General features: G+C 43.6%; 1 protein-coding gene across 4 annotated transcripts; it reads left to right on the top strand.

The window, feature by feature from the left end:
• Window positions 1-57437: 57437 nt before the first annotated feature.
• Window positions 57438-254171, top strand: EGFR (epidermal growth factor receptor). Of its 4 annotated transcripts, none has more exons than XM_054494705.2 (28): window positions 57438-58112; window positions 182958-183109; window positions 183978-184161; window positions 187284-187418; window positions 191981-192049; window positions 193221-193339; window positions 194682-194823; window positions 196504-196620; window positions 197206-197332; window positions 197432-197505; window positions 198337-198427; window positions 200920-201119; window positions 202293-202425; window positions 204520-204610; window positions 206085-206242; window positions 213726-213764; window positions 215534-215675; window positions 216474-216596; window positions 217275-217373; window positions 223825-224010; window positions 234288-234443; window positions 235338-235413; window positions 241289-241435; window positions 242859-242956; window positions 243731-243898; window positions 244285-244332; window positions 245069-245177; window positions 247776-254171. In XM_054494705.2, exons 1-28 carry the CDS (start codon window positions 58025-58027, stop codon window positions 248135-248137), a joined length of 3633 nt encoding a protein of 1210 aa, XP_054350680.1. In that variant the 5' UTR covers window positions 57438-58024; the 3' UTR covers window positions 248138-254171. The 4 variants fall into 4 exon arrangements, with proteins under 4 accessions (XP_054350680.1, XP_063523375.1, XP_063523376.1 ...); XM_063667305.1 differs by having other exon boundaries at window positions 57438-59872; XM_063667306.1 differs by lacking the exon at window positions 57438-58112 and adding an exon at window positions 119425-120471.
• Window positions 254172-288358: the final 34187 nt, after the last annotated feature.

Here is a 288358-nt window from a genome sequence, read left to right as displayed (position 1 = left end):
ACACACTCTCCTGCCCACACACACCCACCTCTAAAATTTGGAAAACAATAATTTTGAAAGCCCAATGTTTGCTAATTCTTAATTTCTTCTACTAATAGCAACAAGGAGTTAAGTTTTCTTTCCTTCTATTCGGAGGCATTTCTGCCCTTAGAGACCAGCCCACATCAGGTAATAACACGGCAGGCTCAAATTCAGACCCTTCATGTTTGTTAGGCTCATTTCATAATCATTGTCATCTCTGATGAGTCATTTCACCCTCACCATAAATCATTTATGACACTTGAATATAAATATGAAAATAGAAAGCTTTATTTTAAAAGCGTAAGCAGGCTGGGCGCGGTGGCTCACGCCTATAATACCAGCACTTTGGGAGGCCGAGGTGGGTGGATCACCTGAAGTCAGGAATTTGAGACCAGCCTGGTCAATGGAGTGAAACCCCGTCTCTACTAAAAACACAAAAATTAGCCAGGTGCGGTGGGATGGCACGTGTAATCCCAGCTCTCCAGAGGCTGAGGCAGGAGAATTGCTTGAACCTGGGAGGGGAGATTGCAGTGAGCCCAGATCACACCACTGCCCTCCAGCCTGGGTGACAGAGTGAGACTCCTTCTCAAAAAAAAAAAAAGTAAGCAACAAACTCCAAGCTATAAAACTTTTGAAAGTTTTGCATCCCTTAGGCCATGTAGCCAGGCAATGCCTGGGCAGTGAGCACTTGGGTTGTTAGCCTGGTGTTGCTCTTTGTCCTGGGCTCAGAGTTGGGGCTGACAACACATGCAAACCACCCATATCTTGGCAAATATAAGCCGCCATTGTCACATTTCCACCAGCTTGAAAGTGAGGTTAAAAAAAATAATCCTTACCAGCCTCAAGCTCTAAGAAGGGAGACTCATTGCAAAAGGATCAGAAGGAAAAATAAATAAATAATTTTATTCTCTTCTCTATAGCTTATCCACACCCTAATTAGCAGCAGGATCCTAATCCATATCCTGCTAATACATATCCTATTGGTTCTGTTTCTTTGGAGAACCCCTGACTAATACACCAATACTCTGCAGAGATTTCTTGATTTAAAATAACAATGATATTTTGGGTGAGGAGTAATTAAATGATTCTAAAGTTTATCTGTAAGCATACATAGAAGAGTTAGAAAAGAGTGTTTGCTATTGTGAATAGTGCCACAATAAACATACATGTGCATGTGTCTTTATAGCAGCATGATTTACAATCCTTTGGGTGTATACCCTGTAATGGGATGGCTGGGTCAAATGGTATTTCTAGTTCTAGATCCTTGAGGAATCGCCACACTGTCTTCCACAATGGTTGAGCTAGTTTACAATTCCACCAGCAGTGTAAAAGTGTTCCTATTTCTCCACATCCTCTCCAGCACCTGTTGTTTCCTGACTTTTTAATGACTGCCATTCTAACTGGTATGAGATGGTATCTCATTGTGGTTTTGATTTGCATTTATCTGATGGCCAGTGATGATGAGCATTTTTTCATGTGTCTTTTGGCTGCATAAATGTTTTCTTGTGAGAAGTGTCTGTTCATATCCTTTGCCCACTTTTTGATGGGGTTGTTTGATTTTTTCTTGTAAATTTGTTTAAGTTCTTTGTGGATTCTGGATATTAGTCCTTAGATGGGTAGATTGTAAAAATTTTCTCGCATTCTGTAGGTTGCTTGTTCACTCTGATGATAGTTTCTTTTGCTGTGCAGAAGCTCTTTAGTTTAATTAGATCCCATTTGTCAATTGTGGCTTCTGTTGTCATTGCTTTTGGTGTTTTAGTCATGTTACTGGGTGCAGCACACCAACATGGCACATGTATACACAGGTAACAAACCTGCACGTTGTGCACATGTACCCCAGAACTTAAAGTATAATAAAAAATTAGATAGGGGGAAAAAAAGAGTGGTACCTATATTAGTTGTCTATTGTTACATAAAAAATTAATCTCAAACTGAAAAGCAACCTTTAAAGGCATTGGGCAGCAGTTTTGGCAGGGTGTTCATATTGCCTTTGGAAGCCATGCGCTAATCTGGAAATCATTTCCGTGTATTTATCAGGAAGTAAGTCAAGGATAAGCATAAAGAGTTTCCAAAGTGTTGGAACCTGGTGTTTCCAAAGAGGCAACATATTTCTGCCAAGGATCATAGACTTTGCCAGAATTCTGAGGACAACAGGGCTCCAGGTGTAACCAGAAAACCAATAATTCACGTGTCAGGCTGGGAGTTAGAGTCCATCACAATATGAATACAGCTAAAATTTGTTTTTAATAAAACATTTTCTGTAAGGCAAATTAGGATAACTACTAAGGCCTCACAGCTGATAAATGGCAGAGCAGGAATTTGAATCCTGTTCACTTTGTTTACAGAGCTTGTGCTCTTATCACATGTGATGATTAATTTCATGTATCAACTTGACTGAGCCATGGGGTGCCCAGATATTTGGTCAAACGTTATTTTAAGTGCATCCATAAGAGTTTTTCTGGATGAGATTAGCATTTGAATTGGTAGGCTGAATAAAGTACCTTGCCCTGCCCACTGTGGGTGGACCTCATCCAATCTATCAAAGGCCTAAATAGAAGAAAAAGTCTGAGTCTGAGTAAGAGAGAATTTGTGCTCTTGGTCTTCACTTGCCTTCTGACTCAGAATTGGTCTAGAACTTAGGAGATTAGCTCTCCTGGTTCTCAGGGTTTTGGCTTCCTGGGTCTCCACCTTGCCAACTGCGGATCTTGGGACTTCTTGGCCTCCACAATCACATGCCAATTCCTTATAATAAGTAAATAAATACAAATTCTGTTTCTCTGGAGAACCCTGACAAGTACATCAATATGTTACAGAAAATTCTTGACTTAAAGTAACAAAGATATTTTGGGTGGGGAGCAATTAAATGATACTGAAGTCTGTCTGTAAGCATAAATAGAAGAGCTAGAAAAGAGTGGTGATCTATATTCTTTGTCTATTGTTGAATAAAAATCACTCCAATATTTAGACACAAAACAACAAACACTCATCATCTCATGATTTCTTTGGTTTGAGGGTTTGGGAGTGGCTTAGCTTAGTGGTTTTGGTTGAAAGTCACTCAGGATATTTGGCAATGATGAACATTTTATTAATGTCCTAAAACTGGGTTGTGAGGTTGGTTAAAATTTACTAAAAATTATTAAATGGATCTATGGTCTGAGTGTTTGTGTCCCCTTCAAATTCTTATGTTGACACCTAATCCCCAATGTACTAGTATTAACAGGCAGGGCTTTGGGGGTGATCAGGCCATGATGGTGCGGCATTCATGAACGAGGCTAGTGCCTTTACAGAAGAGCCCAGGGGAGCATGCATGCCCCTCCCACTAGGGAGGCTGCAGCAAGAGGTGACATCTATGGAGGGAAGAGAGAGCCCTCACCAGACACAGAATATGCCAGAGCCTGTATCTGCAACTTCCCAGCCTCTAGAACTTCCCAGCCTCTAGAAGGAATACATTTCTGTTCTTGATAAGCCAGCCAGTTTATGGAATGTTTGTTACAGCAGCCCAAGAGGGTTGAGACAAGTGGTAGACTTATGATGGGTGAGTATGTGAATTCTATCTCAGTAAAGCTGTCAAAAAGAAAAAGAAAAGCAAAACTAAAAGTTGTTTCCTTAAAAAAATTAGTGAAATCGGTAAAGTTTAGCAAGACAGATCAAGGAAGAGAAAAGGAGAAAACACAAATTACCAATATTAGGAATGAAAAGAGAAACATAACTGTGTATCCTACAGATATTAAAAAGGCAACAAGAGTATAATATAAACAACTTTACAACCTAGAATTTGATAATTTAGATGAAACAGACAAATAAATTCTTTGAAAAAAATTCCAAAAGTAATAGGAAAAGAAATAAAGAATCTTAGGTATTTTATGAAGCCAGAATAACTTAGATACCAAGACTTCACAAGCATCTTACAAAATACATACATGCAAAACTCTTAAATAAAAATTAGCAATCAAATATAACAATATACAAAAAATACATTATTACCAAGTAAATTTATTCTAGGAGGTTAATAGTAGCTTAATACTTGAAAGATATTCATTATAGCTCACCACACGTGGTGAAATTCAAATACGTCAACAAAGGCTTTAATATTCCCCTCCAATACTGTGGTAGAACGTAATTCCCCTGCCCTTGAGTGTGAGCTGGACTTACTGACTCCTTTGTAACTGATAGAATGAAACATAGTGATGATATCTAACTTCAGAGACCAGTTTATAAAGGACACTGTGATTTTCTCCTCTCTCCCTTTCTTGGATTATAGTCAACCCTCTATATCTGTGGGTTCCTCGTCCATGGATTTCATTGACCCCACATTGAAAATATTCAAAATAAATAACAATGCAACAATAAAAATAATACAAATAAAACTTACAGTATAACAACTATTTACATAGAACTTACATAGTATTTGGTATTATAAATAATCTAGAGATAATCTAAAGTGTATAGAGGAGAAACGTATATGTGCGTAGGTTATATGCGAATACTATGCCATTTTATATCAGGAACTTGAGCATCTGTGGATTTTGTTATCTGCAGAGGATACTGAAACCAATACCCCACAAATACTGAAGGATGACTATACTCAACTTGAAGTAACCAAACAACTTTATGGTAAAATATATATAACATAAGATTTTCCATTTTAACTATTTTTAAGTGTAAAATTCAGCGGCATTAATTACATCTCCACTGTCCCATTCCAAAATTCTTTCCATACCCCAAGCAGAAACTCTGTACCCATTAAACTGTTACTGACTTTAAACAATAAAAGTTTTCATTTTCTTTCATTATCTCATTGGACATAAGATATAGTCAGCAATAACTTAGTTAAAGCCTTTTCTTATATTTAAATTTATTATAGGATACTTTTCTTGGGAAAGGAGGAATGACAATTGATTCTAACCATGGTCTAATGACTTTAACTGTTCTGGAGCTAACTTTACCTGTCTTTAGAAGGTTTGGAACCATGGTATTAACTACATCTTCTATTTCATGAACAGCTTCCTTGGGCACAATAGTTATGTTCTACCCATTGAGACAGATACAAAACAGGGTGAGATGTGTTCAGGAAAGTAAGCTTGTTATTAATACTTTAAAATATAACAAATACTGTTATGGTCCAGACACCAAGCTGAGCAATTTACAAGGTTTACCTCATTTAATCCTCATGACACCCCTATGACATGGTTACTATTTCTATGTGCATTATTCAGAATAAGCTTGTGACATCTCAGCAATGTCACTGAGCCACACACGCACCCTCCTTTAGGTAACACCTTCACTACCTAAGGCAGGTGAAAAAGGAAACATAACCATGAGAGCTAGGTCAGGGGACATAACTATGTGAGCTAGGTCAGGGGACAGAGTGAAATCAAGACACTAGGGGTCACCCTTGTGAGAAGAGCATATAAACTATCATGTTAGAATGCTTTGACATCTGACTTGAGTTTTCTTTGTTTGTGTCGGGCATGCATCACATAGTGTGGTGTTAAGTACATGGGTTGACTCTGAAATAAAGCCATCTGGGTTTATATGACAGTCATGGAATTTATTAAGTCTTAGAATTTACTGAAGCTTTTACTTATGAAGGCAAGTTAACAAACCTGTGTAAGTCTCTATTCTGAATAATGTATGTAGAAATAGTAACCATGTCATAGGGGTGTCATGAGGATTAAATGAGGTAAACCTTGTAAATTGCTCAGCTTGATGTCTGGACCATAACAGCAGTTGTTATATTAAAAGTACTAAATTAAAATGAAACAGATCAATAAATAATTGTCAGTAAGTGAAGGTTTATGTGCTGCTTTTGAGATTCATAAACATGGCTGAAAAGAGAAGGGGTTTAATGAACAAGACTGTTCAAAATGTCAAGTTTACAGATTATCAAAACTGTTTCTTTAAATAGTGTTTAGATGTCAAGTTTTGGAATGGAGCAAATTAAATATTCCTTTCACAATCTTTCTCTTCCAATTCTAAGATGCCAAGTTTCAGACAAGTGCCTGAATTCCAAGTGACATTCCAACATAGCCCTGTTATAAAGTGCTTTTATGCTCATTCTTCTATAACCTTGATTTAGTCCATTTGTTTTTTGGGGGAGGAGGGTTTCACCTTCAATAGCTACATGAGAAGTCTAGAGACACATTCAAGTTTATGAGAAGTTTGTACTTTGCATTGTTTGTGATTATTCTGACTCAAGTTGAACATCCCATTTCTCTGTATTGCGACAGGCCGGGCAATTGCACACCTGAGCATGTCCTTGGAATGTGTGAGACACAAACATTCCAAATTGTAGGGATGCCAACTATTCCAACTATGCATCCAGAGTTCCCCACACATATCATAGCAAACAAGAACAAAACAACCCGATCCCATTGCTTGAACATGTTGGGCCACCTCATGTTCTCAGGCCACCATCCTCCACCTCAGGTCACATGGTGAACATCCATAAGTAAGGATTATTCAGACTGAAGGCTAACAAGGAAATAAATAAAGGACCCAGGATAAGCCATGGTATCTAGTTCAGGATTTTTTTAGAGACAGTGGATAGAGCAGTCATTGGGTCTACTCATGACCAGGCCAATGATTTCCCGAAGTCTAAATACATCCAACAGATGTGACACACTAGACTGCCATGGTCTTGGTAGCCAAGGAATTTGCTCCCAAGTGGAAGAGAAGGGAGCAGTGGTGGTTCTTGATATCCTGTGGGCATTCTCAGCCCAGAAAAGGGAGGCTCTTATGAACCCTCTGAGGAACAATACGTTCTTTTAAACACAGAAGAATCTAGCAGAAGCTTATACAGGGAGAGGACTGCAAATGTAAACCAACACCTAGCACCTGGCAGGCCAGTCATATAACCTGGCCACACTTGGTGGTGGGGAGACAGGAAGCCAGCCCAGTGTTCCTACAAGCACTGCCCAGCTCGATTCCCAGGCCTGTGGCAAAGCATCACATGCGGTCTTCATTTCACTCTGGAAGCTGTCAGTACAGCCCAGGTGTTTCTATTGCAGGCTCGAAAGGGCTGGAACTGCCGGTGGCCATTTGGGTTTGGGGTTGAGAGACAGGGACTGACATTTGCAAAGCCTTGAAATACAACCACTACTAATCATAAGGAATGAAAGTATTGCCATGTTGACTATGCAACATTTAGTAACAATAGTACATTTTAAAATTAGTGTTTGCTTAATTGTTGCTCAATTAAATTGATGCTGCTATCCCCAAATGCCAAACTATTTCCACTTTTCTGTTGCAGAAAAAAGAACATCACCTCTATAGTTATAACCTTGACATAGAAAATAAGTATATATTTTTTGTATTTATGCTAACATTGAACATATTTTATGTTGCATAAACTCCACAGTTATTATTTTAAGTTCTGCATTTTAAAATTTATTTCCGTTTTTATCTTATGGTAGAATATTGAGATTGATGCCAATATTTTGCTATTGTATGTAAATGCTACAATGATCATCTTTTTACTTTTAGATAAAGTCACAGTAGTAGGATCCTGATCAAAGGTATTTCTACTTGTCAGTATGTTTGTCAGTTTTCACAGGACAGATGATGCAAACCTGGCTTCAGTAACACTGCATTCATTACGTCAGGTATATCACGGGGGGACACCTCCTTCACTGCTGACACCTCATTAATCATAAAAGGTAACTTATCAGTCTTTTAAATATAATTTCATTCACACATCACAATGTTAATCATCATTTGATGTTTGCATATTAAAAATATTTCCTACTATGCAAATTTTCTGTACTTAAACTTGAAGCTCTCATTCAATTCTCATTAGTTTGAATAACAAATACATTTTCCTATATAAGCCAAAAATATTTTCCAAGTTATCTGTTTTTCCTTTGGTAGGTATTTTTCTTATATGTTTAATGATTTGTATAGTCTCATGATTGGGAGTCAGTGGAAGATCTCACCTCTTGCAGCACCCACGCTCCCACACTTGACACAATCCTAAAACTAATGACAGCATCATCTCACTTACACACGGGATGTAGCAAGGGTGGACTCACGTGCGTGGAGAGCAGAACAGAGGTGACCAGAGGCTGTGAGGCGAGGCTGGGGAGGTGTTGGTCAAAAGATACAAATTTCAGTTAGACACGGGGAATAAGGTCAGGAGATCCATTGTACAACATGATGACTATAGTTCCCAACAATGTATTATATTCCTGAATATTGCTACAAGAGTAACTTTCAAGCATTTTCACCACAAAAACGATACGTTTTTGAGGTAATTCACATGTTAATTAGTTTGATTTCACCATTCCACAACATACACACATTTCAAAACATGCTGTACGTTATAAATACATACAACTGTTGTCACTTAAAAAATAGTATAAAAGAAGCCACTAAGAGAAAAAAAAAACTCATGACAAATGACTAATATGATGAATCATTTGAGGAATATTGGTGAAATAAGATTAAGAGAAGATTACACTGAAGAAGGAAAGACCCACAATCCCTCTAGAGAAAGGACAGTCACCAAGGGGAGCTAGTGGGGTGGCGGCACTGTCAGGACCGCCAGGGCCACACGTGGAAGGAGGGGACGTGAGGGGCTGCCAGAGCTCACCCTTCTCATCCCTGTGCTTGTCGCCCAGGAGGTTGGGCTCAGGGGCAGGATCCTCCCATCAGCCTGCTGAGGGTGGGGTGTGGAGGTGTGAAACTCAAGTGTGTACGAGAGGTTACATTTGTATAAAAGCTTGTTTTTGTCTTTTTTTCTGATTGGATTTTTTCTTTCTAAACTGAGCTATCATTGACCTGGTTGTGTAAATTCAGTGAATGTCAATTTCCCCTCCAAGCTAATCTCTATCAGAAGGTTTTCGGTCCTTACTCAGTGTGGTGTGGAAAGTAGGCATCATGTGAACGATTTATTGGTAGACACTAAATGAATCTGGCACACCCTGGAGCATGACACGAGAAGACATAGAAATGTCTTCTTCCCTGTAGTAGTGAAGAAGATATTGATGCTGAAGATGCATGTGAAAAGACGGAATAAATTTTTTAACTAAATATGAAAGCATCAAAGATATCCTGCAATAGAGTCATAGTTCTGAGAAAAATTTAATGTATTCTGTAACTAAAAAAAACCCTGAAGTGCAAGAGAGGCAAACTACATTGAAAAGAGTAAATACTTTTTTCCTTAAATAGACTTACTATACATTATAGGAAAAAACTTGTAAATATTTTTCTGAGGTTTATTCTACATATTATTAAAAGATATAGAACATCTTCGAAACATGTAAGCAATATTAATGAAGAAGCTACAACATACACAGCTCCACTGGTATGGAGAGCCAGATGCTCTGGTCCACACTCACACTCTGAGCAATGCCGCTCCTCTGGAGACTCCTCAGCAGGAGGGACAGCCGCAGGAGGGACAGCCTCTGGTGTGCTGGGGAAGGAGCCAGAGGCAGACGAAAGGCAAAGGAGATGGGCGGGACTGCCCTGAGGGTGGGCACCCAGTTTCAGGGCAATCAGGACACTGAGCACAGGGCAACAGAGACAGGGGAGTGGGCTCCAGACAAAGTTGGGCTCTCTAGGTGGGTAGCAGAGTCCCTGAACTAATTTCCTGTTGCTGCTACAACAACTAACTACAAATTTGGGCCTCGAAATAGCACACGTTTATCACCTTACAGTCCCAGAGGTCAGAAATCCAAAACAAGTCTCACTAGGCTGAAATCAAGGTGTCAGCAGGGCCGCACTCCTTCTGGAGGCTCTGGGGAAGAGTCCATTGTCTCATCTCTGCCAGCTTCTGGAGGAAAGCCACCGTCACGCCCTGGCTCATGGCCCCTTTTTCCAGTCAGCAGTGTCAGGCTGCATCTTCCTCAGGCGGCCATCTCCCATCCTTCTGAATCTCTTGTCCACTTCTACAGATCCCTGTGATTACATGGGACCCACCTAGATTATAGAAATATTTTCAGCATCTGTAAGCTAATCATGGGGGCAAAGTCCCTTTCAAAATGTAAAGTTAATGCATTCATAGGTACCGGAGATCAGGGTGTGGAAAATATTTGGAGGGGGTCAGTATTGTGCCTGCCGTAGCCCCTATACCTGTGATACTCCCAGGGCTTGATCAAGGCAGATGCACAACCTCTCTGGACAAACACATCCCTGTAGAGGCCTGCAGGATTCACACACATGAAGATCAAGCAGCAAGCCCACAACCAACACCAGCAAAGCCCGAGGAGGCGGCCACGAGAGAGGTGCAGCAGCAGGCACAGACGGCAGACTCTCACCCTGCAGGAAGCGGGCATAGATGATCAGGAATGAGCAAGAAGGTATTAGAAAGATCAAAGACACACACAGAGAGAAAGAGAGAGAGAGTGAGAGACAGACACAGAGAGAGATAGAGAAAATGAATGAAGGAGAGGCAATATTTGAAAAGGAAATGGGTGAGAATTTTCAGAAATTATGGAAAAATATACAGATTCATGATGCAAAACATATATTACACTGAAAAATAAAAGTAAAATGTACAGGACACGTCTTCTGCCCTGCCTCATATCTTCTTGGCCACTGTTTACTATAATAATTGCTGCAGCAACCATCTTTCTGCAGGGACAGCTGGCAGCATCATGCCTCAGCTGCAACTCATATCCCTTGCTTTTTGTTCTGGTACTTCTCTGGTGTATATGGGAACCTGATAGACACCCATACATGCACCAAACCTGAAAATTCAAGGAGGTTAGCATTTAATAGAATAATCCTGACCACTGGGGAACAGAAACTGGTGGATAAATGCTCCCTCCCCTAGTGCATGCCCACACAGCCAATTCTGGGGCACATTCTAAAAAGCACTCAGAACGTCCCAGAGGGCTTGAGCCCCAAGTTTCCACAAAAGTGATTAGATCAATAACGTACCCTTGCATTGGGTCTCCCTACATCCTTATTGTATTTTTCCAATCTCATTTTTCCTCTCCCTGGCCTCAGTTTCCCCAAAATAAACTACCTGCTTTCAAGACTGTGTGTCAGTTAGGCTCTGATTTCCAGGGGGAATCAGAGCTAGTTTTAAAAAGTGAATTTCCATATATGTTGGAGAATAACTGCAAAATACCAAATATAATAGAAAATCTTAAAATTGTTCAGAGAGAAAGAAACACCTAAAAAGAAATTATTGTAAGACTGATAGCAGACTTCTCAACAATAAGAGAATAAAAACAATAGAAAAATACTTGAAAAGGCTGAAAGAAAACAACTATTAATCTAGAACGGTGTAACCAGAAAAACCATATTTTAAGAGCCAGAGTAAAATAAAAAAAAAATTATAGATAAATAGAAACTGAAAAGCTTACCATCAATACACCTACATTAAAGAAACTTCTAAAGAGTGTTCTTCAGGATGTAGAAAATAAACTTAGAAATATGTTATCAGATACAAAAGAATGGCAGGAAAAGAAATTGGCAAACATGTATAAATCTAAGCAAGCAAAACCTGTAAGATGTAATAAAAATAATGTCTAATTTCAGAGTTAAAAAGTAAAACAAACTTAAATCTTGGGCAACGATAAATGTAAGGAAAAAAAGAGCATTCAAAGTTAAAATGTTGCAAGTATCCCACAGCAGTGGGTAGAGAGGTTGAGATATTAATTTTAAACTTAGTTCCATATACAACGTAACATTTTAAAATTTAACCTTCAGAAAAGGAGAAATAGAATTTTAAACTTCCAAACACACTGAAGACTAAACAAAATTAAAATGAAGAAAAAAGAAACAGCAAAGTAGAATAAATGAAGAGCAAGAAACATGAAATGAGAGAAACAAATTCAAATATATCTGTGACCACAGTAAATATAAATGATCTAAACTCTCCCACTAAAATATAGAGAATGTCAGGCTGGCTTAAAAATAAGAATAAAATGAGTCTATCTCTATGTGGCTTGCAAAAGTCTTGCCTAAATCATAAGAACGCAGAAGAGTTGAAACTAAAACAATTGAAAATTTTACCAAGCACATACTACCAGAATGTATATTTCTAAATGCTTACAATAAAAAAGAAGTACAAGAAATTTGAAAGCAGAAATCAGCTAAATAAAAACAGAGATAAAATAGAGAAGATAAGTACAACAACAAAAAAGTAGGATCTTAGAAAAGACTGTTTAATGAAAGAGGTAAACCTCCACGAGATTGCCAAGAAAACAGACTCTAGTATATGATAGAACTGAACAGGGAGGCACGCCTACATGTAGGAAAGAGATTGAAATAATGAAATTACTAAAAATAACCTTATTCCAATGCATCTGAAAACAAGTAAAATGAACAAACTTCTAGAAAAATATAGCTAACCAAAAACAAGTTCAAGATGAAATTTTAAAAACCTTAATATTCCTATAATTATAAAGAAATTAAAATAATGTTTCCAAATTTTAGGCTCAAACTTTCTTGCAGACAAATTAAACAAACTTTTCAGAAGCAGATTATTTCAAACTTATAAAACTTTTCCCAGAAAATAGAGAAAAAAAGGAAAATATTCCATAACTCTATAATTCATATGAAGCCAATATAACTTTATAATAAAACTAGAGAGAACAGTATAAAAATGAAAAAATCCAAATTAATTTTTCTTTACAAACATACATAAAATAAACCATAACTAAAATTTCTAAATATTAATTAAAATAATAGCTTAATCCAATCATATATAACAAAGATAATATATCATGAGCAAATTGCAAATGCCAGGACTTTCACTTTAAAAAAACTATAAGTACCATTCAGGACATTAAATACTTAAACAGTAAATATTTTATGACCACCAATAGATGCAGAACAAATTTTGATAATTCATCTCTATTCATGATTTTTAAAAAAAATTTCTGGCAAACTCAGAATAGAAAGAAACTTTTTTAGCCTGATGAAGAGTTATTTACAAAAAGGTTTTACATAAAACGTCAGTCTTGATGGTGATATCTTTGAAATAATATCTTTAAAATCAATAATGTGCCAGGCATGGTGGCTCACACCTGTAATCCCGGCACTTTGGGAGACTGAGGTGGGTGGATCACCTGAAGTCAGGAGTTTGAGACCAGCCTGGTCAACATGGTGAAACCCCGTCTCTACTAAAAAAATACAAAAAAATTAACCAGGCGTCATGACACACACCTGTAACTCAGCTACTCCGGAGGCTGAGGCAGGAAAGCCGCTTAAATCCAGGAGACGGAGGTTGCAGTCAGCCAAGATCGCACCATTGCACTCCAGCCTGGGCGAAAAACTGAGACTCTGCCTCAAAAAAAAAAAAGAAATCAATAACAAGATAGGGTATTCATTATCACAATCTCATTCAACCTTGCACTGTAGATCTTCCCCAGAGCAGTAATGCAAAACACAGAAATAAAGCCATAACAATTAGGAAAAACAAAGCTGTCATTATTTGGATATAACTCTCTGCATATGAAATCCAAAAGAATGCATGAAAAAATTATTAGAATAATGAGAGTGTTTACTAAGTAGCTGACCAGTAAATGCACTATATATGTCATCAACAATCAGAAAATGTATTGCTTAAAAAATACAATGCCTATATATGTAACATATATATGTTATATATGTTATACACATATGTATGTTATATGTACATATGTATATGTTATATGTATATGTTACATATACATGTAGAGCCAGATACATATACACTTAGCCATATACATACTTATAATAAAAATAATAACAAAATTTTTGTCACCTAAGAAAAAATCTAACATAAATTGTGTTAGATCTCTATGAGAAAATTTACAAAAACTTAATTTAAAATATTAAGAAAGACATAAGTAATTACTGTATTTTGGATTACAACACTCAATATTGTGAACATTTTATTTCTCTCAAAATTAAAATACAGAGTGGAAGAAATTCCCATCACAATTCTCTAGAGCTTGTCCTGGAACTTGACTAGCTGCTTTATAGTTTTACACGGGAAAAAAATGTGAAAATAAACCAATCAACATGCTCCTGAAGGAAGAGGATGAGAAAGAGAAGGAAAGGTGGAAAAGGGGTGACTTGGCCATCAGATTTCAAGATTTTCTATAAGGTTTCTCTGGTAATTAAGACAGTGTGGTATAGGTGCAGGAACAGAAACATGGATCAGCAGAACAGAATAGAGATCCCTGAAACAGACTAATGAATACACGAAAATATTATATATGATAGAGATGGAAGTATAGACAATTAAGAAAAAAGCGACTATAGAATTAATGAAGCTGGGAGAAATGGTTGGAAAAAATCAATAAACTGTATCCCTACTTTACACAAAATCAATTTTGATATATTGAGAAATAAAACATGAAAAGCAAAATTTTAAGCTTTAAGATGTATATATCATAAAAAAATGAAAAAAAAAATGATGGGAAGTTGCTTGGCAGGTACAATGTGTATTGCTCCACTGATGAATGCTTTATTGAAGGCCCTGACTCCACCACAATGAAATCTATCAATGTAACAAAATTGCACTTGTACCCATGGTTACATACACCTTTAAAAAAAAAGTTGAAAGAGAAATACATGTTTTACTAGATCTTACAAGAAAAGGAAAAGAAAAGAAAGAAATTCAAGAGACAAGCCACAGTCTGAGAGAAGACATTTGTGACAATATCCCACAAATAATTCACAAATTGAATATATGAATAACTTTATAAATCTACAAGAAAAAGACCAAAAAAATAGAAAAATGGGCAAAAGACATGAATAGATGGAAGACTAATGGGAAAAAGGAAACAAAAGAAAGGAAGCAAGCAAGGAAGAAAGGAAGGAAGGAAGAAGAAAAGAAACCTTTCTCAATTTCATTAGTAATTAAGGATGTTTTATTTTATTTTCAAAATAAGGACACAATAAGACATTGTTGTCAAAATAAGAAAATAATGATAACATTCTATATCTACTCAAAATTGGTAAAAATTTAAAAGTCCAATATACCATGTGTTAGAAAGAATGTTGATTCAACAAGAATTTATACTTTTACAATGGGTACGTAAATTGGTACAATCATTTTTCGAGGAATAACTGGTATTAATCAAAACAGCATGGTACTAGTATGAAAAGACACAGAGATCAATGGAACAGAATAGGGAACCCAGAAATAAAACCACATATTTACAGCCAACTGATTCTGACAAAGTTGACAGGAACATACACTGGGGAGACACACCTTTTCAGTAAGTGGTACTAGGGAAATTGGATTGCTTTATGCAAAAGAATGAAGCTGGATCTCTAACTCACCATATACAAAAACCAAGTCAAGAGTGATTAAAGACTTAAATGTAAGACTGGAATCTAAAAATAGTATTAGAAAACCTAGAGAAAACTCTTCTGGACATGGGCCTAGGCAAAGAATTCATGACAAAAATCTCAAAAGCACAGGCAACAAAAACCAAAAAATAGACATGTAGGACTTAATTGAACTAAAAACTTCTACACAGGAAAAGAAATAACCAATAAAGTGAACAGACAATCTGCAGAATGGGCGAAAATATTTGCAAACTATGCATCCAACAGGGGACTTCCTTGGGAAATTCCAAGGGAATTTCAACTCAACAACAAACAACTCAACAACAAAAAGTCAATCCCCTTAAAAAGTGGGCAAAGGACATGAATAGACATTTTTCAAAAGAAGATGTACAAATGGACAAAAAGCATATGAAAAACTGCTCAACATCACTAATTCTCAGACAGGTACAAATTAAAACTACAATGAGATATAATTTTACACCAGTTAGAATGGCTATTATCAGAAAGACAAAAAATAGCAAATGTTGGCAAAGAACGTAGAGAAAAGGGAGTGCTCATACACTATTGGGAATGTAAATTAATACAATCTCTACGAAAAACAGTATGAAGTTTTCTCAAAAAGCTAAAAATGAAACTACCATTTGACCCAGCAATCCCTCTACTTAGTATCTACTCAAAGAAAAGAAATCAATATATCAAAATGATACCTGCACTCATAAGTTTATTGCAGCACTATTCACAATGGCAAAGATATAGAATCAATCTAAGTGTCCATTAACAGGTGATTGGATAAAGAAAATGTGGTACATATATACAATATTATTCAGCCATATTAAGAATATTATTCAGCCATAAAAAGAATGAAACCATGTCTTTACAGGGATGGAACTGGAGCCCATTATCTTAAGTGAAACAACTTAGACACAAAGACAGATACCTCATGTTCTCACTTATAAGTGGGAGCTAAACATGTGTACACATGAACATACAGTGTAGACAGTGGAGACACGAGAGGGTGAGTGTGCATAAGAGTGGATGATGGGCAATTACTCCATGGGTACAATGCTCATTATTCAGGTGATGGATACAGTAAAAGCCCTGGCTTCACCGTTACGCAATCTATCCATGTAACAAAATTACACTTGTACCCCATAAACTTATACCAAAAAAAATTTTTTTTAATCCAAACATTCACGTACCCTATAATACAATTCAATTGTTAGGTGTATACCTAGAGAAACAGAAATATTTGGGCATGTTTCTCAGGGGACATGTACCAGCATGTTTATACAGTACAACATAAATGTCCTTAGACAAAAGAATAGTTAAATAAATATCAGTGTATTTGTATAATTAATATTATGCATCAGTGAAAATGAATAAACTATAGGTACAGGAAATTATATTGACGAGTCTTAAAAATACAAAGCTGAAAAAGAAAATCAATTTTCAAAAGATTACATACAGTATGTACTATAACATTTATATAAAGCTCAATACACAACTATATATATATATAAAATCCCTAATATGTATGTATATCACTAATATTTATCTCCCTAAAATATCCCATATGCATATAGGGATATACCAACCTTCCAAATAACACTTCTTAACTTCTTTCATTTTCTCAGTTAGATTTCTTTGTCTGTCATGTCACTGGCACTCCTGTTAGTACCTTAAACTGTCTTTCATTATATTCTACCCATCTGGAAAAATCCCTTTGCTCAGGCAGCAAGTATAGAGAAGGTTCAATAAAAATTCAGAGGTTCCTACATAAACTCCGACTGAGCAGGCTTCACAGGCCCTCAGTCGTTCTGGCTCCTCCAATCTCACTCTTCACTGCTTCAAATCTGTTTCACTGTTACCCAGCTTACAACGCCACCCTCATCCTCAGCACTTACAACAATGCTTACACTTTTTACTTTAAAAATAAAACACACCTTTGTCACCTGGACAAGAAACTGATAAAACTAACCTGTGAAGTCACACTTCCTTCTTATTACAAAAGAAACTGCCAATTCTCCAATCTCTTCACCTAGGCTTTGGAGCTTCTCCACCCCACTGATTATTATAGAAGCTTTTGTTGCGTTTGTGTAGTAAGCTTTTCCCTCTCAATAATGCAGAACCAGGCGCATAATTTGTGGGTACCAGTGCAAAATGAAAATGCAGAACAGCTGGCTCAGAAGTTGTAAAGAATTTCAAGCTGGCAGCAGCAGAGCTTTAACCCGAGGGCAGGGCCTTGTGAGTCCAGGACCACCACAAGTCAGCTTTATGGCGGGATCCTTCCCATCAGCTCAGAGAGGATCCATTCAAAAACAGCAAATCCACCTCTATCACTGTTCCTGTCCTGCTATAAAAGACCCTCTCCTCCCCCTTAGAAACGTACCTAGCGTTGTCTCCATTTATTGGCTCTCACACCTGCCCATACCCCAATGCATTCCAAGCCACTTTCACCCCAGTGGCTTCATGGAGAGCATTATGTCCCAGGGCCACCACAGGCTGTGGGGTTGCCAAGTCAAACAGTTGTTTTTCAGTTCTCTCCCCCTTCTGAAAACACTTTTCTTAGCTTCCATGAGCCACACTGTCTTGTTCTTACCTCTGCAAGAGATTCTTTGTCTTCTTTGCAGAATCATCCTCCTCACCTAGACAGTCAGTGAACACTAGAATAACTTAAAGAAACCAGCCCTTCCCTCTTGCAAATATACCTTCTTCCCTTGGTGTTCTCATTGGAGTCTACATCTTTAGTTAACTTCTTTATGGTATATACGTGATGGTATAGGATTGGCACATTTTTATGTAGCTAAAACTGCCATTTCTCTCCCTTTGTAGCAGATTTACTGACCTATTTAGGAAGGCTTTCTCCCGCAAATCCTAGGAACAACCTACTTATTTCTTATCACTTTTATGTTTTTTAATTTTTAAAAAAAATATTTGAATACTATTCCAGCAGAATTTATTTTATATGTGGTGTCTACATTTTAAACCAATTATTTTAGTTTCCAACATCATCTGCCTAGTAATTTGAAATCTCACTTTATCATTTTTTGTAATAAACAAACATTATTTTTATGATCAGAGAAAGTGACAAGTTTTAAATAAGAAAGTAATATCGTATATAACGAAATCTATTTTTTCTTCACAATTTATCAGAGTAATAAATGATCAAAACTAAATAATTCTTTATCACATTTTCTGACAGTTTTCCAATCATTTCATTTTCTATTCAAATCTTAAATAAATTATAATTTTTAAATTTTTTTCTCACTTCAGAATATAAGCTCTGTGAGAGCAGGGATTTTGTATCTATTGTTCAATGCCATATCCTTATCCTAGAGCTTAAAACAGACTGGCAGAAAGTGTTTAATACACATTTGTTACTAATAGCTAGATAAGTAATTGAATGAATGATTTGCTAGCCAGTTTCTCTAATCTTGTACTTATTTATTTTTTCAAGGTGTTTTAAATCACCTTGAATAATCTTTTTTTTTTTTAGACAGGATCTCGCCTTGTTGCCCAGACTGGAGTGCAGTGGTGCACAGCTACCTTGCTCACTGCAACCTCTGCCTCCAGAGTTTAAGCGATTCTCCCACTTCAGCCTCCCAAGTAGCTGGGATTACAGGCATGCAACACTACACCTGGCTAATTTTTGTATTTTTTGGTAGACACGAGGTTTCACCATGTTGGTGGGGCTGATCTCCAACTCCTGACCTCAGGTGACCCGCCGGCCTTGGCTTCCCAAAGTGCTGGGATTACAGTCATGAGCCACTGCAACCAGCCCGAATAATCAATTATTAAACTCTAATATGTCATTGGTCTATAATTATAATTACAAACCCTATTGGTTCCATTGATTTAATTGTCTAGGGGCACGCCAGTATGACTGCATTCCAATTACTGTGGCGGTATGTTACGTTTGTATATGTTTTGGCTACAATATCTGAACTTCCGGAATAGTTTCCGACAGTCTTATATTTGAATAAATAGGATAATCATTTAGTTTTGTTAAACAAACATTATTTTGTGACTTCCAGTTGACTCAAAAACTATTTATTAATTTGCAAAAGCTTATTTTTTAGCCTATCCATGTACATAGTTTGCATTTGGGGATCCAGAGTGTGTGTCAGGGAGGAAGCAACACAGGCCCATCCCCAGGAGGCCTCTTACCCCAGGACTCCTTCGGGCGCCGTGGAAGAGAACTGGAGATGCTATAAAGGCAGGGCCACCCCATTGGCCAGGAAGACAGAGGCAAGCGATATCCACGGGCAGAGGGAGCGCAGACATGCGCGGAAGAGCAGCGGCTTCCAAAGGGTGCAAGCAGGGAGGAAGGAACAGGCACCAAAAAGAGGGGCTGAGAAAAGGAGCCCGCAGCGGCGGCCCCGGGACCCCGTGCTTAGACAGGAAGAGAGGGAGGCATAAGGAGGAAGGACCCAGGAAAAATGGAGGAGTACTTTCTTTCCTTGTATTTCCTGATCAGAAATTTGACGTTTGGCGTAAGAAAATTAGAAAGCAAAAACTTATAAAAAAGAAAATAACATTCACCCATCATGTGAGAAATCAAGACTAATAACTTTTACTTTCTAATGTTTTACTTTGTAGCCAAAAATCTAAATATTTTTATAGTTTCACACATATGTTTTCCCCTTCCCTATCCATTTCCTGGACCTAATACTTTTCATCTTTTTTTTCCCACCTTTTTTTTTTTTTTATCATATTTTAGATCTTTCTTTCAAACAGATGATAGTTGGATTTTATTTTTTAGTGGAATCTGGTATGCGGTCATTTCTATGCTCATGGGGGGGACCCACAACCAAGACCCCTCGCCGGGTTGTTTCCAGGCCTTGGGTCCTTGCTGGCTCTCAGTGGTGAGAGACTGAGTACACAAATGGACAATGGCCAGAGCATCTATAAGAGTAGAACTCCCACCCACCCCCTGCAGCAGCCAGCCCAGGAGGCCAAGCCGTCATTTACAGGAACTAGCCCGGGAGGCCAGCCTGCTCCATGCCAGGCTGGTAGGAATTCAGATTGCTGTCTCTAGAAATAATATGGGAAATTAAACATTGCGGTCTGTAATAATCAGACCCAAACAGCCAGGACTTGATTAATAACTCACGATTTCCTAGATTTCATCCCTGCTTCCAATCTAGGGCCAACCAGAGAAAGCCCAGTATGTCCCCTAGCCAGTCCCATGGGATGCCCACTTCTCACCAGCCGCTCCCGGCTTCCTCAGGCCCACAGCCCTCACCAGGGCCCCCGAAGCCTCCCCTTTTCCACGGTGAAGCTTCCCTACTCCTCACCTGCCTGAGTCTGTCAGAATGCAAGTGATGGCCATGGACCCCCTTGCTATAGCAGCTCTGAATAAACAGCCTTTGCCTGTTCTTATTTGGGTGGTCTTCATTTATTTCCACAGTGGGAGACATCAGTACCTTGACACATGACCCTCTCCACAGGGCAGCTCAGGACATGGCAGCCAGCTCCCCTCAGAGCAGAGACAGCAGCCCAAGGCTGAAACTGCAGTGTTCATGTCGCTAACCTCAGCAGTGACAGCCATCACTTCCGCTGTGTCCCATTCTTAGAAACCAGTCATTGGCCCAGCCCACACGCAGGGGAGGGGATTACACACATGTGCGCTGGCCAGGAGGTGGGGTTGACCGCCACCCACCCCACCTAGCGTAGTGACGAATGCACTTGATGTTATCCAATCATAACATGTATGTTATTTATGGCTTATTTTGTACGGTTGTCTCTTCCTTTTGTTTTTGACTTTTTTTGATGTTTGTCATATGATTTTCCACATGATTATTTTGAATGTCCTCTGTACATTTCCGTTTTATTAATTGTAATTTTCCTTTTCTCTGCTCTCAGAGATAGATGCATTTGATGAGACTATTTTTTTAAAACAAGGGACCTACTATTTTCCCTCCATGAAATTCGTTGTATCATTAGGACGAGACTGTGTGATCATACAATAAGAAGATGCCTCTAAAACAGATCCACTGCTTAAGTGTTTCATCCCATTGTGATCTTTAAAACTTGTTCACACACCGCTCTCTCTGTGCTGCCCTAGGCAACTCCAATGCCTTGCTAATATGTTGGTCATTTGTTAGGATTCCCTTCACATGTGTCTCGGTTTCAAGAGTCCTCATTTCCTACTCCTAAGATGTTTAGTCTTGTCAATTTTCATACACGGACAGACAGACAGACAGACACACACACACACACACACACACACAAACACACACGCACCAATTGCCAGGTCTGTCTTCTACTCTTATTTCCTCTTCTGTTTCCAAACTCCCATGTTAAAATCTGTCCTCTTGGTTTGTTTTTACACTTTTTTTTTCACTTTTTACTGAACAGCAAAGTGCACACATCAAAAATGAACAGCTTGATGATTAAATGTAAACATACTTATGTAACTTTCACATGCCAGGAACTAAAACTCAGCCAGCACCCAGCAGCTCCGTGCCCCCTGCCTCAACCCAAGAGTAGCACCATGCCAACTTCTGATGCCAGGGGTCCATTCTGCCTGGCTTCAAACTTTCTATCAAAGGAATAATGCATCATTCATTAGTCTGAGCCTGACCTCTTTCACTGAAAATTATGTTTGTGGATTGATCCATGTAGCTTTAGTTAATTCTTTTTAATTAATAGGTAGCTTTTACTCGTATGAATTACCACTTACTCATCCATTCTACTCATGGTGGACATTTTGGTTGTTTCTAATTTGGAACAATTACAAACAATGCAGTTATAGTCGTTTGTATGTGTCTTTTGGCACATGTGGGCTTGAATTTGTTAATTCTATATCTAGAAGTTAAATTACCGGTTTACAGGAAATAAATTTTTAATTTTAACAAATAGTTTCCATTTCCAATGCTTGTACCTCTTTGATTCCCACTAGCAATGTCTAAAGGTTCCCTGTTCATTTGTTTTTTTTTTCTCTTTTAACTCAGCATTTGTTACGTTTAATAAAGACTTACTTGAATATTGACAACTAAAACAAAAGAATTTCAGGATTCTAAACTTTACAATTATTTACCATGACTTTATCAGTATCTTCAGAAAATCAGAGCCCTGATGTCCTACCCACGTTCCCAGTCCCATGTTGAATACTAAGAACAGGGTCAATCAGAAAACTTATAGAACGAGATGCTGTCGTGGCCATAGAATACTTGCCACCTAGAAATTCATTTACTTCTTCTTACCTATAAAATTCCAATAGTAATTGTAACAGCTAAAAGCTGGCAGACCCTAGAAACTTAATGAAGATAGCTATACTCTTTATAGCTGTATTGTTTATTTGTTGCTGCTGTTTTACTTTTATTTTTATTGAGGTAAAATACATGTGTAAAATTTACCATCTCTACTATTTTTAAATGTTTTATTTTTAATTTTATGGGTACATGGTAGGTGTATATATTCATGGGGTACATGGGACATTTTGACACAGGCATACATTGTGCAATAATCACATCAAGGCAAATGGAGTATCCATCACCACAAGCATTTCTCATGTCCTTGTGTTACAAACAAGCCAATTATACTCTTTTAGTCATTCAAAAATGTACAATAAATTATTGTTGACTGTAGTCACCCCATTATGGTATCAAATACTAGATCTTATTTATTCCCTCTAACTACATATTTTTACCCATTAACCATCCCCACTTCTCTAACTTCCCCACTACCCTTCCTAGCCTCTGGTAACCAACCTTCTATTCTCTATCTCTGTGATGTCAATTGTTTTCATTTTTAGCTCCCACAAATGAGTGTGAACATGTGAAGTTTGTCTTTCGGTGCCTGGCTTATTTCATGTAACATAATGATCTCCAGTTCTATCCATGTTGTTACAAATGACAGGATCTCATTCATTTTTATGGCTGAATAGTACCCCACTGTGTATATGTGCCACATTTTCTTTATCCTTTCCTCTGTAGACGGACATCTAGGTTGCTTCAAAATCCTGGCCATGGTGAACAGTGCTGCAATAAACATAGTAGTGCAGATATCTTTTTGATGCACTGATTTCCTTTCTATTGGATATATACCCAGAAGTGGGATTGCTGGGTCATATGGCAGTTCTATTTTTAGTTCTTTGAGGAACCTCCAAACTGTTCCCTGTAGTGATTGCACTAATTTACATTCCCACCAACAGCACACAAGGTTTCCCTTTTCCCCGCATCCTCACCAGCATTTGTTATTGCCTGTCTTTTGGATAAAAGGCATTTTAACTGGAGTGAGATGATATTTTATTGTAGTTTTGATTTGCATTTCTCTGATCAGTGATGTTGGGCAACTTTTCATATGCCTGTTTGCCATTTGTAGGTGTTCTTTTGAGGAATGTCTATTCAGATCTTTTGCCCATTTTTTCATCTGATTATTAGACTTTTTCCTATAGAGTTGTTGGAACTCCTTATATATTCTGGTTATTAATCCCTTGTCAGATGGGTAGTTTGCAAGTATTTTCTCCCATTCTGTGGGTTGTCTCTTCACTTTATTGACTGTCTCCCCTGCTGTGCAGAAGCTTTTTTAACTCAATGGGATCCCCTCTTTACCATTTTCAAGAGTACAATTGAGTGCTAATAACTATGTTCAGATTCTTTTTTCTCTCTCTCATCTCTCCCTCACCATGTACCCTTCCCAGCCTCTGACAACCACCAATCTACTCTCTATCTTCAGGTGATCCAGTTTTTTATCTGCACATATGAGTAAGAACATGTGATATTTGTTTTTCTGTGCCTGATTTCTTTCACTTAACATCCAGTTACTGCAAATGACAGGATCCATGTTGCTGCACATGACAGGATTTCATTCGTTTTCATGGCTGAATTATATTCCATTGTGTATATACCACATTTGTTTTATCCTTTCATCTGTTCATGGACACTTAGATCGATTCCATATTCTTGCTGTTGTGAATAGTGCTGCAACCAAAATTACTGGACCATAATGATCATTTTATTTCAGCAATTTTCACAATGAGAATGGATAACAATGAATCATTTACTGGGTTTGTATGTGGGCAATTCAGGAAATGGTCAAAAATATTAAATGAGTTCTTCATGACTCACTCAGTCACAGTTGTCAGAGCCAGTCTTGGTGATTTCTTTTAGCTGATTGCAGCCACTCTCATCTTCGATGACTCTCCTTGGTGCAGAATATCACTTGTGCATCTGCTCATTTGTCCAAACATTCCATAAGGATTATCCAGCTCTGCGTCAACACTGCCCGGAGCAGGAGCAGAGCGAGGTGAAGAGGGCCGGGCTCTTCCTATTCAGATGGACCTTGTCATTTTGTTTTATTCCCCCTCCTTGAACCCTTCATAAACAATTCAAAGAAATGTACAAACCCATGTGACAAGCAGTGAAGCTCGCCTGTCAGCCACTGCCTGTCTGGGGCCAAGACTCAAGTGTGGCTGGGCAGCACAGAGGGTTCCCAGTCAGGAGGCATCAGCCATAGGTTGAGCTGTAAGATGCCCTAAGGTCTTGGGGACAGTGAATGTCCCCTGAAGACCACAACAGCACCATGGGGTGCTAGGGAGAGCTGTGTCAAATGCTGTTCCTATGGACTCCCAGCCAAGAGGGTCTGCCAGAGGCTAAACGAATTGTTATTTCTTAAGAAGAGAACAGGAAAAAGTAAACAGAAAATATTCAAAGCTACGAGAAGGCTTTTCTGGAATAAGGAAATATTTCACAATGCAGATTAACCCACAATAAACACATTCTGGAGAACACACAGCAAGGCACAGCCCATGAAATTGCTGTGTCTCAAGGATGAAGAATTATGTAAGTATTCAGGGAGGAAAAAAAGCAAGTTACATTTTGGGGAGGAAGTAGGGTTCCCTATAATAACCAGAAACGCCAGAAGATAAATGAAACTGCCCACCAGAATTGTTACACAGTCAATTTGTCCTTCAGGTAGAAAGGCCACAGATGTTCTCAAACACGTAAGAATCTAGAGAGATTATTGCATCAATAGTTTTTTTCAATAAGATTTTTAAACACAAAGCGCAACAAAAGTGCTTCATAAGATCCCTACACTAATCAAAACAGCATTTATGGTACTGAGTATTCAATCCATTTAAGTATATAACTATGGAAAGAAATAATTGTGGTGAATAGTGATTATAGAAAAGGATGTAACTGTGATTACCATGAGCACTTAATATAATACCAAACATTTGTAAGGATACAAAGAAATGGGATGGCTCACACATTGCGGGTGGGAATGTAAAATAGTCCAGTGATCCTGGAGTGGGGCAGTTTCTAAAGACTAAACCTGCGCATATCATAGAACCCAGAAACTGTACTCACATGTGTCTATTCCAGGGGAGTCCCTGAAAATCACTCAAAAACCTGTGCATGAGTGTACCTAGATGCCTACTGGCGGTACCTTAAAACTGGAAACAACCTAAATATCCTTCACCAGGTGACTGGTTAAACAAACAGTGACACATTCATGCCACAGAATAGTATTCAGCAATAAAAAGGAATGACATATTGATACATGCAACAACATGGATGGATCTCGGGGGATTATGTGGAGTGAAAAAAGCCAGTATCAAAAGGTTAGTTACATAATATGTGAATCCATGTATGTGCTATTCTTGAAATGACAGAATTACAGGGATGGAGAACACATTCTTGGTGCCAAGTCTTGAAGAATCCTGGTGATAGAATTATGCTGCGTCTTGGTTTGTGGTGGTCACACAAATCTACACGTGACAAAATTGCATGGAATTAAACACATACACATATAAGTACATATAAGGCTCATGAAAACTCAATAATGTCAGTGGATTGCATCAAAGTTGATTTCCTGGTTGTGATTTTGTACTAGATAATGTATACATGCAAGATGCTATCTTTGAAGGAAACTGGATGAAGGGTAAACAGAATCTCTGTACTATTTCATATATTTCTTTGTAGATGTGAATCTATAATTATCTCAAAATAAAAGTTTTAAAATTAAATAATAATATAAATAAGAAAAAAGGGGAGTTATAGGATAATAAATAACTAAAGCCTAATGCTAAAATGCTTAATCAAAATAATGGTCTTTTAAAGGTTTTTATAACCTTTGCTTAAATTTAAAGAGATAATTTAGAATCAAGATAAAAATAAATTTCAGTTGTTCTAATTTCACTTTAGTGTCTTTTAAGTTCAAGTAAAATTAAATGTAATGTAATATATTTCAAAATAACACATGTAATTTGATTTTATTGTTCTACAATTATTTCTGCCCATTTTTTCTTTCTTGATATCTGCAGCTACACATAGATACTAGACTTAGAAAATTTTGCACCTAATGCCGAGAATGATCACTTCTTGTTAATGAGATTTGATCTAAATTTTTAAGCTTTCTTTATTATATTTTTAAATATCTGATTTTTATCGTGGATATGTGTTATGTTTAACCCTAAATAAACAACAACCAGGAAACAAACAAACCACCAATAAAAAAGCAGCCTCTGACCTTGAGGAGATCATTGTCCAGAATGATGACAAGCATGTAAACAAAGATTTACAAGGCAGGTCAAAGTCTTCACAAACACACAGAGAAGGAAGAAGCTCAAGCTGCCTGAAGTCAGGAGTTAAAGAAGGCTGCCCAGGGGTGATGAAGCATTTACAATATTGTTTTTTAAAACAGTCACTCTTGGTAATTTTACAAGTTCTGGCTGGAAAATCACACCATAGTAAAAACGGTTTCAAGTCAGACTTTCTGCTGTAAAATCCATTTTGGCTAGTTTTGATAATTTATTGACACAACTTTATAAAAGTTAAGGCCAAACACTGCAGTATACTAGTAACCTACTGTTTTCACTTATACATACAATAAAAGAGCTTACAGATTATTAATTTTCATAATTAGTTGGCAATTTTTCTAATCATTAAATAGCAGGTATTAATTTGCCCCTTTATCTTCTTAATCTCTGAATATACAATTCACATATTTTTCCTCAGGACTTGACACCACACCAAAAGCTCTTGTACTCACAGGGATACGTAATCTAAATCTTTCACCAAATCTATGTCTAATATTTGTCCAGTTGACTGAGCATGTCCCCATCTATTTACAAGGCCTAATTGTGTAATAAGGTAATTGGCTATCATAAAATCATGGACGTGGACATTCGTCAGTCCAATCTCACCCACAGTCCTAGCTCTCCTGACATATGGTCCCTCAGCTACCAAGTAAGCAGTAGAGTAGTTTTAGGAAACTAGTTCTTCACCATCTAGACAGAAATATGCTGGTGGAATTGATCTCATATCTCTATAGACATACCTTGTATATTTTATACTATCACAATTTGTGTTCAGGAAGGCTCCGTAGATTGCAAATGACAATAACCACCTCAATCATGTGAAAGAAGAATGGGATGGTGAGAGTTCTTTGTAGGGGTGCTGAATGAATTATAGAATCTGGGAAATACCGCCACCACCACCACCAGCAAACATGAAACAGTCCTTGGTTTTTTTGTTGTTGTTGTTGCCCCAAGGACTTCCACATCAGTAATTCATGGACCTTCCCTTTGCAACACAGCCATCAACACCTGACTACACACTTGTCTCTGTGTTTTAGTTCAGATAAAACAGAGAGATTTAAATAATTTGCCAGCCTCTAGGGAGCTGGTGCTTGCACAGTGAATACCCAGGGTGGAGTGTGAGTTCTGCAGGAGGAGAGTAAGAAGAATACATCAATATATTGTGATGTCATTAATGTTGCTAATTCCATTGATTTCCCTTTGTTCACTGAATTGCATATTGGAATGTTGGCTAGACACAGCCATTGCTTATGAACTGTAGCATTGGCGATGCCAGCTTTAGTTTCACAGTTCTTCTCAAGTGTCTGCAATAACACATCACACATGTGGGTAGTTAATGCCATTTTTTATAACAACGAAAATATGGTTTGAACCACTTTCACAAGTTAATAATCCACAAGCAACATATAATTGCAAAATTGTCCACATACTACATAAAAGAAATGTCATTTTTGAAAACCAGATGTGATGACATTTGTGGAGTATTTAACTCAGAATATATGTCACATAGCTGAGTAATGTTTATTAAAACCTCATGTTGTATCTCCTGATTGTATATGTAAATGTGTTTTTATGGGCTTTGGAACTTATGTGCTTCTGTTTTTTTATGGTTCTGAAAATGAGTAGAACAGGGTGGGGAAGAAAACCGAGACCCGTCTCACCCCATAGTGACTGGTTGTAAAAACCACATTTTTGCACAAATATTATGATAGAAAGTTGCCATGTTTGTTAATTAAGGAATAATATTTGAATTTCATCATGACAAGCAACTACTGTCTCTCAGTAGAAATTCAATAACAACTTGCCATTGAGGGGTGGAGAATTGGAAATTAAGCCAAGATGCTGAGGTTCTCTTCTTAGACAAGAAGTAATTGTGCTGTTCTGTGATGTTGAGGAAATTACTCTGTGTCTCTGAGTTTTACTTTCTTTGTCAGTAGGAAATGAAATCGCATATGAGGGGACTAAGACTCTACTGTATGACAAATGATTCACTTACATTATGTCTAAGCCTCAGAACAAAAACGCAGCCATCCCCAGATGTTTAACAACTGGCAGATAGAATTTAAAATCAAATTCTAACAGCCTCTTATCTTGCGTGGGCTCTCAGCATACACACCCCCACTCAGCCTTGCCTAAGAAACTCACAGAGGATCCAGGCCCAATGCAAGCTCAAGAACAAGCCTGTGTCACCTGGATGTCCACATCTCTGTAACCTGGCACCTCTGCTGTTACTTCCAGCTATCCCCTCACTCCTCCATCTCCCTGGGTCTCACAGGCTCTGCAAGTCCTCAGTCCCTACTCTTCTGAGAGAATGTGCCCTACCCAAGGCATTTTTCCCAGGACTTCCAAAGCTGCAAAGCCTTTGCAATAACCCCAGGCATTAAATACTCAAGCATCTCCTTCTGCCTGCTACCATTTACACTGCCAGCAAATTATCTTTTAGAGTTACTTTTTGGAGTTAGAGTAAATATTTCTATTTCTTTCTTGCAGTGGCAGTACCCAAAGAACATACAGAATGCCCTTAGCAAGGGCTATATAATGCCCAACTCAACATGACCCTTGTCTTCCTGTCCAGCCTTATCCCCAGCAAATTCCTTGTTCCTAGAAACTCACATTCTAACAGTAGTGAGCAGCCCGTAGGCAGCTTCATACCTCTTTGCCTTGTGTAATCTTGCTCTCTCTCCAACTCCATTCCAACATAGTTGAAAATGTGCTTCCTCCATTCTGAGAGGATCTGGGCAGCAGAGTTCATCTTTGTGTCCATTGTACGCTGTGGTTTGTCCAAACACATTCTGCTATTACCAAATCAAGTTCACAGTTTTGCCTTGTTTTGTTTTGATTTGGATCTTCTATACTAGTCTGCTCCTCAGAGGTACAGCCAATGTTTACATTCCTTTGGACATCCTTGCCACTTAGCAGAGTGTCTGGCCCATAACTGATGTTCAACGAACAATTGTTAGTGAATGAGTGAGTGAAAAATGAATAAACAAATTACAGTCTTCAAAGGGACACGGTAGCAAGGGATCACCATAGGGACCTTCATGGATTGAGCTGAAGGTTGCCCTTGAGAATGGCATCGAGCTCTCCAGGCATCATTGTATTGGTGTAAAAAGTAACATAAGAGGTAAGAGTGCGTGAAGAAATGCAGAGAGCACGACCAATTTCCAAATAATGGCAGCTGCTGGCTTTCTCATGAGAGCCTCGGAGAGCTGAGACACATTAGGCAATGGCCGCTGCTAGGAGCCAAGGGAACCACCAATGGCAGACGCACTAGTGATGCTGGTTCAGGAAGGACTGCAACTCCAGGGGCCGCTGGGTGGAAGGTGATGGCAGGCTTCCTGCTGCCAGCTCGCATCAGGAGAGCGTCCATCCATCGGGAGGCATCAAACACAGGCCATCCAGGACTGCCATCTCTGCCAGAAAACCACGACCCTCTCCCTCCCACACGGCATCCTCTCCGCTATCCCAGTGGGCAGGGCAGAGATTGTTTTCAATACATTCTCCTGAAAGAGAGAGAAAGCCATTTTCCCAACAGAAAGCCAGGGAGCAAGAAGATCTCAGTGAGCCTTTCAGCCAGCGACCGGAAACTTGAACGGACCCAATCTTCACATGTTGGTAGAGGGCAAGGGGCAGGGAAAGGGGTTGGAGCTAGAAACAGGATAACAAGAACTGATGTCATGTGAAATCTAGTGAGAGAAGTGTTCAGTAAAAACCAATACAAACACACAAAAAAAGAGAGGAATTTCAAACCAAAATGAGGGTTTAATAATTCTTTTATTGCTGGAAAGAATTGAGTTCTTCCAATCTCTCGTCGTGAGAAAGGAACTAATAATATGTGCCTGATGCTGAAAGTCCAGCAAACCATTTCAATTGCTGAGTTTTCCAGGTAATGGTGTGTTTCTTTTGTAAAAGCTAACGTTTCCTAAATTTTCATGTTTTCTTCCTCTGTTGCACCTGTGGCACCTGTGGCGTATGAAATTCAAACAAGTCACCTAGATTAAAATATTTCTGCGAAGGCTATTAAACAGTGCTGTTTGTGCCTCCAGTTTTTTCTTTTTCTTTTCTTTTTTTTTTTTTTTTTTTTACTGAAAGCAAGTTTTTGGTGTAGAAATTAAACATCTAATGCAAATTTTTAGAAATAGATGTGAAGCTTTTCTTAAAATTCACTAAAATGTCCAGGGTGCTGTAATAATTTTGCTACTGTAACTCTTGGATCTAGGAAGAAATTCACCTTGTGCTTAAATACAAAGTATTTCAAAATAAACTAGTGTTTATTGATCGTAAAGCAGTAAATACTCTTTAAACAAAAACATAAAAATGCAGAGAAGTAGAAAAAAGAAAACAATCACTTCTTAGTGCCATTATACAAATACAACCATGTTTTTAAGAGTACATTTCTTTTCAGCATTTTCCCTCTCTGTAAAGGGATCTTGTTTTCAAAGTTGTTATCAACTCTATGGACAATTTATGTGATGACTTTATACAAAATGCCATCTTAATTATAAATGTCACAATAGCAATAACAAGGCTGAGCGTGGTGGCTCATGCCTGTAATCCCAGCACTTTGGGAGGCCAAGGCAGGCAGATCACCTAAGGTCAGGAGTTCGAGACCAGTCTGGCCAATGCAGTGAAATCCCGTTTCTACTAAAAGTACAAAAATTAGCTGGGCATGGTGGTGGGCGCCTGTAATCCCAGCTACTTGGGAGGCTGAGGCAGGAGAATTGCTTGAATCCAGGAGGTGAAGGTTGCAGTGAGCCAAGATTGCACCATTGCACTACAGCCTGGACGACAAGAGCAAAACTCTATCTAAAAAAAAAAAAAAAGCAATAACAATGACTACCATCTGTGGAATATTTTCATGTCATAGCTGCTTCATATGCACCAACTCTAATCCACCCGATCCAATGCAGGAAGTGAAATTCTTTCTCACTGTAGTGACTACAGTAGTCCTATGTGAAATATGTAAGTGTATTTTCAGGGCCTCCACAGGTTCACTTGTAAATTTAGACTAGCCTTAAAAATGCCTTATTTATCCACACAGACAGCACTTCCAAGCTGAAAGAGTCCACAGCAGTTGCTGGTGTGCAATCTCATTTTTAAAAAGAGGGTATTAGGGCCAAAATAGGTTATGCAATTTGCTCAAAGCCACACAGTGACTCAAGGTCTTGGGGTCAGCCTGCCCTAAGCCTATTGATTGCTCTCTAGAGTGTTCTACAACTTCCACCACCTTTCAATCAGTGCCACTACAATTAGCTTTCAATAGGGGAGGCTGCTTGGAGCTTTCTTGCCCCTCATACCTCTTCCCAGTTCTTGCTAGGGAGCTCTCTGGAAAGCTATATTTGGAAAGCTATAACAGAAATATAGTATACATTATGTAAATACTCCTTTTCTGTCTTGAATTCATACATAGTTCCTGCCAGAGAGATGCAAATTTGTCCTAAAGCTCTCTTGGGCCCTCTTTGGGGCTGAAGTCTTTGTTTTCTGAAGAGAAAGACATTTTCTGTAATTTTACCACACAATGAGAAGAGCATTTTAATGACAAGAGCAAAATCATCTCAAACTCACATCTCTCCCGCATTTTTCTGTCTCTCCAGTAGGCCCTGGAGTGGAGTGATCTGAAGCAGGATGGCATTCTTGGGGTAGAGGATATAATCTACAATGATAAAAAAAGGACTCCTGTGTTAGAGATACTATAACAAAGAGGCAAGAAACAAAATCACTTTTTTTTTTTTTTTTTTTTTTTGTGATGGAGTCTCGCTCTGTCGTCCCGGCTGGAGTGCAGTGGTGCTATCTTGGCTCACTGCAAGCTCCGCCTCCTGGGTTCACGCCATTCTCCTGCCTCAGCCTCCCAAGTAGCTGGGACTACAGGTGCCCACCACCACACCCGGCTAATTTTTTGTATTTTTAGTAGAAACAGGGTTTCACCGTGTTAGCCAGGATGGTCTCGACCTCCTGATCTCAGAAACACAATCACTCTTGATTCTCTTTAAAGACAAAATCATTTTAGAATTTGCTTCCCTTTTACCCACCATCAAACTTTCTTATGGGAGAGGAAAGTTAATTTCAGTTGAAACTGTGACATCCCTGGAAGGTAAGTTGCTATAAAAACACTCTTCTTCTGTTCCTTCTCCTGTGTGCCTAGTCAAGCTGAAGTTCAAATACATGGAAAAGATCTCCAAGTTTCTAAATCAGTGTTTACTAAGCAGCCATGCACTTGACAGGACAGATGAGACACTTGCATATTTTTCCACCCCATTTCCTTTTACATCAAACACAATTCTGCTAAGCTGGGGTGTCTGTCCTGGAGAATGCAAAGATAGAGATCCTCATTTGGGTGGCGAGAGAGGAACACCTTATCACATGGGAGAAGCGGCAGTCATCAGTGGAGGGACAGAAAACCACAACATCAGATAGAGAGCTGGTCAGTCCATTTGCCCAGGGCTCTCCCAGGCCTACAGTGAATCCCTTACATCCTAGGGCTCTACAGATTTTGGCCACCTAATTTACAAAGGTAACCTGTGTCATAATTGCTTAGGATTGCACAGCAACACCTCGCTTGCCCAGAGGCCACTTACCTAGAACCTCACTTGTCCAGAACTTAGCCAAGAACTCAGGAACAAAACTGGTCTCCAAGAAGTTTAATGAGTGCACTAGTACACAGCTCAGGCTCTGAAGTTTGGTTTACGACACTCATAGGAGAGACCTCATCCAAAGCCAATGTCATCTTTATGTAATTCTAACCAGCACAATTGTTAGATTTCTCAGCCACAAATAGATTAGAAATCTCAAGTATTTAAAAGGTGATGATTGACTTGCTCACCTGGCAGATGATTAAAAGGAAAGTAAAACATTAAAAGTTAGTGAATGCATAGCCACCCAGATGCAGAATCAATGTAGAGGCGAATACACCTGCACCTCAGTAGCTTCTCGGAGGTCTCCACAGATAGCTCCATCTGTCAATGAATGCCAAGAAGGATGACTGTCCTTGGTTCCATCATGCCCTTTAGATAGCAGCTTATACATCAGATTTTCAGAAAAACCTTCCTCCGTGGCTTCGCTTGAAGCATCCTGAGGCCTTCATTCTATTTCTCAGCCCCTGCTGTTTCCTTCCCAGTGCCTATCACAGTTCACAGTCATGTTCTTCATGACTCTCCTGTGTTCCACACTTGCCTACCTCCTCCCGTGCACATGGCACGTGGCTGTGTTCTTCTTGTTCATGGTTGGCTGCCCATCCAAGCTCTGTGCTTGTCACATGGAAGGTGCTTGATAAATAAATGTTGGATGAATAAAGAAATGTCACTGAGAAGCATTTACATTCCTTGATTACAATACATCACTTTAGAAATACTTATTTCAATCTACAAATGCTCCACAGAAAGATAGGTACAAGGACATTCATTTCTCAGAGGGACAGGAAAGGTGGAAGGAGGTAACCAACATTGATTGACCAACCATCATATACCAAGAGCTTTAATTTTCACAATGATATAGTAAAATAGGGGTGATTAGGTCTCACTTCGCTGAGGAAGAAACTGAGGTTGAGTAACTTTCCAGTTTTATGCAATTAGTGGTAAGCTGAGCTGAAGCCTGAGCTCCACATGCCATGACTTGGATGGGTAAGCTTCAATTACCTTCACTTAAAGGCTAGCTCATGTGTTGTGAGGGTTGCTCAGTGGGACAGAACCAAGAATTGGGTTCCAAAGGGAATAATTAAGATTGGAGCAAAACCTTGTAGATTGGGGCTGAGTCAAGTCTGAACGTCAAAACAGAGAGACCAGGTTCAAAGAGCAGACGTGGAATCATAAAAAGATAGAATCAAAAGACCAGAGTCCCATAAAAACAGGATCTGAGTCAGTCTTCAGCCCACTTAAATCTGTCTTCCACCCCCAAACTTTCCCAAAACAGCACTCACTAAGGTCACTAATGACTTCAACATAATCAAATCCAATGGGTAATACTTTGTCTTTCTCTTCCGTGGCTTCTCAGCAGCATTGGCATTCTGAGCACTTCCGCCTTTGTGAATCATTGTTTACCTTGGGCTTCCCCGTCTTCCTCTTACCTATCTGTCTGCTTCATCTCAATCTCATTTGCCAGTTCATCCTTCTCCACCTCAGTCATAAATGTGGGATTTTCCAAGATCAATGTGAGACTTCCTCTTTCTCTTTCTCTCCGTCTCTCTCTTCTCCCCCTGCATCCCCCCTCCCCATAAATTCATTCATTCCCCTGACTTTAAATATTATTGACAGATTAATGACTTTTAAAAATTTTATTTCCCATCCTATACCACACCTCTGAGCTTCAGACTTGATTTTCCTACTGCCTACTTGGTATTGCTTCTTGCATATTTCAAGAGAAGCCCAAATGTAATGATTTCCAATACAAATTCATCATCTTGATCCTCATTTTTTTCAGTAGTCCGAACTTGAGAATGAGCCCATCTACCCACTTGTGCCAGCCAGAAATGCAGTATGCATTCTCATTATCTCCCTCTCCCTCAATCCTCAGATGTATACCTATCCATTTAAAACTTCTAAGCATCTCTAGACTTTGCCTGTATCTCTTTCTCTCTAGCCACCATCCTGGTTAAATAAACTATCTGTTTTGTTTTTGTTTTTGTTTTTGTTTTTTTTCCCAGCAGAACCACCCCTGATTAGCCTCTCCACCGCCACTCTTGGGCCCCCCCAGTTCATTCTGTAGGTTGCCAGGAGAGACATCTTTTTAAAGTATAAATCTGATTACATGATCCCACTAAATATAGAGTAAAACTTCAAGTTTTAACAAGGTCTATGTGTCCCTGCATGATCGACTTCTGCCTTGACCCCTGCTCAATCTATGAGACTGGGGAATGACAGGTGGGTCCCCAGCTCCAGGGGTGGCGAGTGACCCACTCCTGGACCATCAGAGCACTCTGCCATGGAGACAGACACCACATCCAAGCCAGACCAATGGGACTCGATCTCAGTTCTTTGTGCTGAGTGGGAAAGAGAATTTCTCCTTCCCCTTTCCTCTGCTGAGTGGGCCAGAAGCTCATGTGTGATGCTGCTACCGTCTTTCCCACACAGTATGAAAATGGAGCCAACACACAGGAAGGCAGTGGGGGCAGGTAGAATGACGCCAGTGGATGTAGCTCAGTGCTAGCACCATTGAGCTTCCAGGGCAGGGCCACAGACTTTCTCTGTAAAGGGCCAACTAGTAAATCTTCTAGACCATGTGGGCCATGCAGTCTCTGTTGTGACTCGTCAACTCTGTTATCCTAGCATGAAAGCAACACAGTGTGTAAACAAAAGGGCATAGCTATGTCCAATAAAACTTTGTTTATGGATGCTGACATTTGAATTTTCACATGCTCTGAAAGACTGTTCTTCTGTTGATTTTTTTCCCCCAACCATTGAAGAGGTGTAGGAACTATCCTTAGCTGGCTGGCCCTCCATCAGGCAGAGGCCAGATTTGGCTCACAGGCTGTCACAAGCTGCACCTGCCACTCGCTCTGGGCTTTTAGAAATGGAGCCTGTAAATTCTCTCTCTCTCTCTCTCTTTTTGGCTTAAGCCAATTCTGGATATTTTGTTTTTCTGTCACTTGTAAGTGAAAGAGTCCTGAACTTCTTATTCTTGATGTTTAGCATCTGGGATTTAGTTTCTCTCTTTTCTTTGCTTAAACAGCTAAGAAATCTAAAACAAACAAACAAACAAAAACTAATAGAAATGAATGCTTAAGCAATCTTTTCACATTTGCTAAGATTAAACAAAAAAGTTTGATAATACCTTAGCTGGTAAACTGTGGTGAAGCTGGGACTGAATGCATGTTTCAACACTAATATGAACAATTCATACATAGAAACACCAAAACAGTTACTTATAAATTTACTAGATTAAAAGCCTGAAATGTGATGAAAAGAATTTATTTTAGAATGCCATCTTTGTGTTTGACACTTTCAGGTTGAACACCCATAACTAGAAAATATATTAGACTTTACTAGTAATATTTTTGTCATTGCCTTAGGTGGAATTTATTACCAATGCAGAATACACAGTTAAAAGTGTTTTCAACAATACATTCATTCATTTACCCCAAATTCAAGTTGTCTGTATCAACTCTCCATTTATCTTTCTTTCTATCCATTACCTCTTTTTTGGTCATTAAGTTGGTTTGCAGTGTTTTAAAAACTGATCTTTTAGTTTAAAGTAGCAACAAAGGAAAATGAACAAATAATTCTGATAAATTTATCTCTATGCCAATAATTAACCTAATACAATCTATAATATTGAAACACATGCTTAAAATTACTTTTGAGAAAAGAAAATTTATTTTCATTGCCACAGTGCACATCCTGAAGTGGATTCAGATGTGCAAACTCATGATGAAAGGAGATTTAGGTCATGTACTGAAAAGTTAGCAGAGCATTAACTTTAGTATTTGGACTACTCCTATATAATAGCTTTAATAGTATACTCAGTGGGCCCAAGGATACATTTTTGTGCATCCTGAAGTTTTTTCCATATTGGTCTCAAAAATTTAGAAAGTTACCAGCAAGGAATACGTCCAGTTTCATCTTGACCTCACCAGCATTATATAAACATATGTTATATATATAACATATTTACATATTTATATATATATAACTAAAAAGTAATTTAAGTTTCCTCTTCTCTGATTCCTAAGAAAGAAAATTATTTTTAATCTCTATTTGTTTTACTCCTATTTGAGTTAAACATTCACACTTTTTGTCCATTTTTTATTATGATTATTATTATTTGAGACAGGATCTCACTCTGTCACTGAGGTTGGAGTGCAGTGGTGCAATCTCAGCTCATTGCAGTCTCCACATCCTGAACTCAAACCGCCCATCCTCCATGTCAGCATCTCAAGTATCTGGGACCACAGGCACCCACCACCACGCCCAGCTAATTTTTTTGCATTTTTTGGTTTCACTATGTTACCCAGGCTAGTCTTGATGTCCTGAGCTCAGGCAATCCATCTGCCTTGGCCTCCCAAAGTGCTGGCATTACAGACGTGAGCCCCCAGTCTCGTGTCCATTTATTTTGAGGCCTTTTGCTTCACTCTTCACTGTCATTTATAATTTGGTTTAGATTATTCTCTAGTTGTCATTCTCTGCTATCTTTTTCCATCATAGTTTTTAAAAATATATGAATTAGGCTCCATTTACTTCTATATTTTTATATTAGATAGGTGTTAAATATCTTTTAAACACCATATTTACTTTAAGCCCTCTGAAATAGATTACTGTAATTTATATACCTAACAAGTCAGAAATATTAAGGCTCCTACTGGGTTGGTAATTAACATTGTATTATGTGTGCACTTTTTCTAATCTCTATTAATTTAATTGTAAATTCTGACATCTCTGTGATTTTTATTTCAACTACAGCTAAACATTTAAAGTAATTTAATTACCTTTTTTATGAGAAATAGGCAGTGCAATTTCATTAGCATTTAGTCTCCCCATGGTTTTCCAAGAAGTCTGAAAAAGTGCCCCCATCCCCACCCAAGAAGAGAAATCGATATCCAATTTTAATTTACTAATTAATACCATGGTTTCCAACTTAAATAGGGTGTAGGCAAGAGATGTACACTTCTCATAAATTCCAGGTGACTTGTATTCTTTACCAGTCAAATATATTTGACGACAAAGTGATACCCACTAGGAAATAACTTTCTGTTGTTTCATTTCATGCAGGTTTAGGCACGGCAAGGAGATGGCAGGGCACACACCCTCCTGAGGCACACCACGGTTATCCAACCAAACCTACTTCCAGATCTTACCTAAAGAGAAACTAGTCAAGGCCCGAAACACTGAAGAAAAGCATCACTGTGCCAGGGTTTTAGAGTCTGATGAGAGAAAACACTATTTAGAGAAATGTGTCACCACCTTCTTTTTTAACTAGTGGTGAATGGATAAACAAAAGGCAGTATAGCCACACAATGGAGTACTATGCAGCAGTAAAAAGAAACTACCAATAAATGCAGAAACATGGAGGGAAATTATTGAGCTGAGTGACAAAAGTCAAACACAAAATGCTTCATACTGAATGATTCTTTTTGAAATCTAGATTCTTTTTGAACTTATAAAAAATACAAACTATTCTGTAGTGACCTCAGATAGATCAGTAGTTGTGTGAGGCCACGGGCAGAAGCAGAGAGTTTTACAAAGTAGCATGGAAACGTCTCGGGATGATGGAAACAACCTGCACCTTGATTGTAGCAGTGCTCATGGTGTCACAGCACAGTGAATGGACACTCTAAATAGTGCAGCCTTTTGCTTGTAAACTATACCTCGATTAAGTTGAAGATAAATGGCTAATTATTACATGAACAAAGCTTGATGCCATTAGACAATAAAGAAATGCAAAAACAAGATAAAACCATTTCATGCCTGAATTTTATTGCATAGAAATTTATATTAAATTTAAAGGTGCAGATCTTTTAAAAAGAATATAAATAAAAAATTTTTAAATTAGAAACAAAACACCCAGAAACTCTACTTGCAAATGTGTGAAATTGTATTACAGGTTATTTAGTTAGCATTGTATCGAAATACTCTAAGTGTCCTTCAGTAGGAAGTCAGGTAAATAAATTAGCTTAAACTTAATGGAGGTATAGTTACATACAATAAGCCGGATCTATTTAGAATGTCCTAGATAGATAGATAGATAGATAGATAGATAGATAGATAGATAGATAGATAATGAATAGGCAGAGAGAGAATGTGTGTGTGAGAGAGACAGAGAAAGAGAGAAAGAAAAAAAGAGAGGAAACAAAGAAAGAAAAAGAGAGGAAAGAAAGAAAGAAAGAAAGAAAGAAAGAAAGGAAGGAAGGAAGGAAGGGAAAGAAAGAAAGAAAGAAAGAAAGAAAGAAAGAAAGAAAGAAAGAAAGAAAGAAAGAAAGGAAGGAAGGAAGGGAAAGAAAGAAAGAAAGAAAGAAAGAAAAGAAACGAAGGAAGGAAGAAAGAGAAAGAAAAGAAGGAAAGAAAGAAAATACTGGGCAATAAATAATGAGTAACACTTAAGTATTGATATGGAATGAGCTCCAGGATATACTATTACATATTTTTTTAAGTGCGGAAAGAACACTGTATATGTAGAGACTATCTCTGGAAGGACCCGTCTATGGTTTGAATGTCCTCTCCAAAACTCATGCTGAAAATTTCCAATGTGGCAGTATTAAGAGGTTAATAGATTAGATTAATGAGTCAATGTGTTATGATGAGCGTGAGGCTTGTGGCTTTATAAGAAGAGGAATCTGAGCTAGCATGTTATGTAGCACGCTCAGCCCCCTTACCATGAGATGCCCTGCACCACCTGGGGACTCTGCAGAGGGCCCCACCAGCAAAAGGCTCTCAGCAGATGCAGTTCCCCAACCCTGTACCTCCCAGCCTCCATAAATGTAAGAAATAAATTCATTTTCTTTATAAGTTACTCAGTTTCAGGTATGCTGTTATAAGCAACAGAGAGCAGACTAAAACCCCCAAGGAGCTGATGAGCGTGATCATCTCTAGTGATGGCTGGAGATGGGATGGGGCTTTTCACTGTACAGTTTTAAAACTAATTTTGAACCAAGTGAATTAAGTATTCAAATTTTAAATGAAATTAAATTAATAAAACATGTGGACATAAACAGAAGCAGGTGACTTTTCTCAAGGGTCTGTCCCATTCACCGTTTCTAAGGCAAGCCTTGGTAGTGATGCCTGCCAGCCACCACGTTCCCTTCCTCCTCCTTCCTGGAACCCTTAGACACTCTACTTTGATGCCCACCCCTTCAGTACCCTCACTCCCCATTGCAGTTGCCTGAAGGATAAGCACTATCCTGCCATCCTACTTCCACAGACACCTTTCAGATCCTTGGCACAGCAAACTTTTCTCTTGATGTCTGCCTAGGAAATACATGAAAAAAAAAAAAGACATCAATGGGAAGGCAATATGAAGATTTAATATTATAAGGAGGTACAGGAAATATTGTAAAGATATCCATACTTCCTAAATATTCCAATAGATTATTAAAATTCCAACTAAAACCCCACTCAAATCAGACTCTTTCCTCATCACTCCCATGAATCTTTTCCTTGATAAGGACACCAAGGATATTGCATTTGCTGGAATCCGCTGACTTATCTGCAGCTTTGGATAAGGCTGATTAATGGCTGCTCTTCCCCTTTCTCTAGGACAATCACATCTCTCCCTTTTGGTGCCTCTGCTCCTTCCTCATCTCCTGGGTCTCTTCCCCTTGCAGGACTCCAGGGCTCAAGACTCGATTCTCTTCTCCATGCCCTTTATATTCTCTTCTAATCTCTTTATGATCTGGCTTAATCTCAAGAATTTAAATGGCAACTGTATATTAATGATTCCAATTTTTACCTCTTGCCTGGACCTCTCTCCTGAAAACCAAGCTCATATATCCAACCACTTGCTCAATACCTCCACTTGAAAGTCTAAAAAGTACCTCAAACACAGGAGACTCTTGGGTTTTCTCCTTCCAAACCTCTCCTCCCTCTCTGTTTTTCATCTCAGTAAAGTCTCATCACCGAGTTGCTGATCAAAACCTTGGAGTCACCCTTGGCTTGTCTATCCCTCACACCCCAGATGTGACATGTGATCACGTCAGTTCTTTCTCCAAAGTACAAGCAGAATTCAATCACACCTCTCTGCCTGCTCCACAGCTGCAAGCCAGTCCTGTGTCTCACCTGAACTATTGCAGCAGCCGCTTACCTGCCTTCCTTTCCTGTTGGACACAACTGGGAAAAGGATCCCATTAAGACCAACTTCATGATGCATGACACTTGTCCGTTACAGTCTTCCAGTTTTTTCTCATCTATTTTTTATTTGTTTGTTTTTTGAGACAGGGTCTTAGCTCTGTCACCCAGGCTGGAGTGCAGTGGCATGATCAAGTCTCACTGAAACCTTGGCCTCTGGGGTTCAAGCAATCCTCCTTCCTCAGCCCCCAGTGTAACTGGGACTTCAGGAATGTGCCATCACACCTGGCTATTTTTTTATTTTTTGTAGAAACAGGGTCTCGCTATGTTACCCAGGCAGGTCTCAAATTCCTGGGCTCAAATGATCCTCCAGCCTCAGTTTCCCAAAGTGCTGGGATTACAGGTGTAAACCACCTCCATCTATTTTTTAATAGAAGCTGAAAACATTACAATAGCCTACCAAGGCCCTACAAGACCCCTCCCCTACATCATCCCCTTTCCCCCCTCCCATGCCTCCCCCCTTACTGAGCCACATTGGACTCCCTGCAGTTCTCTAGGTAAACAAGGTAGAGTCCTGCACACCGGGAAGGCTGCTCCTCCCAGACACACGCAGCCTTCTCATTTAGCCCCTCCCTGAGCATCTTATTTATGAGGTATCCGTCTCTGTGCCCCTTCCTTACTTCATTTTTCTGCATAGCACCTATCCCATAATATCTATGATTACTGGCTGTTCACTGACAGTTTTTTACCCACAGGAATATGTGCTGGGCACTATTTTAATAATTTGGGGTTTGGACAGCAAGCAATGCCAAAGTCCGTCAACCAAGTTCACGAATGCACCTACGACTCAGGCGTTCATTACACAAACGAAACAACTTCACCTCAAAATGGAACGAACTAAAGGCCATCTCCCACTCACTTTTCCCCCTAACCCCAAACAAGGCCTGGAAACAAGGCAAATGTCTACTCTGCACAGGTCCACGCCCCACATCTCCTGTGAGAGGTGACAGATCAATGAGCATTCGCGGCTTTCTTGAGTGGGACCAGAAGAGAATCCAGGCTACCTCTGGAGATAAAAAGGACTTAGTGGCTTCTGTGAATGAACAGCCTTGAGGACACAGCCTCCTGAGATGGCTCCTGGGTCAAGCTAACGGTCTGTTCAAGGCAGAGGTACAACTGCTGTGCCCTGGGTCGGGCAACATGTCAGAGCCAGAACCCTAGGCTTGGAGATGATGGGGGAGGCGGTCCCGCAGGGGATTCGGCCTGCTGGAGTTCGCCAGCGAGCAGAGGGTCTACATCCTCAGAACAGGCTTCCCACTGTTCCACCCCCTGCGCAGCCTGCGGTCCTGTGCAAGATCCAGCACTGACCAGCGCTGGTCCTTGAAACTGTCCCATGACACAGAATTTATCTTCATACTGACCTAGAGCTTGGGGTCTTTAGGTCTCCTAAAGCCAAGTAAAGGCCTTGCCTGAGTGAACACAGCCAGCTGAGCTCCCTGAGGCTCTGCAGTGTGGAGCCGCCAGCGTGGGTGTGGGCAGCTTCCCTTCCCGGCCCTGCAGCTCAGGGGCGAGTGTTTCCTCTGGAAGATGGGAGCTCCTCAGGGAAACTCTAGCCTCTGTGAGGTTGCCCTCGGATCAGACGGGCTGTGGAACTGGGTTTCCGGGCTCCTGTGGGGCACTTCTCTGAGGACCTCTTAGCACTGTATCAAAGGACCAGGTCTGCCTATTCACACTTCTTGGAGAATGAGTTAAATCTGGTGGCCTGGAGGGACGTTGATGTGTCCCCTCCTGCGAACCCAAGGATGGCATTCCCTGGATGCACTTCTGTGAGCCCCGCGCAGCCAGAGAAGGGGGTCCAGGTTCGCCGCGGCCGCGGGGAGCAGGGCGGGCCTGCTTGAGGCCCGCGCGGAGGCCCCGAGTCCACAGGAGGGACCACTGTTCCCCGGGCAGGCTGGCCAGGCGCCCTCGCTCAGTCCGCGGAAACCCTAGCTCAGAAACACCCATTAGAGAGAAGGAGAAGGCGATCTCAGGGCTTTGGCTGCAGAGTCACCCTGTCAGAACCTGGCCCTGACAGTGGGGCTGGGCGCTGAAGCTGCTCCTGCGTCCCGGCCCCGAGGGCTGAGGCACCTGCCCTTCCCTGCCGCCCACGGAGGGGAGACCCCAGCCAGATTCCAGAGCTACTTGTGCGACCGCTCGCTTCTGTGCCAGGTGCTGGGCAAAGCCACTGCAGACCACCTAATAATTAGAAAAACAAATTCTAGAAACATCCCAAATTCAGAAAAGGAAAGGACGCAAAAGCATCCAATACCCCTGCCCCATCCGGCAGAAATCAACCCCCTGGCCAGTGAGGCCTCCAAGTCCTCAAATAAGACAGAAAGATTTAAAATAAATAAACAAAAAAGTTCCGGGGCGGGGGGAGGGGGAGAGCCAAACTGGTAAGACAAAGCAGTGAGAAACCGAAGCTTACTAGCAAAGGCCGGATAAAGAGCCAGGCAGTGAACTCTGGCCACATCGGAACTCACTGCCTCCCCGAGCACGGCCTCGGAGGCTGAGAGGCCTGGGAGGCAGGGCCGCGTCCTGAGGGCTCCAGCAGAGCCCTGTGAAATGCCCGTCAGATCCTGGCCCAGTGCCCGAGGTCCTCCCGCAGCCTCGGCAAAGCCCTCCCCCGGGGCTGGAAATCTTCCCCTGCCAGGCGCGAAGGCCGCGCGCAAGCACGCATCTCACAGTCACCGCCACCTGCTCTGAAACCCCAGGGTTCAGCCCAGGATCAGAGTCCCCCATCCCCACCCCACGCGAAGGGACGCAGGATTGACAGCGACCCTGAAAAAATGCAGTCGGGAGCTATTGTGAAAGGGTGCTGGCCCCGAGGCCCCCCAGCCCGCGCAGGACAGGCCAGTTAATCGCCTCGGTCCCAGGCCCCTATTAGCGTGTCCATCTGCGACAGCAGGACACGCCTGCCGGTGCCAGCCGCTTTGGGGCCCGCTAGGCCCTTTTTCCCTTGCAGCTGCTGCAACAAATAGCAGTTCTTTTGAGGGAAGGAACAGTGTGGTCCTCAAAGTTCATAATGAGAAATCTCGGAGAAAAGTCATAGTTGCTAAGCTGCGCCATTGGAGGCTTGAAGGGTTCTTCTTAAAAAAATTAATGACTAATTCTATGTTTTGATTGTTCATATGACGACTAATTAAAGGAGAAATCTAATGGGCTGGACTCCACTTCAGGCTTTTTTTGCTCTATCTGCATATATGGAGCTGCTCACACAACTTCCAGGGAAAGGAAAGAACAGTAACCCTTTAAGTGTTTTATACAGGCAAACTTTCAGCTGGAAAAAACGCCTGCGCAGAATGGTTCTGTCAGGAATTCACCATGTGCCGAGTGCTGTCCCTGCATTATTTCAAGCCAGAGCAATCCTGTATACAAACACGTATGCCAGTCCACAGAAGATCACACAAGGCTGTTGCTTGGAGAGATTGAAAAAATATCATGTGCTCAAAGCCACAGTTAATGGCAAATGGCTCTGGCATTTTTGGGTCCCTGTTCATTTGGATACTCCACGTTATCTCTCTCTCCTCGCCACAAATACATAGAATGAGTGTGTGTACAACGAACATATTATAGAAATATATAATGTATGATAATATAATGTATGTTTATATATTAAACAAAGTAATTTAATCTTAAGTATATATAAAATATACCGTTTAAATATTTAACAAGGGGTTGACTACCTTCTTGTATACATTAAGGTGTGCTGTGATATGATGAGTGACAAACAACCTGCACCTCCCATGAGCCTAATGAGGGGGTGTTTCTCTCTCTACACACCCATCATTAGAATGCCACCTACGAGTCCAGCCCAAGGGGCTGCTCCCCTCCCTCTGGTCCTAGGCTGAGGAGGAGGTCGCTGGCCAAAAAGAGGGAGGAGGAAGTGACCTGGGGAGGCATGGCCTGGTTCAGGGAGCCTCTGCCCCAGAGTGACAGGAGTCCTACCATCAGCAGGTTATGCAAGCCTATGGCGGACTTCCAAGGACCGCCAAGAACCGTCCACCAATGGGGAGAAAAAAACAGATGCTTCTGATCACAGAAACAGTCTACACTTCTCCTTTAGGCTACAACTAACTGGCCTCGGTGAGATTACTAAGAAGGAAAGGCAGCGCACACCTGCCAAATGATCTTAGCAGGTGACAAAACTAAATGCCACAATGTCAGAACAACTCCCTAATCTCCAGTGACACAGCAATTGCCCTAAATGCAGGCACTGATTATTCTGATGCTTGTGTCACCACCACTAACTAGTTGTGTTTGACATTTATTTTAACAGTGGATAGCAAAACATCCTATTTTTTATGGTGTTGAGAAACCAGTGAAATTATTGGTTATGGAAGAGTAGAAAGACTTCTCGTGTTACACATACACACACACACACACACACACACACATCCCTGGTTAGCTTAGGACCTTTTGTAGATTGACTGTAAGTTCTGCAAGGGCAGGAACTAGTGAGTGACCTCATATACCCTGCCACCTCTGGCTCTTGATAAATGAGTGTTGAGTAAATGCCATTTACTCCAACTCTGAATTTTAATCAAATAGCCAACAACCCTGAAAACTCCTATGTGTTTTATTTTATTAATAAAATATTATTTATTAATCCTTTGTCTCTTTCTGAAACAAATAATTTGGACAAGGTGCTTACCTTGTCATCTAAAAAATGGCGAAGAACTATCTGCGAGGTCCCTCCCAGGTTTGTTTCAATGACTGAGGCTTGGTAATCTCAGTCCCTTAAAAGTAACAACTGCAAGAATTTCTGTTGATTTTTTGGAGGGGCCCTAGAAATTCTAATTTTCCATTCAATTGCAGAAATAGAACACCAATTTGATTTGGATTTCTCCAGCCCTGTCATTTTTAACCTACATATTTTTGACCTTGCAGACCCTCCAGATTTTCTGCCATCTAAAAATGCCACTTGAAATCTAACTTCTGGAGACCTCCTCTCAAAAGCGATTTATTTCCTTCTATAGTACAGGTGAAAGCTTCATTCCCTCTGTTTATATTCCTTGTGAAAAAAAAAATAAAGTGACACAATTTTCTCAGTTGGTGACCTGCCTTGAGTTTCTTCTTAGAAGAATATAAGCTTGAGAATAGGTCTTTGCTCCAGGACCTTTATTACATAAGGTGAGACATAATTACAAAATTAAAATAATGAAATCAGACATAACTAAAATGCTTCAAAATGTCTCTTTAGTTGTGTCCTAATAAGCACTCATTCTCACTTATTACAGTTTATAGACAAATTAGCCAGACAAAACTTGCTGCTTTGTAAGATTGGCAGTGAAGTTGACTCCAGCCACCTTCCTAAACCTCCATCTCCTACCCCTGATTACCTGCAAAGCCAACTCATGTTCAACTTATGGAACATGGTCATTCCACATGTACCATAAATTAATGGATAGATCCTTTTTTCTCTGTTCTGCAACAGAACTGAATTTGCTTCCAGAAATGTTTAACTGGTTTTTAGAAAGTCTGCCTATAAGGATAATCATGAGCTGTGATAAACATTTGTGCTTGAATATTACTCCATATTTGAAATATGCAATTTAAAGAGATGTCTATCATTATATATAATGTATTATGGCATCTGGACAAAAACCTGTCAACAAAAACACATGTACACATATATGAGATGAGAGAGAGAGATGAATGAAGAAAGAAAGATAAGGAGAGGCGAAAAGCAGAGATAGGAAGCATACCTATAAAGTGGCACTATCATGATTTAACCACCGGGGATGAGCTGCAAACTCTAATGCCTACAGTGACCTCACAGACCCATGAACAAGAGAATCAGGATGGCAGCTCCAGCATGAACTGGAGATCAAATGTACCTCCTAAAGGGGACAGTTACCATTTAGCCACTTGCCATCTTCCATGAAAGCAAACACAGTTGGCCAACAATTCCCATTTTTCAAGAGAAACACAAAATCTACAGTTTAAATGTAAAATCTTCTGATTTTTAAGTGTTGCCATTAATTAAACTAAAAGGAACATTGAATGGACTTCACAAAACTACATCTGTACCCTGAACTTGGTTTGCAGACCACCAGTTACAATCTCCAGGCTAGTGTTTCTAGTAACATCTGTCCCTGAAACAAGCTATAATACCTTGAACAAAATTATTTAAGCTCAGTTGTAAAATTGTCACTAGGGGGGAAGCATTGTGAAGGATACAGAAACTTTCTACAAGATCCCTCTGCAAAGTAATTAACAAACATCTCAACGATGCCGAAACTAGCATTCAAACATGCAGTCATGCTTTTTTATTGTTGTTGTTAATTCATAAACTTTATTTTTAGAGCAGTTTTAGGTTCACAAAAAAGTTGTGTTAAAAATATAGAGAGTTTTTGTATACCCCTGTGCACACATATACATAGCATCCCCCAAAAAGTGGTGTCTTTTTACAACTGATTACCAACATTGACACATCATTATCACCCAAAGTCCGTAGTTTATGCTAGGGTTCCCTCTTGGTGTTGTACATTCAATGGGTTTTTACAAATGTAAAATGACAGGTATCCACCACGAAAATATGGTATAGAATAGTTTCTCAGCCCTAAAAATCCTCTGTGTTCTGCCTATTCATCTCTCCTTCCCGCCAACCACTGGCAGCCACTGATCACCTTACTGTCTCCATAGATTTGCTTTTTCTAGAATGTTATATATAGTCATGCATCACTTAACTATGAAAATATGATCTGAGATGTGTGTCATTAGGTGAATTTGTCATTGTATGGTCATAACAGAGTGAACTTACACAAGCCAAAATGATATAACCTACTATACATCCAAGTTATACAGTATAGTCTATTTTTCCTAGGCTACAGACCTATCTGACATGATACTGTACTGAATACTGTAGGCAATTATAACATAATGGTAAATATTTGTGTATTTAAACATAGAAAAAGTGCAGTAAAAATATGGTATTATAATCTTATGAAACCACTATTGTATATGGGTGCCATTGTTGACTGAAATGTCATTATGTGGCACATGACTGTAGCAGGAGTCATAAAGTATGTAGCCCTTTCAGATTGGCTTCTTCCACTTGGCAACATGCACATAAGTGTCCTCCATGTCTCTTCATGGCTTGATAGCATATTTCTTTTTAGCACAGAATAGCAATCCATTGTCCACATGTACCATGGTTTATTTATCCACTCATCCACATGAAGACATCTTAGTTGATTCTAAGTTAGGGAAGTTATGAATAAAGCTGTTATAAATATTCATGAGCAGATTTATGTGGACAACAGTGTTCAACTCATTTGGGTAAGTATCAAGGAGAGAAATCATCGGATCATATGGTAAGAGTATGTACACTTTTATAGGAAACTGCTAAGCTTCCTAAGTGGCTGTACCATTGTGCCTTCCCATCAGCAATGAATGAGACTTCCTATTGTTCCACATCCTCATCAGAATTTGGTGTTGTCACTGATCTGAATTTTTTCCATTGTAACAGATGTGTAGTGGTATCTCACTGTTGTTTTAATTTGCAATTTCCTAATGACATATGATGTTGAACATCTTTTTATATGCTTACTTGCCATCAGTGTATCCTCTGATGAGGTGTTTGTGTAGGGCTTTGGCCCATTTTTAAATCAGGTTATTTATCCTCTTATTATTAAGTTTTAAGAGTTTAGTTCTTTGCATATTTTGGATAACAATCCTTTATCAGATATTTCTTTTGCAAATTTTTCTCCAGTATATGGCTTGTCTTCTTCCCTTGGCATTGTCCTTCTCAGGGCAGAAGTTTTTAATTTTAATAAACTCCAGCTTATAAATTATTTATTTCATGGATTGTGCCTTTGGTTTTGTACTTAAAATGTCATTGTCATACCTAAGGTCATCTAGGTTTTCCCCTACGTTATCTCCTAGGTGTTTTATAGTTTTGAATTTTACATTTATATGTACGATCAGTTTTGAGTTAATTCTTATGAAGTGTGTAAGGTTTGTATCTACATTCATTTTTTGCATGTGGATGTCCGTTTGTTCCAGCAATATTTGTTGAAAAGACTATATTTGCTCTACTGTATTGTGTTTCTTTTTTGTCAAAGATCAATTGACTAAATTTATGTGCGTCAATTTCTGATCTCTCTGTTCCATTGATATATTTGTCTGTTCTTTCACCAATACCACATAGTCTAGACTGCTGTAGTTGTATATGTCTTGAAGTCAGGTAGTGTTGATCCTCCAATTTTGTTCTCCAATATTGAGTTGGCTATTGTGGGTCTTTTCTTGCCCATAGAATCAATTAGTCAATATTTACAAAATAACTTGCTCAAATTTTGACTGGGATTAATCTACAAATCAAGTTGGGAATAAGCGACATTTTGACATTATGGAGTCTTTCTGACCATGAACACAAACTATCGATCCATTTATTTAGTTATCTGATATCTTTCACCAGAGTTTTTTTGTTTTTTTCTTATAGATCGTATACATATTTTCTTATATTCATACCTCAGTATTCCATTTCAGGGTGTTAATGTAAATGGTAATGTGTTTTTAATTTCAAATTCCCTTAGTTCTTTGCTGGTATATGGGAAAGTGATTGGTTTTTGTATGTTAACGTTGTATCCTGCACACTTGCTATAACTGCTTATTAGTTCCAAGAGCTTTTTTATTGGTTCTTTTGGATTTTCTAAGAGATAATTATGTTATCAGTGAAAAAATACGATTTATTTCTTCCCTGCCAATCAGTATTCATTTTATTTATTTATTGTGTGTTATTGCATTAGCTAGGACTTCTAATACAATGTTGAAAACATTGGTGAAAGGAAACATCCTTGCTTTGTTCCTGATTTTAGCTATAGGTTTTTGTAGCTGTTCTTTATTAAGTTGAGGATATCGTTCTCTATTCTTAGTTTGCTAAGAATTTTTATCATGAATGGGTGTAGGATTTTGTCTAATGTTTTCTTCTGTATCTATTGATATGATCATGTAATTTTTCTTTATCTATTGATATGATCTGTTGATATGATGAACTACATTAATTGAGTTTTCAAATGTTGAACCAGTCTTGCATATCTGGAATAAATCTCAGTTGGTCATCATGTATAACTTTGTTACACTTTGTTGCATTTGATTTTGTAATATTTTCTTGAGAATTTTTACATCTATGTTCATAAAAGATATTGGTCTACAGTTTTCTTTCCTTCCTTGTAATATCTCTGTCTGGTTTTGCTATTAAGGTAATTCTGGCTTCACAAAATTAATTATGGAGTCTTCCCTCTACTTCTGGTTTCTGGAAGAGATTGTAGAGAATGGATATAATTTCTTTCTTAAATGTTTCATGAAAATCACCACTGATCTCATCTGGGCTTGGTGCTTTCTGTTTTGGAAGGTTATTAATTATTTATTCAATTTCTACAGTGGATATAGGCCTATATTGATTGTTGATTTCTTCTTGTATGACTTTTGGTACATTCTATTTCAAGGAATTGGTTCATTTCATGTAAGTTGTTAAATTCGTGGGTATAGCTGTTCATAATATTCATTTATTATCCTTTCAGTGTTCATGAGATCAGTAGTGATGTTCCTTCTTTCATTTCTGATATTCATAATTTGTGTATTCTCTCTTTGTTTCTTAGCCTGGTAAGAGGCTTATAAATTTTATTGATTTTTTGAAGAGTCACCTTTTGGTTTTGCTGATTTTCTTGCTGGCATTATAGGCGTGAGCCACCACACTCTTGCTCATTTTTTCTATTTTTGTTTTCCACACTTTTTCTGCCTCTGTGGGTTTTACACAGCATTTTGTATAATTCCATTTTCTCTCTTTTTTAGCATAGCAATTATTTTAGTCTTTAACTTTTTAAAATCAGTTGCCCTAGATTTTTTTCTCCCAACATTTTGGGAGGCCAAGGGGGGAGGATCACTTCAAGCCAGGAGTTTGAGACCAGCCTGAGCAACATAGCAAGGCACTATCTATACAAAACATAATTTTAAAAAGTCCAGGCATTAGCTAGGACTGTGCCTGTAGTGCCAGCTACTCAGGAGGCTGAGATGAGAAGATCACCTGGGCCTACAAATTTCAGGCTGCAGTGGGCTGTGATCATGTCACTTCACTCCTGCCTAGAAGACAGTTAGACCCTGCCTCTAAAATAAACAAGCAAATAAATAAAAAGAAAGGAAGAAAAGAAGAGCAAGGGCAGCAAATAGAAAATAGCAATAAATACGGTAGATATTAATCCAACTAAGTCAGTAATTACCTTAAATGTTAGTGGTCTAAATATACTGCAATGGGCTGAATGTTTATGTCTCCCCAAAATGTATATGATGAAATGTAAACTCCCAAAGTGATGTTATCAGGAGAGAGTGTTTTTGGAAGGGGATTATGTCATGAGGGTGGAGCCCTTACAGATGGGGTTAGTGCTATAAAAGAGACCACAGAGAGCTGCCTTGTTCCTTCTGCCATGTGAGGGCACTGTGAAATTATGGCTATCTATGAAGAAGTGGGCACTTATTAGACATCAAATCTGCAAATACCTTGATCTTGAATTTCCCAGCCTCCAGAACTATGGGAAATAAATTTCTGTTGTTTACAAGTAAATTATTTTATGTTATTTTGTTACAGAAGCCCAAAAAGATGAAGACATACACCAGATCACTACATTATCTTCTTGCTTGCATGATTTCTGAGGATACTTTGGATGTAATTCTAATATTCTCTATAGGTATTTTCTTTATGGCTCCTCTACAGGTAAGGTGTTTTTTCCCTTTGGCTTCATTTAGGAATTTTTCGTTAACCTTTGATTTTCTGAAGTTTGAATATGTTATGCCTAGGTATCATTTGTTTGTTTGGATTTTCTTGGCATATATCTTCTTGATGTTCTCTGAACTTCCAGAATCTGTGATTTGTTGTCTCACATTAATTTGGAAGAATTTTTGGTATTATTGCTTTAAATATTGCTTCTGCTCCTTTTTCTCTTTCTTTGACTTACAGTATTCCCATTACATGTAATTATCCCACAGTTCTTGAAAGTTTTGTTTTGTTCTTTTTGTTAGTCATTTTTCTTTCTGTTTTTCAGTTTTGGCAGTTTCTGTTTACATATCTTCAGTCTCAGAAATTCTTCCCTCAAGCATGTTCAGCCCACTAATGTGCACTTCAAAAGTATTCTACATTTCTTTTACAGTGTTTTTGATCTCTAGAATTTTTACACTCTTTCTTAAAACTTGCATCTCTCAGGAATTCAAGACCAGCCTGGGCAACACAGTGAAACTCTATCTCTACAAAACATTAGCCAGGTGTGGTGGTGCATGCCTGTAGTCAGAGCTACTCAGGAGGCTAAGGTGGGAGGATCACCTGAGCTTGGGAAGCTGAGGTTGCAGTGAGCCAAGGTCATGCCACTGCACTCCGGATTGGGCAACAGAGCCACACCCTGTCTCAAAAAAAAAAAAAAAATTCCACATCTCTGCTTACATTATCCATCTGATCTTACATGTTGTCTATTTTTTCCATTAAAACTCTTAGCATATTAATCATAGTTTTTTTATAATTAATACCCCTGATGTGATAATGTCTTAGTCCAGTTACGGTGGTTATAACAGAATGCCACGAACTGGGTGATTTATAAACAAAAGAAGCTGATTTAGAGGCTGGGGAGTCCAAGAGCTTGGTGCTAGCATCTGATGAGTGTCTTCTTGCTTCATCATAACATGGGAGAGGGCATCATGTGTGAAGAGAGCTTACTCTTATAACATTGCCACTCCCACAAGAATTAACCCATCGCCATGAGAGCCATGTGAATTCATTCATGAGGAAAGCGGGTTAAGTTTCCAACATATGAACTTTTCGGGGACACATTCTAACCACAGCAGTTAGTTGTAACGTTCCTGTCATGTCTCATTCTGGTTCTGATGCTTGTGCAGTCTCTTCAAACTGCGTCTTCTGCCTTTTAGTGTGCCTTGTAATTTGGTTGCGGTGGACATGAGGTACTGGGTAGGAGGAGCTGCAGTAAAGAGGCTTCTAGTGATGTAGTGACAAGCTGTGGGGAGAGGGAGTGTTGCACAGTCCTGCCACATGTCACAGTCTTCCAGTGAGCCTGTGTCCCTGGACTGTGAACTTCATGCTTGCTTCTCGGGTTCCCCAGCCCCTTAGATGGTACAGAACAGTTGGAGGGCGATAGAGTTGTATATTTCCCTCGCTCTGGGTAGGTCACACTCTGATAAAACATGAGGTTAGGCCTCTGGTGAAATAATTTCTCCTGAGGGCAGGCCTTCTATTAATAATAGCATGTTCCGACCTATTTCAAAATGGTTCCTCTTCTCCTTCCACTGCCAGAAGCATAATGAGATTTTCCCCCTAATATTCGTTGTAAGGACCTAGCAGAGCTCCAGGAAGTAACACTCTCAAGTGTCTCATACCACCCTGCACCATGACTGGGCTCTGCTGGAGTTCTTAATTCGCAGAGCTGCCCACACTGAACCTCCCGCAATTTCTCAATTACAGGGCAAACTTTCCCACCCAGCACTGGATCCTTGGAGGTTTCTGTCTGCTGGTTTCTGCCTCTGGAGGTTGTGCTTCTGTGTTTGCCTGTCTCTCCAATTTGGGGGGCAGTGGTTTGCCCAATGACCTCAATTCTCTGAAAGAGCTAAGAAGAGGTGTTAATTTTTCAGTTTGCTCAGCTTTCTACTTGTTGCTAGAATGGAGCGCCAATAGTGCCTCCTATAGTGACATGTAACCCTCAACTCTAGAGATGATGAAGCATAGTAATGACAAAGGAGAAATGCTTCAGCAGTTTTCTGTCAGCACATTACCCCTTGAAAAAGCTGCTTCTTCCACATTCTGCAAGAGATGGGTCTCAACTCAGAGCTCAAGGCAAATGACTTCCTTCAAGGAGAAGGAATAAACAGTCTCAGAAACCATGAAAGCCTGCCCCCAGGAGTGTCCCTGAACCTCAGCAGGGGCCACACTTACCTTGCAGAAATGGGTGAGGCATGCTCCTGGTACAAAATCCCAATGGTATAGAAGGACAAATAATTGAAAAACAAGTCTCCCTCTAAACCCCTGACCCAGAGCTACCTAGTTCTCCTCCCTAGAGGCAAAGCTGTTACCAGATTCTTGTATCTCCTTAACATATATCCTTAGAAGAGCTGTCAAGTGAACATATGTGTAAGTGAAAACCTATTTTAGAAGTACATTTTCTTAAGGAACTTTAGGGTTGGAAGGAACCTGTGTCAGTCCTTAATTCACAACCTCCATTACTACTTATTGTTCTTGCACAAAAATCTTTCTCAAAAAAGCCCTTTCCACTCTGACATAGCTTATTCTACTTTTACTTAGCTCCAGTAGTTTATAAAACATATTTTTGAAAGTCTAAAATCTGCCACTATGTTTTTTTTCCTAATCAATCTTTACTTTGACCTCTAAGCCAGAGAAAACAGGTGGTCAAATGCCTTTTGCCTAAGATGGAACTTAGAATATTTGAAGACCTCAGATCTTCACCCTGCCAAATAACCTGTTTCTCCTCCCCTTTCACAGAGCATTTGGTTTTAGGAAATTCAGAGTCACATTCCTTATAGACAAGACTAAACTCTTAGTCAACGTACTCAGAAACTTCTTCTAAGAGGATAACCACTCATCAGAGGAAAAAAAGTTTCTCATGTACAGCTGGCAAAGGGATGGAACCATCTGTGTTATTAAAATTGACAGACGCTTATGAGATTTATTAAGGGAAATACTAGAGTCTTTGTACATACTTGCTAATATAGCATACATGAAGGCTTTACCTATAATTTTTTTGGCCAAGCAGAAATTTTGGTATTACTCACCCTAACAAATTTCCAAGATATTATGAAATAGAATTTTAGGTCCTGACATCACCATTTGTCTCAGGTTTTGAAGCGTTGCTGGACAAGAGGGATAAAACACGGCTCTGCCTTGGGTTCAAAGTTGGCCTCTCATACTAGCAAGTATACTTTGGGATCCTGGTCACTTCTCCCAGCCACAGCATCACATTGCTATAAAAGGCAGATACAAGTATTAACCAGCTCACAGGTTATCAGATAAGCTTAGTCTGACAAATGCTTAACACATCAACTGGGCCGCTATTGTCATTCCTATGGCGGTGGCACACAGCACCCAGCCTCTTTCCGGGCCATGGTCTGGGACCACCCTCCACAGAGGCTGTGAGCTAGAGCCCTAACTGTGCAGGGCCCTAACTATGCCAGGCTCCTTATCTCTCTTAAGAGGACATCATTACTGCCTGCTTGGCCATACAGTTTTTTACTTACCAAGTAACACAGTTATCAGCACACTCCAGGTACTAGCCAAGGACTACAAAATCAATGTGAATGTCAGCTTTTGTATCAAAAGCTCAAAGGAGAAACTCAAACTTTACATAGATGTCCCAGGAGGATGTTCAGCAAACCTATTCTTCTCTGTTCCCTGGAATCCATCCCAGTATGTGTGTGTCTAGTAGTTCTTTGCAAAAAGCTCTGAAGAATATACAAGCCGTACTATGAAAGCTGTTGTCTCACATAGTCCTAACGTAGTGAGAACTGATGTTCTTACATGCTGTCTTTTTGGGCACTCAAAGGAGAAATTCCTGTGCAGTCTTACAAATCAGTTGTAGCTTAAATTGATTTGTGTTGTGACTTGTGCACACAGGTCACATTCCCTTGACAGAAAATATAGTTTAAAACCAAATTTGCAGCCCTTGTTAAGTGAAGGCACCGGACTTTATCGTATTCAGGTCTTTTATTGTAAGACTCACTCCTGTCTTCATTTTATGTTCCACTGTTGTGCTTCCCATTTGCCTTTCCCTAGTTTTGTTTTCTGTCTCTGTGTTTCTACGGACTACTCTCAGCCCAGGTGTGCAGGAAGCACACACGTGACTGCAGAGCTTCACGGCCTCTGCATTCAGGGCCTGACTTCAATGCACAGTGGCTGTACTGATTTGTTAAAACAAAGGAACAGATTACTTCTCCTAATTCACAGGGAAGTTCCAGGTTGTGCGGGCAGTGAGGAGACCTGTGTCTGTCTGCGCTTGCCCTGGTGAAAACCCCACCGTTCAGGCTGCAGGGTGCCAAACCCAGGCACAAACATTTTGCTGGATGTGGAGGAAAGATGTAAGGTTGCTCCCCTTCAGAGACAGCAAAGGGCAAGTCTGTAGCTCCACTTGCTTCAGGATTGTGATTTTTGACAGAGCTGGGAGATCAGGGTTGTTGAACCAGGCCTGAAGGTCCTAGTGAATCTCGTGAAGAGAGGAGGGGTCTCGCTGTAACATGGACCTAGAGGACATTTTTACTGAAGGAGAAGGAAAAGCGGGGATGGGGTGGACTTGCCAAAGGAATATAGCTCAAGTTCCTGCAGCCCAAAGAAGCTCAGTTTCTTTTGGCCAAAGCTTCCGCGAGTTTCCCTGGCATTTCTCCTGCGGGAGCTACCGGGGCAGTGGGACACTTAGCCTCTCTAAAAGCATCTCCACGGCTGTTTGTGTCAAGCCTTTATTCCAAGAGCTTCACTTTTGCGAAGTAATGTGCTTCACACTTTGGCTTCAAAGTACCCATGACTGGTTGCAATAAACATTAAGGAGGCCTGTCTCTGCACCCGAAGTTGGGTGCACTCATTTCAGACGATTTCGAGGGTGCTTGACAAGATCTGAAGGACCCTCGGACTTTAGAGCACCACCTCGGACGCCTGGCACCCCTGCCGCGCGGGCACGGCGACCTTCCCAGCTGCCAGGCCAGCCTCTGATCCCCGCGAGGGTCCCGGAGTGCTGCAGGGGAGGTGGGAACCAGAATAAAGGAGCAGTTTCCCCGTCGGTGCCATTATCCGACGCTGGCTCTAAGGCTCGGCCAGTCTGTCTAAAGCTGGTACAAGTTTGCTCTGTAAAACAATAGAAGGGAAAGGGGGAAGGGGACCCTGGCACAGATTTGGCTCGACCTCGACATAGGCTGGGCCTGCAAGTCCGCGGGGACCGGGTCCAGAGGGGCAGTGCTGGGAACGCCCCTCTCGGAAATTAACTCCTCAGGGCACCCGCTCCCTTCCCGCGCGCCGCCCCCCTCCCGCCGGAGACTGAGTCTCGCGGGGGCGACCGCTGTCCACCGCCTCCGGCGGCCGCTGGCCTTGGGTCCCCGCTGCTGTTTCTCCTCCCTCCTCCTCGCATTCTCCTCCTCCTCTGCTCCTCCCGATCCCTCCTCCGCCGCCTGGTCCCTCCTCCTCCCGCCCTGCCTCCCCGCGCCCCGGCCCGCGCAAGCTAGACGTCCGGGCAGCCCCCGGCGCAGCGCGGCCGCAGCAGCCTCCGCCCCCCGCACGGTGTGAGCGCCCGCCGCGGCCGAGGCTGCCGGAGTCCCGAGCTAGCCCCGGCGGCCGCCGCCGCCCAGACCGGACGACAGGCCACCTCGTCGGCGTCCGCCCGAGTCCCCGCCTCGCCGCTAACGCCACAACCACCGCGCACGACCCCCTGACTCCGTCCAGTATTGATCGGGAGAGCCGGAGCGAGCTCTTCGGGGAGCAGCGATGCGATCCTCCCGGACGGCCGGGGCAGCGCTCCTGGCGCTGCTAGCTGCGCTCTGCCCGGCGAGTCGGGCTCTGGAGGAAAAGAAAGGTAAGGGCGTGTCTCGCCGGCTCCCGCGCCGCCCCCGGATCGCGCCCCGGACCCCGCAGCCCGCCCAGCCGCGCACCGGCGCACCGGCTCGGCGCCCGCGCCCCCGCCCGTCCTTTCCTGTTTCCTTGAGATCAGCTGCGCCGCCGACCGGGACCGCGGGAGGAACGGGACGTTTCGTTCTTGGGCCGGGAGAGTCTGGGGAGGGCGGAGGAGGAGACGCGTGGGACACGGGGCTGCAGGCCGGGCGGTGAACGGCCGCCGGGACCTCCGGGGCCCCGAACCGCTCCCAACTTTCTTCCCTCACTTTACCGGCCCAGCTGCGCGGGATCGGCGTCAGTGGGCGAAAGCCGGGTGCTGGTGGGCGCCTGGGGCTGGGGTCCCGCATGTGCGCCCCGCGCTGTCTTCCCAGGGCGCGGCGGGGTCCTCGGCGCTGCCCACCCGCCGAGACTGCACTGTTTAGGGAAGCTGAGAAGGACCCCGAAAATACAGCCTCCCCTCGGACCCCGCGGGACAGGCGGCTTCCTGAGCGGACCTCCCCGCCTCCGCCCTCCGCGCAGGTCTCAAACTGAAGCCGGCGCCCGCCAGCCTGGCCCCGGCCCCTCTCCAGGTCCCCGCGATCCTCGTTCCCCGGTGTGGAGTCGCAGCCTCGACCTGGGAGCTGGGAGAACTCGTCTGCCACCACCTGCGGCTCCCGGGAAGGGGTGGTGCTGGCGGCGGTTAGCTTCCTCGTTGGCAAAAGGCAGGTGGGGTCCGACCCGCCCCTTGGGCGCAGACCCCGGCCGCTCGCCTCGCCCGGTGCGCCCCCGTCTTGCCGGTCCAGGAGTGCCCCCCACCTCCCGGGGACCCGAGCTCCCTCCTGGGCGCCCGCGCCGAAAGCCCCAGGCTCTCGTTCGATGGCCGCCTCGCGGAGAAGTCCGAGTCTGCCCCACCTGCAGCCCTTCGGTCGCGCCTGGGCTTCGCGGTAGAGCGGGACGCGGCTGTCCGGCCACTGCAGGGGGGATCGCGGGACTCTTGAGCGGAAGCCCCGGAAGCAGAGCTCATCCTGGCCAGCACCACGGTGTTTCAAAATGGGGCTCACAGCAAACTTCTCCTCAAAACCCGGAGAGTTTCTTTCTTGGATGTCTCTTTTTGCTGTTTGAAGAATTTGACATTGAGCCAACCAAAATATTCAACCTGTCTTACACACACACACACACACACACACACCGGATTGATGTCCCTGGTTCAAGTGTGCCAAGTGTGCAGACAGAACATGAGCGAGTCTGGCTTCGTGACTACCGACCATAAACCCACTTGACAGGGGAAACATGCCTCGGAGGGTTTAATTGCACAATTCCAGCCTTGAGCTGCGCGGGTTCCAAGAGCCAGGCCCGTACTTGCTGTTGATGTCATTGGCTTGGGGAGTTGGGGTTTGGTGCCCAGCGCGGTCGTTGGGGGAGGGGCAAGGCATAGAACAGTGGTTCCCAGACCTTACTGCACATTGGAATTACCTGGGATTAAAAAAAAAAAAAAAATCAAAACAAAAACCAGTGTCTGGCTCCTGCCCCCAGACATTCTGATTTAATTGGCATGGGGCAAGACCTGGACTTGGGATTTTTTTTAATGCTCTTCATGTGATCTGTTGGGCAGCCAGATTTGGGGATCACTAGACGGAAGAAGGATTGTTAAAGTCTCCGGAGATGTTACTTGCCAATGCAAAGAGCTCTTTGAGGACATCTGGAATTGTTACAATATTGCCAAATATAGGAAAGAGTGAAAAGGTAGAGTGTGATTCCAATAATAAAGGATTCCTCTTTTCATTGAAGGAACTGGTGGAAAGATTTCTTCTCTGCTGAGCCTGCAGGGCCCCTCCTGCCTGCCTGGGGTGCCCGGGAGACGCGGGCCTGCTCCGGAGACTGCTGACTGCCGGTCCTGTTAGTCAGGTGTCAGCCTTGTCTCTGCCGAAGAGACTCTTCTCTTTATTTTAAATTAAACCCTCAGAGCACCTCCAAAGCATCACTTTTCTCCCTCCAGTGGTGTTCTCATTCTCTGATGTTACTTGCTTGAACACCACTATTAGTGGTTGGAGATTTGTTCCTGAGAAAAATACAAATACCACTTAATTTGCCTGTTTGTCCCGTATTCACTCAAAACAGAATGCTCCCGAAGACAAGAGAGAGAGTAGGTGAACAGATGCTATTCCATTACAGTAACATAAAAGACTGGATTTTCAGGGGCAAATTATTAAATTAGGAGACGAGCTCTTTTAACAGAAATTTGTTTAAGGCCTGTGTCTATCAAATTCAGTGGAGTTTATTCAAGTGCACTTTGTTTAGTGGGGGTTTTGTTTGGTTCTGGGACATGCTAACTTCTGGACTTGCTGCTCTTAGAGGTAATGACTGCCAGACACCGTTTCATGAGTCCTAATCCCCACATTAAGCATAAGAGGTGCACACTCTCCTCCTATGGGGGAAACTGAGGTACAAAGAACTAAAGTGACTTTCCCACAGCTGGTAGGAGGCAGACAGGAAATTCACACCAGGGGCTTCCGACTCCAGATCCCTCTCTCAACTTCCAAACTCCACTGCCTTGTCCGAGTTCTGGTTTCAGGAGATCCAAATCAAGTGTGTGCAAATGTCTAATGTCAGAGCTGGCAAGGCGAAAGGGCCCAGGGAGCCGGCTCATGAAGATGAGCCTGTCCGAAGCTTCAATGCAGGCTGTCCAGCAGTCTGCATTCCTGCCGAGTTCCTCAGCCCTCTGTTGGGTCACCTTCCATGGAGGCAGCTTAGTCCTCAGTTCAGTGAGCATGGAGTAGAGACTGCTTGAGGGGCACTGAGCAAAGCCCTGCCTCTTACAGGATGAAGGTGCTCTCCAGAAGGGACCCTGGAAAGTATTCCAAGGCGAGTCAGAATTCCCAACTGAGGGAGCTTTGTGGAAATAAGCCTGCCCAGCCCCACTTCTGGAGACGTTCCCATTCAGTAGGTCCAAGCTGTCTTAAAGAGAAACCAAAGTGGGGATATTAATGGTATCCAAAGTGAGATCTACCCCACCCTCCCTCCTCAAAGGAGGTCAGATCAAGAAATCCCAAGCCCGGCCTGGCAACTGGGACCTTTCTTCTCACTCCAGCCCAGGGTGAAGGTGGACAAATCACTTTGACCCTTTAGGCTTCTGAGCTGTTGTTTCTGAATTCAGTGAATATGTGCTGAGTGCATAGAATATGCTAGATATTCTGGGCTGAAGGGTGAAGAGGGGTGAGTTTTAAGGGTTTCTGCTCTTGCTTCCAGATTGCTTTCAAATCTGGAAAGGAGACCAGTGGTCTGTGTGTTAGACCCACACTGCCGTAGCACAGAATACAAGAAACTGGCTGAGAGCTCCAATAGGCTTTTAACAGTAATTTCTGGCTTTACGTATTTAGTTTCATAACTCATAATTTTTCAAAAACTTCTGGTTTGAAGAAGACACCGATTGCCAAAAGTCCATTGTGCTGCATAATTACACTTGGTCCACGTGACAGCACTAACATGTTCTGAAATGTTTTTAGAAGTAGTCTCAGCAAAGATGAAGGATTCCTCCCTGTTTGAAAAGAAAATATTCTTTGTTTTTTCTTTGATCTAAGCTCCAAGACTAGCAGCTAGCATCTGAAACTTTTTTGACAAGAGTGACAAACCAACTCTAATATTAAAGGCAATTGATGATTATGGGCACTGAAGGGAAGGTAACCCCAGGCTGGTGCCCCGGAATAAGGATGGGTCACAATGTTGAGGACATTTCGCCTGTTGCAGAACCCACCTGCAACACAGTGTGGCCCTTGCCATGTGATTTGTGTGTGTGTCTATGTGTCTGTGTGTGTGTGCTTTAATTTTGACTTCATAAGTACTCTAGTTATGAGCTTATTTAACATTAGGTTTTACTAATAGGGGTATGTTTTGAGAAAATTTCAAGGTTTTAGAATATAGTTCACCCACATGTTGCTTCCCTGCAAATATAATTTTTAAAACCAGATTCTGGGCTGGGCATGGTGGCTCACGCCTATAATCCCAAAACTTTGGGAGGCTGAGGCAGGCGAATCATGAGGCCAGGAGTTTGAGACCAGGCTGACCAACACGGTGAAACCCAGTCTCTACTAAAAATACAAAAAAACCTAGCTGGGCGTGGTGGCAGGTGCCTGTAATCCCAGCTTCTCAGGAGGCTGAGGCAGGAGAATTGCTTGAACCCGGGAGGCAGAGGTTGCAGTGAGCCGAGATCGCGCCATTGCACTCCAGCCCTCGCGACAGTGAAAAAAAAAAACAAAAACAGATTCTGTTCCTCAGATCCATTCCATTTTTGTTTTCTTTTATCACTTATGGACATTTGAAATTACGGTAATAAACATTGTTAGTCTCAGTTAATTATTACTGGTTTATTCTTGAACCACTAACCCATAGAGAATACAGTGTAAATCTTAACTTGTTCCTGTAGGCCATCCCCCATTAAACATCATAGTGTTTTCTCATTCGTTCTTTTCGTTTTCCTCCTACAGGGCTGAATTTTGTAAGAAAATTCCAGCAGTTGGCTCTTTGGACGACATCTCTAGATTGTCCTCCATTGGTCCCATAGGTACAAGCTGGCCAGTTTGAATTTGGGCAAGAATCCAGGCATTGGAACTTACTCAAATAACTAGTTTGCCTGTAATTTTCACTTTTTCAGAGTCATCTGGTAAAGCTTTCTTGCTACACATTTAGATAGATACACTCAATCCAGTTGCCTAGAAAGTTCCCTGAGCCAGCTGAGAGCAGGAGGGGTGGTTGGGGCCAGGAATATTGGGGGCGTGTTTACTGAGCCCCTAGAAGTGCTAGATTTGACATTTCAATCCCTGAAGGCCCTGAAGTTCAGTATCAAATGACTGGTCCTGTGGACTGAGCATCTGTGAATTGCATATGCTTAGAATAAATTTTACTCCTACCAGTTTCAGCAGCTTGCTTTAGCAAGCAGTATGGAAACACTAACATGGGGGAGTAGAATTTCTCTCTCTGATCCAAGTTTTATCTCATTCTGGTGGGTTTTCAGGGAGAGACCCAGAGTCCAAGTGTCCTTTCTGAATATATCTGGAACTTCTCATTAACAAAAGACTCAAGTTATAATTTAGGGGACAAGGCACCCAATGAGAATGCCTTGCAGGCAGCCCTAAGTACACCTGCAATTACACCATTACTAGCGGGGCAGCACGCATGGCCCTTAGTTTAAATAATTACGTAAGTCAACCATGATTGTCTGCCCTTTGCATAGAAGGGCAAGTATTGGTACCTGTTACAACTTAGGCTTTTTTTTTCTTTATGTTTGAGCCATGATGAGTGATTTACACTGTTCCATCCATATGTTGAGATGTAAGAATAAATTAGACTTGGTACTTGCCCTTAAGTGTCTGGAAGTCAACTGGGGGAAGGGAGAGCTAGAGATAATAAGTGTGAAACAATGTCACAGAATCAATGACAGAACTCTTCCCAGGACTTTTGAGTTCAGTCTTTGCCTTTAATTCTACATGGGGAGGAGAGCACGTTTAGCCACAAATGGAAGGGATTACTCATTTGAGCTATTTGGTTATATGGTTATTTCCCCAGAGAATAGGATGTGCAGAGCTTTACACAAGCAGTGCCAATAGGAGCAAAGTTCTTGAGAGTGCTAGTAATTCAAATGGCAGGAAGAGAAGGAATAAATGGTAAGGCTACCTACGGTTCACAGAGAGCTCCATCCTCACTGTGGCTTTGGATTTTGTCCTGTGTGAAAGAGAAGTGACTGTGAACTGACATGCTGTGCTTGGTGTTTTAGAAAGATGGCTGCAGCAGTGGTTTGGGGAATGGACTGCAGGGGTGGCATTTAAAACATGGAGGTTCATGACTATTGCCAGAGACAGAGGATGAAGCAGGAGCAAGGAAGATTCAGGACAGGGGACTCCAGGGCTGATCAGGAGGCAGAAGTGGTTGATAAGTATATGTAGCAGCATAAGAAAGAGAGAATCCCAGATTGACACCCAGGCTTCTCACTTGGAAGCCTAGATAGATAGTGAATGCAATCACAAAGGCTGGGAAGTCAATGGGACTGCAGGGAAGGGAAGGGAAGGGAAAGGGGAAGGGGAAGGGGAAGGGGAAGGGGAAGGGGAAGGGCAGGAGGGTCCAATATGAATATTCAGCTTTTAGATGTGTTAAGCTTAAAGTGCTTACATGGAGAAGTCCAGGAGGCAGTAGAATATGGTGGTCCAGAGCACAGGAGAGCAATGTGGCTTGAGTGGTCATTTGCTCACATATTTCCATGTCAGTTACTTGTCTTAGATCACAGAACAACTTCTCCTCTCACAGTTTCCTGGCTCCACCTGTCTCATGCTCACCGTCAGCATCAAAATTGAGCCACACCAGAGGTTCTGGATACCAGCTTCTCTCTAGGTGAGGCTGCTACAGTCAGCAGCTGATTAGTTGCAGTTATCAGCAACTGGTAATATAATATATTGCGCATATAAGTGTACCAGAAGTCAAGTTTGTATATTGCTGCAAATCCTCGGAATGGGGATCTCTTGTTCCTGCTTAAGACCACATCACATTACTTGGTTTTGTACGTTAGTGACTGAACCAAAAAAAGTAGGAGATGATTTTTTTTCTTTTTTCTTAAAGCAGTAGCTTTTGAACCTTGACCATGCTTTCTAACCAGCTGAGGGGCTTTTGAAAAAGAGGGTGCCTTACTGTGCCCCAGACCAGGACAATCAGTATTTCTGGGGAATGGAGCCTGGCACGCACACATTGCTTAAGGCTCCCTTGGCAATTCTGAGGAGTGGATTACATGTTGTATGTAGCTTGTAACGAAAGAAATCTTGTCTTTGCTCTCAGACCGCCGTTTCTTACTCATCTCATGAGCTCCTTCAAGATCCAGAAACAGTTGCATATTTCATTAGTAAATCAGTTCCATAGTCACATTTTATTTCACAAGTTAGTCCATTAAAAGTTTCCTGCAGTGAGGAAGTAGCCAGAAAGAACACTCCACCCCTCCTCCTTTTCATAACTATAGTGGCTCGACAGAGCAGGAGCATCGCCATCTTGGACAAGCCTCTCATTCTAAAGTTCACCTTAATAAAAAACTGCCTAAATCCAAAGTGCATCAGCCTAATGGCTAAGATCAGCATGACTATAAACCACAAATAACATCTCCAACCAGAAACATTCCAAACTCCTCCTCGACCAGAGACATGCTAGCCCCCAACCAGACACATGCTAGTCCCGAGATAACCCCCCTCCAGCAGGGAAGATGCCAGTCTCTTCCCTCCGGCCGGAAAGATGCCTGCCCCAAGATAAACTCCCCTCCTCCCAGAGATATTCCAACCCTGCCATAAAATTTCTCCCTCAAACAGGAACATTCCAAAATTCTGATAATCTCCCTCACCCTAAAATCAATATATACTCCTAGTCTGTAAGAGAAAGCACTCTTGGCCAAAATTCACCAGGAGTGCCTCTCAGGTTTTAACTAAAGAAAACGTGTCTTTAACTGCCAAAAACAAAAAGGAAAAAAAGAAGTTTTCTGCAGTGGCTCTCAGCGGGCCCAGCACGGCAGCAGCACCTGAGAACCTGTTGGAGATGCACACTCTCAGACCCCACCCTGACTTCTGAGTAAGATACTGGAAGGGCAGGCCCCGGTCTGTGCACACAAGTCCTCAGGGAGATTCTGACTGATGCATGCCAGAGTTTGAGAACTGCTGATATACTCCAGGTACATCGCATGCTGGGATCTAGATACACCAAGGGAACAAAATTACTGCACTTGTCCTCCAAGGACCAACTTACCTTTTGGAAGGGCTGAAAAAGAGAGAGACATACACTCCCTGTAATGCAATGTTTTATAACAGATGTGATTTGGGATTTCAGTGGGAGCCCAAAACAGGGACTGACTAATTCAGCCTCTGTGACAAGGGGAGTTTCTCAGAAACAGAATGCTTAGCTGGGCCTCCAGGCACAGGGACAGGAATGAGGAAATACTTGTAGGCCTTGTGCTCCTTCAGCAAAACCCTCAGTTTCTTGTTATTTTTATAAATGCAAACATCTTATTAAAGTAGATGCTAAGGCGTTAGAATTTCCTGCTTCATTTTTCTAAATGACCGTGAGGAAACCTGGAATGTCAAAGGTAAAGTGCAACACATTCTGCATTTAAAAATTAAAATGATCCTTTTTTAAAGTAGCAACCAGATGTGAAAAATTGGACTAGAGTCTAGGTTATAGTTGATCACTTTAACTTTCTCCCCAACAGCACAATTTTCCCTAAAATGTGTTATGAATAAGTAAAATGACTACTTCACATCCTTTAACTCTTCCTACAGAAATCTAAGAGAGAAATGAAACAAAAGTTTGCACAGTTCTAGACACGATAAATACATGTGAAATCACACAACTCAGAAAATGTCCCTTAAATTAATTGAGCCATTGGTACTTGTGAATTAGAAGAGACATCTATGTTCTGATCCACTGTTGAAAGTTGTACAATGTTACCTATTTATTTGCAGACATCCTTTGGAAACAAATAGGTAGATTTGTAACAAATAAAGAGTAGAGTACAGCTGCTGATGTTACCTTGTATATTCATGCCTTTATGTAAAAAAATATATATATATATACACACACACATATGGAGGTAAAGACCACTGCTTGCTTTGCAGTTGTTTTAAGAGCATTCATGAAGGATTTTATTTTATAAGCAGAAATGTGATATCTGATGATTTTACCACTAGGTACTTGCAGGCCGGCGCACAGCAGATGATGTCATGATTGTTTTAGCAGTCTTATCGTTTTACTTATGATGTCATTACAACCCTTTGATAAAATTTCTTTCCTTTACTCCAGGTTTTGGATAAAATTGATGCATTGCACATAGTCTCTCTGATAAGACAAACTGGCATTTGTATGTGAAAAACTGTGCATGGTTTAGCATCTCTGCTGGTACTCAAATTATCCATTATTTTAGTGCCTGGAATAAAAACAAACCACTTAGTGAATTTGTGCAGGTCCTTAAGGACAGGCAAAGGTGTCCTGAGATCTTCTGATCATTGTATACCAAATTTTAGAAACTTTTTCAAAAGCATTTTTTTAATTTCAAAAACCTGGTTTTGTTTATTTACCAGCAAACATTGAATACCTGAAAGCTTTCAGGAGATTTTATTACAATGGTTTCTATTCACTTACAAAATTATCTCCTAGTTCTTTCTCATACACCGTAAGCCATTGTAAATGCTTCAAATTGTGCCGAACAAGATAAACTAGACAAACTATTTTAAGTTTGTTCTAGTGCTAACTTGAAAGATCTAATGGCTCCAACTAGATTTTTAAAATAAAGTATATTTTAATATATTATTAGAAAGTTAAGCAATTATCTGTTTATAGGTAACAAAAACCCCAGAACCCCAATGTCAGATGTTATCCACTTTTGATTAAGTCCAAACATATGACAGATAAACAAAAGGTGGTTGGCTGGGCTCGGTGGCTCAAGCCTGTAATCTCAGCTCTTTCAGAGGCCGAGGCGGGCGGATCACGAGGTCAGGAGTTTGAGACTTGCCTGACCAATATGGTGAAACCTGCCTCTACTAAAAATACAAAAAAACTTAGCGGGTGCGGTGGCACGTGCCTGTAGTCCCAGCTACTCGGGAGGCTGAGGCAGGAGAATCGCTTGAACCTGGAAGGCAGAGGTTGCAGTGAGCTGAGATCATGCCACTGCACTCCAGCCTAGGCGACAGAGCAAGACTCAGTCAAAAAAAATTTAAAAAGTGGTCATTGGAGAATTATTGTGTCACCTGTTGTTTTTTAACGTACTAATTTTGAGGGGCTTTTAAATAGAGTGCACTATAGAACTTTTTCTTGGCTTCAATTTGCTACAATGTTAATAGAGAATCAGAAATCTTATCCTTATAGATGTTTCTTGATTTTTTAAATTTCTGGTGACATTTATGAGTTAGAATAGTGTATTGCCCTGTTTTCTTTCTTTACTCCCCTTTCTTCTTCCTTCCTTGCTTTCTTTCTTCTTCCCTTCCTTCTTTCTCTTTCTCTCTCCTTCTTTTTTGCAAGCTGTTATGAATTAGCCTTCACAGAGAAAGAAAAATTTTTATAAATGACTGGAAATGAAACTTTGCAAAGGACTGCAGATGGAAAACTTTGTCAAATGACTGTAAAAATATACTATATAATTTTCAAAAGTTAGAAAGTACCAAACACACTCAGTATTCATAGTTATACAAGTATGCATACACATGTATTTTTCCCTGAAAAGTGGTGTTGCTAAGGGAGTTTTTCTTAGTACATGGCTTAACATATTTTTTTCTGTAATCTGCTGTTAGTTATAATGGGGAGAGAAAACAGGTTAGAGTCTCCCCTCTCAGTTTCACCTTCCATAAAACAGCTAAATCAGACGATCGTCAGACTCCTACCAGCTGAAAACATCTGTGAAATTAAAAACAAATCTAAATGTATGCAAGATATGTATTTAAACATGCTTGTAATAAGTGTGCTGTCCCTATAATTTAGATGCTAAAACATTGATGTCATAATAATAACAACACCTCGCATTTGTACAGCACCTCATAGTTTACACAATGCCTTAACATTCTTCTCTCTGAGCCTCCCTACAACCCCACAGGATTGGGATAGCTTTCCAGATTGGGAGGTGAGGGACCCAGGCTCAGAGCGATTCTGCTGTTGTCCGTAATCACCAGGTTGGTGAACACTGGGCACTGGGTGCTCTCCTGCTCCACAGCACTGTCTCTCAAAGTGCGGGTCAAGGTTACTTATTCCTCCTTCAAGACGTCATTGGGTTTTTTAGCTATTGATGCCCCTATCACTTTTAGTTCTATTTGTGAATCAAAGGCTAAATAAAGTATTCCTCAAAATTTGTTATACTTCTATTACTAATGCTTAATGTCCCTCACAATTTCTGTATATTTCTGTGTATTTCTGCTCTGTTTTGTTTCCTTTCCCAGGTTTCTTTTTTGTTATGAAGTAGTTTTTAGACTCAAGTCTCTTCTGTGTGTGTTATAACTGCCCATTCCATAAGATACAGGGCAGTGAATTTGTGAGCCTTGAAAATATTTACTTTAGAAATGAGAAGTATGACTTTTCAACGTTGTGTCATCAACTTCTGTAAATTTTCCAGACCTATAAATACTTGCAGAAAAATAATGAAAGGAGAAGGCAACTTGACTTAGCAGTTGGGTCAGTTAGCAATGCCTATGGCAAGCTGTAGTAATTCCCTTACATAGATCTGTAAGACTCATTTCTATGATTTAAATGAAGGCATACACTTAACCTCTTTAGGGTGTGAAACAGCTTTTACAAAAAGAGACGGATTTAAGAAACAGTGTGGCCCTCCAAGAGTGTTCATTTTCCATATCATACCATTTGTAATAAGCCATTCTGGCTGGGATTTACTTGCAAGCATTGGCTTTTAAGAAGAGATGGTTTCACACATCAAATTATTCACTTGGAGGCACTTTCTGGGTTGAAGGAATGGAATGGAGAGTGCGGCAGTGAGTAGATCTCTCAGTGACGGTGATGTGCCTCTCCCAGAAGAAATTTCAAACTGCAGTGTTCATTTTCCTCCACAAGAAAGGAAGAAACTGTTTTGTTATTGTTTATTCCTAACATAGTGGAAACTTTCCAGTACTCTGGCAGAAATTTCCCAAAAGCAATTTTCTATTTCATGATTATAAAGTGGCAAAGGAAAAAGTCCTGCACTCCAGCTGAGCAATGGATCTCCAGTTGTTATCTAGGTGCTGCAGGTTTAGAGAGTATTGCCAGGAGAACACATTGATTTTTCAGGCCTGTGATGACGTATCTCTTGTTGAATAAGTAAACCCTTCCAGTAAACAGACAGTTAGTATATTGATTTCAGGGCGGCTTTAGTCACTGAACCTCTAAGTCTTGCAAAGGTTACTTGGACAAAAGCATCATTATTTTACCTTCAGTCAACAAAAATCTACCTGGCCAAGGCAGAACAGAAAGTCCAGCAATTTGATGAAGTGGGACAACATGCAGAATCAAGTGAGTTGCCTACTTTTTCTCTTCACTTTCCACCTTTAGAGATTCTTGTTTAGATGCAGAGTAGTGACGTGCCTGGTGTCAGGGAGAGATAGTTGAATGAGAAAAGTCCCAGAAGGGCAGAAGACTTGGGTGATTATCTGAGTCCATCTTTCCTTATCACATGACAGAGTTCTTAAAGTCTTGGCTAGGAATGCTAGGCTTTTAGATTCGTTGGGCAATGGCTACTAAATGTTCATAATGTTGCTCAGTTGCAAAAACAAGACATTCAAACTATAGCCAGGGAGATAAGCAGTCATGAACTCAAGGCCTAAACTCTGCTGATGGAGCCAATGAGAACTGGGTGCTAAGGCGAGGAGAGTTGCCAGTATTATACTCTTCGGGGTTTTGTGTTTTTATTCGCATTTTGGAAAAGGAAAATATTAGCATTCCTCTGACTTAATATTGAGAAGACATTGGGCACTCTTTTTCCTCCCACACTTGTCTTCTTTCACTAGGTGACAAGGGAAGAGGTAGCATGAGGTGGTGGTCGCAGGTGAGAGGGGCTGTTGTGAGCACAGGCATGTTGACTGCACATTGGTCACCTAGTAGAAGTTTTACAGGCTTGGTGACTTCTGAACACTGTTTTCAAGGTTGATTTTTAGTTGAGAGAACCTCTAGGTACCACGTAATGTTATTAACAGTAGTACTGATCTCACAATCGCCCTATGTCCCATTCACAAGATGTTCTGCCAAGCCATAAAAGGTCCAGTTAAGTTTAAGAGAAGTCTCAAAAGTAACAGATAATAACTAATTAACACCCAGTGATTTTGAAATGTAGACATCAAACATACCAATTCAGTGGTATCATCCTTAGAGGCAGACAGAGGATGATTAAATCATTCAGCCCATCTCTGTCTGAGGACGCAGCTTAGCACAGCATGGTGGAGGCTAAATGGGCCTTAAGGGAAAAAATGATATCTGAAGATGGAATTTATTTCAAAAAGAGTTTGCTCCCATGAAGTTTCACTCTCTATGTAGAACGGCACCAGCGCAAACTTTTCCTGGGCCTCTGCATGTGTGGCAAGCAGCAGTCTGGCATCCTGGGGAACTGAATGAGGACGTAGATGACCTGGACGTGTTCACAGTTTGACACATCTGACTCCCAGATCAGGGACAGCTAGCTCTGCTGGCTGGTTAAGCTGATGATTCATTCCATCTTTGCCTGGTTCTCTGACTGTCTCATGCTTTCTGTTATTATTATTTTGCAGCAGATATTTCCGCTCATTTGTCAATCATATATGCATCCTGGATGGTATAGAGTTGATTCTCCTAACGAATCAGTGTCCCTTTGTATTTTTTTCTGGCCATAAGATAGAATATATATGTCATTTATTAAAAATGGAGAAAATGTTCAGGAGTTTCTTGTCTCAGAGAGGGAAAAGGGATACTCAGGGCACTCTTTCAGCCAGAATTTACTACCTTTGCAGGGTAAAGGGGACTCACCACGCTGGAAGTCAAAATAAGCCACCAGTGCCAAGTGTTCAAAGCCCTTAGAATCATAATGCTCTTAAAGCAAAGTCTTCAATGCTTGAAAACTTCCACTGGTTCTCAGTATGTCCAAAACTGTGATGTCTATGAATGATTTTCTCAATCTGAAAATTTTTATAGCAGGCTAAAGAATGCGATAGATCGGTGTGATTCTAGAACTAATCGTTAACATTCAATAGATGACTATTTTGTTCTAGAAAAAGCAGCAACTTTCTATTTACTCTATTTTGAGGGTAAATTCTCTGTAAGTAGAAAAAGCAAAATGTGGACATGGGACTAACATATGAATACACAAAGCAAATGTACCAAAAAAATCTTAAGACCTGCCTTGCAGTGTTTTTTGTTTTGTTTTGTTTTGTTTTGTTTTAATTAAAGTGACTTGTTAGCCTCTTGCTCCCTGTGAAGCACAGGGAGGTGACGTGATGTGCGCAGGGCAGACTCTGCCACATGCCCTGGCCTTGAACTCAGGCCCCGCTGGGGGCTGCAGGGGATGCTGGCCATGCTGAGCAATGCCTGTGGGTGTCAGTTTCCTCATCTGCAGAATGAGGGTAGGCCTGGTGCTTATCTCATAGGGTCGCAGAGGGGATTCAGTGACAGGGTGGTGTACAGGCTGGAGCCCACCCCATGTGTGCACAACAGCCCTCCAACTATGGGAGGCGGGCCTGGACTCTCACCAGAGAGCCTGTGTTCTCCATGGCTACATGACTTTGCCCCAGACGTCCTTCCCATGGTCTGGACCCTAGGAAGTCGCCAAGAGCCAGACAGGAGAAAGGCTCCACTTGGCTCACCTCTTTGGTGACCATCCCTTGCCTCCATGGCGGAACTCTCAGGTGACATCCCACCAACCCTCACTTTCCTTCCCTGGTGGGTCTCACTTTCCCTCGAGAGTGTTGCTTTTTTGTTTCCTGCATAGTCCTGGGCCAGTTTTGATAACCCTCTTCATTTCACTTCAGAAACCCTGGTGATTTCTGCCTGTGCTCCCTTTACCTTAGGACTTTTACTATGATGATTGTGAATGGCCCATTTCTTGTTTTTTTTCTTGCTCCGCTTTCTCCCCCATCATCACTAAAGCAGACGTGGCAGTGATGGCCATGCACACTTTCCAAGGGTCCCGCTGTAGATCTTCATGGTTCCCCAGGTGCCTGGACTGTCTCGAGAGGAGGGAGGCAAACACATCTTGCCTGGAGCACTTGGCCCTTTCGGCAATGTTTTGGCTTCCTCAAGTGAGAAAAGAATGGATTTGTATTCCCCCTCTCCATTATTGTTTTTGTTTTGTTTGTTTGTTTTGTTTTGTATTGAGACAGAGTCTCACTTTGTTCCCCAGGCTGGAGTGCAGTGGCGCGACCTTGGCTCACTGCAACCTCCACCTCCTGGGTTCAAGTGATTCTCCTGTCTCAGCCTCCTGAGTAGCTGGGACTACAGGTGCCCGCCACCATGCCTGACTAATTTTTGTATGTTTTGTAGAGACGGGGTTTCACCATGTTGGCCAGTTGCCAATTATTATTTGATCTGGAATTAATTGAGCTACTGCAGGAATTGCTTGATTCACTGATGACTGGTGTTGAGCCAGTCCACACCCACACCCAAGGACTGTGACTGTCTTCTGAGGTCCATCCTCAGAAATTCCTGTCTCTTCACCTAGTGTGTAATAAGGCCTGCACGTGTTATATGGAACTGTAAAAAATGCACCAACCATCTGTCCTTCCTTTTTATCTGATTACTTATCATTGTTCTCTAATTTGCAAATTAATAGACTGATCATAAATTAATGCATGCTGGAGACTTGCTGTTTCCTACTAGCAGCATATAAAAGTTATTTTTAAAGTTGTTTTAAATCTGTGAGTAAAAATAAATTGCTTTGCTGCAAGAAACACCAAAAATGGAAAAGCTAACAGCTCAAAGTTAATAATTTATCTTATGGACATTGCTAGTGGCATAGTTGCTTTAAACAGTGAAAGGATTTAATAGATATTTGATTTGCAAGTGGGATGAAGGGTGGTCTAACCTTTGTCCTGTGTTTACCTTCCATGAGATCCTAGAGGTTGTACAGCACGTTAGTGGCATGTGACACACTTGAGAGTGCCTGTTCTGTTTGGAAACCTGGAAGCTATGAAGGGAACTGGCCTTCGAGCTTCACACATATGCCTTGGGAGGCAAAACCTTTTATTCTCTTTAAATATTCACTTTAGGATAAGCCTTTTTTTAGGTGTTAGGAACAGGGAAAAATGTGTGGTTAGGAAGGAAGAAAGAAGAAAGTTAACTGTTGTACATTCCCTAGGTAATGTTTTTAAGCATTGTTATTCACCTTCAAAACACATTTTATTTATTTGAACTTAATATTTTGATCTTATTTTTCCAATTTCTTTTAATTTAACAGACAAGATGAGTTTTTTTATAGTTGTATTACTTAGAAATTATACTAAAAATGGCCAAGTGTGGTGGCTCACACCTGTAATCCCAGCACTTTGGGAGGCCAAGGCGGGTGGATCACTTGGATCACTTGAGGTTGGGAGTTCAAGACCAGCCTGGCCAACATAGCAAAACCCCGTCTCCACTAAAAAAAAAAAAAACTAGCCACGCATGGTGGCAGGCACCTGTAACCCCACCTACTAGGGAGACTGAGACACAAGAATCACTTGAATCCAGGAAGCAGAGGTTGCAGTGAGCAGAGATTGCACCACTGCACTCCAGCCTGGGTGACAGAGCAAGACTCTGTCTCGGAAAAAAAAAAAAGAATAAAGAATAAAGAAATCATACTAAAAACAAAACAGAATGCTGACCAACTTATAGAAATAGAAATAGTGGTTTGCTGTGATTGCAAATTTCTTGTTAACCTTTTATTTTTAAAGAATTGCACATTCACAGGAAGTTGCAAAAAATCTACTGGGAGGTCCTGTGTACCCCTTCCCCCAACCTCCTCCAGTAGTAACATCTTAGTAGCAAACTTTTGTATATTTATTTTGATATCATTATCTAAGTTTGACATCATTATCTAATATTAACCTAAGCCAAAAGCTCACTATTTTAATTACCTAGTGATGCAGTGTTATAGAACTCATAGCCTTTCACAATATTATTTGGAAGTTAATTTTCTTAAGTGAAATGTTTTTGGTCTTTAAGGCTTGGAGGCCATGGAGGCATGAGGAGAAACGGGAGGAGGGATAGAGAGCTAAGATAGATAAAGACAGAGATGGGGAGATCCATTGATTCGTTGAACAAACCAGATACTTCCTTATAGTTTTTGGATTAACTTACATGAGCTAAGTTTATATTCTGTTCAGATCACAAGTGGTCAAGTTTGTGTGTGTGTGTGTGTGTGTGTGTGTGTGTGTGTGTACCACTCTACCCATCCTATATTTATTGTCCTGTATTTGGTCTGTTCTGCCTTCTTTATTTTCAGGATAGGTGTCTTAAATGAGGGTCTTTGGAAAGCTGGTGAGGCCATGTTGCCCGTTTCAGGTGCTCCATGCTCAAATGTATTCATTTCTTGAAAAATTCAGGGAGTGCACACTTTTGTACATTTTCCTATGTGTATATGATACCATTATATAAATCTTAAAAATATATATGGTTCCCCTGAATCCCCAGCCATTTGGTAGAGAAGATAGAAAACCTACAGAGGAGGCTAAGATTTTTTTAGAAAATTCAGCTTCTCGACAGGGGTATTGGACTTTAAAGTCAAGGCAATGCATCTATTCTTTCTTTTTTTTTTTTTTTGATATAACTAGCTAAAAGATCTCTTAAATTCAAAGTGGCCTTCATCTTACTATTACTGCAATTTACTCTTAATTACAAATTATATAAAAATAGGTTTTGAAATACTGTAGCGACAAAGTAACATACCCCTGCTCCATTACACAGATAAAACCTGTAAGGAACGCCTCCTCTCTTAACAGGCATTAACCAACTGCAGAAACTGCAGAAGGACACGGCTATTTGGGAATAACTACAGCTCCCTTCCTTGTCTGTTCCCTCCCATTGTCAGGCTTCTGTGGAGCCATATTCAGATCAACATAGGGAGGGGGAAGAAAATCAACCCCTTGGTGAAGGAAAGCTCCCAATTCACAGAGCAAACACGGGTACTCTTGTTTGTGGGAGCTCCCAGGGCCTCCCAGCTCACTGAGCATTCTGAGCCCTGATCCTTACACTAATTGTATTATGCAACTATAAATGATGTTTGCTGTACCAGCGGGGACAGTTTATTTTAATAGATTGGTATAACTTGGCAGAATCTTATCTGCATGTTTCATCTTGGATTTTTAGCTCAGTTCAACTCAATAGGCATGTGTCAAATGTCTACTGCAGACTGCGCACCGAAAAGCTGCTGGGTACAGGGTTACATGGATAGAAAACGTAGCCTCTGACCCCTAAGGAGCCTGTAATCCAGATCCCCATTCTTTCCATCCCATTCTCCCAAGCAAGAATTTACCTAATGTGGTTTGCGAGAATTTGAGAGCTGAAAAGGTGGTCACGAGAAGCCAGAATGGGTTCGCTAAAATGTGTCTATATGATTAAGCATAACGTAGCTTTGCAGCACACTTCACAGCTTCCTCAGAGCCTTCCACATGCGGTGTCTCATTTGAATACTCGTGTGAGGATAGCCTCATACCCCTCAGTGAGCTCTTCATGGAGTAATGCAGTAGACAGCGAGCCTCACACTTCTATGCTCACGGAGGACCAAATTTGCCTTGAAAAATCTGTATAGTCTCTTCACATTTCTAAGTTGACATCAAAAATCGGTTACCATAAAATCCTAATAGTTGAAGAGATGTAATTTCAATTATTTGGTAAACCTGACCTTCATTGTCAAAGCAATTAGTCAACTCAGATTTACTTTCTCCCAGATAATAGATTCTGACTTCTTTTTTTCTGATTAAAAAACTTAACACCTTCCTCAGGAGATCTATCTCAGTTCTGAATGCTGATTCTAACTAAGAAGGATATTTTGCTACATGCTGGGAAGAGGGGTACTGAGGCACGCCGCAATTCCACTCCAGCATTTCCAGTTAGTCGGGTGCCTCTGCACTCCCGGTGTTCCAGCGCCCAGTTAGTTGTGTACTCTGGGCTGTCCCTATACTGGAGTCCTAAAACACTTAACGATTGCAGATGGGGGCAGGATTTTCAAAACCTTGATCTGAAAAGCCATAGAAGGGAGATAGAGAAGGGGAGGGTGGAGCCACGGTACATTCAGGTGGATCAGTTTTTGGAAATAGTACAAACTGGAGGTGAAAACCTGGAAATTGATCTGTCGTTCCCATACTTCATGCCAAGTCCTTGTGGACCCACAGAGACACACTCGCCACAGTTTGAAGGCTGCTAACTTGATTCTGAGGACACCAGTGAGGTGGTAGTGTGCAAATGACGTGTGAAGAAACTTTGGAGGAGTCTCACCCTGCCTGGAGCACATGGCCCCTACAACAGTGCAGCCTCCCAAAGACAGAAGATGTGGACTAGTGAGAAGCCAGGTATGGTGACTGCTGCTGGATGAAGCTTGTCCCACCAGAGGCTCGCTTGTTTCATTGAGCACCTACTGTGTGCTTGTGGGATGCAAACACACGTGTGGTCCCTGCCCTCAGGTTAATAGGTAGGGGTGGAACAGTTATGAAACTGCTCTAAAGTCATTTTTTCAAACTGGGAGTGACAAATGTATCCACTGGGAATAGATTGAGAATTTTATAAGATTTTTAAATTTTTGTTTATTCACATTGAGGAGAATCTAAATTCTTTTGAACTTATGTATAGATTTCACCATTTAATAGTAATAAATCAGTCCTCGTCTCTGTGTGTGTGTGTGTGTGTGTGTGTGTGTGTGTGTAAACCTCACCTTACAATATTATTATTTTAAATAGCCACTTGCATCTTAAGGAAATTAAGAGGACAAAAGAAAAGCTGCTGTTTTATATGTATCCACGTATTTACCAGGTGCTTCCCTGCTGGCAGGTGCTCTGGTTCTGCACTGCCTGTTGTCCCTTGCCTGAAAACAGTTGCTTCCCATATTTTGCTCAGTTTTCTGATTGTTTACAGTGGCAGAGGAGGGTAGATCTGGTACCAGTTAGTAATGGCCAGAGGTGGAAGTCTGTGGATGAAATTTGTATAACATGGAACGTTAGTTCCACAGTTAATGCTACTCACATTGGAACCCATGGAAATTATTTTTTGGTGAAAAGGGCCCACACATTATGAAATTTGAGATCCATCACTATAAGTGAATGTAGGCCCTGGATACAGTGGGAGCTCAGAAGAGCAAATCAATTGGTCACCTTGCTCGACATATTTTACTAAGGGCATCAGTAAGGCTTTCTATGACCTGCTCCTTCAATGCTTGGTTGACATTTGGGGAGCAAAGATATAAGGATTCTAAGTTCTGTCCTGTGATGCTTTAAGGGGAACCTCGAACCTCCAGGTGGAGGAGTGCGGAGATGACCGGGACGGTGGAAGCCTTCAGGAGAGCTGAACACCTGAGGACACCCAGTGGGAAGACCAGGACCTTTAACGCCCATATCTGCTGCTCACGGCTGGCAGAGAGAAGAGGGTTTGTGATGAGAAAAGGTGGTGAAAGGCACAAGGAGGCACAGAGCATGTCAGGTCCCATATCCCAAGAGGAATGTGCTTGGGTGAGGGAGAGCTCCTCCATGGCTGGAGGCGTTCAGAGACCAGGCAGTCACTTGTGGGTTTGTGATTAGAGTGAGGTTCCTTTATAAAGGGAGTGAGAAGAGAAGGTCTGTGGATACTTGAGTATATCAGTAATTAAGAAATAAATTATGTACATCCCATTTCTTTCCACATTTTCCTGGGCTGTCACAGTGGCTACAAAGAAAGCAGTCCGTGAACTGAACTGTGATCCCAGACAGGCAAGCACACCAGGAATCTCTTCTCAGCTGTTGAAAATGAGGGAACACTGGGGAGAGAAATGGGGTCCTCTTTGAGTTTCTTCTGTGCCGATACCTTTCTCTTTGTTAAAACAGCTAATTAAACACTGAAGCAGTATAGCTCTCTTACTATACACTGGTAGTCATAGTTCTCTTACTGTTCTCTTCACTGACTGTTCTCTTACTATACACTGATGGTGAAGCAGAAATTCAGAATTCCCTGCATGTGTCCCGGTTTTAAAGCCGCTGTGCTTTGCTGTGGATTAGGATCAGACAGTTGAGTCTTGTTCCAACAAGGAAAGTTGCTTATTGGAAAGTTTTGCTGCAGGGAGCCTTGAGTTCTGCATCAGGCTTGGAAGTGGGCTCTGTGGAGGTCAGAAGGAGGATCCCCCACCCGCAGCCTCAAGAAAAATATGAAAAGTGGATTACACCTCTGTAGCTATATTGCCTATAAACTTTCTGCAGAATTACTGTATTCATATCCTACATTTTTTTCAAAGCGATATTAATCCTGAGACCTGCAGCTAAAGTCAAGTAGAATTTAGGGATAATTAATAGGAGAAAGGTGGGGTTGGAAGATCTGCATGATTATAGTCCTCTGATATAACTGGAAAATTCTTTCCATTAGCAAGAAGCTTTGGTTAATATAAAATGGACAGATTAGACCTAGGCAATTTGTTTTACTCGTTGCTGTATTTTTATGTCAGAGCTGGTTGAAAATATTACAAAGTAATATTTTAAAGTGCTTATCTAAACTCTTTACTCTGCATTTTATCATTGGGTTATGAAATGACTGGAGAAAGACTTTTCTTGCTTTTATTTCTCAGTGTCTACTTATAAACATGTTTTTTGAACTACTGTTTTTGTGACAACATGCCTTTTTCCCAGAAAATCTCAGGTTAACATTAAATAGGCACTGGATGTTTATCTGATCTTGTTTATAGAAACACAAGAAAATTTTAACCTTGTATATACTTTATTCAATTAACTAGGTAAGAGGTCATTGAAACATTTAGAATTCCACTCTACATTTCAATAATTATCAGGTGAAAGCTGCTGCATCTACATCAGAAGATGTTTGTAATTTATTTAAGAATAAAATTAGCTATGCAAGAAATAGTATATGGAGTCCTATGTGGAAATCACAGAAACCCTGACAACTTGATGATCTTTCTGCAAGCTAAAAATATCACTCTGGATCACAGCAGTAGAGGACTCTGTAAATTTAATCTGTGTGTCTCCTGTAAATAAGTGCATTAGCAGTACACAGGTGGTGTCAGAGTCAGTGATGATGGATAGAAGTTCTACATAAAATCCAGGCACAGTGGCTCACGCCTCTAATCCCAGCAGTTTGGGGGTCTAAGGCAGGTGGATCACCTGAGGTCAGGAGTTCGAGACCAGCCTGGCCAACATGGCAAAACCTCGTCTCTACCAAAAATACAAAAATTAGCTGGATGATGGCACATGCCTGTAATCCCAGCTACTCAGGAGGCCGAGGCAGGAGAATCTCTTGAACCTGGGAGGTGGAGGTTGCAGTGAGCCGAGATCACGCCATTGCACTCCAGCCTGGGCAACAGAGCGACACTCCATCTCAAAAAAAAAAAAAAGAAAAAAAAGAAGTTTTACGTAAAAACGTGGAGTGAGCCCAAGGCGCCATTCATCCAGCCCATACACATCGTACCATGTACAGAGTGGACACCAGATAAATACATTGACTGCATGCCACAAACATATGTAGGCACCGTTGCATTCAAATAGACATCAGCAGTCCTAACACAACTTTATTTGCTAACAAGCATCAATGTATTTAAAAACAAACAAGAAAAGACATGTTTAAACTAGTGAATGATTAGATTATAATGATCTTAATTCATAAATTTTCTCATTGGCCTTTTGTATACTTCAGTTGTAATACCTAGAAAAACAGTTATGTCCAAAGGAGTGAATAGGCCTTATCTGAAACAGGTGAGCGTGACAAGTGTTTTCTTACTTATTTTACTTTTCAGATAATTCATCTTTAAAGTACATTAGTTTAAAAGTACTTTTAAGGAAATAGTACTTGGATTAAAACTTGAATCATTGTGAAGGAAAACTATACCTTAACTTCATGTAATCACAATTAAACCTCTTCATATAGAAGGATCTAAGAATTTTCTGCAGCATTCACCAGCACCAAAAAGCTCAGAGACATGTATTTCTTTCTCTGTATATATATTTTAAATTCAAGTCAGTATAAATTGACAGGCAGGTCAGAGTAATATATGATCTTCTGAGTCCCTTTAGTAATTAAAAGAAATGATTATTTTTGCATGAAATATGATAAAGTGATTTTAAGTGCCTGATAAAAAGTTTTAACCATGACAACCATTAAAGATTACATCAAAGAAAAATAAGTTTGACTTTCATTTACCTTGGAAACAGCTATTAACTGGTAACCTCAAGAAACACCATGAAGAGTGAGTTTGCTCCACACATGTCTTGTAAAAGTCAAATAACTGGTGGTTATCCAGTAATGACAAGAGGTAGAAGTCACATCTTGCTGTCTGATTGAACCTTCTAAGAGCTGGCACAAGGCTAGGAAGACCATAGGTGCTAAATGAGGAACTACTTAAAGAAATAAAATGGAATTTCACAGACAAGAAAATCCATGTCCATTTGGTTCTGTGACCCGTATCCTATGTGTCCTATGCTTTTTTACACTTAGTACATGGTTGCAAGATTGCCCTTGTTTTCTACTTATAGTTCCATGTGGCATGGATGTGGGAAAAAGTCTCCTCTGCGAAGAGGGTTAATGCAGGTCACTCTACATATGTGCACGAGGTCATTATAAAGCTCGAAAATATGAGCTCATCAACCAAGTGATTTTTTAAATTATCCAACCAGAAGACATAACATATAGGGGAATCAAAAGAAATCTCTGAATAAAATAATGATAACAGGTCAAACTTTGCTGTCCCACGTGAGGCTGGAGATGCGTATTGTCTTGACCTTGCATCTACAAGTTTAACAAATGATACTTTCTCAGTTTACCTCTGGAAATGGAAATTAGCATTGCAAGTGACTTCATGAAGAGGTAGAAGCTATCTGTGAATTTCCTTTCGCTGTGTTTACGATAGACTCTCACGTCTGGATGTGTCATGTATTATGATAAATTGATATCTCTTGAAGATATAAAGCGCAGCCCTCTATAAGTATATATATTCCACCTCTTTCAAATCGGATAGTACCTATCCTTCAAACTGCTATTTAATGACTGTCTGCTATGTTCAAGGCACTGCTCTCAACGTTAATACTTGATGAGCTCGGGCGCGTTCAAGGTGGCATGGCCGTAAACTCAATGTTAGTACATGAAATATGGCCTACGAGCTGAGTTGTGAATCAAGTTAATAGATTTTCGGAATGTTAAGGTCTAAACCAGTAGCTCTTAACTGAGACAATCCTGTCCTCATCTCACCCGGGAGACATTTCGCAATGTTTGGAGAACCTTTTGGTTGTCACACTGGAGCATCTAGTGAGTAGAGGTCAGGGATGGTGATAAACAAGTTTTTTTGTCTGTTTGTTTTGTTTTGTTTTGTTTTTGAGACAGAGTCTCACTCTGTCACCCAGGCTGGAGTGCAGTGGTGTGATCTCAGCTCACTGCAACCTCTGCCTCCTAGGTTCAAGCAATTCTTATGCCTCAGCCTCCTGAGTAGTAGCTGGGATTACAGGTGTGCACCACTACACTCAGCTAATTTTTGTATTTTTAGTAGAGACGGGGTTTTGCCATGTTGGCTAGGTTGGTCTCGAACTCCTGGCCTCAAGAGATCCGCCCCCTTCTTGGCCTCCCAATATTCCGGGATTACAGATGTGAGCCACCGTGCCCAGGCTAAAATTCTTCAGTGCATAGGACAGCCCCCACCATACAGAGGAATCCCCGGCCCAGAATGTTAATAGTTCTAAGGTTAAGAAACCCAAGGTTAAGCCAAGTCAACTTATCTATCTTCTTTAAAATTGCATAAGAATGCAGTCCTGTTCTTCATTCCTCTTGCTTTGCAGTTAATGATCCTTTGCCTGGACTTTCTAAGTGCCCAGAAGAGCAACAGCCAGCATGCAGGATGGCATTCCTGACCAGTTGCACTTGGCCTAGCATTCCAACCTCACCTGCCTCAGCTTGTTCAACCTGAAAACCTACCAAGTGAAAGCAAGAACCACGTGAAGACGCCTTAGTTATATGCACCCAGCCATACACTTGCTCAGAAAGGAATCAGTGGGGCCCTGGCCTTAGAAACTGGCTCCTTCACTGCTGTAGAAACAACATTAATTTAACATAAAACACGTGCTTTTCTTTTTTCTTCTTACTTTTTCCTGTCTTGGCAATGCAAGAACGCCATTAGGTAAAGAAATCCTTCACCACGTTAATCCTGCAGAGCCAGAAGAGAAACCAGCTTGTTCTAACCCAGCTTTGTCATGGAGAGAAGGCAGCTGCTCCATTCTGAACTATTCTTTCTTTTGGTAGCAGCCTGCCCAAGGGTGAAAGTGTGTTTAATAGTTTGAATTACACAAGTGAACAGTAAATGTATGCCTGTTTCTGCTTTATGGGACTTTGAAATAATGTTGTTTGTGCCAAGGCTTTAGATTACTACACCTAACAACTTAGAAAAAGAAATGAAAAGGAAGCCTTCTGCCAGGCAGAGGTCACTACGGGCCTGGAGCTGGGCACCTGACTCAGCAGCTGCCCAGATCCCCAGAGCTGAGAAGTCACCATGCATTTGTGGTGCTTCGAGCGAGTTACCAGAGTCCTGGAACAGAACAGCACACCTGCAGGGTGTCCCCTTGGCATTTGGGCAAGGCAGGTGACCAAGGGTCTTGCTGGAACTGAAGTCCAGCTTGAAAAGCAAATCTGGTTGTGAGCTAGAGTCCAGTAACACTTGTTTCCCACCGCCCCCCCACCCCACATAACTCGTGTGTGTCCTAAAATACAATAATTTCTTGAACTTCAGTCACTTATGCCTATAAGCAGGCATACAACAGGGGCACAATAAATGTTTGTTAAGTGAATGAATTATTTCAGAACTAGATGGGATCTTAGTCCAACTCTCTTATTTAACGAGGTCCACAGAAGTTCTATGATTGTCTAAGAAAGAAGGCTGTGTTCATGGCCTTGTTGTTTACGTGGCCCTGTGATTCTCTTGGCCCCGTGAATGTCCTGATGCAGACATTCCAGCCATCTAGAAAGGCATGCAGACAAGCCATCCAGCTGGCATGATCCTGAGTCCAGCTTTCTTTAAAAGAGCTTCCAAAACTGCTTAAGCTTTGACTGCACAAAACCTGCATCACCTCCAGTTGAGAAACTCAAGAGAATAAATAAGTTATGGAGTTGGAGACCCCAGCTTAACTACTAGTTTTAAAATAGTGAAATCAACATTTTCAAATCTTTGACTTCATTAAGATTTAATAAAGTGTATTAATCATATATTATGAGTTATTGCTCTCTATATATGTCTGTAATGCAGTTGTTCCTCTCTGTATAAATTAATAAGTTTTAGAGACCCAAAATGAGAATTTTAAAATAAATTACATATATTTTAATCAAGTTTAATTTGACTATATCCAGCTAAATAATTGATTGAACTTCACTTGCTTTTCTACGATAGGTTTTTTGTTCTTAGTAAAAGACCCCAGTTTTCTCACTTGTAAAAAGAAGGGGTCAGACTTCATGATAGCTAAGGTTCCTTCCCTCTCTAATAAAAGTGGCCTGAAGGGAGGCTTCTAGACTATACTCATGGTGGGTTCTTGGGACCTAAGAGTCAGCTCCATCACTTAAGTGGCTGTGTGATTGAGTGGAGACACCTCAATCTCTTTGTGCCTCCGTTTCCTCACCTGTTGAGTGTCAACATGATGGCACCTAAAGCTGTTGAGGCTTTGGAAAGGTAATGTGTGAAAAGTGAAAAGTGCCTGGCATCCAGGAAGTACTCAATAAATACTAACTATTTTATTGCTACAGCTGTTCTTATAGATGTGATTTCTAGAACATTGCCTTCTAATAGGGTAGCCATGGGCCATATTTGTTGGCTGTTGGGTGTTTCACATATGGTTAGTCCAAACTAAGATGTGTTGTGAGTCTAAAATACACACTGGATTGTGAAGACTTAGGACAAGGAAAACAATGTTAATAAAATCTTGTTGATAATTTTTAAATTAATTACATGTTGAAATGAAAATGTTTGGGATATATTGAGTTAAATAAAACAGGAAATTAATTTTTTCTGTTTCTTTTTACTTTTTTTTATTAGTGTGGCTACTCGAAAATGTGACGTTATGTATGCATCTTGTATTACATTTCTGTTAGACAGCAGCACTCTAGACAGTACTATGGGTGGTATCTGTGGGGAGGTTCTCAGAAACATGCCGCACGCTCTTTTAGAACCTTAAAGTATTCCTAGTCTCCTCCACTTCCAGCCCTTGGCTCTTGGGCCTCGGTCTTTTTACTTTTGTGGCTGTGTTTCTCTGAAGGATTGGCATTAGTAGATTGAAAAGAATAACCATCTAGGGAAATGTGAATTCAGTTTCTTTATGACATTCTGCTCTCGACAAGGGGATATTATGTACACATAAACCTACTTCCAAAATAATGAAGTGAGGCCTAATTCCTTACTCTTCAGAGAGCCCACTGTGGAAGTGTCACTGACCTTGTGTATGGGCTGCCCTTCATGGCTCTGGGAGTCATTATAAAGGGCAGCATTTGGCGTGGTGCGTCCTAAGCCAGTGTTTCTCAGCTCTGTTCCTTAGACATGTGTTAGTGTTAATAGATGTTCTTGGAAAAAAAAAAAAAAAAAAAACAGCATTCTGAGGTCAAGCATGCTCAGAAAGCTCGGAATCTGCACTACGCTTCTCGTGCACATTTCATATTAAAGATTTTGGAAAGTCCTGCAATACAGAGCCCTGTCTAATATTGCCACAACCCACAATTGCTCAAATGTAAATAGATTTGAGTTTATTTACATTCAGATCACCTCTTAAGGCCCCACCTCCCAATGCTGTCACAATGGCAATTAGATTTCCACATGAGTTTTGGAAGGGACATTCAAACCACGGCAGGGGAAAGCAGGGTACTTGCTGCTTTGCAAGTGTGTCCACGTCTAATTAATAGTACAGTTCTTACTCTTGGTGTGTCCGCTGATATTAAAAATCAATGTGCCTTATTTAGATAAGTAACATAAAAATCACAAAATGTATGCCTTAGATTTATATTTATTTATAACTAGTATATTTCCTGAAAATAGTTGAGACACCTTGTAAAAGTTACCAGTATGATAGGGCCATTCCAGCAAAGCTGTAAAGTGGTGATAACACAGTCATAAAGAAGAGGAGATAGCTCTGGGAGAAAACGTGGCCCAGAAACCAGCTCTGAGCCTCATGGCTGCAGGCAAGCTCTGCAGGTTCCTGGTCCTGCTTGCAGGCCATTTGCTGCCTTGAGTGGTGGTTACACAAGGCCAGCCCTGGGGGTATCACCCAGAACACCTAGTACACAAATTTCAATTTAGAGGATGCAGCATTACGGGAGTATTGTTATTCAGGAAAACTTTTTCCTAAAAATGCCGTGAAAAGAGAGTAGCCTAATGCATTCAATCAAAATGTTTTTAACAATGGTTGAACTACTTTACAGTCCCACCAACAGTGTAAAAGTGTTCCTATTTCTCCACATCCTCTCCAGCACCTGTTGTTTCCTGACTTCTTAATGATTGCCATTCTAACTGGTGTGAGATGGTATCTCACTGTGGTTTCGATTTGCATTTCTCTGATGGCCAGTGATGGTGAGCATTTTTTCATGTGTCTTTTGGCTGCATAAATGTCTTCTTTTGAGAAGTGTCTGTTCATGTCCTTTGCCCACTTTTTGATGGGGTTGTTTGATTTTTTCTTGTAAATTTGTTGGAGTTCATTGTAGATTCTGGATATTTGCCCTTTGTCAGATGAGTAGGTTGCGAAAATTTTCTCCCATTTTGTAGGTTGCCTGTTCACTCTGATGGTAGTTTCTTTTGCTGTGCAGAAGCTCTTTAGTTTAATTAGATCCCATTTGTCAATTTTGGCTTTTGTTGCCATTGCTTTTGGTGTTTTAGACATGAAGTCCTTGCCCATGCCTATGTCCTGAATGGTAATGCCTAGGTTTTCTTCTAGGGTTTTTATGGTTTTAGGTCTAACATTTAAGTCTTTAATCCATCTTGAATTAATTTTTGTATAAGGTGTAAGGAAGGGATCCAGTTTCAGCTTTCTACATATGGCTAGCCAGTTTTCCCAGCACCATTGATTAAATAGGAAATCCTTTCCCCATTGCTTGTTTTTCTCAGGTTTGTCAAAGATCAGATAGTTGTGGATATGCGGCATTATTTCTGAGGGCTCTGTTCTGTTCCATTGATCTATATCTCTGTTTTAGTACCAGTACCATGCTGTTTTGGTGACTGTAGCCTTGTAGTATAGTTTGAAGTCAGGTAGCGTGATGCCTCCAGCTTTGTTCTTTTGGCTTAGGATTGACTTGGTGATGCGGGCTCTTTTTTGGTTCCATATGAACTTTAAAGTAGTTTTTTCCAATTCTGTGAAGAAAGTCATTGGTAGCTTGATGGGGATGGCATTGAATCTATAAATTACCTTGGGCAGTATGGCCTTTTTCATGATATTGATTCTTCCTACCCATGAGCATGGAATGTTCTTCCATTTCTTTGTATCCTCTTTTATTTCATTGAGCAGTGGGTTGTAGTTCTCCTTGAAGAGGTCCTTCACGTCCCTTGTAAGTTGGATTCCTAGGTATTTTATTCTCTTTGAAGCAATTGTGAATGGGAGTTCACTCATGATTTGGCTCTCTGTTTGTCTGTTATGGGTGTATAAGAATGCTTGTGATTTTTGTACGTTGATTTTTACCCTGAGACTTTGCTGAAGTTGCTTATCAGCTTAAGGAGATTTTGGGCTGAGATAATGGGGTTTTCTAGATATACAATCATGTCATCTGCAAACAGGGATAATTTGACTACCTCTTTTCCTAATTGAATACCCTTTATTTCCTTCTCCTGCCTGATTGCCCTGGCCAGAACTTCCAACACTATGTTGAATAGAAGTGGTGAGAGAGGGCATCCCTGTCTTGTGCCAGTTTTCAAAGGGAATGCTTCCAGTTTTTGCCCATTCGGTATGATATTGGCTGTGGGTTTGTCATAGATAGCTCTTATTATTTTGAGATATGTCCCATCAATACCTAATTTATTGAGAGTTTTTAGCATGAAGGGTTCTTGAATTTTGCCAAAGGCCTTTTCTGCATCTATTGAGATAATCATGTGGTTTTTGTCTTTGGTTCTGTTTATATGCTGGATTACATTTATTGATTTGCATATATTGAACCAGCTTTGCATCCCAGGGACGAAGTCCACTTGATCATGGTGGATAAGCTTTTTGATGTGCTGCTGGATTCGGTTTGCCAGTATTTTATTGAGGATTTTTGCATCAATGTTCATCAAGGATATTGGTCTAAAATTCTCTTTTTTTGTTGTGTCTCTGCCCGGCTTTGGTATCAGGAAAAAAAAAAAAAAAAGATTAAAACTGGGACTGGGCACGGTGGCTCACATCTGTAATCCCAGCACTTTGGGAGGCAAAGGCGGGTGGATCACCTGAGGTCAAGAGTTGGAGACCAGCCTGACCAAGATGGTGAAACCCCATGCCTACTAAAAATGCAAATAGTTAGTCAGGCTTGGTGGCGCATGCCTGTAATCCCAGCTAGTTGGGGGGCTGAGGCAGGGGAATCACTTGAACCTGGGAGACGGAGGTTGCAGTGAGCTGAGATTGCATCATTGTGCTCCAGCCTGGGCAACAAGAGTGAAACTCCATCTCAAAAACAAACAAACAAACAAACAAAAAAACACTGGGGCCAAAGAAATCTGTGTGCTGTATCACCTAACCACATTTCATGACACTGCTAGAGAAGAATCATGCAAATAAAAATTTCCAACATGTTCGTAAACTAGGAAAGTATTTCACTGGGGAGTGAGCAGAAAAGTAATACTATAACCTCTATATCTAGGCAAATGTGAATTCAGTTTCACATATAAATATATAAGTGAAAAAATATATAAATATAAATAATATGAAATAATGGTTATCTCACCACTTTCTACATCTTTTGTGAATATTTTATAGTGCTCAAATATATTAGTGCACTAGTATATGTACATTACAATTAAATAACTAATCATTTATTAGGAGGATGTGCTTGTTTTTTGCTAATAAAGATGATAATAAAAAAATCCTTAGACCCCCCCGGTCTTGTTTTCAGTTAGTAATTAGGGATATTTATAAGAATATTTTTAAATGACACATGCCTTGCTCTGGGACGAGGCATCTGCATGGGTGACACGTATGTGTTGTGTGTACAGGCTCCCAGCATTTCCAGGCCCCTGCTCAGAATGTAGGCCTTACTGATTCTTACAGAGTTAGAAGCGCTGGTGAGGTTGGTGAGGTTTAAGTAAACACAGCTGGGAATGCCCCATGGCCTCTGGGTGACTTTGGACATCACTGAACTTTACCCTTAGAGATGCATACCTGCATCTTTTTTACCCTGATAGGGCCTTCCATGATGCTTTCAAAGTGTTTTTGTCTGCTTTTCGGTTAATAGACTTTCACAGTAGCCAATTGAATATAGTGGTTAAAGGCATCTCTTTATACACAGACTGGATTCAAACTGAGGTTGTGTCTCTCCCTGGCTGTGTGACATTGGGTATGATCCAAGTGTCAGATTACTCAACTTCAAAATGAGGACAGAGCCTTTCCCTTCTAGGGCTGCCAGGAACATTGAATGAGGGAGTGCTGGCAGCTTAGTACAGGTGTTCATTGCTCTTGTATGGTACTGTCTGTGGTACAGCTAGATAAAATATAGTAGCCACTGTTTCAAATTTCAACTGAGGAGTAAAATAAACTTAGAAAATAACTTAGAAAAGTTTTTTCTTTTGAATGACTCTAAGAATTTAAGGAGCATGTGAGTGTTGATGGCTCTAAAAGGGTAACAGAGCCCAACTAGCTCAGTTCTCAGCATGAAGATAGTCACATGGCACAGACTCAATGGAGTGGGTGCACTTCAATAACTGGAAGCACAGATGCCCTACAGCAGCATCAAAGATGGCACTCTAAACTACTTTCGATCCTTTAAAATAAATGGAAACGCACATTTAGTATGCATATGACAACACGAAGAATTTCAATTTTGCTGATGCAATACAGTTTTACAGGATTTTTTATACTCAAATTAGTAAAATTCTGTATTCCATCCAAATTATAAATTATAATATCATCTAGATTGGACATAGGAATAATGACCACTGGTATCTGCACAGAAAGCTCTACCCCCTGTTTATAAGCTCCTGCAGGAGACACAAAAAGAAGAGAATTTGAATATAACTTGAAATGACCGTAATCTCCTGCCTCAACTCATTTCATTACCAAACTGCCTCTTTCTTCATTATTTCTCCTGAAGCACAAATCTATAGAGAACTCAGTTGCCCAGTCTCTCCCACCCCACTCAGCAGTGAAAGGGTTAGGCCTAGGCTTTTCAAACAGACCAGTGCTTGTATCAGCCCTTAAACATCTCTGGAGAAGGAAATGGGATCCTTCTTTGGTAATTCATTTTTGACAGTTGGGGATTAGGTGTTCTGTATCTGGGGGGCCTTGCTGTCTTCTCTCCTCCTCCTCCCACTGCAGACCCTCTCTTCCCCTCCCCTCTCCAGCTGTCTAATGACTGCTTCATGCTCCTTCCATCCGAGGACTGCCATCACAGCCTATTGCAGGAACAGCCAATGGGGGGCTGGCTGTTCTCTTTTATTTATAAAATTATAAACTCAAGCAAAATCTAGACTATGTGTCCCCAAGATCAGAGGAGCACAAATCCTTTGCTTACAGATTGCACAGGGGGCACATTCTTTAAAATTAGTCCCTAATCTAGACTCTAGCCTGAGAATCATCTTTAAGTTCAGAATTTCCACTCATGACCTCACATCTGTGGGCTCCCACATTGTCTTCCAAAACACACATGACATCTGGCATCACCTTCACCCCCACCCTCAGAGCCTCATCTCCCTGCAGGTAGGTAGTCAAGACAACCTCTTCACTCTTCTGCCAAGCCTCCTCTCCTCAGCTCTTCCCTTCCTCTCTCTTTTTGAAAATATTTTTAATTGTGGCGAAATATACATAACATAAAATTTACCATCTTAATCATGTATAAAAGTGGAGTTCAGTGGCATTAAATACATTCACGTTGTTCTATAGCCATAAACACCATTCATCTCCAGAGCTCCTTTCATCTTGCAAAGCTGAAACTCTGTCCCCATTAAGCAATGGCTCTGTATTCCTCCGTTCCCCCAGCCACTGGCCACCATCCTCAGTTTTCTGTCTCTGTGAGTTTGATTACTCTAAGCACCTCTTATAAGTGGATCACACAATATATCCGTCTTTTTGTGACTGGCTTGTTTCACTTTCCATGATGTCTTCAAGGTTCATCCACATTGCAGCATATGGCAGAACATCTGTCCATTTCCAGGCTGAATGGTACTCCTTTGTACGTGTGGACTACATTTCATTTATCCATTCATCCACGGGAGGGCACTTGGGTTGCTTCTGCTTTTTAGCTATTGTGAATAACGCTGCTATGAACATAGCTGTATGCTTTTGTCTTTTACAGCCCAAATCTGATCAAGTCACTCCCCAGCTTAAAACCTTCCACTACTCCCCAGCAGTGGGATAAAGGCCAGTCTGCCCTGTAGGTCTCTCCCGCCAGCCCTGCTCAGTCTTCTTGCTTGTCATCCTTGGCTAGGCCTTGCATTGCCATAGCCCTCTGCCTCTGTTCACGCTCTGTCATCTTGGAGCATGAGCCTTCCATCATCTCTACCCGGTGAACTCTCATTTCCTCTTTCAAAAAATAAAAAACCCAAAAAACCCAGAGATTCCCAACTGTCCTGGTGTCTGCATAGTGTGCAGCCCTCTCCATGGCCCCTCCTCCATAAGCATGATCACTCCTCACTGTTCCTGCAGCACCTCTTGTGTGCCCACACAGCTGTCCTGGGGTGGGCTGTGCGTGTGAGTGTGCCCCCTCTAGGACCTGAGCTCCTTCCTGGAGGGTGGGCACAGCATCCATTCATTCTGGGAATCCTGGTCGGCACCATGCTAGAACTTTTCCAAGTGAGTGCCTTTGGTGCTGGCCCATGGGAGAGCTGTTGGTAAGGCATACTTTTGCAGATTCCAGTTGCTGCTGAGGCTGTTGCTCTTTGCACAAGTTTCTTCTAGTCACCAGTGAAGTGACATGTGTGGCAGGCATGGCCCAGGGAGGCTTTTTCATAAAGAAGAGGTTGAATCTTTGGGGCTATGGTTTGAATATGTCCCTCAAGGTTATGTGTTGGAAACTTAATCCCAAATGCAATAGTGGGGCCTAATCACAGGTGATTAGGTGATTAGGAGGTGGGCCCTAATCACAGGTGATTTGGTCATAAGGCTCTGCCCTCATGGATGGCTTAACATGTTTAGTGAGGCGATGGGTTAGCTATTGTGAAAGCGGGCTTGTTAGAAAATTGAGTGCAGCCCCCTCTTGCTTGCTGGCTACCATGCTGTCTTGCTTTTCTGCCTTCTGCTGTGGGGTGACACAGCAAGAAGACCCTCCCCAGATGCTGGCACCACGCCCTGGGACTTTTCAGCCTTCAGAACCATCAGCCAGACAAATTTCTTTTCTTTATAAATTACCCAGTCTGTGGTATTCTGTTATAGAAACACAAAATGGACTAAGATAATATTCTTTCATCAAGTTAGGGTACCAACCTTTAAAGACTGTCAGTCCAAGGTTAAAGGAAACTTTTCAAGAGCAGACCAAACATGATCTGGCCCTCAGCTACTCTCCAGGGTCGTGCCACCCTATCACCCAGACTCACACAGACGCTGACCACTGCTTAGTTTCTCAAACTGAAGTTTTCCTCCTCAGGGCTTTTGCAAAACCTTTTCTTTGCCTGGAAAACTCCCCCCACCCCCCAAATCTTTAGTCGTAGGTTCCTTCTCATCTTGCAGAATTATTAGTTTGCTCTTCAAATAGTCTCTCCAGCTAGACTATCAACTCCAAGAGGGCAGAGTTCTTCTCTGCTTCCTTCACCCATGTGCCCACTGAGTCCAGAACTGTATAGCAGTTTGTTTGACAAAATCCACAGAGTGGAGGATGAGAGGACCCTGGATCCCAGCCTCACAGCCTCTTACTTCAGCTGTGTGATTTTGGTCAAGTCCTTTATTCTTCCTGGGCTTTAGTTTTCTCTTATCTAAAATATGAGAAAAGTTCCCCTCTCCTGGGTATTCTGGGAGACTTATGTAAAAGGCACTGAGCCGGTGCAGCACATCTATGACCAGGAAGGGTCAGCTTCCTGCCTTGCATGAGACCCACATTCCCTTCTTCATGCACAGTTATTCATGAGTTAAATATGTATTGAGAAGTGGGTTCTCAGGAGATGATGCATCCACAGTATTGTTTCTATGCCTCTGTCTTTGATGTCCCTGCCTGAGTCCCCCACTTTAGAGCCCTTTTGTTCTTCAGAAACCAGACTGTTCTTTCAATAGTTTCAGTAATCAATCAATCAATCAACCAATCAACAGTGATAATAATCATGAGTGAGCCCCTGCCCATGCTGGCTGTGTCCTGCTGAAGGCACACTAAGTGCTGCCCTTCCCAGAAGCCTCAGGAAGCTTGCGAAGCTCAGGTGCATGGATGCCTGGTGGAATGAGGAAGGGTTGCAGTCAGGTAGAGAAATGCCCTGCCATCACTTGCATCAGCATCTGTGAAGAGCTGGCCAGACTTTTGCTCACAGTGGTTGACACAGTCAAGGCGCAAGGGCCCCGTAGGAGAGGGGAGTCATGGGCTCCTGGTGGGAATGGAATTGGGAACTGATGCTGGCTTCTGGGGCACTGTAATGTGACTGAGAAAGGTGAAGGAGCCATTCTGAAAAAGCAGAAGGCAGGAGCTCACACAACTCTTGACTCATCTTGACTTCTTTTTCCTGCTTCACCCAAGAGGTCGACTCTCTCGTGATCTCAGAGACAGAGTGAAGTCATGAGTGGGAGGGGAGCACAGAAAAGAAGACCTTGATTCCCAGCATTGGGAGACTCCCCGCTCCCCTGAGTCTCGGAAAATAGCACCCTTCAAATGTTTTAGGCATCCAGGTTTGATGAAGAGATGTTATTTCGGCTTTTAGATTCTTAGGAGAGATTTGTCTTTCTCAGGTCAGGAAGAAAATGCTGCCCGCTGCACATTCTTCAGGACAGATTCTTTTAATTATTACTAGTTTAATGTATGTTTTGCTTAGTTAAGGAAAACCCCTGTGGTTTCTTGACATGCTTCAGTATTCTAACTCACAGCTGATTCAGTTCAGGGGGCTGGGGAGATGTCCTTGACCTCTGGAAAGGAGGGTGCATCTCTAGAAACAAGGTTAAGGATGCCACTGACTCTGTCTGCATAAACACGTGTGATCTCAGGTCCAAAGGATGGGGCCTGGTCTAAGCCAGGGCCATGGGAAATCATTTTCCTGTGGCAACTTGTGAAGACCATTCTGTGACCTTGTTGTCTCTGAGCCTTCTCTTAGATTTTCTAAGTTGGCTAGTCAGTGGAGCTGCCATCCCTCCTTTGCCCATGTTCTACTCCCAGAGTTCCTCCAAGAAATTGCAGAGCAATGCCTGTTTCGTGAGAGCTGAATTTGCTGTGTCCTCCACTTAGAAACAACACTGTGGACCAGGAGGACACGCAGCTCCCAGCGCCACCACCACACAAAGTGAAGGCTGCTGAATCCGAAGCTTCTAGCCCTTGCCGGGCCAGGCCCGCAGCACTCCGCTCCCCAACCCAGCCGCTGCTTTGTCGCAGTAACCTCAGCAGGGCAGGGTGTTTCTTAGGAGGACATTTGATTCCCAGCCATTCCCTTCAGTGAATCACCTGAGCTCACATTCTTTTTTCTTTTATTTTTGAAGCTCTTAGCCAATCTGCTTTGCAATGAACCAGTTTTGCTTGAAGCAGACAAACCCGATTCTCAGGAGATAGTGATGATTTCTTCAGTCTCTGAGGAAGAGTTTTCATTTTCCCCAACTCGCAAAAAAAGTCAGGTCCCTCCCTCCCTCTCTGTAGAATATTTTCCATGTGTGTTAACAATGGCTGAGCATGGTAGATGCCAGGAATTTCTGTCAACCCTCAAAGAGGAAAGCCCTGCCTAATGGTCTGCCCGTTCTTGTTCACTCTCTGCCCCAGGCTCCCCACCCGCCTTCTTTCTGGAAGGTCTAAAGGCTCCTGCTTATACCTGGCACTGCAGGCTTCACTCCCTCTGATCTCCTGACTGTCATGCCCAGTGTCTCAGCCTATCATTCTACCTCTAACTCGACCTTGAGTGACCTTGAGCAAGTTTCTCAGGATTCCAAATCCAAGTCACTCTCCCTTTGGGATATGCAGCACTAAGTTAAGCTTGCCTGGAAAACATCACTGGAAGCTTGAAAACCACTTTTAATACAGTGGGAAAAGCTATTTGTTCAGACAGGAGTGGGGTGGGTCTGGGCAGAGCACAGCTCTAACTTGGCCATGCCGTGGCAGCAGCTCCTTTAATGCCACTTTTTCCTGGTGTGCCGGCAGGGCCTGGAGCTCAGAAAGAGGGGAACGCGCCCCCTCGTCTCTCAACAGTTGCTCCAGACAGGTCAGCAAACATGGAATTCAGAATGTTCATTAAACACTGACTGTGTCTTTTGTGTTCAAAAGCAAGACACTCTCTCTGAACCATGGCCCCACAGAGAGTGCAGAATGTGTGAAACCTGCCGGGAAGATCTGGAACCCTTGCGAGTCAGCAGGCAGCACCATGTCTCCGTTCACACCACTCGCGTGGCTGTGCCTCTGCTTCCTTCTGGCATGGCTGCTTCTCCCTCAGGGCTCAACCATCTCCCTCAGATGCTCTTTCCCATGTTTGTGGCTACAGGTCCCCGTGACCTGCAGAGGCAGAGCACTCACCAGCAGCCCAGCCTCGTTGCGCACCCGTGTTTGCATTTGCAGGCCCTAGAACCACTCCAAGCTCCGTATGGCGAGATGCACCCTCCTGCCCTTCGCTGGGGAGCTGCCCTTCTGTTCACAGCGGCACCTGAGTCACACATCTGGAGCCGTCCTGGACTGCCTCATTTCCCTGACAGGGGGTTTCCCCGACTTCATCCAACCTCTCTTTTGGGTCCCCATAATGACTGACATGGGTCGGCCCTTACCAGCCCCTATGAGAAGGGCTTTAACTGCCCTCCCACCCCCTGCTCATCTTAGAGTCTCTCTATAGTGATGCTGAAAGAATCTCTAAATCAGTGGTTCTCAACCTCAGCTGCACATTGAGAATCACCCGGGACCCTTAAAATAAATCTTAACACTTGGTCCAAGAATTCTATTACAATCGGTCTGGGATGGGGTCCTACAGGTATTTTTTTAAAGCTCTCCAGTTGGTAATGCGTAGCTAGAGTTGAGTATCGCTGTTCTAACGTGCAGATCTGGTCATGTTATCAGCCTTATAGGTGGTCTTCTTTGGCTTTCTCTATCTAAAGTTCAAAACTGAACATGTGCACATTCAGTGCACCCATTTTCAACTGTGCATTAACACATTCAGCCCACCGGCAAGATTTATGAACCATTTTCTGCAGTTGTATATAACATGTCATATGCATAATAGCATAGGTTATTGTTTTCTTCAAAATGTATGAGATGTGAGTCCTTCTACGAACTGATCCACACTGATTGTCCAACTTCCTCTCTCGAGGTCTCGTCCTCTTTCCCTGCAGCTGTCCCCCTCATGCACGCATGCACACACACACACACACACACACACACACACACACACCAGGATCAATGCCATCTACCCTGGACTTCATCTTGAACTCCTTCGGGTGTGAGTCATTACTCCTTTGTGCACCTCTGCTTTCTCTTCTCGAGATGTTCACCTGCTTGAGGTCAGTTCCTTGAGCATCTTCCACTTGCTGTGTTCACCACAGTGCTCAACATACCTGAATGCATGGATGGCAACTTCTCAGAGCCTCAGTCTCTTCATCTGGGTAATAAGGCATTGGGTTGGCGGGTCCATCTGGTTTCTTCCAGCTCTGAGAGTGCATTTGCTCTGTGATTCATTTGTTCCACAACACTTCACCAATTAAAGAGAGGGTACAAAAGGTGAACATCCTTGGCTCCCAGCAGATGCTCCTCAAAATCTGAAAAACCAGATAGGTGAGGGAAGATTGAATGAAAGGCCTCTTATGATTCTGCAGCAATTTTGGTGGTTTAAGAACTCTATGGAAAAATCATCAGTATTTCTGGAATTTAAGTAAAATGGATAGTGAGCCTCTGTGTATGTGTAGGCCGGCATCTGGAACATGAAGGAACCTGTCTGATGTGTTCTAGTCAGGAAAGCAGCTAGCCAATACTATTTGTAGAATTTACAGAAACTGAAGATTTTGTTTCTACTGATTTTCAAAATAGTATTATGTCTGATTTTTTTCCTCAGAAATATAGTTTCTGCTCTTCTCAACAAACTCATTTGAAAATATGATTAGAACATGATAGAATTTTACTCATTTGCCAACTGCGGTTCCCATTTCACATAGTTACAATTCTGCATGGTGGCTTTGCCCTTTAACCACTAACTGATAAATGATGTAGTTAGCTTTTAAATATGTGGAAAAATATAATTTCAGGTTCAACCATAGGTCAGAAGTACATGTGTTTTGTTAGTCTATTTGTCTCTCAGTCATCTCATGGAAAATTCTCAGCTTTTGGTATGGAAATAATTTTCTTGAAGGCAATATTTGTTGAGTGACTGACGGAATGAAAAACGCCAGTTGCGTAAGTGTGAAAAAGATCTGGGTGTTTTCATTGGATCCAAATTCCACATGAGCCAACAACAGCGTGGTGTGGAGGCTGGAGCACATTAATAAGAACAGTGTCCTAAATTCAGGAGGTAATGCTCTGCCCATGCCCTGTGCAGGTCAGACAGTGTGTGCAGGGCAGTATGTAACCCAGGGCACATTTCAGGTGCCCACAGGGAGCTGCAGCTTATAAGGTGGAGTGCAGCCAACAGAGCAGAGTCAGAATCCCCGCAGAGCAGTTGAAGGCACAAGGATGTGCAGCACGGAAGACAGACTTATAGGTGGTGCGACTGCCATCCTCTGGCACTGAAGGTGCTATCGTGGAGGGAGGGAAGTAGATTGACCCTCCTGGCTCCAGAGTATGGAACTCAGACAAACGGTCAGAAGCTTACAGGGAGGCCAATTTTGGATCAACTTTAAGAAGAATTTTATAAAAGCTAGAGCAATCCTAAAATGGAATTTGCTCTTTATAAAGTTGCTAATGCCTCACCCTGGAATTGCTTAAGCAAAGTTGGGACGGGCAGTTGTGAGTAATCTCTTTTCCAATGCATACCCGCAATCACCAGAAACGTGGACTTCCCTGACACTGAGCACCTCTTAATTAAGCATCTCATAAGTGAACAAAACCCAGCCCTTCAAAGAAGTCACTTTATTTATGTGCGGGTCTGCAGCTTGGATTTCTTGATAAGGTTAAATAAAACTCCATCTACTCTTCCACAAACACTTCAAGAAACCTAAGACTTTTGGCTAGAGTAACACTGAAGTTTGAGAGAAAGGATATGTGTGTGAGAGGTGTGGTTTCATTAGAACGTATTATTTGACTTCATGTTGAATCAACACTTTTGTGCAAAATGCAATTTTACCAGCCTCCTTCCTTATTTTGGTCACATAATTTAACTTAACATTCTCAGTACATGATTTTCTAACATAAAATGGGATTGAGAGGGGAATTTTGAAGTTCCCATGGTCTGTCCTCTACATTCTGACAGCTCATTATCCGTGTAGTATTGTTCTCACATTTAAGCGAGGTTAGCGGAGGCAGAGGCCTCTCAGGCCTGAAGATAGCCTCTGTTTTCAGGGAAATACTAGACTGTGAGATCTGTGACACTGAAGCACTAAGTTCATCTCACAAAAGCAATGTGCTCTTTTTAAATGGTTGATCAAAGTTACTTTCAAAAGAAAGTGTTAGTTTTTGTTATTAGCCAAATCAAGAGCTGCTTAAATGTAGTATATTTAAAATCACATCTCAATTAAGATGTTATTCAAAATACTATTTGACCCACCAATCTCATTACTGGATATATACCCAAAGGAATAGAAATCATTCTATTATAAAAACACATGGCTGGGCACAGTGACTCACGCCTGTAATCCCAGTACTTTGGGAGGCCAAGGCAGGTGGATCACGAGGTCAGGAGTTCAAGACCAGCCTGGCCAAGATGGTGAAACCTCATCTCTACTAAAAATACAAAAATTAGCCAGGCGCGGTGGCAGGCACCTGTAATCCCAGCTACTCAGAAGGCTGAGGCAGGAGAATTGCTTGAATGCGGGAGGCGGAGTTTGTAGTGAACTGAGATCACACAACTGCACTTTAGCCTAGGTGACAGAGCGAGACTCTGTCTCAAAAAAAAAAAACAAACAAACAAACAAAAACTTGCATATACACTATTCACAATAGCAAAGACATGGAATCAACCTAAATGCCCGTCAGTGATACACTGCATAAAGAAAATGTGGTACATATATATCACGAAATACTATGCAGCCATAAAAAAGAACGAGATCATGTCCTTTGCAGGGACATGGATGGAACTGCAGGTCATTATCCTTAGCAAACTAATAAGAAAAGAAAACAAAATACCACATATTCTCACTTATAAGTGGGAGGTAAATGATGAGAACACAAGGATACACTGGGGCCTACTTGAAGGTAGAGGATTGAAGGGAGAGGAGCAGAAAAAATAACTATTGGGGTACTAGGCTTAGTACCAGGGTGACAAAATAATCTGTACAACAAACTACCATGACACAAGTTTACCTGTTTAACATACCTGCACATGTACCCCTGAACTTAAAAATTTTTTAAAAAGATGCTATGCAATAAAATTCTCAATTAAGAATTTAACTTGGTAAATGTTCATTTAATGATCTAAAAATATGTGTCTGGATGGCTCTAGCAAAAAAATAAATAAATAATAAATTTCTCAGAGATGGTAAGGCTGAAATAAATGGGGAAAAATCTGAATTGTAATCCTTTTTCTGTTGAACCTGGTGTTGGGGTTTCACACTTGTGGGTGAATGTGGGCCTCCTGTGAGCACCAGCACAAAAGACTACACTGAACAAAGGATTAAATGTCACCTCTAAAATTCTGTGCAACAAGACTTCCAGCCGCAGAATGTGCAACTCAGATTTCCAAGTAAAAACACACCAGGAAGCAGATCTCAGGTCTCTGTTATCTCCTTGGCACCAGCTGATATTCATCCTCAATGCTAGATACAGTTGAAATAAAGAATGAAAGAACTTTCTCTTTTATTACTTAATAAACTTTCTTTTTTGAGCTGTTTTAGGCTTACAGAAAAATTGAGTGGCAGTTTCAGGGAGTTCCCGCACGGCCCCTGTTTCTTTCTCATGGTCCCTGCAGGTTTCCCCTATTATTAACATCTGTCATTAGCATGGCACATTTGTTACAATTAATGAGCCAGTACTGATACATTATTCACTAAAGCCCACAGGTTGCGTTAGGGGTCACTCTTGGTGGTGTACGTTCTTCAGGTCTGGACAAATCTATAATGACATGCATTCACCATTACTGTATCATGCAGAGTCGTCTCCTGGCCCTACAGGTCCCCTCCTTCCCCACCTGCTCACTCCTCCTTCCCGCCCTCCCCAAACTGTGGCAACCACTTAACTTTTGACCGAATGGGTTTATTCTTAATCTGCTTTATTGTATGTATACCATATTTTAATAATATAAAATAATAGTCTATAGTAGGCTTCCGTAAATATTCAATGAATAAATACTTGCATGAATGCAGGAAAAATCAATCAGTCTTGCAGGATTTCTTATGCATTACATCGTCCTTATAAGAAAGCAGTCATTCTCACCGAGATGTGCTGAGCAGACACTGGACATGTTCTGACCCAGATGAGGGCTGGGTGGAAGTAGGGCTGGAGACACAGAGAGCCAGTGCCAACTTTCAGGACCTCGGAAGAACTGAAGGCAGAGAGGTCCTCTCAGTGTGGACTGGGCCTCTGCTGGCAGCCACCAGCAGGCACAGAGCTGATATGTGTTATGCCACGTGGGGAAAACCTACAGACGATTCTGAGAAAGGCTCACAGGGACACCCTCTGCCCCTAAAAGAACAATTTAACTCTAATTTATTTCTGTCACTCTACATTTTCTGACCTTTCCCGAGTGTACAGTTTTATATGCATTTAACTGCCAAATTGTCATGTGAGATTATATGGTTATATTTCATTAATATATTCTAGTTTGTTCAGCTGTTCTTATTGGGTGAATTTGTGTGGTTTCCTGACATTTTTGTTTTTAGTAGTGCCTCAGTAGTTTTATACATAATTATGTTTCCCTTCTGGATTATTTCCTTAGTATCTAGTTCAAGAAGTGAAATCACTGGATTCTTGTGGTAAATTTTTGAATTTCACAGTATAATGCTGATTTTTTTCAAAGTCTCACATTCTAAGAAAGTATAATGAGGCAAAACAAACAACAAACATCTTAAGTTGATTTTTTCCTAGCGTCTTTTCCTTCCGTCTTTGTTTGTAGAATCCAGACTATTTCATGAACCCAAGATATAATCAGTATCCTTCTTAAGTATGGCCAAAGTGAGTTTCTCATTATTTTACCTCCCCTTCAGGAAATGACTTTTCATCTTGTGTTTTGGGAGCCATAGATGGTTCTGGGCAGGAGACTGGCTCTGGATAGACCCAGCATGTAGATAGCTATTTGGCCTTGCTCCCAGTATAACGATGCAGTTCCCTGTGAAAGGGTATGAGTAGGTTTTGGGGCTCTGGATACTGTGTGGCCTGAAGAGACAAGGGCTAAATGCCAACTCTGCCTGTTTCCAACTGTGTAACCATGTGAATATCAAAAATCATGGACGTGCTCTGGTTAACACAGAGTGGGAGCTCAACAAATTATTATTTTTAATTGTTACTTGGACATGGCCAAGTTGACTACACTTTATGTTCTGCTACCTACCAGTCTGAAAGTGACGCCACAGAAAGTGAACCACATGTTGGGAGATGCTCCTCATCTGCTTAGATGAGGTGCAAACACAGCCCATGCGCCTGCTCTTCATGACTGTATCTGTACCAGCAATATTTGTATTGGCAAATCACATGCCCCAGTGGGAACTACTTAAGGGGAATTCAGTGGATTTCATTCCTTTTATGTAATTGGCCACTTAGTAATAGACATGTAGGTCTCTTGTGTGGATGAGGATTCTGCCTTTTATGTAAGATATGTGTTGCAATTCAGCTTTCAGGTCCCAGCCCCGGGAAGGCTCCAGGCCTTCACAAACTGGCCCACCCACGAGAAGGAAAGCAATTGTCCAAATGTGGGTAGCTTTTCTTCCCACTGTTGTCAGCTGCTTCCAATTAGCCCCCATATACATAATCCCAGTTTGTGTCTGTATCAGTACAATTCTCCCATGTCAATGTGAATTTTAAGACACAGAGGGAAAGGGGACAGAGAGTATGCTTTCTTTCAGCTCCCCTCGTCTCACACCTCTTGCCCTGCATGCATTTCTTTGCTCTGATTAAAAGAGCATTTTATAAGCCACATTTGCTGTGTGAAAGGCAAAGTTTTCCCTCCCACGGATGACGGTCTCCAGGGATGTTGTGTGTGTGTGTGTGTGTGTGAGAGAGAGAGAGAGAGAGAGAGAGACTGTAAACACATATCTCCATGAAACTTCATTTTCCATATGTGAATTTTTGGAACCAAGACAAATGGAACTTAGCTAAAAGATGGGAGAGGTAGACTGACTCTGACTTAATCTATTTAACCTACCAGGCAATTTATAACTTGATGGCCTAATTTTTGCAGCACCCAGAAACAAGACTGTTTCAGCACGGCAAAGGCTCAGCTGCTAAGTGGGCAGCATTGTTGGAGGTGAGCAGCTTAGGCTGACTGTTCATCAAAGGACCAAGCACTTGAGGTTCGCTCATCGCTGGAGACCAGAGTGGGGAGGGCCATTTAACTGCGCAAGACCATGGGACTCTACTGTCAGTTTCAGGGAAATTTGGGACCCTGGAGCAGAAACCAAAACTCCAATTAACCAGGAGAGGAACTCGATCCCCAGGAGATAAGTGAAGAGTAAGAAGTCTACCTTTAGAAACAAGAGATGTCCAAGGCTAGAAAGATGGGGAAGGACGGCGGAACTGTTCTGGAAGTGGGTCTCAATCTCAGCACCAGCAGCTGTCAAGACTTTCTAGAGAAGGAAACTTCATTTCTGAATTAAAATTAGTCTTCAATGACATGGCAGGAATTTCGGCACACTCTCTTGTGTCATAGTCCACTGTGTTGGAGGCAGGAGTGTTGGCTTTGGAGACATAGAGATTAAAATTAGAGTAACACGTGAGCACTGAAAGGTTAAACAGTAGAGACATGGAGGACTCCCAACCCCCATGTACCCCTTTCTTAACCCTTTAATTAAGATCACAGCCCTAGAAATATCTTGCAAAATAATTAACTACTGATCATTGATACCTTAGTGCTTCTGTGAGCATGTTTTCTCTTTCATTGCTGCTCATCTGCATGGAAAAGTGTGCATGGGTTTCTGAATATAACTCCATCGTGCTTGCTTCCATTATATTTGTGCCTTTTGGATCATAACTGATAAGCGATCAAAGAGTCCCGTGTTACTGCACGTTCCCATCACTATTTTACGTGAAGGTGGTCCTGGGGGCTGTTCTGAATTCTCAGTTGACTTTTTTCCCCTCCCCAGTTCTTTGAAAATATCAGAAACGGACTTATGGCATCTTTGAAAAGCTACTTAAAATGTGCTGCTATGCTCTGAACTTGTAAATGTGCTTTTAATACAAAGTTTGTGCAGCCCTTGCTGCTCATACGAGATGAATCTTACCATGTGGTGGATGCCCGTCTCATGCCAGGCACTGTGCTCTAAGCCCATCGGTTTATTTCAGTGTTTGAAATTGGCTTTCGAGAGAGGCACCATGGTTCCCTTTTTACAGGAGAGGAAACGCCAGAGGATCAGAGATGGAGAGTCTTTCTCCACAAACTCACAGACCCCAAAGGCAAGCTCAGGGTTGTCAGCTTCCAAAGTCTGCCTGCTCCAGGACCTCACATTGCATCTCCATTCTCTTGACTGAGGGTCAAATGGAAAGAACACATGGGGGTCAAGTTTCAGAAAATAAGAGAAATTAAGAAATATGTGCCCGGAAGCAAGAACGACCGACCTCATTAAACTGGCTCCCTTCACCTCCTCTCACATCTTTTTCTGCCTTTTGGCCAAGTTTTCTCTCCCCCGCGTTTCCTCCTTGATCTCGTTTGAATCCTCTTCCCTGGTGAAGTCATTTAGGTTCAGGCTCTTATTTTACTTTGGTCCATAATTTAGATTGAACCACATGTGCTGATGTGATTGAAACGATGTAGAATTCTCTGGACAGAGATAGAATTATGGAGGGGTTAGTGTGTGTATTTAAGATTAAAAGACCAGGTGTTCGGGAGGAAATATAATGAACAAAAAATAGTATTTTAAGTGAATACTAAACTTGCACTCATGGAAAAAGTTCTCTTCCCATGAGGTTCTCACAAAGCATTTTACCATCAGCACACGCAGTTTTTCTCAGTTTTCTGAGATGGGGCCATCTTGAATCCAACAGACAACACACAGCATCAGCCAGACTAACACAAAGGACGTCATGAGCATGGATGTAAATACTGGTGTCAACACTAGGTCTGCGCCTCGAGAGGAGTGGAGCAAAAGGATGGAGTGGCAGATGAAGGTATGCTGTTCAGAAAGGAGGCAGAAATGAAAGGAAGACCATCAGTGCGCCCCACAGCTTGAGGACCGTCCTGGAGGGCAAATGCCAGCTGCTCACTTCTGAAATGAAAAATTCCAGTGAAATGAGTACAGTCATTCTTAGGATTACTCACTTGATACTGTGTATGTTTCTTCTTGGCTTCTCATCTCCACACGAAATCCTCAGGTGGTAAAAATCTAATAGAAAAAATTATATAAAGTCTTGTAGATTTATTAGCCTGAACACAATAGGAGATTTTTTTTAAAGCACGTTAAGTCTTCCATGGACTAAAAGAAAACTTCTAAACCTCAGAGAACCTCAATTTTTTATATACAAAATAATACATTTCCTTAAACTATGATCTTGATACTAGAATTTTAATTAAAAAATACCTGCAGTTTATATGCAAAGTTATAGATTAATGCTTAAAAATAGGTTGTATGTAGTATCCACAGGTCATGTTTGACTGTCAAATAGATGTAATTTTAATTCATAATAATTGTGTCATGTTCTTCCCAACTAGAAGCCAATTATGCAAGCTTTGCCATTCACACATGGAAAATAATTTAATGGAGTACTCATTGCAATTTCACTTATCCAGAATTGGCTGTTGTTCTCAGAGCAGCTTGTGTTGCCTTGTTAAGGAGAATATGTTAGTATCCAGACATCCAGAAAGGATCCTTTACTGTTTCAGAGTCCATTTTCCCCACTTTTGAAATACACACACAAGCACCCATTCATGCAAACCAAACAGAGATTGTAAAGTGATTCCACTGACATTTATGCGCTTCTTTTTTCTCTTTGGTTCTTCAAACTCTCAGTCAGGGCCCATTTACTCTTAATTTAGATATGGTTTAAACCTAATTAGAAACCAGAAGCTCTTGTATTTCCACAAAGGATTATGACAGCCCCAAGAAAAGATAGTGAAACCATTATATAACAAGATAAAGGCTTCTTAACAATACAAGGATGGATTTTCTCATTGATCTTAGCCTTCTGAATTTTAGAAATTGCCATTTCAAAGTCTAAAACAAAGGAAAAGTCAGGGAATAAAAGAATGGCAAGTGGACACAAACCTACTGGCTTCATCATTTCTGTTTTAGCAAATGACCTGCCACATATACCAATAGCCCAAGAGATGGGCATGTCTCTGCATTTCCTCCTGGAAGAGGTCTCCCAGGCACCATACCACAAACCAAATATAATAAAATCAGAAGGCACACTATAGTGAATTTTTTAGAGGCATGTATTGAAAAGCATCTCAAAAAACATTCTCGAAGCTTCCAGAAGTCAACTCGAGTTATCTGAAAAGTGACTCTTTTGATGATTGCTCGCTCGATACTGGGAGAGCCAGATGAAGATTCCTCCCCACTTCCTCAGATGTGCAACTCTGGAATTTCTTAGTCTTACTGGAGATTCCTGCTGCATTCTGGGCCTTTAATGCATAAACACTGAGATGTTCTAAGGAAATTACTCCCTAGGGAGGAGAGGGGTGGACGAGGAGTAAGCTTTGCTGGTGACTCATGCGCTGTGTGGGAACTCCCTGCACAAGTGAGCTGCGCAGGGTGAGTCTAAAGGGTTAATGCACTTTCAAAAGCCTCTAATTTGTTATTCTGGAAGAGTAATTTACTCACTAGAAGTATCTGGGTGGCTACTAACACATCTGTGTCCTTAAAAAGATCAGTTTTGTTTTAAGATTAAAAATATAAAACAAGAGCTGGAAAGTCACTAAAAACTGACAGCCAGTATCCCATTTTCAAGAGTATTTATTAAAAGGTTCTGGTTGCAGAAGGAATAAGAAATGTCTTGAGATCATGACACAGTGAATCATATTGTAAACATGTTAGCTCTGGCTGTGAATTCAACCAGCGATGAGATCAAGCGTCCCCAGAAGGTGTTGGGGGAATTAGGGACATGGTTGTGTTTCCCCAGAGAAAAGTGGCCATTTTACTTTCCCTCTTCACTAACATGCTTTCACATGCATGGCAGAGCTGAAGGCAAGGAGAAGGGGACAACATAGTAAGTGACTAAGTGGCATTTTTTTTTTTTTTTTTTTTTTTTTTGCCAAGTGAAGCTGAGTCATATGGCCTCTGTCATTCCAAAACTATTCTCTACGGCTGCATTCCTTTCGTTCTTGCCTTCCTTTAGAACCCTGGAGAGGGCCTCCTGAAGCCTGGCCCTATTATGTATCCTGACAAAGATAAACTTTTCCAAAAAGTTGCATGTTGTTTCTAGCACAGTTTTTCCTTGCAGTGACTACGTGATGAAAGTACCATGCAGAGGAGGTGTCTGACTGAGGCATTCGTGGTGTGTGACAGAGTCCCCTGCACAGGACGGCCGCACTCCCCTCTTGCGTCCTTTCCTCCCACGTTTGCAAAGCCTCTTTCCCTGTTAGCAGGGGGTGTTCTGGCAGTTGACATTTCTGAAAACTACAGCCTACATTTTTTAAAAATCCAGTAAGTGAAAACTAAAAAATTAATACCGTGGTCATAATAGTGTGGCATTTGATAACTAATGAGGTATTGTCATGCCACCTATTATTTTCAGATATTTACAGTCCTTTTTTAAATACAAAGAAATATTTGATGTGAAATGTTCCCCTGGAGCTGGTGCAAGCAGAGGCGACAGGGCAAGGGAGCTTGGGTTGTAGCCTCGAATTCCTCCTGGAGGCCAGGGCTACCGTCAGCCTGCGGCACACAAGTAAATCAAATATAAAACCAAAATTTCTATAAGCAAATCAGTTTCTAACTCACTGTAACAAATTATCTTTTGCACATCACAGAGGCATCTCTTTTCACTGTCAAGTTTGGTTTGCTTGGTTACAAAAAGGGCAGTTCGAAAGCTTTGGTTCTTAGGTTGCTATTGTGAAAGTCAGCTGAATTCCTTCCACCGTGCTGGGGTGGGGTAGGGCTCACACAGATTCTCTTTTGTCACCAGGGGTGCTGTGGATTCACAAGTAAGCAAGAGGCTCCTCAGGTCAAGCCTCTGGCTGCTCACTGAGGTCAGCTGCCTAGCTTCTCCTCCTCTGAGATAGACGGGAACAAAGACTATGATGTGTGCATTTCTCAAGCTTGACAATTATACAGCTACATAAAAACCCATGATTTCTTATAGATATTGCAAAACGTAAAAGTAAACCATGCATCCACAGAGACACGGAATTACAGAACTGGATGCTGAGCCGGTCACTAAGGAGACAGGCGTCCTTGCCGTTGGTTTATGCCTCAGCCCCACCATGCAGTGGCTGGCCAGGTGACCTAGGCCGGTCCTGCATCCTCGGCTCCTCACCTGCCTGGTGGGGCAGTGACATCTCTCCTACAGCACTGCTGTCAGGGTGAGGGAGGTAGGGTGTGGTTTCAGAAAACCATCGGGCTGCACCTGCATGAGCACAGCTGCAGGAGCAAAGGTCAGAAAGGTCAGCAAAGGATTTCAGGAGCAAAGGTCAGAAGAAACCCTCAAGGTGGTTGTGTCTGCAGGAAAGTGCTGTCGTCTCTTGCAATGCTTTCAAGACTATTCGGAAGCACAGTGTGAAGGGAGAGCCGGAGCCCATGGGGAAATGACTCCAGAGTCTTCCACTTATTGGAAGGCATCTGTTGGAAAACAGACATTCAAGCAAATAGTTGCCTGCATAGACACGCAGAATGACTGGGAAAGCCCCAACAAGTTACCTACTGCTAAATGAGGTGAGCAACTTAAAGTGAGAACCCCATCGCTGCCGCTTTTTCACTTTAAAAAATTTAAGTTTTGAATTATGGTAAAACACACAAAAGAATTACTATCGTAACCATTTTTAAGTGTACAGTTCAGTAGTGTTAAGTATATTCACATTGCTAAGGAACCAATCTGCTACTTTTATTTATTAATTTTTTCCTGAGGGGAAATATTTTTAAATTTTAAAATATTTAATTGACAAATAAAAATTGTGTATATTCAAGGTGTAAAACATGATTTCATATGCACGTACATTGTATACTCATTACCACAATCAAAGAAATTAACACATCCAACCCACCCATAGTTGCCATTGTGTGTGCACGTATGTGTGTGTATGTGTGTGTGTGTACACGTGTGCGCCTGTGTGTGTCCATGTGTCTCTGTGTATACGTGTATGTGTGTACGTGTGTACGTGTGTGTTCCTGTGTATGTGTGTCTGTGCATGTGTATGTGTGTGTATGCATGTATATGGGTATGTGTGTACATGTGTGCACGTGTGTATATGTGTGTCTGTGTGCACAGGTGTGCCTGTGTGTATGTGTATATGTGTATGTGTGTACATGTGTATACATGTGTGCATATGTATGTATGTGTGTGCACAGGTGTGTATGTGTGTGCCTGTGTGTGTGCATGTGTGTGCATGTGTGGTGGGGACACTAAAAATCTCTCTTATCACCTTTTTAGTCAAAAGAATAGTTGTTTTGGTTTGGCTCTTCTGTTTTAAAATATCAGAACAATAATAATTTCCCATAGACAAAATCCTCAATCCTCACCATCCTTCTATTTCCTATATTCATCATAAACTTCATGCTTGATGTTGAAATTGTTTTCTGAAAATAGAGAATACAAATAGGAGATTTTAAAATGTCAGTGGCAGCCCCACACTCCTTTTTAATCTTATTTCGTGATACCTTGAGTTTACTTGGATGTAGAGTTTTCCTTGACTATGGTTATTTCTGGTAGTAGCAGCTCCAGATTAGGTAATGGCTTTCTTCAGAGATAGCTTAGAGTGAGCCCCAGAACAAGGTCAACGCGAAGATTGCTTTTGTCTACATGTCCAGGGCACAGTGATCCTCATCACTAGCCGGGGGCTCCATAAGGATCTGCTCCTGGTCGTTTCTGTTCTGTATCTTATCTGCAGCCCTTACTGAAGCCGTTACCAACTGGCACAATTCAATTCCTACTGTTCCCATCATCCACAGATGGCTGAAGTATTGAGAACGCTCCAGTGACCGGGAGGCAATAGTCTGTCCACATCTAAGAACACACTTGGAATAACCTTAGAGAAGAGAGAGAGAGAGAATGCATGGTTAGTGGGTTATCAAACTCCTATGACTTTTCACAGAAAAAGGCCTCATCCACACTAACTTTAGAAATGTGTAGAAAGAACGGTCAGGGACAGGGGTGAAGTGGTGGGCAGAGCAGTTGGGGGGCACAGGGAAAAGGCATCTGGTCATGTATTTGGAGTAGGAGGTCTTGCTTTACTATTGAATTGCAGGGACACTTTGGGAACAGTGTTCACTTCTTTTTGCAACCATTTCTTCAGAGAAAAGTCACGAGACTCAAGTCTTCTTACAAAGCAGTTTGAGGCTTTGAGTACCAGACTGATTACAGAGATGAGTATGAAGCATTATTGTAGTATTTTTAAGTGAAGTTCACTAAATGCAAATAAACCTAGCAAATGCTCTATGGTTAATTTTTTTCTAAAATTCAGATAATTAAGACAATTCATTCTCCTGAAACTGCTGTTCATGTAAAAAGGAACATTTTATTGAGGTGGCCCTTGAGTGCAAACAGCCTGTCCTCAGCTGCAAAATGAGTGGTTGATGATCCTCCAGCAAGGGGATACTTTTTAGCTCGTGTGGTGACTGCTGCACACGGGATATGTCCAGCAAGTGTCTGCTGAGCTAATAATAAACAGTTTCAGGCAGAAGGACAGTGGGCACAAGGTCATGCTTAGAAAGACCCCTTGTTCTACTGCATCCCAGCTCCCCACCATGCGGCCTCACAGGCCCTGGTGACCAAGCACATCAGACCTGGTTCTTGCTCAGTCCTGGGAGCCACAGAACCCAGCAAGTACTTTACCCCCAAGACCAGACTCCAACTTGGCTTTTGTCCTCCTCTCCAGGATTGGTGACCTCCTAGGTCATGATGCTGTGATGGGCAAAGACACACTCCTCTCCATCCTCCCAACTTCAGGTCCCTTTGACAGTGTCAGCAGGCATTTAAATAGCAGACCACCCACAGTAGGGCTGGTAGTTGCAGTGAACTCAGGAAGGTGCCTGCATAGACTCTAGTGTTAAAGACAGAATCCTTACAGGGAACCCCCATAGTTACCTAACTGCTGTCTCCACTGGTCATAGAAGTGTGATAACCCACTAATCATTCTCTGTCTCTCTGTCTTTATCATACATGCTTACACACACATACACACAACCTTGTTGCTTAATTTTTAGAGAGTCTACTTTCAGAAAAGCCTTCAGGAATACATCATGTACAAAACTGAGAAATTACCTGAAGTATCTTTAGATTTAGTAAAAAGTTGCATTATTTTTTGAGCATCACACTTGAAAAGTACATGAATACAAATATACCTAGGAAAAAAAGCTTTAATTAATTTAAAAAGGAGAACAATGCTATATGCTGTATCCCACCTTTCTCTGAATGTGACGTTTTCTCCCCTATCCCAGGCTACATCTAAGAAAACTCAAAGGGAATATGCTATCTATCTTTTCTGAGCAGCGAAAGCTCTGGGTTTCCCCTGCTTTTCAGGACACAATACTTCACTTTCTTCCTGGTTAGACAGGATAAGTTCTGAGTCCCCTGGTATCATCAGCTTACTTCTTCTCTGTTAAATATCCATGAAAAATCACTAATTTTCATGCCTCAGCAAACCTCCACTGCCTAAAATATAGTGAGGTCATTCATTTTCAGAGGAATTGCCCCAACTACAGTGGGAAAAGAACCAATGTGTTGGACTATTTATCTAATTTTTGTTTAGTTCTGGGATATAAATAAATGCATAGATACATACAAACATACGTACATAATAGCAGCAGCAGCCTGTGAAACATTGACAAGACCTGGAGTTGGAGGAGGATTTTGCCGTCCTCCAGTCCAACAGTTTCCTGTCACAGATTAGAGGACTGGGATGTGTGCATGCGATTATTTGCAAACGGCCCTGAGTCCCCCAGTTTATGTCTTAATTCGCAGCCAGTGCTGATTGTAGAAGCAAATTTGCAAACATGTGCAAGAAGAAATCACACATCCTAGAGCTTGGATTTCCTCGTCTCTTGCTATTTCTATCCATAGACAGAACCATTGCTGAGCTGTTAAATTTGTCTCTTTCCCCTATACCAGTCTTGAAAAAGGAAAGGAAGTGGAGCAAAGAAAAAGAAATTAATAAAGCCGACAGATCCTAGGAGAATCTTATTTAATCCCAGCTTTGTAAAGTTTTGCTTTATTCCATGGCAACATGGGTATACACATACCACCGGCTGTTTCAGTGGCTCAGAGCAGGTAAGGCCTGTGCCAAACGCCGCTAGTAGGAGGAACAACGTGGAGACAGCCCCAGAGGTGGAACGTTGGCCCTTCTGTGGCTCCGTTGTCTCAGGACCTCCCTAAAGCCCAGCCCTGACACTGAGCAAGTTTCCACCACTGTTAGGAAGAAGTAGAAAGGAATTTAGAGGGTTGGTGTTACTGTTCAAGAGCTGGAAGGCTTCCACCCCCATTCCCATTCCATTAATTGCGTGAGGTAGAGAACTCATAGAAGATAGGAACACATATGCTGATTTCCAAAATTGCCTTTGTATATTTTCACGTGAAGACTTTAGGGGCAAAAGAAAAGAAGCAAGCATTTTGAATATATGTTTCAATTTGCCTTCTGTTATATAAAATTGTGTTTTGCCTATTCTTTTTTCATTATTCAGAACCTTCAAGAAATAAATTAAGTTCTCTCAAAAATGTGTTTTTTGAAAAGAAGACTAAAACAGATGGCCTGACTGTATTAAACACAGGGACCAGACCAGAGCCCACCTCTCCACCTGCCCTGCCTTCACTGGCAGAATTGTGATCCATCATGTTCTCTGTTCAATGTCATCATCCCTTTCAGAGCATGGGTCTCTTCCTTTCTAGGCAGTCTTACCAGGATGCATGGGTGTGCCTGTGTATGCACACGCACAGCTCCCAAGGACTCTAAAAAAGATATTTTTCTGCTTATATACTAATAATATGTTAGAGATTTATGTTTCAAATTAGTACAGAATCACATGGTTCTCTCCAAATTATATTTGAGAGAGAAAGAATAGAACAAAATTTATTTTACAAAAATACTCAGTACATTTAGGGCATATACAAAGATGTTCCAGAATGTAGCTTATCTCTTTAAAGACAATTAACACAGTTTCTGGGCAAGGCAAGGCAAAATATTCAGTAACTTAGCAACACCAACAGAAGACAGCCAATATTGCAGCACATTTTTCTCTTGGATTGGGTCAGAGAGTACCACAGAGAAAATGGAGTAGAGAGACCTGAAATACTTTCGCACACACTGTGGTCAGTGCAGCGTCCAGTGTGTGCCACAGTAATGCTAGAAACTCCCTGGCCAGGCCTTGGAATCCAGCTCTCATTTCATATGTGACCTGCAGGGAAGTAAGTTAAATGCACACGTTTTATCAAGTTCAAATGCAAACTTAATTTTAAACGTATGCAACATCGGTTTAAGCGTTGTAGCTATTACTAGCAATTGTAGCTATTACTAGTCTGTAATCTGCACAGACTTTGGAGCATACCGCCTACTCAAGGTGGATTTTAGAGCTCTATTTGTGGCATTATATCACGGACAAAAGCACGTTCATCAGAGTCAGAGGAATGTGGTGCAAATCCCGGCTGTCCCACTTACCAGCTGTGGGACTTGAGTAAGCTCCTGAAGCAGCTGCACCTGCACCTGCATTTTCTGGTGGGCACCATGGAGCTGTCAGCAGTGCTTTCCTCAGAGGGCTGCAGGCTGGATGAGGTTTGCTGGTGCATGTGAAGTGTCAACCATTGCTCTCATGAGTGGTGATGCTGATGCTGTTCCCTTTTTTAGGGAGGTGATTTTCCCTTACAAAGGCACCAACAGTTTCATGTTGGCCCATTTTTCTATTAACTGTTTCCACTAATAGGACCAACAGTGGTAGTCCCATCATTTTATTACTGCTTGTCGTACCACAAGCAGTTGCTTCATTGTGTTTAGATAAATATTGATGGCTGCTTTTAACAGTCTGCTGTTTTGTCTCCTTTTGAGGTCCTTAAAGTAATCCTTAAAAAGACAGTGCAAATGGAAAGATGTCTGGAGTCAGTGAACCTGCCTTCTTCCCTGTGTGCTTGTCAGTTTCTAAAATGCCATACACAAAGGACTTTCATGATTTCTTTTTAGGTACATGATTACAGTTCAATTCACTTCACTGTCTGGAAAATTTCCTTATAATCAGGATGAAATTTCTCATGTTAGCCTTTCACATCTCACTACTTTCAGATAAGGAATTCTCAGGCTTTGCTATATCTGACCGCTCTTGGAGGCTGAGCTTTTGGCTAACTACCTGACTACTTTGTCGTTTCTCTTCCCTTGGAATGAAGCAAATATCTAACTTCTCACTCATTGTTTCTGCTATTTTACCGTTTAGTCATCTGTGATTTTTCTAAATACTGAAAGACTTCCCTGAATTCAAACTATGTGCCGGATCAAGGAAAGGGCAGTTGGATATTGCAGACAGCATAGTGCAATTGTTGAGACTGCCTGCTTACCAGCCACGCTGCCTTGCACAAGTTATCAAGCCTCTCAACCCACTTCCTCAATCTGTAAAATAGGTATGAGTGTAGGACCTTCCCAGGGGATTTTTTTTGTGACTATAGAATGATTCTCAGAAAGACTTTCAGGCAGTATGTGGGTGAGGCACATGCTGGAAAGGCTTCTGCAGGTGCAGTGATCAATCCTGTTCTTATTGTGTACATCCCATAATAGAGACACGTTACCAGAAACTCCCTGGCCAGGACTTTGATTGCAGCTCACATTTTGTATATGGCCCATAGGGAAATGAAGTGTGTATTTTTTATAAAGTTCAAGTGTGAACTTAATTTTGAATTTACTATCAAATCTCAGTTGTTATGGGCATTTACAGCTATTAATACTTTGTCCCATGTGTCCCATGAGGAAACCAAGGAACAGAAATTAAAGTTCTTTCTGGAGTCCCCTGAATCTCGTTCCTGTTCTTTTGCACCCTGTTAATTACATAGAGACATTCACAGCTCTTCTGACGTTATCAGCGTTAAGGAAAACAGAAAACCAGTGTGCTATTTGTTCTGTCCCTTAGTCAAGCCTTCTCAACATATATTTTTCTTCCAAGACTTTGCATATGCACAGGGATGCCTATCCTCTACAAGAAACACATTTTAGGCAAATTATAATTAAAATGCTGTTTACATCTCTTCACCTTTAGAATTTAAAGAATGATCATTTCTTAGATTGCATCTCAGACACACCCTTCCCCTAGTCTGGAGAGGACGAGGCCCATGGGTACTGCAAACAGCCTGACGTTGCCAGGGGCGGTCTCAACGGCTCATTCACCACATCTGCCTTGCGAAGGCTAAGCCACGTGCTGTTACCCCTGCTGCGCTCTGGCTCATTCTAAGGTACACGCTATTAACCTTGTGAGAAAACAAAGAGGCCAGCCCCACCCTTCCTGCTCACTCTGAGTCATGGTGAAAATGTTTCAGGATCTCGGTTTCGACCATGAGTCCTGTCCAGGTCCAGGAGGAAATTCGGAAGGACCACGTGTTCACTCTGAGATCCCACTTTCATTTCCCTCCTGGTTGAGCAGCATTAATACTCTGGCTAGATTTAAATTCTGGCTTTCTCCAGTTAGAACTGAAAGTTATGACAATGTAATCAAAATAGAATGTGGGTTTACAAAATAGAAAGCTGGCCCCCTGGCCTGGTTTGTGTACATAAAACAGAAACAGAAAGTGTAAGTGGTGACATCATATTCTCTCATTCAATGTGAAAGGCCACCGAAGTCTTTCCAGAATTATTTTTGAGAATAATATGAATTTTTTAAAAATACCTAATTATTTTAAATATCGTCTTGCTTGCTCCCCAAATACCTACTGTTTTCAACTTGGATATATGACATGATTAAAGAATATCTAATATTTGGGAATGCATACTTTAACCTTATAAACTACCACTGTAAATAGACAGACTCATTAAAGTGAAAGGACATTTTAAATCAATTAGTAAGCAAATCAATTAGGTGGCAAAGACAAGATTATTTTTCCTTATGGTAGTTGAAGAATAATGTTTAACCTGTCATTCTAATTACCAAGCACAGTGTTCTCTTTGGAAGATCATTTCAACAAAACATTATTTTCATCCAGAATTTGAACCTTGAGATTGTATGGTATTTTAGAAATCTATTTTAGAAATCTTTGGCAAAGGTTACTATTAAAACAATCACATTCGTGGAAAATCAGTATAAGAGCAACTAAAATAACTCACAATACCAGTAAAATCACTTTGTCATCTTCTTAAGACTTTTAAAGAGCATTTGTAAGTAACTGAATAGAAGGCCAAAGGGGTGTGTAGGTAGCCCAGACCATCACTGGGCAGCCAGGGCCAGGGCAGGGGCCACAGTTGCAGTCTGCATTCTTCTAAAGGGCAGAGCAAATTAAAGTTGAAGCAGGAGCTAAAAAAAAAAACAAATGTTTCAAATAATTCCACCAACCAGAGGATACTACCTAGGACAGTTTGGGCCTCACTTATCTGTGAAGGCCTCCAGCTTCCTCCACACTGGTGGCCACTTTTCATTCTCTCTGAACCCTTCTTTGTATGGAGGTCATTTTATTAATTGAGCTGTGACCACCACGACAGAATTTCCTGTTTTAGGGCTTTTATAATATAGATAGTTTATATCTAATTTCAAAATATATTCACTGGGGAATGGACTTAGCAACCACTACCACAACAATGCAACAATGTGTTTTGGAACAAATTTACCAATCTGAATTTCCCCCTAGATTAGGTCACAGGAACATTGCAGCTGATGCACAGCTATGTTCCTCCTGAAACTTGGAGACACATCCTCTTGAGCTGGGTTATAATGGGCCACCTGAAGCTCGAGTTCCTGTAATGGATACACTCAGGCAGCGGAACCTACCACCGTAGTGAGGACAGCGCCCAGAGCCCTCAGAGGCCATCACAAGTGCACCACAGCTGCCTTCTCTGGCACGCTCGGAGCTACACAGTGTACTCTGGGATTGGAACTCTTTATTTTTTTTTCAGTTGATTTGTAAATAGGATTGCACAAAAATCCATGCACATCAACTCTCCAAATCAGAATTTGCTGAGCTAAAAAGAGCATTAAATTAGATGGGCTGGCTTTCAAGCGGTGGGGGTGCAATAGTGGAACTCTGCACAACAGTTCTTTACAAAGAGACAAGCAAGCACATCGCATGGAAATTTCCATTCAACTGGAAATGTCCAAGCCTGTTTACCTCAATTAATTGTCCTTGTTCACTTGTCCAGCCTAGCAATTGTCCATTAGTAATTTGTTATAAATGAGACATTTGGTATTAAAGCATCTCTTTTGGGATACTGGTATGGTTTATTATAACATTCTGTTAGTAGTGTTGTACCAGCTTGAGATGTATTAATACTAAATCCAAGCTGCATGAGGGTTTTATTAGTTTTTCAAGCACTACACCTTGCTGAAATTCTGAATTAAAATATGATTCTCAGTACAAATGAATAAATCAACAGAAATGGTAATGCATGTCAAATATTCTTAAAACCCAAGAGAGCCTTGTAACTTCCTTCAATCTAATGGGAAATGCAGGCAAATACAAGACTGATGTCCTTGAGTTTTATTATCAAGACTCAAGGGCACCAGTAAAATCTAGTTTCATTGGTTGGAAAAAAAAATCCTGATAAGCACTGTTAGGCATAGTAACTTTAATGATTACAATTTTTAGGACACTGCGTGGCCTAGACTTAGGAACACAACTAGTGTCCAGAAAGGGACTCCTCTTTTTATTCCATCATCTGATAGGCCTATTTTTACACGTACACACCAACCAAAAGTAGCCAAGCAAACAAAACACACATACTCACACCCCTTCACCTATTATCATCTAGGTGATTTTCAATGCTCATTGAAATAAAACCTACTTAGTGTGCATGGCACCCACCCCCACTGAGGAATACTGTAGTTTCTTTCCCTTTGAACTTCATTAGTAGAGCACATGGTTCATTCACTCCTGAAGAGTTCTTTGTATGTCAGAATTATACTACAACATAATTTCCATCAGAGCCCTGATCACCCCCTTATCTATTTTCATAATGCCTGCCACTCCATCATTAGCTGTTGTCATGTAGGCTATCAATAAATATATGCTAAATAAAACAGTGAGGGAATGAGGGAAATTGACTAGCAGCCAAGGACCTAAGCCATCCTCTGCTTGGACATTAGAAAACTGAGTTCACTACAGTCCTAAGATATACAAAGGCAGAATGTAAGCCATACAAAAATCCATGTCGATCCCAATATATGAGTACAACTATTGAACACCATGTACTAATGGATGAGTTGGTAAATCATTCAATGTCTTGATGAGGTCAATTACAGATTATTATTTAGACCCCAAAGATTCCAAAGACGGTATTTCGGTCAGATCTTCATCCTTTGTAAGCCTAGCAGAAAATATGGCAGTTTTATTGACTAATATTCTTTGCTGGGTGTGGTATTTTTAAACTGAGGCATCAGTGTGCCTAGCACGGGGCCTCAAGCACACAGAAAAATTCCTTGATAATAATTAAATAAAATTTCAGCAAAAAATATCATCTTAAGGCTGTGAAATTATCTTCCTGTGTGGCTGAAATAGTGAATAAAATTCAGCACAATATAAATCATAGTACAATTTCATCACTAAATTTTCTGATCTTGATCTTGTCATTTTACATTGGAAGTAAAAATGTGTCCTCCGTTTTTTTCTCTGACAGTGAAAAGTGTGTGTGTTGTGTGCCCTTTTGCACACCCTGCCTCACACTTGCTGGTCTAATTCCTTCCAGCATGATTATGATATAATTAAATGACAGAAATGTTTACTTCCAAGTGGAACTAAGCCAGGGTAACTCAGGGTAGGGCAGCTGCTTGCACCGAAAGACCAAGACTGCTAGAGAACCAGGAAACGGGTGGTGCAAGGACTCCAGGCCCTCATGGAAGAGCGGGAGGCTTCTATGGGGCTGCAGAAACTCTTTGGTGCTTGGGGAAAAAATGGGTTAAATGCTCTTAAAAAAGAAACCAGGGAGAGGTAGTTTCCAGATGCAGGCCCGTCTTTTCTTTTAAACAGAGGCAGCTCCGAAGAGCTGGACATTGAACCCTGAGCAGGAATTGGAGGCCGTCAGCGCGGCTTTGTTTGGCGAGCAGAGCTTTGCAAGGATGTAATGCTGCACCAGGCAGACGCTATCTGCAAGGACCGGTGACGCCGTGGGTGTGGATGGGGAGGCAGTGGCTAGCTCTCTTGGGGTAAAGTACGCCCAGGAACAGTTTAGAATAACGTATGCGAGTCAAAGGGAAGAAGCAGCTCCTGCAGACCTTCTGGGCACTGTGCAGGGTTTGCTCCTGTCCACCGTGCCGTGTTCCTGTCCTGGGGTATTTGGGTGTGTGGCGTGTGGGGAGGGGAGAAGGAGCAAGGCGGCAGGGAGGGGATGAGGACCACCCTGTCCATGGGATAGGCCCTGGGCCCCGCACACACCTCGAGCCCCGCGTCCCTCGTCCGCACTGTCCTGGGACACCCCCCACCCCACCGCCACAGCCCAGAGCGGTGCCAGGAAGCCCCCTCCACACAGCCGTATCTTAAGGCTCCAGCCCCCTCCCCAGGGTACCATGCCAAGTAGAGACACTATTTTTCACTTTGTGTTTGTCACTCCTAAAGCATGTGTGCTGGCTGCACCAACCCTGGGATGCCTCGGTGCGTCGTCCTCCTTCCCTCTGGGCTGGTGCCCCGTGGGGAACTGCTGCCCAGAATGACCTGCGTCCTTCCACACATGCAGGAAAATGTCCACGTGCACTTGTCAGTGTGGGGGCCACACGGGCACCACCACTGATCATCTGTGGGGTCGAGTTACTGCCCATGCAGATGCCAAGTGCAGGGCCCAGTCGCTTTGGTGAGAGAGTGGACGCTGTGGTGACTCCACGGCCTGTGGCTGTGCTCTGGAGGACAGAGAGGGGACATCCTGAGATGGTTTGGGCAGCCCGGGGATCCTGTGCATGTCCCCAGAGCCTCCACTTTCTCCGTGGAGCAGTGGAGTGGCGTTGCTGAGACAGAAGGTTCAGGTTCTCCACTCCCCATGCAGCCCCCACTCCCCTATCTCCGGCCAGGCACGCGTCTGGGGTAGAGACTCCAGGTGCCCGGGGCCCTCCAGACCTCTTTCCCCACCCCAGGGAGCAGGCGGGTGCTTCTATTCCGTTTGGCTTCAGAAGGGAAAAGAGAACGTAAGTTCAGGGAATTCTCGTCCATTCCTCTCCCGTGGGCTGGGCAGGCAGCAGGGACAGCCTTCAGGAGCCAGGAGGGGCCCGAGCTGCGAGGCCCTGGAATGAGGAAGGCACGGGCTGAGGCTGGAGGGAAAGCCCCGCTAAGGCTGGGCGGGGGCGGGAAAACTTCCCACCAGGGGACTCGAGATGGAGAAGGAAAGGTCAGAAGAGGAGAGGCCAGGCACGGGGTGTGGGAGGCCTGCAGAGCTGGAGCAGGTGCTCCGCCCAGAGCCAGGCATGCACACTCAGAGTAGGTGGCCTGTGCAGCGGGGAAGAGGGGCGGGTCGGCGTGCTGCTAAAGATGCAGGAGCTGCGGCCTGCTCTGTGCGTGCTGAAGGTGTGGTGAGAAGCACTTACAAAAAGAAATGGACTGTGTTAGGATTGCACATTTTACTTTGTTTCTCCCAAATACGTGTTCTTTGAATTTTTTCCTTCCAGGGCCAGGATTGGAGTGATGGTTGAGACAGGCACTCACTGGGTCTTGTCCGCATTTACATTTTGAGATTTTGTTCAGCATGGATTTTATGGCAATTTTTGTTTGTTTGCTTGTTTTCAAAATACTGCACGGTTTATCGTGAAGACAGAGTCCTTTGCTGCCCCTTTAAGTTTTGGACCCAAGAACGTGCCCCACGCTAGGCCCCGGGCCTGCTGGCTTCATAGCTCTCATCATTCCCACGGAACCTTAAGACCTGAGGACAGAAAGGAAGGAAACAAGCCCAGTCTGAAAATCCAGGGTCCCGCCACCCCCGGTGTCTGCAGCAGAGCTGAACACATGTAGGCTGTTGCCAAGAGGGGCATTTGTATGTTCTGAGCGTTCCTTATATTCTTGATATGACGCCTTTTGAAAGATCTGTGGTTTGCAAATATTTACTCTCAGTCCATAGCTTATCTTTCCAACCTCTTACCAGGCTCTTTTGCTGAATAAAAGTTTTAAATTTTGAAGTCTAATATATTTTTAATTTTTTTATTATATGGACATACTTTTTGTGTTAGGTTTGAGAAGTCTGCACCAAAGTATGTCCTGTGGTTTTCTCTTAGGTCATCTTCAACAAGTTTCATAGTTTTGTGTTTAGATGTAAATCTGTGGCCCATTTTGAGTTAGTTTTTGCACAAGAGTTGAGGTCAAGGCTCTTCTTTTGCCTGTGATGTTCAGTGACTCTGGCATCATTTGTTGAAAACATGATAGCCAATGTCAAGACTTAATAGTTATAATAATCAGGAGCTTTTGTTTCTTTTTGTGTTGTTTTTAGTAACTGCCAGTCACTGCTTGTGGTATACATACACAATGGAATACTATTCAGTCTTAAAAAAAAAAAAAAAGGAAGGAAATCCTGTCGTTTGCAAACCTGGAGGACACTATGTTAAGTAAATAAGCCAGGCACCAGAAGAAAAACATTGCATGATCTCACTCTTTCGTGGAATCTAAAAAATTGTATTCAGAGAAGCAGAGAGTGGAATGGTGGTTACCAGGGGCTGGGAAAGTGTGAGCTTGGGGAGATTTGGTGAAAGGACATAGAATCTCAGTTAGATAGGAGGAATAAGTTAAAGAGATCTATTGCACATCATGGTAACTGTAGTTAGTGACAATGTATTGTAACACATGAAAATTGCTAAGAAAGTAGATTTTAGGTGTTCTCACCACACCAAAAAAAGGTATGTGCAGTAATGCAGTCATTAATTAGCTTGATGTAGCCATTCCACAACGGATACGTATATCAAAACATCATGTTGTATACCATAAATATATACTGTCTCTTCATGTAAATTTAAAAATAAAATAAAATAAGTGTTATTCACTGTGTTGTGGATGTGGTGGGGACAGGTGTGGGATAGCCCTCCCTGTACAACTAGGACCCAGGGGTGATCTAGTGACACTGGCCATTTATCAGGAGGTATGGGTGCCAGTCAGGATGTTAAAGCTTCCTTTTGCCACTATACTACTTAGAAATGCCCTGCAAATGGTGCATATCAAAGATTGAAAGCTCAATCCTGGATTTTAAGTGCTTCAAAAGTGCACTTAATTGCCCCATTTTTGTCAAACATTTTCCCAGGTAGTATTTTTCCTCATGTAAAACAACAGCAATTTAATTTGAACAGAAAGCATTTTGAAACATACTTTTGGCAGGGTTCCTTGCAGATCAGAATGGAAATGATTAACAGGGCAATTATCAATCATGGACTTTTGGCAGCAGAAGGAACCGTATTGTTTGGTACAGTCTGGGCCAGGGCCACACACCCTAACTGAGATACTCGATTCTGTGGACGGTTGGAGGGGGCTGTGCTGAGTAGGGTAACTGCATCTTTTCCTGGACTGTTCACACTGTTACCATGAAGGAGTCTTGTTTAGACTGGACCTGGCTTTCTTCTTCGCAATGAGTGTTGCAGACTCCCGACAAAGGCTAGGTGGTAAAGTGTGGTGTCTGTGAGCAAGAGCCTGAGACGCCTGAGCTGACCTGTCCTCAGCCACCTGCCATCGTGCAGAGGTGAGAGCAGCTCCTGAATTCTGCCCCTCGGTCTCTCCACAGCTAAAGCAAAACCATCCTTCCGTGCTCCCAGGACAAGCAGGCTATTACCAAATCACCCACTAACCCTGGGCAAAGAGGGGCCATCACTGCACAGTTCGTCAGTGTCTGTGGCAGGAAGAGATTATTTTAGAGTGGTTTTTTTTTTTTTTAATTTGCAAGCTTTTTTCTCTCTCCAAAACGTGTTGTCAGTGTGTTCTAATTTACTCTGTAAGGAATTCTGGAGCCAATCATAGGCTCACAAAAAGCCAGCACAGGAAAGTTTCCCAGATAACATCTATTTCAGTGGCTTTCAAACATTTTTGACCTTACCAAAGTAAGAAATACATTTTAATATCATGGCACACATACCGCTGTATCTAAACTTTCATAATACTGCGTTTACGATATCACTCTGATATTGTCTATTCTTTTCTGTTTATTTTTCTTTCTGTTCCTTGTTATGCTGGTCGCGACCCACTCCAGTGATTTCACAATGCAGGCTGGGTGGTGGCGCACAGTTTGAAATCCCAATCTAGGGCCTTCCTCTCACTGTACAAAGTAGGTAACTGGGGACATTAGTGGATCAGTGATCAAACCAAAGTTATTTGATCTTACCAAGTGACATCAGGACGAGAAAGCTGTTAGAGTGTCGGATATGTGAAGGAACTTGGGTCATTCCTGATACCTCAAAGAGAAAAAAGGTAGTCCTTAAACACCTCCTACTTGTAAAGGATGCACAATCCTACATGCCCCTCCCTTTCCTTTCCTCCCCTCTGTACGCCACCCCTGCCCACATTTTCTTCATAAGCAGCTTTGGTGTTTTGGTTTGTTTGTTTCCCTTGTCTCCTACCTGTGACTTTATAGCCTTTGGAGACTCACAGCAATAGTTGTATTTAAACTCAGTGGGTGGCATCCAAGGCTAAAAAGGAGATTGCCTAGACACAAAACCACCCACGGGAGAAAGCAGGACAGCATCTTACTATGATTGTTTCTTGTTTCTTCCTGTTTCATGAGGATTGTTATCCAGGGTTTTCATTTTTTTCGTTTCATGGTTCATTTTCGCTCCAGTGTAGACATACAATAGACCACTCGTCCCTGTGGTTCCGGGCAGCAGCCTCATCTGAGACCCTCCTGAGACATCTCGTGCAGGGCAGCCATAGTGTGTGGCTTCCCCAGGGCTGCTCTAACAGATCACCATCCTTGCCATGGCTTAAGAAGCTGCCGATTTATTTGCTGACAGCTCTGGAGGCCAGAAGTCCAAAATCGAGGTGTCAGCAGGGCCTCTCTCTCTCTGAAACCTGCTGAGGATGATGCCCCTGGCCTCTCCCCAGCCTCTGGTGTTCCCAGCAGCCCTTGCCATTCCTTGCCTTGTAGATGCAAAACTCCGATCTCCACCTCTATCCTCACAGTGACTTCTCCTGCATGTCTGTCTCTGTGCCTTCACATTCCTCTCTGTGTGTCTGTGTTTCCATCTCCTTATGAGGACACCCATCACTGAATCAGTGCCCACTCTATACCAGTAAGACCTCATTTCAGCTCCATTACATCTTCAAAAACCCCATTCTCAAATAGGTTACTTCACAAGTGCTGGAGGTTAGGACTTGAACATACCTTATTGAACAATTCAACTGATGACACACAGTAATTTATGCACTCCTTCTTGGAGACATTGACTTTATTTAGTAGCATTACCATGGCAATGTCACCAGCGTTGCTGACAGCCTGAAGCATATGATCTCCAGAATGTATTTCAATCATCATGTTCACTTCCTTGGTATTCTTTAGACAATAACTCAGCCTTGAACTTCAGTAAAGGGTTTCCCTGGGATTTTCTTCCTGACTCACTCCACTGTGGCCTCCCCCGTCCAGGACTGTAACAGACGCCTGACGTCAGTGGTCTAGACCTCTCCGCTGAATGTCATCTTTGGTGAATGTCTTATGAGAAAACACATGGTAGGTCACTCTTAGAAGGGCATGAAAGCCTGTCTGCAGTATAACCAAAACAGGCACATGGTGAGGCACACTGTGTGCATGTGTGTACAGTTAATATCATGGTTTTAAATTATTTTCAGGCCAAGTGGAGATCTTTGCTGCATCTACTGAAGAAAGTGAATCTTTTTCTTCCTGAAAAAAAATGGCTACTTATTAGTCAAATTTGTGTTTTAAAAATATGTGAACTAATACAATGCAGACATGCATTAATGTTTAAATATACCGGAAATATATTTAAACCCATTGTCTCTGTTGATTACTTTGATGAGTCAAGAAGTAACATCCTGGGAATGATTGGCCAGTTTAAATGAGTGCCTCAGGTTTTTGGAATACAAGAAATCAAGAGGAAGGGATTAGAACATATAGGTTGGCAAGATTGGAATCCTAAAATACAGACCCAAATGAATGGAACAAAATCATGGAATTTATTAATAACAAGGTCAAGACCAAATCAGTAACAAATATCCTGAGTGGAAGAAAGGTAGTTTAACAAATGCCCCTATGAAAAATAGAGATTGGCTTACTGTGATGAGATATAGGCCCATATTATGAGGTTGGCACACATAACCACAAATGTCATAGCTTAAAACAACACACACTTCTTATCTCTGTTTCAGTGGGTCAGGGTCTGGGTTCTCAGGGACTCACAAAGTATGTTTTCATCTGGAGCTCCAGGTCCTCTTCCAGGCTCGTAAGGGTTCTTGGCAGAATTCAGTTTCTTGAGGCTGTAGGACTGAGGTCCTGGCTCCTAGAGGCCACCCTCTCCATAAGCAGTTCTTAGTATGGCCGCCTGCTTCTCCAGGCCCAGTGGGAAAGCATGTGCCTCCAGGAGGGCTCAGTCCGTTCTTCATGGCTTTTACCTGATTAAGTCAGGCCCACTCAGGATAACTTCATTTTGTATTAAATCAAAACCAGCTGATTTGGGATGTTAATTACATCTGCACAACTTCAACTTTGCCATACAACCTAACCATGGGACTGATATTTATCATTCATTTGGGTCAAGTTGCATTAAGAGATATAATAAAGCTGGACAAGCTTCTGTTGATTAGAAGTGTTCAGTTACAAGGCTACACTTGGGAGGAATGTTTACAAACTGGAATGGTCAGAGGATGGGGAAGGCACTTGAGAAAAGTCAAGTGACGGATGAAGGCAAATGTGGATATTTATCTGGGAGAAAACCAAGAGGAGTTATAATAGCTGTCTTCAAATATTTAAAGGGCTTTTATTAGGAAGAGGAATTTGGCATATTGGATTTTGCCTTCAGAGAAGTGGAGTCTTGAGACGCTCTTAGCCATTCATTCCAGCCTCCAGGGCTCACCTGCTGTCTTCTGTCCAGGTTCTCGGTAGCAGGGTGGTACAGGCCCATCCATGATCTTCCATAGTCAGGCATATTGTCACACTCAGTGAGTGGAGAGTCAACTGGGAGGAAGGCACAGTTTCGCTGGAATGACCTACGGAATGGTATGCTCAAATGCAAATTCTCCTTCCCTTCCCCAGTCCTTGTCCTTCAGATGGTAATTTAGGAGCTGAAGGTCAGGGCACTAGCAGCCTTTGGAAGCCTACAGTACCTCAAAGGACAACAGTCAGCCTGGCTAGAAAAAAAAAAACAATGTCACAGGCATGTTGTGTTTAATCACATGAAGGATATTTGCCAAATTGGAAAACAATGCCAGCAGACACATTGTCAGTGGTATCATGCCTGGGGTATCAGAGTTGACATTGAGTTGCCCCTTCTCCGAGGCATTCATGTAAATCCTTTTAAGTTTATAAAACCTCCGTGTGGCTCCTGCGTGCTTCATCATTTGCATGTGTCTCTTTTTCCAGGGGAGGCAGCATGGGGAGCGGGATGCTGGTGGGCTCCAGGTGCAGAGAGCAGGGTGGGCTTCAGACCCCAGGTCCACTGTGCACCCCCTCTTATAGAGCCCGTTCCGTTGTCCATTAGATGAGGAGGGTTCTTATCTCTAAAGTATTATCATGAAAACCTAACAATATAGAAAGAATAAAGCACATGGGTGGTGCTTCATAAATAATATTTCTCCCACTTTCTGAAAACTCCTGCTGAAGTAACTGCACAAGAATCCTTGAACATTTAGTATTCTAGTTTTAGCCATACCATAAAGTCAGTAGTGTGTGGTGGAATTCTGCTAACGAAATTTGCGAAGGATCAAGGCAGAGTACAGAGCTGATGTTTAGCTGATGTTTAGCAGACCTTCTGTCTGCTGGCACTAGGTATTTTACACATTAATCAGCTCATTCTCACATCAGCTTTTCTAAAAATAAGGAAATGAGGAGCCACAGTGGCCCAACTGACGCAGTGGCAGAAGCAGAATTGGAGCTTGTGCAGATGTGCCTCCGTGTTTTGTCTCCTGAACATGCTGCTCCAAGTTTGACAATACCAAGATTTGTACTGGAACATTCCCTCCCATCCCCACCCCCTAGAAGCCCCTCTTCCTGTCTTAGATTTGACACATAGTTTGAAACCACTATTAACTACATTATGAGAGCCACTGTTTGTGAAATGCTGACTATGTGCCAGGTCCCGTGCCATGCAATTTTTGTGAATTATCTTGTGTCTACAGTACCTCACAATTTCTCTGCTCAATACCTCCATGTTACTGCCGAGGAAAGGGAAGCTCAGAGAGAGTAAGTAACTTGCTCGAGTTAAAGAGCTGGCCAGGACAGCCAGAGGCTTGCACCCCGGAGCCTTCATCTACTACACTGTCAGCTGGTATCTCAACCAGCCATTACAGGCTGTAAAAAAATTATTTAAGATAGTCTATGGTAAGGCAGAAAAGTGAGGTGGTTTTGCTCCCTTTGAGGAAAAAAGCCCTGGAAAGACGTATCACTTCAGTATGGGAAAAAATGAAGCTGTGGCTTTTCTGTGAGTCAATTCTTTCCTGGCAGCTTCTTGGAATAAGACCAAGTATAGCAGCAGAGTTTTCTGTTTTAATTTGAGCTGCAGGGTGACTTTTTTTCTTCTATGCTTTCATCTCTCTGTGGCTTCTTTTGCCTCGTTAATTTCATGCCCTGCCCAGGCGGGCTACTGTGCTGCCCAGTCACCCGGGTCTGGGGCGGCCACCGCTGGCCAGCAGGCAGGCCCTCCAGAGGCAGAGGTGGCCACGCTGAGGTCGCTCCCACTGTGGGGGTGGCACACTCGGGTGGCAGCACAGCTGTGATGTGGCGGCAGTTGGCGGCCCCATGGGAAAGATGTGTGAAGTGTGGGGTTTGACGACCCATGGGAGAACAGACTTTCTTCCTCTTCTTGTTTTCCCTTCAAAGCCGTGAGTCGACCTCAAATTCTCTGTCCTTTTTCTCCACCCCCTCGTGCCTCTCTCCCTCACTCTCTGCATCTCTCATTGCAAGCTTGCATTTTTTTGCACACAACACTATCCTAATATTTCTCTTTTCTGCAGGCAGGAAATGAGAAGTCATTTTTCAGGGTCATTCAGGAAGTCGTTCAGAGTTATAATGGCCCATTATCTAATGGTCAGAGTTTACTTAGGCTTTCACTACTTCCACTGCCCACTTGAAACAGGGAAAAATATTTTCCCCTTGCGCTGTGAGTGTGCTATTTAGAGCTGACCACAAGCGGGGGGAAGAGAGGATGGCTCGGATGCTGCATTTCCACTGAGAACACAAGGCTGGCAAAGCTTGTCTGCTGCCCAGCAAGCACTTCAGGCTCACACCATTTTAGGTTCACTTTAAGAAGTTTCTCAATTATTATTAAAAAAAAAAAAAAAAAAACCTGTACTCTGAGCATATGCTTATAATCCCATAGCTAACCCAGAATTTTTTAGAGAACTGATCAACATCAGCAGTGGCACTTATTGAAAATGCACATTCTCAGGCCCTGCGTGGGGCCTACTGAGTTAGAATATTAGAGAGCAGGTCTCAGAAACATTCGATCCGGCAGTCTTATTCTATGCACCCGAAGGGATAAGAGCCATGCTTTCATGAAACATGGGTTGTGTGTAAAATGTTTAAAAGGTATGGCAAAATGTATTTTATTGGCACCAAGGATTTCTGGTTCCTCATAGAGTCGTTAATCAAACTTTGAAGGAGAAATAAGAGAGCCGGCATTTTCTTGCACATTCTTTGTGATGTTGTGATGAGTTGGAAACTTCCCGATTGGGTTTATTAGAGCATGAACACCCAGACACCCAACTTCGAGCCAGCCCTGTCAGGCACAGTCTCCTCGAAGATGTGGAAAGGACTGACCGACAGCCGAGACTTACAGGAACCTGAGCAGGCAAGGGGAGAGGCACCCCGGAACCAGGAGCAATGGCCTTCCCACCCTCCCTCGTCCTCTCCTCTTCTCCTTTTGGAGTTGCAGGCCACAGAAAGGAAGTGACATGAGTCACTTCGGGCCTTCTTAATTCCTTCATCAAAGGGGACACAGGTGTGTATGTGTGTTGGTGGCTAATTGAGGTAGGCCCACAGAGGAGATAACAGATGGGCATACTATTTCCTTTCTTCCATTCTGATATAATTCAGGGTATAAACACACACACACACACACACACACACACACACACACTCCCACTTCTTTGACGTCTACCATACCTGCCCCAGTGCCCATTCCTCTCCCACCTGAATAAAAAGCCCCCACAAATCCTGAGGTACATGGAAAGGAGCAGTGGTCTGGCTCCGAGGAGTGTGAGAAGCAGCCATGTTTTCAGAGGCTGCATTCCACTTGGACTTGGCCCTACGCTGAAGGTAGGAGCAGATGGGGGAGGCCCCCTTCGCACAAAGAGCCCCATGAAAGAGTGCACAGACCAGTCTATAAAACAGATGCAGAAAATATGTGTAGGACTTCTTCCTGAAAAAGAGCACAGTGTGTCCAGCACCTCCATGCTCATGGAACTTCCCAGTCTGCAGTTTACCCTTTTGTGCAACTCCCGCTTGGTAAAGCCCTGGTCACACTTCTGGTTGTTCAGATTATACAGGGATAATTCCAGAGTGATTTTAAAGTCAACTGCCAGGCATCCGCACTTGCAAATTGGATGCCTGGCACATGCTTGTGTTAAGGTAATAATTCATTACAATACAAATTACAGGGGAGTTCCTCTGGGCATGCAACCTTTCCCGTCATTTGGCTTTCCCTGTGATTATCAGGGGAGCCTCCATCGTGCTGCTAATGGGACCTTAACCATGTGTCAACCCATGGCTGTAATGCTGACACTGTTTTCTTTCTGGAATGAAAGGCCTTCGCAAATGAAACCAAAATGTTATCCATCTCAGTCCTGTCCCTTTGACGATGAAAACATCAAGCTCTGGAGACTGGCCATCCGGCCTCCTTGCCTCATCTCCCACACCCTCCATCATTTTTTGTCTCTATTTACTTATTTATTTGGCTGTATTTTACTTACATCATGCAAAAATATTCCTCTTTGTAAAAAGTATAATGATTTCAGGAAATTAGAGGGTAAAAAGCAAGAACCATGCTTTCACTCCACTGTCAAGAGTTGTGGAAGAATCCTTCCAGCATTTTTTCTGTGTATTTTACATACATACAAATATATGTACAAATAAAGGTCGATCATTTAGGTTTTGTTTATATTTTTGTACATATGAGCTTATATCATTGATACATATTGTTTTGCCTCTTGCTTTTTTTTTTTTAACTTAATTTTACTTTGCTTGAGAGCTTTTTAAACTGAAGTACGTGTAAGTCAGCCCCATGAGTGTAATGGCTCCCTCATCTTCTGTAAGGTTGTCACTAAAAAGGGGATTAACTTGTTCTGGGCTTTGCAGCCCGTACACTGGGCACTGTTCATATGTGCTTCTCTGTGCACACAAAGGAGGGCTTGCTAGGGAGGCCTGGCAAAGGGTGCCATTCAAACAGGATTTTCAATGGAGGAATTTTAAAATTTTCAGTTATGCAAAGAAGTTTTAATACACATCCAGAACCCCAAATCATCAAGATTGTTTTCTTCCACATCTGTCCTTCCATTTCTGAACTATTTTAAGGCCAGTCATGTCTCATCCAAGAAATCCCATCCTTTCACACAACACTATCTCCATTTCACGTTACGAATCTCTAAAAGCATGATTTTTAAAACATAATCACAATACTGTCATCAAACTTAAAAATTAGCCATAAATCTCTTATGTTACCCAACAACCAGCCTACTGACACATCTCCAGTTGTCTCAAAAATGTGTTTTCCATTGTGGTTTGTCTGAAACATGATCCAAAATTAGACCCGCCTCTCAGCCTTCCCTGACCTGCCGGAGCCCACATTTCTTTCCAGCCAGGCTTGGAGACCACCACGCGGGGTTTGCTTCTTGGGGCCTCCCTCTAACCAGCTATGCAGGATGCCCTCTTTCCTGTCAATATAAGCTGCTCAAAGGACTCATTCAGTTCAAATTCACCTGTGTGAGCCTAGGTGATGCTCTCTACTTTATTTATTTATTTATTTATTTATTTATTTATTTATTTGTTTGTTTGTTTTGAGATGGAGTCTCACTTTGTTGCCCAGGCTGGAGTTCAGTGGTGTAATCTGGGTTCACTGCAACCTCTGCCTCCCGGCCACGCCCAGCTAATTTTTATAGTTTTAGTAGAGACGGGGTTTCACCATATTGGTCAGGTTGGTCTCGAACTCCTGACCCCATGATCCACCCACCTCGGCCTCCCAAAGTGCTTCATGTTTTCAGGAGCTGTACGTGCATTTTTAGTTTTGATGACCAGGTCCTTTTTCTGTTTTTTAAAGAACTTCAAATGATCTCCAGGGTACACAGCGCTTGTTTGCTGATGAAAAAGCAGGCAGTACAAAGGCCGCCAGCCAAGGTCACACAGCCAAGAAGCCCCTGACCTTGGGCCCCTTCCCAGACCCTGGGTCTTTTGCTGCCACATGAATCTTCTTCAAGGTCCTATGTGCAGATTTTCTTGACTTGGCCGTATTATTTAGGATTCAGATATAATAACAAAATAGATGATAAAGTATAACATGAAGGCATTTAAAAGGGTAGAAAGCACATAATTTACTAAAACCATAAATCTTATGACCTGAAAGGTTCACCTAATCTCTTAAAAAATACCGTACTAAACCCTGATTGAAAATCAGAGCTCAGACACACAGCCCGAGATGTCAAAAAATGGCCAGGCTTGTCTGTTGAGAAAGCCATATGTAACTAACTGTCTGGAAATTCAAAATATATCTTATCATTTTAAAAACATCTTTCTTCTAAAGACAATCATCTTGGCTTAAAGAATGAGGCTAGTAAAAAGTGAAATACTCCTACTTGTGGAAGAAATCCTCATTTTAACCATGAAGAACTGAAAAATGCATTCTGATGTTGATGGACCCAACCTATATTTGGGTATTTTATGATGTACACAATATACTTTTGTATATGAGATTGTTATTAAATGCGACTTTGCTTTTTCAAGACATATAGTGTTCCTCTGGGGGTCAGGCACTGTGTTTAGCGCTTTGTCCTGACCTCATCTGACTTCTCAGCTATCCCTGAGAGGTACCAGTGTGCGAGATCACTGAGTTGGCGAGTGATAGCGGCAATATTTTCACTCCAATTTCTAATTTAAAGACCCCGATTTCTAGTTTTGCTTTGTACTGGATTTGCACAATTTCACGTTCTGAAGGAGGATGCCCTCAACTTTGCAAAATGGGCCTTTTGAATGCAAAGGATCAGTCATGTCAGGAAAAGTGCTATGATGATGAAATATGATAAATAAGTCTTTCATCTGTAATTATCTACTATGGGGTAAAAAGTGACGAAAACTACCATCTTGAAAGGTTCTGGTGATAGTGGTTCCTAATGCAGTGAAAGATGTGTAAGCCAAAGATTTGTAACCAGCCAGGGAATGGGAGGCGAGGCCATAGCTGGTGGGGAGGCCACATCTGGGTGTGGGGAGGCCACAGTTGGGTTGGGGGTGGGGCCTGTAGTCATCCACACCCCTCCCACCTCCCTTCGACAGTACAGGCTTCCTGGTTACCTTCCAGAGAGTAAGGCCAGGGAGAGTTGAGTAAGTTGAGAAATGTCATGTCAAAGCTATTGGTGGAAAGAGTTCCATTAATTGACAAGTCCCTACTATGTTCTAAAATCTGGTCCTGACTAGTGGCAAGCGGGGCCCAGGAGTAGCACATAAACAGTGGCAGGCTTGTGTCGCTGGCAGGATACTTCAGCCTCAGAGGAGCTGTGTGTGCAGCTGGGGAGACTCACACTCAGAGGATTTCAAAGCAGAGGGCATCTCGTAGAGCAACTTATCCAAACCCTGACCCACTGTAAACAAACACACATACACACACACACACACCCAGAGAGAGAGAAAGAGACAGAGATAACTAAAGAGAGAGAACTAAAGTTTGGTAAAATAATACGTACTCTAAAGAAGGTTTATTAATGATTAATCTACTCCTAGCATTTCCTAGTCCACTCTATCTCCTTAAAAAAAAAAAAAATTCTGGTTGCAGCCCACTAACTTGATTGTACAGCTGCTTAATGGATAGCAGGCTGTAATTTTCAGAGAACTGTTTAATGCGGGCTACCTCTGTTCTTCCATGCTACTTGTGGTTCCTGCTCTGCTCAGAACAGAATGGGGAGGAAAACAGGCTCTGCAGCACAATATTGGCAGGTGAAATTTTGTAAACCGGCCCTCCCTTCCTTTTGCATTTGGTCTGAAAATTCAATTAGATGCTGAGTCCTACAATGTATTTGAGGAGCCCAGGAGTGCCCTAGAGGATGAGACTGGGTGGCTCCCTGTCAGGTTGAACATTTGCCTTAATTACTTTGGCAAGATTTGCATCAGTGGTATTAGTCCCTGCCTCACTTGGAGGCCTGCACTTAAGTGGCCACATTCAGGCTCCAATTTCCTGGTGATTTCATAGTGTAGGGCATTTGCAATCAAAACCAGGCTTAAAGCCCAACCCTCTTACATTTTACCCACCCCCACAAATGCAGCAAAAAAATGACTCTGATTTTCATTCCCTAGAACTCTTTTCTATATTTATTACATTATTGTTAAGACAGTTTTTGAAGAAAGCTATTTTATTTAACAAAATAGCTTTATGGAATCAACTTCATATATCTTCTCTGTCAGATCAAAACAAGCTCGTAGTATTAGATGTCACCGAGCACCATGACAGGCAGATGCACATCATCCCTATGCCCGGCCAATGATAGTTCGGCCTGCCCTGGCGTCAGCCGCTCCTGGCAGGGCCAGCGGGCGGTGTGGGACTAGCACCGTATCTCCAGCAATTCTCAGGTAACAAATGTGGTTCTGATGATGTTACTAAAGATCTGTCCCTTTCAAGATTGGATTAGACATTAGGAATTTGGAGGGCTTTTTATTGCTAGCATTTTTAAGAATAACCAATTCGAGTATTGATCCTAAAGTCTGAAAGCCACATGGACAGAGTTCACGTAATTGGCTACTTTATGTGCCTCTTCCTAGATTGCCCTGCATTTTCAAAACAAGAGCCTTTCTATTTTAATCAAAAGAATCCAGAATGAAATGAGGCTTTGAAAACTCAGCCTATGTTTGTCTTGATTTCCTTAACTGACATCTAGAAGAAAATATGAGCTCAGGGGTCCGCTGAGTTCCTTCCAGCACCTAAGCCTGTAAGCTCCTCCTGCTGGAACCAAGCTTCGAACGCACTTGTCAGTCATGTCCCATGAGAACAGATACTGCCTTCCATGCTTTTTTGTTCTGATTTCCATGTTTGAAATGATGAAAATCATTTTTCTGTGCTTTTTAAAAATGGAATTGCTTTTGTATTGGGAATTGTGCTGCTAATTTTGGTCAACCTCATTTTGGAATCACTAATGTGGCCAATTTATAGCCAAAAATCAGTATCGTACAATGAGCAATGAATGGCGTGGTGACTGTGTGAGCGAATTCACGCCCTCCCTCCCCACTGCTCACCCCGCATCTTAGTCCTCGATGATGGTAAACAGAATGAGGACCTTCTCCCGACCGTGATGCACCTCAGCCCTACTTCCCTTGTCCTTTCCTATCATAAAATCTTGTTTCATAGAAATGGTCATTTCTGTTCATATCTGTGGACTGTAAATAACAAGGAAGTCATTTTTGAGGTGAAAACTGCATTTAGACTCATTCCAATTTTGATGGAAACTTTTAGCTGGTGGATGGCATTTTGTTTTGTCTTGGTTTTGCAAGGAGTTATCTTAATTTAGGGAGATGAAACTAGTCTGTGATCCGAGGTCTCACTTCCATACATTTCTCTCGGGCAGCGTGGCTGCCTGAATCATGCCTGGATGCCACAGGTGCTTAGCCAGCCGGTCCTGTCGTAACTGTCACTGGTAGCTCAGGGAGTGCAGAGGTGCCAGCAGACACTATGAAATTGGCCTCATAAAGCATCAGTTATGTTGTGATGGTGGCAAAGCTGCAGGCGAGATGGGAAGTGCAGCCACTGAGAACTCACGGTGGAGCGTGTGTAACATAAAAGGATGAAACCCATTGTACACAGCTGTGTACTGCCCCCTTGAAGTCAAATTTCCCCCATTACCAAGGAAAAGTTTTTTCTGAAGGGGGCTGCTTGACAGGATGACATCTGGTGATAACATTTATTCCTTTGGAAATCAATCTGTGGAAGCAAGTTTCCACTGACTGATGAGGAGAAAAATGAATTGGCTTCGCCCAGCATCCAGCTTCTTATCCTGGGAGAGATAGCTCTTGGTCTGTCATCCACGCAGCTGCCTGGTGCAAGAGCCAAGTTTGTGCAGTCTGCAGAGCACTCTTCCTGAGCTGTGGGCTGCCAGGTGGGGGGACGGGGGGGGCCTCACTGTGCAGCCTCCTGCCACCCATTTATCATCTGGGGAGACTGGCCTATCCTGTCAGGAGACCCAGTTGCCCAGATGTTTTCAAGGGCCTAAGTTGTAGGCAGTTGATCCACGGATTTTTGGAGAGTCCTTGAGTTGGAGATTACAGGTGACCTCAGAGGAAGGAGTGAGAACATCTGGGTCATGAGTTTCTACTAGGAGTCCACAGTGAAAACAGGAAGAAGAATTTACAACAGGGCAGTCTAGCAACTTCCTTTCTAACTTCGCCTTTCACGTATGCTGGATACTCCAAGACTTTGCATTTACATGGACATCACAGATCCACTTTGAGAGAGAAGTAGGATCAAAAGAAATAAATGCATAGTGCTTTAGGTGTATTTCTATACATCTTAATTGATATGGGATTACATTTTCACTTGTGTTTACTGCACAGACTCTAGACAGATCCTGCTCTTTTGCAGGTAAAACAAATACTTCTTAAAACCTGGAAAGACCCAAAACAATTTAACAGAAACATTTTGGACCATTTTGGACCTCGGCAGTTAGGCCCCAGTGCAGCAGCGGCAACCATAAACCTCTCCATAGGTGCTGAACCCAGGTGCTCCCTGGCACCGGCAGCCTTATGTCAGGTCTCTCTTATCGCTGGTTTTTATTTCTCCTAATAAAAGTGATTAAAAGATTCATCTTTTAAAGAAAGCAAAGACACAGAGGTGGATTCTCTCTGACGCTAGCACAGCTCACGCCCAGGCCACTCCTACAGGGCTCTGTTCTAAGTGCAAAAGCTGGAAACGCTGCAGGTCCCACAAGACACAGAGCAACCCTGCAGGCCAGGTCACCTTCCCTCTTCTCTGCTGTCCAACTGGCCCTCCACCATGTGACATTCAAAAGCTCAAGTTACTTAACCTCTCAAAACTCAGCATCCTTTTCTGTACAGTGGGGAAGATACTGGACTGTTGTGAGGATTAAGTGAGGAGAGTGGCCCAATGAGGTTGATAGTTATTACTGTCATTGTCATTATTCGCCCTCTCACAGGCAGGCATGCCATAGTCATTTTACTGAAGCTGCTTCAGTGGGTCCTGAATTAGGCCCTGTCCTTTGGGAAAGACAGTCCTGGTTCAACACACAGCTCCCTGCTCAGTGCAGATTGGGAGTGTGGGCCAGTTTTGCCTTTAGAGCCACAATTCTCTGATATGTGCAATGAGAGAATTAATTATTGACTCAAAGGATTGCATGCAGACACACACAGATACAAACACATGCACACAACACACAGAGTTACACACAGACATGCTCACAACACACAGAAATACACACAGATACACACACACAGCACACAGAGATACACACAGACACACACACAGACATACACACAGACAGACATATGCACAGACAGGCACACACAGAGACACACTCACAGAGACACACAGACACACACAGGCGCACACACACAGAGACATACACACAGCCCACAGAGATACACACAAACATACAGAGACATACCTACAACACACAGAGATACACACAGAGACATACATACAATGCACAGAGATATACACAGAGACATACACACAGCACACAGAGACACAGAGATACACACAGACACACACAGACACAGACATACACACAGACACAGGCACACACAGAGACACACAGACACACAGGCACACACGTGCAGATAAGGTAATATTAGCTAGTTCAGGAGGAGAAAGAGATAAAGATAAAGTAATATTAGCTAGTTCAGGAGGAGTGAAAGAAGCCTTGTTTTTTTCCACTTTTTATAGAAGAGAAAGTGAAGATTCGATTCGAGGTGAGTTCAGCACAAAAGCGTATCCCAGGCCCTCTGGCTCCAACTGCACCCCTTTCTACCTCATTCCCAGACCCCACCTAAGCCCTTTCTCTTTGAAATCTTCTCAGGCACACTGATACACATACCTCAGATTTTTAATTCTCCAGTTGTGTTCACCAGGTGCTTGGTCATGATTAAGAATCCTGTGACGTGTACCCCATGTGTTTAAATTTGCTGCTGAGTTAACTCTGTGGCGGCCTGTGGACTAGACCTCTGCACATGCAATGGGGAACGGCAGGGCCAGATTTGAAATCCTGCTATCTTTTCGGCTCCCTTGTAAAAATGACATCAGGCAATGGGGATACAATGCCAGAGGTCACCTGTGATAATTTCTGTTCATGGCCATTTTACTTCTAGGAAGACAGGAAGCGTCAGGATCTCAGGGATCAAGGAAGCCAAAATGTTTTTCCACTCTGAAATAAAGTGACTGACCAGGAGTTCCCGGCCACACAGCCCTGTGGGAACCACCGCATGGCCACTTTTGTGAAGTGGACACGTGTTGGTCCCATTAAAAAGAAACTCCCCACCCATGGCTCCCTCGCACTGCAGCAGAGGCCCTGCCACAGAACCTGTCAGCCCCTGCCATCTTGCAGGGGCACAGGCGCAGAGCGGTTTGTGCCCTTGGGGAAGGGCACGGGGTCCCTCCTGGAGTCATGGGAGGTGCTGCCTAGGTTCTATATTAAAATACAGAGGCTACCACACGTGCTCGGGGAATGCAGCTACAGTAGTGGAATGAACGTGCTGTCCATTCCTTACCCCAGCTCCTCACCCGTCCTCCACACACATATCCCTGGCTCCCTTTCCCTAGTAAGGAGACTGAATTAAAATTGTGGCTTGCCCGAGGCTGCATACCTGTGCTCCTTCTGAAGCCCAAGTCACTGGCTCTAGAATTCTAACCTGTGAGGAAGCCACTGAGGATGTTTGTCAAAATACATATTTCTGTGCCTTGCCCCAGTTCCACGGCCCAGGGATCTGCAGTTTTCACAAGCACCCCCAGGTGATTCTGGTGGTGTCTTTGATAACCACTTCTTCAAGGCGGTACTGCCCGGAACGCAGAATCCCAGCCTCCTCCATCCTCCTTGCCTAACGGCCTGGATGCTCTCAGATCTACAGGGGAAGGGAAGATCGCACAGTCATCGCAATAGTAACCTCAGCTGACAAAGCCTCCCCCATAAAACTTATTCCCCAGTGTTTTTTAATAGGAAACAATAAAACTGTAAAATAAAACTGTAACTAGCCCAAATATCCATCAAAGAGAAAATGGAGAAGTAAATCATCGCACATTCACCTGGACCAGATCTATTGTAAAGCCAATAATACTGAAGCCCCTTCCAAGGCCCTGGGAGTCCTAACAGTGCACTGGTGGTGTCTATAATTTATATTATGAAATTTGCATAAGGAAAACATTTTGTCTCATTTGTGCGATTTCTCCTTCTAAATATACATGTCACTTTGTACCTGATTTCTATAAGACCCAGGACCTACGAACCCTGTGTCTGCCCCTGCAGCCACCCAGGGAAGGACTGCACAGCAGCAAGACAGATTGCCATGGAGCGTGTTGTGCCCAACTAGGGACAGCACAGATAGATTCTGTAATTTGCCTAACAATGTCTATAGGATGATCCCATTTGTCAAAAAAAAAAAAGAACTGGGCTTTATTGATGTCACCTAAATGCACCTAAACTTCTTTTTTGCCCCATGCTCTTCCGTACTCTTCATCTTTCCCCAAATTTTTAAAAACATGACACTCATTCCCTTATTTTTCCTACTTAGAAAAGTGTAGATGGTTTTATCATAGGAAGTTCAAAAAAAATTAAATATAATGAAAAAATACTCAAATAGTACCTCACAGCAGTAACTTACTGCTAACATAAATAAAATCCATATTTCTTCTCATACAGACCCCAGAGTTGCTGTCTCATACAGACCCCAGACAGTGTAGTTGATGGAGAAAATAATCTTTATCCTTAGCCTCCATCTGGTTGCAGACCATGAAGACGGAAAAAATGAGGGTGTTGGTAGCTTCGTTAGAAACTGAAAGCTCATTGATTTTTTCAAAACCTAAATAGCCTGTGTTTCTCCAAATAACTAATTTGCAGCCTTCAGCAGCCAGGACTGGCAGGGATAGGACTAGGGGGACTGGGGAGAACTACTCTCTCCTGAGGGTGGGCTGACCCGACAGCATACATGACCTTCCCACAGTCATGGACTGCTCAGAGATGTGATGGTAACTCCATAGGATGAAATACTCTTCAGCCAGTAAAAAGTATTTTTGGATAAATATTTGCTTTAAAAAAATTTACTATATGTTGTTAAATGAAAAAAAAAATCTTAAGGCATCAAAAATTATGTGCAGTAAAATCTCACTTTTGTAAATAAATATACCTATTTACTATGTATGCATAAAAAGAATCCTGAAAAATATAAGTACTGTATGCATATTGGTGTTAAGTATTTTTTCTGTTTGCTTATCTATAATTCTAATTTTGCTTCAAAGAACATGTTACTCCAGCAATATAAAAATAAAATAATTAATTTGTCTTGTCATCAAACAGATAGTAAGAACAGGCAAACCTGGCCCTCCACACTGCCAGCCTTTTGTGATTTAAGGCTTCAGTTTCCTCCACTTGTTAAAAAGATTCAACAAAGTAGTTGAAATAGTATGTGAACCGGTAAACCCTAAAAGGTGTCCAGTGTTGTCTGTGAGCTAATTAAGTGATTTGATTCTGACTCCCAGAGTCTTCTGGTTTCGAGGCAGTGGGGAGTCAGATAGGAGCCTCAGGTGGCCTCTCCCGAGAGGCCCTGGAAAGTGATGAGAACCTGGCCTCTGGCCGCTCTTCATAAACGTCCATGTTTTCCCTCTACTCTCTCACTCTTTTCCCAGGGCCTCAAACAGGAGATGAAAATCAATTTCTAAAACAGCCCTCTGTGTGCTCTCTCATATCTCTCCTTTTCACATATCGTGGTGGCTTTCTCTGTGTTCCTCTGTTGATTCAGTCTCTGGAATTAGCGGATCAGGATTCCATGCCCAGAATGCTACAAAGACTGTGCTTGAGTTCTCCCACATCTCACTCAATTACACAGAAGTTTCAGATTATGTAACAGATGCTGTGCTGGGTTAGGCAGAGCCATCTGACTTGTTTTGCTTTATTTTAGACCATGAGATGGGTGAGTTTTTCTTTTTAATGCCACATTCTTTTAAGAATTAAAAACCTCCACTTGGCTGTCAGCGTTGGAAATCAGAGTGATGGTGCAAGCCCTGATGAGGACAATGTCCTCGTCTAGGAAAAGGTGAAATAATTGCTTGAAATCGCTAAGCAGGACATGCAGTCCCAGATGGAGGGGGGAATTCGGGAGCTGGTTGGAAAAGAGTATTTAGCACTTTGCAGCCTTGAGAGGCGCAGAAGAGACACCGAGGGGTTCACCACCAGAGCCACCATCATCCGAGAGGCGTCCCGCTGTGTCCACCTGGGACTCTGCCTTTAGGGCTTCTTGCCTGGCTGGGAGCTGCACAGGGAGACTCCTGGGACGGTGTGCCGACAGCTCTGGGCACCCCCTTCCAGGATCTGATTCCTGAGGTATCACAATGTGGATTTCACAATCACTTCCAGTGTCTTTTGCCAACCTCTATGAACAGATGTGCAATTAAAAAAAAAAAAAAAAAAAGACAAAGGATTCCAATTCTCAACATTATAAGTGGAAACTTTTTCATGGAAAAGGATAGGCTAATGAATTGAATTTAAAATCTGAGACAGAACTGACGCATCAAATGTGCTGGTGTTTACAGATAATACAAGGGGGGGCTGCATCTTAGGGTTTCAATCCTTTTTTAAATTTTTTTTCTGAGAGACCCAGCCAGCAGACTGCCAGTCTTGTCGGAGATGTCAGTTGTGGCCACTCTGAATGGAAAGCAGCATCTCTCAGCATCTCTGAGGCGCTGCTCCTCAGCGGAGACTGTGGTGGTTTTGCGTTTCAGCACACATCCTTCCTACGATGCCTGACAGTGCCCAGGGAATGGGCAGAGCTGGGAGCTCTGAAGCCCTTTCACCTAAACCACCCTGGGTCACCTGACCTAGTTTTCCTCCCAATTTTAATTGTGTCAAGTATTTCACAAAGGCCTCCTTGGGGACACCATGAGTTCACTGTCATCAGATTGCTCCAATCACAGCTGTGGCTTGCACACAACCGCCATCTCTGCCCCAGCAGATGCTGTATGTAAACAGTTGTATTAATTACATCTCAAAAACATGGTTCTTGCCAGATCCTCAGGATTTGGGTGCAGCCTCTGAGGTGGGTGGGAGGCCCTCAAGGGAGAAATGTCTGCAGGAAATTCTTCCCCTACGAGAGGTCTGTTTTCTAAGTTATCTAAGAGCTACTGCAGCTGTTTACTGCAGAGTGACCCTGCTCAGAGCTGTGGTCACCCGAGGCTTTGAAAGGGGACCTCCGCTTCCGCCCTGGGTGGAGCACCATGCTGGAGACCCATGCCTGCCAAGGCCTCATTGTCATCTCCACATGCCGTCCTTGGGGTGGGCCACTCCTGGGACACGCAGACAGGAAGCCGGCCACCTGAGCCACTCAGAGGCTCTATCCAGAGTCAGCTGCCAAGCCTCACGTCACACATCACTGTTAGTCTTGGAGGGCTGGCGGGGCCCTGAAGTCAATTGGACACTTGGATGACAGGGAACTTGCCACTGCCAGAGGCAATATGCTCAATTTTTTTGACAGTTCCAACAATTTTTCTTTAAACTGTCATAAAAAATTGCTGCTGTGAATACCAGTGTTGGCGTCCCTGCCTTACCTTTACCTGGTGCTTTTCCACCACACAAGACTGTTTCTCCTCTTGCTGGCCTTGGGCTTGCAGACAGCTGATTCTTCTCCTCCCGCGGCTGAGCAGCCTCCTCCGAGCGACCCTCTGACAACTCTGCTCCTTCTGACAACCTCTGCAAGGGCTGCCAGATGTGAACAAGGGGCCCAGGCAGAAGGTATCCAGGAAGACTGGAAACTCAAGGAAGCCTGCCCTGTCCTGTCCACCAGACTTTACGCTTGCGTCATTGGGCTTTGGGACCTAAGTCCTCGTCATTTGTTCCTTTTGCAGTTCCTACTGTTCTCAGCACTTCCTTCCAGCTTACTGAGGTACACTCAGATGTGATATGCTGTCGGTACAGACACAGTTCTGCTCCAGCGTTTTCCCGTGTTCTTTCTGTCGCTCTGTTTACTGAATCACCGTGAGGATGTGGAGAGAGGCTGAGTTCTGTATTTTAACACCATTTTAATTCTCACCTACTGAGAAATCCATCCTCTTATCACTGTGCTTTTTTTAACCTGTCACGAATCCATGAAATCCTATCAGCCAGCCTGCATACTTCCTTTTAAGGTGCAGTTGAATCAGGAGAAACTTGCCGCACACGCTGCGTCCGGGCACAGCATTGGCTGAGGCTGCTGCCCTGACCTGTCCGCTTTGTAGTACTGCCCAGCTATGAAACAGGTTAGCCACACATGACCTGCATTTAGGAGTAACAAGTCTGTCTGTACATGCACATACAGCAACTTTTTTAAACTGTCTATATTTTTTTCTGAGATAGGTATTTATAATATCTCCATCTTCTTTCCCATTTTGAAACTTAGAACAAGTTTGCCTGTCAACAGTTCTCCACAGCATACTGTGTTTTCTAGGATTTTCTAAGGTTGAGCAAGGGAGGTACAGCAATTTTGACTAATTTCTTCCCATCCCTTTTCCATGCAACCCAGAAGCCTTGGGTCACGTGGTGAGGGGAAGAGGCTGTGCTATGTCGGGAAACTCTGTACCGAAGCTCAGCTCAGATCATGACATTCTCTTGACTAAAACCCTCAGTTTCCATCAAACTTGTCACTCTGGCATTAAAGCCTGTCACTGTGTGGCCCTGAAAACCTCTCTGAACGTGTTCCCTGCCTCTTCCCTGCAGGTCCCTGTGCTCCACAGAAGCCCACTTCTGTGACCCACCCCCACTCATCACCACCTTCCCTCACCCAGAACCTCAGCTCCCCACTCCCACCTGTAAGACCCTTACTGGAAAGATTCCTACCTGCCCCTCAAGATTAATCTCCAAGGACATTTCCAAATGCCTCTCCCCATCTCTCAGCCAGATGGCTTTGCTCCCTCCAGGAACCCCAGCCACCTTCGACCTCCAGCAGGGCACTCCACTCCACATTCTCCTGGTCTGTCTGGCTCATCTTACCTGAGCCATGCTCTCCAGGTGAAGGACTATGTCTAACTCAACTCTGCTTTAAAAGCAGCTAACACATTGCTCTGTGCATATTGTTCACTCACTAAGTTGAACTGGACTTGGACGTGCACATTAAACTGCAGCGTGTGCTGCTTCTTGGTGGCCCAACTCGTCAAAAGAATAAGATTTCAGCAAAACAATGTAATAATTTTTTTACCAAAAGTAATGTTAACAATATATGGTTTTCTCCTGATGTTTCTATTAAAATGCTTTTTGGAAAACACATTTTTCAACTCTTTAGGGTCAGAATTAAGCAATGAAATTTATATACCACATGTATAATGTGTACGTTTATCTAAGTATCTGTTCATTTATATATCTTAAACTGAAATTTTAAAAATTATTTTTAAAACTCCTGATAAACATTCTCAGGAGGCACACCATATAACTGTTGGTTGATATACCTAGCTAGACGGTAAGATCGGATTTTGTTTAAAGCATGGAGGAGAGGGAAAAATTAAATCTTGCAGATTTTGCAGTCCTTAACATCTTTGAAAGAGGAACATTTCAGACAATGTAATAAAAAGGCCACATGCTTTGACTTCTGTAGATTTTAAAAATACTTCTGTATAGTTTCTTCTTCCTTTGAAGAAATTAGGAAGTTTGGGAAGATGGGGAAAGATATAAGAATAGACTCCCCATATGGAACATGAAGTATCTTTTTGCATCAGAACTCTTAGTGCAGTTTCAGTATTTTCTTCCTCAGGAGGGTGAGCTGCTTCCGAATGTCCTCCCCTTCTTTGAGGCATCCTCTGTTGGTGAACTTTGAGAGCATCCATTTATGAAGTCGATGACCTTTCCCAGTCTCTGCAAGCCCTTCAGTATGTGTCCTCTCTGAGGAAATCTGAATTGTGTGCTTAATACATGGAAAGGGATTTGGGAGGGTTGCTTTTTAAACTGATTTCTTAATTAATATTATGGTTTAGTTAACTAGACAGTCTCATTGCAGAAGTACATAACCATAATATGTCTTCAAATATATCTCCCTTCCTAACACCCTGTAATATGCTTTTGTAAAGATACCCTTACAGAATGTGATCCACCATTTATGAACCTGCAGCATTGCATTCAGAGACTAAGTGAAAAGCTGGCAGATTTTCATTTAAAGCACAAGCTAAGGAAGAAAGCTGGTCTAGATGGAGCTACAGAAGGGTAATGCTTAGGGAGGGAATGATGTGCTCGTGGGTGGTGGTAGTTAAATCTGAGCAAAGAATGATGTCGCGGGTGTTTGGATATTGGATGGTCCACATGGGGCCACATTCTTTCAAACACAAGAGTCTGTAGAAATATGACCTGTAAAAGACTCTTAAATATTCTGGAAACTGTCTCTTCCTTTTCACATCCTTATATATACTTGAACCTATGCCTACCAGACATGACATGTGACTATTCACACAGACTTCATCATCTCTGGTTTAAGAATGAAGGATGTTGCATAGAAGGCTCACATGTTTTAATTCACAAGAGTGAAACTGTTCTGAAATTACATTGTTTCCAAAAATTCACTACTTGCATTATATTCATTTTTATTTTTCCATGCCAGAAGGATAGAAGTTCCTGTGCTTATATTAAGAAACAGCAATGTCAATCGAGGCCCAACTCAAGCCCAATTTATAGGAGTTATAAAGGGCGTGTGCCTGTTTTGTCTAGAAGCCGCCTTGGGCAGCACTGAGTAGGATAGACCGCATGTTGCTACCGATAAAGGAACAGCTTCTCGAATGCTCCTGTCTGGTAGGCACTATCCCGAGTGCTTTGGCCCCTCATCCACAATCTGTGTGGCAAAAGGCATTGCAGGCAATTCAGTGAGGAGACAGAGACATGGAGAGCAAGTGCCATGGAATTCCCTAAGGCCGTGCAGCAAGCAGGTTGCCAAGCTGGGTTGAAACCCTCCTCCGTAGGCTCCCAACTCCGCTGTCACTGCTACTGTGCTGGATGATGCCTGGTAGATGCAGATGTGGAGCCCCGTGGATTCTGAGACAGGCCGGGTTTCAGTCCTGCCCCAGCTGCCTATTGGCTGGATGACCTTGGCAAGTTGACTTTCTTGAGCCTCATTTGTCTCATCTCTTAATTAAGAAAACCTACAGCCTATTTTTGGGGGTTATATAAAGGATTCCAGGGCTGCATATGGCACTGTCTACCGCATGCAGTAACTGTTTCACAAATGATGAGGAACGATTTATGTTCTTAGTGGAAATATGTCAGTGTGTGAAGTCCCAAAGCTCTGCCCTGCCTGGCTTGATCCAGTGCCTAGGCACTGCCCCCACTCCCCTCTCTCCCAACCCACTGTAGGAGGCTAGGCTGCCTCAGTAACTCTGAGGGGCATTGACTCTTTTCATCCAAAAACTCATGTTACTGCCCCACATTTTTTCTGTTGTTTTACAATGCAGTAGGAAGTGGGCAGACTGTCAGGAAAAGTGATTTATAGTCATGTACTGCTTGTGCTTTGGCTTCATATAATCCAATACAGATCAGCTGCACTCAGAAAACTACTCAAGTGAAAGAGAAAAAGTAACTGAAGAGGGAAATCTGGATGAGTAAGAATTCCAGGGATAGAAATATTAATAGCAACTTTTTTACCTGATATAGTCACTTTATGCTGCAGGGGTGCCCCTTTATAAAGTGATGGTACAATGGATGTTTGCTTTTGATTTTGGATTTGGAGTCTAATGAATGTTCTAAATTATTATTAGAGGAGCTTTCGGTTGTTACATCTCTGCCTTTATTGCTTATTTTTAGCCATCTCCCCTGATGTCAAATGCTCAGGCAAGAATGATACATTCATTTATAATGTGGCTCCTTCAGAAATATACCACATACCTTTTGGTGTGGTTTGTGGCTGAGAAGAGTGGGGAATGCACAAGTGGGAAACTGCAGAAAGATTATGCCTTCATCACTTCAAGTATTTGAGATGAAACTAGATCATTTGCTGTTGCTTTTTATTCTCATTCTAAGTGCTTTTCAAAGTCAGCACTAAGATTTTAAAATGGTTTTCTGTTGTTGGGAGAGAGGGAATTACTCTATTACTTTCTGGTAAAACAGAGTCTTTCATGATCAAAGAGAACCAGGCTCTAGTAGTTCCAGTATCCTCACGTGGACACTAATTGTTTCCCTCCTTTTCTTCATGAAAACAGCTTCTGCACAAATGATAGCCTTGTGAACTAGCCATGGGCACAACTGGAGAAGCATTTAGGGAGCTTTAGTGCAAATTGAGACCACCTACACATCTGACTCTGTAGGGTTTGACAACATCCAGGGTCAATCACAAAACATCAGTCTAATTAGGGCTTATATAGAAAGAGTAAAAGAACTCTGATTTCATCCTAAAGATTACTTATATGAACCATTGTTCCAAATGCATCAACTATTTTAATTTAGTTGTTTTGATTGTTAAAAAAACACATCTGTTTGGTAGATAAGACATAATTTAAGACAAATGTTCTATTTGATAAGCTTTTAGAAACAACTTATTTTTATTCTTTCCTGTGAGATAACTCAGATGTGGAGAATGTGACAGTTTTAAGCATAAAATGAGAAAGGCTGACACACTTAGATTTCTGGGTTTTTACTTGAAAACAACAAAATTTAAGAATTTGGTGTAGGAGTTGTATCAGGTAGTGCAGAGTCCCCAGGAGACCTGGAGACCCAGGTCTGGGAGCCTAGCGGCAAGGGCTGGATGTGGGATGACATCAGCAGAAACTCACAGCCACTGCTATTCCAAAAACCCAGCAGCAGCTCAGTGCAGGGCAGTGCTGATAGTACAGTGCCTGCAACCCTGGAGTGGAGTTTGATGTGTCAGGTACGCACACGCTCACTGCTCCCCCAGCAGTATGTGGGACAGTGTGCATCCAGGTGTCTGTAGGGCCCCTCGCCCTAACTCACAAAACCATTCTGGGTCAGAAGCCACCAATATTGTCATCATCCTCCCTTTTCTGAAAACCCTAGTAAGTCCCTCTAGTGGGGCAAGCCCAACTTTTCCCTTCATTCTGTGGCAATATGCCTTCATATCCTAATCAATTTTGCCCTGCTCATTCAATGCAAAATGGATCTGCTTTCCTTGGGCACCAACATGTCCAGGGATTGCTTATCAATCTTCAGTTCTGTTTCCTTTACATATCCCTCCAAAAATCAGGCCTGCACTGCCTGTGCGCTCCACAATCCACAGGCCTGAAGGAAATGTTATCTCTGATGTAGAGACTTAAAGTAAAACTATTCAAATTAATTATTTCATGCAAGAGGCTAGTCCTGACTCTAATTCTAAGACATGTCTCCTAAACTCTGGAAGTTTGATGTATCCTATTATCAACATGTATCCTTAATGTGGTGGTTTATCATTTATCCTCAAAGCTGCATTGTAAAATGTAAAGTGTACATTTTAAAGTCAGTTTTTAAAAATCATATTTAGAGATCCTGGTAAAAATCTATCAAGTCAAGACATTACCTTATTACCCATGGAACTGTCTTCGACTCTTATAGTTCAAATGTTCAGATATTCCTGAATTGGCTTTCACAATAAACATCCTAAATATGTAAGTAGAAACATATATATTGCCAACTTTGTGCCTTCCCAAGCAAAATTAAAATACAGGAAAAGTCAGTCTGTTTTGCCCATAAATAAATATATGTGCCTGTGTATGTGTGTGTATACACATACACACTCAGAAAAAAATAGAAGCAGCAGCATATTTTGGCAGCATCTCGTTTATTGGAACTCAAACGTTCTGATTGTGCATACAGACTAGTTAATGTGGTAATAATTATGTATTTCTTCCCTGTTCCTTGCCTTCTTTTCCTCCCCATTTTTTTCTTCCTGATAGTAGGTGTATACTTTTTTCCTATTTCCATTGGCAAGCCACATGACAAGCAAAACGATCACTAGAAGAATATTGTTCCTTCAATCAAGAAAAATGCCCATTGGGTTTTGTTATTTGATGTTATTTGATGACAGAGACCTATTGTTTTTCCATTTTTCATTTTTTGTTTTCCACGGCACCTATGGAATTAAGTAATATAAAAAATCTGTTATTTCAGATGTTCATGTCTAATGAATTTCATGTGAAATACTGGCAGTATAACCCCAAATAGAGGAAATTTGTGAAGAGTGGATGCTGCAGGACGTGAGACATCTGCACAGAGTTCATCTCTTTCAGCATCTTGCAAGTCCCAAGCACTGCCCTGCCAGGCAGAGAATGCTGCAGATCATGGCAGTGAATTCCAGTTGTTCAGAGTACATTTGACTTCCAAATTCTCAAGGCCACAGATATGAGGACAGGACAATATTTGCATTTGAAATTGGAAGATTATTTTTTGCACAAGTGCCTATATGCTATATAGAGTTTGCCCACTCTGCATTATCTTCCCCCTGTTCCCCTGTTATCTGGCACAAGCTATTCAAAAGACAGGACTACTTGTAAAATAAATGGTTTGCAAACTAAGGAAAATATTTAAATCTCATGTAAATGGTACTATACTATGTATAAAAATGTCAAGAAACACAGAACAGCTCATGAACACCTCCACTGCTGTATAAAAGAACCATCTTTTTTCTGGCTCCTATTGGATGCCTTAGAAAAATCTGTATTTCCTCTTTAGCTATTGTGTTTGAAAGATGAAGTTGAGACAAAAGTTCTATTCTTTTTAAGTTGGCAGAACTTCTGAAAGGTGATTTTTAGCTGCAGTGTGACTCATTCCAAATGCAGAAATCTCTGACCCTGAGTTAGTCTATTTGTCATGCAAGAGCCTAGAAAAGCCCTGAGTGATAAGAAATGGCCATAGGCCATTCCCGCAGAATTTTCAACAAAAATAGAATCATGTTTACGTTCTAGTCATGACTTAGAGCTTATAACTGATGTTCAGAACTGTTCATGTTCAGAACTGTTCATGTTCAGAACTGTTCATGTTCAGAACTGTTCATGTTCAGAACTGTTCATGTTCACAACTGTTCATGTTCAGAACTGTTCATGTTCACAACTGTTCATGTTCAGAACTGTCCATGTTCACGCACAGGGGCCGTATCACTCCGCCAGAGGTGCCCTGGGTGCCGGTGTGCAGAGGAGTCTGAGGGTGACTGTCTCTTCCTCTGTTGTCGGATATGTGGGTTATCTCCATAAATGGCTGCCATGAGCATCCTTGTTCACACATTTTTAGGTACTTGAGTGAGTGTCTGTGGGATAATTTTGGGAAGTGAAATCTGTGGTCAGAGGTTTGTGAGTTTTACATGCTACATTTTCAGAAGTTGAGAAACAGCAGTAGGCTGAAGGCAAGTCGCCATGCCTGGAATTCATGAACACTAGTTGAAAGAACTGGCGTGATTTAGTCATGACAGGAGAGATGGGGAAGGCTGTTGCAGGTAGGAGGGCCATCTTCAAATTCTCAAAGTACAGTCACTCCAAACCAAAATTCGATTTAATCTGTAGGACTCCATTCTCAAAGCACAGTCGCTCCAAACCGAAATTCGATTTAATCTGTAGGACTCCAGGTGGCAGAATAAGAGGCAATGAATGGGTGGAAGTGAAACAGGGCCAAAGTTTGACTTCATGTGCAACTTCCTAAGGAGTGATTTGAACTCCACAAACATGAACTAAGCACCTCAACACAGGCTGGGCAAGCTGCTGTTCTTTTGGAGCTTACATCTTAGTGGGGAAAGAGAAATGCATATGTAAACACATAAATCAGCAGGATATATTGTGAGGACGGTCATTGCTCAGTGAGACTACAATAGAGTGATATGCTGGAGGGGGCTGCAAGGGAGAAGGTGGGAGGGACAGCATTTAGTAGAATGAGCAGCACAGTCCCACAGGAAGAAGAATTTATTGCCTCCTTAGGCAATAAATTCCCAAACCTGGAACATCAGAAAGGAAATAGATTAATGTGCATAGAGGATTAAATTATGTGATCTGCAAAGTCATTTAAAATCTATTTCCACATAAAACATATTAATGCAACCTAAACAAAAGGGGTCTGGATACCCTCATCTTCTTCCCAAGCATCAAGTCTTTCTATAGTTAAACTGAGATGCTTTTATTCTTGGAAAATTTTAAGGAATATCTACAGCAATGGAAGAATCGGGTGTTGGGATGTGTTCCCAGGTAATAATGACTGCAGGCTGATTTGGCCCTTGAGGTGTGGCCTCTTGGCCCTCTCCAAAAAAAATCAGGGACCTGCTACAAAGCACAAAGCCGACTGCAATGCTTGTTGCTTACTGGTTAGGGCAGCTCCTCTTTGCCAGGGACCAAGCAGAAAGCAAGACAAGACAGGTTCTGAAGCAGTAATTCAAAGCCTTCCTTGCTTTCCCATATGAGTCATTGCTAGTCAGAATATTACCTTTGCAGAGAGGCTTAATTCCAAATTTGCTCTTAAAGGGATATCCTCTCCTGGTTTAGGTATAAACTTTTGACTCACAGGACAAATTCTATCATTCCTTTGGGCCTAGGATTGCATTTATTTCCATGACAAAACGGCCTGTTTGGTGTTTCAGCAAATGAAAACAAAAATATAAAGCCCATCTCCTTTTGAATGAGCTCTAAAACAGTTCTCCGCTGGACTTCAGAACAAGAGGGAGCTCTGGGCTGCTGGCTGCTTGTGCATTTGCTGTGCGTTCCCTCCGGCAGGCGACCTCTCCACACTGAGAAGGTTATCCGGATAACCAAGTAAGAAAGCACATGAGGAGGCACAGAAAGAAAAATGTGAGAGATAATAGCATAAACACACAGTGTACGTTGTTATGAGGCATCACATGATGAGATACTGCTGGGGAGGGAAGAAGTGAGGAGATTCCTAGGAATCTTATGAGAATTTCCAGAGAGAACAAGTTTTGAGCTTTTTTTTAATTTAGAAAATTTACCTTATTTTTAAAAGAATATGTAATATATCCCATGCTATAAAATTCTAGATAGACATAGTAGATTTAAAAGCAGCATAATGGAAAATATAAATATCTATTTTCTTTCCCTATTTATTTATTCTGTGCCAGTAGGAATGTAGCCAAAAAGAGAGAAAAGGGGTCTCTGCAGACATGGATGTCTCTGTGACTTGATCACTGCTAACCCAAGAAGATAATAAAGCAGAAGCATGTATCCGGGTTGCTGCAGCCAAGCCTGCCTGGTCTGCGGAGCGTCCTCATACACGGGGCAGCCCTCCCACCCCACACACTGGGAAAGGCGGACAGAGGCTGGGCAAAGCCCCCAATTTTCATTGGCACTGACCCCGATGATTTATAGGCCTTTGTTTCCCATGTTAAATGTCTTACAATCATTAAATTATTTATAGCTCAATTAGCATGTGTCCAAAACCAGGAAGTTCATAGGAGACTGTGTGACTGGGAATTAAGGAGCAAAGCAACTTTCCAGTCTGTGATTTACTTAGTTTCCATTCTGTTTCCTGTTCGGATCCGGAAGTAGAATTTCAAATATTGCTTTTCATGCTTTATTTGGGACTGATTTTAGCCCCGCTCTCCTTTCTCTTGCCATTCGCTGGCCATTAGCCACCAGCCTCTGCACAATGACCAGCTGTCCCCTGGCAGATCTTGGGCCCAGGTGTGAAGTCGCTGGAGAAGCATTTCAGAGCCAAGATGGGAGTGATTTCATTTTCCATTGACACTATGCAGAAATGAAGGGGATTCAAGTGCCTTCAGAAAAGCTTCCTTCCAGCGAATGGAGTTTTGGGGGTTTTCCAGACTTGCAACTGCTTTTATTCTTGGAAGCATCATTGTTGCTTTTTCCCCCCTTCCATTTATATCCCAGGAACTGATTCAGAAACCATAGAAATTGGATTTGGAATCGCTGAATGCTAGCAGACAGCTGACTGCACTCTTCCCAAGAAACCCTGCCAGCTGGGTTCGGGTATCGCGCGGTGTGTGCTCTCTCTGCCTGGCCCGCTGAGTCCTCTAACTCTAATGGACTCCTTCTTACACCAAAGTGCACTAGAACTAAAGTGTTTTGCTTCATTCTTTAGACATTTTGTGGTTTAGGGCTCAATCAGCCAGGGTATGATTTGCAATCCACAGTAACCGGTTTCAGAGCAGCTGCCCAGCGAGGCAGGTTCCATCTCGCTTGCTAGACATTTTGTTTTTTTTTTTTCTAAACCTCACACCTTTTATTTATTAGACTTGGATTCCAGTTTCCTGAGCCTGTTTGTGCCACTGATTAGACAGGCTTGAAGCAGAACCCACCAGGCTTCCTGAATAAAATGCAGCAGTGACTATATTAGGAGGTTTTAAATTGCTCAAATACTGTCTAAAAAACACTAAAAATCATGTTACTTTCTAGATTGAATAAAATCCTATAGAAATGAATTCCCGGACTTGACATGTAGCAAACTGGCATTGGCTCGGGAGTGAGTGGGCTCAGTTAAGTGAGCTAAGATGAGATGGCGCACAGGCGGGCACCCACCTGAGGAGCGTTTGGATGTTATGATAGCCAGCTCATCTGTAAAGACCTGTCCTTCTATGTCAGCAGCCCACCAGATAAATGACGTGTAAATACCACATTTAGGAGGGCTTATGATGATGCCAATTAATGCAGACCTTTTTGAAACAGGAAGGAGGTGAAACATATTCCTTTGCTTCTACCTCACTGTGTGCCGGGCACTGTTTACAGCATTTCGTTTAACCAGCAGTCACCACCTGACGGATGGCTGATGTGGGGCGGGGTCCCGGGGTGGGATTGCGTGATGGGCTTGAGGTCTCCCCGGCTGACGGGTGCCAGAGCTGGGACTGGAACTCCTGGCGTGACTGAGGCAGACATCTGGGCTACCCAGCCTCACCCACGACGCCCTCGCTAAGTGACACACAGGACTCACCTGCAGCAGGGCAGCAAGGTCCCGCTACAGAAGTCCCCATTGCAAACCGATACCCAGCTTAGACAGCAGGTTCTGCAGTCGGCGTCTCACCCCTTCGGGTCTCATCGTGACTCACTTTGATAGCCACAGGATTTAAGGGTGGTTCAGTAATGATTTGATGAGTGCTGTGGCTCAGGGTCATTCCCCTGCCCAAGCATTTGAAATTCCAGAAGTTCATGTCCTGCATGGTGGGTGAAAAGTCTCAGGCCAACCATGAGCACACAGCAGCCAGGCGACTGAGGCAGCTGCCTGGGGTGGCACGTTGCTCAAACCCATAATTTGGAGTCAAAACAAACAGATGATTAGCTGGGGTGGTCACTTTCAATCAAGAGTTTTCACATTGCCTAGACGTGGCCTCAGAATCAGGCCTGGTTCGGCCAGGGGCTGATCTCGCAGTAGACGGGAAGTGTGGCCGGAGGGCCATGGCTGCCCCCTCAGAAGGCCCTGTGGAGTGGCTGGCCGAGCCTCAGCAGCCTCCCATGAAGCTAGGAAGGGTCTTCCTGTCAGCCTCTGGAGATCAGTATTGGAATGCACAAGTAGGAAATGCTGAATGGGAATCCCACTGCCCTGTGATACCGAGACAGTGCGTTTGTAGACTATGGAATTGCTGTCGGAGGGCTCTGTAACTGGCCAAGGTCACACAGGTAGCCATTGGTAGAGCAGGGACTGGAATCCCAGACCCCCAACTTCCAGGACTGTGCACCTTTCTTTATCCCATACAGCCTTACAGTCAAGTGCCAGTGCAACCCCTGATTCCCGGGTTCCAGCCTTTGTCTTTTATAATGGGAATCAACCTTATCTTGATGATCCAGAGATAGTCATCAGGGAAGATTAAATTATCCCCTTAGACTCAGAGTGACCATATCATTTTCCCTCCACACAAGGACACTTTTGAGAATGAAAAGGAGGAGATGTCTGTACCAGACGCTGGATGACAGGCACCGACAGGCTGTCTGCCAGGGGAGCAGCGATTCCTGTATGTTGTAGAAAGTTTTTCAAAAGTCACCTTGGAAAGAGGTTTTGTTCCTTAACCTTCTGTTAAATAGGAAGTTCCGTGAATGAAAACAACTCCCTTCCCTAAACATTCTAATAATGACCCAACGCTGCCAAGCCTGCCAGCTCTGCCTCATGGTCATGTTGACTGCGTGAGACTATGTGAGTGCCTGCTACACAGCACACTTTCAGTAAACATACTACTGCCTCGATAATCCCACAAAAATGTCCTAGTCAAATCACCTGGCACCCAGGAAATTTCCTTCTTTTTTTTCCCAGGTGAAATATACAGTTGAAAACACCTGATGGCTCTTCCCCTCTCCCATGTGTTTGCAGGAGGGTGATTTTGGTTCCTCTATCTTTGATGTGTACAAATGTGATGTTTTCCCCCCACAGACAAGTAAACCACATTCTGTTCACATTCCCAGTGTTTTTTCAATGTACCTCCTTCAATAGAAGATCGATAAGGAAAAAAATCATTGACAGTCTCAATTAGATTCACTATTTCATCCAAAGGCATAGCTTAGAACTCTAGTTTTTTTTCAACACTCTTGCCCTGTGAGTGCACAGAACTTTAATTCTGATACAAACATCCCTGAATGTTTAGCTTTGACAAAGATTCCAAGGTGATTTGATAAGAAGCGGGGCTGTGTTTAGGCTCCGGGAGTTTTTGATATTGTTTCAAGTCCCATCCAAAACCCACAGACCTCTAGAAAGTAGGTGCCTGCCTTCCTGCAGCAGCCCTGGAGCCTGCTGGGGGCTTTGAGCAGCTGCTGCCAAGCCAGGCCCCACCCGACACTCTGATGGGCACAGCCATGGTGGCAGGAGCTTGGACGCTGCCAGGTGACTCTAATGTGTGGCCAGGGTGGGAAGCACTGCTCCACAGAGGTGCCAAAACCAGGTTCCTCCCTGTATTCTCACACTTCACAGCCTCAGTATAAAAAGTAAGACGTGGGCACTCTGGAATATTACAAAAATATAGAAAAGCATGTTATAGTAAATAAAAGGCTCACAGAATTTTGTCATTTAGGAACAATGATTATTAATATATTATTATGTGTTTTTGCTCATTAACAGTATATCCTGAGACATTTCCTATACCATTTAATATTTTAAAAGATGTTTACACTGGCCACAGTAGCTCATACCTATAATCCCAACACTTTAGAGGGCAAGGCAGGAGGATCACTTGAGGCTTAAAAGTTAGCCAGGTGTAGTGGCACATGCCTGTAGTCCCAGCTACTCAGGAAGCTGAGGCTGGAATATCACTTGAGCCCAGGAGTTCAAGGCTGCAGTGAACTATAATTGCACCATTGCACTCCAGCCTAGGTGACACAGTGAGACCTTGTTTCTAAAATAAATAATAAATTAATTAAAACATTTAAAAATACATGATGTTTAATTATTAGAATACTCAATTTTATACCTATGTATACAATAATTTTTAAGTTTCTTAATTTGGGACTTTTAGCACCTTTTTAAAAATACCATTTTTTAAAAAATCTGTATTTCTAACTTTTTATAACAAGGAACCATTGGCTTTGAGATGATTGGGGAATCCATTCTCTCTTATAGTATCCATGTCCAATAGACTTTAAGTATTAATCAATGTGTTTATGTTTTGTTATTTTTCTGGCATTACAAAAAATTCTAAATATATTGTTACCGCCTGTATAAATATCAGCTTTTGAGAGAAGGACATTGTGTAGAAATAATGAAACACTGCAACTTTTATTTGTATTATTCTTTTTTTTTTTTTTTTTTTTGAGATGGAATCTCGCTCTGTCGCCCAGGCTGGAGTGCAGTGGTGTGATCTCTGCTCACTGCAAGCTCCGCCTCCCGGGTTCACGCCATTCTCCTGCCTCAGCCTCCTGAGTAGCTGGGACTACAGGTGCCCGCCACCGCGCCGGGCTAATTTTTTGTATTTTTAGTAGAGACGGGGTTTTACCGTGGTCTCGATCTCCTGACCTCGTGATCCGCCTGCCTCAGCCTCCCAAAGCGCTGGGATTACAGGCGTTGTATTATTCTTTAAGTTCACATGAGAATTTAGTATGGCTTCAAAAAATACCACAAGTTAAAAATATCAACAAGACTCTGTTCAGATAAAAGTATCAGAAAAGTGAGCCAGGCACTCACGTAGTTTATAGTTTATAAAAGTGAGACAGGCATGATCTGTTAACCTCACTATAGTCCTGTGAATAAGGTTTATTTACATTTCATTTTACCTGCCAGGATTATTGTAAAAACACCAAGCACATTGCCTACACAAACTAAATATTCAGTCAATGGCTGCTATTTTTATGAGTTCGTTTTAACATATATTTATTGTCCTCTACTGGATTTAAGAAGTTATATTTATTATCACCTAAGATTTTAGCTATTCCTTCTCTTAAAAATAGATTCTATAATCAATGGCAGTATGGGAGAGTGACTCACAGTTCTCTGAATCTCAAGGGGTTCCTGGAAGCCTTCCTGAAGGTATAGTGAAACATCGGCCTCACATTCCCATCCACGAGCTCCCTGCAAATATCCCGGTCTGCTCTCAGGACCCAGTGACTTACCTACGCAGAGGCTGTAGATAGCACCTGGAGCTTCCTGTGTGCCCTCCTCAAACTCAGCCAATGCCATCATACAGTAGCAGGCAGGTGTCTTTGCTGGGTAGTTGGACTGGATGTCCCTGGGATTGCAGAACTGGAATGGGGAGTGACATCAGGAAACTTTATAATCATCAGGACAACATGGTTTGCCATAACTTTAAGTTTTAAGCGACTGCAGATTATGGGGAGGGAGATGCATGCCCACAGCCATGCTTCCCATGCAACTGGAGAGGGGTCTGAAGTTTGAAACAAGTGTTCCTAGGCACGGGTCACAGTGTTTGTTATCAACATACTTGATTTAGAATGGGGCACAACATGTGAATTCATGGTTACTGTTACAACCTTACTCATTTTAATACCTGAAAACATGTTTTCCGCATGCTGGGAATCGAAAGATTCTCCTAGGAAAAGAAAGGCTTGGCAGCATCGATTCAAAAAGGGCATGCATTTTCCTCATTTAAATAACTCTAATGTGCAAGTAGATCCCCTGACCTCAAGCTCAGAAGAGTCTGGGCCTTCACGCCTTCTCTGCTTCTGCTCTAGGGCCAGCTATTGAGATTCCTGTGCCCACACAATGCGCACATCCCACCCCTGGCCGCTGTCCACAAGAAATCCGGTTGCACCAAGCACCCCACTTTTTGCACCTCTCATTTATGTACTCCTAAGAGCCTCACCACAACTGCCTTCTAAAAACATGAGTTCCTGACTGAGAATTCGATGCTGCCCAGGCAACTTTGCTCAGAGGGAGCAGCCTTCTAGAAATGTTTCAAGTAAACTTTCAAGTATAACTAAATTCAAAAAAAACACAGACACACACACACACACACAAGTGAAAGGTGTGCAATTTGGCCAATATCACAAACCAATTAGCCCTTTGTAAGTGGCACCCAGATCAGGACAGCTGACCATACCAGCACCCTAGAAGCGCCCCGTGCTGCCTCCTGGGACAGGGCTACCACCGTCCTAAGGCCAGCATGATGGGCCGGCTTTGCCTGCTGTTGAATTTTGCTTACATAGAATCCTCCAATAGGTACTCCTTTGGGTCAGGTTCTTTCACTCAACATTATGTGTTGATATTTTTCCATGCTGAGCTGCAAAATTGTATTTCTTACATTCCATAGCTGGACAGTTCCATCATAGGAGAATACCACACTGTGTTCGTCCATTCTACCGCCAATGGACATATGGGTTCTTTCTCTTTTCTTGCAGTTACAAGTTTATGAATATTGTCCCACATGTCCCTGGTGAACTTCTGTATGCACTTCTGTTGGGTACCTCAGAGTGGCATTGCTGGGTCAGAGGGTACTGGTCGCTTTAGTAGCTTTGAAAGATATTGCCAAAACATTTTCCAACGCAGTTATAGCAAATTATACTCCACCAGCAGTAGAAAACATTTCCTAATTGCTCACAATAAACCCCCAAAGATTGCCACATACATCTTCCATATCAGTTACTTAACTACTCAGCAAATTTGAAGGGAAATATATTTATTCTTTTTATTCAAATAGTTTATAAAGTGGAATAGAGATGTGGGTAAAAGTTGTCTTGCCACCTTTTTAGATCAGTAAAAGTTTGTTGAATGAAGGCGAGAAAAGATGAGAAATAATGGTACCCAATGAAAGACATAGCAGTCTAGAAGGAGGGGCATTTCCCGGGGTTGGGGGGACCCACACTCTGTAACTCCCACATTCGATTAGCATGTTATAGGTAAGCTGCAAAAAAAGAGGCAGCTTGTCAAAGAGGAATGGCTCTTGGCCATGGTTGCTGCCCTAGGAGGATATTTGATACTAGCAGAGCCAGGGCAACCCTGGAGTTTCGAAACCACCTGGAATGATGGGAGAACTCCTCCAGGGAACATGGCCCTTTAATAGATCTCTGTTATGTAAAATAATCCCAAAGCAGCCACCAGGGCATACTGCTGTGATCAAGTCCTAGGCGGTATTCCCTTCTGCGCCACAGACCCCGTGCAGAGGGCCCTCAACGAAGGAGCAAGGAAGACCAAGTCTCCCGAGGGTTCGCATATGTATATGTGATTCTGCAGTCATGGTGAATGACACAGTCAGGGCTGCGGAAAAGCATTGGTAAAGTGTACATTTGAGGCTTCAGAAGTTTGAAAAGACTAGATTTCCCAGGCCAAAAAACTGAAAATTTGCAATTAGAACTTCAGTGCTGATGCCGGGAAGACTGGAGTTAGTTTGAGACATGCACCTGTGCAGAACTGGGCCCCCAGAAGAGGAGAAGGAAGGGAATCCGGACCAGAGTAGGGCCTGACACCACTCAGACTCAGCGTGTCTGTAAATTAGAATTGCGTTACAATTACACTTTGACATTTTAGTGGTTTTTGAAGTGCCTAGCACAAGTTAATTTTTCATTAATGAATCCTTTATTCATAAAATGCTTAGATGGAGATTACCCTTTTGAGCATTTTGCCAGTGCTTCTGAAACTAATGGGAACCTCCTGTTGGAGGACACAGTCTGTTGCAATAGGTGACCACCGCTCCGAATCTGTGTCACCTCTCCAGGGCCGCGGGCACAACCATCACCTGAAGCATGTTGGAGATGCAGATGGTCAGGCCCTCCTAGAATCTCAGAATCTGCATTTTAGCAGAATCCTGGGTAATTCCTATGTCCATTGGAGTTTGAGAAGCACTGGTAATCTCAAATACTTTAAAAGATTACTAGAGTAAGATAGGCTCAGTAGGTACCTGAAGACACCATCCGAAAAGACCAGAGTGGTAGGAGCAGGTGGACCAGCCTCTGAACGCATTTCCCTGCCACTCCCCGGCTGTGTGGAAGGTTGCCACCTTTGGAGTAGTCATTCAACAAACACGTGTCAACTGTCCACTATGTGTCAGGCCACCACAGAGCACTGGCTGTGGCTAGCTGGATAGACACCATTTCTGCCCTCCAGAAATGTCATGTCCACTGGCACATGACAACTCACTAAGTCATTCAGAGCCGTGGGTGACAGCTCCAGGGGCTGACAAAGGAGCTGTGATCTCGCAGGTCCACAGAGAAGTGTCTCAGGGCGAGCGGGATCCAGGGCTGCACAGGGAGGGGTGAAGCGACACATAAGAAGTCGGCCCATCAGCCTGAAATGCTCCCCCAAATCTTCCCATTCAGTGTTTTCTCAGTAGCAAACTTGTGGGAAAGTTGGTTGTTTTACTTTAAAAACTCATACTAGAAAGCTAGTTTAACTTTAAAAATAAATTTTAAAAACATTTTTATTAACAAATCCTACCTTTCCTCCAAAGTCAAAGAGAAAAGAATAGGAGTGAACAATGGACCAAGTAAGCCTAAAACTCTGCTGTTTCCCCTGCACATTTTACAGTTCAAGTGCCATTCAATTTATCTTGGCAAGAAGAGGAAGGCATCCTCAAGACCTTAATTTTCTAATACTTCTGATCTGAGAAGAATGTGAAAGCTATAAAATCAATTTTTGATCAATAACTACAGGCCTTTTGAGAGAGTGCCCTCCTAATGAATTGAGTACCTATTTCTCCATACACAGTGTCTATGACGATCTACAAACCCGTTTCCCATGAGGTGTAACAGAGAGAGATTACACCCTTGGAACTGGATGTCAGACTCTGCTGGTTTAAGACAATAAGCCATGACATAGTGCCTGAAACCAATACAATCTTCAGAGTGGTTCCAGAAACATATAGGGGACAATGTTGGCTCCGATGCTGTACATCCCCAACAACAATCAACTATTTGGAAACTAGAATTTCAGCATAATTGGAGTTGGTGTTACCCTAGCAAATGCTGTGGGAAGAGAGTCTCACTGTGTATCTTCTCCTATTTAAAGCCTGAATTTGTTCAGAATGTAATATCTCTGTTTAGCCACTCTACTGAAACTGATCTAGGAAACGTTCAAAAAAAGGTATCACAAGGATCCCTTTGTAGTTACATCTGTGGGATTTCCCTCGCTCTGGTGTGGCCTGGCCCCTCTCCATTCGACAATACGGTCCTATGCTTTTGTCTTCCTGGGTTGCGTGACCCCACCCTGCCCTGGTTCTCCTCTCTTCTTGACCCATCCTTATCAGTGTCTTGAAAGGTCTCTTCTATTGGAGGACACATTCTGTTGCAGCAGGTGACCACTGCCCCGAATCTGTTTCACCTCCCCAGGGCTAAGGGCACAACCATCCCTGGAGTGTGTTAGAGATGCAGTTAGCCAGGTCCTCCAGAATCTCAGAATCTGCATTTTAGCAAAGTCCTGGGTAACTCCTATGTCCATGAGAGTTTGAGAAGCACTGGTCTCATGAGTTCCTGACATACAAATAGTGCTGAGGTCAGTATGCTGACTGGGTAGCCAGATACAAGTGAAAACCTTCCTGTTTCTTGCAAACTTGGATGGACCCGAGGCCACCGACGTGGGCCAGGACAAGCTACTCTTTTTCAGTGTTTCTGTTGCATTGCTGTGTCTCTCTGTGATCAGGTGCTGCCCTCCCTGGCAGGAGGACTGCAGACAGGATGACCAAGAGCACTCTACACAGACTGCTCTCCAATGTTCAGGGACGCCACCCACCCTCGTGGTTCCTATTCATCTGCCTACACATGGAGGGCCCAAGAGGGCTGATGTGTGACTATCTCCACGTCCTGGTACCCTGTGTGAATAACTTCACTTACTAAAGGGATGTTGAGCAACTTTATTAATAATGAAGAAAGCACTTTGGTTTGACAAATAATCACTCCATTTTTTCATTTGAAAGTTAACTCTTGTTATTAGAGAAAGCAATGTATTACAACCACAAGGACGTTTACATGGAAATGAACCATCTGCAAAGCATCCCCCATTTTCCTTTTAAATCAGCCAATGGGTGGTGGTGGGAGAAATATTCACCAGCGTATTTAACATCTATCCCCCTTCCTAGACTGTCAGCTCCATCCGGGCAGAGACTGTTGGCATCTCCACAGCACACACGGGGCCTGGCACACATCTGGGGCTCAGTGAGCACTTGCTGAAAGGTGAACAGATTAGTTCTCCTGGGAACGTTGTTGACACATCTCATAACACTTGTTTGGAGTGGAGGGCATTCATCGGGCTGCATATTCCTATTTTTAATTGTATTCTCCACTGGTTACAGTGCCTACAGATATAAAGGCATTGTTAACATTGCTTATAGAAGACATTTGATGGAAATGAGTCCAAAGGCATTATGGTTAGAAACTGGCCAGGTGTCATTTTTGAGAGATTAGATAACTGTTTTCCGGTAGAGTGAATTGCCTGTTTGTTGCAAGTTGGGATTTTGCTGGGCTGGTTTAGAGGGCCAAGGGGAAAGAGATAAGTGGATCTTCTAGTGAGAGGTCATCTGTTTTGAAAGCCTGGAAGATTCCATGAACTAAATCCAAGTCTTACAACACAGGGAAGTGTGTCATACTGTGCAGGGATGAAGTCTCCAATTTAGCATGAAAACAAGAGCTCCTCACACTGTCCTCTTCAGAAAGCCCATACAATCCAAACTTCTGAATGCTTAGCTGCTTACAACCATACATAGATTGAGGGATAAAACTCTGATATGGAAGAGAAGGTAAACCTTTTTTGGCAGACATTCCCAGGAAAAGGCGGCTCTCTTCTCTCATTGCTGCTGCTCTTTCAGAATCCATTTAAACAGAGGAGGAGTCAATGGGAGCCCCGTGCCTCTGGCAGATATCATATGGCGTTTCAGTGGCATTGTGTGTTGCCCTTCTTAGGTAACAGCTCAGCCATTAGAAGAATGTCCTACACACCTTCTCATTTTCTGTGATGAGAGGAATGTGAGGTACTGCACTTCGAGAGTTGTCATTTGTCCTAGTAACCAGCAGCATGACTGTGCTGTCTTCTGCTCTGTCTCCCTCTCAGCCTTCTGCCCAGCCACCACCACTATAGTTTCATTCTCTCCATTGGAACTCCTGGTTCAGAGAATTACCATAAAAAACAGACCCCTAGACATACAACACTCTGCCACATAATGGTGGCTTTGTCTTCTATTTTGGATTACTGACCTTTCCTGGGTAACTTCCACTAAATCGAAGTAAATATTAGAAGAACTTCCTCTTACCAGAATTGAAAAGCATTTAAGTGATGCAGTCAAGTTTATACCATAATTAATTCAGTCATTTAACAAATATATATGGCCTCTGTGCGACAGTGATCTTGACTGGGAATGAAGCTGTCCCATGTGGGGCCTGTTCTTCAAAGGCAGTTCCCTGCTGCCCAGTTCAGTCCAGTGGATCCAGGCGTCTCTCTTTAGTCCGCGTTAGGGGCTCTTCATTGATTCTTCACTATCCAAAAAGGACTTGGAGGGGAGACCTGAGCCCACTTCTGGAAGGAAATGATAACAATTTATTTAGATAATCTTCGTGCAATAGGGCAATTCACTGAAGAGACCTGCTCTCTAGGAGCCTCTGCAACCCCACCATAACCGGGAAGGCTCTACCTCTCCAGTCTTCAGGGCCACATTTCTCTCTGGCCTGCTGTCTTCCCAGCACTCTCAGCCTTGCTCATGGAGCACTCTAGTCCTCCGTCGACCTTGGCCTTTGGTAACGTGATTTTTTACCTGCCAGCTCCCATCTGGTCTCACTCCCTCTTTTTGTCCAGCCTGCATGACACAGCCTCACATCGTTAGTGTTCCCTCACTCCCCTCTCACTGCCCAACCTGCAAAGTCCATGCCTGGGACAGTGCAGCAGGTGTCCTCACTGGGCTGCTGGCGGCAGTGGGGGGAACAGCACAGCCATGCTGTGTGCTGCTGAAGAAATGCACAGCCTCCTGCCCTCGCTCTCAAGAGGCAGCCGTGGCTGCGCGTTCCTGCCCTTCTGAGCTCCGCTCACTTTTAGCAGCAGCCATTCCAACCTGCATGGGATCCTCACTCTCTCACAGATGTGCTGACTCCTCCTGCTGCCTCCCCTCTCTGTGCCTTCTCACTCTGTGTTCCGTTTGCCCTTTCTCCCCTTTTCTCCTCTGCCTACCTCCAAGCCATCCATCACAGGACAGCTCAAGCATCAGATCCTCTGGGACACTTTCCTTAGTTGTTCAGTCTGATGAGGTGTCCCTCATCCTCTCTTAGCTGAAAATTAGCAGCTGCCTGAACTTCTTTTCCAGCATGTCTCATGAGTATTGCCACAACAGCATCTGTCACAATGTGGGGTAATGGCTGACTTGCTTTTCTGCCATTCAACTGATTTCCCTCAGTGCTGGGGCCAGCGTGCAGTGTCTTGTATTCAGTATATAGCTGATTAATTGATGAATTGATTAATTAATGGTTTACACTAGCACAGTGCAACCTTCAATGCAAAGATCTCATCAAAATATTTCACATGGTGGGATATTTTAGAAGGATGACCAGGCTAGTTTGTAGTAAGAAAAAATCAGCAAGACTAGGTCAGGAATTCTTTTTTTGTCTACAGGCTTGCTATAGAAGATATTGAAAATCATCTACCTAATTACCTTTATTTTATCAGGTTGTGTCTTAAATGTCATGTCTGGGGGAAGAAAATGTGATATGTGATTACAGACCTTTCCCGGTGCAACATAGTAAGTTTCAGATTAACTCAAGGAATTGTGGTGATATTGCGGTCAAAGCCAGGTGATTAAAGAGTCATTCTTTGAAAGAAATATCTGTGCAATCAATTAAGAAATTAATTTGCAAATTTTATTTGCTTATAGTAATTGATTTATCCTTCCTTTTACAAACAAATATAAAGAAAACTTAACTAAAAGTACTTCATATCTCTTTCAGATTATATATCCCAGAAAGGATATATTTTTCTCCTTTCTGGTCTTCCTTTTTGGTGTAGCATCTGTAGGAAATGCATTTCTTCATAGCTAAGTGTACCTCCTGTGAAATGTCTTCAGAGTCTACTGGTGCACATAAGTAATTGCAGGCAGCAGCTTGAGGGTCTCCATTTCACATTTATCATATGCCTTATTGCACGAGGCTTTGCAAGAGGAGGTCTAGAGCTACAACATCTCATGGATATGAATGTCAACTCAAATCCCAGAGGCAGTTTATGAGGGGGAAAGCCTAGAAGAGAAGAAACCTAGAGGAATCAAGCAGGAGGGGAGAGTAATAAAAGACTAGAGCAGCAGGTTTTTCTTAACTCAAACTAGAATTAAAGCTCTGTGTGTGTGTACATGTGAATGTGCCCATATGTGCATGCATGCATGTGTGTAAACGGATGTTTGTGTGTGTGCATGTGTGTGCAAGTAAGTGTGTATACATGTGTGGGCATGTATTGTGTACATGTATGTGTGTTTTACGCATCTGTTTGCAAGTATGTGTGTATGCACATAAAAGTGTGAATGTACATGTGTGCTTGGTGTGTGTGTGTGTATTAATGTATGTGTGTAGTTCTAGAGTCTAGTTAGAGAAAGTGCATAAGGAGATAGGGAAATTAACAAGAAAGCTATAGCTTAAATTATAGGAAAAACTTTGCTCCCTATCAGTCATGGTTTTAAAATGTTCAGACTTGATATGTTTCCCAGTGCTATTGTCAGAAAATGTCCCTACGACATTCCATACTACTTCAATCAAATCTAAAACCTTTGTTCCAACATGTTTTATTGATATCAGTATATTTCAAATTTCTACCAGGTTTTTGTAGAGGTATTTTGGCCATAAAATTGACTAAATTATTCAAAATAAAAAATGAATAAGCCTGGGCCAAGGCTTGGAGACTTGCTTAACTCAGTTCTTAAATTTTCAGATTTTCAAAATTACAGATTTAAGCTCTAAAATCATGGTGCTGTTTATGATATTCTTTGATTGCAACTTATGGTTGAAAAACTATAGAGGGCTTTATGCTAACAGTTGTGGATCTTAGGATTTTCATGAAATCTGCGTTATCATCATCTGCAAGTTTAGATGGGGCATAACTGATCCAAAGGATGGATCCCTCGGGGGCAATTCAGCTGGCTGATTTCAGCCAAGATGACAACAGTCAGGATCTGTTCCCTTCTGATCGTCCATTGGGTGTCTTGATTTCCTCTACAGCCCTAGCTGAAAGACCAGACGCTATCTCAGGCTGGCTGCCCCACATGCCTCGCTCCAGACCAAATTCACAGTCTATAAACCTGAGCCTCCAATGCTCCTACTACCATACTCACTCGAACACTCCCAATTCTGACCTGGAGATGTCAACAGCTGCTTGATGACACTCTCTTCTATCTTTCTGTAGCTAAGCCATCCCCAAGTCTGTCGATTCACCCTCTTTAACCCCTTTCGGGGTGTCCATTGTGCCCCTTCACCCTGCTACCTCCCTGGTGCACTGTTTTGCAAAGCTCAGCATACATGAGCGTCACCTGGGAGCCTTAATAAAGTGCAGATGTTGATTCAGCAAATCTGGGATGCGCTTGGGGTGCATTTCCAGCAGGCTCCCGGGGATGCCCCCGCTGCTGTGCTGCAGATGACACTCTGAGTGGTGGGACTCCAGGCTCTGCTGTCGCCTCCTAGGGGTTTCTCCACACTCCCTGGAGGCCTAATGGGCCCTTCTCCACATGGCAGTAAGATCTGTTTTTGTGTTTTTGTTTTAAGTTGGGAGAAGGAGATTATTTAATACTAAAAGGTGCAACATGGGATTGAGAAAACTAATTATTAGTCATAAGTTGAGTATGCACCATTGAAACCACATGCTTTAAAAAATTATAAGAAAAAAATCATAGTATTTGAAAGTTACAAGCTATTATGGCTAACTCCATTTATCTCAGTTAGAGAAGAAGAGTCACCTGTCACCAGGGCACTGCCAGAAGCCACGCTCATTTCCAACAGCACTGGGTGCTCCAGCTTTGGGGTGCCAGCTCCTCCCGTAAAGCAAACACATACCTAGGGATAATATTTCTTTGCAAGGGCTCTGCCCTACAGCTTGTACATCTCAAGAAGTTATGTAATTAAACTGTTTTGAGAAAATTGTAGATTCACACATACTAGCTGTAAGAAATGATGTGGAGAAATCCAGCGTACCAGCTTTCCCCACGGAGACGTCTTGCAGCGTCACAGCCAGCATGAGGCATTGACCCATGCGAAGTCCAGAGCACCTGCACACTACACGGCCCCTCGCATTGTGCTTTCACAGACACGCCCACTTCCGGATGCCATCTAGGACCCCCTCCAAAAAGCAGAGGCATTCTTAAAAACACACATCTGCACATGTTCCTCTTTGTTTGAAGTGGCTTCTCAGTGCCTTTCAAATGAAATCTAAAGTCCTTACCAGCCTTGCAACAGGCACCTCTCCCTCCCACTTCCCCTCACACTCTCAGCTTCATCTCTGCTAGGCTCTGTCCAGCCAGGCAGCCTTTCACAGTCCCTCTCCTCCTGCCCTGCCAGGAAGGTCCCCTTCCCCCAACTCTTCCCCACATATGGCAGGGCCCCGCTTGTCCTTAGAAGCCCAGCTGAAATGCTTCCTCAAGGAGCCCCTCCGGAACCTCTCAGACCAGGTCAGGTTTCTGCACTCTTAGATCATCCCCATGGCATAATCACAGTTGTGATGCTGTGATGATTCAGTGAATGTCTGTCTCCCCACTGGATGGTAAGCTTCCTGAGGGCAGGAACAGCATTGGTTCCAGTCAATGCTATGTCCCAGGACTGTTCATTTTTGCACATACTAATCCTAAAAGGACGATGACAACAGCAACCACTTAAATGACCTAGATGCTCTTCTGGGTGCTGTGCAAATATTAACAATTTAATCCTTGCAACAATCTACGAGGGCGGCATTCTTCTACTCCCACTTAGCAGACAAGGACAGTGAAGCTAGTAAAGAGAAGTCATTTGCCCAAGGGGACCCCACTAGTGTTGGCAGAGCTGGGTGCAAACGCAGGCATGTGAAGCTGGGACCCATGCATTCAAAGACCATGCCAGGTGCCCCCACTGCACACCTCATCCCCACATACCAGTGAGGGGGAGAGAAATGCTCCTGCACTGCCTCTGATTAACTACTTTCATAGAAGTCACACATATACAAAGGGATTTAATTCTAGTGGGATTGAACCTCAATAGTTTCCTTATTAGGTTGATTTCCGTTAATAGTTTAAGTACTGGATATATATGAGTTAGAAAATCTAGATTATTAGCAAATGCAAACTATAAGGCATTTTATAAATGTTATTTTGTTTGTCAAGGGATGAGTGAGATATTCATTACACAAAAAGTAGTGTGGATTTTGAGGTAGAAGATTTACTAAGAATCATACCAGAGTATGAAATAGCCACAAACATTCAGTGAAACCAAACACCCCCACTTAATCTCAAACTAACACTAAATAATAAGAAATAGACTTGGGGGCAGTGCAAGTGTATTTCTAATGGTGAAAACCATTCCCCAGTGAAAACTAATGTACCGTCTAGTTAATAAGAGCTCCTCTGACCCACGCACATCAATACTTACATCCCGATGGTGATGTGCATTTTGGGTTTTGTATTTCTTTTGCAAATTGAGCTAGCATTTTTGATGAGTGGCCGGGCTCTGCTACCCAACCTTTGGACAGTTTCCAAGCATAAAATCACAATTCCAGATAATTCTGTCACAAAGATCTGGGTCTCATTAGGAAGGAGAGGAAGCTGGGAGATGATCCAGTCCAACCTCCCCCAAACCAAACACCACGGCCTTCTCAGTTGTTTCACCAACCATCTAAATGTTTTAGTAATTCTAAAAATTAATGCGCTTTTTCCACGAAAGGAAGTGTTACCACATTTTCCAAGTGGGAGGCATCTATATCCTTACTCCTTCATCCTCTCCTTCCCACCCCCTCACCCCCCCACCACCCACACAACATCTGCAATTCTTAAACTAAAGCACAAATTGTTACAAAAGTTAATTGCACTTTCAAAGGAATGCTTGTATAGAAACTTTCTCGGCTTCAAGGAAAAATAATACGCTTTGAATGGCTGTTCAACAGCATAGAAATTATCTGAGTAGAAGGCACTCATATAGCCCTTAGGACCAATCCTTTCTGCCACAAACACCCCCCTTATAAAGACTTGACAGTGGGCCAGAATAAACAACTTCAGGATGAATTCAGTTGAGACACAAAGTACACACTTCCAGTTTTTCCCTTCTCTGGTTACTGGCCTCAATAACCAGGCAGTCAACTTAAAAAGAAAAACAAAACTTGCTTCAGATTACAGATTACAGACGTCTTATAATATGTCCATTTCACCAGGCCCCACTCTCAGCCCCAGGAAAGGCCACTGGAAACCACCTCACATGGTAGGGGCCTTGCAGGAGCCAGTAATGACCTTATCTCCATCAACATGTTCTGTCAGATTGAACGGGGCAGCCAGAGAAGCCAGAGTTGGCACAGGAACCAAAACGAAGTCTTCCCATCCTCCTGGAGTGAGTGGTTGAGCCTGGATTGGTGCTTAGACCTATACTGGGTGCAAGCAGCGTTCATTCATAGTGGTTTTCAAGACCCAGGGACTTGGCCCCAGCCCTGCTGCTCCACTACTCTTCTCGCTTCATTACCACGAGTCTCCTAGACCACCCAACGATGCCTGCATTTGAAAGACACTTCTGCTGATCAAACCAGCTGACATGCCCCTTGCGGTTCATTTCTAATTGTCCCCAAGGAGGAGAAATTCAAATAGTTTATTACTGAGAGTTAAAGAAATCCACTGAAACATTCTTTGATCTAAAATTACTGTCATGGCGGAGCACCTTCACCTTAGTCATTGCCTTTAAATATGAAAGCTATTTAAGAAAGTTTGCCCTTAAATATGAAAGCTATTTTAAAAAGTTTAATGAAAGAAGAGAATCACAGAACGTTTTCAATAAGCAAAAGAAAACCTAAGAGAAAAGTTGAAAGTAGGAATTTTTTAAAGAATATACGACACGTGTTCTGTGACTCACCCATGTAAGTTATTTGTGTGTATTCTCTTGCATAGTAATTAATAATGAAGCAAAGCAAGGCAATGATATCTTTTCTTGTCTAGTATTCTAGAAGACTCCATGTTTTTGGAAAATATCACTCTCAAATATATTCAAATATATTCAATCGGAAAATGGGTTTTCTACAAGATTCTATATCTGTAGTCAATAGCAAATATAATTCTATTAAGCTAGTAGGATGTGATAGGAAACTAAAACCTAGGGGAGACCAAAGCAAGGAAAAATACTTCCTCATCCAAACTTGAGAGCAATTTACCGTCAGGCCTACTATTAATAGATGGAATACAGATTCCATTTTCATTACTCAACTGCCATATTCATTATTACACTGTACAGAAAAGGGAATCACGTCTGTTGAAAACTTATATATGATGTTCATGCATGCATTCCAGTAATTCAACAATTTTTATTTATCTTTTTATTGCTTGCTAATTTTTCAAAATAATAAGCTAAAGAAAACAAAATGTTTGTGCTGTTCTCAGATGACATATTATCTCTTTAAAGGACAAAATATGCTGTGAAATAATAGAATGCTTTCAGCACTCAAGTGTGAGCGAGTGCTCATACATGAGAGAAAGCCGTGGGGACTACAGAAGCCAAGAAGCAGATCTAGCTGGGGAGGCCTTTGCAGAGGATGTAGTTGTGTGGGGAGGCCACACACGTGGAATTCCCAGGAGGGCTGTGGAGGCAGGGAATCTGCAGGAAAGCACTGGGGTGAGAAACGTGATGAGAAACAATTATTGTCTTAAAATATCTGCAGGGCTGTAAGGTAGAAAAGCAATATGTTGCATCTGTGTTAAGCCAAAGAAAATTATCAAGGGACTGGCTTCAGCTTAACGTAAGGAACAATTATGTGATAGGGTTGTCAATAACAAGAGTAGACTGCTTCTTCACACACTCCTAGTCACTCAGAATGGTCCAGGAGGAGTGGACAACCATTTGGTAGAGAACGGGAAGGCAGGGGCCCTGGGTGGGAGTGGTGAGGGTAGGGAGTGAGCATCCCAATCTAGAAGTAAATTGTGCCCAGCACGGAGCTACAACACTGCCCTGCACACAAACACACAAATAACAATCCCCAGCCCCTGCATTTCCCTCTCGGGTTTCAGGACCTCATCTCTTACTTCAATTCCTTTATTTAGCTGATGATGAAATAGGAAGAGCTTAGCACTAAGAAAATCCTTTTGGAGTTTGGCCTTGCGGGAAAATGAATCACTCCAACCAGGTTTGTCTTCTAGAAAGTATAGGATGAAGGGGCTCCTCATCACATACTTCCTGACCTCCTGCTAGGCCTTTCCCTTAACCAGGGGCTGGCAAAGCACAACCTATGGGTCACGCCTAGCCTGCCACCTGTTTTTGCAAATAAAGTTTTATTGGAGCATGACTATATGTATTTGCTTACAGTCTGTGGCTGTGTTCACACTATCCCAGCAGAGTTGAATAATTGGGACAGAGACCATATGATGGGTGAAGCCGAAAACATTTACTCTCTGGCTGTATTCAGAGGAGGTTTGCTGAGCCCTTCTCTGAGACATGGCAAGCGCTTCTTCAGGCTCACTCTTCACTAGATTCAGGCCTGGGGCAGTACAGAACCAGCTCAGGATAGCACTCCCGACTCACTCATTTTTTCAGGCAGGGGAGCCATCTAATGTCAAGTGCCTACGTGCAGGAACTGGTCTGTTAATTAGCAGCTCTCCTTATGGAAGGGATAATATATTCTAGAAACAGGAGTACGGCCCTATTGCGAGAATGTCCTGAGCCAAAATTAAGATTCTTCTATGGCAGAAACTTGGCTGGGGCTTCTCCTGAGTTAACTTGGTAGTTGTTAGTGATTTTTGAGTCAGTTTTTCCTCGTCAACGACCCCAGGAATGAGTTTGGAACTACACGGTAGCCAGGGAAAGGGAAAGCTTCACGCCCGCCCCCAGGACAAGGTCTGTCTTCACACTGCTACATCCCCACACCCACCTTAAAATGAAACTTAAAAGGAGGATTTCAGTTAAGTAGGAAGTGAGAAGAGGGTTCATTTTAAAACAAGCATTAAATGAAAACCCACACACACACACACAGCACACAAATCCAACCACGCTTACAAAACCATCACAGAGGGTCAGGAGAGGCCCTTTTCTAAATGAAAAAGAGCAGGGGTGGAGACTGTTCTGAGAGCACGCTGGGTTCCCTGAAGGGAATTCTCAGCTGTATGTGCCCTGCACAGGATCCCTGCTAGACACAAGGCCAGCTGCCTTCCTTTCAAGCCACAGACGCATCCCTGTGTCCAGGCGGGCCGGTCAGCTGTGGTCAGCACCAGCTGCCCCGCTCCGTGGTGAGGTCACAAATGTGAGCAGGAGGGCAGGCCGTCAACCTCTGAGTGCTTGGAGAGAGGGACAGGATTCCTCCTGTGCGACCCCTCCAGTCTCACTCAGACTCAAGTCTGACTAAGGGGCCAGGTGCTTTGACCAGGGACTCTCCCCTCTCACTTCCCTCCCAGGAGTCACAGGTACATGAGTCCTTGTTTTACAAATGAAGAAAACAGACCTAACATGATTAAGATGTTGCCTTCATAGGGGTGGCACCAGGATTCCAAACTGTGGACTCCACTGAGCCCAGTGCCCACTGACATGCGCCAGTAACAGTGCAGCTGCCTGTGGTTCTGTCGACTAAACTGCCGGCGGGGGCTGGCTTTCCACCTTCTTCTTTTTTTTTTTTTTTTCACTCTTCAAACACTTAATGACATGAACATGAACTACTGGCTGCATCGTTCTGCTGACAACATGACATGTTTCTATAACGTGAAAAAAAGCAAGCAGTGGACTGCTCATTGGTAAAATTGAGTCAGTAATCTTTTAGGAAGATTATTTTTCTCCTTTTACTGCTTCTTATCTGTTCCCCGCAGTAAAGAGGACAAGATGACGATGACTCAGGGAACACCTCCAGCCTGAAGCAGCACCACGCGAGCTTAGACCTTAGGGTTGGCTTGGAAACCACAGGCGGGGCGGCTTGGGCCCCTCGGACACTCCCTCTAGAAGCTGCTTCTCCCCAAGCTACCCCAGAGGCAATGAGCGCCCTCTGCCCCTCAGCAATTCAATTCACTGGCTGTCCTGCTCCTGTCAGTACTGAGAGTTGCATGTTTTACCCTCAGGGGAAAAGTCCAGAGGCCCTTGGGTGTCCAGCGAGCTCTGAGGTCCCTGCTGCTGATCCCTCGCGCTGTCAGCATTCAGAGGCATTCACACAGCACAGCCTCCCAGGCTAACAGCTGTCGTGGAACAGCGGAGCAGCTAGACATGGCCATTCTGTAGCCCACTGCTGCAGAGGTCAAAGAGACAAGCACAGGGAGCATCTTTGCTTTCAGAAAAAAAACAAAACAAAACAAAAAAAAAACACACTGGTGTACTGGCCTTCTCCTGGTGTCTTAGTGATTGTTCTTTTCTTTCGATTTTTGGTTGTCTTTTTTTTTTTTTTTTTTGAAAGAGGGGCCTTTATGCTTTTTTCCTAATGTTCATGGGTAAACCAATGTAAATGTGTGTATGCTTACAGAGATGGCTTTAAATCGCAATTCTTCAGTAGAGATTGATTTTTTTTAAAACGGGTAAAAATTGAAGAAAAATTTTAAAAGAACATTTAAACCATCTTGGGCTACGGGTGGATACGCACCTCCCCACGGAAGCCAAACAGAATCTCTCTGCAGATAAACACTTGCAAAAAGAATTTCCAACCCCAATTTTTGAGTCAGAGATCTTTTATTTCCTTGCAAATTACATATCTGTTTCAGGATTTTTGACTATAAGAAGACTGAATGAAGATGTGTTTCTTACAGATAACTATGAACAAATCAGGAAGGATAATAACTTGTACCCCCCAATTCGAATCCAGAGAAGGGGAAGGCATAAAAAAAGAAATGGAAGAAACTTTATTTTTAGTGGTAAATGGTGGGACTATGTATTTTACGTATGGTGAAGTCACCAAGCCCAACACTTGGCACTTGTAGGCAATGTAGTCTTCTAATCTGAATGTGAAGTATTATGTTTTCATTTGCTTGGTCATGAGGAATATTGGTGTTTTTGTCCCAGTTCTCGAGCTGACTGACTTCTCTTTCTGACATGTGTTCCTTTAGCACACCTCTACACTGCATGGCTCTGAGATGTCCTGTGACTGTTTCATGTGTAAAGTTGCCTCCCCAAAGGACTCACGTATTCCTTCAGGGCAGTGAGTACTTCTGATTCATCCTTAGCAGCTGCCTTCGCACTACTTTACTGGATATGTTGTAGTTGAATTAATGAACAAAAGAACAAGCAACTTCTGGTGCCTGGTGTGGATCTCAGAGCAGGGTGGAGTGAGCCTGGCCAAAGGGTCATCGTGCAACCTCTGTGGCTGACTCCACCTGGCCACAGAGCTTCTCAGCCATGCTCAGTATTCACATGACTTCTAGAGCGACAGCTCAACCAGCAAATAAACAGCTCCATATGGGAAATATTACTCAGCCTTTGTCATCAAGGAGTGAGTCACGGGCCTGAGATGAATAGAAGATAGAGGAGAAAAGGTGTGTGGACTGGGTGGGACTGCGCCCAGAGAGGTGAACTCCCGGCAGCCCTGCCTCTCTTTACCTGCACATCACCTTGCTAGGATGCCTTCGGTTGTGAGGGCCTGTCTAGGAAGAGAAGAGTTGCACCCTGGCAGGCAGCACTGAGCTGTCTCATGCAAAGCTGAGGAAGAAAGAGTGAGCTGCCCAGTGAGCCTGCTGGGGTGGTGGAGGCTGGGCTGGGCTGTGCAGTCTGCAGCCCCCAGCAGCCCTTGGCACCTTTCTACTGCCTGGTGCTCACCAGCTCTCCAATAACAAAGAGGGACATGAAGTCAGAGGGGAAGGGAGGTAGCACAGGGCAGTCTTGACTTTGAACAAAGAACTGGCTTCCTGAAGTCAGCTGGCCGGGTTTTGAAGCCGATTTTCCAGCAGCAGTCTTTGATGCCAACCCCATTTAGGAATTCTGTATCTCCCCCTACCTTCTACCAGATGTCTCTGAGCTCACCTTTGGTGATAATCATGCAATCCCCATCGTCCCCAGGTCCACACTGCCCCATTCTGTCCCACCCCGGGTTCCTTGGTGCCGTCGGCTCCCCAGCGAGCTGGGAAGGGAGAGGCCAGCTCTGCTGGGGCTCCTGCTGCCCTGGCTCTGCACTGCCCTTCCCTGGCAGGTCTGAGGCGCCACTGGAGGAGCCACACGGCCCTGAAGCAGCAAGGCAGATGCCCTGGACACAGTGGAGGCACAGGGTGCAAGCGCCGGCCTGGCCCACAGACTTTTGGAGGGGAAGTGGTTATTATTCACTTCAAAAGTATGCCCGTGTGTAAAGAGAGAGCCCCTGAACATGAGTAAGCAAAAGTCCCAGCGCAGAGATTAGACAAGTAGAATGCTGGCCCGAGAGGAGGTACTTACTCACGCTCTGTCTAGGAAGGAAAGCCAGGCCCAGCACGCTCACTGCTGTCTGTCCTCTCACACAGAGGGATTTTGAATCCAAGCCAGCATCCTGTCCTTTCTCCAGTGTCCCCTGCTCAGGAGTCAGGACTCAGCAAGGCCCACCCCAGCCACACACAGATACAGTTCCAGGACTCAGGACTCAGCAAGGCCCACCCCAGCCACATGCAGGTCCAGTTCTAGGATTCAGGACACAGTGAGGCCCACCCGAGCCACATCCAGGTCCAGTTCCAGGACTCAGGATTCAGTGAGGCCCACCTCAGCCACACACAGGTCCAGTTCCAGGACTCAGGACTCAGCGAGGCCCACTCCAGCCACATGCAGGTCCAGTTCCAGGACTCGGGACACAGTGAGGCCCACCCCAGCCATATCCAGGTTCAGTTCCAGGTAAATCATCTGCTTTCCTCCGTCCAAGAGCCTTGTTCCCTATGTGTCCTTGTGTTTAAAATGGAAACGTTATGAGAAACTGCCTGCCAGGGCAAAGGGTGCTGCCAGGCACACAGTAGGGACTCAAAATGAATCTATTGTATTTAATACATAACAGATCAACGGGTATTGCTTTCTGAAATCTTTTTTAGCCCAATTTTGTTTCTTATCGTCCAATAACAGGTCAAATTATTTCTGATTTACTAGCCATTCAGTTGCCCATAAAAAATGGAAAGTGATTTAAGATTATTAGTTTAAAAACCAATGAAGGTAAAACAGGTATCATTGAAGACACGTAGGCAGAAATAGATTGCAATAGTTGCTGCCATGTGAAGCCTCAGTGTCATGCTTCATATTTAGAGAGATCTATGATTTCTGAGGCCCTTTCATGTCCATGATCTCAGTACTGCTCACAACTGCCCTCTGAAATTCACAGAGCTGGTCCCATGTTAATCAGAGTACACTGAGCACTGAGACCCAGCGTGTTGAGATAACTGGCTAGAGATCATCCCGTAATGGTACCATCACAATCTTCACACTGTAGAAGTTTGATGATGTCACCGGAAGCATATTCCACATTCCCTTGTGAACTGGCCTTCCTGTGATCAGAAGCATCAGTGAACTCCCAAGAGGGTGGGACAATTTACAGAGGTAGTCTCACTCTACTTAGTGTATTTTTTACAAATCACAAGCTTGGCTTGGGATTCTTTTCATGGCTAGAAGGAGAATCATGGGGTTGGAAGTCCACCAGTTTGGGTCTTCTGTTCCCTAACTCAAAATAAAGAGATGTTATTTTCAAGTCTTCTGCTTGTTAACTTAATTAGAGATATGTTAGTTTGCAGCTGTGTTGGGCATGCCACAGCTTGGCATGTTTAGTCCAGAAGGCATATTGTAATGTATATGGAAGATTGTCAGAAATTCAAAAGGACTTTTTGAGTATCACATGTGCATTTTCAAGTTCCAATATAGATTCAAATTCAGTTTGACAGGTATCTTTGGATGCCTATCAGCTAAGAACTATTTATTAGTTGTGAAATAAAATAGGGTAAAATAAGGAACAACTGAGGAAAAAACATAGAATTTGTTATGTGAATAAAAATTGTCTTCAAAATTATGACTTTTTCCATCCCACAAAAGTTTTGATTAAACCCACAATGAAAATTTAAATAAAACAGTGTATTTACTTTTGTTTAACCACTTATTTCATTATGACTCACAACTATAGGTTTTCTAGTTTCCATTATTACAAACTATTGTGTGGGTTAAACCAATTTCATAGACTAGTCTAGTTCTATAGTCACAATTTATAAAATGTTTTTATGTGGTAAATTGAGTGTCTTCATAGATGTACATGATTATTTCTCAATTTAATTTTTTAGCGTAAAGTAATACATAGTCACTATGGAAAATTTTAAAAACACAAAAACTATGAAGAGTAAATAAGAAAAACACCCAGAAATTTACCATTCAGAAAAGGTCATTGTTAACAACATGGTGTATCTTCCTCCTGTCATGCTTCTGTGCATTTGAGCACATTTGAGATGTGTATACATGTTCATTTTGAGATTTTAGTATAGCAAAAGAAATGACCAATCCTGATTCAATGAAACCTCTGGCAAACTCGCTATATTTTCCTTACATATTTTTAAGTTCATCCTATAAATGAACTATCCATCCATCTTATTTGAGATTTTCTTAAATCTTTCAGCAAGAAAGCGAGAAAAAAAATCCTCCTCTGGCCTTTAAAGCCTAATTAAATATATGACTAAGCTAGAAATATTTTATAATAACCAACCAGAAAGTGGCAAGGACTGTCACTCTTCCCATACAGCCCGCCTCTTCCTCTGTCTCCCTCGGGCACACGGAAACAAGAAAGGGTGAGAAACCCAGGATAAGTCATCCAAGACTTTGGTCACATGGCCATCCATTGCTTTCACAACAAAAATATAAATGCAACGTGTGTGTGCATTTCATACCAGTAGGTCCAATAAGCTATCTATATGTACACATATGTGTATACACACACACACATCCATACAGACACTCCCCAGCTTACTACAGTTTGACTTACGATTTTTTGACTTTACAATGGTGTGAAAGAAATGCACATTCAATGGAAACCATACTTCTAATGTTGAATTTTTTATCTTTTCTTGGGTTAGTTGATGTCTGATATGTTACTTTCTTGCGATGCTAGGCAATGGCTGGGAGCCAGAGCTCCCAGTCAGCCATGCAATCAAGAGGCTAAACAGCTGATACTATACAGTGGACTGTGTCACCAGCATTTCAGGGATATTGTGTTTTGTGTTTTTGAATCCTATCATGTTTACAAAATGCCATTTTCGACTGCTATTTTCAATTTAAGGTGGGTTTATCAGGACATAACCCTATGGAAAGTTGAGGACCATCTGTATGTCTGGTAGGGAAAGATGGATAATAAATTCATAGGCAAATAATAATTTCATGATTATTATTAAGTTATTCCTACTTAATAATAAGTAGTGATCACTGCCAGGGAGCAGAGAATGCAGGATAATGTGACAGAATGTAATGGTGGGTACTTAAGCTAAAGTAGTTGCAGAACAGGCTTTTCTAGAGGGTAGGCCTTTAAGCGTACCTTGAAGATGCAAAGGAAGCAAAGATGTGAAGATCTGGGCTGGGGATGGAAGCAGAGACAACTTGGAGGCCAAGGGGAGAGACTGACAAGAACCCAGCTCATACCTCAGCAGCCTTTAATGCATAGCTGAGAAAACAACAAATTAAAACAATTATAGTTTTACTTAGACAATTCTAAGTGTCTAAGTGGATTTGGGCAAATCTGGAGAAACTTGTTCTAATACTGTGTCTTAATAAGTAATATAGATTTGCCCAGGCTTGTGGGCAGAGAGGTATACACCCCCATAATAGCAGAGGAAGGCCACAGGGCCTACCCTACAAAACCAGAGGCATTTAAAAACTTAAAGGAGGCAGATTGCTTTTATCTTCAGTTAAAATAAAGTGAGGATTTTCTTAAGAAAAATAATAATGAGACCACTGGCCCGCCCTAGATGTCCAACAAGAATGCACAGATAACCTCCTATATCCACTTTCCTGAACCTGCCCCTGACAGCCAAGTGGAGCACAACAACAGAGATGAACCTCAAAACTACTGTGCTGGGACATAAGGCTTGCTCAAGACGACAGTGTGGTGTGAGTCCATCTATGTTCTAAAGCAAGCAAAGCTATTCTGTAGTGAAAATGGATCAGGACAGCAGTTGCCTCTGGTGTATGGGGGCAGGGATCGACTGGGAGGGGCATGAGGGATGACAGTTAGGGTTTCGATCATGACAGGAATTCAGATTACTCCAGTATGTGCATTTGTTAAAGCTCATCAATGCTACACTTAAGATTAATCCTCTCACAGTTCGTGGATGTTACCTTAAAAACAACAATGATGACTGCAAACTAATATTGAACTCTGGTTAGTGATACACCAATGTGAAGTATAGTGATGTCTCTACTTTACTTTAAAATGCATCCAAAAGCAGACTAGAGGACCACGTCTGACAGACAGATAAATAGATATGTGATAAGGTGAATGTAGTAAAATTCTAACATAAGGATGTTTGCGGTACAATTCTTTCAGCTTTTCTATACATTTATAAATCTTCATACTAAAATTTTAGGACAAAAAGTTAGTGCTTTGAAGACCTAAGTCATAGGGCCTGCTGTTCTTGATGCAGTAGAATTTGTCTTCAGATTTGCAAAGGGTAGGGCAAACCACCAGCATTTTGTATGGAACTTGATGCAAACACTTTTAATTATCTGGTTTTCAAATGCATAGACTTAAAGTAATATCAACTCTTTCTTTGAATAAACTACTAAAATACCTAGTCTTAAATAAATATTTTTATGTAATTCTTAAAGTACTATGTATTCATTTTTCTTTCTTCTTTCTTTTCTGACTTGATAAATACTCTATAAAGTAACTGTGTTTAATGGCCAACATTTGAGTAAGTCCATATGCAGATCCAAACATCTCAGTCTAGACAATAACTTAACACAATATAGAGTGGCTGACATCCCCTAACATCGGTCATGTTATGCTGTGTTGCTGTCACATTCTCAATAGTTAATTTTAATAAAAGAAAGTCAAAAGCTTATATATTTATTCAATCTTCAAAACATTTCTGGGAGGTTGTCTTCGTTAATTTTATGTTGCTATATCAATATCACAGACTGGGTAATTTATAAAGAAAATAAATGTATTTGGCTCATGGTTCTGGTGGCTGGGAAGTCCAAGGGCATGGCACTGGCATCTGCTTGGCAGCTGGTGAGGGCCTTCATGCTGTGTCAATCTACGGTGGAAGGTCAAGAGAGCATGCATGTGAGATGGTGGGGAAGAGAAAAAGGGGTTTTAACTCATCCTTTTATCAAGGACCCACTCCCATGATAGCTAACCCACTCTTACATGAATGGCATTAATCTATTCCTTAGGGCACAGCTCTCATGACCTAATTATAATACCTCTTAAAGGTTCCACCTCTCAATACTGTTGCATTGGTGATTAAGTTTCCAATAAACACACTTTGGAAAACACATTCAAAGCACAGCAGAAATCAATGTTATTGTCACCATTTTCCTATTTGAGGAAAGTATGGCACAGAGAGCTTGGAGAAGTACTTCAAGGTCACACAATGAGGAAGTGGCTAAACAAAAACCTTATCTTAGATTAATTAAAAACCTCTTGCTCTTTGCAGTTTTCTCTTAAATCTACCTAATTTGTGACTGTAATTTTTAAGTAATTTACTCATATAAGTGATCTCACATTAAATTTTCTCGTTGCTTTATTTCTAACATGAGATATTTGGTATAAGGATGGAACCAAGATCATACCTTGTTTTAATTAGAAAACCTAGACCAAGTCATTCTGATCTTCATCCTAGATTTCACTTAAATGCTGCTGTCTCCTTTTGGGTATGTGACAGGTGAAAGCCTCAGAAGAAACAACCTTATGTGTTTTCTTTTGATACTTTAGTAATTAACCCAGGATAGTATTCAAGATTGACATGCCTTATATTGAATCAAATAGCATATCAACTGCCTTCTTATTCTCAAGAATAGACATGTTGGGTAATTGGGCATTTAAGTTTCTTTGCAATTTTTTCTATTATTAACAAAATTAATGAACAACATTCTGCATAAGGTCTGTTTCCTCAGAATATGTTTCCCAAAGTGGAATCATCATGATGTAGAATTTAGGCATACTCACTTGTTTAAACAAATTGTCCAGTTGCTTCCCAAAGTGTTTTGTGAATTAAGATTTACATCAAGAATATATAATGTTACTGTCTCCCAAATACAGGATCTTTTTCTGAATATAAAAGTTACTCAGGCTAATTGTAGACAATGAAGGGTCATTATCTTCATTGATAATGAAGTGCTTCTAATACTTGTGTTTTTATTCATTTATTCAAAAAGTGCTAAATAAGCCCTGAAGGGGCTTTCAGGGGGTCATTTGGGGCTTATTTAGCACTTTTTGAATAAATGAATAAAAGCACAAGTACAGTTTTTTTTTAAATCCTGTTTTCTATAATAGATTAATCTTAAATGGCATGTTTTCCTTTATTTTACTGACAAAAGTTACTCACTTTTTGATTTAATAATACAAATTCTTTGGTTCAGCTGAGAGAAACTTGCAAGCTGACGTCCTTGATTATTTAAAATGAAAGCAGCTGCCTGTTTTCATCTCTCTGCATCCTGAAGAAACTCTTCTGCAACGTGTTCCAGCCCTAGGTTCTAGTTGACCCTGTTCATCTGTTTGGCGTGAGGGGCCCAACTAACACTTGCGGCTACCTGGACCACAGCCAATCTAGTTGGAATGAGAGTTAGAGGCCATAGTCTGTCAGCTGGGAAAGCAGCTTTTATTCCAAGGTGTGCCACCCAAAAGGCCACACGTTATTGTCACAACCTTGTACCTATATCAGTGCTGACATATTTAAGGACCTTAGAATTGGGAAATCAGTTTAGCCCTATCTGCATGTGTAGCAGACAACCATACAATTGTTCCAACTTGAGGTTGCATTCAGAGCAACCTCATTTCCCCCATACTCCTGGGGAAAAGCAGACCAGAGACGCTGGGTCAATCCAGGGTTATGGTTGGAAGAATGATGGAAATTCTGCCCCTGGTGATAGGAGAGAGGGACTCCATCTTGTCAACTGTCATGGTTCCCATGTGAAAGTTATCGTTATCACTGAAATTGAATGAGAACACAGAAGGGAAGAACAGGGAAATCCCCACAGAGTTAAAGAGGATGTGAAGATTGCTTCATATTTAATGTTTGTGTAAGTGCTTTGGGTTGGTTATGTGCTGTCTGAACATGTGCTCATTTCCATGGCTCATTGCAAGGGCAGACAGTCCAATGATACTCTTTAGAATCATTCCCATGGGGAAGGAACAAAGAAGCCTGTAAAATAGAAATGCACATGTAAAAAGCGTTGAAGAAAGTGCCAGTGTATTGATTTTGGCCATGGTTTGTGCTCTACCACCCGCTTACTGTGATTGCAGAACTGCCTTTGCAGATGAGGAAGAACCTGGCAAGGCTCAATCCAACATCCAAAGCCAGAGGCCATATTTCGTCACTCTTAAGATAATTTGGGTTCAAATTATAGTCCCTTTACACACTCTCTGCCTCAAAAGCCCCAAGACTCTGTTTTGTTATGCTTGCCTAAACATGCCTTTCAAAGAGCTAGTTCTGTAAATACAACTTTATTATAATCCTCTCCTTAGCTTTTAAAAATGGATCACCGGGTCCATTTCTATGGTCCAACTTTGTCCCTTAATTTAAAATTTTTTCTTGGATTAAGTTTGATGCCTTGAAACATTAGGGACTCAAGCATACAAGATTGTGTGCTGGTGGTGAGGGAAGTAACTGTGCCTCCCCCTGTGCTGGGTGGATCAACACAGAGTGTGGACGAGCATAGGGATGTGTGGGTTTCTCACTAGCCGAGAGTGTTTTTAAATGTTGTATTTTGATGTTTGTTATTTTCTGAATATTCTACAGTTAGACCTTTGATTTGTTCTTTGATGGCTTCATTTGAATAACATTTTAATCTCCAGCCAGTTAGGTTTTTTATTTACACTCTTGTCGCTGCTTTTACGTGTATAGTTTGTGTACACTACCGCCCAGTGTATGTTATGTTTGTAAACATTCATTGCACCCACAACAATGTGACATACTGTATTTTTGAGAAGTAAAAAGTTCATTATATAGTTATTAACTCAACCCTCAATTATATTAGTGAAATACCTTGTGAAATTTATTTTTTGCCTACTGGAGCTCTTACAGGTTAATCCTGTCTTCGAGATTTTCATAGAATTTTCAACTACCACCCACCCCTTTAAATTTCAACATTTTTTTATTTTGGCATTTTAATGCAATTCCATGCATTATAGGGGCAAGCTATCTCTTCTTATGAATTGCACCTTACGTAAACTTAAAGATCTTTTATCACAAATTTCTTTGCTGTGTCCTTTAGTGAGAATGTGTATTATCAGTCACTAAAGCTCACAAAGTTAGTAAGCTTTGTGCCCAGATGACCGGGGCAGGAATGGGTGAGTCTCTGTGTGGAGAGAGTGAAGAAACTGCTAGCCTTATTACCTGGACCTTGAGGGATTGTTTTATTTTAGTTTTTCTGCATTTCTCAGTATTTCATGTGATATCTTTTTCTTCCAGTTTGCCAAGGCACGAGTAACAAGCTCACGCAGTTGGGCACTTTTGAAGATCATTTTCTCAGCCTCCAGAGGATGTTCAATAACTGTGAGGTGGTCCTTGGGAATCTGGAAATTACCTATGTACAGAGGAATTATGATCTTTCCTTCTTAAAGGTTGGTGACTTTGATTTTCCTACACAAATAAAATTGGAGAAAATCTAAGTGGAGAAAGGCCTGGGCAGAATTCCACTTGAAGTATTTATTTTTGCTATGGCAATGACAAGTCTTACAGAGCTACAAATGAGAGTTTTATGAGAAAGCCATTTTACCAGCTAATGTCAAGTAATAACTAGAAAAGGATATCAAATAGAAACAGGCTAATCTGGAGTTCCACTGTCATCATAGACACTGACGTTTATCCCTGACCATTGCCTCAGTCATGGTGTGCTGCCATACTCGCTCTTAAAAACTTTTTTTAAAAGCCCTGCTTTGCACCATTTGCCTATTTCCTTAGTGTAAATACTCCTACCATAGCTGATTTCAAGGTACCAAGAGTTTCACCCAGCTGGTCACAGAATTCTTATTTCACAATAGGCGCTAATGACCCCATAGGAGCCAGCTCTGAAGGCTTCAGAGTTTCACTGAGCTTTGGATGGGGTTTACTTAGCCTTCTTCTGTTTTTCTTTTACCTTTCCTTTTTAAATAAGAAATAATGCAAGACAGATACAAAGTAATTCTTTTTAATTTCCATTTTCACTGGAGAGTGTTGAACCCCGTGCGGCATGAGAGCACAGTGTTCCAGAACAATGCTTACTGCTCATTATCACAGGGGTCAAAGGCTAACGTGCAGGGATTGTTGCAGATCGTGGACATGCTGCCTCCTGTGTCCATGACTGCAATCATCTACCTGTTTTACAGCTGTTGAGCACTCGTGTGCATTAGGGTTCAACTGGGTGTCCTAGGGCTCCCTGGACCCATTTTAGACCTTGAGTTCTTGAGTTCCTCAAAAGATAAATCACGCATTTATGTTTTCCCTTCTTAGACCATCCAGGAGGTGGCTGGTTATGTCCTCATCGCCCTCAACACAGTGGAGCGGATTCCTTTGGAAAACCTGCAGATCATCAGAGGAAATATGTACTATGAAAATTCCTATGCCTTAGCAGTCTTATCTAACTATGATGCAAATAAAACCGGACTAAAGGAGCTGCCCATGAGAAATTTACAGGGTGAGAGGCTGGGATGCCAAGGCTGGGGGTTTATAAATGCAAACAGCAGTTCCGATGGCTCCCAGTGAGCTTGTCACTCAATTCTACCTTGGAGAAGACTTTTATTTTTATCCAGTACAAGTGCACTGAGTGCCGGCTGTGTGTAAGATACTGCAAGGGAAGTTACTGAGAAGATGGCAGATACTGGAATGGGAAGATTTAAGCGGGGTACCAGTGTTTACATGGACATGAAAAAATACAGAGAGATAGTAAGAAATCGTAAAGATTCTGAGTAAAAGAGAGTATGACCAGACAAGCTGGGCAGGAATCAGGAATCTATGTGTGCAGGCAGTGAATAAACTGGCAGTCTTATTACCTGGACCTCAAGGATAAAAGACATACAGTAAAAATCAACCCACATTGAGGACAGTTTCCAGGGGCGTGCTGCTACACAGAAAGCCCTGTGTAAGTTAAGGATAGAGAATGAGGTGTTCTAGAACTTTGAATTTTTGTGAGCAGGACTCGTGAGGTTCCTGTGAGAGGAAACAATGAAGGATGATAGAAGAGAAGGGAAACTGATTTTAAAAAACTGGAGACAGCAGTGATTGTGCCTCACTGTGCAGTAGGTTTGGGGCCAGCAATGTTAAATTGGTAACTTCATTTAACGCCCACAACCTTTCTTCAAAGTAAGCATTGTACAGATGCCCCTTGACTTATGATGGGATCCTATCTGGCTGGACCCTGCCGAGGGTGAAGGCGTCATTAGGTCGGATTTCAGGGCTAATTGAATGTGTATTGCCTTCACACCATGACAAAGTCGAAAATCTATGTTAAATCATGGTAAGCCGGGGACTGGCTGTGCTCTGCCATCTTACAAATAAATAAATGGCAGTCAAGTAACTCCCTTGAGGCCTCCAGCTCGTGAATGGAGAGGCCAGCTATGGCCACCACGCTCTGCCCCAGGGCGCTCAACGCCCCTCCTGTGCCATGCAGCTCTGACAGGGAGGCAGTGCTGGTAGGAAAGGGGTGTGATGAAAGGGGTGCCCAGCAGAGGGAGTCATATCGGGAGTGACAGGAGAACAACAGGGGTGCAGCGCTGGGACCCAAGCCAGCACCTCCGGTCATGGCTCCTCGGTTCACCGCCTATAAAATTGTGTGGTTCCCCCACACCCCCTGCTGCTCAGAGCAGCCGCGCACATGCTTGTGCTGTGCGTGCCTCCTGTAAGATCGCCTGGTACACCGGTTCCTACAGTGCGCCTCACACGCTGTCTCGGAGGGAGGCAGCCTGTGCGGGTGCCTGGACCTCGGAGCCAGACCCTCTGGGTTCCTGCCCGGCCCCGTCCCTCAGCAGCCAGACGGCTGCGGAGCACATTCTCCAATCCCTCCGTGTCTCTGTTTCCTCATCTTCAAAAATGTGGATGGCATAGCTGCTAAAAAATGGTGACATACTTCCTAGGAGGTGCAGAAAATTACGTGACTGTAGGAACAGGCCTCAGCAGCTCCTTCCACTTCCTTGGTATGATTGTTTTTTAAACCAAGGCTGGGATTGTATAGATGCAGATTAGTTAATGTGATACCATTAATAGCTAACCTAGTGCCTGCTGCAGGGTGAGCCTCCGCTGAGCCACCGGGAAGCGGCTCCTGCAGCCTCCCTCACCTGTGCTGGCCCTCCTCTGGCAGTCACTGCCTGGGGTGTGCTGAAGGCCCAGCTCTGACTTTCCCTCTGTGCTCTCCTCGCCCCGCCCCCTGCTCTCTCTCAGCTCTTTGATCTGTTGTCCGAGCTGCCACAGCAGCCTGGACAGCCCTGTTGGTGTTTCCAGCCCTGTCCTCTCCTGAGTTCCATCCACCTGTACATGGCTTTCTCATGAGTGTTTTCACAGATGATTCTGCTGTCATCTCCAACCTGATAAACAAAGCACCACGATTCAGCCCTCATGACCCCAGGCTTCCTCCCTCAGTTCCTTGCTTCTGCGCATCCACTGAAGAAGCCTGTTCCACTGTTTCCCTGCACTGGGTCTCCTGTCTGCAGGAAGCCTTCAGCCCTCACTTCCACACTCCTCTAAGATGTGTGCCTGTCCCCTCCTGGGGAAGCTCATTTTCCTAGCAGCCTCCAGGATCTTCACGGGTGAATCCCTCCTTTCCCATGTTGGTACTCTGTACACACAACATGCCCATTCCCCACCTGGCGCACTGGGCATTGCTTCATGAAACAAAGGTCGATTTTTTTCTCTATTAAAGTCACAGATGCTCATTGCACCATTGTGAGAATGAATGAAGATAGTGCTTATAAATCAGCCAGCAAGGTACCCAGCCTCGCTGTGTGTCAGGGTCTCCCTGGGCATGAGGTGGTTAGAGTGTGTGACATGTCTGTTCCCAAGCCTGTCAGCTCCCAGATCAAAGCCAGTGGATCTCATTCATCCTCGCAGCGCCCACAGCACTTGCACAGGGTTTTGTACATATAAGTCATTCTGTCAATGTTCATGTTTAATGTCATCAATGGAACACTCCCCCTTTGTAAAGGCTTGAATGGGTTCATCCCTGACTTTTCCACATCTTCTTAGTTCTTCTTTGGAAACAGCTGTACAGTTTCACCATCCTGTGCATCCCTGGAGTCTACCTGTCTCTGTCACACATTCAGATTCTTCTTGCTTCGTGTCACTCTCATATCCTTTTCTCTAATGAAAAGCTCCGCCTGGGCATGCAAGGTGGAGCCCTGGATGCCAGCCCCTCACCTGGCATCCGGGGCTGTAGCACTGGGGACCTGCCTCCCTGCCCTGCCTACCCCCTACATCATGCAACCATTCTAGTCCAGCCAATCAGCCCCTCGGGACCCGCAGCTTACCACATGCATATCATTTATGCTCTGACCACTGACTAAACCATTCTCTTCCTTCCTCCCCATATTTCTAAATTTCTAATCATTGCTCAAAGCCCATTTCGGAGAAAACCCTAGCTCCTCCATGGTGCTATCATTAACAATTTTATCTGGCCGCCCTCCAGGAAGTTCACTGGGCTAATCGCGGGACTCTTGTTTGCACCATGGCATCTCTTTAGCAGAACATAAATGTGAAGAGCACATGCATCCTTCATGGGAATTTAAAGGAGCTGGAAAGGGTGCTCACTGCAGTTCCATTCTCCCGCAGAAATCCTGCATGGCGCCGTGCGGTTCAGCAACAACCCTGCCCTGTGCAACGTGGAGAGCATCCAGTGGTGGGACATAGTCAGCAGCGACTTTCTCAGCAACATGTCGATGGACTTCCAGAACCACCTGGGCAGCTGTAAGTGTCGCATACACACTATCTCTGCCTCCTGCTCCTATGAGGGAGAGCTCTATAGCACTGGGGTGAGGGAGGGAAGCCATGTTTAGTAAGTCATGTTAATCAGAAACAAAAAGTAGTAAGCAAAATATCTGACCGCTAGAAGAGCATGTATTTACCACAGACATAGAGATCTTTTTTTGTGGCGGGTGGCAGCCCAGCTGGTTGGCAGTGCAGGCCACCGGAGGCAGATCCCCTGCTGGGACAGCAGAGCACTTGTGTCCTGAGAAGAGCTGCTGTTCATGGGGTGGGCAGCACCAGGGCCTCTCCCAGCCTGCCCTGCTGACACTGGCCAGACTCCTGCATGCTTCTGAGTCTCCAGAGTCTCCCCGGCCCTCCTGAAGCACCAGGGCTGAATCCACCCCCGGCTGAGGGCATGAACACTGCCACATGGAGTCACACACACAGCTGGGCACTGCCATGGAGAGGAAGTCTGTCCATGTTTCCTTGAATACTGGTGGCCTGGTCCCTGCCCTGTTCACCAGTGAGGCAGCCTGTGGGGAAGCCTGGCAGGGAACTAGGCGCAGGTCAGCGTGGCGCCCTGGCTGAGGCCAGCGCTGATGGGGGACTCTGAGACGCAAGCTCACACTCACCCAGCTCCCCTGGTCTGTGCCGGTTCCTGATCGCCCGGACTTTCTGTTCTTTAGAGTAAGAAGTGATCACCATTTCCTGCTTCTTTATTTCTCCACAACTGTGCAGTGGATACCTGTTTGTTTTCTGCCCTCAAAAAAATAAAAAATAGAGCTGACGTGAATCTTCAAAATCATCAACTAGAGGGCTTTGGATTTTTGTGTATTTGTTTTATTTTTATTTTATGGATAGATTGTGATGAAATGCCCATAATACAAGATTTTCCATCTTAACCATTGTAAGTTATAATGTCTGTGGCATTATACATCCACATTGGTGTGTGGCCATCCCCACTGTCCACACACAGAAAGAACTCTTTTATCTTGCAAAGCTGAAACTCTACCCATTAGACAGTAACTCTCTGCTCTCCCCTCCTTCCCAGCCTCTGGCCCTGGCAGGCAACAGTCCACTTGATGTCTCTATGAATTTGACTACTCTGGGGCTCTCATACAGGTGGAATCATGTAGTAACTGTCCTTTTGTGTCTGGCTTATTTCACCTAGCCAAATGTCCCGAAGGTTTATCCATGCTGTAGCACGTGTTAAGAATGTCCTTCCTCTTCATGGCTGAATAATATTCCATTGTATGTTAACACTACATTTTGTTTGTCCATTCACCCGTCTACAGACACTGGGGTTGCTTCCATCTTTTGACTGTTTGAATAATGCTGCTGTGAACATGGGTATTGAGGCTCTTTGTTTTATAGATATATTATTCCACCAGATACCCATCCTGACACCTACTATGTTTGCAAGAAACCAAAAGCTTTATTTTACATTGCAAAATTTCGTATTATGAGATCAAGGTTAGCATTTCCTCAGCTGTCTGGTGGACAATGGGGAGGTTAAATTGTGCACATTTTTTTTTAATGAACCTGGAATGGTTATGGGGCCAGTGTTTGCCATGGATCAGGTCAGGCAGCCCACAATGGCAGGTCTCCATGTTCTGTACAACAACTGTGGGAAAGACCCACAAAGAAAGTGCTGGAAAGGGGAATGACGGGTAGGTTCATGCAGTAAAAAGATTCAAATACTACAGGGCATTGAACTATAGGCCAATATAGCATTGCTTTAAGAATAAACAAAAATAAGACAATAAGAATAAGCCTAGCAAAATCAAAAGTCTATAAAGAACTGACATTTCAAGCCAATAAGGGAATAATTCCTTATTCAATAAATTGTCTGGAATGACTTAACTATTAGAGGTGAAAATATCAAAGTGAGAGAACTATAAAGGGTTTTTAAAAAGGAATTAGGTATGTTGGCTTAGTCGCATTGGAGAGTGCAAATTCACCATCAACCTGATACCTGAAATTTCCTCCTTACCATCTAGAGGCAAGTTGGGAATGCTGCCAGGCTCGTGTGGTAAAGGAAGCCCCTCTCTTGACTGGTGCTTTACGGCTACACATTCCTGCTCAGAACGGATCTCATTTAGTCTTCACCAAAAAAAATCTCATGAGATGATTTAAGTGTTTTATGGACAAGATGTCTAAGACTCAGAAAAATTTCACAGTGTGCCCAGCTTTTATGTTTATGTTGAAGTTGGGCATTAGAAGTTAGAATGAATGGGTTTACTTGAGAGAAAATTAAAATAAATCCATCACCCACTTCGTGTAATGTAAATTCCAAATACATATTAAATACACATAATAAAATATTTAATATATATGTAAGTGCCAGAAGGAAACATAAAGATGAATATTTTGTAATATCAAGTTGAAGAAGAGCCAAAATCTGACATCATAAAAGAAAACTTTCATGTAAAATATGTTAATGGCTACCAGGAAGATATTGTGCAATGTCTGATTGCCATGAAGAGGGTTAATATCCTTGCTCTATCACTCCCTGAAGTCATCTTTAAAAGACTAAGAAAAAGATGAATCTCTTAATAAAAACCTGGCCGAGAACATGAGCAGCCTCTCTCTCTCACTCTTCCTCTCTTTCTGTCACACACACACGCACACACACACACACATACACATACAAATATGGCTAGGAGATAAAGTAAAATGTTATTTCTAGTGTAATAAGAAGGTCAAAATATAATAAGAAAGCATCACATCTTCCTTTGCAAAGTATTTGGGTTCCTTTCGCTTTCAAACACCTGGGTCAGCTGGGGTGTGGAGAAACAGAAATTCTCATGTTCTGCTTGTGGGCATATATGTTAATAAAACCAAGCTTGGCAATATGCCTGCAATATGTATCTAAAGCTTCAAAGTATGTATAGCTTTGACCAATGAATATCACATTTAGGAATAAGAGAAAAAGAAATAATAATGAAAGTGAAAATCATAAGAGATGTAGAAACATATTCTTATACAAGAATTCCTTGCAGCCTTATTTATAATAAATTTTGTGAACAAATTATATATCTAAAAATAAGAGATTGGTTGAATACATTATGCAGCAGCCATGCTATTGATGCATATTTATAGGCATGGAAAGCATAGAAGCATATTTAAAGGCATGGAAAAATTGCCATGTTTTATCTGGGTTTTTAAGGTTATAACACAATGTATGGTGGGATTCCAATTCCTGTATATACATAGACTTATATGTCTATATTGATTAACTCTGGATGAGTCTCATGTCTTCTTTTTGCTTTCTTCTGTTATCCATATTTTATATGATGTGCCTGCATTTCTTTTTTATAATAGATGGTCAATACTAGAATCATAAACAGATCTTAAGTTTGTTTATTGGCAAATGTTTCCCATTAGAAAAAGATGCATTTTTCTTTTAAACATTTTTATTTTATACAACGATTACATGCTTATAATAGAAATTTGAAAATTATATGTGAGTACAGGGTAAAAAGTAGAAAGAATGGGATTGCACGCTACAGATCTAGCTGCTTTTAGCACACCTCCGTATGACCTTGCTTTCTCTAGACCTCTGTCGCAGTCTCTCTGCCTCCCTCCTCACAACATCCATCCCCCGCTGTCACTGTTGTGATGCCAGCCTCCCCGGCCTTCATGACTCTAAGGAGCACCAGCGCGGCATTAGTGCCCCTTGCCCTTGTGGTATCCTGGCTTCATAGTCACATGGGAGATCGATCGTCAGCTTTCCTGTTTGAAATCTAAATTCTTCCTGACTGCAGGGGACCTCGGGACCCATGAACACCTCTAGTTTACTATGTCTTCACAGTAAAAGATATCTGCATGACTGGACTTTTTAACAAATTTGGTGGTTAACCTGCTCTTTCTATATAGATATAGCACTTCAACCTTCAGACTTCTCAATACTGATAAAAAGAAAACACGACAGATGAGAGGAAAACCTTTGCAGCTGTAATTTGTAATTGGCCAATTATAAAAATTGACCAGATAGCTAAGGTTTTACACAGTCATTAAGGTGATCTGCACTGTTAACATTTCACCCTCTGTGCACCATTCTGTGCTTCTCTCTGGTTTGGAGTCTAGAAGGTTTTATTTACAGGCCATGACTTAACAATCCCAGAACGGCTGATACATGCAGCCACTCAAGACTGGACACAGCAAGGAAGTAGTGGGTCCATGCCAAAGACTCAGCCAGACGAGACACTCTAGCTGTGGCAGGAGATGCCAGGGAATTCTCCAAGCCTAAGCAGATTGTAAACAAGGAATCTCAAATTCATGAAAAATTCTCATTTATGTGGCCCGTGTCAGTAATTACTCTCTACCTCAGTTTCCACAGCTGACATGTAAATAAAAGCAGTTCATGGTTCATCTTCTTTTCCTATCAGGGTCTCTTAAGTGATTCTACAAACCAGCCAGCCAAACAATCAGAGAATAAGTTGAAAAGATTGTCTTCATTTATTGAACATGCTTAACTCAGGCCTGGGAAAGGGCGTCATCAGTTTCTCATCATTCCTTCCCTTTCACTGAGATATGCATCTATTACTTTTACATTTCAGGCCAAAAGTGTGATCCAAGCTGTCCCAATGGGAGCTGCTGGGGTGCAGGAGAGGAGAACTGCCAGAAACGTAAGTTGGTGAACAGCCTCAGACCATGTGTGACTGCCCCTCTCTTCCTTCACTTGCTTAGGTGATTGGATTTGTTTTCCCTTTGAAGACTCCAAAGAGTTATTTTATTACAGAGCCAGATGTGAACCAGTAGGTGAAGGACAGTCTTGCAAATCTCACCACATGCAGTTAATCCAGGGTGGGCTATTTTGGGCGCTTCAGCCTATCACAAATAAGTGAACATCAGCAGGGGCCAGGCACGGTGGCTCACGCCTATAATCCCAGCACTTTGGGAGGCCGAGGCAGTCGGATCACGAGGTCAGGAGATTGAGACCATCCTGGTTAACACAGTGAAACCCTGTCTCTACTAAAAATACAAAAAATTAGCCGGGCGTGGTGGCGGGCGCCTGTAGTCCCAGCTACTCAGGAGGCTGAGGCAGGAGAATGGCATGAACCTGGGAGGTGGAGCTTGCAGTGAGCTGAGATTGTGCCACTGCATTCCAGCCTGGGCAACAGAGCAAGACTCCATCTCAAAACAACAACAACAATAAGTGAACATCAGCAGGTACCCCAGCCCTGTCCTCTGAACACAGCACACTTTCCCGGAAATGGAAGACTTGTCCCTGTTGACAGCAGTCACCAGACTTCTTGTTTCCTCTCCCTCCCTGGCTTTCTTTGGTACCCACCTACACAGAAGCCTGAGCACGGCTTCTCATGGGGACTTTTCCATGTGGACCCTGCTGTACGATGGAGAGGGCCATTCTCCCGGGTACGGCTGTCTGGCTCAGCCTCTCAGTGGCCAAGGAACCTGGGGACATGAGCTCAAAAATGGACACTATGTCCTTAAGCTGAATTGTGGGGGGGCTCTTAGGCCCTTCTAAACACTACTTCCCAGCAGGTATTTTTGTTCTTTGCATGTGCTTCCTGCATTGCCCAAGATGTATCTAATTATTTAGCAGGTCTCAAAGTCTAGACTTGATCTGATGAGTTCTCTTAAGTGATTAAAAATAAATCAGGAGAAAAAAGAGGCAATCAGAAAAGGGCATGGTTTGACACAGCTTGAATGTGGTTTCGTTGGAAGCAAATGTGTCTTCACTTTTTTGTGAAAAAGTCTGCAAGTGCTCTGCGACGTCCCTGGGAAATGATCCTACCCTCACTCTTCAGCTCACGGGGGACCTTTGCTCTTTTTCAGTGACCAAAATCATCTGTGCCCAGCAGTGCTCTGGGCGCTGCCGCGGCAAGTCCCCCAGTGACTGCTGCCACAACCAGTGTGCCGCTGGCTGCACGGGCCCCCGGGAGAGCGACTGCCTGGTAAGATGCCCCTCCAGCAGCCTCCCTGGAGCAGGCTGGGGCTGCACCCTCCCCACCCACACCAGGACAGAAGACTTCCTGTGGGGGAGCTGTCAATTAGCATTTGTAGTAACACACAGGATATTGCCCTCTGCCTGGTGACAAAGTATCTTTAGTATCCTGCCTCCACCACTCACTGAGACCTTGGGAAAATAATGGGACCGCCATGCCTCCATTTCCTCACCTGACAATGATGCATAACAAAGTCTCTCCCAGTTGAATGCTTAAATGACGTGATGCCTGTGATGTCTGTCATTAGGACCTGGGCACAGAACAAACACCAAATACTACATGCAAGTATTTGTCATGAATGTGCCTTGTTGCCAGCAGCACACTCTCTTTATTGTTTGACTTCGGCTATACCTCTAGAGACTTGACACTGTGAGGTCCCTAAGAGACCCATGGAGAGCCACACAGGTCTCGCTGGCTGGGGCTGCGTTAGGGCCTCCTGACACAGATCCCTCGGCTCCTCCACCCCTCTCAGGCACCTCCTGAGCTGCGCCCTGCCCTCAAGGGGCCTGAAGTACTCACTCTCGCCCCATTACTGCAGAAAGTGCCAGCAGAAGCCTTTCTGCCCCAGCGGGCTCTGGGCAACACTGGAGGGTGCAGGTCAGAAGCATCTTGGAAGTCCTGGAGATGCCAAGACTGGTGGATGTGACTCCTGGAGTGGGAGCTGGTGTGACGAAGCCCTCCCTAAAACTAAATCCAGAGCACTCTGTGGTTTCAGAGAAGATTCCTAAATTCCAGAGGTTGGACCCAGACCCAAGAATTGTGACTTGGTTGGCCAAGCTGTTTCTAATGTGAGCCCCAGGGAGAAGACTGTGCGTGGGGTTGCTCCTAGGAAGATCCCCCGCTGTATTGGGTCTGACCCTTTACACGGCATTGTTCTAGCAAGGTTTTCTGCCATTCAGCAATACATTATAAAATATACCCTCAATTGTACTTTGTAAGGAAAGCCCAATGTCCTTTATAAGGGAAATTAAACATAATTTCATTCCATAGTCACCGCTATAATGTGTGAACTCCATCATCTATACGTTAGTAAAGAGACGTATTTTTATCATAATCCATAAATTATGATAGGTGGGACAGTGCACCTAAGAAAAAAATGGACTTTTTAGAAAAGGGTCTTTCTGACTCTGCAGAGGGCGCCAGCTGGGTTTTCCCACACTAGTTGAATACTAGGCTGTGAAGACAGTAACTTGGGCTTTCTGACGGGAGTCAAGGCAGTGCTGCGTTTCCTCCATGTGCGGCGCTGAGTGTACTTACCTCACTTGCCCAGCGTGTCCTTTCTCCTCCATAGGTCTGCCGCAAATTCCGAGACGAAGCCACGTGCAAGGACACCTGCCCCCCACTCATGCTCTACAACCCCACCACATACCAGATGGATGTGAACCCCGAGGGCAAATACAGCTTTGGTGCCACCTGCGTGAAGAAGTGTCCCCGTGAGTCCTCCTCTGTGGGCCCTCTGACTGGTCAGGCATTCTTGTCCTACTTTGTCTCCTGCTGAGCCCTGGAGTATCCCACCTTGGAGAGCCTTTGGGTGGATGTGTTTGCCTCGTTTGGGGGAGGCGACCCTGTGCCGTCCAGGCGCAGAGGCGAGAGGCTGGTTTGCTACCGAGGAGCGGGCAGGTGGTGGCTATCTCCACCCATGGGGGCTGCTCAGTGCACAGGGCAGATCTTGGTGGCCAGGCCACCTCACAGGAGAAACACCTGCTGCTCAGCCCTCACCACTCATCCAGCAGCCACAGCTGTGGATATTCAGTTGTCTGCTAGGCACGAAGCCGTGGGCATGTCACTGTTTAGTGCTTGTGCCAAGCAGATATTTAATAGACCGAAATCAGAGAGTCTATCAGAACACCTGCCTTCTTGAGTGGTTAAAATTCTAGTGAAAGTTATGCCTCTTAGGAGTATTGCAGAGGTTTTTTGTTTTTATTTTGTTTTGCTTTAATGGTTTGGGTTTGAGTTTTGCTTGTTTGTACTTACATTTGTACTGGTGGCTCCAGGGTTTAGGGAAATTGTGACATAAAATAATTCCTGACAGAGAAAGCAAAACTTTGTCTAATGAAAGAGTTTTAGAAGCCACTCTTGATCTCTAGAAGGAGAGATTAACTGAGAAAAAAAAATTGAAAGAACAATTATGAGGGGGAGATTTTACCCTGCCAGATTTGTGTACATGAAAAATTTTACACTCTGTATGGGGAAAAAAACACAAAATAATAAGACATTATAAGATAAATGACAAACGAAGCTAAAGAAAAATGTGCCACATATTTTTCTGTGATGACACAGATATAGTCTTTGAGATAGAGCTTAATAGAGCTTTAAAATCCATAGGAAAACACTTCGAGCCTGAGATACCAAGACCAGACAGTTCACAGAAGAATCACCAAGGTCCTATAAATATTTTTGAGGATCTTCTTGGGGAACTTAAAACAGGAACAGGCCAGGCACAGTGGCTCATTGGCTCATGCCTGTAATCCCAGCACTTTGGGAGACTGAGGGGGCTGGATTGCCTGAGGTCAGGAGTTTGAGACCAGCCTGGCCAACAGGGTGAAACCTCGTTTCTACTAAAAATACAAAAATTAGCCGGGCGTGGTGGCACACACCTGTAATCACAGCTGCTCAGGAGGCTGAGGCAGGAGAATTGCTTTAACCCAGGAGGCAGAGGTTGCAGTGAGCTGAGATCACACCACTGCACTCCAGCCTGGGTGACAGAGCAAGACTCCATCTCAAACAAACAAAAAAGGAAGACATAGAGCTCCTAAAAATAACACAGAAGTCTGCTATTAACACAAATGAATTACTTTAAAGGTGAGAGCAGGTGGAGGAGACGGCTGAGGTGCCTGCTGGGACGCAGAACAGCTGGCCCCTCAAGGGACCCAGTGTTTCCTGCCATGATGAAACACCTGTATTGTCCACATTGCGGCCTAGAATTTTATTAAACTCTTGAACAGGATTCCTTTTCTATTTGCAACCTTTCATTCTTTGTCCTTAAAGTAAATAAAGCCAAAGGAGGACGGAGCCTTTCCATCACCCCTCCAGAGGAGGACCCGGACCGTCTGTGTGAGGCCCGAGCACCTGGCGCCACCGTCATCACCTTCCTTTCATGCTCTCTTCCCCAGGTAATTATGTGGTGACAGATCACGGCTCGTGCGTCCGAGCCTGTGGGGCCGACAGCTATGAGATGGAGGAAGACGGCGTCCGCAAGTGTAAGAAGTGCGAAGGGCCTTGCCGCAAAGGTAGGAAGCCCGCCGGTGTGCGGACGAGGCTTGTTCTCAGCTGCTGAGGCTGGGCTCTCATGCCACCTCCAAATGAACACATCTTCCTCTTCTCATTAAAAAACAACTATACATATCGTTTCTTTAAAACAGAAGATAAAGCTGTAAAGCCAGGTTAGGCAATGGGAAGGCACTGAAGGTTGTGACGGGGTGGGGGGCTCTGATGAGAACAGTCACAGAGCCAGCCCCTCAGCAGCTGCCAGGTGCCCCAGCCCTGGGGAGAATCCAGGGGAGGCAGAGCTGGAAGCAGTCCAGCTCCACGCGGCCCATGAGAAATAATGAGGAGAACGCAAGGTCGGTGTGAGGTGACAGGGATGGCATCTCCTACACTGCTGTAGCCCTAAAGTGTGCTATAGGTCCTGGTGTCCCCCCTTCCCCCCTGCACTCTCCCCAGCCCCTTCAGTGTTTGTTGAGTGAATGAAGGATGATGTGGCAGTGGCGGTTCCCGTGACCGGAATTCCTTCCTGCTTCCCTCTGCCTGTGGATCCCTAGCTATTCTTAATCCAACAAATGTGAACGGAATACACGTCTCTCTTATCTCTGCAGTGTGTAACGGAATAGGTATTGGTGAATTTAAAGACACACTCTCCATAAATGCTACGAATATTAAACACTTCAAAAACTGCACCTCCATCAGTGGCGATCTCCACATCCTGCCGGTGGCATTTAGGGGGTGAGTCACAGGTTCAGTTACTTGTATAGAGAAAAACAAAATCTGCCTTTTTAACTGGTAGAGATTGGTGATCAATAATCACCCTGTTGTTTGTTTCAGTGACTCCTTCACACACACTCCACCTCTGGATCCACAGGAACTGGATATTCTGAAAACCGTAAAGGAAATCACAGGTTTGAGCTGAATTATCACATGAATATAAATGGGAAATCAGTGTTTTAGGGAGAGAACTTTTCGACATATTTCCTTCTCCCTTGGAATAAAAACGTTTCTTCTGAAATTTTACCATTAACGGCTGATGTTTTGATACTTTTCAAAAGTGCAGTTTCCCCTGCAGGTAAAAGGGGACACGTTAAGTCCAGGCTTGGGTCATTCACTGCGCGTGTGAACGCGCTTTCTCCCTCCTGCCGGGCCCCAGCCAGCTGCCTTGGTGGCCCATAACCCTTGCGGGTACAGGGAGGGGACAGGGGTAGGTGACGGGCAGCCTGGGCCTCAGGCTTTTGAAACTGGACGCCAGAGCCCTGTGGGGCCACGGGCGAGCCTCGGGTCTATGACTGCCGCCTGAGCTCCACTTCCTTCCTCTCTCAAATGGGAAGATTAGACCAAAATAACAAGACTGTTTTAAGGTTGGAATCAAATAAGGAAAATCTGTAAAGCTCCTTGTATGTGATACCAGATCCACAATTGGCAGATAATCGCAGCAGGAGCCTCTTCGGGGTAATCAGATACGGGGCGCAGCAGGGGTCGCAGGGCCACAGCCAGCGGGGCGGCGGGAGACATGCGGAATCGCTGGGGGAGGCGGGAGGCAGCTGTGAACTCTGGCTCGGCCTGCGTCCGCCCATGCGCATGTACACTCAGAGAAGATGATAATGAAAAAGAAAGCAAATCCAATTTTCCCACTCACTGTTCATATAATACAGAGTCCCTGAGAGTCTAGAGTAATGTCTCATACAAAAAAGAAACTCCTACGTGGTGTGTGTCTGAGTCTTTCTTCTGCCTTACAGGGTTTTTGCTGATTCAGGCTTGGCCTGAAAACAGGACGGACCTCCATGCTTTTGAGAACCTAGAAATCATACGCGGCAGGACCAAGCAACAGTAAGTTGACCACAGCCAAAGCCTGGTGGATTACATTTGCCTTTTTAGTTGGAAATTAGGCTTAACAGGAGAGTTGCTAAGATAGGACACAGAGCTCCTGCATCTCTCGCCGGCGTTCCCGAATGCTATCTCACATGAGCAGGCACAAGGATCAAGACTGAACGACCATTGGCACAGGCTGTCCGCTAAACCACAGACTTCTCAGCACTCGCCAGTGCTTCTGCTTCTGTGTCCACTCCAGATCCCACATTGCACTTAGTTGTCCAATCTTTTCAATCCATTTCTAACCTATATTAGCTCCTGTGTCTTTCCTTGTCTTTCATGGCCTTGACACTTATAAAACGTGTGGGTCAGGTACTTTGCAGACTGTCTAACCATTTCTGTTCAGCTGATGTATTCTCAGGATGCAGTTGAGGTTATGCACATCTTATCACGGGGACCAGAGAGACTTTTTAGCACCACTCTTCAAGAATTTCCGCTTTTTCAGTTTTGACAGTGGAACAGACATGCAGGTGCTCACAGACAAGCATTTTTAATATGGTAATGGTAATCATCAGTTTAGTGGTGTGGAGGAGGAGGTGGGAATCTCTCAGTGAAACCTGCCTTGGAAGCAGCCTGGTTATGAGAACTGCTGCCTCTACTTGACTCCTAAAGCACTAGATAACACTGTGCAACACTAAAGAGAATAAGAGTGCATGAAATATGCATTGCCTCCCATAAACTCCCTTGGCTCTGAATCTCTGATACTAATTATGTGGCTACCGTTGCTTCCCAGAAAGGCCTTTTTGCTCTAAATTCTCTGGAATACTTTCTTTGACCAAGATTCTTATAAAAATAAGAGACTTAGAGCAATTTTCTTGGATGGCTGGTATGAGCCAGTTGGCTTAGTTGTAGGGATTTAAACAAGATAAGGGTTACTTACTTTTCACATTTAATGAGAAGTCTGGTGATTCCAGCTCCTACTGAGACAGGGTGGCCACAGGTTCCAGGGCGTGACTCACTGAGGCCCCAGACCTGCCCTGCAAGGAAAACCTGGCTCTGCCCTGGTGTCCTGGCCTCCCTGGGCATATGTGGGGGAGAATTCCTAGTGGTATTGGTTACAGGCTCCTATGCAAGACCACTCATCTGTGTAGGAGAAAGGAAAAAGATGGGGGAAAGAAGAGCAGCAAGGAGAGGAGAAGCCTCTGGATGATACTCTAACCCCCTGCCATCCAACACCTGAACATCAGTCTCTTCATCCAGTGCTCTCAGCTGGCCCAGCCCCCAGCCTGGGGTCAGATGAGAGCTTCCTGCAAATGCAGATCTCTTTCCTGTGGCTCCTTCTCAATTACAGACAGCTCCTCCACAAGGTGCACTCTGGCCTTTTGCTCCCTCCCCAAACCAGCCCAGCCCCCCCAGCCTGCATCATCATGGTCCTGCAGGGGCTAGAGGTTCTCACACCCATCGTGGTCTGACAGAGGCTGGTGGTTCTCACACCCATCGTGGTCCGGTGGGGCTAATGGTTCTCACACCCGTCGTGGTCCAGCAAGGGCTTAGTAGTTCTTACACCCATCATGGTCCTGCAGGGGCTAGAGTTTCTCACACCCATCATGGTCCTGCAGGGGCTAGAGTTTCTCACACCCATCGTGGTCCTGCAGGGGCTAGTGGTTCTCACACCCATCGTAGTCCGGCTGGGGCTAGTGGTTCTCTTGTCCACTGCGTGCCTTCCTGCTCCTCCAGGTGGCTGAGGACATCCCCCCTTCAGTCTGAATGACTTCCATCCAGTCATCTGATATACACATTGGACCACCCAATAGCATCCTAGCGTCATGTTGGATGGTGAAGAAAATGCCACAGTTCCTGCTCTCAGGACCTCACAACTTTGGGCATAGCTTTTTGGAGGAAGGCCCCACTTCCCAGGCATCCCTCCCAGACCTGTACAGAGGCCCCTGCTCTTTGCTTCCATGTTGCCCACACTCACTGTGCTCTTCACACCGGCTCAAAATGATCTGCTTACGGGGTTGTGTCACCACCAGATCAAGGGTCCTTGAGAGGAGGAAACATATTTAACCTGCACAGAATTTGGGACAGAGAACCTCAAGTGTTTGTTCAATAAATATATGAATGGATAGAGGAACAGGCTGGGTGGTGGATAGATGGACGAACCCACACCTTTGAAGTGTATTTGGCTGTTTGAGAGGTTAGAATATGTTCTCAATTTCCAGGCAAAATGAAAATGGAGAAAATATAATGACATTAAGGTATTTTATTCATCCTCCCCATCTGCCACTGGGTTAAAGATACTAAATAAACAAGGAACTAGCTTTTGCCTGGAGGAACTTAAAAAACACCGGCAGTTTTCAAAAGTTGCAGTGTGTGCCTCCCACAGCATGACTTACCATCATTGGAAAGCAGTTTTTAGTCAATCAAAGGTGGTCTGGAAAAACAAAGTTTTCAGGGATACATTGTTTTTATGATTTTTCACCACATGATTTTTCTTCTCTCCAATGTAGTGGGCAGTTTTCTCTTGCAGTCGTCAGCCTGAACATAACATCCTTGGGATTACGCTCCCTCAAGGAGATAAGCGATGGAGATGTGATAATTTCAGGAAACAAAAATTTGTGCTATGCAAATACAATAAACTGGAAAAAACTGTTTGGGACCTCCGGTCAGAAAACCAAAATTATAAGCAACAGAGGTGAAAACAGCTGCAGTAAGTCACCACTTTCTGTTTTGTTTATGGAGTTGGTTCTAATGGGTCCTTTATTTTTATTTAGAATATTGAAGGGCTATTCCCATTTAAATTACTTTTTTCAGTTCCTTAAGAAGCAAATTAAAATCTTAAGATTCCTAATTGTGAAACTACCATGTGAATTCCATTAAAACTTTTTCCAGATCATTATTATTCAATAGGATGAATTTACCCTGAGGTTTAGGCTACCAATTATTTGTAATTTAAGTAGCTACATTTAGTATTAGTTATATTACCTTTTAGCTGTAGGTCACTCTCTGCTCATTTCAGCCTATAAAGATTACAGCTACACACACACACACACACACACACACACACAGAGGAATGGAATGAGCACTTTACATCAACACTTCCTGTTCTGACTCTAGAGCCTCAGCTTTTGAAGCTGGTGAGAGCCTGGCCTGTACTGGGCCTTGGCCACAGGCAGCGTCAGCTTTGAGTCAATTGCTGGTCTGGCCTCCCTAGCTTTGAGGCCCCTGTCAATCCCCGTAATCTGTTTAGGCTTTGGCTTCCTCATCCATTAAGTGGAGATATGAATGATTCCCATGCCGTAGTGCTTTGAGAGAATTCAGTGAAATTCTGTGTGTAAAACCCTTCCATGGTGCCTAGCACACAGTACACAGCCAATGGCCCAATGGCTCCTATCAGCTGTGGGATTTGTCATCAGAACACCACCAGCTCTGCTCCAGGCTGCCCTGGGCACGATCAAAACACACCCTGTGCCCAGCAGCACCTGCCCCTCTGCACGCCTGGCTCCTTCAGCAGGGGCAGTGGCCGTGGGAGCACAGGAAACACGGAGTCCCATCTGGCTTAATTGATGCCATTGCCAAAGGGGAGGACTCACGGCACCCCCTCTCGGGTGCCAGCGTGCCTGGCTCCCACCAGGAGGAAGACCTGTCCTCCACTGTCAGGCACATTTCAGTCTTCCCAGCAGCCAGCACAACTGCTTTGTCCTTCCAGTCACGGTCGGCCTCTGGGAAGCCCAGTCTGTGTCCTTCTCCTTCAGGGATACCCAGCATGTCTGTGCCACCCAAGGTCACAGAGCACAGGGCCCCTCCCGGGAAGGTGCCGTCTCCTCCGGCCCCTCGGTCCCTGCTCCGTCACTGACTGCTGTGACCCACTCTGTCTCCGCAGAGGCCACAGGCCAGGTCTGCCATGCCTTGTGCTCCCCCGAGGGCTGCTGGGGCCCGGAGCCCAGGGACTGCGTCTCCTGCCGGAATGTCAGCCGAGGCAGAGAATGCGTGGACAAGTGCAACATTCTGGAGGGGTAGGAGGTTATTTCTTTAATCCCCTTGCTTTGATCAAAAATAAGGCTCCAGGTTGTTGTTATAGCTTTACAGGCATTCTGTGTGATTTTCTCTTCGTTTTATTCTTTGCCCTTGGCTTTTGGAGGTTTTGGGGTTTTCTGTGGGAAGACGGGAAGTTGTTTGATTGCTTTATTTTTGGTAAATTTAAGCACAATAGGAAATAAGCAAGTATTATTGCCTAATATAATCCAATAATTTATAGAATCTCTTTTCCTGGAAGTATCTTAAATTTTTCTAAGCTACAAAAATTTCCTAAGACAACTCAGACAGTAATCAATGGTTCATCTAGCCAACACCGTGGCCATTTGGGCTTTTCTTTGTAGTGCCCGATTCCTGGTGTGTGAAAATAAATTAACACAAATTATATTGCCAAGTTAATATCTGTTTTATGTGCCCCCAGCATGCATTGAACATCAAACAGTACCAGGAACTTTAAATATACCCACCGACAAAGAAATAATTCATAATGTTGCTTGTTGAATTTAGTTGCAATCAATAAAAAGTGCAGTTTGTGAATGCTCTGAGGCTCTTGATATTGACCTAAGGCTTTGAACGACAAATGAGGACAAAACATAAATAGGAAAGTAAGACTGAAGGATAGAGGCCAAGGCCATGTTTTAGAAGATTTAAAGAAAAAGGGAAATTTGGTGAGCACCATAGGAACTACAGATGGCTGTAGAAAATCTTCCTGTTTTACTCTCTGGGCATGGACCACAGCTTGGATCCAGAAATATTTAGGAGCAGGATAAGAGGACCAAGTTTAATTCTATAGGAATCCTTTAGCTGATAGGCTCAGAACAAATCACATAATTGATAGTGCTGCTTCAACTTCAAGTAAGGAATATTGATGCAATCCTTACGGCTACAAATGGACAGTGGTCTCATGTTTTCAGTTTTCAAGTGTTTCTTAAGAGGCAAGGTGATGAAAATACCCACGTGGGGAGCCCCATGTCCTTCCATTAGTGTAAAGAAACCTGGTGTCCAGCAGCACCTGCTCCCTCTGCAAGCCCAGCCCCCTTCAGCAAGGGCAGTGACCCAGAGAAGAAGCACAGAAGACACAACCCAGTATCATATTTTGTTTAATTGGTGCAATTGACCAAAGGGGAGGATGAAAGGCACACACTTTTTTGTTGTTTTTTGAGACAGAGTCTCATGCCATCACCCAGTGCAATGGTGATCTCAACTCACTGCAACCTCTGCCCCCTGAGTTCAGGTGATTCTCCTGCCTCAGCCTCCCAAGTAGCTGGAATTACAGGTGTGCACCACCACGTCCAGCTAATTTTTTGTAGTTTTAGTAGAGACGGGGTTTCACCATGTTGGCCAGGCTGGTCTCGAACTCCTGACCTCAAGTGATCTGCCCACCTCGGCCTCCCAAAGTGTTGGGATTATAGGCATAAGCCACTGCGCCTGGCCAAGGCACACACTTTTGAGAATAAACACTCCTTGTTCGCTGCTGGAGGGTAGAACTATGCTTGACTACCAGGCAGAGTCCAGTCTTACTGACAAACAGCCGTACATCTGTTCTGTCTTTTCAATCAAACATCATCTTCTTGCTTAACATTGATGTGTACATCTTGAGGGATGTCAAAATATTGTAAGCTAAGTTTTTCATAACTGCGTTCCACACTCACCATTTTTAGTAATAACCATTGAGCAAGTTCATTCTCCCTCCTTCCTTTTTCTATCACTTAATCTAAAATTATCATTTTTCCAGCTTAATTTTGATAACCATGAATCTGGTATTAGAGGCAGGGAAGATCTCCTCAGGACTATCTTTTCTTTTATCATTTGGCTTGCTTACCCAATATGCAAAAACTATGCTGTAGAAAAAGCAGAAAAGGTATCTTGATTATGAATGAAGCTCCTGTGTTTACTCAGAGAGAAGATGACCCAGGATTCAGTCAACAAAATCAGCTGATTATATTACTATATAGTCCTGGAGTCCCAACTCCTTGATCATTACCTCAAGTTATTTGGAATTTTGGAGAGGTGATTTGTGTTCCTGCAACAATGTCTCAGGGGCGGGCTGACGGGTTTCCTCTTCCTCCTCTCAGCGAGCCAAGGGAGTTTGTGGAGAACTCTGAGTGCATACAGTGCCACCCAGAATGCCTGCCCCAGGCCATGAACATCACCTGCACGGGACGGGTAAGAGCCCCTTGCTGCTATCCACGTCCATTTCATGGGAAGGGCCTTCACAGAAGCTGAACAGTGACAATGGCCCAGGGTATCCCGTGTGGGCCGGACGGCCATCAGAGCCACTTCCCAGAGGAGACGGCAGGCTCTGACAGCGCTGTCCAGCCAGGGTGTCGGTGACATTAGCACACACATTAGCCTGCGATGAACATTCACTCTTTCTGCTGACACCTCCAACCTTATCTAAGCTTATCAAATCCTCACATTCGATGACGGCTGTTTTCACCTGGTTTCCCCCATCCCTGACCTAGTCAGCATTGCTTTATCGCTTTCATCAAACATCCTCAAATTCTTAACATTAGTTTCTATTAAATGTTCAATTAAAAATTAATTGAAGAATTTTTAAAGAAATTCCTAGCAAAACTTTTTAAACTGCACAGCTTTGTATCTGTATGTTCAATAACGTATAGATACAATATTCTTTACAATAATCTTGTAAAGAATATGAGTGAGAATTCGGGCCCCTCTCACACCAAATGTCCTGATGTTGTTAATTCTCAATGTTATTATATAGGGAGCTCTGTTTTTATGTGCGCTTCAACAGCCAGTTCTAAATCTACTAACTGAAAACATTTTTTAGACATTCTCTCAATTGGCCAGAAGATTACAGGACTGTGTTTTGAGGGATAGGCTGCCAGCGTGGCTGGTTACAAAGTAAAGGCTTGGCTTATAGGTTTACATGGTGTTGGGTTAAATTTCCGTCATTAAAATAATTGGTGATATTGACATAGTCATCTAATTGTGCTGGCTCTGGGCACACACAGCCTTTGAGTGGACAAAACCGACATTAGAGAACTTAGCCAAGGGGAAGGCCTTTCCGTGCTGGTTTTATTTCTGCTACTTCTGAAGTGTGGGGCCCACAACCTGAGCAGTGCTTTTATTTGAGTCCCAATGCTTTCATTTGAATTTTGCAAGGTTATTCCAAGTTTTGCAAACAGAAGGTAGCTTATGACTCAGTCCTTGATATGCCAACCATTGCATGGAGACTTGCCACCTTCCTGTCACTAGAGAAACACCCATATGTGTTTTCTTAAATTTGCCTCCCTCTGAGTTTCCCTTTAACTTCAAATATAATATGCAAGCAAGACTATCCGACCATAAATACACATTTGGGCCAATCAAGATGGTTTTGCCAAGGAAAGATGCCCACAATGGTTAAGCAGAATGCAATAATGTAGAGAATATCGTTTCTTTCATGCTGGTGTATAATATATGCATTCAAAAACAGGGAGAACTTCTAAGCAACTGACAGTGACTATATCAAGCAGGTGCAATCACAGAAGAACTGGTTTTCTCCTTTAAGAATTTTTCTATCATTTGGCTTTCCCCACTCATACACACTAAATATTTTAAGTAAAAAGCTACTTCCATTTTGAAAGAGAAAAGAAAGAGACATGCATGAACATTTTTCTCCACCTCGGTGCAGGGACCAGACAACTGTATCCAGTGTGCCCACTACATTGACGGCCCCCACTGCGTCAAGACCTGCCCGGCAGGAGTCATGGGAGAAAACAACACCCTGGTCTGGAAGTACGCAGACGCCGGCCACGTGTGCCACCTGTGCCATCCAAACTGCACCTACGGGTGAGTGGAAAGTGAAGGAGAACAGAACATTTCCTCTCTTGCAAATTCAGCGATCGAAAATGTCTCCCAAGTTTTCAGGCAACAAATTGCCAAGGTTTGTATTTGAGTCAGTTACTTAAGGTGTTTTGGCCCCCACAGCCATGGCAGTAGCAACGTGCTTGTGGGAAGGCCTCAGTGCAGTAGGAATGACTCTGCTGTGCACCATGTCTCCGGCCGGGCCTGTGTTTTGCAATGCTGCACATCACAACAGGAGGGTAGGGGGACAAAAAGAGCACAGGTCCTGGCAGCTGCCACCTCGGCCTGTCTCCAGGGGCTTTTGCGTATCTCTCCAGATTTCTAAGGTTAGCATGGGGATTAACTCTTTTGCAGTGAATAAAAGGTAACATTGCCTGGAATGTTGCTTAAAGACACTTTTTTAAAGCTAGTTGATTGTTAAGCTGTTACTACTTGAATTAAAATTACTTTGGGCCAGACGCAGTGGCTCACGCCTGTATTCCCAGCACTTTGGGAGGCCAAGGCAGGCAGATCACTTGAGGTCAGGAGCTCAAGACCAGCCTGGCCAACATGGTGAAACCCCATCTCTACTAAAAATACACCTGTAGTCCTAGCTACTCAGGAGGCTGAGGCAGGAGAATCACTTGAATCCAGGAGGCAGAGGTTGCAGTGAGCCAAGATCTCGCCACTGCACTCCAGCCTGAGCACCAAGAGCGAAACTCTGTCGCAAAAAACAAAAACAAAAAAAAAACTACTTTGACTGGAATTAGCAGAAGCACTCTGATTGTGTGTATCTTATTTACTGGAATAATAAAGCTGTCAATCAAACTGGATCCCACTCAACAATCAGAAAGAGAAGTTGAGCTGTCATATAGTAGTTCACACTTAAACTTCTGTTTCTCAAAATCCTCAGCCTTGTTTGGAACTGTTACTCATTCTTTCTCTGAATCCATATGTATGAGTTGTGTGGCCTTCGGCAAGGGTCTTACCTTCTCTGTGCCTCACTTTCTTTTCTGTAAATTGGGATAATAATGCTGCATAGCTCACAGGATTTTTATGACCGTGAGATAAGATATGTCATATACTTAAAATGGTGCCTGGAAAATGGTGAATACTGAGTCAATGATAGCGTCGTTGATGGTGGTGATGGTGATGAGGAGGTGGGAGTCACAATGGTGGTGGTGATGGTGGTGATGGTGGTGAGGAGGTGGGAGTCACAATGGTGGTGATGATGGTGGAGATGGTGGTGAGGAGGTGGGAGTCACAATGGTGGTGGTGATGGTGGTGATGGTGATGAGGAGGTGGGAGTCACAATGGTGGTGTTGATGGTGGTGATGGTGGTGAGGAGGTGGGAGTCACAATGGTGTCAGTGTTGATGGTGGTGATGGTGATGAGGATGCGGGAGTCACAATGGTGGTGTTGATGGTGGTGATGGTGATGAGGACGTGGGAGTCACAATGGTGGTGGCGATGGTGGTGGTGGTGAGGAGGTGTGAGTCACAATGGTGGTGGTGTTGATGGTGGTGATGGTGGTGAGGAGGTGTGAGTCACAATGGTGGTGGTGTTGATGGTGGTGATGGTGGTGAGGAGGTGGGAGTCACAATGGTGGTGGTGTTGATGGTGGTGATGGTGGTGAGGAGGTGGGAGTCACAGTGGTGTCGGTGTTGATGGTGGTGATGGTGGTGAGGAGGTGGGAGTCACAATGGTGGTGGTGATGGTGGTGATGGTGGTGAGGAGGTGGGAGTCACAATGGTGGTGGTGTTGATGGTGGTGATGGTGGTGAGGATGTGGGAGTCACAATGGTGGTGGTGTTGATGGTGGTGATGGTGATGAGGAGGTGGGAGTCACAATGGTGTCGGTGTTGATGGTGGTGATGGTGATGAGGAGGTGGGAGTCACAATGGTGTCAGTGTTGATGGTGGTGATGGTGGTGAGGAGGTGGGAGTCACAATGGTGGTGTTGATGGTGGGATGGTGATGAGGAGGTGGGAGTCACAATGGTGTCAGTGTTGATGGTGGTGATGGTGATGAGGACGCGGGAGTCACAATGGTGGTGATGTTGATGGTCGTGATGGTGATGAGGAGGTGGGAGTCACAGTGGTGTTGGTGTTGATGGTGGGATGGTGATGAGGAGGTGGGAGTCACAATGGTGGTGGTGATGGTGGTGATGGTGATGAGGACGTGGGAGTCACAATGGTGGTGTTGATGGTGGTGATGGTGGTGAGGAGGTGGGAGTCACAATGGTGGTGATGATGGTGGTGATGGTGGTGAGGAGGTGGGAGTCACAATGGTGGTGATGGTGGTGAGGAGGTGGGAGTCACAATGGTGGTGGTGATGGTGATGAGGAGGTGGGAGTCACAATGGTGTCGGTGTTGATGGTGGTGATGGTGGTGAGGAGGTGGGAGTCACAATGGTGGTGGTGTTGCTGGTGGTGATGGTGGTGAGGAGGTGGGAGTCACAATGGTGGTGGTGATGGTGGTGAGGAGGTGGGAGTCACAATGGTGGTGGTGTTGATGGTGTTGATGGTGATGAGGAGGTGGGAGTCACAATGGTGGTGGTGATGAGGGTGGTGATGGTGGTGCAGATGCGGGAGTCACAATGGTGGTGGCGATGATGGTGGTGATGGTGGTGAGGAGGTGGGAGTCACAATGGTGGTGGTGATGGTGGTGATGGTGATGAGGAGGTGGGAGTCACAATGGTGGTGGTGTTGATGGTGGTTATGGTGGTGAGGAGGTGGGAGTCACAATGGTGGTGTTGATGGTGGTGATGGTGGTGAGGAGGTGGGAGTCACAGTGGTGGTGTTGATGGTGGTGATGGTGATGAGGAGGTGGGAGTCACAATGCTGGTGATGATGGTGGTGATGGTGGTGAGGAGGTGGGAGTCACAATGGTGGTGGTGTTGATGGTGGTGATGGTGGTGAGGAGGTGGGAGTCACAATGGTGGTGGTGATGGTGGTGATGGTGATGAGGAGGTGGGAGTCACAATGGTGGTGGTGTTGATGGTGGTGATGGTGGTGAGGAGGTGGGAGTCACAATGGTGGTGATGATGGTGGTGATGGTGGTGAGGAGGTGGGAGTCACAATGGTGGTGGTGTTGATGGTGGTGATGGTGGTGAGGAGGTGGGAGTCACAATGGTGGTGGTGTTGATGGTGGTGATGGTGATGAGGATGTGGGAGTCACAATGGTGTCGGTGTTGATGGTGGTGATGGTGGTGAGGAGGTGGGAGTCACAATGGTGGTGGTGGTGATGGTGGTGATGGTGGTGAGGAGGTGGGAGTCAAAATGGTGGTGGTGACGAGGGTGGTGATGGTGGTGAGGAGGTGGGAGTCACAATGGTGGTGGTGATGGTGGTGATGGTGGTGAGGATGTGGGAGTCACAATGGTGGTGTTGATGGTGGTGATGGTGGTGAGGAGGTGGGAGTCACAATGGTGGTGGTGTTGATGGTGGTGATGGTGGTGAGGATGTGGGAGTCACAATGGTGGTGTTGATGGTGGTGATGGTGGTGAGGATGTGGGAGTCACAATGGTGGTGGTGTTGATGTTGATGATGGTGGTGAGGATGTGGGAGTCACAATGGTGGTGGTGTTGGTGGTGATGGTGGTGAGGAGGTGGGAGTCACAATGGTGGTGGTGACGAGGGTGGTGATGGTGATGAGGATGTGGGAGTCACAATGGTGGTGGTGTTGATGGTGGTGATGGTGATGAGGAGGTGGGAGTCACAATGGTGGTGGTGATGGTGGTGATGGTGGTGAGGAGGTGGGAGTCACAATGGTGGTGGTGTTGATGGTGGTGATGGTGATGAGGAGGTGGGAGTCACAATGGTGGTGTTGATGATGGTGATGGTGATGAGGAGGTGGGAGTCACAATGGTGGTGGTGACGAGGGTGGTGATGATGGTGAGGAGGTGGGAGTCACAATGGTGGTGTTGATAGTGGTGATGGTGATGAGGATGTGGGAGTCACAGTGGTGGTGGTGATGGTGGTGAGGATGTGGGAGTAACAATAGTGGTGGTGATGGTGGTGATGGTGGTGAGGATGTGGGAGTAACAATAGTGGCAGTGACGGTGATTGAGACATGATGATGATTTGTGAACTTTCTAGGAAAGCAATCATATAATCTCCAACAGTGATATATTAGTATCTTTTCCAAAAGTATCAGATCATATTATAAGGGACAAGTTTCCAGAATAATATCAGACATAATGACAGTGGACATCAGAGCTTGGCATCTAAAGGTGATGGGAATAGCTCTAATGTCTCAGCGTGAAAAACAACATTTGCTATTAGTCTGAGATACTAATTATCTAGTTAAGGAAGTACTTACCTATACCTAGTTTTTAACTGTTTTTTAAAATCTGGAATTGATTTTGAATTTTAGCAAATATTTCTCTGGGAGCAATGTAAGATTTTTCATATTTTCACCTTTGGGTATACCAACATGCCAGCTCTGTTGGCCACTTTGTGAGCTCAATGAAGCATGGTATAAAAGATGCTTTGCTAGTTTTTCACGTAATCTATTTCTATAAGCAATTTTGGAGCTAAGCCTCTGAAACAGAATTATATTATCTGTATAGAATAAATGTTTTATCTTCCCCCACTTTTTCTCTTCTGGAATAGATGTGTGTCAGTATCTCTCCGTCAGTATCTCTGTGTCAGTGAGCATATGTCGCTGGGCTTAGGGGAGGTCCAGAAAGTGATTGGGTGTTGGCATTTTCCATACGCTTACTTTGTATAAGAAATAGTTTGCCAAATATAGAAAGAGAGGATTTAGTCAAGATTTAAATTAAAAATGTTAGTGGTCATTTTCTAATGTCTTTCTATTTTTTCCCAGGTCCTAATAAATCTTCACTGTCTCACTTTAGTCTCCCACTAAAACTGCATTTCCTTTCTACAATTTCACTTTCTCCCTTTGCTTCAAATAAAGTCCTAATGCTATTCATTTGACATATGGAATTTTATAAATATTTTCTTTAGTATGTGTGATTACATTCCTGATTCTGAGCCTTTTTAGAAGAGTATATAGTTTGATATAATCTTGTTATTGCCACCTGTGTCTTCTCCCAAAGCCATTAATTATATGGGAATTACATGATAGAAATGGGTTTAATTTTTTAAATACGGCAAAATGTTGATGAGAGTAAGGGAAAATTTTTTAAATTTCTTTCACTGAGTATTTATGATGTGCACAACATTCCTGAATATATTGTCTCTCTCATTTCTCAGATGGGATGTATTGCCTTCTCCATTTCTATTGTTAAAGAAACGCTTACAGGGGTTTCTTTCACAACTTGTGAAGAGCAGCATCAAAGCCCAGACTACAGCATAAGCAGCTGCTGATTCCAAAAGCCCCACCTTCCAACCGGGCAGGTGCAGCCACCCAGATGAGGGGGAGGGACCCTGGAGGAATAGCTATTTCTTTTTTTTTTTTTTTCGAGACGGAGTCTCGTTCTGTCACCCTGGCTGGAGTGCGGTGCCATGATCTTGGCTCACTGCAACCTCCACCTCCAGGGTTCAAGCGATTCTCCTGCTTCAGCCTCCCGAGTAGCTGGGATTACAGACACCTGCCACCACGCCTGGCTAATTTTTGTATTTTTAGTACAGACAGGGTTTCGCCACATTGGCCAGGCTTGTCTTGATCTCCTGACAGGTGATCCACACACCTTGACTTCCCAAAGTGCTGAGATTACAGGCATGAGCCACCGCCCCCAGCGGGAATATCTATTTTTAAATGGAACTGTGTTTTCATAGTACACCGTGAGGAGAAAGTTACTTTGAAACCTTTATCCTGATAAACCAAATAATATGAAAATTTGCCTATTTTAATTATATGTAACAAAGTTTAGTTACCGCTATAATTGCAAATACGTATAAATTCCTTACCAAAAAAAAAAAGAATCAAGTGGGGGACAGAAAGTAATTTTTCTGACAGAATTAAATAACACGCTATAGCCTGCTTGACTTCGTACCCAACAGTCATTTCTGCAGAGTTACCGAGGGCCTCATCAGCGTCGGCAGGAGCCCCTCGCCTTCTGACGCTCTCACATCCTTCTCTCCTGCAGCCCCGTCCTGCCACTGTCCTTGTCCAGCTTCTCTTCAAGGGTCAACTGGTTTACCTTTCCCTACAAGTTTGTTTGTCACAGCTTCTTGTTAGCAATCCCTATGGTTGCCCAAAAGCATTTTCAGAGGCTGCATAAGACTCTGCATCTTGTAGAAAATTTGCAGTTTCAATCTGCCCTCCCTCTGCAGGGTGTTCCCATTGTATTGCATTCAGCAGGCAGGGAGAGACTGCTGTTAGGTCCATTCCTGAGTGACTGCTTTCTGTCTCAGACTGTTTGGTGTCTGTAGGAGATAGTGGGGTGGGCAGTAACGAGACCTCCTGTATATTCCACCCCTACGAAGCCTGTGTGTTTGGTTTATGAACTAAGCTCAAAGGCACCACAGGGGTAAGACTGCACTACATGACACCATGGAAAAGAGGGAGCACCCAGACCCCCGAATTAAGAAGAGCAGTGTAGAGAACAGAGACCTGGAGAGCAGAGATAAAAACTGTTAGGATCAGATTATAGTGTTAAACCAGGGTTCCCCCAGGCCTCTCACATATTGAAATGTACTTGTCCATCTTTCCCCAGGCCAGAAAATGAGAATCTCAAAGTCATGTTATTCTGCCTTTTTACACTATCATCCTGTAATCAAAGTAATGATGGCAGCGTGTCCCACCAGAGCGGGAGCCCAGCTGCTCAGGAGTCATGCTTAGGATGGATCCCTTCTCTTCTGCCGTCAGAGTTTCAGCTGGGTTGGGGTGGATGCAGCCACCTCCATGCCTGGCCTTCTGCATCTGTGATCCTCACGGCCTCCTCCTGCCACTGAGCCTCATGCCTTCACACGTCTGTTCCCCCCACTTTTCCTTTCTGCCACCCCTGCATGTGGGCCGCCAGGTTCCCAAGAGTATCCTACCCATTTCCTTCCTTCCACTCCCTTTGCCAGTGCCTCTCACCCCAACTAGTAGCCTAACCATCACCCCCAGGACTGACCTCTTCCTCCTCGCTGCCAGATGATTGTTCAAAGCACAGAATTTGTCAGAAACCTGCAGGGACTCCATGCTTCCAGCCTTCTCCGTAATTAGCATGGCCCCAGTCCATGCTTCTAGCCTTGGTTCCTTCTGCCTCTCTATTTGAAATTCTAGAGCCAGCTGTGGGACAATTATCTGTGTCAAAAGCCAGATGTGAAAACATCTCAATAACATACTGGCTGCTTTGTTCAATGCTAGAATAACGCCTGTCACAGAGTAGAAACTCAAAAATATTTGCAAGTGAATGAACAAATGAATAAATGCATAGTAAATAATTAACCACCAATCCAACATCCAGACACATTGTGATTTTAATTATTTAAGAGTAGTTTAGCATATATTGCTTTATGATTTAATTAAAAATCTCCAAGAAATATGCCAAAGAAGTAGAATGAGAAAAATGTATATTTCTCTTTCACTTCCTACAGATGCGCTGGGCCAGGTCTTGAAGGCTGTGCAGTGAATGGGTAAGTGTTCACAGCTCTGTATCACATGGACCTCGTCAAGAATGACCACACTGCTGTGGGTGAAGATGATGCTTTCCTGCGTTTCTGACTGTCCTCTGTCCTGATCAAGTGTCTATGGCTCTGGGCCAGCCTACCCTCAGCCAGGGTTTCTGCAGACTGCCCAGCTGGTTCCACGTGGCTCTGCATGCCAACTTTGTCCTCAGTGGAGGGAAGGTTGGACGCACAGTGCTGGGGCTGCTCCCTTCTCCGCCGTTGCTCAATGCATGGACTGCCTCTGAATTCCTCGGTTCCACTGGTTTTGCTGGGTCCTTCTCTGCCTCTAGCTCCTCTTTTTTTCTGTCCACTTACCCCATTGGTCCCATCACAAGCCTGTGTGTGAGTGGCCTTTCTGTTCGATGACACCCTCCAGCACAGGGGAGTGATTCTCCTTCCTTTCTTTCCCAGACACACTGCCCAGCAAAGGCAAAAGGGCTTCCTTCAACATCAGATCTGGCCAGTTTGCCAGAGCAAAGTCCTGAGAAAAGCAAGGTTGAAAAATCTTATTCAAACTCACCAGGAAAGAGTGGTGTTACCCTCGATGGCGTCTAGCTGGGAATCAGGGAATTATACACCGAGCACCTGTTTGCCATTTTGGATGTTTCCAAACATAAGCCAAACTTCCAGGCCCCTCTGCCATCTCTGGTAACATTTACAAAGTCCCTTCCTCACCACTGCCCTTCCTTCATTTTGGCGTGCTCCTCTGCCCCCGAGTTGACAGCCATAGCTCTCTCTCCTGCCACCAGTGTCACATGATCGAGGAAGAAGGCAACTTCGAAGAGACTGGGTCCCCTTCCACTCCTGTCTCTTCAGTGAGCTGCTAGGACACCCAGCAGAACTTCCCCACTCCACACTGCGATCTCAGGGATCTTAGTCACGCGGCTTTCCACCACGTCTCCACCTGGAAACCAGTCATGGCCATTCCTTCTTACATCTGCTCTTTTCCATCTTTTTCTTCTTCTCCTGTTCACCCACTCTTACTCTTGTGGCGCCCTATGGATATGTGCTCCATAGCAAATGACTCTTTAATCTTATGGTATTCTAGTGAGCTGGCACATGTGGCTTCTGGTTTCCTCTTTCTGGAACTAGACATGACCTCTGTGGGAGGGAGGATTAAATGCACCCTACAGTCTGAGGCTGCATGATGACATCACTCATCACAATGATGCTTTCTATGTCTGAATCCTATTCCTTTATAACCCCCTTCAAGCTCGTTCAGAGAGTATTTCACACAATCCACATGCTCATCTTGAAAGCCAAGGACCCAGAGGAGTCTCAGCATTGCCAAAAAGTCCCTTCACCCAGCCTGGCCAGAGGCAGTGCCTGGTCCATGTGTATGGACTACGGCACTTCAATTGCATGGAAATACTCTTGGAATGAACAAAATACCAATCCATGAAAAAGCATTATTGAAGTCTAAGTTATTTTTTGAATCATATTTTGTTAATCAACAAATTGAAAAATACTCATCATATGGAGAGGTCCAGATAAAGCCTCGATTTTAAAAAATGAGGGAAAGTGGGCCTGGTAGGGGACTGGGGAGAGCTTGAGAAAGTTGGAAACGTTGCCCTAGAAGCCTGTTTTTTCTCCTTTTAGAAGCTACATAGTATCTCACTTTCCGAGATCATTCTACAAGATGTCAGTGCACTGAAACATGCAGGGGCGTGTTGAGTGCCAAGGCCATGGAATCTGTCAGCAACCTCACCCTTGCTTGTTCCTCCACCTCATTCCAGGCCTAAGATCCCGTCCATCGCCACTGGGATGGTGGGGGCCCTCCTTCTGCTGCTGGTGGTGGCCCTGGGGATCGGCCTCTTCATGCGAAGGCGCCACATCGTTCGGAAGCGCACGCTGCGGAGGCTGCTGCAGGAGAGGGAGGTGAGTGCCAGGCCTGGGTGCGCTCAGGAGCCCTCGCACCCTGACGGGAACAATGGCCAGCCCCGAGAATGGGCCATTAGCAGTTGTGTATGTTAGATACATAGTTGTATTATGATGCAGAAAGAATCTCTGAATGTGCAGTTACACCCAGTTAGTGACATGTTGGTACATCCATCCGAGGAAACGCCAATGTTTCTAGGCTGTACCCTTCAATGTCCACAAAGCTGTGTGGCATCTGCTTAGGACCCGGTGCCTGTGTGTGCACAGGAGGGAGGCCAGGAAGCCTGGCTGTTGATCCCATGCTGGCACTGTGGCGAAGGCGAGAGATTCCTGCTTTGGAAAACACCATTGTCGACACAGTGGCTTTGTCCATGATGGACTTTGCCACAGCCCAGTCCTGTGCTGGAAGCCATGTTCTCTGGAAAGAGCAACCCAGCGGCTCATAAGTATAAGCGCATGTGATGTGCCCCGACCAAAACGACCGCCATATGCAACTTCCCTACCGGAGTTTTTCAATCCAGCTAATAGGCATGGAAACAGAAATAGAAGTTGTGTTTGTTGAAAGGTAGCTGTTCATTTAAAGAACACCTGTATCAGAGCCTGTGTTTCTACCAACTTCTGTCAAGCTCTGTAGAGAAGGTGTACATTTGTCCTTCTAAATGAGCTGGCAAGTGCCATGTCCTGGCACCCAAGCATATGCTGTGGCTGCTGGTCCCCCTGCTGGGCCACGTCTGGCACTGCTTTCCAGCGTGGTGAGCGCTGAGGGGACTCTTGTCTCTCTGTTCTTGTCCCCCCCAGCTTGTGGAGCCTCTTACACCCAGTGGAGAAGCTCCCAACCAAGCTCTCTTGAGGATCTTGAAGGAAACTGAATTCAAAAAGATCAAAGTGCTGGGCTCCGGCGCGTTCGGCACTGTGTATAAGGTAAGGTCCCTGGGACAGGCCTCTGGGCTGGGCCGCAAGGCCCCTCACGGTCTGGTGGGGAGCCCAGAGTCCTTGCAAGCTGTATATTTCCATCATCTACTTTACTCTTTGTTTCACTGAGCATTTGGGAAACTCCAGTGTTTTTCCCAAGTTATTGAGAGGAAATCTTTTATAACCACAGTAATCAGTGGTCCTGTGAGACCAATTCACAGACCAAAGGCATTTTTATGAAAGGGGACGTTGACCTTGCCATGGGGTGCAGCACAGGGCGGGAGGAGGGCCGCCTCTCACCGCGCGGCATCAGAATGCAGCCCAGCTGAAATGGGCTCATCTTCGCTTGCTTCTTCTAGATCCTCTTTGCATGAAATCTGATTTCAGTTAGGCCTAGACACAGCATCATTAAATTCTGGATGAAATGATCCACATGGACTTTATAACAGGCTTTACAAGCTTGAGATTCTTTTATCTAAATAATCAGTGTGATTCGTGGAGCCTGACAGCTGCAGGGCTGCGGGGGCGTCATAGCCCCCAGCAATATCAGCCTAAGGTGCAGCTCCAAAGCCCCTGTGTCCCTCACCTTCGGGGTGCATCGCTGGTAAAATCCACCCAGCTCACTGGGCAGCATGTGGCACCATCTCACAATTGCCAGTTAACATCTTCCCTCTCTTTCTGTCATAGGGACTCTGGATCCCAGAAGGTGAGAAAGTTAAAATTCCCGTCGCTATCAAGGAATTAAGAGAAGCAACATCTCCGAAAGCCAACAAGGAAATCCTCGATGTGAGTTTCTGCTTTGCTGTGTGGGGGTCCATGGCTCTGAACCTCAGGGCCCACATTTTCTCATGTCTGGCAGCTGCTCTGCTCTAGACCCTGCTCATCTCCACATCCTAAATGTTCACTTTCCATGTCTTTCCCTTTCTAGCTCTAGTGGGTATAACTCCCTCCCCTTAGAGACAGCACTGGCCTCTCCCATGCTGGTATCCACCCCAAAAGGCTGGAAACAGGCAATCACTGGCATCTACCCAGCACTAGTTTCTTGACACACATGATGAGTGAGTGCTCTTGGTGAGCCTGAAGCATGGGTATTGTTTTTGGTATTTTTTGGAAGAAGAAATGGAGGCATAAAGAAATTGGCTGATCCTTATATGGCTGGGGTAGGGTTTAAGCCCCTTGTTATTTCTGACTCTGAAACTTGCATTCAATTCACTCTACCAAGTTATCTCATCTTTGAAATGGCTTTTTTTAAAGGTGCCTAGAATATGATGGCATGCAGTCTATAAACTGTTGCCCACCTTCTGTACTTTCTCTCAGAATAATTCACATTTTTATCCAGTGTCTGTTGATTGTTACTTTGTGGAATAAGTTCTTGGAAAATTCCACAGGATTATTGTTATCTTCTTACTACCAATTCTCTTGAACTTTCTCCACCTTCTCTGGGCCTTCCCCAGCCAGTGGTGGGAAGACGCTGGCTGGAGTCTGACAGAGCCTCTTCTACACTGGCCTGGGCTTGCTGTGAGTTGGTGGAAACCTTTGCTCTTGTCCCAACACAGAGCAAGTGAAAGAGGAGGTCGAGGGGCTCAGGCAGCAGACTAGGGAAGCAGAATCAAGGAAAAGGAAAAATGGCTGACTTATTACTTCAAAACTCTAGAGAATTTAGTTGATCTTACAGCCAAGAAGGATAAAAGCCAGAGAGTAATATCCCCTGCCTCATGTCTAACCCACAGAATACATAGCAAGTAAAGAGAACACGGGCCTTTATAAAAATGTCTTAAGATACAATTTTTTAATTGGAGGAAATCTACAGTTTAATTTTCTCTGGGCAGCTTTTCTTCCTTTTATTATAGTAGGGGAAATCCTGTGTTGATATACTTCTAAATGAAAGATGATGAATTGATATAATACAATAAAAAATCTGTAAAATTGATGATATACTTATCAAGAAAAATTAGCTTTCATTTTAGCGGTTTACAAATTGAGTCAAGTCCTAGTAACAAAATGTTAAGTCTATTAATATAACCACAAGAAATACAGGAAGACAGGCAATCTGTGAAGCCTTTCACTTACAATCTCTAGCCCCTCACCTGTGCTGTGTAGGAAAATCTTTGTGCACAATTTGCTTCCTTAATTCATTTTTTATTCATTCAACACATTCTAATAAATTATACAAAATCATGTTGAAATGTGAATTTCAGTGGTATTTACAATGCAGCGTGAGGAGGGTTTGGATGTATTCTAAGACAATAGCTGTGCTTTGGGAAGGAAGCAGTGTTCACTGAAAAGTGCCCCCCAGGACCTTTTAATTGGAGGAAATATGCTTCTGTGGAGTTGGAAATGGGATAGAAGATAGATAAGGTCAAGGCTTAAAAGTTAAGTGCACCCAACATCTGAAGCATCCATGGGCCTGGCGTGGTGGCTTTCGCCTGTAATCCGAGCACTTTGGGAGGCTGAGGCAGGAGGATCCCTTGAGCTTAGGAGTCTGAGACCAGCCTGGGCAACATACTGAGACCCAGTCTCTACAAAAAATAAAAAATTAGCTGGGTGTGGTGTCTCATGCCTGTAGTCCCAGCCACTCAGGAGATGGGAAGATGGCTTGAGTCCAGGAGATCTAGGCTGCAGTGAGCTAAAATCTCGCCACTGCACTCCAGCCTGGGTGACAAAGCAAGACCCTGCTCAAAAAAATAATTAGATATAAATATTAATATAGATACCTATATATATCTGAATACAGATATCTATATATACTCTGTATATAGTTATGTAGATATATAAATATATCATATATGATATATATTTAGAGATATATATATTTAGAGAGATATATATTTAGAGATTTATATATATTTATATATATATTTAGAGATACGTATTTAGATATATGTATCTCTAAATATATATCTCTCTCTAAATATATTAAATAAATAAAAGAAATAAAAGAAAGCTCAGTTTGGCCTCCTGCTCGTCCTGTCTCCTCATCCCCTCTTCCCCCTCCATCATTTTATTTCCTTGCCCCACGGCCATGTCCCCCCTCCTCTCCAATGGTAGATGTCATGTCTGCTGCAGTCAGAGGGCGACAAGCCTGGAGTGTTCCCTGAAGCCTGTGGTTTGTGGTTTGTGGTTTTTCCTGCAGCTCAGGCTGCCCAGGCCTCACCAGCAATCCTGGCAGGCAGGGCACCACACTGGGATGGAGAGGGGGAAGCTGGAGGAGGCACTTTCTTGTAAAGAAAGCAAAACCAGCAGTGCCCAGGCCAATTTCAACAGGGAGTTAAATAGCACCTTAATCCTGTGGCAGGACAGCTCATGGGGCCATGTGTGCTCTTAGAAAGACTCACATGCACGCGTGCACGGCAGCAATGACTCCATACTCACATTCCCCTGCAGACACCAGTCCCCACGGCCGGCACACACACTGCAGCCCCAGTTCCATGTTGCTAGCAGTGGCTTAGTGAATGAGTAAAGTTCTTAAAATGCAGGGGACACCTGCCCTTCATTCATAAGGCTGGATGTACACCTCTCCTTAAGGAGTTCAACAGCTAGTGGAATCCCAATTCATACGGTAGAGCCGTTCACAGATGAGAGAGACAAGCCAGAAGGAAGGAACCAAAAGTCATGTCAGCAGTTAGGACAAAATAACAGGCTTTCAAGGTCACAAAGCCTCAGGGACACTCCTGCGGTGGGACTGGGCCACGAGCCATGGGGGCTCCAAGTGTGCGCTCTGCCTGCCAGCCTGCGGGCGCTGGGGCTCCACGGAGATTGTTGTGGAATACCAAGCATGCTCGCTGTAGGTCACGGTGCACATTTACTACTTCCAAGACAAACAGCCGAGAACAAAGCTCGCTTTAGCTTCTGCGTACACCGAACAGGACACACGACTGAACAGCGTTCCCATTGTGCCTGCTGGGTGGGGAGGAAGTGATGGCCCAGTGGGTCTATCAGATGTTAGTAGGATGGGGCCTGGCGGGGCTCCAGGCTCTGTGTGGCCGACACCCACACCCCCCGCTCTGCTCCCCATTCCCAGCCCCAGCTCAGCCCCGCGAGGCCCTGCAGCAGATGGGCTGCTCAAACTGCTCTGGTTTGCAGATTTTTCTTCCCTCTCAAATGAATACAATATGTTTTCAAATCTCAACCAGATCTTGAGAAAATAGGAAGAGCCAGAGGGTTTCTTTGGTATTATGGTTGTACAGATTCCCAGACTCGGGGGGAGAGATGTGATTTGTGCTTTCTGGCAATCCCATGGCCTATTAATTTTTCATAGGCTTTCCAGTTTAAATTTAGGGTAGGCAATGGAAAGGGAACACAAAACAGATTTCTAGGTGTACTGTATGTGTGTCTCTCACGTCTAAAGTCTGTTAACTGGAGCACCCAACAGGCCTCACAGGCTGCCTTCACACAGAGGACCTGGGGCGCCTCCGACCCATTGGGGTGAGCAGCGGGCCACGGAGGGAGCCAGGGTCAGGAGACCTGGCTGTGTCCTGACCTGACCCTGCTCAGGGTGGCCTCAGGTGGGCCGTTCACCTCATCAGCCTCAGCTTACCCTCTGATTACAGCGACCTCAGACAAAATACACTTCCTAGCCCTGTCCAGTTCTGACTTTTTATAAACAAGCACTTCTCCGAGTTAAAGGGATATTTGCAATATCTACTGATCCACAGATATTAAATATCTCCTCTCTTCTTTAAAATTATGACATTATTTTTAGAATATAAAAGGAAAATAACACACACTCTCCTTGAAAATAGAGAGCCTAAACACTCTGCAGGAAATATTTAAAGCTATAGTTTTTGTTTGTTTGTCTTGAATGCAAGTGGCCTGGACTTTGACTTGCTTTGAGTCTTTGACCTTGCATGACTTCTGTACAGTTCAACCCTGACAGTTTTGAAGTAGGTATGTGCCTAGATCTGCCCTAGTCCCTGCTGGAATGTTGAAGAAGCAAAGGTCCAGGCCCTCAGAGAACTTGCCATGTATTTGCCAACAGATACGGGGCGGAGACTTGACGCAACGTAAGAGCAAGTGTGTGCCGGGCGACCCGACACTGCGGAGCACCAGCTAGACCCTAAGCGTGTGCTAGGAGCTGACCAAGCCGTTCTTTCCTCAAAAAGCTTGGTGGGGAGGGCATTTTTAAAATCACACAAATATTTAAGTACAGATTGTGATGAGTGCCTCAAAGCAGTGGCTCTTCAGCTTCATCAAGCTTCAGAATCTAGAGGGTTTGTTCATATGGAAGGCTGGGCCTGTCTCCTGCATTTCACCCTCTTGGCCTGGGGGCGGGACCCAAGAATGTGTGGCTCTAAAAGGTTCCCAGGCAATGCTGAGGCTGCTTTCTGAATGAAAAACTGCAAGATACCAGGAGAGTTTCATTTAGATTGAAGAGTCAAGGAAGGCTCCTCTGAGAAAGAGTCTGCTAAGGAAGGAGGAGGTGGAAGGGTTCTGGGGACAGAGGTTCTCCCGTGGGTAAGGGCGGAGGGAAGCTCTTCTGGGGAGAAGGTGGGCAGGGGGACCAGAGGCTGGAGGGAGGAGGGCAGGCAGCCTTGGGGCTTCCCAAGAACAGGGAAGGCCAGGGCAGGGTTTAGGGCAAGGAAAGTGTGTGAGCAGATTTGTATTTTAGTAAATATTTACAGTTTGCCCTCCATGTCTGCAGTTTCATATCCGTGGATTCAATCAACCACAATCAAAAACATTGGGGAAAAACATTGCATCGGTACTGAACATATACGGACTTTTTTTCTTGTCATTATTCCCTAAACAATACAGCATAACAATTATTCACATAGCATTTGCATTGTATTAGGTACTATAGGTAATCAGGAGATGCTGTAAAGTAGATGGGAGGATGTCTGTAGGTTACACACAAATGCTGTGCCATTTTATATCAGGGGCTTGAGCATCCTCACATTTTGATATCTGAGGGAGGTCCTGGAACCAATTCCCCAGATACTGAGGGTCTACTGTCTGTATCCCCTTACCCCACCTTGCCTTTGTCTCCTGTCTCCTATCTCCACCCTGCCTCCGGCGGGCCTGTTGCTCCTGATCTGCCCAGGCGCCCTGGAGCAGCACCCTATCTCAGAGCCTGGCTCGGTGTGTTCACTTCTGCAAGAAACTAACTTGCCCAAGTCCACACTCAAATCACAGGCATTGCTGAGATGTGAAAAGCAACTCTGGATGCATTCTGCTGCAGTCCGTGTGTTCTTTTCCATATCTGAATAAAAGGTCACCACCATTTGTATTTAAAGGGAAAGAGAATTTATGGGTGGAAATTGGGGATTCCCTCATTCTCAGTCAGACAGAAAAGAGGGCCCCATTGTGTGCCTGATTGCAAATAAATTTAGCTTCCTCAGCCCAAGAATAGCAGAAGGGTTAAAATAAAGTCTGTATTTATGGCTCTGTCAAAGGAAGGCCCCTGCCTTGGCAGCCAGCCAGAATTAGCAGGGCAGCAGATGCCTGACTCAGTGCAGCATGGATTTCCCATCGGGAGCCCAGGGGTGCAGCACAGAGACCACTTCTCTTTAGAAATGGGTCCCAGGCAGCCAGGCAGCCTTTAGTCACTGTAGATTGAATGCTCTGTCCATTTCAAAGCCTGGGAGTGGTCTATTGAAAGAGCTTATCCAGCTACTCTTTGCAGAGGTGCTGTGGGCAGAGTCCTCAGCCCAAATGCCCACCCAGTTCCCAGAGCACAGTCAGGGCCAAGCCTGGCCTGTGGGGAAGGGAGGCCTTTCTCCCTGCTGTCTCGGTGCTCCCCAGATGCCTTCTCCATCGCCTCTCCTCTGCAGCACCCACAGCCAGCGTTCCTGATGTGCAGGGTCAGTCATTACCCAGGGTGTTCTGGACCCCACACAGATTCCTACAGGCCCTCATGATATTTTAAAACACAGCATCCTTAACCTTGAGGCAGAGGTCTTCATAACAAAGACACTATCAGTTCCCAAACTCAGAGATCAGGTCACTCGGACTCCTCCTTTATCCAATGTGCTCCTCATGGCCACTGTTGCCTGGGCCTCTCTGTCATGGGGAATCCCCAGATGCACCCAGGAGGGGCCCCCTCCCACTGCATCTGTCACTTCACAGCCCTGCATAAACGTCCCTCTGCTAGGTCTTTTGCAGGCACAGCTTTTCCTCCATGAGTACGTATTTTGAAACTCAAGATCGCATTCATGCCTTTTCACCTGGAAGGGGTCCATGTGCCCCTCCTTCTGGCCACCATGGGAAGCCACACTGACGCGCCTCTCCCTCCCTCCAGGAAGCCTACGTGATGGCCAGCGTGGACAACCCCCACGTGTGCCGCCTGCTGGGCATCTGCCTCACCTCCACCGTGCAGCTCATCACGCAGCTCATGCCCTTCGGCTGCCTCCTGGACTATGTCCGGGAACACAAAGACAATATTGGCTCCCAGTACCTGCTCAACTGGTGTGTGCAGATCGCAAAGGTAATCGGGGAGGGGAGATATGGGGAGAGGAGATAAGGAGCCGGGATCCTCACATGCGGTCTGCGCTCCTGGGATAGCCAGAGTTTGCCATGGGGATATGTGTGTGCGTGCATGTAGCACACACACATTCCTTTATTTTGGATTCAATCAAGTTGATCTTCTTGTGCACAAATCAGTGCCTGTCCCACCTGCATGTGGAAACTCTCATCAATCAGCTACCTTTGAAGAATTTTCTCTTTATTGAGTGCTCAGTATGGTCTGATGTCTCTGTTCTTATTTCTCTGGAATTCTTTGTGAATACTGTGGTGATTTGTAGTGGGGAAGGAATATTGCTTCCCCCAGTCAGGACTTGATAACAAGGTAAGCAAGCCAGGCCAAGGCCAGGAGGACCCAGGTGATGGTGGTGGAGTGGAGCAGGTGCCTCGCAGGAGGCCCAGTGAGCAGGTGCAAGGAGCTGACAGAGGGCGCAGCTGCTGCTGCTATGTGGCTGGGGCCTTGGCTAAGTGTCCCCCTTTCCACAGGCTCGCTCCAGAGCCAGGGCGAGGCTGAGAGAGCAGAGTGGTCAGGTAGCCCTGCCTGGGTGCTGGAGACAGGCACAGAGCAAAAAGCCAGGTATTTCATAGCTCATGTGGACCCAGAAAGACTTCTGCTTTTGCCCCAAACCCCTCCCATCTCCATCCCAGTCTTGCATCAATTATTTGCACTCAACTTTCTAAGTCCTATTTTTTTCTGACAGTGGGTATACATTTCACCCCATTGACTTTAAAGAATTTGCAGGCAGGCCCTGTCTCTGAGAATACACCGTTGCCCCTCATCTCCCTCCGACAGCAGGGCAGGGGGTCCAGGGATGTGCCAGGGACCAGAGGGAGGGAGCAGACACCCACCCGGCCTGGGCAGGTCCTCCTCATTGCTTGCATCCCCCTGGTTAGCAGTGGCAGTCAGTCCTGCCGAGTCATTCGTGAGGCGCTCACCCAGCTCCAGGCAGATGTAAAAGGTGACCTACAAGAAGACAAACAAAAACATCTGGAGCGCTCTTATGCCAGCATCTGCCCTTGACACCACCAGGCAGGCTCTTGCTGGGAGCCGTGGTGCTTGGGTCAGCTCCTTCCCATCGCAGAGCTCCTGGGCCGCATTGTAGAGGCAGGGACCACCTCCCAGGATAACCAGATAGCAGCACACCCTCCACAGCCCCTTTTACTCCAGCACCATCGGGCATTGATTTCTCAGCTGCAGCCACAGGCGGCCCCCAGCAGCCCAGGAAGTGGGGAGCGCTCATGCTTCTCTGAGCACAAAAGTCACTGAATATTTTTGCCGTTCTCGTGGTCATAACCCGGGCCACAGAGTAGAACACTCCCATCACCATTGTTAGACAGTGGTCCTGGGAGAGGGTCTTGTGTGCCTTGGATGCCGGGGCCTCTTTTTATTGGGAGGTGCTTGTTATTTCTGTGTGTGGCTGCATTTGTTTCCCAAGACTGCCACAACAAATCATCACCAACTTGGTAGCTCAACATAGCACAGCTTTATTTCCTCCTGGCTCTGGAGGCCAGGTGTCTAGAAGGCCATGCTCCCACAAGGGTTCTGAGGAGGATCCTTCCTGCCTCTCTGGCTTCTGGTGGCCCCAGCATCCCTGGGCTGTGGCTGCACCTCCCCATGTCAACCTCCATCTTCACACGGCCTTTTCCTGTTGTCTCTGCAACCACAGGCCTCTCTCCTTTCTCTTAATAAAGATACCAGTCATTGAGTTTGAAAATTGCTAAGAGAGTCTATTGTAAATCTTCTTAGCACAAAAAAAAGATAGATATGTGAAGTGATAGATATATTAATTAGTTTGATTTGATCACTCTGCTATGTGTATAAACGTCAAAAGAAATATTATACTCCATAAATATATATATTAAAAAATATCCCAGTCATTGCATTTAGGACCCACCCTAAATCCAGGATGATTTCATTTCAAGACTTTTAACTAATTAGATTTGCAAAACCCCGTTTCCAAATAAGGTCACATTCTGCAGTTCTGGGTAGACGTGAAATGTGGGGACACTGTGCAACCCACCGTCTTGGGGAGGGGGTGGTCAGCCTGGGGCAGGTGTTGCTGGGTGTGGAGCTACATCCACTCATGCCCTGACCTGGAACCCAGACCTGCTTCCCCAGCTGTCCTCCTGGTTATCTGAAGCAGGGAATGGAGAGCACTGCCCTCCTTGCCCAGGCAGTCTCTATCACCTGGTTTTACTTTCCTCTTAGCACATATTGCCCCAGAATATCTGGTTGGTTTATGACTTACTTGAGTTTGTGCCTACCTGTCCCAACCAGGAGGTGAGCCCTGGCTGTTCCCCAAACCCGGCCCTGCATGTGGGAGCTGCCCCTCCCCATTCATCAGAGGGGACCAACAGTCCACAGCTGTTCTTAATCGTCTCCCAGTAACCCCCAGCTCCACAAAGGTGACTCCTCATGTGGTGGAGAGGTGGTCGGGCCATCCGTGTGAAATGTGTGTGTTACCGTTTTCCTTAAGGGGCACATAGTCTTGGCAGGTTTCGCCCAATATAGGACGAGCTCAAGACTCCAGTGGACTGTGGATTCAGATCTGGATTCTGGCGCATTCACCGTGTGAATGTGGGCACGTTGCTGGCCTCTCTGCGCCTGGTCTCCTGGCTGTGGAGTGTGTTCTGCCCCTTGTCTTTCTGGGAGGTAGGGAGGGCAGTGAGCCCCTTCGCATTGCCCACCATGGGCCCAGCACACGGCTGATCCCCACTGAGTGTTCTTTTCCTCCTTTGATCCCCTTTGGCTGACCTAGGTTGGAGCAGCCACTAAAATATACCCAGAAACATCTTCCTAATCTACATCTGCACCAACCCTGATTCCCTGGCGCAGCATGACCATCACATGCCCGCCATTGCTCCTGATCTCTGCTGCTCATGAGCTGCTCTCCGGCGCGCCTTCTCACGCTCACATTCCAGTCGGCCTGGCCTGGATAAGTGGAGGTTTATTTGACCCCAAAAATTAGCCTTCTACTAACGAATATAATAGTGTCCATTACAAAGAATAAACTTAGTGCGGGTCCCATTTAAGCAGAAGTTACTGAAAGCCTGAGTTTAAGTTTCCAGGGCCTGAAAGTTTTCCATGACAGTTTTCTGCATAATGTTACCTACAATTTCAACCTGTTATTTAAAGCCATTCTTGTGTTTGTCGTACTTTGATTAGCTTTATTTTGATTTGAAGTCCTTTTACATTATGAGCAGTTAACACTTTGTCTCTGTTAGATTTGCTTTTTAGTTCACAAGAGATACCTCATTCCTCTGTATTTGAATAGTTGCAATGATGGAACAGCTGTCCCCGGAGGGAAATGAAAACAATGATTCCCCAAACTGTGACGATAGAAATTTGCTCTTGGGTTACTTACAATGTATCTGAGTATTAAAAAATTTTCTTTTTAAACGTTTGCAGTAAAACTACCCAGAAACACTTAGTGGCTGACCAGAAACTAAACTCCTGGCATCCTCAAAATGGGATTTATTGGCTTATAAGTGTCCTGTGTTGATTCACAAAGGCACAAACTATCTTGGGAAGTTTTCTTCTAAATGTTGATGGGAGAGCTGGCCACTGTTATGCAAGTTTCATTGTCCTGACTAAACTGCTAAAGAGATTACACAAAGTTATATCAACTAGACAAAAGGAAAAAGAAAAAAAACAGAAGTGTCCTGGGAGGAATCCGGATGAGACCAGTAGACCATGAAAGAGACATCCCTTGCCATCTACAAGGAAAATGGATTTTGTTCTCCATGTGCAAAACCATCTCAGGAGGTTGCAGAGACACCACTTGGTTACTAGCCAGAAGGAGCAGGTGCCTCCTAAATTCCCCACACAGGAGCTCACAGTGGCTTTCACGCATTGGGAGTAAGTTAGACTTAAGAAAGCCTGTCTACTCTTCCTGGGATTTACAAGCCAGCTAGTAAATCCCAGAATAAATCACACGGCACAGTCATTCAAAGATCCCGTCATCCGTGCCGTTTGGAAAGCCCTGCTCCTGCGCCACCCTCTCCCCGTGGAGCCTCCCATGCCCAGGGAGATTACATTAGAAAGTTGAGTGCAAATAATTGATGCAAGACTGGGATGGAGATGGGAGGGGTTTGGGGCAAAAATTAGAAATTAGGAGATTACCTAATGCAGATTACAGTCTCACGGAATTGAGTGTTCAGGCAGACGCTGATGTGGTTCTGTAGTACAGCAAACAATATCAGCTTACAGTCCTGAGGCCAGGCCTGGTGAACAATGCACGGTAGCGGCAGGGCAGGGCTCTCAGAATGAAACTGGCTTACGCGTGGCACTCTCTGACCACAACTCTATAAGCACCAAACTATACTTAGTTCCATCTGTGAGGTTCAATTTAATACAGATGAACATCAAAGAAAACTTCAAAGACTCCTTTTTTCAAGTACATGGGCTACTTAATTTGGTCCAAGTCCATTTTAAAAAGCCCTAGGTGCTTTCACAGCTCTCCTACTGACAAGAGGCCCCAGTGCCTGTGAGCTGCTAATGGGAGGGAGAGGAAGATGAGCTGAGTGGGCCGGGCTATCCCGTCCACACCGGGAGACAGGGAAGGAGACTCCAAGCTGGTGGCGCCAGCACATTCCAGGCCACTCAGGCCTATTCCTAGGTGCCAGGTCACGAAAACCACGCTGACAGATCATGCTGTGTGTGTGTCATAGCACACAAGCAGGACTGTGAGAGAGTGAAAGTGCCACTGGGTGGAGCACTGAGGAAGGGCCACAGTGTGTTGGTGGAGATAGGCTGTCATGGAGAAGAGACCCTGGCTTGCTCTACATAGCTTCCAATGCAACTGCAAGGCAGGTCCCAGAGGGCTCCGGCCTTCGTCGTCCAGGTCTGCTCCCTCCCCTCATGGCTTTCCCATCCTCAGATGAGGATTGGGCAGAGCCTACCCCTGCTGACTAACTGTGGCCCCAGGGTGGTGACTCAGCCCTGCACCTCCTGCTCCCATCTGCACTGGGCCAGAGAGGATGACTTACCCAGCACGTTCACACCACACAGCTTTGTGGGTTCCTAGGTCCAAGGACCAGAGATTTCAGTTGTGTGAGTTTTTTTTTTATTTGTTCTTGCGTATTCTACAAAGGGTCGTAGCTAAACTTCACCTAACGATCGCTTTAGTATATCACTAAAAAGACAAAGCTCACAGTGCTGTTGAAGCACATTCATCATCTTTAGACATTTTGACTAGTTATTTCTTAAGCATTTACCTGCTAGTGTTAAGCATCACATGAAATATATATAGAAGTAAGATAAAATTTCTTATCTTCCCAAGTTTGCCAACAAATACAGAGCAGGAAGGGAAGCAGGTCAGAGCAGGAGGCGCAGCTGTCGTGAGGCCACCGTGCAAGGCGCAGGGAGGGTGAGCTCCAAGTTTGAATGGAATGGGTCTGTCAGCCAAGCCCCCTGGCTCTGGGAAGATAGCAGTGAACAAGCCAGATGGCCCCTCACCCTCCAGAGCCCTGAGTCCTGCAAACCAAACAGCGTGACAGGTCCTTTCCCTGTCCCGGAGGCCCCTGTGGGTGAGAGTTGGCTGCTGACAGGGCGTGAAGGCACTTGAGGGTGGGGAAGTGCCTCTGACTGGGAGATGCTGAGGACAGGGAGGAAGCCACCAGATAAGGGACACTGGGGAAGAGGGGTGGACCCCTCAGGGCCAAGCACATGGAGCCTCATCACAAAAGCAAGATGGTGGCCAAATTCAAGGTCACTGCAAAAGGAATGGAGAAGAGAGAATAGATTTGGCATTTGGAGGAAATGGTGACAATCATGAGCACCTACATGGGACTCTCCATGGGTGCTATCTAAGTAACTGCTGCCTCTACATAAACTCATTCCACCCTCTGATTAATCCATTCTACATATGGGGAAACAAAGGCATGCAGTGTTTATGTCACTTGCCAAGATCTCAGGATTTGATCCAGGTGGCCTGGTTCCATGGTGCAGCCTCTCAGCCTGCATGGATGCCCCGGCTCAGAGCATGACTCTCAGGACAGGGGTCCCAGCAGCCCTCCCTCCCTGCACAGCAGGGTGCCCGTGCTGCACCACTTCTGTCTGGGAATAGGACATTCTGACACTTTCCTGCCTCTTCCGAGGTCCAGCACTTACTCTATGCCTGCCTGGGAAGGTGGCAAGGTGGCCTGAGGAACAGACTCTTCCATTTTTTAGGGAGCTCAAAGCCACAGATGCTCTGAGATCTGGAGTCCAGAGACAGGAGCAGAGGCTTCTCCTGGTGACCACTCTGCTTAAAAACTTCATCAGATCTGTAGTTTCAGAGCCCCCCTGAACCCCATCCCTTACCTCTACCAGCTGCGGGTGGGTCTCTGGGGTGGGGCTCCCCTCCCCACCTGCACCCCAAGGGCTGAAAGGTTGAGGGGAGAACACCATCATTTATACAGGGGGATCCTGGAAGATGAGGCCTGAGAAAGCCCTGCGGGGCCCCTCACCTTCTCCCTAGCTGTGGCCAGGAGTGTCTGGCCTTGCCTGCCTCAGGACCAGCCCAAAGTGGAGGTGAGGGGTGAGCTCCAGCCCCCAGGGGAAGGGTGATGGTGGTCTTGGTCTCAGCATGGTTCTGGTAGAGGTGGGTTAATTTGAAGATGATGAACCTTAAGCCTCTTTCTGATCTTGCTTTAAATAAATACTTCTGAACAACAACAACAACAAAATAGTGTTGATAGGAAAGCCCTCCACTCCACCAGAACCATGCGGCCTTCTCATCCTCCCCTCCTCCACTTCCTTCCTCACTAAGTCACTGCTCCATGAGCTCTTCCACAGGAGACTTACAAAATAGAACACAAACAATCCAGTTCCCGCCTCTCACTCTGAACTCCTCCCAAGACTTGTGGGGTGCGGCAGCCCCTGGGAACACCCAGACCTTCAAGGTCAAACACAGCCCCCGCCCCTCGCTCTGGGGTATCCTGCCAGAAAAAGCCCCGACAGCCATGTGGAGCAGAGTCTTCTTTTTTGTAAGTGGAAGTTCCAGGCTGGCTTTTCAAATCCCCTTTTAACCTCAGTGCTGTATTTCAAAATTCTTTCCAGTTTTCCTGTAGTAATTAACAAAAATAAATATTTTAATTTCAATTAAAGTGAGGGTCTCAGAGAAGAAGCAGGAACTGAGTTTCCTGAGAGGCCCCGCTGAGGCTTTGCTGATATTGCTTCCTGCGGCCTCTGCTCAGACCCTGGGAGCTCACAGGCCGTATCGCGGCTCTTATCTTTGGGGACCAGTTAAAGCATAACTGCGCCAGGGACAGAGTTGTCCTTTCAAATGTGCCGGCAGTGGGATGGAGACCCATGCGTCAAGTCTCCTCTAAGTTCACATGGGATTCTCTCCTTGTCCCAAAGCTGTCTCTGATTTAAAACCCTCCAACTGATTACCTGAATTCTAGAATATGTCCTGTGCTCTCTGCCCTTTCCCACGCCTTTGCTGAAGACCGGTGTTCTGAGGAAACAGACACCGTGTGGAAATGGCTCAGGTCCTTTAAAGCCCTGGCCTGAGGAGCAGGGAAGGGCTGGGCCTGAGGTCAGCTGGATTTGTTAGATTGACAGAGTGACGCGGACTTCCCCAGAGGCACGGGACCAAGGTGCGTGCTCACGCTGTCTCATGCTCTCACACATAATGTGTGTGTGTGTATATATATATACACATATACATATATATATGTATGTATATACACACACATATGCATATATATAGAACGCCAAGCAGCCTCTGGCTTAGCAGGCGTGTTTCCCAGCAGGGGAATTAAAGCCATGGTCCCAGTAGTGGTCTTGGGGTCTCAAGGTATTTGGTCTGTGCAGCCACGTTTCAGCCTGTGGACTCCAGGTCATCTAACGAGGTGGTCGTGTGGGGACTGGGATGGAAAAGGTGTCTGCACAGACGTGTGTGAAATGGCTGGCACACCGCCAGTGGTCAGCACTGTCAGCTGCTATCACCGATCATTCAATCATTCATTCATTCAGTTGTTCATTCTTCAACAGGCCATTTTAAAAATGTGCCCAGTATACCAAAATCTCCGCTAAGCATTTAAAGAGGCAGAATGAAGGTCAGCAATGGTGGTGAAACGAAGCTGGGAATGTGCTCTGAGGGTCTCCTCGTGGGCTTAATGAATGTGTAGAAACCACACATTTTAAACAGAGAGGGAGAAAGGGAGAGGTTCCTGGTCCTCTGCATAGGGACTTGTGTGTGGCTCTTTACTGTAGGCCTGTGCCACTCCTGCTCAACAGCTACCATGGAGGATGCCTTCAACAAATGTGAAGAACGAACAAAAGGTACAAATGTGAAGAATGAACAGGATAGAAAGAAAGGGGAAAGCAAGGGTGAGGGTGAGAAATCAAGGGACAGAGAAGAGAGAAGAGGAGACAGCCTGGGAGTTCACACAGCCAAGAAGGTAGACACTCAGTTGAGCCGGCAAGAGGCTGAGCCTAACTCTCCCTTTCGAATGGGCAGGAGTTCATGATATTTAATAACAGAGGCCTTGCTCTGTAAGAGACAGGGTACCAGGCAGAGAGCAAGTCAGCATCCCAGGAGTCAGATGAGGCAGACAGCGGGGGCAGGGAGCTTGCCCCTGAAGGAGACCCAGGCTGCCAGAGTAGCAGGGAGTCTGGGCCAGTCCTCTTTTGGGAAGCGCTTCCTCGGCTTCTGCCCGCCCTCTCCTCTCCCTTTCCACCCACCATCCTGACATAATACTTCCTAATTTGGAAGTGTTGTCCAGGGAAGAACCTGCTCATTTCCTCTTCAGTAGGCAGGGAAGCACTAACATCCAGCAGCATCGGAAACCCGTAGGAGCGCTCTCGGCAGTGCAGGGTGAGGGGACAGTCCATGTGGTCATGAGAAGTGGGTGTCAGGCAAGCATGTCTTTTCCAAAAGAGAAAAACATTAAAGGCCTCACAAACGGCGCCCAAAGACTAATTCTGCATAGCATCTTTGCGAGACCCTACATTCTTATGACGACTGGTTTTGCCTGAGAAAGAAAAAATTTTAATTTTGCTCTGACATGCCAATTCAACGAATCATTTTCACATAATATTCATGCAAAAAAAAACAAACAATTTGCCAGAAAACTTGGGAATCCATCCACATCTACAGCTCTTCCCTGCAGTCACACTACAGTGGGATCCCTCCATACAGGAGGGGCAGAGTGGAGCAGGCTAGAGATGCCTGTTTGTTTCCATTTGCTGCACCACAGCAAGCATTTCTGTCGTGCCCACTCTGTACTAGAAAGTACATGAACATCAGCCATAAAGGCAACTAGAAAGGTGGCCCACCCTCTTGGTGGAGAGAGAAGAGAGTGTGGTAGAAACAATAATAAGAGGTCTACAGAACTTGACCCCTCCCAGCCTCTCCCACCTGCCAGCCTGGCCCTTGCAGAGAGATGCAGGCTGCCATGCTTATGCCAAAGCCTGGGACAGTTGGGCTCAGCAAGGTAGGCATCCGTCAAGCAAGGAGGAGCAGGGGTCAGCAGTGACCCCAGCGGCCAGCAGGGAGAAAGGTGCATGTGACAAGGACACTAGAGGCCGTGGGTCAGGATCAGCCAGCGTCAGGGTAGCATTTCTAGGAGTTCACTCTGTTGGGCGCTGTGCTGGCTGCTTCTCACATATTATTTCTTTCTTACTCTCAGAGCAGAGATTTCAATTGCGGCGAGATTGTGGAGGCAGCCAGGGAGGTAGGGGGAGTGGTGTCTTCTAAAAGCATGTTCAGTATCCATGTGGTTTCAGTAATAATAATAATAATAAACCCGTGAAAAGTAAAACAGGACAAAAATCTTCATAGGCAGTGAACCATATCAGAGAGTCCAAGAAAGCACAGTGAGAGTGTGGCTTAAAAACCCTGACAGACATTCCTTTGCACGAGCTCAGTGAGGAGGGCATGGTCCCCACCACCCCCCACCCCTGCTTTGCAGATAAACCACATGCAGGAAGGTCAGCCTGGCAAGTCCAGTAAGTTCAAGCCCAAGTCTCAGCTGGGCAGCAGAGCTCCTGCTCTTCTTTGTCCTCATATACGAGCACCTCTGGACTTAAAACTTGAGGAACTGGATGGAGAAAAGTTAATGGTCAGCAGCGGGTTACATCTTCTTCCATGCACCTTTCCATTCTTTGGATCAGTAGTCACTAACGTTCACCAGCCGTAAGTCCTCGACATGGAGAGGCTCAGAGCCTGGCATGAACATGACCCTGAATTCAGATGCAGAGCTTCTTCCCATGATGATCTGCCCCTCACAGCAGGGTCTTCTCTGTTTCAGGGTATGAACTACTTGGAGGACCGTCGCTTGGTGCACCGTGACCTGGCAGCCAGGAACGTACTGGTGAAAACGCCGCAGCATGTCAAGATCACAGATTTTGGGCTGGCCAAATTGCTGGGTGCAGAAGAGAAAGAATACCATGCAGAAGGAGGCAAAGTAAGGAGGTGGCTTTAGGTCAGCCAGCATTTTCCTGACACCAGGGACCAGGCTGCCTTCCCACTAGCTGTATTGTTTAACTCATGCAGGGGAGGATGCTCTCCAGACATTCTGGGTGAGCTCACAGCAGCTGCTGCTGGCAGCTGGGTCCAGCCGGGGTCTCCTGGTAGTGTGAGCCAGAGCTGCTTTGGGAACGGTACTTGCTGGGACATTGAATGAGGATGTTATCCCCAGGTGATCATTAGCAAAGGTTAGGTTTCAGCCTCTCCCTGCAGGATATATAAGCCCCCTTCAATAGCGCAATTGGGAAAGGTCACAGCTGCCTTGGTGGCCCACTGCTGTCGAGGACACCTAAGGAACAGGAAAGGCCCCCATGCGGGCCCAAGCTCCCAGGGCTGTCTGTGGCTCGTGGCTGGGACAGGCTGCAATGGAGTCCTTCTCTCTCTTCACCGGCTCGGGTTTCTCTTAAGGACCCTCACAGCACTAAGGGATGTGCGTCCCCTGTCAGGCCCTCGAATGCCCTCCCACAGCCAGGCCCCTCTGAGGTTTCACTCTGGCCTGCTTGGCTCCTAGCAGCCACCAACGCCATGATGCTGGGCCCTGAAAACACGCACAGACCTGGATGAGTGAGGCCACTGGGCACAACCAGGGCTCCCAGCTCACCAGAGCAGCCTAGGACCCAGAGGGTGCTGAGAAACCTACCAAAGCAGCCCTGAATTCCGTCAGACTGAAATCCCCTGTTGCTGGGAGGAGGCGCCAGGCCTAGGGGATGGGTCGTGGGGTGATCTGGCTCCTCTGTGTGTGTCACTTGTAATTAGGTCCAGAGTGAGTTAACTTTTTCCAACAGAGGGAAACTAATAGTTGTCTCACTGCCTTATCTCTCACCATCCCAAGGTGCCTATCAAGTGGATGGCATTGGAATCAATTTTACACAGAATTTATACCCACCAGAGTGATGTCTGGAGCTATGGTGAGTCATAATCCTGATGCTAATGAATTTGTACTGAGGCCAAGCTGGCTTTTATTGTTAGTTAATTTATATTATATCCTCTGACATGCAAGTATTTTCTTTCGAGATAATGACTAATGATAATGTAATCGTTGCTGTCTATCTATTGTACTGAGAAAACACGACAGAGGAAATCGAGTCCAGCTGCCGTCCAAAAGTCACTGGAGATTGCAATGAGCTGGTCTGGCAGGGTGGGGGCATGGGAGGGAAAGAGCTTAGGAAACGGCTCTCCTTGCAAAGTCCAACCAAACTTTAACGTTAACCAAACCATTAACGTTGCCGTGAATTTGAAGTGAACCAGAGGGAGGTGACAGAAGAAGCTTGATGGGGAATGGTTCCAGTAGAGAAATGAGGCTTAAGATGAACTACCCTGGCCCTTATGTGTCAGAGAGAACGGCTTGACAACCACACACTGAGGATGTCTGCAGGGATAAAAGAAGAAAGGGAGATGACCCTTGCTTCTCACTCTCGGGAGGACCATCTGGTCCGGCCCTGGGGGATTCTCCATTTCCTCTTCTGAATCCCAGTGTTGCCCAGCACCGGCCTGTACCCATCCTCACGAGGGCCCCTCTCCTCACCCAGCCCTAGGTCCCTGCCCTGTCCTGAGCCTACAAGGGCCTCCCATGTTGAGAAAGTGTTGCTGACACATTGTCTCTGACCGCTGTGCCAGGCATGTTCCGCTGCGTTACCGCACTTGGTCCTTGAATTTCACCCAGCAACTTACTGAAAGGCTGGAACCCATGAACCTACCCCTTTACTGAGGAAAATCAGTTACCCCAGCCATCCACAGCGACAGGAGCAAGGGAGGAGTCGCCTCACCTCTCTAGAAATGTGTATTTGAGGAGAACACTATTGAAAGGAATTTCCAAGAATAATCTAGTCAGTACTACAAAAGCAAAATTATTCAAGATATCGTCCTTTTTTACTTAGTATTTTTTCTTTTTCCTATAGCATTATTAACTTTCTGATTTTCCAAATACATACACATTTTTAAATTTCCTGAGTCTTTATCTCTTCTGTTAAAATGTAAGATTTTTGATACAAAGGCAGAGATTTGTCTCCATGAATAAGTGAAGTTTGTTGTGCACCTGTGAGCTGAGCTGCCTCGATTAATGGAACAGATAAGGAAATAAAGGTCTGCTGATGCATTGTTATTTTCAGCCATTTTCAGAATGTATCTCCTCTCCACGAGGGAACCCCGGGGTCCTGCCCCAAGCTATTAATTTTGTCCTCACGCAGCCCACCCCTCCCACCCCAGGCACAGCGCGGTCTCCTGCGGGTCTCCCCTCATCCCACTTGCTCCCCCTCATCTATGCTCCAGACAGAGGTCACATATATTTTTTATCTTTTTTTTTTTTTTTTTGAGACAGAGTCTTGCCCTGTCGCCCAGGCTGGAGTGCAGTGGTGCAGTCTCGGCTCACTGCAACCTCCACCTCCCAGGTTCAAGCGATTCTCCTGCCTCAGCCTCCTGAGTAGCTGGGATTACAGGTGCACGCCACCAGGCCCAGCTAATTTTTTGTATCTTTAGTTGAGACAGGGTTTCACTATGTTGGCCAGGCTGGTCTCGAACTCCTGACCTCATGATCTGCCCGCCTCAACCTCCCAAAGTGCATATTTTTTAACTTTATCAGACTTTTCATTCTCTGCTCAGCATCTTTCTTTGGTCCTCCAGGTATGTTCAGATAAAACCTGAGCACCTGGCCATGACTGATGGGTTGCTGGGCCATCTGGCCCTGGCAACTCTCCCGTCCACCAGGTCCCCCTCCCGTCACGCTCCAGGCATGGCCTGTGTGTGCCAGCGCAATGCCCACACTCCATGCACAAGTGGAAGCCCTCTCGAATTCAGTGGCTTAGTGCCTTGATGTGGTCACACCCATTCTCAGGAAGTAGGTTCCCACTGAAAACATTGTGTTTTCAACATCACTGAGGCTGCCACGGCAGATTATAATCACTGGCCTGGGCAGCCCACTGGAACTACCAGACCATGAGCCTGAATTTTTAGTTTAAAAATCATATCCTGTTTTCTCTACTCTCTAGTCTCTAGTCAAGGCAAATTATTCAATTTAATAAATTAGGGGCCTAGTGTGTTGTACCAAGGAGCTAAAAAGAGAGAACTCGCAACACCTTCCAGTCCATTCTCCACCTAACACTGGCTACACTGGTTCTCCTCCCTCTCACCGTTTGTTCCAAAATCTAATAACCTGTCTTCCCACTAGAATTCATCATACATGTTTAAAAACCTAGTTAAATAGTAGTTAAACTGACTGCATAGATCTGGAAATGAGACAGTCTTTCTTTTACAAATCCATATAGGGGATGACACAAGAATCTATTTTCTTGCCCCCAAACCATTGCTTTCCTTCCATTGTTAAGCTTGTATTCTGTGTATTAATTCAGGTGGTTCCGTTTGGGAATGGCCTCTGTTACCCAGAGATGGGAAGGCCATCAGAACTCGGGGTTGTCCGAAAAAACACTGGTTCTAAAATTATCACTGCTTTCACTTGTTTTTAACCATCATAGTTGTTTGATTTTGAAGGAAAAATATGAGGGTTTTTATTCTATGCTTGTTATATCTTTATTGTGGTTTCGTATTTTTTAGATTTTAGTACCTGACATTTTTTTAACTTTTATTTTAGGTTCAGGGGTACATGTGCAGTTTTGTTACATAGGTAAATCTGTGTCATGGGGGTTTGTTACACATATTATTTTATTACCCAGGGATTAAGCCTAGTACCCATTAGTTATTTTTTCTGATCCTCTCCCTCCTCCCTTCCTCCACCTTCCTATAGACCCCAGCATGTGTGGTTCCCCTCTACGTGTCCATGGGTTCTCATCATTTAGCTCCCACTTAGAAGTGAGAACATGCAGTATTTGATTTTCTATTCCTGCATTAGTTTGCTAAGGATGATGGCCTCTAGCTCCATCCATGTTCTTGCAAAGTACATGATCTCATTCTCTTTTGTGGCTGCCTAGTGTTCCATGGTATATATGTACCACATTTTCTTTATCCAGTCTGTCATTGATGGGCATTTAGTTGATTCCGTGTCTTTGCTATTGTGAATAGTGCTGCAGTGAAAATATGCATGCATATGTCTTTATGGTAGAATGATTTATATTCCTTTGAGTAATGGGATTGCTGGCTCAAATGGTAGTTCTGTTTCTAGCTATCTGAGAAATTGCCACACTCTTTTCCACAATAATTGAACTAATTTACATTCCCACCAACAGTGTAAAAGCATTCCTTTTTCTCTACAACCTCACCAGCATCTGTCGGCTTTTTTTGTTTTGTTTTTTGTTTTGTTTTTTACTTTTCAGTAATAGCCATCTGACTGGTATGAGATGGTATCTCAGTGTAGTTTTGATTTTTATTTCTTTAACGATCAGTGATGTTAAGCTCTTTTTCATATACTTGTTGGCTGCATGTGTGTCTTCTTCTGAAAAGTGTCTGCTCGTGTCCTTTGCCCACTTTTTAATGGGATTGTTTGATTTTTTCTTGTAAATTTGCTGAAGTTCCTTGTAGATGCTGGTTATTACACCTTTCCCAGATTTGTAGCTTGCAAAAATGTTCTCCCATTCTGTAGGTTGTCTGCGCACTCTGACGATAGTTTCTTTTGCTGTACAGAAGATCTTCAGTTTAATTAGATCCCATTTGTCAATTTTTGCTTTTGTTGCAATTGCTTCATGTGTCTTCATCATGAAATCTTAGCCCATTCCTATATCCAGAATGGTATTACCTAGGTTATCTTCTAGGGTTTTTATAGTTTGGGGTTTTACATTTAAGTCTTTAATCCATGTTGAGTTTATTTTTGTATATGGTGTAAGGAAGGAGTCCAGTTTCAATCTTCTTCATGGCTAGCTAGTCATCATTTATTGAGTAGGGAGTCCTTTCCTCATTGCTTTTTTTTTTTTTTTTTGTCAACTTTGTCAATGATCACATGGTTGTAGTTGTGCAGCCTTATTTCTGGGCTCTCTATTCTGTTTCATTGGTCTGTGTGTCTGTTTCTGTACTAGTACCATGCTGTTTTGGTTACTGTATCCCTGTAGTTTAAAGTCAGGTAGCATCATGCCTCCAGCTTTGTTCTTTTTGCTTAGGATTGCCTTGGCAATTCAGGCTCTTTTTTGGTTCCATGTGAATTTTTAAATTGTGTTTTCTAGTTCTGTGAAGAATCTCATTGGTAGTGTGATAGGAGTAACATTGAATCTATAAAATACTTTGGGCAGTATAGTCATTCTAATGATATTGATTCTTTCTATCCATGAGCATGGAATGTTTTTCCATTTGTTTGTGTCATCTCTGATTTCTTTAAGCAGTGTTTTGTGGTTCTCATTGTAGAGATCTTTCACCTTCCTGATTTATTGTATTTCTAGGTATTTTATTCTTTTTGTGGCAATTGTGAATTGAATTGCATTCCTGATTTGGCTCTCAGCTTGACTGTTGTTGGCATATTGGAATGCTAATTATTTTTTACATTGATTTTGTACAACTGAGTCTTCACTGAAGTTGTTTATCAGCTTAAGGGGTTTTGGGGCCAAGACTATGGGGTTTTCTAGATATAGGATCATGTCATCTGCAAACAGAGATAGCTGTTTTCCTCTCTTCCTGTTTGGATGTCCATTATCTCTTTCTTTCACCTGATTTATCTGGCCAGGACTTCCAATACTATGTTAAATAGGAGTGTTGAGAAAGAGAATCTTTGTCTTGTGTCAATTTTCAAGGAGAATGTTTTCAGCTTTTGCCCATTCAATATGATGTTGGCTGTGGGTTTGTCATAGATGGCTATTATGTTGAGGTTTGTTCCTTAAATACCTAATTTATTGAGAGTTTTGAACATGTTGAATTTTATTGAGAGCCTTTTCTGCATCTGTTGAGATGATCATGTGGCTTTTGTCCTTAGTTCTGTTTATGTGGTGAATCACATTTATTGATTTGCGTATGTTGAACCAACCTTGCATCCCAGGGATGAAGCCGACTTGATTGTGGTGGCTTAAGCTTTTTGATGTGCTGCTGGATTTGATTTGCCAGTATTTTGTTGAGGATTTTTATGTCTCTGTTCATCAGAGATATTCGCCTGAAGTTTTCTTTTTTCGTTGTATCTCTGCCAAGTTTTGTTATGAGGATGACGTTGGCCTCACAGAATGAGTTAAGGAAGAGTCCCTCCTCCTCAATTTTTTTGGAGTAGTTTCAGTAGAAATGGTACCAGCTTTTTTTGTACATCTTGTAGAATTTGGCTGTGAATCCATCTAGTCTTGGGCTTTGTTTTGGTTGGTAGGCTATTTATTACTGATTCAATTTTGGAGCTCATTATTGGTCTGTTCAGGGATTCAGTTTCTTCCTGAGGTCTTTATTTTTATCAAATGGAACTTAAGCTTTTTCATTTCCAATTTTTTTATGATCTAAAAATGTGCAGTTTACAGCCCTGTTCAGAATCTGCATTTTCCTCATTCTGCAGATACAGGTCCCTCAGAGCAGGTGACTGAGTGTGTATCCTGTCTGGAGCATAATACTTATGGTAGTAGAGTTACTGTTGTCTTTATTGTTAATTACCAAAGTTTACCACTTATCAGTCACTTACTACTTGCTGGGCATTGCTCTAAGCATTTCAGTTGTATTACCTTGTTGGGTCCTTACAGCCATCCTGTGAAACAGATACTGTTATTATCCCACTTTATAGAGAGGTAAACTGAGGCTTCCAGCACTGAAGCAAATTGCCCAAGACTACAGTAATGTAGGTTTCTAAACATCAAGAAACAGTAACCAGTAATGATGACTAAAGCAAAGGATTGTGATTGTTCATTCGTGATCCCACTGCCTTCTTTTCTTGCTTCATCCTCTCAGGGGTGACCGTTTGGGAGTTGATGACCTTTGGATCCAAGCCATATGACGGAATCCCTGCCAGCGAGATCTCCTCCATCCTGGAGAAAGGAGAACGCCTCCCCCAGCCACCCATATGTACCATCGATGTCTACATGATCATGGTCAAGTGTGAGTGACCAGTGGGGCTGTCCACACTGCCTAGCTGAGCCTTGGTGGCCGCTCTTAGCCAAACAGCTGAGGCCTTTGCATCCCTGGAGAAATGTCATCACATTACTTAAGGCAGGCACACAAATCCAGAAACATCTGTAAATACCCCTTCAAGCATTCTTTTAAAGACACTTCTTGACTCATTGGGCAGTATGACCTGACATTTGCCCACGTTTGCAAGCAAATAAATAAAACTAAAGTCTTCCGCAAGTCATTACACCAAAATATTCTATTCGCTGAGTTACTCAATGAAATACCGAGTTGCCCTATATTTTGAAGCCTGTTACCAGAGAGACTGAATGTTTTTAAATGCATGACATTGAGTAACAACATAAGGCTAATAGAGTCTACATTTCTGCTTTGACTTAAACCTTTTAAACCAGTGAATTTATGTGATGTCTCTGCAGTGTGGCATTTAAACATTTTAATCTAAATAAGAGTGTGTAATTTGATTGATGCTATTATTCTACCAGATTCACGAGTGCAGTGGGCTCTGGAGGTAGCATTACATGCATGGGATGAGCATTTGCAAAAGAAAGTTGTATAGGGAATATGACAGAGCCAAGTTAATGTAAATATCAATGCCTTTCTGAACTCTAGACCACAGAGTTAATCTTTTTTAACTTCTTGGTTTGCGCTAAGGAAGCTGTGATCCAGAGAAGCCACGTGATTTGTCTAAGGTCACATAGCAGTCTGGCCTAAAATAGCTTGACAGGCTGTGGATGGAAAATAAATGTGATCCCTCAAGAGGCATGAGGATTTCCAGGCAGTAGCCATACCTCCAAATTGTTTAATCTGGATTTAGATTGTTGGGTAGTCACATGTGGCAGCACAGTTAACAGTGTGTCCTCCTGTGGGAGTTGCCAGCACAGCCAGCCCTCTCACTTGCATGCATGCCCACTGGGTATGTGCTGTACTGGAGACGCTGGGGGTAGGGGACCAGTCCCAACCCCAAATTCTTTAAAGCCTATTTTTCTACGTTGTATCTGGTTTCCTACCTGAAGGAATGCTAAGGGTGGATGTTGGGTGAGGACCTTGATGCAGAGCACCCTGCCGTCAGGATAGTTCACAGAGAGCAATTGCACAGACCCACACTGCTCCATCCCCTCAGGCACAACACAGGATGCTGACCCCAGGAAGAGTGGGTGTAGAAAAACTAGAGGGCATTATTGTTATTCTGATTCAAATGTACGGTGCAGGCATGGTCTTTAAACAGTAACCAGTACTAGTTGGCCAAGACAGAAAAGTCTACCACAAAGACTTGGTTCTTTCGTCACTTATTTGACTGGAAGTGTCGCATCACCAATGCCTTCTTTAAGCAATGCCATCTTTATCACTTCTTCCGGTGTTCTAATTGTACTGTTTTTTCTCATTCCTTCCCCAGGCTGGATGATAGACGCAGATAGTCGCCCAAAGTTCCGTGAGTTGATCATCGAATTCTCCAAAATGGCCCGAGACCCCCAGCGCTACCTTGTCATTCAGGTACAAATCGCAGTCTGTCCTTCCATTGGGAAGAGTCCCTCTAATGAGCATCTCATGTCACTGTGTTCTGTCACATGCCAACCTGGCCTCCCTGTGTCCCAGATCGCATTATTAAACCCTCCAGCGCATTAGAGCAAGCCTCAGTAAGGCGCAGACCACATCGTGAACTAAGCAGCATCCGTGAGTGGGGCCCACCCAACTCCATCTCCCCCTCCCCGTCTGAACTCTCCTCCCGTGCTCATCCTCACTGTTCAGCTAGCCAAAGCCTCAGCTGGGTCTAACAGAGAAGCATCGTCATTTGGGCTTTGGTGTCAGGCAGACATGGCTTCACACCCCTGACTCTCCACTTCTTCCCATCACCCAGGCAGCCAATTCACCTATCTCCTTCCATAACACAGGAATACCAAAACCAAGCTCACAGGATTGTCTCAAAGATTCAATAAAATATGTTGCAAAATACACTCCCTAGCACCTCACAGCAAGGTGCACACTCGATGAATGCTGCAGCTTCTTCCCTTTCTGTTTCCTCAGAAGCTCTTTGCATCTCGTGTAGGGACTTTCAAGCATCAAAGGATGGTTCATGTTTTATTTTAAGGCACCCACATCATGCCATGAGGGGAGGCAGCTATAATTTAGAGAACCAAGGGGGATTTCGTTATAACAAAATTGGCAAACACACAGGCACCTGCTGGCAATAGACCCCTGCTCCTATAGCCAAGAAGTGGAATAGCATCTCTATGGGCCATTCTAATAGCTTCAAAATCTCTGCACCAGGGGGATGAAAGAATGCATTTGCCAAGCCCTACAGACTCCAACTTCTATCGTGCCCTGATGGATGAAGAAGACATGGACGACGTGGTGGATGCTGACGAGTACCTCATCCCACAGCAGGGCTTCTTCAGCAGCCCCTCCACGTCACGGACTCCCCTCCTGAGCTCTCTGGTATGAAATCTCAGTCTCTCTCTCTCTCTCTCTCAAGCTGTGTCTACTCATTTGAACAAATTGAATTTTAGGGAAAATAACAACCATCTAGTGAAACTCACATGGAGATGAAGTCAATTTTAACCAAATGGTAAAATCAAAATCAAAATAAATTAAGTGTATTAATTATTTTGTTGCATTGCAACAACTTGATTGTAAGCCTTTTAGGTCCACTATGGAATGGAATTAAATCAAAACTAAACCTAGTTGCTCTAAAACTAACGATTAAGACAAAAATTAAACACCTTCACGATATACCCTCCATGAGGCGCACCACCTGCATTCAGGAAAAGTGGATGAGATGTGGTACAAGCATTCCATGGGCAACTTCTCTGTTTCTTTTTCAGAGTGCAACCAGCAACAATTCCACTGTGGCTTGCATTGATAGAAATGGGGTATGTATGAACACCTTATAAGCCAGAATTTACAGCTCTCCACTATGGCTCTATTTTACATGGAAAATGCCTTAACCTAAATAATCTTAACCCAGATAATCTTGAGTTTTCTTCCTGTGTGGGTTTTTCCCTGCACGGCTGTCACGCCTCACAGTGCCATTCAAAGCGTGACTCCTGGACCAGTAGTAGCATCGCCTGGCAGCTTGTTAGAAACGCCGTGTTTCAGGCCACCGCCCCAGTTTGACCAAATCAGGACCTCTGGGGTTGGCACCCAGTAGTCTGTGTTTGAGCCACTTTCCAGGTGATACTGATGTCTGTTGAAGTGTGAGGCCGTGGTCTAGACCGCACTGTGCCATGCAGAAACCACTAGCCACATGTGGCTACTTCAACTTAAATGTTAATAAGTTAAAATGAAATAAAATATGAAATTCAGTTGCTCACACATGTGAAGTGTCCAGTAGCCACACGTGGCTAGTGGTGACCATATTGAAGAGCACCGCTCATAGCACACCTCCCTCACTGCAGAAAGTTCTGCTGTACAGCACCCAGCACAGCCCTGCTGCCCACCCTGCAGCCTGCAGCCCAGTAGCACCAGCACCTGCTAGGGTGCAGACTCTCAGGCCTGCCCAACCTACTAATCAGAACCTGCATCTCAAGGAGATCTCAGGTGATTTTTGCAAACACTGAAGTTGGGGCAGCCCTGACTGGACTAACCTTCCCTCATTTCCTCCTGCAGCTGCAAAGCTGTCCCATCAAGGAAGACAGCTTCTTGCAGCGATACAGCTCAGACCCCACAGGCGCCTTGACTGAGGACAGCATAGACGACACCTTCCTCCCAGTGCCTGGTGAGTGGCTTGTCTGGAAACAGTCCTGCCCCTCAGCCTCCTCGACCCACTCAGCAGCAGCCAGTCTCCACCACCCAGTGTCCAAGCCAGGTGCTCCCTCCAGCATCTCCAGAGGGGGAAGCAGTGGCAGATTTGCAGACACAGTGAAGGGCATAAGGAGCAGATAAACACATGACCGAGCCTGCATAAGCTCTTTGTTGTGTCTGGGTTGTTTGCTGTACCTCTACTTTAAGAATGAATCTGTAAAATTTCTAGCTTATGAAGCAAACCACAGACATACACATCTGTGTGTGTGAGTGTGCATGATGTGTGTACATCTGTGTATGTGTGTGTATGTGTGTGTTTGTGACAGATATGATCCCTGTTCTCTCTGCTGGCTCTATCTTGACCTGTGAAACATATATTTAACTAATTAAATATTAGTTAATATTAATAAATTTTAAGCTTTACCCAGATACTCACAACCTGCTAACACACACACACATACACATACACACATATACACACACCACACACATACACAGACACCACACACACACCACACACAGACACATACACATGCACACACATATACACACACATACACCACACACATACACACCACACACATGTATACACACATACACACACCACACATACACCACACACACCACAAAAACCTCACACACATACACATATACACACCACACACACCACATACACACACGTATACACACATATATACACACATACACCACGCATACATACACACCACACATACATACACACACCACACACACGTACACACAACACACACAACACAGACACACACGTACACACACCACAGACATATGTATGCACACATACACACCCGCACCACACACACACCACACATACATACACACAGACACATACACACCACACACACCATTACATACGCACGTACACATACACCACACACACCACACATACACACACCACACATACACATACACACCACAAAAACCGCACACACATACAAACATATACACACTACACACACCACACATACATACACACCACACACACCACACATACACGTACACACACCACACACACCACATATACACACACCACACATACACACACATACACACCACACACCACAGACACACATTAGCACACCACATATACGTATGTATGCACATATACACACCCACACCACACACACACAACACATATATAAAGATTTAGATATATATAAAACAGATGTTATATATATGTTAGTGTAATATCTAATATCTATATATCTAATATATAGTTTATTAGCTATCTAATATCCATATCATATATATCAAAATCTTTATATATAAAAATGTATAGAAATCCTTATACATATGTTATATGTATATAAAGATTTAGATATATAACATATATAAGTTATGTATATGTTGGCGTAATATCTAATATATAGCTCATTAGCTATCTAATATAATATAAAGATTATCAATATTATAAGCTATTAGAAAAATGCAAGTTAAGGCAGATGATATACCTCTTTACACACCAGCTACACTCACCAACTACACACACATACATACACACATAGACACACACCACACACACCATACACACGTACACACACACCACATATACACAAACATACACACACACCACACACACATACACACCACACACACACATACATACACATTCACACACCACACACATGTACACACACACCACAGACACACATGTACACACACCATACATATGTATGCACACATATCCACACCACACATACATACACACATAGACACATACACACCACACACCGTATGTACACGTGTACACACACACCACACACACATACACACACCACACACATACACACACCACACACACACCACAAAAAACACACACACACAAACATACACACCCCACACATACGCATATATACACACACACATACACACCACACACACACCACACATACACATACACCATGCACACCACAGACACGCACCACACACACATCACACATACATACACATACACACACCACACACACACGTACACACACCACACACACCATAGACACACGTACACACACCACATACACACCCACACCACACACACACAACACATACCACACATACATACACACATAGACACATACACACCACACACACCATACATACACAGGTACACACACCACATATACACACACGTACACACACCACACACACCCACATGCACACACCACACACACATACAAACATACACCACACACACAGCATACATACACACACATACACACACCAGACACACATACCACATACACACCACACATACATGTACACATGCATACACATACACACACACATACACACACCTTTCTCAAGGCAGTTTATCCTCTGAGAACTTTAAATTTACAAAAGACACACATGTCCATTACTTTGAGAAGTACAGGAAAGAACCCACTTTCTTTTGAGGTAACAGCAAGAGGGCCCTCCCAAGGCTCCTGCTCCCTGTCATAAGTCTCCTTGTTGAAGACATTCACAGGGTTCAGAACCCGGGGATCCTGCATGGGATGTTGCTTTGCTGATTACTTCACTTCTGATTTCTTTCCACTTTCAGAATACATAAACCAGTCCGTTCCCAAAAGGCCCGCTGGCTCTGTGCAGAATCCTGTCTATCACAATCAGCCTCTGAACCCCACGCCCAGCAGAGACCCACACTACCAGGACCCCCACAGCACTGCAGTGGGCAACCCCGAGTATCTCAACACTGTCCAGCCCAGCTGTGTCAACAGCACATTCGACAGCCCTGCCCACTGGGCCCAGAAAGGCAGCCACCAAATTAGCCTGGACAACCCTGACTACCAGCAGGACTTCTTTCCCAAGGAAGCCAAGCCAAATGGCATCTTTAAGGGCTCCACAGCTGAAAATGCAGAATACCTAAGGGTCACGCCACAAAGCAGTGAATTTATTGGAGCATGACCACAGAGGATAGTATGAGCCCTAAAAATCCAGACTCTTTCAATACCCAGGACCAAGCCGCAGCAGGTCCTCCATCCCAACAGCCATGCCCGCATTAGCTCTTAGACCCACAGACTGGTTTCGCAACGTTTACACCGACCAGCCAGGAAATGCTTCCACCTCGGGCGCATTTTGGGAAGTTGCAGGTGCATTCCTTTGTCTTCAAACTGTGAAGCATTTACAGAAACGCATCCAGCAAGAATATTGTCCCTTTGAGCAGAAATTTATCCTTCAAAGAGGTATATTTGAAAAAAATAAGTATATGTGAGGATTTTTATTGATTGGGGATCTTGGAGTTTTTCATTGTCGCTGTTGATTCTTACTTCAATGGGCTCTTCCAACAAGGAAGAAGCTTGCTGGTAGCACTTGCTACCCTGAGTTCATCCAGACCCAACTGTGAGCAAGGAGCACAAGCCACAAGTCTTCCAGAGGACGCTTGATTCCAGTGGTTCTGCTTCAAGCCTTCCACTGCAAAACACTAAAGATCCAAGAAGGCCTTCATGGCCCCAGCAGGCCAGATCGGTACTGTATCGAGTCATGGCAGGTACAATAGGATAAGCCACTCTGTCCCTTCCTGAGCAAAGAAGAAACGGAGGGGATAGAATTCTTCCTTAGACTTACTTTTGTAAAAACGTCCCCAGGGTACTTACTCCCCACTGATTGACCAGTGGTTTCCAGTCGTGAGCATTAGACTGACTTGTTTGTCTTCCATTCCATTGTTTTGAAACTCAGTATGCTGCCCCTGTCTTGCTGTCATGAAATCAGCAAGAGAGGATGACACATCAAATAATAACTCGGATTCCAGTCCACATTGGATTCATCGGCATTCAGACCAATAGCCCACAGCTGAGAATGTGGAATACCTAAGGATAGCACCGCTTTTGTTCTCACAAAAACGTATCTCCTAATTTGAGGCTCAGATGAAATGCATCAGGTCCTTTGGGGCATAGATCAGAAGACTACAAAAATGAAGCTGCTCTGAAATCTCCTTTAGCCATCACCCCAACCCCCAAAATTAGTTTGGGTTACTCATGGAAGACAGTTTTCTCCTTTTACTTCACTTTAAAAGCTTTTTACTCAAAGTGTATATGTTCCCTCCAGGTCAGTTGCCCCCAAACCCCCTCCTTACACTTTGTCAAACAAAAAGTGTCTCTGCCTTGAGTCATGTATTCAAGCACTTACAGCTCTGGCCACAACAGGGCATTTTACAGGTGCCAATGACAGTAGCATTATGAGTAGTGTGGAATTCAGGTAGTAAATATGAAACTAGGGTTTGAACTTGATAATGCTTTCACAACATTTGCAGATGTTTTAGAAGAAGAAAAGTTCCTTCCTAAAATAATTTCTCTACAATTGGAAGATTCAGCTAGTTAGGATCCCACCTTTTTTCCTAATCTGTGTGTGCCCTGTAACCTGACTGGTTAACAGCAGTCCTTTGTAAACAGTGTTTTAAACTCTCCTAGTCAATATCCACCCCATCCAATTTATCAAGGAAGAAATGGTTCAGAAAATATTTTCAGCCTACAGTTATGTTCAGTCACACACACATACAAAATGTTCCTTTTGCTTTTAAAGTAATTTTTGACTCCCAGATCAGTCAGAGCCCCTACAGCTTTGTTAAGAAAGTATTTGATTTTTGTCTCAATGAAAATAAAATTATACTCATTTCCACTCTATTATGCTCTCAAATACCCCTAAGCATCTATACTAGCCTGGTATGGTTATGAAAGATACAAAGATAAATAAAACATAGTCCCTGATTCTAAGAAATTCACAATTTAGCAAAGGAAATGGACTCATAGATGCTAACCTTAAAACAATGTGACAAATGCCAGACAGGACCCATCAGCCAGGCACTGTGAGAGCACAGAGCAGGGAGGTTGGGTCCTGCCTGAGGAGACCTGGAAGGGAGGCCTCACAGGAGGATAACTAGGTCTCAGCCAGCGGGGAGGTGGAAAGTGCAGGTGCATCAGGGGCACCCTGACCAAGGAAACAGCTGCCAGAGGCCTCTACTGCTAAAGTCCGCATAAGGCTGAGGTCAGTCACCCTAAACAACCTGCTCCCTCTAAGCCAGGGGATGAGCTTGGAGCATCCCACAAGTTCCCTAAAAGTTGCAGCCCCCAGGGGGATTTTGAGCTATCATCTCTGCACATGCTTAGTGAGAAGACTACACAACATTTCTAAGAATCTGAGATTTTATATCGTCAGTAAACCACTTCCATTATTCATTCACCTCAGGACATGCAGAAATATTTCAGTCAGAACTGGGAAACAGAAGGACCTACATTCTGCTGTCACTTATGTGTCAAGAAGCAGATGATTGATGAGGCAGGTCAGTTTTAAGTGCGTCACATTGTAGCATTAAATCCTAGTATTTTTGTAGTTTGAAACAGTAACCTAATAAAAGAGCAAAAGCTATTCTAGCTTTCTTCTCCTTCATATTTTAATTTTCCACCATAAGGTTTAGTTGCTAAATTCTATTAATTTTAAGATTGTGCTTCCTAAAATAGTTCTCACTTCATCTGTCCAGGGAGGCACAGTTCTGTCTGGTAGAAGCCGCAAAGCCCTTAGCCTCTCCACGGATCTGGCGACTGTGGTGGGCAGGTCAGGAGAGGAGCTGCCCAAAGTCCCATGATTTTCACCTAACAGCCCTGATCAGTCAGTTCTCAAAGCTTGGACTCTATCCCTGAAGGTCTTCCTGATTGATAGCCTGGCCTTAATACCCTAAAGAAAGCCTGTCTGTTGGCTATTTCTTCCTCAGTCAGTTCCTGGAAGACCTTACCCCATGACCCCAGCTTCAGATGTGGTCTTTGGCAACAGAGGTCGAAGGAAAGTAAGGAGCTGAGAGCTCACATTCATGGGTGCCGCCAGCCTTCGTGCATCTTCTTGCATCATCTCTAAGAAGCTCCTCTAATTACACCATGCCCGTCACCCCATGAGGGATCAGAGAAGGGATGAGTCTTCTAAACTCTATATTCACTGTGAGTCCAGGTTGTAAGGGGGAGCACTGTGGATGCATCCTGTTGCACTCCAGCTGATGACACCAAAGCTTAGGTGTTTGCTGAAAGTTCTTGATGTTGTGACTTACCACGCCCACCTCACAACTGCAGACATAAGGGGACTATGGATTGCTTAGCAGGAAAGGCACTGGTTCTCAAGGGCAGCTGCCCTTGGGAATCTCCTGGTCCCAACCAGAAAGATTGTGGCTTGATTTTCTCAGGTGCAGCCCAGCCGTAGGGCCTTTTCAGAGCACCCCCTGGTTACTGCAACATTCATCAAAGTTTCCAGAACCTCTGGCCTAAAGGAAGGGCCTGGTGGGGTCTGCTTGGCACTCGCTGGGGGGCCACCCCTCAGTGCCACTCTCACTAGGCCTCCGTTTGCACTTGTATAGGATGAAGCTGGTGGGTGATGGGAACTCGGCACCTCCCCTCAGGCAGAAGAGAATCATCTGTGGAGCTTCAAAGGAAGGGGCCTGGAGTCTCTGCAGACCAATTCAACCCAAATCTCAGGGGCTCTTTCATGATTCTAATGGGCAACCAGGGTTGAAACCCTTATTTCTAGGATCTTCAGTTGTACAAGACTGTGGGTCTGTACCAGGGCCCCCAATCAGAGTAGAATAAAAGGCTGGGTAGGGTACAGATTCCCATGTGCAGTGGAGAGAACAATTTGCAGTCACTGATAAGCCTGAGACTTGGCTGCTAGTGGCCATTCCAAAAGCCTCCAATTCATTGTCACCAGCAGTTCAGCTGGAAAGGGGCAAATACCCCCACCTGAACCTTGAAAAAGCCCTGGGACCCTCTGCATTCTCTAAGTAAGTTATAGAAACCAGTCTCTTCCCTCCTTTGTGAATGAGCTGCTATTCCACATAGGCAACACCTGTTGAAATTGCCCTCAACATCTACTCTGCATTTCTTTCTTGTGATAAGCACACACTTTTATTGCAACATAATGATCTGCTCACATTTCCTTGCCTGGGGGCTGTAAAATCTTACAGAACAGAAATCCTTGCCTCTCTCACCAGCCACACCTGCCATACCAGGGGTACAGCTTTGTACTATCGAAGACACAGACAGGATTTTTAAATGTAAATCTATTTTTGTAACTTCGTTGTGGGATAGCATCCTCTTTATGTAGCACCGAACTTTGTACAATATATTTTTAGAAACTCATTTTTCTACTAAAAGAAACACAGTTTACTTTATAGAGACTGCAATAGAATCAAAATTTGAAACTGAAATCTTTGTTTAAGAGGGTTAAGTTGAGGCAAGAGGAAAGCCCTTTCTCTCTCTTATAAAAAGGCACAACCTCATTGGGGAGCTAAGCTAGGTCATTGTCATGGTGAAGAAGAGAAGCATCATTTTTATATTTAGGAAATTTTAAAAGATGATGGAAAGCACATTTAGCTTGGTCTGAGACAGGTTTCGTCGAGTCTGTTGGGGCAGTGTTAATGGAAAGCGCTCACTGTCTGTTGTTACTACTAGAAAAATCCAGCCACATGCCATACTCTCATCATCTGCCAGTGTAACCCTGTACATGTAAGAAAAGCAATAACATAGCACTTTGTTGGTTTATATATATAATGTGACTTCAATGCAAATTATTTTATTTTTATATTTATAATTGATATGCATTTATCAATATAAACTAGACATATCTGGACAGCCCTAATAATGTTCAGCACACTTTGGTTAGTTCACCAACAGTCTTACCGAGTCTGGGCCCAGCCACCCTAGAGAAGTTAGTCAGCCCTAGCTGCAGTGACATCACCTGAGGAGCTTTTAAAAAACTTGAAGCCCAGCTACACCTCAGACCAATTAAACGCAAATCTCTGGGGCTGAAACCCAAGCGTTCGTAGTTTTTAAAGCTCCTGAGGTCATTCCAATGTGCGGCCAAAGTTGAGAACTACCAGCCTAGGGATTAGCCACAATGACATGAACTTGGAGGCAAATTCTGCAGGTGTATGTGATTCTCAGGCCTAGAGAACTAAGACACAAAGACCTCCACATCTGTCGCTGAGAGTCAAGAACCTGAACAGAGTTTCCATGAAGGTTCTCCAAGTACTAGAAGGGAGAGTGTCTAAACAATGGTTGAAAAGCAAAGGAAATATAAAACAGACACCTCTTTTCCATTTCCTAAGCTTGCTCTCTTTATTAAGGGTGGACTAGTAATAAAATATAATATTCTTGCTGCTTATGGAGCTGACATTGTTGCCCTCCCTAAAGCAACCAAGTAGCCTTTATTTCCTGCAGTGAAAGAAAACATTGGCCTATCAGTTACATTACAAAAGGCAGATTTCAAGAGGATTGAGTAAGTGGTTGGATGGCTTTCATAAAAACAAGAATTCAAGAAGAGGATTCATGCTTTAAGAAACATTTGTTATACATTCTTCACAAATTACACCTGGGATAAAAACTGTAGCAGGCAGTGTGTTTTCCTTCCGTGTCTCTCTGCACTACCCAGTGTGTCCTCTGAGGCTGCAAGTCTGTCCAATCTGAATTCCCAGCAGAAGCACTAAGAAGCTCCACCCTATCACCTAGCAGATAAAACTATGAGGAAAACTTAAATCTGTGCGTACATTTCTGGATGCATTTACTTATCTTTAAAAAAAAAAGGAATCCTATGACTTGATTTGGCCACAAAAATAATCTTGCTGTACAATACAATCTCTTGGAAATTAAGAGATCCTATGGATTTGATGACTGGTATTAGAGGTGACAATGTAACCGATTAACAACAGACAGCAATAACTTCGTTTTAGAAACATTCAAGCAATAGCTTTATAGCTTCAACATATGGTACGTTTTAACCTTGAAAGTTTTGCAATGATGAAAGCAGTATTTGTACAAATGAAAAGCAGAATTCTCTTTTATATGGTTTATACTGTTGATCAGAAATGTTGATTGTGCATTGAGTATTAAAAAATTAGATGTATATTATTCATTGTTCTTTACTCATGAGTACCTTAAAATAATAATAATGTATTCTTTGTTAACAATGTCATGTTGGTACTAGTTATTAATCATATCTAACCAACTGTAGGTGTTCTTTCCTGATAACTTTTTTAAAAATCAATAAATTATTTTTAGAGCAGTTTTAGGTTCACAGCAAAACTGAGCAGAAAGTACAGAGAGCCCTCCTGTCCCTAACCAGCCTCTCCCACCATCACCATCACACCCCAGGAACCAGAGAACTTTTTAATGGAAAAAAATCCAGGCCAGCTCAGAGGCTTCCTCCCGTGTCTGGGCCAGCCCCTCAGGCTCTCAGATGCATTCCAACTCAAGCTCTTCACATGCCAGAGCCTTCCAGTGCCCTTGAGACCCCTCATTCCAAAGATCCCTTCATAGTTTTTCTCCTTCACAGAGCCAAGAAGGAATTCCCTGATGGAACAGATTTTTCTATGGCAAGCCCAGGTTTTGTTTCTTCAGAGCACCAAAATAAATAGAAGTTTGCCCTGATTCTGCTAAAAATCAGAGGAATTAAGTGGGTCCCAGCATGGGCAAGGGGCCTCCCACTCAGCTGCCCCACTCACCGCCCACATCCCTTACATGTGGGTGGTCCCACCCTCCACCCAGAACTTTCATGGCAGGATCTCTCACTGCCGTGTTTAATGTAATGAAGCCACTACCCACACATTGGGAATAGCCACGGTGTGGCAGGGGAGGGTTCTAGGGAGACCGAGCTCAGACTGCAGTCAGGCTTCCTTAACACAGGAGCATGTTCTGAGAAATGCATCGTTAGGAGATGTCATCACTGTGCGAGCATCACAGAGTGTACTTCACACATCTAGATGGCACAGCCGAGCACACGCCTAAGTGATATGGTGTAGTCTGTTGTTCCTAGGCTAATGATCTGTACAGCCTGGACTGTACTGAATACTGCAGGCAACTGCAGTACAATGGTAAAGATCTGTGTATATAAACATAGCTAAATATTAAAAAGACACAGTGAAAACATGGTATTATAATCTTATGGGACCATGTGAATATTGTTATGTGGCACATCATAAAAACCCAGGTTCTGTGTCTAAACGCTTAAACAGATAAATGAGTACAGAAGGTTTTCTCAGTTCTAGCTGTAAAAGTAGAGTTAGGGGATTTGAACTCAACACCTGAGAAAAAGCAAACCTGTTGCTGAAGCAGATGATGCCACCAAAGAGGAGAGAACAGCTTCCCAAAACCCAGCATCAAGGGCCGAGCAGCCAGGAGGCTGGGTGGGGATGCACAGGGCGAGGAGGGCAGGCAGGGTGCCTCCTGCGGGCATCGGAGTGTGGACCAGCACCAGACGCAGCTCCTCTGGCCTGATGGAATGGCCCTGGGGCTCTTGGTGGCTCTGACTTTCGTAAAGCATCTCCCTCCGGTGCCTTTCCCTCCACCAGGCGCTTTCCCACCGTGCAGTGGCTGCACGGTGCCCTGCCTTGTTTCTTTCACATAGAAGTGAGGGCAGGAAGCAGGCTGTGCCAGTTCACACCGCCCCTAATGCTCGCCGTGCTGACTCTAATTGTTTCCAGGAAGATCGCAGCTTTGCTTTTATGCTGTTCCTGGTGAATGCCATCCATTGCTTATGCACAAACACGGGGCTGAGAGTAAACCACATTTCCATGTGGAAGCAGGACTTCAGGATAGCAAGGTCCAAGAACAATGAGAAAATTTGGAGCTTCCCAGCATTCTGCTCAAGGCCCAGCATCTCATATCAGAACCCGCCGCACCCACTGCTCTCTCAGCTCCTGAGCCTCCACACCCTGGCTGCCTGGGAACACCTCAGACACACGCAGGTTTATTATAATCAAAGCCTTCAATTAGGGAGTTAGTCCATATAGAGAAAGTCCAGATTCCGCAGATGAAACAAGCATGGGGAGCATTCTGAGGTGCTGGCTTTCTGAGCCTGAAATGTTCCCCCAAGTGGAGGCCACGGCCCGCCATCCCACTGAACAGCCTTCACCTCAGGGCAGACCCAGTGGCACCACTGTCTTGTCACTGACCAACACGATTCCAGCTGAAGCTGGGTGCAGATGGGGTTTCAGCTGGAAGAGGTGTTCCCTTTGGGCCAATAATCCTATAAAAGTCATCATACCTGTCTGGGGAGAGGGGCGATTTCCCTAGAATGGAGAGTCCAATGCGCAGGAGGGAGCTGCTCTTCCTGTCGGGCCTTGGGTGCACCCCTCATAGGGCTTAGGTCCCACTGCTCCAGAAAGGACCTTTAAACACTCAGGTCAAGAAGCAGCAAGATCACATTTGGTATTTGCCCTAGTCTTAAAAACAATAAACAAAGGATGATAGGGAGCCCATGGGCAGATGTCTGCAATTTGTAAATGTGTGCCCTGAAGCACCCTCACCCTTCTGTGCTCATCACCTCTGAGCCCCAGGGACATGCACCCTGGGGAGGCCAGCCCTGCCCTCACTGCCTTCTGTGGCCTCTGCCTTCCATCTTTCTCTCTACCTGGACGCAGGGCTAGGAAACCTAGAGACTGGGTTCTAAAAGAAATAGAAACCTCTTTTTTATCCTGCTCCTGAGAGTCAACCCTTCTGAGCTCAAGCAAAGGGCATTCCCGGTCCTCAGCTCCTTGCCCCCATGTAGATCTAAAGTGAGCCTGCACTGCCCACCTCTCAGTTCTCACCTGTCGCTTAATCCTGCCCCACAATAGGCCACCCCTGGGCTACAACTTGAGCTTCTAGATGTGCACACTGAAGGCTCTGAACAGGCTCACAGCCAGGGGACACTCGGCAATGACTCCCCACATTCCCAGCACCTGAGCGTGGCCAAGAAAAGAGAGGGGCAGGCCCCAGATTGGCAGCTTTGTGTCCTTTCTGCCCACCCCCAGGGAAAGGATGTAGCCCATAGATGGGGAAGCGGGGCTGGGGAAGCCAGGGGCTCTGCAATCCAGGGTCCTCATCACTTAGGACTGAAGGCGGCACTGCCCAGGTAAATGGCAAATGAAAACCCAACAGGAATCTGGAGGCCCAAAGCCTCCAGGCGCCTAAAAACCCATTCACTTTTCTAAACTGCATAGTCTCTTATTTGAACCAGTAATGTCCTTAAAACCTCCAGTGCAGCTCTATCTCGGAGGGAGTGGAGGTGGGAGCTGGGAGAGCCGTCCCTCTCTCACTCCAGATGGCTTGGGGCCACCCTTTACTGACTATTTTCATTCTAAAGAGGTTGCTTCTGTCACCCTTTCAGCTTCTCCAGACCCCTCTCCTTCCATCTTTCTCCCTTGTATAATCTAACCTTTCCTGAACCCAAGCAGAAATGCAGTGACAAACCCGCAAGATATTCAGGTGCCGGCACGTTTCCCTCTGCACTTGCACTTTGCCTGGGCTGACTGGCTTCTCAAGGGCAAGTCTAAGGGAACACTGGCCAGTGCCGCATACAGACTTCAGGGGTCAGGGACAAAGAGACGTGAAGTGTGATCTACAGCGTTTCTCCTGTAGATCAATGACACAGAAGACGCTGGAAGGGCAAGCCCCGTTGCTGAAACATTTGCCAGGTCCAAATGGTTTTGGAGCATACTTGCAAACTTTCAAAGAACAGCTAATTTTTGTATTAAAGTGTTTCAGAGCACAAAAAGATGGGAAGCTTCTCAATTTATTCTACAAGGTCCGAATAGCACTAAAAATCAGAGAGATACTACAAAAAGAAAACTATAGCTTTATTTATGAATGTAGATGTAGCAATCCTAAATGAAATGTAGGAAATGGAATTACTTATTCTAGGAATTAAAAGATAGCTCATTTTGTTTATGAGGAAAATAATAGGTGAAATCTTAATATTAACACATGTTCATAAGGCATCAATAACACCCAATCACATTGCTGTTAAAATCTCTTAGTCACTTGGGAATAGAGGACAACATGTTTAATTGGATTGAAGTATCTGTCAAAAATTAATAAGAAACATCAAACGTAAGAGTGAAATACCAAGAACCTAGCACCTTAAATCAGAACAAGACAAGGATAAGTATTATCACCTCTATTATTCAACACTCCAGAAATCCAGTGTTTTGGGGGACAAGAGAAGACATATTACTTAAATATGATATATTTGCATCATGAGAATATAGTCAGAAAACCAAATCTAGTCAGCAGCCTGTTTCTATAAGGTTTTATTAGGACACAGCCATGCCTACTTATTTATGTATTGTCTGTTATGACTGCTTTTATACTACAGTGGCAAGCTGGGTAGTTGGAACAGAGATCCTTTGACCTGCAAAGCCAAAAATATTGCCTGTCTGACTTTTTACAGCAAAAGTTTGCCTCTCCCAAAATAATTAGCTGAAAACAAAATTAAACAAGAAAATCAGTCGGGTGAGCACATAGAAATATAATCAGTAGTTTTTCTACATACCATCCATCATTAATTAGCCAATATAATGGAAAAGAATTCCATTTAAAATAGCAACTAAAACAAAATATCTAGAATTAAATTTAAATGTGTGAGAATAATATGAAAACAAAAACTAAGAATCTTTGCTGAGGCATAAAAGGAGACTCAAAAAGATATATTACATTCATGGATATGAAGACAATGTTATAAAGATACCAATTATCCCTAAATATAACGTACATTCAATGCAATTCAAATGAAAATTTCAGTGGTTATTTTGGGGAGTATAAGTTTTAGAATTTGGAATCTAGAATAGAAAATGTACCACAGTAGCCAACAACATTTGGAAAACAATTGAGTACTGAAGGAATGATATAAAAATATACTATATAAAACTATAATGACTAAATCTGCACAGTAATTAATGGAAACATAATTTGGAAGCAGACACGTGTGCATAGGAATGGGTCCATGGTAAAGGGGACATCTCCGGATGGGGGGACATGACAGACTACCCAGCAAATGATTTTGGAGAAAACACCCATACATTTGAAAATTAATTATGGTTCTATTTCACACTCTACCCAAAGACAAATTTCAGATGGACCGAAGATCTAAACATAACAGCCAAAACAAAGTATTGGGTAAAATGTATGTGAATAGTTTTGAATCTCAGGAAGAGGAGGTGATCCTAGTGCATAGCACAAAACCCCAAAGGCATAAAGAAAAAGATGGACAAGAAGGAAATCCAATGTTTTTCAGTTTTTAAAGGAAAAATAACTAACCACTGAAGAAAAGCCAATATATATACAGGGAGAAAAACTTTAAGATATATCAATAATTAATACCATAAAATGTGAAGAATTCCAATGAATTTGTAAAAAAAATAAACCCTCTATTAAAACTTTGACAGTGTATCAATGGACAATTTATGGAAAAAATACAAACGGCAAATAGCACTAATGAGTATATAGCCTACCTCACTAACAATGAAAGAAATGCCACTTAAAACAGAATGATAACCTTTCACCCACATTTTGGTGGGAATGTGAATTACTATAAACTTTTTGAAGGGCAAACAAAATTTTACATTTGTACATCCTCTTGATACGGCAACTTCACTTGTAAAGATAAATTCTTTTTTTTTTTTTTTTTCTTTTTTTTTTTTTTTTTCTTTTATTATTATTTATTATTATTAAACTTTAGGTTTTATGGTACATGTGCGCAATGTGCAGGTAAGTTACATATGTATACATGTGCCATGCTGGTGCGCTGCACCCACCAACTCGTCATCTAGCATTAGGTATATCTCCCAGTGCTATCCCTCCCCCCTCCCCCCACCCCACAACAGTCCCCAGAGTGTGATGTTCCCCTTCCTGTGTCCATGTGTTCTCATTGTTCAATTCCCACCTATGAGTGAGAATATGCGGTGTTTGGTTTTTTGTTCTTGCGATAGTTTACTGAGAATGATGATTTCCAATTTCATCCATGTCCCTACAAAGGACGTGAACTCATCATTTTTTATGGCTGCATAGTATTCCATGGTGTATATGTGCCACATTTTCTTAATCCAGTCTATCATTGTTGGACATTTGGGTTGGTTCCAAGTCTTTGCTATTGTGAATAATGCCGCAATAAACATACGTGTGCATGTGTCTTTATAGCAGCATGATTCATAGTCCTTTGGGTATATACCCAGTAATGGGATGGCTGGGTCGAATGGAATTTCTAGTTCTAGATCCCTGAGGAATCGCCACACTGACTTCCACAAGGGTTGAATTAGTTTACAGTCCCACCAACAGTGTAAAAGTGTTCCTATTTCTCCACATCCTCTCCAGCACCTGTTGTTTCCTGACTTTTTAATGATTGCCATTCTAACTGGTGTGAGATGGTATCTCATTGTGGTTTTGATTTGCATTTCTCTGATGGCCAGTGATGGTGAGCATTTTTTCATGTGTTTTTTGGCTGCATAAATGTCTTCTTTTGAGAAGTGTCTGTTCATGTCCTTCGCCCACTTTTTGATGGGGTTGTTTGTTTTTTTCTTGTAAATTTGTTGGAGTTCATTGTAGATTCTGGATATTAGCCCTTTGTCAGATGAGTAGGTTGCGAAAATTTTCTCCCATTTTGTAGGTTGCCTGTTCACTCTGATGGTAGTTTCTTTTGCTGTGCAGAAGCTCTTTAGTTTAATTAGATCCCATTTGTCAATTTTGGCTTTTGTTGCCATTGCTTTTGGTGTTTTAGACATGAAGTCCTTGCCCATGCCTATGTCCTGAATGGTAATGCCTAGGTTTTCTTCTAGGGTTTTTATGGTTTTAGGTCTAACATTTAAGTCTTTAATCCATCTTGAATTGATTTTTGTATAAGGTGTAAGGAAGGGATCCAGTTTCAGCTTTCTACATATGGCTAGCCAGTTTTCCCAGCACCATTTATTAAATAGGGAATCCTTTCCCCATTTCTTGTTTTTGTCAGGTTTGTCAAAGATCAAATACTTGTAGATATGTGGCATTATTTCTGACGGCTCTGTTCTGTTCCATTGATCTATATCTCTGTTTTGGTACCAGTACCATGCTGTTTTGGTTACTGTAGCCTTGTAGTATAGTTTGAAGTCAGGTAGTGTGATGCCTCCAGCTTTGTTCTTTTGGCTTAGGATTGACTTGGTGATGCGGGCTCTTTTTTGGTTCCATATGAACTTTAAAGTAGTTTTTTCCAATTCTGTGAAGAAAGTCATTGGTAGCTTGATGGGGATGGCATTGAATCTGTAAATTACCTTGGGAAGGATGGCCATTTTCATGATATTGATTCTTCCTACCCATGAGCATGGAATGTTCTTCCATTTGTTTGTATCCTCTTTTATTTCCTTGAGCAGTGGTTTGTAGTTCTCCTTGAAGAGGTCTTTCACATCCCTTGTAAGTTGGATTCCTAGGTATTTTATTCTCTTTGAAGCAATTGTGAATGGGAGTTCACTGATGATTTGGCTCTCTGTTTGTCTGTTATTGGTGTATAAGAATGCTTGTGATTTTTGCACATTGATTTTGTATCCTGAGACTTTGCTGAAGTTGCTTATCAGCTTAAGGAGATTTTGGGCGGAGACAATGGGGTTTTCTAGATATACTATCATGTCATCTGCAAACAGGGACAATTTGACTTCCTCTTTTCCTAATTGAATACCCTTGATTTCCTTCTCCTGCCTAATTGCCCTGGCCAGAACTTCCAACACTATGTTGAATAGAAGTGGTGAGAGAGGGCATCCCTGTCTTGTGCCAGTTTTCAAAGGGAATGCTTCCAGTTTTTGCCCATTCAGTATGATATTGGCTGTGGGTTTGTCATAAATAGCTCTTATTATTTTGAGATACGTCCCATCAATTCCTAATTTATTGAGAGTTTTTAGCATGAAGGGTTGTTGAATTTTGTCAAAGGCCTTTTCTGCATCTATTGAGATAATCATGTGGTTTTTGTCTTTGGTTCTGTTTATATGCTGGATTACATTTATTGATTTGCGTATATTGAACCAGCCTTGCATCCCAGGGATGAAGCCCACTTGATCATGGTGGATAAGCTTTTTGATGTGCTGCTGGATTCTGTTTGCCAGTATTTTATTGAGGATTTTTGCATCAATGTTCATCAAGGATATTGGTCTAAAATTCTCTTTTTTGGTTGTGTCTCTGCCAGGCTTTGGTATCAGGATGATGCTGGCCTCATAAAATGAGTTAGGGAGGATTCCCTCTTTTTCTATTGATTGGAATAGTTTCAGAAGGAATGGTACCAGCTCCTCCTTGTACCTCTGGTAGAATTCGGCTGTGAATCCATCTGGACCTGGACTTTTTTTGGTTGGTAAGCTATTGATTATTGCCACAATTTCAGCTCCTGTTATTGGTCTATTCAGAGATTCAACTTCTTCCTGGTTTAGTCTTGGGAGGGTGTATGTGTTGAGGAATTTATCCATTTCTTCTAGATTTTCTAGTTTATTTGCATAGAGGTGTTTGTAATATTCTCTGATGGTAGTTTGTATTTCTGTGGGATCGGTGGTGATATCCCCTTTATCATTTTTTATTGCATCTATTTGATTCTTCTCTCTTTTTTTCTTTATTAATCTTGCTAGCGGTCTATCAATTTTGTTGATCCTTTCAAAAAACCAGCTCCTGGATTCATTTATTTTTTGAAGGGTTTTTTGTGTCTCTATTTCCTTCAGTTCTGCTCTGATTTTAGTTATTTCTTCCCTTCTGCTAGCTTTTGAATGTGTTTGCTCTTGCTTTTCTAGTTCTTTTAATTGTGATGTTAGGGTGTCAATTTTGGATCTTTCCTGCTTTCTCTTGTGGGCATTTAGTGCTATAAATTTCCCTCTACACACTGCTTTGAATGCATCCCAGAGATTCTGGTATGTTGTGTCTTGGTTCTCGTTGGTTTCAAAGAACATCTTTATTTCTGCCTTCATTTCGTTATGTACCCAGTAGTCATTCAGGAGCAGGTTGTTCAGTTTCCACGTAGTTGAGCGGTTTTGAGTGAGATTCTTAATCCTGAGTTCTAGCTTGATTGCACTGTGATCTGAGAGATAGTTTGTTATAATTTCTGTTCTTTTACATTTATTGAGGAGAGCTTTACTTCCAAGTATATGGTCAATTTTGGAATAGGTGTGGTGTGGTGCTGAAAAAAATGTATATTCTGTTGATTTGGGGTGGAGAGTTCTGTAGATGTCTATTAGGTCTGCTTGGTGCAGAGCTGAGTTCAATTCCTGGGTATCCTTGTTGACTTTCTGTCTCGTTGATCTGTCTAATGTTGACAGTGGGGTGTTAAAGTCTCCCATTATTAATGTGTGGGAGTCTAAGTCTCTTTGTAGGTCACTCAGGACTTGCTTTATGAATCTGGGTGCTCCTGTATTGGGTGCATATATATTTAGGATAGTTAGCTCTTCTTGTTGAATTAATCCCTTTACCATTATGTAATGGCCTTCTTTGTCTCTTTTGATCTTTGTTGGTTTAAAGTCTGTTTTATCAGAGACTAGGATTGCAACCCCTGCCTTTTTTTGTTTTCCATTTGCTTGGTAGATCTTCCTCCATCCTTTTATTTTGAGCCTATGTGTGTCTCTGCACGTGAGATGGGTTTCCTGAATACAGCACACTGATGGGTCTTGAGTCTTTATCCAGTTTGCCAGTCTGTGTCTTTTAATTGGAGCATTTAGTCCATTTACATTTAAAGTTAATATTGTTATGTGTGAATTTGATCCTGTCATTATGATGTTAGCTGGATATTTTGCTCGTTAGTTGATGCAGTCTCTTCCTAGTCTCGATGTTCTTTACATTTCGGTATGATTTTGCAGTGGCTGGTACCGGTTGTGCCTTTCCATGTTTAGCGCTTCCTTCAGGAGCTCTTTTAGGGCAGGCCTGGTGGTGACAAAATCTCTCAGCATTTGCTTGTCTGTAAAGTATTTTATTTCTCCTTCACTTATGAAGCTTAGTTTGGCAGGATATGAAATTCTGGGTTGAAAATTCTTTTCTTTAAGAATGTTGAATATTGGCCCCCACTCTCTTCTGGCTTGTAGGGTTTCTGCCGAGAGATCCGCTGTTAGTCTGATGGGCTTCCCTTTGATGGTAACCCGACCTTTCTCTCTGGCTGCCCTTAACATTTTTTCCTTCATTTCAACTTTGGTGAATCTGACAATTATGTGTCTTGGAGTTGCTCTTCTCGAGGAGTATCTCTGTGGCGTTCTCTGTATTTCCTGAATCTGAATATTGGCCTGCCTTGCTAGATTGGGGAAGTTCTCCTGGATAATATCCTGCAGAGTGTTTTCCAACTTGTTTCCATTCTCCCCGTCACTTTCAGGTACACCAATCAGACGTAGATTTGGTCTTTTCACATAGTCCCACATTTCTTGGAGGCTTTGCTCGTTTCTTTTTATTCTTTTTTCTCTAAACTTCCCTTCTCGCTTCATTTCATTCATTTCATCTTCCAGGGCTGATACCCTTTCTTCCATTTGATCGCATCGGCTCCTGAGGCTTCTGCATTCTTCACGTAGTTCTCGAGCCTTGGTTTTCAGCTCCATCAGCTCCTTTAAGCACTTCTCTGTATTGGTTATTCTAGTTATACATTCTTCTAAATTTTTTTCAAAGTTTACAACTTCTTTGCCTTTGGTTTGAATATCCTCCCGTAGCTCGGAGTAATTTGATCGTCTGAAGCCTTCTTCTCTCAGCTCGTCAAAGTCATTCTCTGTCCAGCTTTGTTCCGTTGCTGGTGAGGAACTGCGTTCCTTTGGAGGAGGAGAGGTACTCTGGTTTTTAGAGTTTCCAGTTTTTCTGCTCTGTTTTTTCCCCATCTTTGTGGTTTTAACTACTTTTGGTCTTTGATGATGGTGATGTACAGATGGGTTTTTGGTGTGGATGTCCTTTCTGTTAGTTTTCCTTCTAACAGACAGGACCCTCAGCTGCAGGTCTGTTGGAGTACCTGGCCGGCCGTGTGAGGTGTCAGTCTGCCCCTGCTGGGGGGTGCCTCCCAGTTAGGCTGCTCGGGGGTCAGGGGTCAGGGACCCACTTGAGGAGGCAGTCAGCCCGTTCTCAGATCTCCAGTTGCGTGCTGGGAGAACCACTGCTCTCCTCACAGCTGTCAGACAGGGACATTTAAGTCTGCAGAGGTTACTGCTGTCTTTTTGTCTGTGCCCTGCCCCCAGAGGTGGAGCCTACAGAGGCAGGCAGGCCTCCTTGAGCTGTGGTGGGCTCCACCCAGTTCAAGCTTCCAGGCTGCTTTGTTTACCTAAGCGAGCCTGGGCAATGGCGGGCGCCCCTCCCCCAGCCTCGCTGCCGACTTGCTGTTTGATCTCAGACTGCTGTGCTAGCAATCAGCGAGACTCCGTGGGCGTAGGACCCTCTGAGCCAGGTGCGGGCTATACTCTCCTGGGGCACCGTTTCCTAAGCCCGTCGGAAAAGCACAGTATTCGGGTGGGAGTGGCCCGATTTTCCAGGTGCAGTCTGTCACCCCTGGAAGGGGAACTCCCTGACCCCTTGCGCTTCCCGAGTGAGGCAATGCCTCGCCCCTGCTTCGGCTGGCGCACAGTGCGCTCACCCACTGACCTGCGCCCACTGTCTGGCACTCCCTAGTGAGATGAACACAGTACCTCAGATGGAAATGCAGAAATCACCCGTCTTCTGCGTCGCTCGCGCTGGGAGCTGTAGACCGGAGCTGTTCCTATTCGGCCATCTTGGCTCCTCCCCAAGATAAATTCTATGAACATATTTAACTATAGAAAGATATATAAATTAGAATGTTCACTAAACCACAATTTGTAATGGAGAAAAAATGGAAACTTTTAATGTCCATCGAAAGAGAAACTATCCCATAAGTCATGGAGCATCATAGTATAGAAGTCTGTGCAGTTGATAGAACAATAAATCCGGCCAGGCGCAGTGGCTCACACCTGTATTCCCAGCACTTTGGGAGGCCGAGGCAGGCAGATCACTTGAGGTCAGGAGTTCAAGACCAGCCTGATCAACATGGTGAAACCCCGTCTCTACTAAAAATACAAAAATTAGCCAGCCATGGTGGCAGGCGCCTGTAATCCCAGCTACTCGGGAGGCTGAGGCAGGAGAATCGCTTGAACCTGGGAGACGGAGGTTGCAGTGAACCGAGATCGTGCCATTGTACTCCATTCTGGGCGACAGACCGAGACTCCGTCTCAAAAATAATAATAATAATAATAATAAATCCATCTGCAATAGCATGGAGGTATATCTGAGAGAGAGAGAGAGAGTTTCAAATGAAGCAAAACAAGTTACTGAATAATATTTTTGTTTTGAAAAAAGCTTCTATTTGTGTATTTGTCTGTGTGTGTGTGTGTGTGTGTGTGTGTACAATCTGAAAACCTCTTGGAAATATTCATGTCAATTCACTAATGGTGGAGACCTCTGGTGAGTAAGGAGTGGAATGTGAAATGATGAAATGACAAAGAGGAAATTTTACTTTTTATTGTATACACTTCTGTTGCTTGAATTTTTATAATGAATGTATATTACTTCTGCAATTGTAATAGGAAAAAATGATGTGTCAGTTCATGGCCTTTCCCCTTCCTTCCACTTGCAACAGAACATTTAGCAATTTCTTATTTAATTTTCTCTTCTTCCTGATCTCTGTCCCCCAGAACAGAATCCTTGCCGCACACCTCCCTGTGGGAGGAGCCCTGAGTGGAAGCAATGCAGGCCTAGTGGGCCGAGGTGGTGGGGTGTGTGTTTCCTGTTGGGACCACTTCAGGTGGAATGCCCTGGCTCCTGGGAGACCAGGATGGCCCATGTAGGCACAGGATGAGATCCCCACTGGTGTAAGAGGGCATCAGCCAGCTGGCACTGCCCTCACAGAGTGCTGTGGGCCCAGTGGCTGACACAGTGGTGTTTACTTCTCACAGTCCTGGAATCTGGAAGTCTAAGGTCAAGATGCTGGCTGATTGGACTCCTGGTGAAAGAGAGAGAGAGAGCACTCTGGTGTCTCTTCTTATAAGGATGCTAATCCTATCCTGAGGGCCCCCACTCTCATGACTTCATCTAACACTAATCACTTCCCAAAAACTTCATCTCCAAATACCATCACCTTGGGAATTAGGGCTCCAGCATATGAATTTGGGGGGGACACAATTTAGTCCATAACAGAGAGATGTCTTTATTTTAGGGTGCAAGAGAAAAAGGAACGATAGAGGACTTTAATCAAAGTATATGCACCCAACCACGTAAGGGAGAGCCAAGAATTACCTAGAATGTATGTTTGGGTCCTGTTTCTTTTTTTGAGATGGAGTCTCACTCTCGCCAGGCTGGAGTGCAGTGGCATGATCTCAGCTCACTGCAACCTCCGCCTCCCGGGTTCAAGCAATTCTCCTGCCTCAGCCTCCGGAGTAGCTGGGACTATGTGCACCAGCCACCACTCCCAGCTAATTTTTGTTTTTTTAGTACAGACGGGATTTCACCATGTTGTTCAGGATGGTCTCCATCTCTTGACCTTGTGATTCACCCACTTCGGCCTCCCAAAGTGCTGGGATTACAGGCGTGAGCCCCCGCACCCAGCTTGAGTCATGTTTCTTGAAGTGAGATACTGATCCAAGTCTCAGCCATGATGGGTCAACGTTTCAATACAACACATTTTAAATCCTAAGAAACAAACAATATTTTTAAATGTATTGGCTACAGGAACCAGCAACAGAAAGAGTTGCAATGTGCTTTTAAAAGGGAGTTGAAGCAGCAGGGTGTTGGGTGTTCTCAGTCCCACAAGAGAATTTATCCCTGATGCATGCAGGAATCTACTGAAAATAATTAATACCTTCTCTCCTACCCTTCTAGAATTGTGCTAGTTATGCATCATCCTTGGTGGAATAGAGACAACGGTCACCTATTTATTTTTGTAGGGCTTAGTTCTCTCCTGGGACCTTAGTTGAGAAAGGCCCACTAGCATCCCAGAATAAAGGATGATTTCAAACTTCATCTACTACCTTAACCAAAAGAAAGACATATAACAATTTACTAAAGTTCTAATTGAACAGTGAAAGAATTATAACTAAGGAAATAATAAGTGATTATATATAGAGAGAGGGAGAGTTTTAATATAAACAAGACACTGTCCTGAGTGTACATCTAAGACAGAAATTATTATTTCCATTTTACAGATGAAGAAACATTTAAAGTGCAATATTACACTGCTATTTTGGACACAGTAGCATAGATCTACTACATCCGTGTTTTACCTTCCTAAGAAATTCATTAGGGAAAAGTCATGTCAACCTTGCTGGGGACCAATGCCTCCATAGCTGGATATTTCCTGGACATCAGCTATCACACTGCCTGGACACCAACCCCAAACTAAAATCAGTCAGCTCTGGGGTAGACCAGGACCCAGGGCTCCCTGAGAGCGATCAGACCCACACAGTCTCATGCCAGCATGCGCTGAAGACACTTAGCCCACCGCAGCACACATTTACTGGCCTACTCTGTGCCAAGCCAGGTGTTTAGCACTGTGGAAATACCTAGGCCAGTGCTCCAAAAGAAAGCTTTACACCCGCAGATGTGCACACACACACCTGCACATACACACACACACACACACACACGAAAGTTGGCGAGGTGCCCTGGGCAGAGACACCCTCACCCTCACCTGACAGAGGAGGATTCTGGCAACTGGTGACCACCAGGCTGAGCTCCTGCAACCTGGTAAACTGTCAAAGTATTGGGTAAAATGTATGTGAATATTTTTGAATCTTAGGAAGGGGAGGTGATCCTAATGCATAACACGAAACTCCAAAGGCATAAACAGAAAGATTGATAAGAAGACCATTTGAAGTTTTTTTAATTTTTAAAGGAAAGAATAATTAACCACAGAAGAAAACAAAGAGGGAGGAGAGGCTGACTCTTTCCATCTTAAAGAACGAATCAAAAACTCAGCATGGGCTCTAAAACAACATTGTTCATTATAAAAAGTACAGACATAACACAGAAGATAAAGCAGCATACTTCTGTGTCTAGAAAAATATAAAGATCTCCTTAATGAGGTCCTGGAAAAGGTAAAACCGGGGAGGCAGTATAAAGATGCGTGCTTGCAGGGAGCCAGCGGGGAAGGACAGATGAATCCGCTGAACACGGGGGATTTTCAGGGCAGGAAATTACTCTGTATGAGCCTGTAATGGTGGATATATTTGTCCAAACCCACAGAGTATACAACACCAAGAGAGAATCCTCATATAAACCATGGACTTTGGGAGATCATGATAGGTCCATATATTGTAACCAATGAGCCTCTCTGGGGCGGGATATTGATAAAGGGGATGCTGTGCATATAGGGGGACAAGGGCTGTATAGGAAATCTCTGTGCCTTCTGCTCAATTTGGCTATGAACCTAAAACCACTCTAAAAATAAAGAATTTTTTTAAAATCACTTTAAGGGGAAAAGGACACGCATTTTAAACCAATTTTTTTGTACTCCTGGCAGAGTCTGCTAGAGCGCAAGCTTCCCCGCTGTGCCTCCCTTTCTTGCACATGGGAGGTCGCACTTCCCTTCCCCAGAGTCAGGTGGGCCACGTGACTCGCTCTGACCCACAGGCTGAAAAGGAAGTGACACAGGAAACTCCCAGGACACTGCAGTGCAGATGCCACCTGTGCCCTAATGACTGCTGGAGCCTGTGTGCAGATGGGAACAGAGAGGGCCCAGTTCAGGCTTCAGCCGTGACCCATGGATGTGGCTTAGAGCCTGCGTTTTGAAGGGTTCCTCTTCTGGGCCTGTTCGCCGTCCCTTCACTCTGCTGCTTCCACTACATCTATACTTCTGCACAGGCTCGCATTTTCAGTCCAAAGCAGGGGGCTGTTGACTTAAGGGGTTGTCATCTTTCAGCACCCATTCATGATGGCAATTCTTTCTTTCCAAAAATAGCTTTAAACATCTATTTTGTTCCTTTTGAGCATTTTCTACAAAAGTTACTTAGGATATTAGCCAGGTCAACACTACTTGTTCATATCCTGCCACTAGGAAGTTTTCCACCCAGCCATCCATCCACCCATCCATCCATCCATCCATTTGTTCATGCATCTGTGCATTCTCTTGATGAGTATTACTAAGCACCTATGTGCCCGCTACCATGCTAGACACTGGGAATTGAACGGGAACAAAGCCACCAAAGCCTTACCCCTACCAGGAAACTGCAGCTTATTTCTATGTCCCTCTCTTTCCTGGACACACAGGACTTAAAAAATGTGAGCCTGAAGTCACCATGGAATTCCAGAATAGTCATATTGGTTTCTTTAGATGGTTCAGTTTTTCTCAGGGATGTATTTGCTTATTTTAAAAACTTCCAAAACTCCTCATTGAGCTTTCCTACAGAAGGTCACACCTCTCTCCTCTTGAAAAGAATTCCACCTTGCCAGGTCTAGTATTATCTAAATAACCCCGACTTCCCCTCTCTCTTTATCACAAACTAAAGCAATGCAGACCTTCTATCATCTTTCACTTGGACCCCTGGGTGAGCCCACCAACCTGTCTTCCTGACTCTGCAAGTGGGTTCCTCACATCCCTCCTCCACACCACCCCTTCCCAGATCTCACCACAGCTCTCACCTCCTTCAACTGCACATTGCCTTGGGGATAAAGCCCAAGCTCCTCAGCTGGACGCCCATTCCACACCTCAGTGTCCTGTCTGTGCCATGCGCTAGCATCCTCCTCACCCCATCCAGCTCTTACTCGTCCATCAAGACCCAGCACAATCACCTACAGAAAGCCACCTCTGCACCCCAGGTTGGGCTAAGCCCTGCCTCTCAGAGCCTTCATAGCACCCTGTACCTCTATCCTCACACAACGTGTCAACATTGAGTATCCCACTGTGTAGACTTTTTTCGGACTAGAAAAAGGCTCCTTGGAATCAGGGACTGTGCCATATTACTCTTTAGTTCTCTGGTGCCTGGATCAACAACCGGCACATAGTAAGTGCTCCATAAAGGGCTGATGACTGAGCCAGCACAACCACTGCCTGCACACTCTGGCACAGCTCCTGCCTGCACACTCTGGCACAGCTCCTGCCTGCACACTGTCTTTTACTGAATAGGCAATCCTTCCACTTAGATCCAGAACAGGGCAGCTCCTGTTGTGACTTTCTCCTTGTTTTGTGAAATTAACTTCTCAGTGATCAAAGGGAAGACTTTTAGCAAAATGAAATGACCAGCACAACTCTAATTAAAACCCCTCATCAGGAAAGGGCCTGAATCCTGTCTCCGTCTGTTGAGCAGCATCAGGACCACCTCATTTACCCACCAGTACCCTACACCCCTCCCCAGTGGCAGGACACCCTCCTCCTGCCACTCTGTACTGTCCTAAATGCTGCAGTCTTGCCTACAGTCTTGGATATGCACATCCGTGTACATAGGCTGTACAAGGATACAACCTTCTTAACAACTGAAATGTCATAGATGCTACTGGATCTTCTTTTGGTGGAGAGGGACACCTACTCCATCATAATTCTGCATCTTGCTGTTTTCCCTCAGCACTGCCTTGGAGACCTCTGTTTACAACATAAAACTCTAGGTTGTTCTTCATAAATATCACATAGTACTCTACAATGTGACTATAACTTTTTTTACACAGCTACTTCCCTGTTGATAGACCTTTGGAAGGCTTTCCCCTGTCTCCACTATTATAAATAATTTTGCAGTGAACATAACTGCATCTCCTGGGTACATCCAAATGCTCTCTCGGAAACACCACAATGAGGACTCGCTTTGTCCAGGGGTATGGAGATGCTGTACTTTCAATAGATACTTTCAAATTGCTGAATGATATAAGGGGGCCCATTTCTTCACATCCTTGCCAATCCTTAATATTATCAGATTTCATAATTTGTGTCCCTTCAAGGATTTTGCTTTTGGTTTTTGCCTTGTCGTAGTGAAAATGGGCATTGTTTCTCATTTTTATATAAAAATATGCTTATGTTTACATAAGACAATATAAAATTTAACATGTTGAAATTTTTTTTATTAATTACCCATTGAAATTTCTTCTGTGACCTTTTCCTTTTGGATTTGTCTTGTCTTTTTTTTTCTTTGATATTCCTCCTCTTGTGCTTTTTTTCTTCAACTTTTATTTTAAGTTTTGGGGTACATGTGCAGGATGTGCAGGTCTGTTACATAGGTAAACGTGTGCCATGGTGGTTTGCTGCACAGATCATCCCATCACCTAGGTATTAAGCCCCACATGCACTAGCTGTTCTTCCTGATGCTCTCCATCCCCCAACCTCAGACAGGCCCCAGTGGGTGTTGTTCCACCCCACGTGTCCACATGTTCTCATCATTCAGCTCCCACTTATAAATGAGAACATGTGGTGTTTGGTTTTCTATTCTTGTGTTAATTTGCTGAGGATAACGGCTTCCAGCTCCATCCATGTCCCTGCAAAGGACATGATCTCATTCCTTTTTATGGCTGCATAATATTCCGTAGTGTATATGTACCACATTTTCTTTATCCAATCTATCATTGATGGGCATTTAGGTTGATTCCATGTCTTTGCTAATGTGAATAGTGCTGCAATGAACATACATGTGCATGTATGTTTATAATAGAATGATCTATATTCCTTTGGGTATATACTCAGTAATGGGATTGCTGGGTCAAATGGTATTTCTGTCTATTTCTGTCTATTTCTGTCTATTTCTGAGAAAGACACCACACTGTCTTTCACAATGGTTGAACTAATTTACACTCCCACCAACAGTGTAAAAGCATTTCTTTTTCTCTATATCCTCACCAGCATTTGTTGTTTCTTCAGTTTTTAATAATTACCATTCTGACTGGCGTGAGATGATATCTCACTGTGGTTTTGATTTGCATTTCTCATTGTGGTTTCGATTTGCATTTCTCGAATGATCAGTGATGTTGATTTTTTTTCGTATGTTTGTTGGCCACGTGAATGTCTTCTTTTGGGAAGTGTCTGTTCATGACCTTTGCCGACTTTTTAATGGGGTTGTTTGTTTTTTTCTTATAAATTTAAGTTCCTTGTAGACTCTGGATATTAGACCTTTGTCAGATGGATAGATTGCAAAAATTTTCTGCCATTCTGTAGGTTGTCTGTTCACTCAGATGATAGTTTCTTTTGCTGTGCAGAAGCTCTTTAGTTTAATTACATCACATTTGTCAATTTTTGCTTTTGTTGTAATTGCTTTTGGTGTCTTTGTCATAAAATCTTTGACTATTCCTATGTCCTGAATGGTATTGCCTAGATTTTCTGCTAAGGACTTTATAGTTTTGAATTTTACATTTAAGTCTTTAATACATCTGGAGTTAACTTTTGTACAAGGTGTGAGGAAGGGGTCCAGTTTCAATTTCTGCATATGGCTAGTCAGTTCTCACAGCACCACTTACTGAATAGGGAATCCTTTCCCCATTGCTTGTTTTTGACAGGTTTGTCAAAGATCAGCTGGTTATAGGTGTCAGTCTTATTTCTGAATTCTCTATTCTGATCCATTGGTCTAAGTATCTGTTCTTGTACCAGTACCATGCTGTTTTGGTTACTGTAGCCTTGTAGTATGGTTTGAAGTTGGGTAGCATGATGACTCCAGCTTTGTTCTTTTTGTTTGGGATTGCCTTGGCTATTTGGGCTCTTTTTTGGGTCCATATGAATTTTAAAATAGTTTTTTCTAATTCTGTGAAGAATGTCAATGGTAGTTTAATGGGAATAGCATTGAATCTATAAATTACTCTGAACAGTATGGCCATTTTTATGATATTGATTCTTCCTATCCATGAGCATGGAATGTTTTTCCATTTGTTTTTGTCCTCTCTGATCTCTTTGAGCAGTTGTTTGTAGTTCTCCTTGAAGAGGTCCTTCACTTCCCTCATTAGCTGTGTTCATAGGTATTTTATTTTCTTTGTAGCAATTGTGAATGTGAGTTCATTCATGATTTGTCTCTCTGCTTGCCTGTTGTTGGTGTATAGGAATGCTAGTGATTTTTGCACATTGATTTTTTATCCTGAGACTTTGCTGAAATTGCTTATCACCTTAAGAAGCTTTTGGGCTGAGACGAAGGCATTTTCTAGATATAGGATCATGTTATCTGCAAACAGAGACAGTTTGACTTCCTCTCTTCCTATTTGAATACGCTTTGTTTCTTTCACTTGCCTCATTGCCCTGGCCAGGACTTCTAATACTACCTTGAATAGGAGTGGTGAGAGAGGGCATCCTTGTCTTGTGCTGGTTTTCAAGGGGAATGCTTCCAGCTTTTGTCCATTATGATGATATTGGTTGTAGGTTTGTCATAGATGGCTCTTATTATTTTGAGGTATGTTCCTTCAATACCTAATTTATTAAGAGTTTTTAACATGAAGAGATGTTGAGTTTTGTTGAAGGCCCTTTCTGTGTCTACTGAGATAATCATTGGTTTTTGTCTTTACTTCTGTTTATATGATGAATTACATTTATTTATTTGCATATGTTGGACCAACCTTGCATACCAGGGATGAAGCCTACTTGATTGTGGCAGATAGCTTTTTGATGTGCTGCTTGACTCAATTTTCCAGTATTTTGTTGAGGATTTTTGCATCAATGTTCATGAGGGATATTGGCCTGAAATTTTTTCTTTTTTTTTGTATCTCTGCAAAGTTTTGGTATCAGGATGATGCTGGCCTCATACAATGAGTTAGGAAGGAGTCCCTCCTCTTCAGTTCTTTGAAATAGTTTCAGTAGAAATGGTACCAGCTCTTTTTTGTATTTCTGGTAGAATTCAGCTGTAAATCTGTCTGGTCCTGGGCTTTTTTTCGTTGTAGGCTATTAATTACTGCCTCAATTTCAGAACTCGTTATTGGTGTATTTAGGAATTTATTCCTGGTTCAGTATTGGGAGGGTAGATGTGTCCAGGAATTTATCCATTCCTTCTAGATTTTCCAGTTTATGTACATAGTAATCTCTGATGGTTGTTTGTATTTCCTTGGAGTCAGTGGTGATATCCCCCATATTATTTCTGATTGTATCTATTTGATTCTTCTCTCTTCTCTTCTTTATTAGTCTAGACAGCAGTCTATCCATTTTATTAATTTCTTCAAAAAACCAGCTCCAGCCAGGCATGGTGGCTCATGCTGGTAATCCCAGCACTTTCAGAGGCCAAGGCAGGTGGATCACCTGAGGCCAGGAGCTCAAGACCAGCCTGGCTGAGATGGCTAAACTCCATCTCTACTAAAAATACAAAAAGTAGCCTGGTGTGGTGGTGGGCGCCTGTAATCCCAGCTACTTGGGAGGCTGAGGCAGGAGAATTGCTTGAACCCAGGAGGGGAAGTTGCAGTTAGCTGAGATCACCCCACTGCACTCCAGCCTGGGTGACAGAGTAAGACTTTGTCCAAAAAAAAAAAAAACACACAGCTCCTGGATTTGTTTTTTTTTAAGGGTTTCTCATGTCTCTAGCTCCTTCAGTTCTCCTCTGATCTTGGCTATTTCTTGTCTTTTGCAAGCCTTCAGGTTTGTTTGCTCTTGGTTCTCTAGTTCTTTTAGTTGTGATGTTAGGTTGTTGATTTGAGATCTTTCTAGCTTTTTGATCTGGGCATTTAGTGCTATAAATTTCCCTGGTAACACTGCTTTAGCAGTGTCCCAGAGATTCTGGCACACCATCTCTTTGTTCTCCTTAGTTTCAAAGAACTTCTTGATTTCTGCCTTAATTTCATTATTTACCCAGGAGTCATTCAGGAGCAGGTCATTAAATTTCCATGTAGTCGTGTGGTGTTGAGTGAGTTTCTTAATCTTCAGTTCTAATTTGATTGCACTGTAGTCTGAGAGACTGTTATGATTTCAGTTCTTTTGCATTTGCTGAGGAATGTTTTACTTCCAATTATGTGATCAATTTTAGAGTAAGTGCCATGTGGTGATGTGAAGAATGCATTCTCTGTTGTTTTGTGGGGAAAAGTTCTGTAGGCATCTATCAGGTCCACTTGATCCAGAGCTGAGTTCAGGTCCTGAATCAGTCTTCGTTAATTTTCTGTCTCGATGATCTGTCTAATATTGTCAGCAGGGTGTTAAAGTCTCTCATTGTTATTGTGTGAGTCTAAGTCTCTTTGTAGGTCTAAGAACTTGCTTTATGAATCTGGGTGCTCCTGTTTTGGGTGCATATATATTTAGGTTAGCTGCTCTTGTTGAATTGAACCCTTTACCATTATGTAATGCCCTTCTTTGTCTTTTTTTGACTTTTGTTGGTTTAAAGTCTGTTTTGTCACAACTAGGATTGCAACCTATGCTTTGTTCTGTTTTCCATGTGATGGGTAAATTTTCCTCCATCCCTTTATCTTGAGCCTACATGTGCCTTTGTACGTGAGATGGGTCTCTTGAAGACAGCATACCAGTGGGTCTTGACTCTCTCAAGTTTGCCATTCTGTGTCTTTTAATTGGGGCATTTAGTCCATTTACATTTAAGGTTAACATTGTTATGTGTGAACTTGATCCTGTCATGATGATGCTAGCTGGTTATTTTGCAGGCCCTTTTATGTGGTTGCTTCATAGTGTCACTGGTCTGTGTACTTCAGTGTGGTTTTGTAGTGTCTGGTAATGGTTTCTCCTTTCCATATTTAGTGCTTCCTTCAGAAGCTCTTGCAAGGCAGGCCTGGTGGTGAAAAATTCCCTCAGCACTTCCTTGTCTGAAAAGGATTTTATTTCTCCTTTGCTTATGAAGCTTAGTTTGGTTGAATATGAATCTGGGTCAGAAATCATTTTCTAAAAGGAGGTTTAATATTGGCCCCCAAAATCTCCTCTGGCTTATAGGGTTTCTGCTGAGAGGTCCACTGTTAGTCTGATGGGCTTCCCTTTGTAGGTGACCTGGCCTTTCTCTCTGGCTGCTCTTAATATTTTTTCTTTCATTTCAACCTTGGATAATCTGATGATTGTTCTTAGGGATGATCTTCTCATGGAGTGTGTTACTGGGGTTCTCTGCATTTCCTGAATTTGAATGTAGATCTGTCTTGCTAAGTTGTGGAAGTTCTCCTGGATAACCTGAAATATGTTTTCCAACTTGCTTCTGTTCTCCCCATCTCTTTCAAGTACCCCAATCAGTCATAGGTTCAATCTTTTTACGTAATCTCATATTTCCCAGAGGTTTTGTTCATCCCTTTTCATTCTTTTTTCTCTATTCTTGTCTGCCCATCTTATTTCAGAAAGACAGCCTTCAAGCTCTGAGATTCTTTCCTCCACTTAGTTTATTCTACTCTTCTATTAATACTTGTGGCTCCATTGTGACATTCTCGTGTTGTGTTTTTCAGCTTCATCAGGTCAGTTATTTTGCTCTGAAAACTGGCAATGCTGGTTATCAGTTTCTGTATTGTTTTATTATAATACTTAGCTTCTTTGTGTTAAGTTAGAACATGCTTTTTTAGCTCAGCAAAGTTTGTTATTACTCACCTTCTGAATCCTACTTCTGTCATTTCAGTCATCTCAGCCTCAGCCCAGTTCTGTGCCCTTCCTGGAGAGGTGTTGCAGTCATTTGGAGAAAAGGCACTCTAACTTTTTGAGTTCTCAGCATTTTTGCGTTGATTCCTTCTCATTGTTGTGGGCATATCTACGTTCAATCTTTGAGGTTGCTGACATTTGAATGGAGTCTTTTTAGTTGTTGATGTTGTTGATGTTTGTTTTTCTTTTAACAGTCAGGCCACTTTTCCATAGGGCTACTGTGGTTTGCTAGGGGTCCACTCCAGACCTAGCTGCCTCATTCCCTCCTGCACCTGGAGGTATCACCAGTGAAGGCTGCAAAACAGCAAATATGACAGCCTGCTCCTTCCTCTTGGAGCTCTGTCTCAGGGGGCCCCGACCTGATGCTGGCCCAAACACTCTTGTAGGAAATGTCTGAAGACCCTTCTTGGGGGGTCTCACCCAGTCAGGAGGAACAGGATCAGGGACCCACTTAAAGAAGCAGTCTGGCTTCCCCTTGGCAGAGCAGGTGCACTGTGCTGAAGGGAACCTCCCTCATGCAGACTGTCTGGACTCTCTAGAACCAGGAGGCTGGAAAAACTAAGAGTTGGCTGAATGGCAGAGACAGAGGCTGCTCCTCCCCCTGGGGGCTCCGTCCCAGGGAGATCAGAGTTCTGTCCATATAACCCTGGCTAGAGTTGCTGAAATTCCCACAGGGAGGCCCTGCCCAGTAAGGAGGGATGGACCGGAGTCCCACTTAAAGAAGGAGTCTGGCCACAGTCTGGCACAGCAGTTGTGCTGCATTGTGGGGAGCTCCTCCCAGTCTGGACCACTCAGGCTCCCCAGAGCCAGCAGGCTAGAACAGCTGACTCAAACCACAGAGATGGTGGCCGCCACTCCCCCTCGGGGAACTCAGTCCATCTTAGGCAGTCTCCAGCTTGCTGCCACTAGCTGTCTAGAATGTCAAGCCAGTGGGTCTTAAGGTGTGAGGTGCAGCAGAGGGGCCGCAGAATGATGCCACTTGGCTCCCTAGATTTAGCCCCCTTCCTAGGGGAATTCTGCCTTGCCAGAATTACCAGGGCTAGAGTGTGCAAAACTCCTGGGTCTCCACATGTGCCTGAGTGGCCACTCCACTGAGACTCCACACAGCTCTGTGCTTTGGACCTAAGGCCCTGGTGGAATGGGCTCACGAGGGGATCTCCTGATCTGCAGGTTTGCAAAAATCCATGGGAAAAGCGTGGTTTCCCAGACACGGTCGCACAATCACTCACCACCTCCCTTGGCTGGGTTGGGGGCTCCCCTGTCTCTGCCATTCTCGGGAGACCCATACCCCACCCTGTACTTCCTTGCTCTCTGTGGGTTGAGCACTCCACCTCGTCAGTCCCAATCAGTCCCAGTGTGAGAACCTGGATGTGTTAGTTGAAGGTGAAGAATTCACTCCTTTTATTTATTTTCATTTTTCGAGACAGTCTTGCTCTATTGCCCAGGCTGGAGTGGCGGATCTCAGCTCACTGCAGCCTCTGCTTCCTGGGCTCAAGTGATCCTCTCACCTCAGCCTCCCAAGTATCTGGGACTACAGGCAGTTACCACCTCGCCCAGCTAATTTTTGTAGTTTTTGTAAAGACAGGGTCTCCTTATGTTGCCCAGGCTAGTCTTGAACTCCTGAACAATCCTCCCACTTGAGCCTCCCAAAGTGCTAGGATTAGAGTTCTGAGCCACTGTGCCCAGCCTTGTCTTTTTATTGACTTACAAAAGTTCATTATTTATTCTGGATTTTCATTTTTAATTTTCTGATCACATGGATTATACATTGTAAATATTATCTTTGGTGAAATGTAATTTTAAATTTTTTACATCAACTTTATTATTTGATAAATGTGATGCTTTGTACATCTTGCTTTAGAAGGCCCTCATTTTCCCCATAGACATAAATGTTCTCCCATATTCTTGTCTAGCTCCAGGGCATTTTCATTTTTGACTTCATGACTCCAACAGAAAACTGCCTCTGGCTGCCCCCAATGCGGCTGCTTCTCTCATTCCAGGCCCAATCCTCAGTTGGCATTTCCAGGCCCAAGTCCCAGCCCGCCAGGCCTGCCATCCTCATTGCCATCTGCTCACGTCCACCCTCACAATCGCCTATTGCTCCCAGCATCTCAGCATGTGATGAAAGGTGGATGGAAGCATTCCCAGTGCCCCCACCGCCTTCAGAGTGCAGGCCCTGACTTTCTAGCTCTGGCGAAGAAATGCCCCCCACCACCCATGGCGCCTGGAGACCGAGGAGCAACTTGGGTCTTGACGGGTGGGAGATGCATGCAATCCCTGGACAGCTCTAAAAGATGCTTCTCTGGTGCTTCCAGGCAGCGCTATGTGTACCCACAGGAACTAGCAGCAGCGGGTGGTAGCAAGGGTCTGGAAAATCTTGGCGGCTCAGTCACAGCCCGCACAGTCTTTCCCAGAGAATTGCCACAGATCTGTTGGAAGAATCAGCCCCACCACAGGCCTCTCTTCTTCCAGGGCCAGCTCCCTCACCCACCGCGGGCCTGGGAACCCCCTTAGGACTCCCCACTTCTCTGGAGCCTGGGCAGGCCTCTTACTACTGCCCTTTTTCCACAGGAGAGAACTCTTTTCTCTGTCCTTGTCTGTCTCTGCTGCGCATCTGACACTTTCACCTGGGCTGCACCTTGAGGAACACTGTGCCTAAGTCCCAGGTCAACAAGGAAAGGAGAAGGTCACTTAGGAATGAATCTGGCACAAATCACAGAAAACAATGTGATTCCAAAATGTTCACGCTTTAAACAAAAAGGGCTTAATTTCCTTACTTAGGATAAGCCCCAAAGGAGTCAGCTCAGGGCAGATGGAAGAGCTCAGCATCGCCCAGAGGCACCGCCCTGACTGTGCCAGCTTTCATCATCCTACCAGCTTGCAAGGTTGCTGCTGCCCCTCAGCTGACAAGTTAGAATTCCAGACAGGAAGATGAGGGACGAGGAGAGAGGAATGGGGAGTGAACCCAGCCCCCTTGGATCAGAAAACCTAGACGCCTGGTTGTGTATCATCTGCCAGGTCACTGGCCCCAGATAATGAGAGCTGCCCGAGTTTCGTAGGGCAGCCGCGTTCCTCCAACCTGGGCTGAGGAGGTCACCCTCCCGGGAGTAAGGGTTTCCACCAATGACCCTAACACCTGGGGCTACTGTTAGCAGAAAATAAGAGGGAAGAAATGTAGCTGGGCAGACAGTACCCAGTGCACACACAGGAGAAACCCAAGGAAGAACAGGGCCACGGCAGTGGACACACTCTCTAGGGTGGAGGTCAGGGCCCCATCGCAGCCTCCGTCAGGCAAGGTGGGAAACGGAGGCTGGACATGAGCGTGCGCAGTGGGTCAGGGTGCGTTCCCAGGCTTCTGGGGATGCCAGGGATGTCACACTCCCACGGTTCTGTGGACCAGAACCGCAGGGGGCTAATGGGGGCCCAGAGAGCAGAGTCCAACCCATCAGGAAGGCCCTGGGAAACAGGAGCAGGAGGGTGAAGAGAAGGCCTAGACAGCAGCCTCGGGAGGAAACTCACAGGCACGGGGCAGCCCAGGCAGGGCTCCAGACGCAAGTAACCAAACCCAGGGTCCGCTGCTCGCTGCTCGAATCCAAACACACGAGAGAACTGGTGGGAGGAAAAGAATGCTAGCAAGCCAAGAAGATGGCCAACTAGCATCCTACAGCACCACCTCGAGTCGCTACAAACTTTAGGCTATTTTATGTTAAGGGCAGGAGACAGAGGAGGGGGTTGGGATCAAGAGGTAATGGAGGACCGCAGACATCTGGGAGCCAGCACGGGTCCAAGAAGGTGGAGAATGGCTTTATCACAGTGCTCTTGGAAACCTTTCACAGAACATAGTTGTTTACATACTTCTCCTTTGGTCCCAAAGCTAGTTTTAAAAACTACATGATTGCTGTTAATTTTCTTTGTACTCTAAAATTATCCTCCCCTATATGCAGGAATGGGTAAAGACCCCTTAAAAATGGAGCTGTGTTCTTTTGCTGTTTCACTGTGACAGCATTACAGAGGAAAGCCCTGACTTTGTAGACATAGAGGGGCTCCGCATTGCTCCCAGGTGCGCCCCAGCAGTTCTGGGAACAAGATCAGGGCAGGAAGGCTGATTCTAGACCCCACACCCGGCGGGAGCGAGCTCTGCCCTTGCCGGAAGTAACCAGGTTGCACTTGTGGTTGCAGCTGACCTGCACCAAGGCAGTGCGGCTGCAGAGGGAGAGCCTGGGAAGTGCGGGTAATGGAGTCCTCAGGCCTCCTCCTCACCCCACTTCAGTCATGCAGACCCCCAACCCTGAGGGGCTCTGTGCCAGGGGCTTCAGGCCTGCGGTGGCTCTAGCGGGAAGGTGGGGAACAATATCCTCTTTTCTTGACTCACCATGACCCCCAACCCAGCCTCCTGATTTGGGTTTGATTTTCTCCATTGTACCAGACTTGGGCACTCTCTGGCTTATTTGTGCATCATTGCCTCCACTCCATGAGGGAGCGCTGCACTCACGGGGGCAGCCTGGGGTGTGGAAGGCCTGAGAGCCCTGCAGACCGCTCATGCTTCAGGCCCCATGGCCAGGACCTGGAACCCCTTTGCTTTTTCCCTGCCCCCTTCTTCCCACCTAGAATTCTAACGTTTGCCTGGAGGTGCAGCAGCCATCTTGCAACCAGGAGGGATGCCAAGCACCTAGTGTGTTCGTTTTGTTACCTGGAGCCTTTCCTTAAGACTCCTTAGTCCTTCCCAGCTTGCTCTGTTTCCACTCTCTTCCCCCTCAGTCTCTCCAGCTCCTCCCTCTAGTAGCACAGAACAGTGAATAATCACAGTGGTCATTCACTGCAGAACAAGAAATAACGAGGTGCCGCGGCACAGAGCCTCATTTATTTTGGAGTTTTCATTCATAAACAAGATAGAATTGAGTATCCTCTTGCTAATAAATTATCTGAAATCATTGGCATAACGCATCTTGCTTAATAAAGACTGCAAGGCTGCTACAAAGTCAGAAGTTTTGTCCAGAAGTTGGTTTGGTATCTTCCTTCTTCTCTACTTTTTTAACTCACCCCCCAATTTACAAACAACACCAATTTTCTGTGCCTCTCCTACACAGCATCCCCCCTGCAGCCCTCTAAACATGGCCACTATCCCAAATTGGGTGTCTATCATGTTCTTGCTTTTTAAAAACCATTTTATCACAAATGAATGCATTTCTAAACAACATGTTGTTTCATTTTGTTTGATTTTTGTTGATTCTTAGTTTAGGTGGTCACCTTTCTCCACTTGAGACTATGCTGGTAAGATTACCCATGTTTTGTCAAAGTACATTGAATTTATTTCCCTGGGCTGTAGTTTCGTTTGCATTCAAACAAAAGATGATGAGAATTACAGGCCCCCTTCCTCCTGCTTTAGCCTAAGTGGCATTCTGTCCTCCACGGTGAATTTTGCAGATGGCTCACATCATCACAGGCACAGTGTCAGGCCTCACTCAAGGATAGTTTTCTCCGACATCAGGGTAGTTCCCTTGCGAGGGAAGCAAGGACTGCCACAGGTGTGAAGGTTGTTTAGTGAAATGGGAGTGATTTTAATAGGTCATAAAAAATGTTAATGCTTCTCTCATTTGGAATTGCTCTGCAGAAAACAGAAACCATCATTTTATTTCTCAGGAATGTATTTCGTTAGCTCTAAGGTGATATCATCATATCAACATAGCCTGTACTGCTAAGAGAGAGGGTGACCCCACGATTTGCTCAGTGGCCCAACACAGAAGGATCTTGCGATCGACTACATTTCTCTTGCTCCTGAATGCATGTAACTTCAGCCTCAACTCGCTTTCCGTATGGTCTCAATAAACAAAATTCAGCAAAAAAATGAGTGCCCTAAGCACTGCAGGCACTAAGCATCCTCTGGAGCAAGAGCTGTGAGATCTGGCCTGGTCCTAGGTTTGTGAGCCATTCACAGTGTGCCCTGGAGTGGCCTTTCCCCTCTGGCCTCAGTTAGCTCATCTGTAAAATGAGGACACTGGACCAGATGGTCTTCACTAATATCCCTTCCAGCTCCACAATTCCAGAATCTTTCAACTTAGAAAGAAACCCAGAGAGTAGAAACGTGACTGGTGAATTCCAGGGTGGGAAAAGCGTTCCAGCCGGCAGCCTGCGCTGCATGCATATTCATGGTGCTCGCAGCAGCCAGAGATGCCCCATCGCTTTATTAATCTGCTTCACTGAGCCCAAGTTTGGGTTGGAGGTAGACCAAGACTAACTGACAGGTGATGGAACTTCAGTTTTCCTTTCTCCCTAACAAAACAACAAGATCCACTGCCTGGTCCAGCCTGCCCACATGCATTTTGCAATAACAAAGACTCTCTGAGGCAGCTTCGAAAGTAGGAGCTATGCGGACTCTCCAGATTCTAAAGTTAGAAGGTGAAAGCAATCGTCTGCAGCTGTCCTGGGATTGAGCATGGCCTCATCTCACAGGAGGACAGGAGCACAGCCCCTCCTCCTGATCCGAGGCCGGGGTTGAGCACAGCTTCATCTCACAGGAGGACAGGAGCACAGCCCCTCCTCCTGATCCGAGGCTGGGATTAAGAATGGCTTCATCTCACAAGAGGACAGGAGCACACCACCTCCTCCTGATCCGAGGAACTCATCTGGGCTCTGCTACTCACTAATGGGTAGGACCTTGGCAAATCCTGCATCCCCTGTACAGTGAGATGTGGGACCAGAGGGTCCCTAAGGCTACCCCATCTCTAACGGATTGAGACCAGACAACGTGTTTATAATAAAAGAAACACACGCAGATGCCTATTCAGAGAGATACAAATGTATATATAGGAAAAGAACTTGGAATCCAGATGCTGCCTTCCTCCATGTCTGAGGTATTCATCAAGCACCTGCTCTGTGCTGGACTCAGGCTTTGTGTCCTTCAAATGCTATGCCAAGGTTAAGCAGGTGGTAATATTATATAACATATGGAATATACAAATATTCCATTTCACAGACGAGGAAACTGCATCTTAAAGACAGTAGTAATTTTCTTAACAACACGTATATTAGCCACAAAAATACAAAATGTCAATGTTAGGGATTGAACCGGGGCCTGACCCAAAGTACAAGCTACATAAACAATAGATCTTGGATGTTTTTGCTTGGTGGAAAACACCACATGAAGAAACTGCTGAGCTCCTCACGGTGGGGCACTGCCCGCAGTCTAGGTGGAGCGTGTGCTCTGGGCTCGCACCTCCCAACAAGCCGGCTTCTCTCTCAGCATCCCCCGTCTAAACACTGTAATTGGGAGGAAAAAGATTGACAAGTGACTCAGTTATGGCTGCACTTCTGTGATGAGCTGCACACAGCGTGAAAAGGAGCAGTTCTGCTTACTTTTGAATTTTTCTGAAAAAAGAAGGAGCAGAGATGCATTAAGCCTGCAGAAGCACTTCCTGGCACTGCGAGTTTCCAATTCACCACTGGAGTGATTTTTACACACCTACATGAAATAAAGACCAGACAGTTGGGGTGGCTTCGTCACATAGAAAAATCTGTAACGATTCTGTGGAAATGAGCTTAATAATTTTTAAATAACTCATCTAGAAGGAAATTGGACTTTTTAATATGCGGGCACAGCTTTTTTCTCAGCAATTCAAGGTAAATATTTTATAGAATGCCCACAGTGCTCTCACCTGTTCCCAAACATTAGAAAAACCATAAACCATAAGGGTCCCCCAATGCCATGCACAGTATTATGTAAAATGCGAGTCTCTTTTATAAGTGGGAAAGAAGCACAAGCTGAAAAGACATACAGCTGTTTGGATTTCAATTTGGGGAACCAAATGTATCTGCCTCATAGGACCAGACTCAGATTCTGGTGAAAAGCAATAACCGCATTATGGCAGCAGAACAAAGGGCCAGAAGGGAGAAAAACAAAATGCAGTGGCTGCCTGTGTCTTCCCTCCCTTCCTTCTCCCTCAGTCCACTTGGTCAAGGAGTGGAGAGCAGGTGTCATGAGCAGTGCAGGGTTAGAAATAACCAGTTCCACGCACGTTTGTGTCTTTCCACAATGTCAGACTTCTACTGATGCTATTTCAGTCACTAAAGCCAGGAGCTCCATGGAGTTCCCAAGGAGGCGTTCTCCTTAGTACACCTTGTTCACTCAGCAGTCAGAGCTATGGGCACACAAGCTCACACCACTCCACAAGTCAGACAATATTGCAAACCATACTTCATCAATCTATAAATATTACAGGGTCAATATTCTGCAAAAAACAAAGTAACATTTAACAGCAAGAGGAAAATGAGATAGTAAAAAGCGTTAACGAACCAGTCCAGGGGAAGCAAAGAAGACAGAAAGAGTCCTGTTCTGGGCCAAGTGGTCCATCAGTCTTGGAAGGAAGAGTCTTAGAGGTGGCAGAGCCTTCAGTGGCAGATGCCAAGTTGTCACCACGAGTGACTGCAAGACAGTGTCAGTTAAGATGACCATTTGGAGCTGCCAAAGGCTTACTGTTTGTGCCCTTATCTGGTTGGATGCAGTCTTTATTTTTTAATTTGTGTATTCATGTTTTTGTGTTATTTATGTTGTTGTTTTATTGTCTATTATTTTTGTTTGTTTATTTAGATGAAACATCTTATCCTTGTTGGCAGAGTGTTTGTGAAATATAAAATGGGAGTGTTTTCTAGGCTGGAGTTAGTTATGTCAGGGGTGCTCTATACAGCAGCCGGAAAGAAGCGGATGTCAGGCCAAGTGCCTTCCCAGGACAGCGCTAAGCCACTGGCTTCCAGGGTGGTGCTAGACCAGCCACCTAGGGTTCCAGCTGAGACTGTGGAACAAGGCTGAGCTTTATTAGCAGATTTTCTGGAGTCAGAAGTGTCTCGGCAAGGTGACAGGAGAGCCAGGTGGCTCTGTCCATGGAGATGCATGGGGTAGGGAGGGGGCTGCAGGTGTTCAGTCTTGCTGGACGGATGCCAGGCTTGCGCTCGTTGTGCTGTGAAGAGCTGAGAATCCCACCGTCAACAGATCAATCTGCTCAGCCCTCCTGCTGCAAGCCTGAAACAGGGTAAATCATGAAATGCCAGGCAGAGACACATGCTGAAGCCTTTTACAGCAGTACACCTGAATTCGTGGATGAGGAAGATCCTTTTCTTCACGCATGAAGGCAAAGAAGAGAGACATGACTTCTGGCAATTTTTGGCCAGTCACCCAGACCGCCTGATTTTCATGTTTTCCTGATTGCTCCTCTTCATCCTCCCTGCCACACCTGCTCAGGCCTTTCTCCTTCTGCCTCTTCTTTTTGGTTTTTCTCTCTTTTAAATATATCTTCACTGGCGTGATCCAGTGAGAACACTGGCCTTGGGCACACATGGGCTGGAATCCTGACTCAACCCGAGGCAGTCCTGTGATCACAGACAATTGACTTACCCTGCTGCACTGTGGTTTTCTCACCTATGAAATGAAGATAATGCCACCAATGACTGGCGTGACAGACTGCAGGAGATGTGTGCGAGACATTGCTGGCTGCGTCATCACAGGGCTGCCACTTGCACCTCCTCAGTCACTGATGCTACAGCAGCCAGTTCCCCGCTGAAAGCCACCGCCCTGTCCTTTGCTCCCACTGACCACCTGGGATGTCTCTCCCACCTGTCCTTGAGCAAAGAGAGGTGTGCCTCCTGCTGAAATAACACATGGTTCAGAGGAACACGGAGTCACTGCATTTGATCACACACTCTTGAAAGCAGAGGTTTCCTGCCTCGTGTTCAGCCAGTCATGTTCCTATCACAGGGACAGCTTGCCTAATGCTGGCCAACCCCACCAGGCATGGCACCTCTACCACTGTGAGTCCCAGGAGCAGTTGTAAATGCAAATTTTAGTCATTGCCATGTAGGTTCTTATTTGTGATAGGAAAAGCTGTAAAAGCAGGGGGTTAGCCCTAAGTGGTTGTAAGGAGGGGTCACGGGCACACACCTCGCAGGTTCACAGTGAACACTAAGTGAGAGAGAGTGTGACAAGGCCAGCATGAGGCCTGGTTCCAGTGAGTGCCAGTCAGTAGTGCTCTCCCTTCCCTATTGTCACTACTTCTTTATCCTTGTCCATTCAGACATCAGTGAGGAATACATAACAAAAAACAAACCAAAAAAAAGGGCAAAATCAGAACAAAATGCATGAATCCAATGTTTTCCTCTTCATGTGGATCTACTGTATCTCTCGTCTAACTTACAACTTGGACTCCACGAAGACAGAGACTGCCCTTCTGGCTTAGGAGCTATAGCAGTCAATATATTATCAATGCCCTGTCCAATGTCAGTGCCAAGGAGACTTTAGGAGTGACCCTGAGGGTCCTGCCAGGGAGTATCTTCTAGACATGCATCTCCATTTCTGTTGAGTCTGTGGAAACAACTTTTGAAACAACTTTTCAGTAGTACGTGGGCCAAAATTGTATAATATTATAAATATTGTTGAATGTCCTGAAATGAAAATATTGCACTGTGTTACAAACTCATCCCATTCCAGTCAGAGACCAAATGAAACTGAAGGTAGAGAAAATGCCAAGTGAGGGAGCAGGACCTCTTCCGTCATAGCTCAGCTTTTCCAGGCTGGGTACAGGGAGGGCTTGCGGCGGGCCCAGCTACCATATAGCCGTGTGGCTTCAGAGCCTGATGCCCGGGTAGGAGCCAGCTGGTGACAGGCACAGGAGGCCCAGAGGCAGCCTGTGGCAGAAACATGGGACGGAAAGCAGCAGACAAGGGCGAGCTCCACAGGACTTTCTGGCCAAATTCATAACAATCTGAAGAGGCAAATAAATGATGACGGCAAAAGATTATAAACCCGCAGGTAAACAGGATTTATGAGTCCACAGTGACAAATAAATGAAAGCGAAAGCACTTCCTTCAAGTTGAATGCCAACTAGTAATTACAGAATAAAGGATGGAAAGGTCGCATGCTGACCCTCACCCTGATGGGCATGGCCGCCAGGGCCTCCGCAGAAGTCAGGG

The sequence above is a fragment of the Pongo pygmaeus genome, chromosome 6, assembly GCF_028885625.2.
Source record: "Pongo pygmaeus isolate AG05252 chromosome 6, NHGRI_mPonPyg2-v2.0_pri, whole genome shotgun sequence".
Lineage (NCBI taxonomy): Eukaryota > Metazoa > Chordata > Mammalia > Primates > Hominidae > Pongo > Pongo pygmaeus.
The sequence above is the reverse complement of the archived record's forward strand: the minus strand, read 5'-3'. Positions and strand labels throughout refer to the sequence as shown.

What these genes read in the sequence shown, in the direction of transcription:
- EGFR (XM_054494705.2), top strand. Translation starts at nt 58,025, where the DNA reads ATGCGATCCTCCCGGACGGCCGGGGCAGCGCTCCTGGCGCTGCTAGCT. An exon ending in CTTGCATTGATAGAAATGGG is followed by an intron (nt 244,333 to 245,068) that starts GTATGTATGAAC and finishes TTCCTCCTGCAG; the next exon opens with CTGCAAAGCTGTCCCATCAA. An exon ending in CACCTTCCTCCCAGTGCCTG is followed by an intron (nt 245,178 to 247,775) that starts GTGAGTGGCTTG and finishes TTCCACTTTCAG; the next exon opens with AATACATAAACCAGTCCGTT.